Here is a 270531-nt window from a genome sequence, read left to right as displayed (position 1 = left end):
TGTGTGCAGTGGGAGTCCAGAAATTAGTGCCATTAAGTTCTGCTTTGCTACAACGTGCTATTTCACAACAGTTTGGATTTTCATGAAGGGAGGAACTTAACTGAAAAACTGTAATAGTGTCTCCACAGCTTCAGCACACCTGCACACTGTTGGACAGAGGACTTCATCTCCATTTGCAAGCTACTCATTGTAAAGTCTTGCAGTAAAACCGGGTTTGTGCTGAGTTACATAAATTCTAAATAAGACACAAGTGCATACAGACTTTGAATTTTAAGAAACCTTTGTCCATTGTTTGGATGTATTCCTCTGCCATGTGAGATAATCAAACGAAGTTGGGAATGATTGGTCCAATATAAACCTCATGCTTCGGATACCTGCCCTGTTGCTGCATACCTGATCTCTTCTTCCAATCCTGCCAAATACCTCTACATTGTATGTATTTCTCGACATGCTTCTACCTCTTCCGAAAGTCTTCTGTTAACTAGTTGTAATACAAGCAAGAAAATGTTTTTAAAAGTTATATTGATTTGCTCATTAGGTACTGCAATTGTGAGATAACTATATGTTGGTAAACACTGTTTGCCATCTCTAAAGTAAAAAATAGATTAAGATTAGTAAAGACCATAAAAACAGCCTGAAGACTGCTCTGGTATCTGCTGGAAAGGCTTGCAGTGCACAGTTATTTCAATAAAAATATGTGTGGGGAAGGTGGGCGGGGGGGGGGGGCATATTTCAGGTCTCCAAACACTGTAATACTGTTATTGCCGTCATATTATGTATGCCTCTGCAGCTTTTCCTCAGATGGAGGTTCAGTGGAGAACGTAGGTTCTGCCTATGTTTGGCTAGTCCCTGGTTTTTTTTAGGTGCATTAACTTCAGTTTGGTTATAAGCCAAAATAGCACATTTTGTTGGTGGTCTGGGCTCCTGGTTTCATAATGCGAACAATTCAGCACTGCTGACTGGCCCTTTTTTCTAATGTCTCTTTGCTGTACATTTATGAACACATGTGAAGATGCCCTGCTGTGTGAACTTGCAGCAGCTGTGGCCTGACATCTTAGCACTCCTCAGTGCTAAGATGTGGTATTATTTACATGCCTGTGTCCCCATGATATCAGCAGTGTGGTCTTGCTTGTCATTTGGGAGGCTACTGGGGTGGTACAAGGTTCTTCAGCTCCCATCACAGGATATCTCTTTTAGCTCTGATGTAATACTCAGCTGGGAAGCAGTGATTATGACATACAAATACCACATACAGGAAAGTGAGTGGAAATTGTACATGTAGCAAAGGACAGCATTAGGTGAGATGAATGCACAGGAAAATCCCCAGTCAAAGGATTTGCATCAGTCATAACAAGGTGCTGTTATGCTTTCATTATTGGTGGCAATTTGAAGGTTTAGAGTTGTTTGTTTTTTAAAGCATGTTTAATTTTTCGTACAGATGCCACCATGCTCCCCTCAGCAAACAAGTAGCAAGATTTCCAGCTCTGCTTTTCAGTTCGGTTTAAAGGAGCTGAGCCAAGCACTTGGACCTTGGTGCAAATGCTATATGCCATTGAGTCAGGCAGCTGGAAAGGCAAGTCTGGGGTTTAACATCTTTCCAGATCTGAGGACTCCTTGTAACTAATCTTTCTGTCCCTATCTACACCCTTTTTGAGAGCATTTCTCACTTGAAAGTTTCAGTTCCTTTCACATGAATCAAACTTTGGGTCTCCAGTGTGGCATATAAACAGCTCCCAGGCCAACTGTGTAATCCCCATTGGCACCAGTAAGGGACACTTTTAAGAGGAAGGTTTGGGGCAGGGGGGGATTAAGTGCTTGATCTAGAAATTATACTGAGAGAATGAAAGTGGAATTTCATGGCATGGTTTTACAGAATTGCTTTTTTTTGCTAACACTGTGCTTTAGTTAGCACAGATAGCAATATATGCTGACACTGCAGAGCTGAAGTTTGAATCTTTTCCAAACTTTTTTACTGACCAGGAGCCTTAAAGGTTTTTGAGAACTACAGAAGAACATCTGGGTAACAGAATTCATTGAACAGTCTGCTAGGGCATCTTCAGGGCTACCTGCACCCTGCTTGGTTTCCTGCTACAAGTCATTTTAGTTAGAGGGGGTTTTGGCATCCATCTGATACTGTCAGATCTCCCAGCAAAGAGCATCTCTTCTGATCTCATTCATTGTGTTTGTTACACTTATTTTTCCATACACTTCCATCATTCACAGGTTACAATTCTAGCTGTACTGGAGTGCAGAATCTGTTTATACAAAAATACTTCTTTACATTACATACCTTCAACTCCGGTACTAGTCCCGTATGCAGTTACCCTTATTTTAATCTCCTCTATTCTACTATGCAGCAACAGGAACCACCAAAACCTAAACTTTCTTGTGTGAAAACCTGCACCTAGAGTGTGCTTGTTATCCTTTCTGTTTTCAATATTTACTCTGGCAGCTGTTTAATAGCTGTTTAATAATAATCTTTCATTGTACCAATGAAACTGGTACCTTCAGGTTCTAAGAGACATCGTGAAGTTTGTTGCAAACCCCTGCTTCCTGTTTTTTTCTGGAAAAAAAAGAAAATCATCTGTGGAGGATCCCCCCTCCTTAGTACACATCAGGCCTTCTCTGATTCCTCTGCTGCCAGCTTAAGAGAGGAAAGCATTGCACTGAGCTTCCACTGAACACTGAAGGTCTAGGAATATGGGTAGTCCACGTAGATAAGTAGAAAGAACCTAAGTCTCTGGGTCTTGGCAACATGCAGTCTTGGCACATTGTGTTGCATGGTCTACAATGGAAACTTTTGCAAGGTTGTGAGTATAGTTTACTACCAGTGTCAACAAGCAGCTTAACATAGTGCTGTCCCTGACAGCTTCAATTGAAGTTCATGTCCAGTGATACTGAGCAAGGTACAAGACTTTCCCAGTGGATCACCAGCTGTGGGGGCAGCAGCTTCAGAGAGCAGCACGATGGTTTCCCTGGGAGCCAAGAGCACCCAGACATGTTAGAAGATCATGTTAGAAGGAAACTTCAGTCCTTTGCTTGTACACATAAACTACTCTTGACTGCATGTGTCTTCAGGACACCTCTGTGTGTGAGGGTGTGTGTCCCACTTGTGAAGCTGGTATCACATGAAGTGTATGAGATAATGTCGTGGTTTAAACCCAGTCAGGTAATTCGTTCGCTCACTTCCCCCCCTTTCTTGCCCTCCCCCTGCTCTCGGAGGGACGGAGAGGAGAATCAAAAAGAATGCAACTCCCACAGGTTGAGATAAGAACAGTTTAGTAACTAAGGTATAACACAAATCACTACTGCTACCACCAATGATAATAATGATAAAGGAAATAACAAGGGAAGAGAATACATCATCTCACCACCAGCCGACCGATAACTTGCCCCCCCAGCCCGACCAAGCTCTGACCGATACCTCCTCCAACCCTGCAGACTCCCAGCCCTTCCGGCTAACTCACAGTTACATCCTGGGCATGACGTGCTGTGGTATGGAATACCTCTTTGGTCAGTTTGGGTCAGGTGTCCTGTCTCTGCTTCCTCCCGGCTTCCCCTTCTCCCTGGCAGAGCATGAGGCTCACAAAGTCCTTGGCCAAACCAAAACATCGCTTGTTATCAGCTCCGTTCCCGAGCTGAAAGTCAAAACATTGCACTGCACCAGCTCCCAAGAAGGGGAAAAATGACTGCTACTGCTGAACCCAGGACATTATCCACCCCTTATTCCATACCATTCACGTCATGCTCAGATCCCACATTTTCAATATACCATCACTCTTATCTCAGTGCACTCTTATCTTAGTGCATGGACCAGTCCCTATAAAGCTGCTGAGTCCATCTGGTCCATGATGTCAGGCTCCATCTCTTGTAACAGTCTTCCAGAGCAGGAGAGACTGTGTGCAGTGTTCACACTCGTGAATAACCTGGGCAATAGTGTCCATTGCTATATCCACCCCTCGACCATGAGTCCATCTCTATGTGGCATCTCTGCTCTGATGGCCTGAAGTGCCATGGGCCCACCAGGCTTAAAATAATTCACTGTCCCCTTAAGCAGTTTCTGCAGCTTGTTGCTGGGGACTCCATACAGCTGCCTTCCATCTCCGACGCTTCCAAAGCACTGGAGGGGCCCAGTGGACTAGATACTTGCCCATACTGTCCCACACACCCTGCCACTCATGACTGTCCAGCCTTGGGGAAAATCTCTTGGTCCCCCCATATCCTCGTCTAACCCCAGACAAGACCCAAACCTGACTCTGCTTAACTTTTGAGATCAGACAAAATGGTTGTGGGTAGAACACAGCCTGTGTGTGTGCCAACATGCTGATCCCCATCACAATCAGCAGGCAGGTCCCAAGGATACTCAAAGGCCATTCAAAACCTCCAGAACTCTCAAACGATGCTGCTGTACTTATCATTGGGGCTGGTGTAGCTGCTGTGCTTGCCGGCTCTCCCACCACCAGCTTCTCTTTTCCTGAGTCCAGCTCTTCCTCCTCTGCCTTGCTGGGAAATGCTGCGTGGTCTCCTGCATCCTCCTGGCGCTCGGCGGGCGGCTTCCGGGAAATGCTCTCGGCCGTCGCGGGGCTGGGCTCTGCCGCGGGGCTCGGCTCCTCCGCGGGGCTCGGCTCCTCCGCCGCCTTTTCCCGCTGCTCGGCAGCCGCCTCCTTCCGCTCCTCGACCGCCCCGACCTCCTCCACCGGCAGCCGTCCCCTCGCGGCCTCCGGCCCCGCTCCCGCCGCCGCTTGGTCCCCGGGGCCGCTCTCCCGGGCCGGTTCGGCTGCCGCCGGCTCCCGGAGCCGCTCCCCCTCAGCTCCCCGCAGCCTCACGAAGATGGAGAGTAGGGCGAGGGCCAGGCCGGTGAAGAGCAGCCGGACGGCCAGGTACAAGTCCACGGCCACGTCCGTCCCGCCCTGCTGCTGGAGCCCGCCCGTGTTACAAGCCATTGCCATAAAGCACAGTGAGACAAGAACCTTAGCCCAGGCCCCATACTTGATAAACACTATCACAGCAAATACCGGCTCTAAGTAAGTTACAACATTCTGAAGCTGTGAGATCAACAAGAACAACTCTGAGAGCCAATAAATCAGCATTGTGACGAGTGACTATTAATCCAGTCAGATCTGTCGTTATCTCAACCCTTCGGGCCCCACAGTTGGGCGCCAAAAAGAACTGTCGTGGTTTAAACCCAGTCAGGTAATTCGTTCGCTCACTTCCCCCCCTTTCTTGCCCTCCCCCTGCTCTCGGAGGGACGGAGAGGAGAATCAAAAAGAATGCAACTCCCACAGGTTGAGATAAGAACAGTTTAGTAACTAAGGTATAACACAGATCACTACTGCTACCACCAATGATAATAATGATAAAGGAAATAACAAGGGAAGAGAATACATCATCTCACCACCAGCCGACCGATAACTTGCCCCCCAGCCCGACCAAGCTCTGACCGATACCTCCTCCAACCCTGCAGACTCCCAGCCCTTCCGGCTAACTCACAGTTACATCCTGGGCATGACGTGCTGTGGTATGGAATACCTCTTTGGTCAGTTTGGGTCAGGTGTCCTGTCTCTGCTTCCTCCCGGCTTCCCCTTCTCCCTGGCAGAGCATGAGGCTCACAAAGTCCTTGGCCAAACCAAAACATCGCTTGTTATCAGCTCCGTTCCCGAGCTGAAAGTCAAAACATTGCACTGCACCAGCTCCCAAGAAGGGGAAAAATGACTGCTACTGCTGAACCCAGGACAGATAAAAAAGCTTAACACTTCACCTCTTAAAGGAAGTTTAGTTACTGATTTATTTCTCAAGGAAGGAGGAAAGCCAGACTACCATCTAGCAAAAAAGAGAAGATGCAGAAGATATATGTCAGTGACTAGGTCAATATATGAAGCCTGTGAAGATTTTTCTTTTTCTTTTTTTCCCATAAAACTAAAATTAGCTGAAAGCGTTTCAAGGTAATACATAAAACAAGATGGCATAGCTCTGGAGACCAAATTCTCTACTGATTTATAGGATTATACTTCATAGTTACGGGAATAATCTTTGGGATGAACGTGGGAAGCATGAAGAGGGGAGACCCCTGCATTTCTCTGAAGTATGTCTTTCCCATGTGGCTTCTTGCTGAAAGCTTGCACCATGATGTGTACTTACATGAAAGGCAGGTGAGTAGCTAGCTCTACTGGAGCATTTTACAAATGAAACACTGAGGCTTTGTCAAATTCTTCAATCACAGATGGAAGTATAAAGGACACAGTGTTGGCTGTCTTAGGGTAGTGCTAGAGTCTAAGTAATTTGAGGAAGTTGCCCATGAACCTGGATGTGAAAAACAGGAATGCTGATAGGTGCCTAAGCAGAAAGAAAAAAGGCTATAACACATCTTGTATGGGTACAGTGTGGGGAAAAGGCAATGCCAGGTTATTTTGTATCAGAGATACTATGAACTATTAGCGGATTTCTTCCATTTCTGACATTCTGGATTAGGCTAAGTTTTCATCTAGAAAATTAAAGGAGGAGGTTATGCTGCTTGATCCTTCTGGAGTAGGAATCTGCAAAAAGCTGGGAGAAAAACTCATCATGGGTCAATTCAAGCCAGACTGCATGTTAACTTTCTAAAGTTTGGAGTGGCGGGGTGGGAGCATTATTAGGTGAAAGCTTTCCACTGGAGAGAGAAATACTGAGCTTCCTCATGAGGGACAAGAGAAGTCCCTCAGTGATGTAGCTGCTGTCCAAGTATTCATAATCTGAACCTTTCCTCAGTGCACACAGAATAAGCACCTCTTAGGCATGAATACGCTGACTCTTTGTTGACCCTCCTTTCAGAGAAGGTTACATTAGATGACCTCTTGTGGTCCCTTCCAAACTGAATTATTCTCTGACTCTATCTGCTTTTTTTCCAAAGCTTGCAGTGGTTGTCAGTGTTCCTGACAAGTCACACTAGCGTAATAAAACCTGGACACTTTCAAGGGTAGTTTATTGAATGCCAAGGAAGGCACAGTTATTCAAACATGAACAAAATGATGCTGGACATAAAAACATCCTCATTAGAAGGAAATGTGGAAGCAGAGATAAAAGAAGAAAAAAAAAGAACAATAAAAACAAAAACCCAACACATAAAAATACAATATAGAGAATGGGCAGAGAAAGGAAATAACAATTTGGTGGCCATAAAGATCAGACATGGAGACTGTGTCTGGATGTTCACGTTACGGTTAGTGAATAATGTCTGATGGCATTTGAAAGTGGAAGATGTTTTGAATAGGTCCAAGGAACTCCCAGAGTCTTTTGAAGCCAGAGGCAGAGATAATGAGCCTCTGCATGTGTTCACCGTTAAGCTGGTTTAGTCACAAGATAAATCAAATTTAGAAAAAAAAACCCTTTAAGCCCCTAGAGATAATGTTGCAGCTGAAATAATTCCTCCATTCGTTTGTCTCTGGGGTGCACACTGGATCTTTGAGGTGGTGGAAGGCAAGATTAAAATGGTAGCAAAGGACATCAGTCAGGATATTTGTACTGCTGTGTGGCCAATCTTATACACTGAACTGTTTTTTTGTTTGAGGGGTGGTTTTTTAACAGTGCCTTGTAGGAATCAAGGTATTGCCTGTAGGATTACTCTGCCAGTGCACCAGGCAGATCTTCTCAGAAGTCCCTAAAGCACTTCTGGTGGCTTTCCTCTGGACCCTGAACTGGGGGGGTTATCAGAGGGTTCCATGTCCATGCTTGCTGGCATGCAAAAGGGTTAGGTCTCAACTGGCAGAGTCAGGGGTGAGGTGGTGACTGAGGAGCTCTTTCTTGACACAGCCAATCCCTCACTTTGCTTCCTACATCAGGCTTAGCCACACCATGCTACTTGGAGGTTCCTTCCCCTGTGGCAAGGCAGAGCCCAGCAGCCTGCAGTATCACAGCATCGTGAAGGAGCAGGGCACATCTGCTGTGCCCGCACAAGCTCAGGGGCTTGCATACAGCTCAGAGGCTGCTTTTTGCAGTTCTTTGTACACTCTGCGTGCAGTTTGTCAGCTAGTTCGCTATTACTCCTTCCCTAGCAGCTCCACAAGTCCATGTCATTAACTGCCTCGTTCTTACAGCTGACACGGATCAATTTTCTGGAACCAAGCAACATTTTGCAAGACATAAATCTATGAAGATGCTCCATAAGGTCAGTGAGTGACCCTTTGTGCTGCGCTAGATGTGGGTTTGGAGGGATAAGTATGTGCTGCAGCTGGCTCAGTTTCTGTCCTGGGATGTTGAATTCTTTGCACGTGTACAAATGATGGAATGGAATTGTTTCTGTTCATCTGCAAATCCAAATTTCTCGTTAAAATTGGTCATTAGTGAAATTAGTGAAAGTATCTATTAATACGTGCATTATCATTTGCAGATCTGCTGCAGGCCTGCCAGTTCCAGAATCAATTTAGATGGTCATTTCTATTTCTTGGGCTATGTAATACACATGGCTGAGTTAATTCACATTAAGCCCCTTACAGTTTTTGCTCTTTCTAACAAGTGTGAGCAATGCATAGAAGATTTTTTTTTTTTTTAATTTCAAGTTTATGGGCTAATTTTGGCTTATTTCAATTTTATATTTAAAACAGTTTTCTCCTTTGTGTTTTTGAGGATAATCTGTTATTGAGAACACTAATGACCTTGGATATTAAGTTCTAACTTTTATTTCCCTGTGGCTGCTTGCTGTATCAAAATGGAGGAGGTACAGGGCAATGTTGGCAGCTCTTATGCCATTTTCCTTCAAATGGACTGATACCTAATGCATTTTCCTTTAGATTGTTTTGGTTTCAGTGGTGTTTTTCTGAAAATTGCATTCCTGTCTCATCCCATGAACCATAAATTATATCTTCTGTGTGGGTTTTAGTATTTGTTTCCATTTCTTGCGACTCCCACATATACAGCGGATTTTGATGCATATTGTGCTATTATGATTGCTGCAGGCTGTGCTGTCTCTGCATCAGGTAACCTTATTGATCTTTATTTCACCTCAACTACCAGCAGTTTTGCTGCACCTGACCTAATTTCAACCACTGAAGATGCTCTAAAATATTGATATGAGCAGAGAGGTGATTTTTCTTTAACTGTGACAATAAAAATAAGTCTAGGAAGATCCAGATTCTGACAGTTTCATGTAACCATCTGAGCACTACAGAGGAACAGAGAAATTACAGTCACTCCAGTGGAGGGTCTTGGGGGGCCCAATATTTTCAGAGGAGAGAATAAGCGCTTTATGAATGCATACACATACACATGCCCGGATGTCTTGAGGACAGTGCCAGCCAGAGGTAAACAAATACAGATTCCTCAAGGCCAAGGCCATTTAATTTAACTTAGAAAGTTCTCCAAAATACTTTTTAATGAAGGTGCAGAAGCTTGGTAACAAACTACAGCTTTCTTTAGCAGCACCTGTGACTACTTCCATAAAATGGGGAAAGGCTTATTGGCCCTTTTTTTAACTAATGTTCTGTTTTTTACAACTGCAGCCTCTCCCCTCTCCAGTTTACTGCATTTGTTGGCTGTGAGCAGTGCCTGAACTATGAGGGCTGTATATTGATCACACCAGCCCCTGTTTGCATTATTTAGCTCTTGAGGAGCATCTGCTGAGCATCCATCAGTATGGGGTATGTGCCACCACCATATGGACAGCCAACTGGTGGTGGAGCCAGGGAGGTGCCGTTATGCTCCAATATATCCCCATACAACAATGCCATTAACATCTGGCATACCATGGCACGCACTTACTTCCGTGGTACAATAATAGCAGATTATTCATTCCTAACTACGATGAAGATCCTTAACAGGAGTGACAGTACTGACTCAAAATGAAGTTGGGGAGACAGGGTTACTGCAACTATCTAGCTGTGTGGAGCATTGCATGCAAGGATCACCTACTGAAATTTTGTTCCTTCTGAGAGTGCAAAAGTAGCCCTTTGGATTGTTGGAATGGTCCTTTTAATACCGCTTCTGCCTTTGGCCAAGACACAGGAAGGCAGTGAGTACAGGCAAGGTTTTCTCACAGTCAGCTGGAAGCTAGGATTCATATTGCAATAGCTTGATACTTCAGGGAACCTTGGTCTGCAAGCCATTGATGTAACTGTGAATCTATTGTCCACAAAATAAACGAAAAAATGAAGGCAGTTAGTTTTCTTCAAAATTCAGTAATATTTTGGCTCGTATGTGTGCTATAAGGCCCAAAGGTCTAATTAGGGATTGAGTGACCACATGTTTGCTAGTAGCTGTTAGAAATGTTTCTTGTTCTGCTTGACAACCAGACTTCCTGCTCTACAGCTATGGGCAGAAGGCATCATATGGTTTTCTTTAAGCTGTGTGCCCATTCCACAGCCCTGAAGCTGCTGTATTCTTTCAGTTCAAATCCACGCTTTCATGTTTTGTGGGATTTGGGCTTGAATTTGAGCGCTTCACACTCTGTCAGGATGAGGTTGCGGAAATGTTTCAGATTTTCTTGGAATGTATTTCTGGCTTACAGAAATTTGATGACAATCTTTTTCCTGATCCCCAAGTAGCTCCATAGGGATCATAGGACCGCTCGTCCCTCTGAAGTTCCTGAGGGCTTTTGTGAGTTTCTTTTTCATTCTTTATCACAAGGTAGCTGCTAAGGCATGTGAAGTAGCTTTCTTGCACATAGATTTGCCAAGGAATCTCATGGTAACATACCAGCATCCCTTTTTTTCACATTCTGTAGTATGTGATTTGTGGAAGGACCCCTGCCAAGACAACGCACCACTGCAAACTGTCAGAAAACACTATTCAGATGTAACAAAGTGTTTACTCCTTCAATTCAGTCATGTAACTCATGTAAGTAACTTCATTCGTTTTCCTAAAAGAATCCTATTTTAACTAAAATTTGTTACATGAACTTAATTAGCAGAAAAAAAAATATTGTTTATTTCATATAAGCTACCAAACAGATGTCAAAAGGGAAAAATGGCTTTGAAGGTGTTTATTATATGTGCAGAACACATTCAGATGTTTAAAAAGCTGGCTGGGTGTTCAAACTAGCCTAGTTTCCAGAGAGAATGTCCCATTTTCTCAAGATCTGGCTGATTTATGCAGGCAGCTCTGTAACACTTCAGACCCAGCTTTTAAAATGTATCTGGGGCTGAATTCCTTTTAATGTCAGCTGGATGCAGATGCTAAAATGCCTGCTGAGAAGCTGGGTATCGGCTCTTCTGAAAGTCTCTTCTCAGCTGCAGTACTGAGCATTTCTGGTGCAGGGTTGCATGAGGCAGCCTGTAGCTGAACATCATGTAATCAGAGCTCAGTGCAGGCTGACTCAGGATTGATTTTGCACTGTAGGAAAAGACACTATGATGCAGGTAACTCTGCCTTCTTTCCTTTAGAATAGGCTCACTAAGAGAAATTACTCATTTCTGCATGGCTCCTTGCACACTGAACCATAAGTGCAAACATCAGTAATGGGATATTTAACTACCAGAGCTTGGTTGCACCCCAAAAGGTTGTCTGTAGTGAGCAGAGCACTCTCCTCCTCTAGTAGAATGAAATGCAGGCAGAAGTATGATTTCCAGCTACAGCAAAGAAGACAGTCAAACTTGACAGGTCTTGATATTCTTCCATTTTCTGCCAAAGACGTATTTAAATGCCCAAAAGCCCACTAGCTGCCTCTCTCGACAACAGCGTCAATTCAGAGTAGGAGGCTCCTCCAAGCATTACAAAAGGACATGTGAATCTGGACCTAATCTGGTTTAAAACATGGCATAAATAGGCTTTTTTATAACTTGTTTCTTTACAGATATTTCTAGTATGTGCTTGCAGAAAAATACTTTGTAACATCTGCTCTATATGTGGAGGAACATGGATATACTCATCCATTTGCTTTGTCTCTTGGGGTGACCTTAAAGTGAGTCAGGGAGAGGAGAGGCAGAGGGGATGCAAAGCAGGCAGTCTGGTTTCTTTCTGTAGCTCTGAAGTGCTATTGAAATAAAAGGCCAGTGCGGGAATCCCATGCCCTGTATTTTTGTAATCCCATAAGTATACACCCCTTGATAAAGGTGATTTGTATACTGCTGTTGACTCAGCAGTTGTGGTTGGTTGGTGGAGACTGGAGTTGACTGCTGTTGTGGTTAGGTTGGTGGAGACAGCATGCAGGTTTGAATTTTGTTGTAATAAATTCCTATAAAAGAAAAACCTACACTGCTAAACCTTCTTACTCAAAGACTTAAGGCTGCTCATCTTGTTTGAATAAATTAGAATTAAAACTCCAGTGAGGTTCTCACAAACGAGGACAAACACTGCTCTGGTGCCTGGAGGGCAGCAGAAGCAAAACACAGACGTCTTTGATACCTTCTACCCTGCAAATAGGTTAATTTTTTTGAAGTTGTTGGCTAAGTTGCCTCACGGAAAGAATAAGATGATTTTGAGGTATTTTGTCACAGGCAAGCTGTGTTTCTTCTCAGGCTGCCTCAGGTGTGGGATACCTTTCCGATGATCCCACCGCTCTCCTCTCATCTGAATGTGCTGCCAGCATCTGCACCCTCAGCACGGCCTGGGGGCTTGTACTGAATTACTGATCAACTGTCGTTTCTACCAGGAAGTTTGTGTTTCCTCCCGAGCCTCCAATTCCTGCAGTCGTTGCCAAAATCCTGTCAGAGTCTGGACAAGGTCATGACTGTAATTCCTCTGTGGCTGGCGAAACCATGCTTTTCAGCTCATTGGTAGACTCCTTAGTTGTCTTTAGGAAGGTTATCATCTCAGGGAATCGCTGCGATCAAAAGGATTATTCTTAAAAGCTGTGGAGTTACTTATTCAGTCTGTCAAGCCTCATTACATTAGAAGGCTCCATGACAGAATATCTAAGAAATTTATCTTTTTGTTCATGGAAGGAAATGATGGTCCCACTAAGGAAACTGCAAATTTAATTATACAGTAGATTTCCTCACAGACAAAATTTCCAAGGACCTCAGTATGTCAGCACTTGCTTTCAAATCTTAATCCTCAGCACTGACTTTGGTTTTTGCTTCCTAAAACACTTCAAGTGACACTGTTCATCCAAAGCGGTTCTCTAGGTCCCACGTCTGCACCCCTAATTCACTCTGAGCTGTATTTACTTCCTGAGGAGTCCAGGGGATTCCATGTTTAGCTTAAAGTTGGAAAAAGTGCTCCCTTAATTGCTGCTTTAAATTCTGTATTAAGCATTATCTGTTCCCGTTGAGCTGAGAGATCCATGTGCTATTCCTGGAGCCGCCGCTGACTCGCTGTGTGCCTGTAGATAAGTCGCTCAGCTGCTCAGTGCCTCACCTCCCTCATCCCAAAATAGCGGCACTTTCCCTTTGCAAGCACTTTCCATCTGTGGTGTGTGCTGGAGTCAAGGGAAAGACTTCACAAGGTTGCTGTTGTGGCTCCTGTTCTGCAAAGGAGAAACTGAGGCAGGCAAGGGCATAGACTTGCTCCAGCACTAGCAGTTCAGCTACAGGCTCCTCATCCCACACCTAGACTGGTAGCCTCACTAAATTCTTCCTTATATGCTAATCGCTGGATTCCTATTAGGATTCACTGCTAAATTTCATGTTCTCTTTCCTGTGTCCTTTCTTTGTGTATGACTCTGACTTTTGCAATATCTGAGCAGACACTTTTTGAATAGCTGAATTGTTAGAAAGAAATTCCTGACAGGTTTGGGAAAAAGCCCCTTTGGACAGCAGTTGCAGAGCTTAAGCTAATGACCTCCCAGTTGTATTGCCCTGTTCCTTTGTTTCTAGAGAGGTCCAGATTTTTCTCTTGGCTCACAATAATTACCAGCAGATCTTTTTTAATTTAGCAGAGAAAGATTCAGTCTCTGTAATTCTGGCCTTTCAGAAAGAGCCAGTATAAACAGCACCGTGTCCTGGCCCAAATCCATTCTGCATTACCAGGGTGGCATTGATTTGAGATCTCACTCCATTAAAATCTGAAGTCTAAAGCAGTTCCTGCTACAAATGGGGTCTCTCAAGGTTTATACATAAGCTTAGCCCTCAATGTTGCCAGATGGTCAAAAAACTAAACTGTGTCACAAATGTTACTGGTGCCCTTCGCAAAATGACACTTTCAGATTAGTCTCCATTTCCACTCCTTTACTGTAAGGTGCTACTTTCCTTATGTAAATAAACAGGAATTCATTATCAACAGAGGAAAACAGATTTTGTTGAAATGTTTGAGTAGGTTGCTCAGGTTTTCTTTTGTAGGTGAATGAATAAACATTTTCCTGTCTGCTAGCTGGGTTTAGTCAAGTCACTTTCGTGCTTATTATCTTGTCCCTTCCCAGAAGAGAGAGGTAAATAGGAAACCATCAATTCCTTCCTGGGTGGGGTACAGAAGGTGGGTGGCCTCCAGGCAGGAGAGCACCTGCCTGCACTTCTGTCCCTTGGGATCTGGGTCTCCACGAGGCTCCGTGCTGTGGGATAAGTGTTATGAGTAGAGCTCATTTACTTTTGTTCACTATGATGTTCAGGTTTGGAATCAACCTAAGATTATTTGGAGGCAAGTGGATTCAGTTCTACTCCACAGCTTATGGTAATACCTTTCTTATTTTGTTGCTTCCCTTCAAGTGTTTTCCCACTATCACCATTGCTTCCATGATCCTCCCTAGAACTCTTCTCCAGGACAAGGGGGTCCTCTATGCTGACCGCAGCAACTTAAATGTTGTTATCACACTTATTCCTGTCAGATTCCCTCATTTCCACTCAAGCCACATACACTAAATCTTGAGGAAAGCTGAAAGTTTAGGGGTATGTGTACTACCTCTTCCCCACATACAGCTCCTAACTGGTAACCTATGTTGATGAGATATGGCAATAACACAGGCAGACATGTTGCCACATTCCACAAAATTTAAGCCCTCCAGAACATAGAGAAGCTGTAATTTTGTGTAGGTTTGTACGTGTGTTGTTATGTTTCTTTTAGAACACTGTTATATGCTCTGTGGTATGTGATGAAGCAAGAAATTCCTGAGCTTTCACTGTGTCTAGCTCATTGATTTTTAAGAGTCTGGGAGTTTGGAGCCTCTGGAAGCAGCTTGACACGTAATGTGAAACCTGCAAATCCTGCCAATTGCCACAGAAAGGTGAGAGAGGTGAAAAAAATCATTTTACACTGTAGACTTCGGCTCATTTTTTGACACTGAGAAAACAACTTTTGCCAGCAAAAGCAAACCTGCAGAGCACAGGGAGGAGAACAGAAAGCCAGATAGAGTTGCACTAGCTGTAGTCCCAGGACCAGCTGTGTGTGCCCTGTGCACCCACAGTAAGGGCAGACAAACTTTCTCACACAGACCCCAATTGTTTCTCAAACCTCAGCAAGATTTTATTTGCAGAAGTCTTTGAGGCACGAAGGTGACAAGGGCTGTCAAAGTCTGACATGCCGCAAGGACAAGTGCACCACGTTTCACTGTTCACTGGCTGTAACTCAGCATGGTTTCATTCAGCTCAACATTAGCCTAATATTTTCTTTAACAGCTGTGTGATGGAGTTCTTCCCTTTCTGAGATTTCTCAGTCAAGATGCAGTTGTGATTCTATAATTTTCCTGCTGAGAATGGCCATAACATTCTTCAACCCCTACTTTCAGTATTATCCCAGTGTCAACCTTTGACTCCTACTGATAACAAACTGGCATCTTGCTGCAGCTTCAATGATTTTAAGGACATAGGTGGGACAGGGTTTGTTATGTAGCAATGATATCTTTCATTAGACCAACTGGTATAGCTGAAAAAAAATGAGACAAGCTTTTTGGTGCCCAGATAAACAAATGCATATGCTGCACCTAATAAACCAACCTCCCTAAGGATCTCAAAGCACTCAACAGTGATGAGTGAAGTGACTCAGCCATTTCTGTGTGATTTTGCTCCTCCCATCAAAATGCATGGAAATTTTTGTCTCTTAGTTCACCGGGACCAACTTTCAGCTGCTGTGCACTAAAATATAGCTCCATTTCCTACCTCACTCCAATACCAGGGAGACAAGGCAAGATACTTACTTGCAGGATGATTCCTCTGACAATATGTGAAAAGGGGAAAGGAGCACCAGTTCCAAGGGAGTTTATCTTACTGCATCTAAGATGAAAAATGGAAGACAAGAAGGTGAAAGGGAACTTGAAATCAAAACCCATAACAAAAAAATCTGAGACAAAAACATGCTTCTTTCTGTGAAAAGCCAGGATATTCTTAAGCCTATATATTGATATTCACTTTGGAAAGTAGTTAGCCACTATTAAACAGTTCCTGTACAGGAAGAGTCATTCAGGTGCCCTCTAGTCTCTGTATCCATCTCTGTTCCCTGTTGTATTTTCCTTGTTCTTCCATGTATCTGCTTTTAACAGTGTAAGATCTTTGGGGCAGGGTGCTTGATGGGTCATACTGATGCTTTGAGTCATTTCAGTAGCATCTGACTCTGCCAGTGGTGCCACAGAAGCCAGCTAGGCTATTATTGTTGCTATCCAAGTAAAGGTATCATTGCAGCTCACAGCCAGATGACTGTGAGGCATTGGAACACTACTGAAGAATAAACTGTAAGTACTAATATTATTTCTAAGAGCAAACTAATGCCGAGTATCCTTTAATGCTGTCATCTCAGTTAGGAGTCCTGGATCTGTGCATGCCAAGCAAGCTAAAATGTTCTTGGTCAAGAGCTTTGAGAAAACCCCACTAGAAAATACTGCAGTTGCACATATGCCAGACCTAACCATTTGTATCCTAACTCAAAATCCACTGAACGAATCGTCTTGAGACAGCTTTTGGTTTTCTTTCCTCAATAAGGGCAATAAATCAAGCTAAGTTAAAAATTTTATAGCTACAGCTGGTTTTGGCTTACTTATGCAAATGCAACATTTCAATCACAGCATATGGGAAAAACATATTTTTTCCCCTTCCCTCACGTAACTCAAAAACCACTATCCTGATTTTTCTGAAGCTTCTCAGAAATTGTTATCTTTGGGTGGAAGCTACAGGCAGGAAATACAGCCAAGTAGGAATTAGTTCAACTGCAAGACCACTGAGCAAATGAAGAAGATGGAACTTCTTTTAACTACTCTTGGTTTGCTGGCAAGAGCTGTAGCTGGTTAAATATTTACAAGATACCTCAGTTTCAAAATTATGATAATTTATTACCTGGGCTTTTCTCTAAAACAGGATGCCAGAAATGGTTGCAGTAGATAGTTAGGGTTTCATTATTTTCCAGCTCCTCTGTTGCTCATTGTGTATAAAGCCACTTTGTGATGTGATTTCTTTGTTGCAAACACAATTCAAACCTACATGGGCTGAATTGCTTCCTGATGGAAGTGAGTTGTCATTATCTCCTCTTTTGCTTTTGAAGCATCAGCAGATCAGATCATCTGGGAGCACCAGTCTCAGGTGATAATTTAAAGTGTCCTCACCTGCCTGCTGCCACAGGCTGGGCAGCTGCTGAGCCAGCTTACAGAGCACTGGGGCTACACAGAAGCATGGGGTCAGCACACATCCGAAGCTCACTTAACTCCACAGCTTCCTTGTCTCCTCTCGTTATTTAATTATTCCAGAGTTGTTCTGGAGGAACAAACCCTGCAGCACTGAAACATATTCAATTACAGGCAGAATAAACCTGTGCTAAAACCCTACCCCTGAGAGCCTCCTCTACAAATGAAGCACCCCATCGGCCCTGCCTGCCTCCTCCTCCCCGCACTGGGGGGACAGCAGGATGGCAGTAACTGGTTGTGAAGGAATAAGCAGCATGGCCATGACCATGCCAAAACCCAAGTGTTACCTGCTGCCTCCTGCCTTGACAGTGGAGCCCTGGACACTGCAGTCCTTGTAAGAAACACTGCTCTTACCCCACAAAGGGAGAGTCAACAGGATAAGCCTGTTTCTGTAATTTGTAAATAGGTTCAAATGGAAATCAAACACATGCACAAAGGGTACAGACGTTACTGCATAATAACTATTGTGGTCTGAAGGCAATGCTGGTTCAGAAAACACAACACTGAAACACTGGGAGGTGGAAGCTAGGAACACTGTCTAGAAGGCAGATAACACACAAGGGAGGTTGCTCAGGACCTGCCTGCCCTTGAAGCCTGTCTTCAGCATCGCTTGTCGGCCAGTGCCAGTGGCAGGCTGCTGAGCTAGACAAACCTTTGATCCTGCAGTGTCATAGCTGATCTTGCAGTCTGGTATTGAACAGAAGGTTGTCTGCAGCTTTTTGTACATCCCTCCACTTGAAGCAACATGGTTCAGACCCTCTAAGATGAGTTCTGGGAATCATTTATTTATCACCTGTAATAAGAGTCCCATTTGGGGCCTGGAATTCTAAAAGAATATCTTCAGAAAAGAGTGGTATTTATTTCTTACTGTCCAAACTAGACAGCTTATAAAATAAGGGATATATGGATGTCTCTTTATCTGCTGACTTTGGTAAGTCAAGGACTTATGCAGCACCTACCTAACTTATGTCTGCATTTATGACTGTTGTTTAACTAAGCCGGTGTTAAATTGTCCCCTTATATTCTTTCTTTCTATTGCATGTCACAGGAATGCATATAGGACTCACACATCTGTGTTTCCCCGTTTGACACAGACCTGAGGAATTAGCAGTTTGCAAAGGAGCTGCCCCAAAAGACCAGCTGATGCATATATGCAGCAAGCAGACCGTGTTTGAGGGGAGAGCAGCTTGCACATCCTCCTCCCCACCACACACCCTGCGGGTGTGGAAGGGCTGGTGCCAGAGCCCGTCCCCAGTCGATGTGTATCTGGTTGCAGCTCACTGCTGCAGGGTGCAGGAAAAAGCTCCCCACTGTTTTGCCCACCTGTTTTTCCCCTTTTCTCTGCTCCCGTTTAAGAGAGGACAGAATTTCCCCCACGATAGTAATATCTAGCTCTTCATGTAAGAGAACAGCTGTATTTACTGTACTTAAGAGTATCTTTACTGGCAGATTTATCCTTTGCATCATGAAAGGCCTATTTGGGCTTTAAAAAGTGCACTGACTGTTTCTTTGAAGCTTGCAGCAATAGGCCATTCTCATTTGAAAGACATATTATTACCCCAAAACTAAACGTATTATTTTGCACATCCCAGCTACCGTGACTCTTTGTGCCTAAGGGCCCCTGAGCAAAAGGTGTCATTTGGAGCACGCAGCAGAGAAAACTCAGTTATGTAGATACAAAGTTTCCCTGCTCCTTCTGTTCCAGGAGAGCTGATTCACATCTCTCACCCGGAAGCTGCTGGGTTTTTCCTATCTGATAGCTCAGTTGTATCTGTGTATATGGTATTGTTATTTTTGGCAGGCACATACTTTACATTCCTAGCATGAAGAACGAGGACTGGCAGGCAGTCCCATTACCTAGACCCTCATGTGCTGTTTTTGCCGTAGCCAAGTCCTCGGGGAAGGCGACTGTCAGGGTGATGCATCGCCAGGCTGAGGGAAGCATCCAACAGTGTCTGGGCCCAGGCTGCCCTGAGCAGAGGGGGCCTCCGGCCAGGGGACACCGGGAGGGTGGGACAGGGCTGGCCTTGGCTGATGTTGCCTGATACCTGATGGCCAAATGTTTGTCCAGAGCGCTGAAGTCAATACTGTACTTACCTCTGTCCTGCAGCCTGCTGCCACCAGCACCACCCACAGCCCCAGCATGGGGGACACCACACAGACACCCCCCGAAACCAGCAGATTTCCATCACAAGTGATCCAAAGACCATGGATCCCTGCAGCCATGGAAGGGAGGGAGTGGGGTCTGACTCTGTTTGACTCCAGGCCAGAGTTGAGGAGAGATGTTGCCAGTGAACTGCTTCTGCCTAATGAAGTGCTCCTTTTCTCTGCAGCAGCAGATAAGAGCAATTAAACACTAGATAGCGGATTAATGATTACTGCAAAATCATGCTAGCTCATGGTGACAAATCTGCATAAATATTCACCACGGTGGTAGGCAAGGTGTTCAGGCAGTGATGTACCCTCTGTGTGGCAAATCATTCAAAGGCGATGCAAAGAGAGAGCGTCTGGTGCTTGTCAGATTCATTAATTATCACTGCAGATGAAGTTGGAGGAAAGACTAGCTTATGTACATTATGTTGCATTTGCCAACGGTTGTTCTGAGCCCAGCTGCCACGCAGAAAACAAGGCAGGCTCTGGATGTGGGATTTCCACCTTGGGAGGACGCTAGCTTTGTGGCGAAGCTGCCACTTTGCAGCTGTGGGATAGCAGCTTGTCTTTGAGCTGGCTTTAGTGTCTGTATTTTTATTGGAAATTATGAGGCAAGTTATGTGACGGCACGTAATACCTATGACCTCCAGCTCTCACTTTCTCTTCTGTTCACCTCTTGCTTGCTATTCTTGGGGACAGCAAGCTGGACTAAGTGGACTTGGTGTCCCAACTAAGAATGGCCATTAAAAAGAATGGAATGGAAGAAACAAACTTCCCGTCATCTATATCAAATTGCTGGGTAAATTATCTTTCTGGTTTTTGAAAGACTCTGATATACAGCCCTAGTAGTGTTTGGGATACCCAGAGGGTAAGACATCACCTCTGCTGTAATTCATATAAACAGGCTTGATGATAGTATTGCATGCAGAATGCCTACAACCTACCGGCAGGACAAAGTAAGATGATAACTGAAATGGACTGAAGATCTGGATTTCGGCTCTGAAATCTCTGATCAACAGATATTACAGAGCAGCTGTATTCTTAGGATTCTGAATTTTGTGCCTTGCAGAGTGCCCTGCGAGTGCCTGCAAGAACCTCATGTGAAGCATAAATAAGAAACGTAATAGACATTGCTCTAATAAGGTTAAAATCTTCAAATCAATTCAAGGGTTTTCACCGAGTTCATGTCTGAAAAGTCACAATGAAGTATACCATTGTCCTAGTGTGCAAGAGGTGGATGTTCAGCATCCTCTGCCATACCATCTGATGGAACATCTCTTGGGGTATCCAGGGTAGCCAAAAGCATGAAGTGCTATTTGGAAATCTTGCTTTACTCTAAGCAGAAACTTAACCAATGGCTCATCAACAATCACAGAAGGCAGCTGGGTTTAAGCCACATCCACCCTATAGAACTTTTCATATATTTGTATTCGCATATACATATCCATATAAGAGGAATTTAATTAGATTTATTTCTTAACATGTTAGCTTTGTCCTGCATCAAAGGCATTTAAGTCTTTGCAGTATCTTCAATGGTTTCTGGATCAGACCTTTGATGAGTACAACCCTGAAAACAGACAGTCTTTGAATAGTAGCTGGTGATAAGTATTTGAAAAGATGATTGTGTCTCGTAATGAATCATTAAGTCCTATAAAATGCATCTGTCACTGCAGTGATTAAACTCTGCTCTCCCCACCCTCTCCCCACCCTCCCATTTGCACTAATTAGTGCAGGATGAGCTGCTGCCTAAAAAATAAGAATTCTAGAATATGTAATTGATTTTAGTTCCTGTAAACACCACGCCTGAGGAGTCGGGAGTGAAGTCCGTGCAAGCATGGCTCATAGAGGGACCTTGTTTTGGGTGGCAGCCCTGCCGGGGCTGGGGTGCTGGTCCCTCACCCAAGTTTGAGGCAGCCCCATCTCATCCTTCTCCCACTCCCCCAGCCTGCCACAGCCCTCGCTGTGCTCTAGACAACTGTGTCTCAGCCAGAGTCGTGTGAGGGGTGAGTTAGAGGAACGGTAATGGGCTCCCGGATATAAGAGGTGTTTCTGTGTGCAGTAACTTTAAAATCCTGCTTTTTAGGATGCAGAAGTTGCCAAGGACTGTGAAGTTTTGCTCTTAAAAGTGACATAATGTGGAATCGTGCTTATTGCACCCCAGTGACTCTCCTAAATGTGCTCAGGGGTTATATAAAGATGTGAGCTATTTTTCACTCATCAGCTTCAAAAATTTACCTTGGATTCCTGCTTTGTCATCCATAATCTCTTTTAAAGGCTCCATTGGGCAAGTCGTTATCCAGGCATGCAGATAAAGCACATCTAGCGCTGTGGCCCGAGGGGCTGCTCAGAGCTCCCCTCCCAGCAGCCACAAGGGCAGCATTTGCAGGCATCTGACAGTAAAAGCCCCCAAACCCCTGTTGCTTTCCTGCTGTGCATACCTCAGCACTGCTGCCTCTGTCACACCCCAGCACTGACCTGGGGTTTGCAATAGCTATTTGCAGTTAGGGGCCTCTTTCCCAACTCTGCTCTGTGTGTACAGGGCAGTTCCCAGCTTGCGTGGTGTGAAGGGCCAGGAGTGCTGAGCATGGGAGAGGAGAGTGCCTTGCGCTCAGTGTTAGCCCCAGTCCCTCCTCATGTCTAGGGCAGTAAACGGACCCCAAACCCCTGTTGCTGACACAGTGGTGGGCAGAGGTGCAGCAGACACGTTCTGCAAGTCACTCCGCAGTGTGGAGACCTGAGCACCTCCTCACAGCTTCTCAGGAGCCGAGAACAGGCACGTTGGGAAAGATAGGCATCACAGAAGCACCACACGAAGCGGGCTTGGTTCTGGAGTTGTATTTGCTCTGGCATTTGGATGAAGCTGTCTGCAGACCTACCCCAGCAAAGCCAATGGAATGGAGAATGTGGCTGTTTTATTTCATTCAAACTCTCATCGGAGCTTTTTGCCTCCTTGGAGTCCCCTCTCCCTTTGCTCCAGCTGCCGAGCTGGGCTGGCGGGGCTGAGGGCAGGCCCAGTGGATTGCACCATGACCACTTCTGTCTGAACAGCCCACACGCTTCCAAATCCATTTAGAATAGATTCAGTCATAGTCATTTACAAGGGCCACAGCTGTACTCTGTAAGGAGCAGTTTGTTGGTGGAGTTCTCGCTCTTTCCAATGGCAAATGGCATAAGCTTGCCGTACCATTTTCCATAGGAATAAAAAGTTGGAATTTAGACCTGAGCTGGCTAAATGCTAAATATGTGCATCTATTTACATGGAAGCCTACCCTGGTGAGGTCAGGGGGATAATGCCAGACAAGGTCATGGAGGAACTGCTTCACTTTCATTTAGGGAGGGAGGAGCAGGCATAAACACTCCAAGGAATACACCTTATAGCACAGCACCCTTTCCAGAAGTCATTACTCGTACCTCTATTTCCCTAAGCTGTGACTGTCCCCAAAGCAAAACCTGCCACAGCTCGGGGTGTCCTCTCTCTACCCTTTCTCTTGTTATACTGCTGTCTTCAGTAAGGCTGAATGCCCAGTTGTGTGCTCTGATTGCAAATGTCCCACGCTTTGGCCTATAAAAGAGAGGTGCCCTAATCAGACTAATCTTCACAAAGCCATGCTTTCTTCTTTATGTCCTTCTTCAAGAATCACTTCTGCTCTGCCATGTCCAGCCAAGTTGACAACCTCGCACTTCTCCTGTGATACAGAACAATTCCTAAATAGAAACATCTACCTTGTAAAATTGTATGATCTCCTTGCCATAACCCTTATTGTTCAATTCCCCTGCTGCCTTTTCCTCCTTCAGGGTCCTTCAGCATGTGATTCTAGGAGTAAATAAGCTCTCTTTTATTTTTTTTCTTCTGTTCTGTTTTTAGGTCCAATTGCTGTCAAAGCTGTAGTTCAGGATATGGAACTTCTCTGGCTGGACATCACCCAGCAAGAAACAGTTGCACTGGAATTGCCTCTTCAGTTTAGTAATTCTAATATTATGTCTTACTTTTTCAGCTGCCACGTAGCTACTGAAGTAAGGAAAAGTTGTTCACTTTTTATTAACCAGAAATACTATTAAGCAATATTACGTAAGGCAGGCCGTACCACCACCACCGTATTTCTTTCTTCCTAGTCCCAACTCCTTACCTCACACTGTGAGCACTGATGGGCTGTATCGCTGTGGCAGTGCCCAGCAGTACTATTGGTTCTCTCAGGCAATTGGCGTGCACAAAGAGTCCTCATGGCCTCCGATATATGGACATTATACATGGGCAGTGAAATCAGGCTCAGGTTTAGGGCTTCTCACAAGCTCTAATGACTTCAAAGAATTTGCATCCACTTGGCTAAAACAGTGGCTAAGGGCGGCTGAATGAATGTAAATGAGGCGACTCCTCATTCTGTATTTCTTTATCTGAGGAGCAGTTTATAAATTCCAGGTAAGTATCTCTTTCTACCAGCTTTGCACAGTTCTGCTCTCTCGGGGTGAATAAATTTTTTTGATGGGTGAGTTAAAACGTAATTATTTTTTTCATTATCACTGTCATCAGTATAAATGGCAGAGGTGTAGGGTTTTTTGCCCAAGCTTTTAAATTTTCATGACAATTTTACTAAGCTGTTTTATACGTTATTAAGCACACCTGTGATTTGTTTCAACCTATACCTTAATGTGATGTTTTAAGTGAGTGTTCCCAGAAGAGGGCAAAGGGAACCTGTACGTGGGGGACCCAGCTGCAGCCTCAGGCTTCTCTGGGCGCTGCAGTGGGGCCTGTGGACAGCGATGGTCGAGGTGCCTGAAGTACACTGTTCTGCCACTGAGGTTTTCTTTTGAGACTCTTCTGAAAATCCCAGCCTAAGCGATTGACTGTGTTGATCATTCCTGAGGATCAGGACCCTGTTCTGTAAGGCTAAAAAGCAATGCTTTTGTGAACATGGGTTCTGTGCACAGGGAAAGGAAAGGTTACAGACTGAAGCCCATGTTTACCCAAACACAGAAATAATTCCTTCTTGTGGCCATTTCTAAAAACCACGGTCAGTGCTTGTACTTATTTTTTGAACAAGACTTTTCAAAGTGGTTTTACAGGGAGCTAGTCTTTGTAAGCCATTGACAGAGAGCAGGGACACCAGGACTTCAGCACAGCTCACACAATAATGTTTGAGGGCAGGAGGAGCTGAATGGAGCCCTTCTACTGAGTGAAAGTCTGTTCTCATGGTATTACAGTGTTCCCCAAAGTGCATTGGCCATAGTTCTTGGTAAAAATTACTAGTTTCTGTAATGTGCATTGAAATTTGCCTGACCAAATCCCAGACTGTATAGTTGTCTGCTGTCAGTTTGTAGCAGCTGTAGATCTGCTTCTCTCAACTGGTACAACCACACTTTCCAAATGCTGGTTAGTGCTCAGACTGTAACTAATGTACAATGGAGTTTGCAAGTATCTAATTTTCTCTTCTTTGCAAAGCAAACTCTCTGTCAATAAATTTACATTTCTGCTTTCCTGAATTTACCTCCCATATCATAAATTTGACTTTTTTAACTATTGTCATGTAAAAAAAATATCATCTTTCATGTACAAGTCACTGCTCCCTTCCCTTCTTCCCAGCTCTCAGATTTCACACAGAGGACCAAATTTCTCTCAACTCTTGCTGAAGTTAATGGGAGCTTTTCTTGCCAAAAAAAAAACCTTTCTGAAATGTTCAGGGACTTCAGCATTAGCTCGGAGTAGCCTTCTGAGGGCAGGATGATGCATCACGCTGGAGGCAGGTGCTGGCCTCCTACTCTAACTGGGTATATTTCCACACTAAATATAGAATATTCCCCTTTCTCACCCAGAAGATTGTTTAATTTCCACCACATTTCTCTTGCCAGTGTATTTTTGCACTAGCCACTCAACACGTGTTTGTTACCGTTTCTTTACAAAAGTGACAGTTATCTATCAGGCTCTTCCCCTCCCCTTCACCTCAATAATTTCTTGTTTTTCTGATAAGGGATTTCAGGCAGAAAGTTTTTTTCTGCTGCTTTTATGCTGTACGCTATGGTGTGTCTGCTAGGCCCTTCAGATCTAAAGCGCACCATTAGAAAAACCTAACACTCCATATCCCAAATGGGTCACTTCCCAAGTCTAGTGCTGAAATCCTTTTAGCTAATACTGTTCAGGTGACTTAGTACTAAATTATATTTTAGAAAGATATGGTCTGCCCTTTACTTTTTCATGGGGCTACCATTCAGTCAATTTTAAAGCTGTAATTCTTTTTCAGGGTTGCCATGGAAACAGGTTAGTGTTCCACTGCTGCCTTGTGAAAACGAGAAGAGTGCTCATACATCATTTTACTGCTCCTGGGTCGTTATGCAGTGTGGCTGTTGCTGGCTTCTCCTCCTCTCCTGCTATGCGCACGTTAGCAGGGGCAGAGCCTCATGCTGGTTTAGCTCTTCTAGCACCGTGAGTCAATTAGCTCAACTGAAGTAATACTTGAAATACGCATGCTCTGTTTGTTCCTTGCTCCTTGTGCTGTTAGCACCAACCTTAACATGCGCCAGTTAGGGAATTCTGGGCCTTTGAAGAGCAGCTTTCCTGAAACCTGGGCTTTATAGCCTGTAGTTCAAAGACTGTACTTCATACCGAGGTTACATCCACATGCACGATATTGGGGTTAATACCTGATTCTTAGAAGTATTTATTTAGGCCTCAGCATAAACAATATGCCTTACAGATAGGTACAGCACATCAGCAGAAGATAGGCCATAAGCCATGGAGGAAAATAACCTGTTGGACATTATAACAACATTTTAGAGTGATCAAAATTAGTAGTCTTTCCTTTACCTTTCAAAATCACTCTGGCTATGCTTTAAGTTAGAAGCCTTACCAAACCCAAAACATAACAAAGGAAACCGCTCAGGTACCTCCATATACAAATATGTCAGACAATATTTGTAGTCTCTATATACATTTTAGAAAGGTAACTAGAAATAAATATATATATGTAACATTAAATAGGCAATCCTGATACTCCATTCACGTTCTTCTACCCTGTCTAATACCACAGCATTTAAATACTTCAAGTAGTGTGGTTAACACCAATCACATTTTAAAACTGTACAAGGGGATATTTTGGAAATTGGGGATTTATGATTTTTTAAAATATACTACTGTAAATTTTTGTTGGGGAAGGCAGGGTCAAAAAAAAAGATTGTTTTTGCTTTAGGAGTTCATGCCACATTTCTAAGATTTGTGAAAGATCAGTCTTTTCCCAGGAAGCATCCAAGAACATATTATTTTATTAAAATCTGTCTAATGTATGGCTGAAACTCTGTTGCCATTTACAAACATAGGAATTATACGGGGTACAGTTGTGATGATACTCTAGTGCTGCTTAGGACAGTAACTAAGGTAAGTGTAAGGTTTATTTAAAGCGAAAGGAGCCACATTTAAAGACCAGGCTTCAAAGCACTGTTGAAGGCAGATAACAAACACAGCCAGATAACGTTCCTTCCTGTGCCTCTGAGGTGAAACACCATCAATGAGATGCATTAAGATTTTTGTCCTGTCATTGTTAAGTTGGTGGCTTTCATGACAGGTTGAGAAAGTTGGGGCTGTTCAGTCTGGAGAAGAGAAGGCTGCATGGAGACCTCATAGCAGCCTACCAGTATCTGAAGGGGGCCTATAGGGATGATGGGGAGGGACTCTTCATTAGGGACTGTAGTGACAGGACAAGGGGTAATGGGTTAAAACTTAAACAGGGGAAGTTTAGATTGGATATAAGGAGGAAATTCTTTACTGTGAGGCACTGGAATGGGTTGCCCAGGGAAGTTGTGAATGCTCCATCCCTGGCGGTGTTCAAGGCCAGGTTGGACAAACCCATGGGTGAGATGGTTTAGTGTGAGATATCCCTGCCCATGGAAGGGGGGGGTGGAACTGGATGATCTTAAGGTCCTTTTCAACCCTAACTATTCTATGATTCTATTTCATTGGCTAGTGAAGTGAACTGCTTTAGCAAGTGATCTCACTGCTTTTGCATAAAAGTAATTAAGGAGTGAAAGGCATGGTGTGGACGCAGGACCTGTGTGTGCTGCAGCACAACAGCAAAGCTCTACCAGGTAAACATGTGGCTTAGATGAAGATGGTGCTTCTTGCTCTTTTCTTTTTAACTTTGTCTGTCTCTGAGATCTAGATCTTGCTTGCTGTAACACACATAAAATTGAAGTCAAGGAACTTTTCCTCCTGGAAAACATTTTTTTCATTATTTCAGCTGTTTCTTTCATGCTTAAAATCTTTGTGGGCTTTTTCAGCAGTAGTTGTGCACTCAGAGGTGGCCAATAAACCTGCCTGCCTTCTTGCTGTCAGGGTGTATTCAGTCAAACAAACAGCAGTGTTTTGTCAGGCCATGGGATGTTACACCTGGATGGGAGCACTTCCTCTCCCTGTGGTACAGCCACTAGGACCTACATCCCTGCTGTCCTGGCAGCAGCCAGCTGACAGCACAGGGGTATGCGGAGACCAGCGGTTTGCATTCCTCCACCTGCAGTCTGGGTCATGAGCTCTAGGAGAAGGAGTAACAGTCTCAGGTTAAAAGTGAGCCTTGACATGGGGCTGTGGCAGATTATTTCTCTTTTCTATCTTCCTCCAGATTTGGTGATCAATCACTGTTGATTCCCCAGAGTACCAACCTCTGGATCACCAGCTCACAGGCACTGGAAGCCAGGTGTTAGATTTTGTTTAATGTTTTATTGTCCAAATGGGACTTGGACCGAGGAAGGTAGAGCAAGGCTGCATGCACAACAGCCAAGCAGCAGAAGAGCTTGGAATGGGGCACTGCCAGTCCATTCAAGCTACAAAATGAAGTTTGCCTGCTTCTAGGAGTAAACTTGACCCTTATAGAAAGTGACTACCTTCATTTTATGATTGTAATGTACTAATAGCAACTCTTGGTATAACCTGCAGGGCTGGAAATAACGAGAGAACTGAATACAATACTCCTAGGGCATGGGCTTAAAGTGATAACTATTCAAGCGTAGCCTTTGACTAATGCAGTTGCTCTTGCACATCAAATAATGTCAGAAATGCCACACTCCATATGAAAGGGCTATAAAACTTCATTGTGATCCTTCAGCCCAGAAATCCATGCTCAAAAGGCTAAAAAGCGTTTCAATCTGCTGCATTACATATAGGGAAATGGGCACAGGAATAGAAGATACTCCAGGTCACCTGCATTACATTAGAAATGTGTTCTCCCTGGTCAGTGTTGTTACAATACCACATCCACACACATTGCTTTTTTTATCCCTACAATTTTGTTTTGAAATATTCTATTAGCCAGAAAAGGCTACTGGAGGGCAGCCAACAGAGTGATACCTAGACAACAGCATGGATGACTCCTACAGTGTTTTGGATCTTTCAAGCCAACCAAGACATCTTGCAGCAGTGAGTCTGATCCATGATGAGTTTGGCCATGTTGGCAGCCAGGATAGCAACAGCTGAAGAAAATGCAAACACAAGCATGCCCTGCCCAGCAAAGGACTAGGATACCAGAATGAGTCCTCAGCACTGGCTCTTGCAAGGGAAAAAAAACTAATTTTGTTGTGCTTTCTGGAACAATTCCTGTGATAATGATGGTGTAACAAAAACAGGAAAAAAAACTCCATCTCGAACATTGGCACAGCAGCATGCATGCTTGCCTGGAGTTTGAGCTTGTGGCACAGAAAGCAAAGCAGCTCCCAGCTATGCCAGCTGATCAAGCAGGTGCCTCTGAGGGCATCTTGGCCAGTCAGCGAGTTCAACAAGACATAATAGCCTCTATTCCAGGTGTATGCTATTGAATTCAGTTAGACTGCAAGATGGTGGGGTTTATTTTTTATTAAAAAAACCCTATTCTGGTCTCTTTTCATTTTTTTCTCACAGATGCTGATCGGTAAAATAAAACCATTTACAGTTCAGGTAAATGAATGTTCATGTTTGCCAAAACTCAAAGGTGCCTATCAATCAGTCCAAAATAAATAGTCTTTTTATTTCATTACGTTCAGGCAAGCTGTTGTTTGTGAGTTTGCTGCCACTGCAAAAGCAGCACTTCCCTAAATGATGGTAAAGCACATTCAGTGCTAGTCTGGCAGGCATCTTGCTCTGCACAAAGCTCCTTTCCTATGTCCGTACAGCACCACACTTGTGGGAGCTCAGCCCAGGTGAACTCTGCTGTAGCAAGTAAAAATCATTCCATAAGACTAAATTTGCTTCCTGTCAGGGTTTCTCAGAAGTTTTCTAAACGACCACAATTTGACAACAGTTGCAGTGCATCTTAAATACCCAGTCTTCCCCAAGTATGAAATAGGTATGTTCTTATTCTACCTTAATTCCTGACTTCTGTTGACTTGTTAGTGCCTTTTGTTCTATTCAGTGCATCCAGTTCAGCAACACCCCAAGTAGTTAAGCGCCAAATGTTACTTATTTACTCTCCAAGGATGTTTTGCAGTAACTTAAAATTAAAAAACCCACAACTGTTGGCTCCTCTCTGCAAGTTGCTGTCTAATGCAAACAACCCTTAACCTCTTCTTTCCTCCCCAAATAGGCATCTATTATAAAAGCAGTTCTGGCTTCTGCTATCATCAGTAAACATCATGGCCTACTATATCACTGTTGCTGAGAGGCATTTCCCAGCCCTTTTCACACTCAACAGGATGCAGGCAGAGGGTTCCACAGCTTGTCTGAAGAGTCTGCTGCTGCCTCTCATGGTCTGCTGCTGCCACAAGAGCTCAAAGCCACATTGACTGTCTCACCTATTGCTTATCTGATGTGATGGGGATTCTTCCTGCTCTTCACAGGAGCAGATGATGGGCAGGACCCCATGCCCATGGCAGAGCTGGTCCCTGGACCCTGCTGTCAGAAGCACCAGATTTGTCCTGCAGTGGTTTTTGCTAGCCCCAGGTGGTCCAAGGAGTGTGCTGGTGCTGCAGGACTGGTGACATGCAGAGATGGATACCGTGGCCTGATGGGCTTTACTTTGGGGCATTTGTTCTAAGCACTAGCAAAACTTGACAAAAAAAAAAAAAACACTGATGCGTGGGTTTTTTTTTCTTTCTCGGATGTGTTTCAATGCTGTCTTTTGTTGTTTTAGGAGTTTTTTGTTGCAAAATAAACACAAGAGTGATTAAAAAAAAAAAAAAAACAACCCCACAAAAACAACCCCAACAACATTTTAGCACCGAGTCACGTCATTCCATACCCAAACTGGATGGTCACCAGTGCTAGCAGACCTTCCACCCTCCTCTTCCCTGTGTCCCATTCTTGATGGGAAATGCAAGACATTTTCAGCTTGGTTACCCTCTGACAATATACCGGGTTCTTCAGCTTTCTCCAGTCTTCCCTGTCCAGCCCTGGGAGAAGGGCGAGGCGCTGCAAGGAGCTGCCATCCAGTACCTGTGGGGATCCAGTGGGTGTCACCAGTTTGTTGGAGTCCAAATCTTGGTTTCACTCTACGTTTTTATCCTGGATGATATTCAGTACTGAGGCAATCACTTTCTCACATATTTATTACCGTTGGCTCTTCTGGTTACATAAACCAGCTAAATTTCAGTGCTATCTTCTGACATATACGGAGATACCAGCTGGGGACAAAAATGTTCTGGGCAACTCTTCAAAGCAGTGGCAAGGCTTCTTGGTGGTAGCAAAGGCTTTCCCTCTTACAGTGCCCACTATCTGTGTAATACTAAGGAAAAGTTATCAATTATACTTTCCAGCAGTAGCAAATGAAATACAAAAACCAAGTGAAATATGCTAAGTGGTATATTTCAGGGTCTGTTCTTTTCTGAATCCTGAGCATGGGCAGTATCCTGAGTAAAAGTCATGCTTGTCCAACACCTGCTGGAGTTTATGGTAGACCACTGCTACAAAAACAGAGCTCTGCATGCTGCATAAGATTACATAGACAGTAGATAGACAGATGGATGATAGACTTGGTAAAGTTTTCAGAATGAAATAAAACCAAAGGCCGCAAGCAGAAATCTCATTTCTCTCTAGGGTAGTGGGGTAAAACCATCTAGGTGGTCCCATCCCATGTATTGATATACTTTCTCATCTGAAGAGCTGCTAAACTACAAGTAAGGGTCAAAAGCTCTTGAAACATCTGACTTTCAAAGACTGGGTTTTATTATTGCTGGGTTCTTCTATTGTTGTTGTCTTGGCATGCACAAGGTACCATGGCAGAGCAGGGTCCCCCTGGGGACAGTTGCTTTGGAGGCACAGCCAGTGCTGTAACCAGCATGACTTGGGTATGGCATTGCCAGGCTGCATAAAATTGCCACCAAGCACGAGGAGTCAGCATGGTGGAGAAGAGTAAGCCTTTCCTCTCAAAGGATCACGCTTAGGCAATATTAACTCTTAAAACCCCAGTAAGGGAAAAACTATTAGCAACATGCTTGACTAGAAGGCTGCAGCCAGATAATATCCAAAGCATCCAACCTGGGCCATTGACTGGAAAAATAATATCCATATACCCTATGGAAACAAAAACTATGCAGTAGAAAGCATCTTTATTCGCTGTGTGATTCTATTTTCCACTGACTTTTCTTGGATACCATCAAATATGCATGGGTTTGTAAAAAATCAGTGTGTGCCTATACAGACATTTACATAAAAATGCCTCATTTTAAGAAAAAAAAAAATCATTTCAGACAGTTACTGGACTGAGTGCGGTCATTAAGCATTATAGACTGATAGCTTATTGTTCACTTATGTGATAATTTTACTTCCAATTATATCTGGGTAATGAATAAAGACAGTTAAGACTTTAACCTATTTTCAGAAACCAGAGTTCTATCAACATGCAGTTATTTATGCTAATGAAAATAATGATCCTTTTATAGTGCTTGTCACTGAAATGGAATGATGTCCTGCCAACTGTGCATGTTTGCCAGTGGCTACAAATTAATCAGCTAAACTGGAGTGGTAATTGGAGTAAAGACAAGTCAAGGGGCAGCAAGGCCAGCTCTGACAGAAAAGCTTTTGAAGATGAATACCCTGTTCAGCACACAAAACAAAAGAACTTGTTTATATAATGCTGTTATTTAATTAAATTTAAGCAGCTGTTTCATCAAGAGGTCGCTGAAGATGAATGTGGAAGGTGATGGGCAGGGGAATCAAAATGCGATGATGATTGTGTTATACTGGATTACACTGTACATTTCCCTCACACCTGCCTAATGACATGGTTTCATATAGCTCCTGATTACAACCTGCAGACAGACACCAGACTGTAACCCCAGCACAGAATGCACACAAGGACCCTGTTTGGAGATGCTGACTCCAGAAGTCAGTGTTTCACTGAGCACATACAAAGCTCTGACTTGGTGGTCCACATGTGCCTGCCCATGACATATGTCCCTGTGCCTGGGTGCTGAGCAGACAGGGGACATCCTCAGCATCCTGCCTTGGTTCGTTTTGGCTTCCTGCTGTAAAATGTAGGGGTGGAATACAGGAAGTGCTTGTGCCTTGCTTTCCTCAAACAGCCTTTTTTTTTTTCTTCTCTATCTTCCTTTTTTCAGCCTCCTTCTTGCCCCTTTCTCTGCTGAGATTTTTTATTTTGCCTTGTAGGCACAACTAGTAATCACTTTGAGCAAGACATGTAACTAAGTAAGCAGCGGTCTGCGCTGAACATTTCTTGCCCATCAGTGGTGGATTCTTCCTGACAACTGCAGCACTGTGGCTGGGGAGAAGCTTGCAGTTCATCATGATGGTCCCATAACATGCTACAGAAGAGGGATAAGCAAAACTTGAAGTCATCCTCCATGGGCCGAAAAACCTTCCTGCTCCCCTTGATGCTTATCCAGTCTGAAAGGTTCTTCCTGTTCCCTGCCCCTCAGCCTACCCTGATCTTGAGCGAAGACTAAAGCAATCATATGAAGGTTTTCCTTAGCTGAGGGCTCAGAACCTGTGGTTGGTTGGATAGGAAGGAGCAGCCATTGATGCGAGCCTGAAAGTGTCATAGGAATAGCAGGAAATTGATAATTATTCATGCATATGACATTTTAAAACACACTTTTAAACTCCACGGTTGCAAAGGAAAAAGTGGAAAGCGTGACACTAGTCCATAAGGCAGAGAAAAAAATAAGCCAGGCTTTTGCCTTCCCCAAGTACCCCATGATTCTTTGCAATGACCTTGCATTAACACAAAATTCAGAGTTCTGCCCACAGAGGAGTTTGGGATGTGAATGCTGAAGCCTTACCTTGGTTTTTGGTCCAGTCTCAAATGAGCTCAGATCTCATTGGTAGCCGTAGACTCCCTGCCTTGAGAGACACAAAGAGCAAGGAGCTTTGCTAACGCCTGTCTTGGGCACATTTAGTAAATACTAAAGGAGTTTTCAAAGGCACATTTTGTTGAAGAGTCTGGTTTTGAAATTATGAGAACCTTAAGCATTTTTGCAATATTAATAATAATTAAAAAACTGGCACTGGTTGAGAAAGTATTCACAAGGATATCAATTTCATTCAGAAATGCCATTTTGTAACAGTCAAAACACGTTACGGGAGTATTTCATTTGGACTTCCATCTTTTATTTTGTTCAGCCTCAAAGAAGATTTCCTTCATGACAGACGTAGAAGCTTTTTGCTTACAGATGAAAAAAATAAATTTCCAGATTTAAATTTTCCAATGAAATGTATTACAAGCAATTCACCTACTGCGAATCGTGTACCCATTTCCCTGTGGCAAACACATAACACTTACCTGACGAGAAACTTCCCCTGTCACAGCCTCAACAGGAGCTTTGTCATTCACCCCTATGAGAGAACTTTCTGTAGCCCTTGCGAGAGCCGCGCTGCTGTGCGTTGTTAAAGGCAGAGACCACACTGCATCCCAGGAGACACCAAAGTCAGTCTCTTGTGAATATCTTTGTTAGATAGTTCAGCAATTTTGATCTGTGCTGGAGGGGAACAAGATGGGAAAAGGCGCTTTGCAGTACTATTTAAAGACTACTTAATGCACTATTGACAGGTCACTTTTTATCAGAGTGTCTTTATGCTGTTAGAGCCCAAATCCTATTCCTCTTGGTGCACAAAACCACTTCCAATCTAAGAGGGCATTTTGTGATCCTTAAATTTAATTGCCAGCCCCCAGTGTCTCAGGATGGAGACCAGTGGGTATCCTGCAGCCCTGTGCTCAGCCGCAGCAGGTGAGATGCTGCTGTCCTTTGTGCCAGTGAAGGTGAACTCCTGTAGGATCAGGCCTTATTTGAGTAAAGCAGTGTAGCATATCGCATTAAATTGGCACCCCTGCCTGCTCCTGTGAGCTTGGCGCTGTGGAATTTTCAATAAAATGTGAGTAATTATTTTATAAGGTGTATAAAGAGCTTATTCAAGGCACAAGCTCATTAAGCTCTTTCAGTCGTCATTAACACCAACCCCTAAAGGACAACAATGGTAATAATGCAATATGGGGCTGAAAACTGTGACATTTAATAAGAGAGCACCATGGAGTGATTTGAAAACACTAAGCCTCTCCTGCAGCTTTCTGCTAGGGTTAGGAGAATGTGAATTCTTGGAATTAGTTAATGATTCTTCTATTACACTTGGACTAATCTGGAAGGTTGGTACTTAATTGGAATGAATTTAGCATTCGAGATTGATTTTATAGTGATACATGAGAATGAGTCGTCATTCCAGATCAAAACTAAGAGGGCAAGGAAAAGATGCTCTGTTTCAAGCAGCAGCACAAGCCATCCTCACACAAGGGTTCTCTAGTGGTTCTCCAGCTGCAGAGGGGCTGGGAGTAGCACTGCACTCTATGGGAAAGGTTAACCCAGAGGAGTTAGCAGGAACCTCCAAGGGTCACTACACCAAGGGACTGGTGTGCTCCTGTTTGTTCTGCACCACAGCAGCAGAACAGGTCAGATCTAATAGGCTGTTCTAGATTTGCACTGGAGTACCTGGCACCAAATTTGATCCTTTAGGCTGCTGCATCATGGTGGTCCCCAAATCGTCATGGCTCAGTGTTGCCACTGCTGTACCCTGTGAGCAGAGACCAGTATGAGGTCATGGATCTTTTCCTTCTACCAGTCTGGAACTGCTCTCTCGGCTTGGTCTCCTCCATCTTTCCTGCAGGGCATCAGGGCTGCAATATCCTCTAGGCCAGCCTGTTCTCACCCACATGATCTCCTGCATTCAATGAAAAAAGGTAATTCTTCTCCTTCCCTGGCCTTCTGTGAGCAGTAAGATTTTCTGAAGGATACCAGTGAATCGTGTACTTCCAGGAAAAGCGAAACATGTACTCATCATTTCCAGCGTTGCAGCCGGAGCAGCCCATCACAGTACCCGCTGCTCTGCACCTCCACTTTGCCCCTGTCTGAGCTGCTGCCTGTGCAGGCAAGTTCTTTTAGCTCAGGCAGACCTACAGGAAACTGTGCCCTTGCAAAGGAGAAATGCTCTATCTGTGTAAGGGCTGATCTTCAGGCCTGCTGGGATGCTGCGTACAGTGACAGCTAACCAGCCATCAGCTGCATCTGCCCCACAAGTTTGACCATTACCTGAAAAGCAGAGGCCAAGGGACAGTACTCGTTTTGCAGGTGCAGCACCCTGTGTACTGCAAGTTTAACAGCAGTGTGGAAATGTTCACAAAAAGATAAGGAAGGAATGGGAAAGGAAAGGAGGGCCATTAGAAGTGGTTGTAGCTGACAGTTGAGCCAGAGTACAATATGCAAACCATGGTACCAAACCCTGCTCCTGTGCTTATCCTGTGGGTTGTGTCCTCCCTACCAGCACCTCCAGCACCACCCAAGAGACGTGCAGACACCGGCACCTCGGCACTTGCTGCTTTCTCTCCCATCAGGATCAGCAACAAAGCTCCCCCTGGGCATTACAAAAAGGTGGCTGCTAATGAGCACACAGCTCTGAAAGTAAGGGGCTGGACTGATAACAAACCTTCCTCCGCTCTAGCAGTGCTAGGAAACCTTTTTCACACGATGGATAGGTGTCACCCACAAGGGCCGCTGGAGCCCAGATGAAAAAGCAGCACTAACTGTCTAATCTCATCCCCAGCCTCAGCTCCCTACTCAGTAGAGCCTGTGCACAAGAGCCGCTCATCAAGCTGAAGAGCCAGCTTGCAGTGCCAAAGGAGAGGCTGGCAAGAGTCGTGTAAGGATTAAATTCAGTGATGGGAGGGGACAAGTAATGAGGGTTAGAAGTTGAACCAATGGGTCTCTACACATTTGGCTGCTCCAAGGTCAGCTTCTCTTTTTTTTGTTTCCTCCGGTATCTTTAATATCCTCCTTCCTCTCTGACACAAATCATTGATCCCTGCTCAGATGCTCGGCTCCTGTATGATTTTAGAGCAGAGCTGAAGGCTACAAGGTTACTGAACAACAAGCAGAACCTGCTTTATTGCCAAGTATTTAATATCCTGTTTCAAGCAGTGGAAGCTTAGAGAAAAAGTATGGCATGATCCTTCTCCCAGCATATCCACTGTGCCTCTAGCATAACGAAGGTGAGGAGAGGTGGGAGGTTCAGAGCCATCAAATAAGAAGACATCTTCTCATATGAGTCCCTTTTTCCAATAAATCCGCATGTGAAAAGACATTCACACTCAAAACAAGGCCAAAACTGCACAGTTATGCCCATCACTCCCAATATTACTACTTGCTCATTTCTTGCATATGTGCAGTATTATATGGCAGTAAGAGCAATGGGGCAAAGAACTAGTTTCAGAGTTGTCCACAAAATGCCTAAAAGCTTGGACTACTATAAAAAATAAGTATTTATTTATAAATACATTGTGTGAAAAGAAGAGTGTTTTTTCTTTTTTTTTTTTTTCCCTAATAACTGATGCTGGGTTTAAACCTTTTGTTTATATTTTTGTTAAGCTCTTTGCCCAAAGATGGATTTTTTTTCTGACTGAAATTACTCCTCACCTGCAAAACGTTCTGTCTACCTTGCAGGAAGGTCTTTTGCTTGTGACCTTCAAAGCAGAGATCATGTTGTCCAAAAATTATTTTGATCCTCTTGCTTCTAGGATACATGTAGATTTGCCCTGTGGAAAGCCGTGTATATTGCATATTCACCATAGCCTCACACAGTGTACCATCATTACTACAACATCCACAAAATCTATTGTGATCAGAGTGTTCTAGGACAGGGGTTTTTAAGGATCCAAGTGAAAAGCTGCCTTTGTCAGAGAGCATGTAGCTTGAGGAACAGACATTTAAAGATGACTGTGGAGGACATTTTGTAGTGCCATGAATCTGCAGCAGCTCATGGTCCCAGTAGCTCATTTCATGGTGTGATGCCTCTCAGGGTACTCCTACTCTGCTGCCCGCTGGTGCCACAGCAGCATGGGTGGACCCCTCACCCTTTACACGCTGCAGTCCCCCATGTGCCAGTGCTTCCCAGCAGTTCTGCAGTGCCAGTCGGGCTGCACATCCTGCAGCAGCCATGTGTCCAGGCTGGATCTGTCCCCAACACGCCCCGCACGTGGCTCTGGGACACCTCACTTCTGAGAAGTCCACAGCTTCGTGCTTATCAGAATCATTCCCCAAGTTATTTGCCCATGTGTAGGAACTGGATATGGCTCTGGTTCAACAAGGTATTTAACCATCTGCTGAATTAATCCGTTCCCTCAGCTGGAATGTGCAGAGAAGACAGCCTGAGCACTCAGCGCACCCCACAACTAACATCAAACCTTTCCCAAGCAGAGAATGTGCCAACCTCAAAATGGATTTTGTGTCACCTCCATGGCAGCCACCTGGTCAGCAGAGAAGTCCTAGGTCACACAGCTCTCAGCAGCACTGCCACCTCTTTGGTTGAAGCTGCAGACTGGTTTTAGCCCTGGAAAGCTGCCCGTCATTGGTTCAGCCAAGATGATTGGCACTGCACCTGAGTCACAGCCAGCGGCATCACTTCAGACTCCTCCACAGCCTACTTCTGCTCAGCTGGGATATTTTTTCTACAGCTGAAAAAAAAAAAAGGCTTATTTTGAATAGCAGGTCAATTGATATTCAAAACAAATATATGCTGTAGTTTGTTGGAGCTAAAGGCTAAAGATATATTTCCAGCTTACCATTTTCTGTTCTTAGGATGTTCATTTGTGGACGGGCCATTGCGTACCGTATTTAGCAGTAAAAGTGAATTTGAAAAAAATTACATTTTAAAGTAAAATGTGGTGAAATTTACCTAGAGAAACATTTGTGTAGCTATAGACTGACAGGAAAGGGAGATCACTTGTGTGAGTGAAAAGTATGCATGAGTAAAAACAACCAGTGCTGAATAACATGTATATAAGTATACATAGAAATTCAAGGAAAAAAGACATTTAGGCTGAAACCAGTGCATGTATGTTTGCTTCTATTTACACTGTATTTGGAAAATATCATTTTTAACAAAAGACAACTCGAGAGACAGAGGGGTGTGTGTGTATATATATATATATATATATGCTTGCACACAGGACAGATGACAAAATATCACAAATTGACTTTGCCACTAAAGAAAAATCCTCACATATTTAATGCTGAGTGGTTTTCATTGCCCTTTGTTGAAGAGATCTTTTTCTGGTCATAAAACTCTTGTTTTAGCCATCTCAATCACTAACAGCTGTCTATAAAATGGGACAGTGTTTCTCCTGTTAACACTTTAAACCCATATAGGCAGCTGCCACTGAGAGAGATGTTCTGTAAAAGCTGGATTCAGATGTTAAATCTTTTCTCAGATCCCGAGCTCCTCTAAAATCAGATCATACTGTATGTCTTAACATTAGGACTCCGTCAGACCCTGAGGCTGAATGCACTAGAAACCCGTGCAAGAACTGGAGACAGCTGTTACAGATGCTCTTTGTAAGCAAATTACCAAGCTGTGCCCTAGACTAGCATCTTTGGTTCGTCTCTATGTGCAGCAGGGGAGCAGCAGTTAAAACAGCAGCAGCACTTCATGGGTTAAACTGAAGACTCCATGCAAATGCTCATGTACCTGAATAGCTCTAGTGAACTGAATTAAACTACTGACAGGTGTGGTTGCAAGAATAAGGTCTGCAGCTAATGCCCAGGCAACAGCAAGAGAACTAGGTAAAACCATGCCTTCCTATGGTTTTACATGGTAACTGATTGGGGCTTGTATTTCAGATACAAGCAGAAGCCTTTAAAGTCTTACATAATTCTGCAAACAAAATTAGCCTCTTCCAGAGTTGTTCACATAATACAAGGAAATATGAGTGGCTCAGGGGTAGGACATGCTGCTCACCTCGGCACTGCAGGCAACAGATCAAGCAACCTGTGTGCCCCAGTGATCCTTGATGTGGGGCAGGCTTGGCACTGCAAACTCCAAGTTCTAATCAGTTTGGCACTTGTATTTAGTTTGGTCTATTTTGGGGTTCCTCTGTTTTTCAGGCCCACCTTTAAAGAAAGAACAGTTTTCAGAGAATGAGCAGTTAGCTCTCATTGTCAGTGAACAATACTTTATAAATCATCCCTGGTTTCCCACCAGAGTCCCTATTTGTTTCTAAGGACATAAGTCCTTTGAGCTTGGACATCCTTGCAGTTCTCCCAGCAAACACACAACCAACACCCCACCTGGCAGGTTGTGTAAACCAAAGCTGAGCTCTGGGCACACTGCTGACCAGACTGGATGCTTGTATGTACAGGTAAGTACCCATTTCCTCACTCCTGAGGCTCCAGGGTGCAAGGAGCACCAGCTGAAAATGGAATGCCTGCCTCAGACCTCCACTGTCTGTAAGTTACATGGGAAAAATTGCCTTGTTTAGTCCATTTTTCGAAGTAAACTAATATACGGAAACCAAAAAGAGTTTCCTTTAGGTTATAAATATCCTTGGGCAAAGAGCACAAGGAGCTCCATGCCATTCATGACGTCCCAATAAACTGTTCAATTACAGATAATAAATAATAACAGAATAATAAATAAAAACTATGTAAACCCACACTGACTGCAGAAATATTTGTATATCGTCATACTTAAATAGAGCTTAGTCCAGCTTGCCATGGCAGATGATCAGTTCTTAGGGAGCTTTCGGAGCTATTAGGTTCTAGAAGGTCAGGTTTCTTTTAGATCTGGACATCCTAATTTAATTCCAACTAATGCCTCCTGTATGAATAATTCATTAGTATTTCTCAGTTTGGAACTAAACTTCTCAGAGAATTTAGTAAGTGTGAGTGTTGCTGCAGTAAACATATGCCGATTATTTTTTTAGAAGCTAGAAAATGAGGTTATTCCTCAAAAAGTGGGTAAAATAATTAAAATGTAAATTGAAATAAATTATTCACACTACTAAATTTAAATAAATGACTCAAACACCTAAACTCAATTAAGGCATGTTGTTAGTTAGAATACTCGGTATTGTATAGCAGATGCACAAAGCCAAGAACTGGCACCAAAAAAGTGTTCAGTGTGCATGACTGTTTTATAGGTAACAGAGTGTATACCCTAAGGGCCTTGAATATTACATTAAATTATACATTTCTAATAAAGAAAATATAAATGAATATGGAACAAATGTTGACTTTCAGCTTAAAACACCAAATACTTCTTTCAAGAGCGAGCTTTACCATTGCATAACAGTTGCAATATTATCTTGTTTAATGGCTTAAACACTGTTGTCAGCTAAATAGCTGTGTGTGTATGCACGAGAAGGCATAAGTGCCATTGGCAACTGTTGTGTAGTGTTATGGAAACCATTCTAAAATAAGACCACATTTACTGTCACTTCAAACTTTTAAAATTTTAATAGAAATACCATATTCAGCAGAGAAGCCTTATTAATTTGCTGTAACTTTTCTTTCTTTTTATGGCTCACTTGCAATCACAAAAGCAAGCTACTGTCAAAACCTAGATATGGGGACAGAATATTCCTAACTCTACAATGGGTGCCTAGTGTCAGGAGCAGGACTGAGGGGGAGGAATCTGGCAAGCACTCAGGGTATTTTCTTTGCCATGGTTTTATAAAATACGGTATCGCATGTGGAAAGTTCATGTATATATAGTATTTAAGCCTACAGCCTAAGCTCCAAAATAGAAGGAGTTCTTTGTTTCTTTTTTTGGATGAAGAGGGGGAAGAAAAGCTATAAAGAAGCTTTGTTAATGTACTTGACATACCATACCATCAGTCCTATTTGGATGCACAGCCTGCCTTCAGACTTTCTGTGGGATGGGAAGTTTGAGCTGTCCCTGTGGAAGAGCGCTTTGCCCATGCTGGCTGTTCTGCTTGTCTACGTTGCTGTTCAACTGCTGGACATACACACATAAAGTACTTTCAGCAACAGAGGAGATTACACACTGAGAAAGAACTTCTGAGAGACTTTTTCCTCTGATCAGGTTTGAAGGTAAGATGTAAGCCAGAACTGGTCTTCTGCAAAGCAAGAGAACAGATACTGACCTCAGCCCTCACTGGACCCATTAACCACCTAGCGAAGGTGCTGCACATGAACCATTTTCACTTACAGCACCTAGGAGTAAAGATCCAAATCCACAAGTACAAGTGAGGAAAACAGTGCACAGACATTTCAGTCCAGGAAACCAAACTAAATAGGGGCATTGTTTTGAGAGCCCATTAGTCTTTAAGGAGAGGGAGCAGTGAGGACTATCGGCTCATTCTCTCCCTTGAACTGAAACAGCAAGCAGCCTGAACCTGCTCCACTGACACAAGTACTCAAAGCAGCTTGTTCCCTCAGACAGCAGCTGAGTGAATAGGGGTGCTGCAAAGGGACTTGCAAAATGCAGCCGACTAAGCTCTGATCCTTTGCCTCCAACATCAGCACAGGCTTGGAGCCAGCTCAACACAGAATTCACTGGGGAGAGCTTCCCCTTAACACCAGCAACTCTGGGGGAGAGCCCACAGGATCTGAATGATGCCTTAATAAATCATACAGACCCCATCTGATGGGTGGTAAGAAGGTCTTAACAGTCTTTGCCTTTGCAGAGGACAGCTCACAGCAGCCTGTCCTTATTTTGGGACTGCCAGGGAATCCTGCCATAGGGGAAGGAGGAGGAAGGGGGATTTGTGCCCAAGCCCAGCTGGAGTGAGTTGCCATATCCCACAGGGAGCTGTAAAACTCCTCTGGTGAGGCTGGCATTTCTCCTGGTTTAACTGAGCAGCCAGGTCTTTCCTGTGGGAAAGACAAGGAACCTTTATCAGAAAGGAAGACTTGAGTGCCAGGAGTGAATTAATCTCTTTCATGGTAATTTTTGCTTATCTTTAATGTGCTCTTGAATAAAAGGAAAATACCTACATCAAGGACCAGTCTTGACTTCACTATTGATATACGCGTGGTAATAATCCAGCTGTATGCAAGTAAAATGCAGTCTGAACCAGTACAGTACACAGGAGGTCCTAAAGAAAGTTGGCTTTATAAAGCAAAACACTACTATGAGAAAAATCAATTAGACAAAGGAAGTAAGACAGAAAATAAGAGAGCTTTGTAAGAACTACTTAAGGATATCTTACTTTAACAGGAGTAAGGAGGTTGGATCTGTGTAAAAACACAACAGAAGCTCAGCATAATAAATCAAAAACCTCCACACCAGGAAGGGAATGCAGCCATAAAAGTAAGGCTTGCCAATAAGGAGGCAAAAAATGAATTTGATAGGAAAAGAGGACAGATAATTGACAACAAAAATGAACAGTTGAGATCATTAATAAGAAAGCAGTTTTAGCAAAACATTTCTGGAGTGAAAAAACTCAAAACCTTGAAACATACCAATAACTCTGCTCCCAAACAGAAACAACAGATATTTCTTTTTTATTTAGTAACAATGCAAGAGAATTCAATAAAGATGTCTGTTCTGTACTGGGGAGGAAGGATGATGTATTTGTTATATGATTATGATAATACACTTTCTATTCCTACTGTAACTAAAGAGGATATTAATCAACAGCTACTGTAGTTAGACATACTTAAATCAGAAGTTCTGGGTAATTTGCATTGAGGAATTTTGAAGCAGCTGGCTGAGGAGCTTTTTTGGCAGCTGATGTTGATTTTTCAGTAACCCATGGACAAGGGAGAGTTCCAGAAAACTTAAAGAATGTGAGCTCCTTTTAGTTCATCACAAAGTAGGGGCAGGATGGCTGGGGTAACAGAGGCTGTCAGGCTGACATCAGGCTGGGAAAATAAAGGAAAACCTCATATTTAATTCAATTAAGAGAGGCTGTAAGGTGCATGCTACTGCTCATGCTGATCAACAAAGTATGGAAAACAGATCTTCTTGAAGTAACTTTAACCTTTTAGAGAGATTATTAACTTGGTTGATATAGGAAGAGCATTTCATAAATATACTTCAGCTTCAGGAAAACGTTGCTATACAGCTGGCAAAATAAAACTATGAACTTAGAAAGTTTAAAAGAATATAAATCAATAGGTGTACTAAAAGGTCAAGCAGAACAGAAAAATACACAATAACTTGGTTACAGAGTATGTAACTGGAAAGGTAAAAGCCACAAGAAAGCAGGAACCTCTGCTGCACAAAGTAATCTATGGCAGAACCCACATTCCCTCAACTTTAAGGAGCCCAAACTGTATATTCCAGACATATATTTCAAGTTGCTAACATTGACACTTCCTAAGCAGAACAATTTAATGAAGGTTGTGATAGTTTTCATCACTAGGAATCTTTATATTAAAGGTGGATATTTATTCCATCTGAGGCTACAGTTCCACTATCACTACTGGAAGTTAATAAAGCAGACAAAATGTTTCAAGACCAGCAGGAAACGTAGTTTGCCCCTGTGGCTCCGGATGCTCTGTTGGGTTACCACATGTATATTACACTTGGAGACCCTCACCTCTCCCAGCTTTCTCTTCTAATTGCTTTTTTTCCAGCATGTGGCATTGACTTTTGCAATAGTACCCTAAAAAGTTTATTTATAATGTACTAAAAGATGCAATCTTTGTAGCTGAACAGAATCGACAGTAGCAGCATTTTGGGTGTTGAAACTGCAGTGCACCAAGCTTTGCAAGTCATGCTTTACTTGGCTTGGGGGTTTTTATTTGAACTTAAATAGATCTTATTTATTTTACATCAAAGAACAGTGGAAGCAGAAGTGACTAATTTGATTGCTCTTGCAGAAGCTATTCACCCCCGCTCCTAGAAATTAATGTTCTCCAGTGTTATTTATGTCAATGTTCTCCAGAGATACAAATTTCAGCCAACCGTACAAAATCAAACCTCTTTCCCAGGTGAATTTCACTGTATCAAACTGTGACTCTTAAACAGTAAACAGATGCTGAGCATATGAGCTTTAGGGACAAATCAGCTGACCTTTAATGATTCTTTAAGCCCGTCCCTCATTTTCCATCAATAGCATATTTATTGATCACAGAGCTGGCTACTGCTGCATTCCTCTGGAGAAATTCAGTGTCAGAAAGGCTAAGAAAAATCTTTAAAGTGCACAGCTTAATTCCCTGGTCTGTTGTCATCAAAACTGAACCTCTGAAACTGCACTTTACTAACTAAGAAGGAGTCTCTTCCCTTGACCCTAATGTCTTGGTATTGCCACTTTGGCTTCCAAAGTAAAATCTTACCTTCTTTTTAAACCCATATGTATGCAGGTGACCCAGTGTGACTCCCCAGACTCACATCGCTGGGAGCTAGGATGCATCAATTCTTCAGGAGCTTTCACTGGAGATTAATCTATGAATTATGTCATCTGAGAAGACTTCAGTGAGAATGTCACCACTGTGATGCCTTACATCTGTATAAGCTTCCCATGACGGCAGCTGCCAAATGAAAGAAATAAGGAATAATAATAAGGCATGAGAACCATCTTGTATTTTTCCATCCAATTACTTGGTCCATCTGCATGCATATCAGGTGTAATATTACACCATTATTGCAGAAGAGTTGGTTGGTACTCACAAAATAGTTTGAGAGCCCTCTGGCAGTAATTACCATGTTAGGAACAAGCTGAGAAGCGGTCACAAATTAAACAGAAAGACTGCTGACCCTGGCCTATCGTGCCAAGGCTCAACATATCGTTCTGGTGTATAAGTACTACAAGAGGCAATCATCCAACACACTCTCACTGCAGTGCAGGATGGTGAAAATATGGAGAGCTGAATTCCCAAGCAGCTCCATCACTCAGTGGCCTAAAGGGTCTTTTCCAACCTCAGCGATTCTATTCTACGATTGTTTGAACACGCACTTTCGTTTTAGACTTTAAGTATTCAAATGAGTAAGAAAACCCTGTGTTTGCAGTATGCATTTCACATACAGCTCCTGCTGAACACACAAAGTGCATGCAGTACGTCATACACCACCTTCAGTGGATGTATACTGAATTTTGCCTCTTTTGCTAATGCTTAAACTCCGTTGCCTCATGATGTATTGCAATAGTACATCACTGGAGTGATGACAATCTGATGGTGTATTATCCTCATTTATTAGCGGAATATCATCACTGGCATATTATTGCAATGCATCACTACAGCAGCAGCCAGCAGGAATATAGCTGCAAGAGAGCGGTGTTATACATTTTACTAATTCCTAATTGATAGCTGTAGAATTAGTATGACAAGGAATCACCATATACCCTGCTTTCCTCTCATTCACATACTTGCCCCATGAACTGGCATACGTTGTTTACTATTTTCAGCACAGCCTGTTGTTTTCCAGGTCTGAATCATTTCCTTGACGAAATTTTAGATTGGGACCCTCATTTTGAAAGTTTTGTTAGCAATTATGAAATAAGAACCAAAAGAAAAATGGAAATCTGATCTTAACTTTCTTGTTTTATCATATTTATCATATTTTAGGATGGGTTTTGTGGCCCTGACTAGGACATTGTTTCATATTACCCAAGGTATTATACAAAGGCTATAAAATGGACAAGCTGTTGAGGTATGACACCCATTTACAATGATTTTGGTTGTGGGATTTTTTTTTTTTTTTTGCATCTACATGACATTTTAAAATTATCTCAGTTGCTGCCAAAAATGAATTATAAACCCCAGTATAATCCTGCCACTCAACCCCTCAAACTGGCAAAATTATATCAGATACCTAAACATCTTCATGAAAACTGAGAGTGCTTTCTCCCATCGATGTTAATTCTGCCTATCTCACCATGCTTTGCACAAAGCCAGAGTGTACTTACATTGCAGCCTCTCTTCCACAGTCATTGCCTGAAGGAATTTCTGAAAACTCTCCTGCAAATGTCCCCTGGATTTATTTCATCGTACCACCAGAAAATAATGTTTGCTGCAAGCTTTTTATAGAGCAACTTCTGCATAGTGATCTCAGCAGCAGCCTGTCTGATTCTGTCAGGAGGACTCTGGTTCCTATCTGCATCCCACTAGGATCACATGGGAATATGGGACAGTTACAGTTAGTTCTAGCTACTCACTGAAGGGTTAGATTTTTCATCTCTCTTCTACTTCTGGCCATTATCTACCAGTTCATAGATATCTTCATCTTTTTTAGCATCATGTATTTTTAGGCTTAAAAAGTTCCTCTAATAGACCACTTCACATCTCCATTGTTCACCTCTGATATATTGTAATAGAACTATTAGGAATGAAATTAAGAGCTATGACTGCTGCATAGTTTTTTAAATACTGAGGTAGTTTCAAGCTGCTGCGCTAGCCCGGACAGTTGGCTTGCTTGACAATGATTGTTCAAGACACACACAGGCAGGAATAAGCAACCTTGGAAAGGAGCTGCCTGTGTGGATGACAAGATGTAATATCAACCAAAAGGTAAGCCATAAGAGCACAGCACCTTCTCTGGAATTCATTTTTTACTAAACTTAGCACCTTGATAACTGTAATAAACTCCCCACACCAGAAGATCCTGAACAGTGGAGCAAACTGTCAGGTGAGGAGTAATAGGTGGGAAACCAGAGGGATACAGACTTTCCAGAGAGATGCTGAGAAGCACTTTCCAGAGAGATGCTGAGAAGCACTTTGGCAGGAAGCAGCCCTTTCAATGGCACATTTGGCTGTGACCACCTCCCTAAAAACACCAGTCAAAACTGGCCAAGGTCATTTGAAGCACGGGGCATGCTAGCGATAAAAGTGAAATGCCGTGGGTTAGTACCAACCTGTCTGAATGCACTTTCTTGTTTCTGGAGAAAGACTGACAGTATTTTGTTAGAATTTCCCTTCCTCCCTCCTAGGAAATGGGTAATACTTCTGTAGGAACATGCAGATCAGGAGGTCAGCCCTAGCACACACAGCGTGTCAGGTAGGACAGAAGTGTACAAAACTGCCACACTGGTTTCAAATGACTGTTTCTTGTTTACCAGCACATCCACTGCTGACAAAAATAGATTATGCTCAGCAACAATCCTACCCCATATTAGTATTTTGGAAGCCCAAGTCCTCTTGCCTTTTGATACCTAGATGGTCCCTTGCTGAACACCATGACTTTCCCCGGACTGACTGCTGTCATAATGGACATTCATTTAATCATGCTGCCTGACATGGTGCAGAGAATTCTGTAGAAACTGGTGGAAGGGATACATATTGAAGACTTAATGTCTCTTTTCCAATTTTTGTATATTTTGGCTGTACTAAAGCGTTTAAGCTCAGCCTCAGATGTTGATGTCATTCTCTGACCATCAGTAGCTGTGCTCTTTTAATGTCGTCTGGTTTCTGCCATCACAAGAAGACATCTGCAGGACAGCACAAATGTTGGCATCCCTTCAGAAGGATGTTTAAAATCTTTTGTCTTCTTTCCCTTCAAAACCCCAGTACAAGACTCAGAAAGGATGGGTTGGGAAATGAAGGAAGGTTCTGAATGCAAGTCTGATTAGAATTTAAAGAAACCCAACAACACACAATTTGTACACTGCTACCATCTAGTGAATTAAGAGAAAACAAAATCTTCCTCTGAAGTAAGACAAACCATGTCTAAGGGTGTGAAACTTCATCACTGAAGTCACGAGGACTTTTGACATTGACTTTACTTAGAACAAATGGAATAGGCCTTATTAAACATCAGGCATTTGAACTTCAAGCACAATTACAGAAAATATCAAAGACTGTTAGATATATCTGTGATCTGGATAATTGCCATAACTTACCCAGAATAGCACTGAACCAAAAGAGTCATTAGCAATTACTGCTTTAAGCCAGTGCAAATAGATTTATCTGAATGAAAAGGCACATTTTAAGATGGAACAAAGGGAAGCTTTTTCATGGGCACTGTATTTTCTGTTTTAAATTAACTTAAACCTTAGGAACAAGGTTTACACAGCAGCTTTGGAAACTTCAGTTCTGCATTCATGCTAAGAATTTCTCCATGGAGTTCAGCCAACTTACCTTCTTGCTCTTCGGTGCTCCCCCAGAGCAGGAAGGAACAAGTCACTCCCATTCAGTCTTTAGCTCTTATTTAGTGGGCATTTTCCTCAGTTAGGTTTGCACCTCATCTCACAGGTCCGTCACACTGAAATGTCAGTGCTAAAATCCATACCGATTTTGACACTTCCTCTTGCAGAGTCAGCATGTTGCTTACCCCAAGGCGTACTTTTACCTGCAATGTGAATCAAGAGACAAAGTGTGGGGACTAAATGATCTGTACCATATTTGCAGTACTTGATCCTTTCTTCCCTGTCCTATGCCAGGAGAAATCCCTTCCAAAATGATCTGCAGGTTAGATATGAAACCAGATGACTCGTGCCACTGCTCAGCTGCCCTGTGATTTTAAGCAAGACATCTGGAGTTGCTAAATATTATCACAGCACACAGAAGAGAGTGGCAGAAGAGAGGATTTCAGCACCTCCGAAAATGAAGGTATCAATTCCACTGTGATTCCTCTTACCTATCTGTAAGTGGAGCTAGGAAGACTGTAAGGACTTTAATTACCTAATATTAATAATAGAAATGCATTTCTGTGCAATCATGCTTTAATCACTTTCACAATATTTATCATCATTAGTCTCATATCATAGTTCAGCAAAGACACTAAGTGTATTCATAACTCAAAGCACCAGTATTTTACCCTTTACTTCTCAGCCTTAAAATTAGGGACATTATTTGAGGCTCAGCCTAGGATCTGATCTCATAACAGCCCTAATTTTCTCCAACTCTGCTGTGTTTATCTGGACCTAGGATATGTTCAGAAGAGAACATTTTCTAACAATGAAGGACACCCGATTTATTTCCTCTCTCTTTTTTGCTAGCAATTGAAATTGCTTATGTTAAGCTAGCTGCAATACAGCTCTGCAGAACCTTCTGCAAAGCAGTTTTCTGTCAAAAAAAAAATTATTTTCAGTAATTAAATCTTCCATAAGTATGAGATTTTAGATTCATTACAATTTATATATCATAAAACTCATGCTTTAGAGAAAGAGCTTTAACATTTTATCAATGTTACTTCCATTTTGAAAATAGGTTCTTAAATAGCCTATATTAGGTTCTTAAACAGCCTATATAACATTGAAAGCAAAGTCAAACCTTGAATTTTTTTCATAATACAGGGGGTCTCTCTTCAAAAAACCTGATTTTGATATCTTAAAATCTTCCATGAAGTCACAGTGTGTACAATCCTCCTTGCATTGTCCTCCCAGCTTCCTTTAAAAATCCTTGGTTTAGGGATCTCTTCTAACCCTGTTAAATGCACCCTCACAATGGTGGATGCAGCATTTCACAGCAGTGCTGGGCTGTTGGCTGGTTCCCCCTGAGCCTCTTGTAGTGGCTCACCCATATTCTTTTTAACTTGTACTTCATGTTGCTACAATAAAGCACTATTTTTTCCTCTCTTCAGGGCAAATGGATGGGTACTGTAAAGCAAGTGATTTTGAAATGCATCTTAACTTCCAGATCAGCCTCTGAGAAATTAATTTCCACTTAGTTTTTGGAGTCGCTCCAACTCATCCTCATGAGTGAAATATGGGCATCAGAAGGTGGAACAGAAAATACACAGCTAATGATCTGGTTCATGTTAGTTAGCTCTCTCTTAATCCTTTGAAAGACTGCATTTCCCGTCTCTGGAATTTCCTCTCACTGACAGTTTTTAAAAGAAACAAGACAATATTTGCCATGCATTATACAGCAAGATTAACTGAAGAAGCAAAGATGAACTATTCACCATCCCTGTAAGCCTCTCATAATTAAGTCTACAAACTTTCAAGGACAGGACTGCCTTAGCATTAAGTACAAGAATTCCCACTGAAATTTAAACTGTTTCCCAGAGTAAAGTTAGAAAGGACAAAGGTATCTAATCATCACCCCTTATCCCCCTGTCATTTTTACAGTCCTCAGAGCCGTGAGTACCTAGGAGCTGCAGACCTGGAGTCACTTTGCTCCTGAACAATGAACACTGCTCCCTCCCAGCCCGCAGTTTTTTCAGTTCTGATCTGCCCTTTAGGAGATACCACACTTAAGTGTTCGCACACTTCAAGCTTCTCAAGTGTTGTAGGCTTTTCATGCAGTGTTTTGCAAACCAGTGTTGCCTTCAGCTGAGCCGCCTACAACCTTTTTGCTAGAAGACCCCTCAGGTAGGAGTCTGTGCTCACCTTTTCAACAATGGATTTTGCATTACGATACTGTGCAAGACAGAGCTGGTAGTTGAACTTGGGGGGCCTCTGTGTTTGTCATTAGTGGGATTAAGAGCAGGTGATGGAGTACGGTACCGCTTGGATCAGTTAGATGAAGCCTGCAGAAGGCTTCCCTGCAGCCAGCATTTCCCCAGTGACAACAGGAACCCACCAGTCAGAGAAGCTTGTCCTGACAGTCGAGCACCTTCCTCTTGCCCACAGGCTGCTGCCATGACACAGAGCCGGGACAGCAGTTACCTCTGGAAGAGAAGGGGGTTGGTCCTTTCAAGTACCTGTAGCCCACCCATGGCTGTTGCTCTGCTTTCAACCCCCTGCTTGCTCTGCCCAGCCCTGTGTCAGTCTGTGCATAGAAGGCCAGCTGTTCTACTCCCTGTGTTCTCCAGAGGCAGCCTTGCTCCCCCTGGGGCAGATGCATGAGAGCATGTCCACCACTGCTGCTGTCTACAGAAGGCTGCCTGTGGCCCAGTATAACCCCCTGGTACAATTCCTATAGCAAGGAATTTTGAACCACCACTGCAGGCTGGCTGGAGCTGGTTTCGATAGACAGCCTGGAAAGATATTCAGTAGAAGTGTATCCAAATGAGAAATGAGAATTAAAATAGTATCAACTGTTTTGTCTTGTGCCTCCAGATTTCCTCTTCTGTACAGCCAGTTCTACCGACAGAGATAGCACAATGATGTACAGATAGAAGTTATTAGCAGCATTACCAATATACAAACATAACAAACAATATTTGTTTGATGCTGCAAAATGAACAGTAGATTTATAGAGTCAGCAAGATTTTCTGTTTACTTACAAATATACATATGGGGAGGATGGGGGTGGTATTTGAATGAAACCATCCCAGACATCGTATATTTCCTCTCATACGTACAGTCCTGGAGAATGTTTTCAGAGATCCATCCTCTAAAGAATATCATCCTATCACAGTCAGATAAAAAAGGGTAAACCTGAAAAGACACTCTATTCAATTTTATTCCAACAGAATTGCAAACACTTTACTTTTTTCACGTTGGGCTGCAAAATTCAGTCCAGCTTCCAGTTCTGATACCCAGAAGCTGCAAAGAGAACTTATTTGTTCATTTCCAAAGAGTAAGGAAGATTTGGGGCTTTAATGAGTGGAAGTTTCTTGGAAACTGCTGATTTCAGTTTTCATTACTGGAGATCAAGCTTTAGCATGGAGAGACTTTCATCATTTATCCCCCAAAAGGTAGCATACGCTCAGATTTTCAGAATTTATCTTTCTTCTGCCCCCACCTCTGATTATGTTATACAGCTGGTGGGGCTCTTAGACTGTAAAATATGACATTAAATCAGAGAGCTTGTGTTTGTCCTACTTTCTTCACTTTTCTGCTTTCAATTCCACATTTAATAGCCGCGAAGACAAAGGAAGGAGACATTTTTAATACTCAGACCCTAATAATATCCCTCTGGGATTACCTGCAGCTCAATACATCATTCAAAAGCAAAGATTAAAAGTAATAGTCACGTTAATATTGTTTCACAATCCACAAACATAAATCCTCATTTGTTATTCATAAGCTTATCACACACACCTCTTCAGGAGCAAAATACTGCACCATGTGCAGAAAATGGTAACACAAAACAAACAGTGAAGGAGAGGCAGACAACTTTATAGCTCATTTAAGGTGAAGATATTGCAGGTCTGTTTGCTAGCGGAGTAGAATTGTTCCTGCCTGGCTTTGACAATGCCCCATGCACTAGTATTTATTGTCTCCCTAATCACTACTTAACCAGATTCTACTCCCTAAGCATGTTGGGTTTTTGTGATGGATACTCATAGAAATTACTTTTTTGTAAGGGTTTGGAGGTGGTGGAGGGCACTGGTGCCTTGCACCCCCCTTCATGCAGGGTGACAGACCCAAGTCTTTTATATGCACTGAATGAGATGAACCCCTTTCCCAAGGAAGCTCAGAGCTGAACCTAAACCTTTTGCCCACCACCACCAGGATATTTCTGCTTTCTGAATAGACATGAGCTGCTGACTTTGAGCACAGCATGTTTCCTATGCGTGTAACACACTGCCTTCTGCACACAAAGCTATTCACAGGAAGGTTGGGAGCAGAAGAGGCTGCAAGAATCACTTGCAGGCAGCATAGGTGGCCCCCATCCAGCACGCCATCACTGGCCAGAGGCAGATGTAAATTCAGAGCCAATTTTTATTTCACAAGTGATCTTCAGGTGTTAACTCATCACTTCATTGCCCACTGTCTGACTACTCTGAGCTTTGAAAAGTTCAATGCAAAGGCAGCAGTGCTTTGTACGTGACATGCATAGACTGCTTTGTCTCTGTAGCCATGCAGTCTTGAAACACTAAACGTGAACCTCAACTAGAGTAAACATGTACACAGTCTTCCTGATGATGGTTACTGTAGAAACAGAAAGGAAACTTTCACCAATGTTTCTCTCTTATTTCCCAATAAATAGCAGCATCTCCCCGAGAAACTCTATTGATCTCTAGTTGTTCAAATAACTACTATTGCAGTAGTAGAACTCTCCCTTGATAGACCTGTCAGACTCCCTGCTGATGAGAAGGCTTCCATCCAATCCATATCCACAATTGCTTTAGAAGCAGACAACTGACATTCCCTCCCTTTCCCCCCTCCAGCTGTATGCCTGTAGCTTTTTTCAGTTTCCTCCATCTATGCTTTTTTAAGCTGCTACTTGTTTTAAGAAACAGCTCAAAACTGGGACAGAAACTTCTGAGTTATCCCTGTAACTGGCCTAACTATGAGGAAGGGAGAGAGTGAGAATGACAGTGCAAGGGAAGAGAACCTTGAAAACATTATGTCTTGGGAAGCTCCTATCATAAATAGGGTTGTGTTGTGCAAGCTTGCCATGCATCTGCAGTGCTCTGTACAGTGAGTATTTCCTCTCAACTCAATGTCTTTTCACATATTTATAGTTACAGGGTTTGATTTTATATATCAATCCTATTATGTCAGTCTTGTGTATTGCTATAACTATTGCAAACCATTTTCTCCAGCTCAGAAGAAAAGGCATTAAATACACATTTAATTGCAACTGTTGCAAGTTTGATGATGAAGACTCAAACACTGAAGAGTTAATGTAAGCAATCAGAACCTCATTATTACCTAGAACTACTAAGAAACCTAACATTCATCATGTGCTAAAGCATTTTATTATATGAGGTTTAAGCAAAAATTAGCATAGGCCATATCCCCAGCTGTCACAAGCCAAGAAGCTTGCATTGATTTCACTGGAACATCACTTTTGGGAGCACAGACTTTGGCGTGCAGTGAAGCTGTCCTAAGCAAAGACAATTTGCTTTCCTCCTAAAATAATTAATTGAAAGCTGTTTGGTAACTTTCTTCACAGATGGGTAACACAGTACACTGCCTGATTTTCTCATACTCATGGGGTGACCTAACTGAGCCAGCAAAGCTCTTAATACTTCACCACCTTGGCATCCAGGGAAAGATTCAGGCATCTAGCTTTTAAATGTGGTTTTGTATTCTTGTTTAGTGAAAGAGACAGAAAAACAGTACTGCTTATGCTTTCCTGTTCTTGTGAAAAAGGGATGAAGGAACACCCTCCTGAGCAGACTTAATGGCATGCAGTCTGAACTAGAGCTGAGATTTCCACTGCTCGTTCAGTCTTCCCACAGCTGACCTGATGCCATGCGGAACACAGGGAGACCTGCTGGATAGCACCATCTCCAGCTTCCCCACAGCTCTCACCTCACCAAGCAATCACCATCCAGAACCTTCCTGAAGGAACAGCTAAAGTGAGGTAACCAGGAAAATGAGGGCATTCATCTGCCAACTAAATGTGCAGGTAAGGAAAACTATGGTTACACACCTTGATGCTGTTGCCTCTGTAGTAGCCCTTAAATGGTGTACAAAACTGGGTGAGTGGTGGAATTCTATGGATTGCAAAGGAGCTGGCTACACTGATTCTTCCATTTCAAACTTTAATATAAAATTGGGCAAGGGGGAGATTATAACTATACTATGAAAACAAAGCTTTAAAATTCTGCAGGTGTTAGCTGTCTGCTGAAAAGCTCCCACTTAAACTGTCATTTAGCAATGTTTTTGGCATTGCTGTTTTCCTAAGTGTATTTCCCTGTTCAACTTCCAGATAATTTCATTACCTGACTGAGTGAGACTCAAAGAAAGACTTAAGTAAGGGTTTCTGATCTATAGGCACATCCCAGTCCGAAGCTGCCTATTCCAGCCCTTTCCAGGATTAAAACAAAATGCTCATTCCCAACCTTTCCATCTTCTCCAACTTAACAGACCTCCCTTTTCCATGCTTCTGTTTTTAAATGTAGGAAATACTGCTACCAGTCAGATATTGGAGCCCATCCCTCTCTTAAGAATGAGCAATTTAAGTGTAGAAACTGCTGCTTTCAGACACCAGTAAGAATCAGCAGATACATCTCCAAGTTTTTTGGTTTTGTTTAAAGTGACATCTGCTTGAAAATTTGCAGGTGTCTGGAAAATTACAATAGGTCTCACGGGAAGGAATTAATAGGCTGCAGACACGTGAGGCAAAGCTAAATGCCAAATAAAATACCTCACCTAGCACTGCAGTTCATTGCATGTATGGGTTCCCATACCTGCAATAAACTTCTTCCATCTGTGCCTGCCAATACAGTTTTCAACCTTCTCCAAGAAGGGAACTCTAGTCACAGTAAGGTCAACCCTGGCATAACTGCTTTGACATTATAAAGCGTTCAATCCATGTAACAGGAAAATTGCTGACTCTGCCTCTCAAAAGTAAAACGAGCAGGCAAGGATTATGGTTTTTTTATAACTAAATACTCCAGAAAGTAAGACATGCAAAGCCTGTGAGTGGTAATGCACTCTGTTTCTTCTAAAAGGCTACCAAATTGTCTAGGCTGTAATGTGAAAAATGCTGTCTCAGTATTTGTTACTCAATTACTATTAAAGGGAAGACTGAAAGACACCCTAAGATACTCTAGTGTGGTCTCCATGTGTTTATACTGGATGTGTTGAAGGATGGAGGGGAGGAGGGGAATGTTGCTAATAATGTTTGAGAGTCTGACTCAGCAGTGAATGGCCCTTCACAAGGCATTGGAAGACCTGTATTTAACTTCAAAAAGTTAAATAAAAGATAATGGTCTTCTTCTCAGGCTTGAGCTCATCCAGGTACCACCACCTCAGCACAGAATGCAGTCACCAGATTCACTCACTCAACACAAAGGTGAGCTGTAACATAGAGACCAACAATTACCAGTAAGAGAAGAGAGCAGATTACACCGTTCATGCTGTTGGTTAATACATCAGTTACTGAGCTAATATCATGCTGAGATTACATCTCAGACCCATACACACTTCTGCCCCAGGGCTGGAGGGTCCCCAGCATGTCTGGAGTGAAGACTGCTTCCCCTTGCAGCAAGTGCATGGCCTCCATTTAGTGGGAGGGATGCACAGATTCAACAGGAGCCTCACAAGTGTTACAAGAAGGAGGACGCAAAGGCGAAAGGTCCTGGCAGCTTTCAAGTTGAAGAAAGAGATCAGGAACACCAGGAAAACCAAACAAATGGTGATGGGAAACAAGGTCTGCAAAGAAGAGCTGTAGGAGAGGAGAAAGAAACTGTCCCTACAAAGACACATAAATTAATAAAACAGAGGGTTAGGCCAGAGCTGCAAGAAAGAGGGACTGTTTTTCCCCCTACATACAGTAAGTACAATTAAAACCATCACCTACTTAAAGCAATGTTCATTCCATGGTGACCATAACACAGTAGCCCAATTCTACTTTCACATGGTTTGTAATACTCTGCCACTCCTCTGACAATGGCAAGTATTGGTTTTAGTGGTGGAGATGCCTGGACTGGCAATTCAGAAAACTGCAGATATTGATATCAGAGCAGTTTCCTCCACAGAAAGCACAAGGCAGCTGAGCTCAGCCCACCTCATTCAGTCCAAGCCCATTGGCAAATAGAGAGTATTTTTCCTGAAGGGTGCTCAGTGCATCCATCCCCAAACCAATAACAGTCTCACGCACTGACTTAACATTAAGTCCAGTGAGCCTGTTCATATCCTTGAATTTAAAGTCTGCACATAAGTGCTTTTCTAGACTGAGAACTGGAGTGCACATCCCATGTCAAATCAAATCTTTATTACATGATTTGCTGCTCCATTTTATGCATATTTAAAAAATCCCTTCAAATCTCATGTCTTTTTATGTTTTTATACATCTAAGATTCTTTAAGATCCCCATATAAAATGCTTCATATGAATGAGAGTTCAACCCGAGAAGCAAATTCTTTACTCAATCCTCATCTGCATCAGTGGTCTACCTCAAAAGCCAGCCATTAGCCTACTCTTGTGTAGTGTACCTCTAGAGAACGTGGACATGACTGTAAAGCACTTGCCCATGTGGCAGGAGCTCTCTGCCCATTTAATGCTCTGGGAGCTGGGGTGTGGGCAGAATTCAGCAGAGTTGTACTGTTAAGCCAACCAGTTCTTACAATCTTTTATAGACGCGTGATAATTACAAGGGAAGACACCTGGTATCTAGGACTGTGTTTGCCTGATGTGTATTTAGCTCACAGAAGGGTAGCAGTTCCACTTCAATAAATACCAAAATCCAATTCAATTCACAATTAACACTCCACACTTCAAACTTCTTGTAGGAAACCCTGAATGACAGCCTAACTGGCTGTACCAGACAACAAACGCTGGTGTCAGGGACCAGGAAGAGTAGGGCTGCTCCATGAGGGAAGAAGAACCAGAAGACAAGGCAGCACAGCCAGACTGTACCTGCTGCAACAGGCACAGACTTACAGTTCCTGCACCGAGCTGAGGGCTGATAGCAGTGTCCATGAAGAGTCTCAGGCCAAGTGAAGTGATAAACTGTGGACAAAGGGGGAGGGTGGAGGCCACAGATGAGGATGCTCAGGTACATGAAGGACTATTAGTGCCCAGACACCTAGGTGGTTGAGGAGCCACAAATGATGATAACGAGGTCTTAATCAGCAGACAGACTGCTGCGAAGCAGAGTTGCTGAGGTGTCAGGAACAGACACAAAGATCTACAACTCTGGCCTCTAGTTTAGAAAATCATATTACTTTCATGCACTGTTGAAATTTGTTTGAACAAGTTAGCAGCCACAGAAAACTCTTATTTTACTTTTTTTTTTTTTTTCTTTCGCTAACCAGCTTTATCTGCAGTTCCAAGGAGGAGAGTGTTAAGAGAATTAATGTTTGTTCTCATCACTTCCCCCAGTGCAGGCATCGAGATCGGGCCTGAATGAGGACCAGAACCCAGAGTGCCTGCTTCCCCCCCAGCCACATCACTGTTTGTCCTTGCACCCACATTTCTATAAATAATGATCACAGTATCACAGTATGCTAGAGCTTGGAAGGGACCTCAAAAGATCATCTAGTCCAATCCCCCTGCCGGAGCAGGAACACCTAAATAATGTTACACAGGAATGTGTCCAGGCGGGTTTTGAATGTCTCCAGGGAAGGAGACTCCACAACCTCCCTGGGCAGCCTGTTCCAGTGTTCCGTCACCCTCACTGAGAAGAAGTTTCTTCTCAAGTTTAAGTGGAACCTCTTGTGTTCCAGTTTGTACCCATTACCCCTTGTCCTATCATTGTTTGCCACTGAGTAGAGCCTGGCTCCATCCTCATGACACTCCCCCTTTATATATTTATAGACACTAATAAGGTCACCCCTCAGTCTCCTCTTCTCCAAACTATAGAGACCCAGCTCACTCAGTCTTTCCTCATAAGGGAGATGCTCCACTCCCTTAATCATCTTAGTTGCCCTGCGCTGGACTCTCTCCAGCAGGTCCCTGTCCTTCTTGAACTGAGGGGCCCAGAACTGGACACAATATTCCAGATGGGGTCTCACCAGGGCAGAGTAGAGGGGAAGGAGGACCTCTCTCGACCTAATCATACAACATTATACTGCAGGCATGACTGTTGGTTGACCAATGAAATGATCTCTGGGTTAGTTAGCCTTGGATCTCATGAAAATGTCTTTATTTTATTCAAAGCACCACACTGCTACATGAACTGAGCTTCTGCTGGCAAGGCTTCGGATTTCATGCTTTCTGTACGGGGGGACTGGATGATGCCTCTTCACCATCTTCAGACGTGTTAGTCTGGTGAAGGAGCCATAGGCTGAAGAAAGAAAGAAAAAGTTTCTGCTTTTTTTGGTTTATTTTTCAAATGTTTTCATTAATTGGTAATTGCTTGAAGCAGATGAAAAACTATTGAATTTTATGTGGAAATCTTGATGCAAATAAGGGACAGGTAGAGATAAAGATTTTTAGTAAATTCAGTTTGGAACCCCACTCTGTAATTTATTTGATGATGGCCATCACATGTTATGCATAACTGAGTGCACTTGTGTGTGCATGTGTATGCAATATATAACTTTTTAGTTTGACAATATTGATTGAAATGCTTTCAGTTTGACAAATGGGTACCTTATGCAGTGAACAGTGGAACTAGCCTTGATGAGTCATTGGCAGGATTTTCCCAACTCTTTGAAGGCATCCTCTCCCATAGGCTAGAAGTCAGAAATGTCCTCCCAGCATGCCTGCTGGAGCCCAATTTTTGACTGTGACTAGACAAGCCCAGGTATTATTTCAAGCCTGTCAGTTCCTCCCACCTCTTCAAATCCCTCTACACATCCTAATATACACACACAGAGGATCAAGGGATGGAAAGTCTCTCAGGGTTCATTTGGACTTGCAATGCAGCTCTTTCATGTTAATTTTCCTTTTCCTTCACCTCAATTCACTCTGACTTTTTGCCACAATATTGTCAGTCTCAGAGAAAACAACAAGCCAAAGCAGATGTGCTGAACACATGGTCACCAACAGGAGCAGCTCCCAAGCAAAGTTAGCATGTGAAACCATTCCAAGAAAGGGATGTCTTATCCAAAAAATAATCTGCATCTGCTCCTGTTGTTTGGTGGACTGGAAACAAAAAACAAAAAACACACACAAAAAACCTTTTATGTCTAAGTTTACAGTTTGAGTTTATCCAGTGCTCTCAGATTAGAAGGGTCTTGATTGTAGCCCTGATACCATTATAATGAATTTATCTTTTTTGTTCAATAACAAAAAACTTCCCTAGTGTTTTGCTTTATGGCTTTTTGTTAAGACGCAGTATGATATTGCAAAGCCCCTTATGTTCTAGTGTCACAGAAGTTATGATTGGCAACACCACATTTCTGCAGGTACTCTAAGAATATGAAGTCAGAAAGATGCAGGTTTACAGTTAAAAAGGGCTACTTTGCTTATAATGTTTCTCTACATTTTCTATTTCATTGTCCTAGGTGACTAATCTGAAATTGGGCTGTGAACTCGTCCAAATGTAATGTACAGAACAGCAATCATACAGTTTTACTGCTATTTCTGTTCCCTTAGTGATTTGTAGTCACTGAAAATGGGAGAACACTAAGTAAACCCTCTGAAGAGCAACACACATCTGGCAAGCTCTAAAGATAAGCTCAGCCTGCCAAGGAGAGAGCACAGAGGGCTGAGGTCTGGCTTGGTTCTGAGGATAGGTGGGGTGATAACTTTCTATCTGAATCCTGAGTTTTTAGCTGGAGTTTTGTACTGGATAAGCCCATTCACTAATCTCCCTGGCAGTGGCTGTCACTGCCCTGTAATATAAAGAGAAGAGGTACAGAAAAGCAAATCATAACAGTTGAAGTGATGTGACAGCAAAATTTCTGCCCATGTTTGGGAGGAGTGGCCAGGAAGCTCAAAACATGCAGCCTCTGTATTTCTGATTGTCCAACTTCAACACACCCCAAGTGACATATCTATTGCTATGCTTTGATTACCCATACATTCAGATTGAGTACGCACCACCTGTTAACATACAGAACAAAATTCTTGCACCACAAGCATTTGGTAAACAAATGGCTTGGAAAATATTAAGCTCAAACCCCAACATTTTACCATGTTTGATTTGCCACCAGATGCTATGGGATCTAAAGATACCAGGGCGGGGGGGGGGCAGGGTAGTGGGGAGGAAGTCAAACAGTGGTAATGAGAGACTAAAATACAAGGAAAAGACAAGGTTTTTGCAAAAATATGATCAGAAAGAAAAGCTAGGCTCTTATTCTACCCTGAACTATGTCATGTACATGGCAGGGGGGTTGGAACTAGATGATCTTAAGGTCCTTTCCAACCCTAACTATTCCGTGATACTATGAACAGTAAACCCAGCCTATTCACGGAGAGCAAGCATCCCTGACAGTCTTTACCATGTACCTTATAAAGGATATTGTGTCTCACTCAAACAGTAAATAATACACTAACATGATTCTGATTTTTTGCAGTGTATTGCCCCAGCTACACCAGGGGAGATTTAGATTGGATATTAAGGAAAAAAATTCTTCAAAAACAGGGTAATCACATATTGGAACAGGCTGCCCAGGGCAGTGGTGGAATCAACACTGGAAATGTTCACAAACCTTGTAGATGAGGCCTTCAGTGACATGGTTTAAGCGATGGACTTGGCAGTCCTGGGGTAATAGTTGGACTTGATGGCAGACTTGATCTTAAAGGTCTTTTCCAACCTAAATGATTCTATGCTGGGACAGATTGATGTACAGATTAGTGGCAAAGAGGCAGTCTCTCCTGTTGAAAACACTTAATAAGCCTTCAAAGACTGCTTCTTGCTGGGAAGGTGGATGCCAGTAAGAGCACCTGGTAAAGATGCCAGTTCCACTTTCATCTTTTTGCCCCCTTTCCCAAATGGAGGAGCAGGGACTGTTAGTATGAACAAGCAGTAACATTTCTCTTAAATACCACGAGTTTAGCAAACACATACAGAACTTTCAGTCTTCAAGGGTCCCTCCTTTAACTGATAAACATTTGCAGGATCCCTTTGAGACACAGGTGCATGTGATTCTTGGAAAAGGAATGCTAGTAACATGCCAAAGACTGGTTAGAAATAAGCAATGGCCATTGAAATGAGACAAAGCTGTTTGAGTCTTCCCAGTTCACTCTGCTTGATGCCTTTTCACCCTGAGTTCACATTGGGACCAGCACTCCAGACAAGATCCTAAGGAAGGCCTTCACACGGTCCAACTGTCCTGCTACAGCATGGAAACAGAGGCAGCATTCTCTAACATCTCCATACTTCTAGCAGAAGGCACTCTGCCTTCTTGCACATGGAAGTGTTAGCACTGAACAACTCAGCTTTAGTATCACTGAATTTTTTATTGTTCTTAATCTATACCCAAGCCTCAGATTCAGATACAATTCTAGATACCTACAGTAGATTGAGCCACTAAATACCTTCAAACTGAAATACACACAAAGATGGCACATTTTTAAGCCGATATGCTTATCTTCCTACTGCCAACAGCACTGTTACATGGTCATATCAAGAGACCACTAAAGAAGTCTATCCAGGAGCACATGCTTTGCAGCCAGCTCAGCTGGTTTTGGAGACCAGTGCTGGCTATCATGCCAATTTAGTCTCTTCTGGCATTTTTCTTCCCTTTATAATATTTGAACTGAATTTTAGTCCACATCAAACTGACTCCAACACTGTCACAGGGGGGTAAGACCTCCTGAATACGTGACTGCAAAGTTCTACTTTGTGTGTGAAGCAAGCCTGTTACACTGAAACAGAGACCCTCACTGGAGTCCCTGCTGTCTTCTAAGTGATAGGATACTGCACCTGGTATCTTGGTCCCCAAGACAGACAGCGCTAAAAAAAAAAGACCATTTCTTCAAGTACCGGAGTTTTAAAGTCATCTAGTGACTTGGGAAAGAAAGATTTCCCCCCACCCCCTGCTTCTGCTTTAAAGTGAATGCAGGATGAAGTTATACAACTAGCTGGAATCAATGCAGGTTCTTAATGACGCATGAAATGAAATATCGCTGTCCAGTGCACAGTGACTACTCAATGTTCTGCTCTACGATAGATACATCCTGTGCTGATCTGACAGGGGGAAATGCCCTGCCCAGGAGCCGCAAACTCTGTCCTGCAGCCCAGCCCATACTGTGTGTCAAATGGGATGCTATCTTCTTCTGCTACACACTCTTCTCTAGGCTAATGTATCTGGCAGTCAGTTAAGCTTCTTTAGCCAAGAAGCAAATAGAAAGCATTTTCCATGTCATGGTTCCTGCTTTGGGAAAACAAAGGCAATTATGGACCTTATGGAATTGCTAAACAACTACATATCTTTATTCAGGACCTCTGCAAGGCTTTTGTCCATTGCACTCCAGCTTTTTGTCCTTTTAACACCTGTGAAAGCTTTGCCATTTGAAGCTGGACTTAGATGGACTAAAGCTCAGTAAGGACCAATGTATCTGTAATTCAAAGTTATTACTTAGAGAAGATGGGAGGAACATATGTACCCGAAAGAGACATGCTGGAGCAAGAGCAGGGAAACAGCCTATAGGTAAGCTATAAGGCATCAGTAGGTTTGTGTTTTAAAACCATATGATGCTGCATTTGAAACTGCTGCAAAAATAAACAACTTCAGGGCTTTTTACCCAAGAAAAACTGACCAGCAAAGACACAAAGCAGAACAGGACTATGTAATAGTGGCTACATTGCTTCTGAACAACAGCTGCCTTTCCAAAGGGAAGAGGTCTTTCAGGATTTGCACCCACAAATACTATGCAGTCAGGTTTCTTACTTGGAACAGTTTTTTCTGCTTTAATTGTGCTTGCTTTCTTACGCAGTCAAGTGGCATCATCTTTGTCACTCTTGTGGAGATTAATTTGGTATAAGAGAGAATTAGAGAATAAGTAAATTAAAAGAGAAAGGTGTAGGTTTCCCTTCAGTAGTTCCAGCTCCAGTACAGCATTCTCCTTCCTCTTAAAGAGTGGACACAAGTGACTAGGTGAGACAAGCCTTTAAGGACATAATACGAAGACCAACCCTCTATCTGATGCAGATTGCTGCAACACTTCAGATTTCTAACCTGAGCATGGCCAGATGGCTCTGAGGCACAGCAGGCAAACCTTAAAATTGAAGCAAAGAATTCAGAGGGAACCTGCATCATTCCAGAAAGAAGTTGTTGCCCTTTTGCCCGTGGCACCACAAAGCAGACTGGGGCAATTGCAGCAGAGATCTCTGGCTGTCAAAGGGCCAACCTCTGCACTGGCTTCAGGGGCATCAGCTGGTTCACAGTAGCAGTCAGGCAGGATTGGGTCAGGTCTGGGAGAACGCACATAGACAAACAGTGGCATAGGGTTCTGGCAGCTGCTGCCTTCTACTCCATCTCAACCAAATAAGCAGGACTGCCTCATTTTCATTGATCAGTCAACAATACAGCACCCAAGGCAACAGAAGAACCTATTCCTGGCACCTTTCATATTTAATGGTACACACAGATTTCCATATTCCCTTTGTATCTGTTGATAAATAATCTGGATGCTTTTTCTCACTGCTTTTATCCAGCTACAAGGACAGTGAAGGCTACATGCTGTGCCTCATCTTTTCTCCTGGTGGGCTCTGTTCAAAATGAAAATGCAGCCAGAGAAAGGATACCAAGAGCTGTTTGTTCAGTATTTCCTCTGTGATTAGATGATTACACCAAGGAACAGAAAAGGAGGGACAGCAAAACTAAACAGTAGGAAGCCAAGACCCAACAGTCAGAAAAAAACAACCTTTTTATTCCCCAGCTAGTGCAGAAAGTCAGAAGAGGAGCTGTTACTGAATTGCTATTTGCTCTTTCTTGTCCCTTTGCCAGGGAAGACTGTAGTTTTATTATCTTAGTCTCAAGTGTTTTAGGCAGTCTATGCTAATTCTCCATGCCTTCCTCCCCACCCCCTTCAACTCCTCTCCTATACACCCAACTTCAGCTTTATCTTCATCTTTTAAAGCAGCTTGAATTGCTATTTCAGACCCTCCAGATTTACGGTTAAAATTAAAGTTTTGGCAAGCCTCTGTCGCTGCATTGCCCATTACTGTGGTACAATATAATGTAATTAATGTTTTTATGCTTAAGGAAGAAGAGGCACATATGTTCCTCAGCTGCTGATGAACAGATTTATAGGTAACACATCTGAGTCGGTGCCCATGTTTAGATGTTAGCCTGACACATCACTAATCATTTTCTAAAAGCTGTGCACCATTGCCCTGCTTCCCTAGATTTGCAAGTAGGATTGTGCTGGGAAACCATAGCGAGATGATAGATTTCAGGTGACACAAGGGGAGGAAGCAAAACATCAGTAAGTATTTCACCATATCCGTCTCTTTATAAGCAGATGTTCTTGTTAACACGTACCATTAAGCTAGAGTACACCATGCGCTTTCTTAAAGAGACACCCTGCCTGCTCAGGGTAGGCAGTTTATGAAGTTACCTAAGCCAGCCAGTGTTCTGGGCCCAAAAACTTAAGCAAAATCAAACAAAACCCTCTCCATGAAAGGGAAGCTGCCACATCCACAGCAACCCAGAAGGAATGAATTTGTAACTTAGGTGGACCCTTTCCATCCCTTGTTGCCATTCCCATTTTGATTAGACTTAGCTAAGGGGTACAAATCTCTTGGTGCTGGAACAGCGGCAGGTGGCCCCCACCTCAGCTAAAAGACAGGGCACACAGCTATTGGTAGCCAGCCCTCCCGCTGCCTCAGAAAGATGCTCTAGATGTCTATCAGAGCACTGTACAATGCCTTTGTTACAAGACAGAAGCATGCACATGCATGAACACGACCAGTTTTCACAGCATTTCTTCAAGTTTGCATCTATCTAGCCAAAACAAGGCACAGATTCCCACCCAGCCACTCTTACACTCCCCCTCCACAACAGGCCGGGGGGAAAAAGTAAGATGGAAAAGCTCATGGGTCAAGATAAAGAAGGGAGGACACTGACTAATCACTGCCACAGGTAAAACAGAATTAATTTGAGAAAAATCAATTTAATTTATTGCTAATTAAAATTAGAGTCAGATTGTGAGAAACAAAGACCTGAAACACACACATCCTATAACCCCCTTCTTTACTGACCTCAACTTCACACCTTCATCCTGGACTCCTCTACCTCCTGTCTCCCTCCCCTAAAGGACACAAGAAAAGCAATGAAAGCTGTGGTCAGTCCATAACACTTTCCTCCTCACACTTTTCTTCTGCTCCACCAGTCTCCTCAAAAACTGCAGGAGACTCTCTACTCCAAGACCTACTGCTTCTCACACTGCTTTCCTTACTACCTCAGAGGGTGTTTGCCCTTTCTTTAATCTGTTTTCCAGAGACACCACCTGCACCACTGATGGGCTCAGCTGTGTCCCAGGATGGGGCCATTAGGCAAAGAATTGGAGCCAGCTGTGTCCAGAGAGATCCCAGTCTCTCCTCAGGTCCTGGACACCCAGTGCAGTACTATATATCCAACATGAAATGCACTGGAACTACCTCTACCTGGGTAATTGCAACAGCAGAAGCACAGTGGAGAAAGTCAGATCTAGAGCATGCTGAAGCACAGCGCTCTGCTGTACCTTCCGCTGCTCATAGCGGTTTGAAACTCGTTAGAAATAAATACAGTGGTGGCCTTCTCTGGTCAGTGAACAACAAGAGTGTATGCTAAATATGTGTGATAAATGCAGAGATTTAAGTAGGAGAAACAATTGCCTTGCAACAGAGGAAAATCTGGAGCTTATATCTCTTTTGCAACAGTCAAGTTTTCCTTTTCCTGTTGTTTGGTTTGGTTTTTTATGGTCTCCAATAAAAGGAGTCGGTAACCTGGGAACTTTTCTTTCCTTTTCAGTTCTGCCCTTAGGGGAGAGCATACTGGTAAAGGGGGAGATTCAAGGCCTCACCACACTGTCCTACACACCAGAGAAGGAAATTCCTCTTCTTCCAAAAGATGTAAGCTATCACTCAGGGACTTAATTAGACTAAAATATGGAGTTTTCTCCTATACTTATAGCTGGGGGCTGCTTATGCCTTTTGGTGAGTCATCCTCTACTTCTCAGCATAGGCTGTCTTTCAAAGCCCGGTGTATCCAACCTACTGACTACTGACTTAATGGCATTAAGAAAAAAATAATGCAGTTTAAGAAAATCTTTGCACGGAGCAGATTTGCTAACCTGTACTAAAGCCCATTCTGGGCACTCTCATTCAGAATTAAAGTGCCTTTAATTCAAGATAGTGTTTGAGTTAAATCTAAATTAAATTTGAATTTAAATCACTAAATCTGCGCAGGGATTTGGTGCAGTTTACATAATCAATTTTAAGTTCATACCCTTCATTAATTTGGATGACTATCATCCAGTCTTTGCTTACTTAAAAATAGCTCTAATGCATTTATTAATATTATAATACTCAAACTGGGTTATTCGTGAAGAAACAGGGAGCTGGAGCTTTCTTTGAAGTTTCACAAAATGAAAGTATCTTGCTGAAGAAACTCATTTTGTTCCCACGCATATTAAGGGCAGGAAGGGCTTTTAATTCCACTTAAAGAGCTTCTGTGTAGTCACAGCCAGTAAAGCAGGCAGAGAGAGCATGGCTCTTCCCTCATTAGCACCAGCTATGGAGCCCAGGCTTGTGTTGCACTCACACGGCACACACAGCCTCCCTTCCCAAACATGGGTGGCATCCGTTCTGCTCCAGCACTAGGTCCTGCCTGCACCCAGCTCACACTTTCTAGCCATCTGCCTGCTTTAGGTCTGGGAGCATCCCCAAACTGGAGTTGTGCTGTGAAACCCACATTGAATAGTGATGCAAAGTCAAGCCTAGCCAAATTTGCCCCCAGAGCTTTGCACACGGAGACATTCACACACCTCCAGCACAGCCCCTGTGCTAACCGTACTCAGTGTTATCCTTTTCTGGAAGTGAGGACCAAATGTGACGGTGTATGCCAAGGCTGGGCAAGCAACACAACTTCCATCTCCTGAAGCAAACTGCTAGACTAGTATAAGGGGTTTATGTGGGCACTGCGCACCCATCTCTGCCACAGAAGTTGAAGTGCCTTTGCAAAATTCAACCTTTGGTGTAAAGTCCCTACTTTTTCCCCTTTTCCATGAAATGCCAGCCATTTTTTATTAAAATCCCACCTGCCACCAGCTTTCAGACGAATGCAGGTTGGATTCATTTTACAGTATCAGAACCAGCTGCTCACAAAAATAGCTCTCACTCTCCCAAGGTCTACTAATCATTTCAGGAGACAAGCATAGAAGCAGATATCTCAGCTGACACTGGAGAGCACAAATGTTGACACAAATATGAATCTGAATTTTCTGACAGGAGCTGATTGTGTTGCTTTAGAAGGTTTAACAGACATGCCACTCAGCCGACAAGACCCTGTTTAATGCTTCACTTTAAGTATTTGTATGATCTTTGGGGTTGTCAGTTCTGGGAATTGCAGTGCTTTGAGAGCAGTTTCAGCAATCTCCCTATATGTTACACCTGTAGAAGTACAATGCCTGCTTCTTTTTCAGGCTGTCCTGCTGATAATCTGGAATCACATGGTGCCTACTTGCAAGAGCAGTGGCTAAATCATTTTCATGCTTTCCCTGCTTTACAGTGGCTACTTTTCACTGCTGCCATGTGCTCATTACGCCAATCATCAGATACGTGCAAAAGCAGTAGTTGTGTCACATGAGGATGTGTCCTGTCCATGGTCGTTGGAATGTCATCTCAGATTGCTCATGCTTTAAAGCCTTGGACTAGAAATCCTGTATTAACCTGGGTTGTGTTGCTTCTAATTTTCAGTTGATCAGGGAAATCTAGTTTCAGACAGGTCAAACAACATTGAAATGTTTCAATACTGTCTTTTCTCTTTTGTTGCAAAAAAATATTTGACATGAATTTGTATATAGTCATAGGTCTCCTCAAATAATGCTTAGGGCAACCACAATATTTGGATGAAGGCTAGCCTATGTCTAGCAGAAGTAAACTGCTGTGTTATGTTTGTAAGGCTGCATTTGTACATTGCTTGTTTCTGGGGATCTTTAATTTCATGGGAATGCACTGAAAAATGATTAAAAATTAAACTTCATATCCTCTTTATATGCTTGGCATTAAAATTGTCTTTCATTGTTTTCTAATAGTGATAATTAGGTGTTGCATTACTCTCGGGTATGCCTTGTAGCACCCCTGGGAGGGCTTTATGCACAAGATAAATACTACTGTATACATAAAACTAAATTCTGTTGAGATAAAGCCTCTGTTGTTTTCATTTTCATAACATTCACTTTCACCTTCTTCCTCCAGACTCTCAAGATTCTTTTAGAATTTCCCTTTGTCAGCTTTTTTTTTATTCTTTCTGCATCTGACTTGCCATTTATCTCAGACCTTTCATTCTGCACCAGTGTCATCCTCGTGTGGACTTAACCAAGAAGTTAATGCTGTTGTGTTGTCAGATCCTCCTGTACTGGACTGTGCTAGTGCACATCAGCATTAGCAAGGATGGGAGTCAGACAAGCACATGGGAACTGTCACACAGGGACCAATGTCTGTTGGTCTGTAATTGATATGTTCCCAGTGTCCTGTTAGAAGAAATGACTGTAAAGGCAAACTCTCCTCACAGTAAATATAACAGCAGACATTTTAAGTGCCTAACAGCAAGAGCTATGAAAACTGCATTCAGCTGATTCATGGACAGGTTGGGCCATCTCTGTATTGATTAGAGACATTCAAGGCCAGGCTGGATGTTTTTCTGAGCAATCTCATCCAGCTGAAGATGTTCCTGCTTCTTGCAGGGGGATTGGGCTAAATGAGCTCTGCAGGTCCCTTCCAACCCAAACTATTCTATGATTCTTCCATAAGTAGTCCTCACAGTCACTAGTGCTCTTTAGTGGGGACAAGGAAATAGAAGTTTGCCTATATGTAATAATAATAACAATGATGATTATGATAATAACAACAGCAAGAGTAAGAAAGAATAAGGATGAGGTTAAGAATAAGAATAAGAATAGAATAAGAGTAAGGATAAGAAGGTAGGCCAATAATGATGGATATCTGTAAGTTTTCAGCATTTTTGGACACTGAGAGATTTCCTTAGCCTAACTTCAGGTTTCCAGTGTAAAATTCCTGGCTGCTACATGATAATTGGAATTCTTCACATGTATCTACATGGACACAGTGTCAAAATGCTCCAAAGTGAATGACTATTCAGTTCTTCCCACTGCCCAAAGAGATGGACATAGGCAAGCTGTTTAATGAGCTAGAAGAAATGCAGTAAGAATACTGCTGTCATACATGCCTCTTTTAGAAAATTTTAGTTATGATTCCTAGATGTTTTAAAGTGGGTCATGTGTTCCTGCTTTTAGGGTTTACAAGAGTAAAAAATTCACTCTAGACAAAACTTGGTGCAGCAGTCATGCACATTAAAAAGGCACCCTGGAGCTCCAGGAAAGTACCTATCTGATCTGAAGGTCTTGACTATAGTGGTACAGGGATACTAATCCTAACTTTCAACAATAGGAAAATGGTGAAAGTGGTGATAAAAATAAAGCTGAGGTAATAATTGTCTGAGCATGAATTGTAAAAGTAGATCATCAGTATTGAAACCCCCCCATAAAAAAGCACATAGATTGCTAGATGTTATTTGTTTAGTATTATCACTATAGCTATTACTATAACAATTGGCATGAAAGTCTAGAGCTGAGTGACCACCTGCTGTTTGTGTTGATGCTCAATTTGCAAACAGTCAAGTACCATTTGGTTTGTGCCAGCTTGCTGCATTACTCCAGCCATAAAAGATATTGTGTAACCTAACGGCAGCTTTTTAACTAAAAATAGGTGTTCTGCTTATATCCAGTAGAAAACTGGTATTTAATGATTACAATACAACATATTCACATTCTTTCAGCTGCTTCGAGCTGAAATAACAGCTTTTTCAGCTGCAACAAATGGGGCAAACCTCCTTAGAAGAAAATATAGTAACACCAGCGAACTCGGAGACAAGACAATTGGACAAATTTACTGCTGCCATAGCACTGCAAAAGGCTGCCCGTGTGACCTTGGGCAAGCCTTCAGATGTGGTTTCAGAAAGGTTAAGCATTTAAAACCCATCCTGAAGTTACTAGCTAAGCCAGGGCCTGAGCACCTACAAAAATCAGACCCTTTAATCTGCAACATTTGTCATTCTGATACCACACAAGGGTGAAAGGGATCTTTTGTGTTGACCTCAGGGAGTCAGACCAGGCTCTCACTTACAGGGTCCAGTCTGAATTCAAGGGGTTTTATTTTTCTTATGATGACAAATCACCTGTCCAGAAAGAGGTCAGTTGGTGCAGGTACCTGAGAAAGGAAGTGTGATCCTGTGTTTAGAGGGAGAAACTGAGAGTCAGAACTCTTGGGAGCTGCTATTATATCACACTGTGGCTTTGGGCAAGAGACTTTGCCTTTATCTTTCAGTTAACCCAGCTGTAATATTTACATGACCAAGCACGGTAATACTTAATTGTTATTTATAAAGTGCTTGGGGGTCATTGGAGATATAATCATCTAAAAATTAAGACAATCATTTGCAGCAAAGGTATAGAAGAGGGAATCTGTGTCTGGGCAGACAGAAAAGCTGTTCAGATCGCTGTTGCTGCTGCTTGGGCACAGAACGTGTTAAACTGCAGCATGCAGAGATGTTTCTTATTCATTAACAGCCTTATTGTGTGATGAAAAGAAAGGCAAACTCTGCGACCATTTTGCTGATGTTAAGGATTTCATACACATAATAAATTATATGTGAACATTGTTGCCATGCATCCATCTCAGCCTTCAGCCCCTCGGGGGCTCAATCATGCTGTTCTCCTGTAGCTAGGAATGTCAATGCACTGAAACAATGAGCTAAATGTACACGTATCTCATCAGTGGATGTTATGAAGATAACATAAAAGGGGAGTGAAGGAATGTGGACCTCACTCCCTACCTGATCGGGGGAGAAGGTTACTGACCTCATCATCTAATGTAATAAACACCATCCAGGTAGGGAGCTATCACAGAGCCCTGAGCAATATGAAGCCCCGTGGAATGAGATACAGCATGGTACATGAGACTTTCATAAAGATTTCCGCGTGTGTAGGTTTTGTTTTTGATAAGAAGAAAGGAGGCTGTGTGCCCAGCTGTGGAATATGGACCAGCAGCACCAAGCCTTTTCTCACAGCACCCTCGTGTGCTCTCAGCAGAAAACACTCTGTGTCACAGGGGGAGTGCTGTGTCTTTCAGCGACGTTGGAACTTGTTGAAAGAACTAATTTAAATTAAATAGGACAGCCAGTACATAATAATTAAGTATCAATTGATTCTTAAAAGAGTACTTATTGAGGGTTCTCAAGTTGGGAAGGGATAAATCTGGCTGTCATGTAATTAATTCAGAATGACACAGGCAACAAATGCATATTACATATTTTTCCTCTGAATATTAACTTCTAAAGAATGTTTACATATCCGATTAACATTTAATGAGATAACCTTATACTATGTTAATTAGCTACATGCTAATTAAAAATGTACCAAAATTAATATAGACATTAAGCAAGTCAACTGCATAACTGCTTATGCGTAAGGGGAAATCAACATGAATATTTGGAAAAGCTCTTTGAGGCAAAATACGGGAGGACCTAGACCTGTTATGTCCCTGCCACTGACTCTGGAAACCAGCATCTGGCCAAAGCAAACAAAGAGCAGTGGGGTTTACTATTCCTTATGTACATGACTAATGAACTTTTTTCTGGCCACATCTCATCCCAGTGTTGTTGGTCTCTGTTTTGGAAGCTTTATGAAACTGAATTGGATTCTTCTCTTTGTTTTTGACCTTAAACACGGTGGGTCACCAAAAAAAAATGGGACTTTGAGAGCTATGTGAAATATGATATATATATGACAAATAAAAGTAAGAAACTCAACTGTTATTAAACTAAACACCTTGTTTGACCTCTTAAATACATCAATACTGCAAACATCTGACCAGCTCCTGTGTACGTAGTAACGTATCTTTCCTGCAGAGTATAATAAACCAAAGGCTCAGTGAACAATGAAAGGAAAATGAGTGGTTGTCTCTGTGTTTTAAAGGACAGAAACCGTTCTTGCCCATCAAAATAAGGCATTAAATAATACTTGTGTTTGTGTCTATTTCACTGATCTTAGCATTTGAGCACTTGTTTTGGCACCAGTGAAAAATTATATACCACTGGTGGAGGGTCATTTTCTAAGGCATTCTGCCTTGCCTTTACCACTAATTGCAGCTAACTGGAAAATCGTGCCTGTTTGATTCTAAACAGTGCAAATTGGCTTATTTTTAAATGTAGTAACTCTGAAAAGCAAAGCAGAACTAGGAAAGAATCACTAAGTCTGTGTCTCCTCTCTTGCACATAACAGACCTCTTGCTTACAAAGGCCCACAAAGTAGAAGTGCAGCTTCCAGGCGCCAGACAGATGTGAATAGTTGTCTGTGTGGTACTTCAGTATACCATAAACCTTCGGGGAAATGTCTTATACTGATCAGTTTAACAGTTGACTCAGTTACATCTACTGCGTGTGTTTTACTTCTGGTGTGTATGTGCATGTCTGTTATGTGTACGTATACACACATGAACCTCTGAATCTTTTTGAATTTCTCTCTTTCCAAACTGTAGCTCTGATTAAAGTGCTTTGAGATATAATTGATCTCTTTAATACCATTTTCAAGCCATTTACTTTCTAACAATATTCAATTTTGCATCTCACTTTAATCATAATATGGGTATAATTTCATCCCTTTTGTGAGGTTTTTAAGATCTATGTAGTTAAAAACCTGATAAATTATAATAGAAGAACAAATGCAAAACACAGAGACAATTAAAATATTATAAGAAAAAAATAAGAACAATGAGATAAACATTGACTTGTAGCAGTGAAAGGGGGAATGGAGAAAGATGCCATGGGAAGAGCGAAGGAAAGCAACTAGGATGCAAACGACAGGAAGTGGAAGGTATGTGCAAAAATAATGGAAAAAGCTGAAAATAGAAGGTGATTCTACAGAGTTTAAGATTGATCAGCAGAAAGACAAGGAGGACATGGGAGGGAAAGACATATGTCATGTTCTTGTAAGGGAACTGACTGTGCTGATATCCCTGAGAAGCCTCTCAGCGCGCCCCTTGTAAATGAGATGTTTTCAGAAGCCTGAGAAAAATCAGACACAGTTGACAGCTTATGTGGTCAGAAAAAAAAACTCTGGATGTAATCTGTGGGCCCTCTCTTCCTCTTACTGCTCCCTAAATCTTATAAGAAAGCGCAGACCTCCTCAAAAAGCCTTTTCCAAGTCCCTAGGAATAGGAACATGTGAAGAAATCTGAAGATTTTCAGCATACATGCAATACTGAGGAAGGCTTGCAGTCATTCTACTGCTGTATTTTCAGCTGTGTTAATAAGGTAATGACCAGTTCAATTCCAGCTCAATAAAATCCAAGCAGCAGGGATAAACAGCAGTGTTGGACTGCAGAAATGTGACCAGATGGTGGAAAGGTACAGAACGGTTCTGAGCGCAGTGAATAAACAGAGCTGCTAGTCAGTAGCTATGAAAAGGAAGAGACATTATTGTGGGCACTTGGAAGCACTTGACTCGCAGAAGCATCATTCCTGCTAAATAGCATGGACAGGTAAGCTAGGCTGATGCTAATGCAGCACCAATATCTCTTCAGGGTGAAGGAGAAAGTCAAGCTGAGCATCAAGCATCATACAGAAGAGATGTTTTCTAATAGTAGAGCAAGATTTCTTGAAAGAAAGTGAAGAGCTAAAGGACAAGCTGAAATTAGAAACAGGCACCACATGAAACCATGAGAATGCAGCAAGTCATTCTCATCAGGTTAGGGAGCACTACCTCTGCAGTGAAGAGGCAATTCTGCAGCTTAATGCTGCTGAAGTGCAGAGCAGTTAGAAATGCAGAATGATAATAGCAGGAGGAAGAGACCAGGAGTCACAGTGGTGCAGATCAGGAGCCAAAAGCATTGACTCCAAATGCCTTGACAAATACAGAAAGGGGACAGATAGAAAAGGAATTCTTGTCAGCACTCTCTGGACCAGAACAATTCTGTGACTGGCTTTTGGCGTAAGGTGGATATGCTGGCTGATCAGAAAGCCAGAACGTATGATGAAGAAACAAATGCTCAGTACTTCCACAGAACTACAAAAAAATACCCACTTTCATAAAAGGTGAAGGCATCATTTGGGAAATCCAGCCCTGGATGCAGTTTAGGGAAAGGATGCCCTTTTTAAGGTTCCATGGGGAGGAAGGAAGTTATGGATTACGTGGCTGTCTGAGGTGAACGTAACAGTGGATAGGCTAGACTTCTAGCCAGAAAGAAACCATTTTTTACTTCTCTAACAGAGGAAAGGGAAAAGATACTGAGTAGGCCTTCACCTATCTATTGATGAGCTCCTAAATCCTGATTTTAGATCTGGAAGTGTTGCAGGTATTGCACTGATGAAGTGCACAGCAGTTCAAAGTCCCACTCCCCACAGTTTATGACTGTTACATAGGACTGGTATCCAGGATGTGATTCTAGGGCTCAAGACTCTAAGAACAAAGCCTTTTTTTATAGGATGAAGATAATTAGTTTAATCTGATATCTCTCCAGGTCTTAGAAGGTTTTACTAGCTCCCAGGAAGACCAGTTTTGCCCTTCACCAAACTCACTGCAAAATTCAGCTTTTAACCTTATGACAGGCTTCTCATGGACCTTTCATAGTATACTGTAGCTCAGTGATCTGTAATATATTCTTTACTTCCAAGCTTAATCTAACGGGTTTTGCCTTTCTAAAACACTACTTAAAAATCATAGAAATCAGCATGTTCCCATTCAAATTTTAAATCACTGCAGTCTTTCGGGGGTTTAAGCACCTATTTGGAAAACAACAAGCAGGTAGAAGGTATCTACATTGCTGAATTATCTTCCCAGTTCTCTCTAGGAGAGAAATACTGGTTCACATGTGAAAGAAACTGTTAAGTAACAGGTCATCAGTACTGCAGTGGGGAAAAATGCTAGCTGTGGGAGGGTTTCTAAATGTCTTATTATGATTGAGCCTGCTCTGAAATTTGTGATCAGCCCAGAAAAACTCAGTGTACTTTACTGCCTTTGAACTACTACTATCTTTTTTGGGGTGTTCTGGTTCAGTGTATTTTGGTTTGAAAATGGTCCTGGATTTTTTGGGGTGCTCGTATTCCAGTAATTTCAGGCAGGGAGCTGAAGTAACAATAGCACTTGCTAGTCATTTTTTTAATTTTAATTGCTGCCACTCTTTTCACATGTGCTACTCGTTCGCGTTTCTTGGTGTCTCTGGGTGTCATTTCCCCCATCTGAACAAGCGAAATAATGAGAGCTACCTTACAGATGAGTCATGAAGTACAGTTATGCTCATGTTTGTAAAATACTTCCAAGACACTGAGTGGCTTGGCTTATAAAACCCTTTGCTATTATTAGATGTTCTGTTATCCTCTTTTCCAGAAATATACATGAACACTGTAAAACAAAGAAAGCAAGCTGCTACTCACTTTTAAAAGCTTATGTGTGTACATGATCTGCTGGATTCCTCACTCCTTAGTTGATCTATCCACTTTCTTATACTCTTACCAATCACAAAAATTGCACAATGAGGGATTTTAGACTGTATTTTTACTTGCGGGGGAGAGGGGAAATTTGAAATAAGAATGCCCATGGAAACAAGGGGGCAGGAAGTGGAATGGAAAGGCAGACAAACAATAAAATTTTATGTACTAACATACAAACATTTCTTACCTATCAGGTGATTTTAAATCAAATATTAAATATTCCAAATCAAATATTTGGAAGAAGTGGACTGCCTGAGATTTTTAAAGTGTTAAGATTGCTTTTACACAAAACTGTGTAAACAGAAGCAATCTAAGAATTCAAGTTAAATTATGTGTGTTTCCATGTTTTTCCCCAGAACTCAAAGTAAAATATATGGTCTGTACACGGAGCGGGATGACTCCTATTTGGAAGCATGATAGCTGTAGCCCCAGAGGAGACAATAGTTATTTGCTATTTATTGTTACAGACGGCTGCATTACCAGAGGGATTTAAGGACATTTAGCACAACACATGCACTCTATAACTGAGTGAACATGCCCTTTTGCAAACACATCTTCCCCTCTCAGTGCCGCCTGGAGCACTGAAACTTTCAGGCATTGCCTTATCTGCAATTGCTGACACCAGTTCTATGGGAACAGATAATTCTAGAGGCCTGTCATATTCTTCTCCACCTGCCATCTCACCTTCCAGTCTCCTAAGGGCCCTGTCAACCTTAATCACAGTTTTCTTTCTGATGGAAACCACAGGTGAAGAGCCAAACAGGTTCCAGACTTGCCCACAGCGGAAATGTTTTCACTTTATTCCCTGGAAAAGGATGGGGAAAAAATGGGGAGACAAGGGCAATAATGCAGATGTACTACAATAGACAGCTGCACTAAAAGCAAATGAGCATGAATAACTCTCCTGTTGGATTTTCTTCCTCACTAAACCCTTTCTCCATCTGGAGTTCAGGTATACTAATACTTCAGGCAAGGATCATGGTGTCATAAAGTCTGGGCTGAATTATTGCTTGTCTTTGCAAGACTAAGAAACAATTTTCATTCAGAGATCTCTAACCTACACATGCCAGTTTCATTCAGGTCAACAGCAAAACTCTGATTTACTTTTGTAGAGCTGGAATTCCCATGTATTTTTCAGAACTTTTTCAGCCAGATTTTAAGGTGCTCAGCACACATAAAACCTTTTCTTCCATTAGGTATCTACATGAAAACAAAAACGAAAAAACAAACCCAGTGTTAGGACAGTGCTGGACAGATGTTTCCATAAATATAGTACATGAAATACTTGGAAAATATGGCTGTGCCAATGATGGTAAGCCTTTTGTGAAATCAAGTCCTCAAATAATAATTCCTTGTTTCTCAAGTAGGACTTCACCATAGGTATGGCTGTAGGGATGGTTATATGCCTCTGAGAAGATGAAGTAAGATTTTGTGAAGACTAGGACCAATGTGACCCTTTAAATTTCCTTTAAATTTCACAAAGTGGGGCTTGGACTGCATAGAAATTACATTCATCATTTTTCAGGTTCATTGTTTTGACATCACACCTCAACTCTGACCAGATCCAGCATTCAATGAAAGGATCTGCAGAAACAGCAAACCTCACCCATCGCTACTCAGAATCCTATTCAGACCAGATCAGCCCACAATTCTGACCACAGTCACCATGTCCTGCACTATGATTTGTGATGGGAGTTGAATACTGTGTTCATTGTCCAAAACTTACACAACAAAAGCTGTGAAGCTAAGGTAGAGTGTGGTACTGGTCTTCCAGCGTTACTGCCATTTTTCTTTGCTGTCACATTAAAGAAGGAAGGAAGGGAAGAAGGGAGGAAGGGGGGAAGGGAAGGGAAGGGAAGGGAAGGGAAGGGAAGGGGGGGAAGGGAAGGGAAGGGAAGGGAAGGGAAGGGAAGGGAAGGGAAGGGAAGGGAAGGGAAGGGGAAGGGAAGGGAAGGGAAGGGAAGGGAAGGGAGAGGAGAAGGGAGAGGGAGAGGGAGAGGAGAGGAGAAGGGAGAGGAGAAGAGGAGAGGAGAGGAGAGGAGAGGAGAGGAGAGGAGAGAAGAGGAGAGGAGAGGAGAGGAGAAAGGAGAGGAGAGGAGAAGAGAAGAGAAAAGAGAGGAGAAGAGAAGAAGAGAGAAGAGAAAGAGAAGAGAAGAGAAGAAGAGAAGAAGAGAAGAGAAGAGAAAAGAGAAGAGAAGAGAAGAGAAGAGAAGAGAAGAGAAGAGAAGAGAAGAGAAGAGAAGAGAGGAAGAGAAAAGAAAAAAGAAAACAGAAAAAAGAAAAATCATGGTCTGGGGTATAGGATGCCTAATTTAACCAAAACTGTGAGAAAATGTATTGTGCTCCTACTGCAAGGTTGTGTGCGTTTGCTGCACTGTGCTTGTTAACGGCTCGGCAAAGACTCGTATTACCTTCAGTGGTCTTTGGATCTGCCACTAAGCGAGGCAGCATAAATAGATCAGGATTTGGAGGAAGGTTTAACTGTGCACCATCAATTTTATAGCACCTTTAAAGCAATATTTACAATAGCTAGCATCAAGTGATTCACTATTTAAAATGCTCCCACACAGACTATTGACAAACCTGCAATTTGCCTTCCATCTCCAAACTCTACATGGGTATTTTTTGCCCTATCTTTTTTTATATATTGACACTTAAGTTTTTCAGCACAGAATGTATATTGACGGAGCCATCAAGAGAGCAAACACATTAAACCTAAAACAACAACTGAAAACTCTAAATAATACAAAGCTGGACCTAGAAGCATGAATGCTGAAAAGCTTTAGATAACTGGGTTGGTAAATAGATCCTCAAGCTTCCATTTGGGCTCATGTAGCAAGCAAAACAAAAGCAAATCTTGCCATTTTACAGACCATAACAATTTATGGTGTCAGATCAGAGCCAGAGTTGGCTTCTCTGGCTCCAAGCATTCAGCAGTATGTTAGTCACACAAAGAACATGAATCTTTTGAGAGCTGCTTTGCTAAAAACTGCAAAGTCTGTTCTAACATTTCTGTACAGTTAAAAATCAGGTATTGCTGGTTTAAAGGATAATTCCCAGCTCAGGCAATGGGCAAGGCAAAGCACAGCTCTTCCTTAGCCCTGCCTGAGGGATGAATTTGCTGACAATTAGGCTCAAGAGCCACCGGGCACCAGGACATCACTAGGCAGCAGCTGTGACTCCCCAAGGCCCCACTTTCGCTGCCAAGGCTTCTGCTTGAGAGGAGAATCTGGCCCACCATTTTTGTCAGATTTCTTTCATCTGTTATTTATAGGAGAGAAAACAGCTGCAGGTCGAGTATACTTAGGGCAGTTCAGCAGCAGGGAGCATCTTGACCTGCATGCTACCATGAGGTAGAGACCAAGACACTGGAAATTACACATCTCTTAGCAGCACAGGAGTAACACAAAATGGAGAACAAAAGTTGCAGGCAAAGGTAATGCTGTTTTCTCACAAGTCTGAAGAAGGACGGACATTTTCAGTCCTCTGCCTTCAGTTCTAGACTTTGATTCACTTCTGTGTCCCTTCACTTCTTTACTAGCTCAGAAATCTTGAGGCAACTGTTTTGATCGCCAAGCATGTATGTTTTCTCTTTTATAAATCATCCCTGTCTCAGCAGGATGCACTGTTACAGCCCAGTCATTTGCTTCAGGAAAGGGTTTCCTTCCCTCTGGCAGTATGTTCCCTTCTCTTCTCATGTTTGGATATTGGCTTATGAAATAAACATTGGTTTCTTAACCTCAGAAACAAAACTCTTTGTTCTTGTGCTGCATGAAGGATCCTGGCCTGAATTTAGGTCCCTCAAAGGATTGAGATCACACCTGGAGGTCGCAGGATAATTTCTTTTTTGGAATTTCCTTCCTTTCTGTGACACAGGATCTACAGCATGCAGAGGCTTAACTTCTTCATACAGCCAGAGAGATGCTGGTATTTCTGTGTTTGAGCAAGTGTTCCCAGTGTGGGAAATGCCACGGCTCAATCTTACAAAGTTGGCATCAGATTCCTGCTACCTTTAGGGAAGAAAAGAATGCTTATCTCAGGTTGTATCTCTTCTGCAGATTAGAGATGTGGAAAAGCATATGTAAAATAACTGTAAGCATCACAAATCAGGGTAGTATTATCAGGAAAAATGCAGTGGCACAGGACTCATCATGTGCCACACAAGCCTGTCAGGAATATGGCTACTTCATGCTGGAATTTGTCCCTCAGCTTTGTGACTGAAGCTGGAGCTAGATGAGTAAACCTCGTTTGAGTATGGCTACATGGCACCTCAGGGTCACCTGCAGCTGTAGTGTCACTTCCTCCTTATGATCCCAGATCCATGGGTTGACACGCAAACAGCAGCCAAGTTAGGCTGCAGCAGTGGGATCTGGTAAGTATGGCTATCACTGATGGGTTGCAAGCACAGCGTGAAAACCTATGGATGGGGAATTACTGCTTTTAGTGTGCTAAGTGCAACAAGATCCCATAATGTCCCTGCTTGCTAAATAATTTCCTGTTGAGTTTATATATCTCTTTTATTGTTAATCCCACCTAATATTTTCTAATGGGTTTGTTTTATTTTTATTTCATCCTTCAGCATCTTCCTTTCTCTCTTTACTGGCAATTTCATTCCTCTTGAATTGTTTTGTATGAAATTTTATTGAAAAAGGAATTAAGCCTCTCCATTGCACTCAGACAATATGACAACTGCTAAAACCCTGGAGGAACTGGGAATATTTCTGTATTTTTAGTGGCAAATACTGGAAGGAGGAGTTTAGTGCTAGTTAGCTTATGTGACCTGAGATAGTTCTTTGCAAAGCTTTCTTAGCAGTGCCATGCTTCTAGAAAAACATCATTCAGACCACTGGTTGTAGCTGCCTTTTTAGGCTTAACAATCATGCCAAATTCACAAGCTCTTTATTTCTAAAATCGCAACATAACACTCCAGATTTCCCCCTTAGCTTGAAAGGAACAAGTGCTCCAAATCTAAGAAAGTATATGTGATGTGGCTCTTACAGTTACAGCTGAGCATTTCATACCTTTAATTCCAGAAGTCACAGTAATGTTGTGAGGCAGGGTACAGTGTCATTGCTGAAGAACTTAAGCATCAAGAGGTTTAATGATTTGCTACAGTTCACACAAAGACCTGGCAATTCCCTCAGGACCTTTGTGTCCCTGGCTAATGACCATTCTCTTTTTCCACTTTTAAAGAGAAAAGATGGCGAAAACCTTTTCCACAGGCAAATGAAAATAGAAAGCACAGGTGAAAGAGCAATAGGTATGGCCTCCCTTCAGTCCCCCTTGACTCCATCCATTGGTTTGTAGCACATTTCCTACCCTTCTTTGCGAAGGCAAACACACTCCTAGTCCTGCTACCCACTCACATATGAGTAGCTTTTGACTCTCCTGTGTGGAACAACAGTGACATGCAGTGGCTTTTCAAGCAAAGCACAGCAATATAGAACTGGGAATGGTGCTATCAGAGGGACTGCTTCTGTACAGTAACATTACATTCATACTTAACAGCTACCAGTAAGCTGAGCTCCCATATTGTGGTAATAGTTTATATATGAGCTTGGTGAAATGCCAAGTTATGATTATGTATGTTGCTAAATCCATTTCAAGTGCTAATTTATACTATATCCTTATTTCTTACATAGCAGCACTATTTAGAAGGAAATCACAAGTTAATTTCCAAATTAGTAGAAAATATTTGTATTGGCTTGCAGTGCTTGTATGGGTTGCAGCTAACAGTGCAGGCTGAAATCTCTACATAAAATGAAAGAAAATCTGATGAAAATTATTCAGGCTCTAAATGAGGTTTAGTAAAGTCTTTTATTCAACTTGAGGCAATTGAGGAATACTGCCAGTAAAGATGGTGCAGTACAGAAAAATATATCACTTACTCCATTTTCACAAAGTCATTTAGTGGTCAAGTAAATGTTTGGGGATGCACTTGCCGTTTTGGATGGACATGCTGCTTTCTAAGAGCCTTTAGTGTTTTAATACTTGTCATATTGTCTAAATTCCAAAGGAATTAGGAGTTGCAAGGGGATTTGCTATATGAACAGTTTGCTTTCTGTGGGATTATTTACTGAACTCTTTGGGGCAACTGTTCCCATAGGCAAACCCAAGACAATGGGGTTAATCACCGGGTTAGCTGGTCTTTGAAAGAGAAAGGCTTACCTGTATCAAATTCAGTCCTCTTCCCAAACTGGTGAATATATGGTTCATCAGGCTTTTGGAAATAAAATGGCAGAGAAGCAGCTTTAGAAGTAGTGGGTGTAGGAGTTACTACTCCAATAAAGAATGTAGAATTGCTCAGGGAAGGATTGATGAGCTCTAGACAGTGTGTAGGAAGAGGCCCTTGAAGTTAGAGAGGGCAGTTTGAATAAGACAGATAGCCCAGTTGTTATGGTGACAGAGGGTCCTGGTGCACTGCAGTTACTGCCAAGGAGGAGTAAAAGGACTCTCTGGTGAACAGGAGAGCAGTAAAGTGAGCCCGAGACAGAACCTGAAGGGCAGGTCTCTGCCCAAGAAGGGCTTGGGAGTGGGAGTATGGTTTTCCTATTGGGCCAAATCAAGGTCCTATCATTTGTGAAGTTTGTCATAGACAGGATGCTCTTCCAAGTCTGCTGGCTACAGCTGTTGTCATGCCTGGATTGTACTATTTATAAACAGAAAGGCAGATAACTCAAATGACTTGTTATTGCAAGTCTTACAAAGTTTGTTCTTCTATGCATTTTGCCTGATAGGTATAAAATTCTTTTTATGTGGTGGGTTTTTTTTCATAATTAAATGCTTCACTGTATAAATATTAGTCAAGTGGGAGCTGTGGCAATAAAAGGTTTACGATGCCAAAGGGTTTTCACAGTACTGATGCAGCCGACTCCAAAAGACTATGGAAATAGAGACTCCTCCGCAGTGCAATTCAGTTCAACCTCTCTGTATGCTGCAGGCTTTACATACAACATTAGGTTATACATATTTGAGAAGGCCAGGTTGGACAGAGAAATACGTTAGCTCCTTCAGCAGCCAGATGTGTTGTCCAGAAGCATAAGCCATTAGCAAGTGCTGTTCAGCTACTGGCAGATAAATTCTTTTCAACACCTAGGGAGAATTACACTGAGAGAAGCCCAGCCTTCCATGACAAGTCGCATTGCCTTATCCTTGGCAGAAATGGAAAGAGCAAAATAATGAGCCAAAAGCTCTTCATGGAACTGCCTGCCATCCCTCCAACCCCAACCAAGGAGTCTTCTAGCTAGCCTTGAAATGAGTGGTATAAGCAGACTATTACAAGGATTAAGATGCCACTTTTTAATACTTCACTGCTCATCAGCTCTGGCCTGCTCCCTGCCCAGGGAGGTTGTGAATGCTCCATCCCTGGCAGTGTTCAAGACCAGGCTGGACAAAGCCTTGGGTGAGATGGTTTAGTGTGAGGTGTCCCTGCCCATGGCAGGGGGGTTGGAACTGGATGATCTTAAGGTCCTTTCCAACCCTAACTATTATGAGCCAGCTTTAGTGTGGGCTCACAGCTCAGAAAGCCAACCGTATCCTGGGCTGCACCAAAAGGAGCGTGACCAGCAGGTCGAAGGAGGTGATCCTGCCCCTCTACTCTGCTCTTGTGAGTACCTGGAGTATTGTGTGCAGTTCTGGTGTCCTCAACATAAAAAGGACATGGAACTGTTGGAACAAGTCCAGAGGAGGGCCACAAGTATGATCAGGGGACTGGAGCACCTCCTGTATGAAGACAGGTTGAGAAAGTTGGGGCTGTTGAGCCTGGAAAAGGGAAGGCTGCATGGAGACCTCATAGCAGCCTTCCAGTATCTGAAGGGGGTCTATAGGGATGCTGGGGAGGGACTCTTCATTAGGGATTGTAGTGACAGGACAAGGGGTAATGGGTTAAAACTTAAACAGGGGAAGTTTAGATTGGATATAAGTTCTTTACTGTAAGGGTGGTGAAGCACTGGAATGGGTTGCCCGGGGAAATTGTGAATGCTCCATCCCTGGCAGTGTACAAGGCCAGATTGGACAGAGCCTTGGGTGAGATGGTTTAGTGTGAGGTGTCCCTGCCCATGGCAGGGGGGTTGGAACTGGATGACCTTAAGGTCCTTTCCAACCAAAACCAGTCTGTGATTGTAAGATTCTATGCTCTTGCACCACAGCTAAGAGCACTTTTTTAAGGAGGTGCTCTACCCTAGTAATTTGGCTTGGAAGAATTACAGATGTGTCTGAGCAGTCTATGCAGAGGTATATTTGTAGATCAGGAGTGGACAATGGTGCCACAGTTCCCAGGAAAGGAAGGCTGAATCTAGTAAATGTGAGAGGGTAGAGTTGGCCTCTTTTACTTTGACAGTTGTTGCATAGTTTCAAAATTGAACAATGTCATAATAGTGTATCTCACTGAAGTTGCTCAGCTCCCACTGAAAACAGAGCTTCCTGACTTTGTTTGGAAAAATGTTTTTATTGAGGGGGGTAAAGAAATTAAGTGCCACAGGATAATGTAGCGTGCTGTTTCTTGCAGAATGCCTCTGATATTTTCTGGACTGATCCTGAGGTCTGTCCCTTTCAATTGTTCAATTATTAGACAGTCAGTCTTATTCAGGAAGTAAGCCATCATATACACCACTTGTAACACCACTTGTGACCAGTCCCCTACTGGATTTAATTCCACTCACTGCCACATCTTTGGTTTGGCCGTACAGCCAGGTTTTTACCCAGTAAACAACGCACCCATCCTAGCCATGAGCAGCCAGTTTCTCCACAAGAATGCTGTGGCAAATGGTGTCAAAGGCTTTACCAAAGTCTAGGTAGGCAACATCCACAGCTTTTTCCCTTATCCACAGAGTGGGTCACCTTGTCATAGAAGGAGATCAGGTCAGTCAAGCAGGATCTTTCATAAATCCATGCTGGCTGGGCCTGATCACATGGTTGTCCTGTATGTGCTGTATGGATGGAAATGAATGGTTTCTTCCCAAATACAGTCAACTGCTCAGTGTAGCCATGAGATGTCAGTAGAGACCGCTTTTTCCATGCAAACCATCATAAAATAGAAAATGCCTCTCAAGTCAGAGCATTCAAACTATGATTACAAGCAACACAAATGCCAAAGTGGGACGTGACCCAGCAGTACATACTGTCATTAATAATATGCATCCAAAGACTGAATGTGACATTGATATGGCTGCTGAAGGGATTGGCAAACAGGGAAACAAAAGTTTGAGGGCCTAATTAGGGTTAAAGCTGATGTGTAAAACATAGGAGAAAGCTACTACAGTAAAACAGCACAGTAACATTTCAGTAAAAGCAAAAAGATCTTATTTTTTGTAACCTAACTGGAACACAATCCAGTAAAGACCTATAACTTAACCCAAGGGTAACAAAAATCTGGGGTTGAACCTGGTTTTCAAGGTAGTTTTGTCTGGCCAAGAACATCTGACCAAATTCTTGTGAGCTTGCAATTGCTGGGCTAACAACTGTGCCCACTTAGCAAACAAACTGGGGTTCCTGAGGCACAGAACAGTCACAGAACAGTCTCTCGTAAACATGGTTATAACAGTTCTAGGGATGTTTGATTCTCTAGTACAGAGCCAGAGCATTCATTCTAACCTTTTTGATCCTTAACTGGGGCAACTTAAGTCTGTCAATGAGAAAACAGCAGTCAGGAGGCCAAGTGACGTGTTTTTTGCGGATATATCTTGGCTTACTATGAACTGATTCGCTGCAAGGAATTTACAAAACGAATCAGGGAAAAGAATATATCTGTATTCACGAAGTTGGCTCAGATTTCTTTAGATTTTATTTTCAGTTTTAAATAGCTGAGATCACTGGATTTCATTTGCAAAACAATACAAAATAAGTAATAAAATTGGAGGCCTAGATTACTTGAGATCCCAAAGCGTCAATCAAGCTTGGGAAAATCTAAGTCTCTTGGATCTGTCTTGTGGGCCAGTTCGTTTCCCTTAACAGCTTCAGTAGGCAGGCACTCCATGCTTTGCTGTGGTCACCTTAGTGGGGAGGTTCTGGGTAGATTTTGGCTCTCCTCTGCTGCTGACCAACTAGGCATATACAGAGCATGTCCTTTTGGATCTCCCTCCTGCCATCCTTTCAGATTTGGGAGAAGGAAATTACAAATCACATGTGTCTGCATAGGGTCAGTCAGGTTGTACTGGGTTTGCTTGGCAAGGCTGGAGGGAGAGGGGACACAAGGGTGGCTTCTGTGAGAAGCTGCTTGAAACTTCCCCGCATGTCCCACAGAGCCAGTGCCAGCCAGATCCAAGACAGACCCTCCACTGGCCAAGGCCAAGCCCATCAGTGACAGCGGCGGTGCCTCTGGGATAATATATTTAAGAAGAGGAAAAAGAGTGCAGGAGCTATTGCAGCTGGGAGAGATGAGTGAGAATATGACAGCAACAGCTCTGCAGACACCAAGGTCAGTGAAGAAGGAGGAGCCCACACTGGAGCAGGTTTGCTGCAGGACTTGTGACCCTGCAGGGGACCCACACTGGAGCAGTCTGTTCCTGAAGGACTGCACCCATGGAAGGGACACATGCTGGGGTAGTTCATGAAAAACTGCAGCCTGTGGGAAGGACTCATGTTGGAGAAGTTCATAGAGGACTGTCTCCTATGTGAGGGACCCCACGCTGGAGCAGAGGAAGAGTATGAGGAGCCCTTTCCTGAGGAAAAAGGAATGGCAGAAGAAACACGTGATGAACTGACTACAACCTCCATTCCCCATTCCCCTGTGCCACTGGTGGGGGAGGAGGTAGAGAAAATCTGCATTGAAGTTCAGCCTGGGAAGAAAGAAGGGCTGGGGAGCAATGTTTTTAAGATTTGGTTTTATTTCTCATTATCTGCTGATTTGATTGACCCACAACACAGGTCTATGGGCTTTGGACCAGTGATCAACAAATACATGGAGCTATTTTAACTGAAGCAGTGCCAGAACCAACAATGTCCTCTTGCTCTTCAGAGGCAGATAATTCTCACCTACTCCCACAGGAGCTCCCACAGCACAGACCCAGACTAAATCCTTGTGGTTTCATGTCCACATTATATTCACCAGCATCTCCTCTAAATGTGTGCCATTTCTGCACTTTTTTCATCCTCAAGGATCCCTTTGACCTCCCCCATCCCTCTCTGCCACCCCTTGAGGAATTCTTTGAATTCGTGACTAGTATTGTCCAGTAGCTCTGTGTACTCTAACCATTCAAACAGTACTGCTTGCTCAGTACAGATGTTTTTCTTCAATTTAAATGAAGCCAATTGCCTATGAGTTTGCAATTCACTAGAAAATAATGGCAACAGTCAGTGTCTTCATCTCAGTAACGTATTTTGGGGAAAACACAGCAAAGAACTGGGTATAAAATAAACATTAGCTTCAGCAAGAGGAAGATTATAATGTCACTTGTACCAAATTACATGAGGTCCTTTCCAGGATGTCTTCTCTTTCTAGCATAATTCTTCAAAATGTTCAAAGCTAATTTGACTATTCCAGACCATCTTTTTTAATTCGTATTCAGGCCAAATTTCAGAGAAATTCAGGGGTTATACAAATATTCAGGAGCAGATGACACTCTTTATTACCACTGTACCAGATCTTGCAGGAAGCCAGAATTAGAAGTTTAGGAAAGCCATGGAAATGAGAATTGCTCTAATTCAATAACAAATTCATTGGCTTTCTAAATTAGATTTGATCACGTGACTATTTTATATTGTAGCTGCATAAGTATCTTATAAATACCTACCACATGTGACACAGGCACTTCAAAAGCACATGCAAACTGTACAATAGATCTGAAAAAAAAGTTAAAGAAAAATGTGTATCTTGGATCTTCCATGTCTTAGTAAATAATTCCCAGCTCTGAGAAGTCATTTTATTTAATTTTACAACATTCAAAACCACTGGAAAATAACATCTGTAATAAATATTCAAAAAATAACTCAGATGGTATTTTACTGTTACAGTTTCCAGTAACATCCAAGTAACACCATACAAATTGCATTATAAATAGCTTCACCAGCACCAAAACATAGAAATATCACATTTTACATAATTCACTTCAGCACATAGAATTTAGGATACAAAGGATTTTTTTCTTACTCTTCTTACAGCTCTGATTTGATAAGCTTTAACTTGTAAAATGACTCAATTACACAGTCTCAGCACAAGGCAAAATGGAAGATACGTGAAAACCAATGTGGGAGCAGGTGAGAATTACAAAATTGTACTGTCTACTCACAGAATTTCTACTGCTCAGTCTATTCAGGACTTGCTTCATCCCGATAACAAGCAAGGTGTGCCAACTAAGGTCTTGGACTGAGATTCAGAAACTCTGGTTTCAAGTGACCTTGGACAGTTTTTCTGCCTCTGTTCTCCATTCACAGCATGGCACTAATAATGTTTCCTTATATCTCCAGAGACTGTAAGGCCTCAGAAGCACCCTGCCACTATCTTTTTGTAAAGTAATTGGTACTGTGTGAGTAAGATTAAGAGCTGAGCTCCATAAGAGTAAATGTGCAAACTTTAATGCAAGACACAATGATGAAATTGTTCTGATATTTAACAGAGGTAGGTAAATGATGCCCTTTGCGCTACTGGGAAAAGTACAAGGGACTTGCCCAGTGACACAGTGTGCCTTGCTGACACGGCTCTTGAGCCACAGTCGTGAACAGTGATATGCTGAAGTCCTCCAGAAATACATGGCCTAACAGAAATGTAGCGGAGCTGTTAACACATCCAAGTCTTTATTGAAAGCCATAGCAGGCAGGGGGAAAATTCTTCCTTAACTTCAGTAGGCAGTGAAGTAAATTTTGTCTTAAACACTTGTTACCCAGAGGAAAAACTAATTAAGAAAACCCAGACTTCTTGGCAGCTAAGATGAAAACACAGGTATTCTGTGTTTCCAGTTTATGCCAAAAGTTTTCAGCACAAGTTAAGCATATTCTAGCACAAAGCATGTGAACAAATTTCATTAAAAAGAAGCACTGTCAAAATTGCTACATAAAAAGTGGGAAATGCATCAGATTCGTCTTCTGCACTACAGAACTGAAAAAGCAGGCAGTAATAAGCTGAAACTGGTAAGTGTATAGCCTGAGCAACTGACAGACTGTGGCTGGCTAAGTAGGTACTTAAAACATCTGGAAAAGAACCTGTATCTTTCTCTTGCAGTACATTCCCCACTGCACTACACTTGAGAATTTCACCATCATAGTCACTACTACATGGCTTTCTGGGTTGCAAGCACACGCTGCCAGTTCATGTTGAGCTTCTTGTCAACCAGCACCACCAAGTCCTTCCCCTCAGGGCTGCTCTCAATCCATTCTCCACCCAGTCTGTAGTTGTGCTTGGAATTGCCCAGCCCACGTGCAGGACCTTGCACTTGGTCTTCTTGGACTTCATGAGGTTTGCACGGTCCCACCTCTTGAGCATGTCCAGGTCCCTCTGGATCCCATCCTTACCCTCCAGTGTATTGACCACACCATGCAGCTTGGTGTTGTCAGCAAATTTACTGAGGGTGCCTCAAGATCACACTCTCTACCACAAGGTAGCCATCTCAGAGCACCTCTGCTGGTAGAAGCTGCCAACATGCCTGCAATCCTACAATGCACACTTATCAGGACTCTCAGAAAAGTAACCAAAAGCTAAGTGAGCTGTGCATACCAGCCTGTCCCTTAATTCGCACCCCCAGACTTTCCACTTGGTCCTCATCTGCCCCTGGACAGAACTCAATGCACTCTTCAATACCCTCTAACCAGCTTCAGAGAAGTAACCAAAAGCTAAGTGAGCCGTGCATACTGGCCTACAAGGTACAGCTGGTTAGAGGGTCTGGTAATGGGACGGCTGGTTAGAGGGTCTGGAGCGCAAGTGGTGTTTGCCTCCATACCTGTTACAAGCAAGGGCGAAGAGATAAATAGGAAGAGACTGCAGATTAATGTATGGCTATGGGACTGGTGCCAAAGGCAGGGGTTTGGGTTTTTCAATCATGGGCTGCTATATGAGACACCTGGTTTGCTGGTGGCAGGTGGGACACATCAGTCTCAGAGGGGGAGAAGGTTTCTGGGGCAGGAGTTAGCAGGACTCATTGACAGGGCTTTAAACTAGATATGAAGGGAGAAGGGGAGATAACTGGGCCTGCTGGGGACAAGCCCAAGAGAAACACGCTAGGGCCTGAAGGATGGTGGACTAGGGAGGACTCTCAATCTATTGTTTCATTTGAGGGAGAGTTGTTTAGACCCTGTCCCGCAGGGGAAAAAGGGTACCTGGGCAAGAGTTAGCAGAGCTCACTCACAGAGCTTTAGGTTAGATTCAAAGTGCGAGGGGGCTGTAGCTGGGTTTGAACTAGTGGGGCACTGTTCTAGTATGAATGAAGACCAGAAGGCCTCCCACCTCCCAAGGGTGCCACTAGCGTGCTCTGCTCGCTCCCTGAAATGCCTGTACACCAATGCACGCAGCATGGGGAATAAACAGGAGGAGTTAGGAATCTGTGTGCAGTCTAAAGGTTATGACCTGGTGGCAATTACAGAGACATGGTGGGATAGCTCACATGACTGGAATGTGGTCATGGACGGCTATGTCCTTTTTAGGAAAGATAGGTCAGCAAAGCGAGGTGGTGGAGCTGCTCTTTATGTGAGAGAGAGACTAGAACGTATTGAGTTCTGTCCAGGGGCAGATGAGGACCAAGTGGAAAGTCTGTGGGTGCAAATTAAGGGACAGGCTGGTATGGGTGGCACAGTTGTGGCAGTCTATTATAGACCTCCTGATCAGGATGGAGTTGATGAGGCTTTCTACAGGCAACTGAAAGCAGCCTCACGACTACATGCCTTGGTCCTTATGGGGGATTTTAACTACCCTGATATTTGCTGGAAGACTTACACAGCCAATCATTCACAGTCTAGGAGGTTCCTCCAGTGCATTGATGATAACTTCTTAATGCAAATGGTGGATGAACCAACTAGGAGAGGAGCACTGCTGGATCTGGTACTCACCAACAAGGAGGGTCTGGTTGAAGCGGTGATGGTCAATGGCAGCCTGGGCTGCAGTGACCATGAGATGGTGGAGTTTAGGATCCTGCATGGGAGGAACAGAATACCTAGCAAGGCCACATTTCTGGATTTCCGAAGGGCAAACTTTGGCCTCTTCAATCAATTGCTAAGGGAAGTATCATGGCAAAGGGTACTAGGTGATAAAGGGGCTCAAGATAGTTGGTCAGCATTCAAGGACCACTTCTTCAAAGCTCAGGATCAGTGTCCCAGTGAGTAGGAAGTCAAGTAGGGGAGCCAGAAGACCAGCATGGTTAAACAAGGAACTGCTGGGCAAACTCATACGGAAAAAGAGAATCTATGGATTATGGAAGGAGGGGCTGGCCACTTGGGAGGAATATAGGACAGCTGTTAGAGGATGTAGGGAAGCAATTAGGACAGCTAAGGCCTCCTTGGAACTTAATCTGGCAAGTCGGGTCAAGGACAATAAAAAGGCCTTCTTCAAATACATAGCGAATAAAACTAACACAAGAAGCAGTATAGGCCCACTGCTGAATGAGGTGGGTGCCCTGGAGACAGAAGATATAAAGAAGGCAGAGGTGTTGAATGCCTTCTTTGCCTCTGTCTTTACTCCTGCAGACTCTCCCCAGGGGACCCAGATTCCTATAGCCCTGGAAGGAGTCAGGATAAAGGAGGAGTTTGTTTTGGTAGATGAGGATTCGGTTAGGGATCAGTTAAGTAATCTGGACGTCTATAAATCAATGGGTCCGGATGGAATACACCTGTGGGTGCTGAGGGAGCTGGCGGAGGTCATTGCTGAGCCACTCTCCATTATCTTTGGTAAGTCGTGGGAAACAGGTGAGGTGCCTGAGGATTGGAGGATGGCAAATGTCATGCTGGTCTATAAGAAGGGCAAGAAGGAGGACCTGGGTAATTATAGACCAGTCAGCCTTACCTCCATCCCTGGAAAGGTGATGGAACAACTTATTCTTGACACCATCTCTAGGCATATCAAGGATGAGGGGGTCATTAAGAGCAGCCAACATGGCTTTACCAAGGGGAAGTCATGTTTGACCAACCTTATAGCCTTCTATGAGCAAGTAACTAGGTGGATGGATGATGGTAGAGCGGTAGATGTGGTTTTTCTTCATTTCAGTAAGGCATTTGATACTGTCTCCCACAGCATCCTCATAGATAAGCTAAGGAAGTGTGGGCTTGATGATCAGGTAGTGAGGTGGATCGAGAACTGGGCGGAAGGAAGAAAGCAGAGAGTTGTGGTCAATGGGGCAGAATCTAGCTGGAGGTCTGTGACTAGTGGAGTCCGTCAGGGGTCGGTGCTGGGACCAGTGCTGCTTAATATTTTCATCAACGACCTGGATGAGGGAACTGAATGTACCCTCAGCAAGTTTGCTGATGACACTAAACTGGGAGGAGTGGCTGACACACCAGGGGGTTGTGTTGCCATTCAGCAAGACCTGGACAGGCTGGAGAGTTGGGCGCAGAGGAACTTGATGAAATTCAACAAGGGCAAGTGTAGAGTCTTGCATCTGGGGAAGAACCCCATGTACCAGTACAGGTTGAGGGCTGACCTGCTGGACAGTAGTGAAGGGGAAAGGGACCTGGGGGTCCTGGTGGATAGGAGGATGACCATGAGCCAGCAATGTGCCCTTGTGGCCAAGAAGGCCAATGGCATCCTAGGGTGCATTAGAAAGGGTGTGGTTAGTAGGTCAAGAGAGGTTCTTCTCCCCCTCTACTCTGCCTTGGTGAGGCCGCATCTGGAATACTGTGTCCAGTTCTGGGCCCCACAGTTCAAGAAGGACAGGGAATTGCTTGAAAGAGTCCAGCGCAGAGCTACAAAGATGACTAAGGGAGTGGAACATCTCTCTTATGAGGAGAGGCTGAGGGAGCTGGGTCTCTTTAGCTTGGAGGAGACTGAGGGGTGACCTCATCAATGTTTACAAATATGTAAAGGGTGAGTGTCAGGATGATGGAGCTAGGTTTTTTTCAGTGATGTCCAGTGACAGGACAAGGGGCAATGGGTGTAAACTGGAGCATAGGAGGTTCCATGTGAACATCAGGAAAAATTTCTTTACTGTGAGAGTGACAGATCACTGGAACAGGTTGCCCAGGGGGGTTGTGGAGTCTCCTACATTGGAGATATTCAAGGCCCACCTGGACAAGTTCCTGTGTGATGTACTTTAGGTTACCCTGCTCTTGCAGGGGGGGTGGACTAGATGATCTTTTGAAGTCCCTTCCAACCCTTAGGATTCTGTGATTCTGTACTCTGAGGCACTTCGCTGGGACAGCTGAAAGGAGAAAAGAAAGCAAGATATCTGCCTGTTCTAAGCAATGGTTTGAGATGCCGTATTTGCTGACAGATGAAACTATTTTGGAGATGCTAACACTGCAATGTATTTTCTTCTGAAGTCATAAGAGTTTCCTTATTGACAACACTTCATATGTTTTACTGATTTATCAGAATCTTTGTTTTTTGTAGCTGTGAGGAAAAAGGTTTATGGCAGCTGACAAGAAACTCAGTCACAGCCTTGCCAATTTTATTACCCCTAGTGACCAGATGGACCAAGCAATCCACACTTCTAGGCTCTGTGGCGTTCTGATGCTGCAATGATACCTGTTGCTCATAACACCTGTTCACGTCGTTGTTTCAGACCCACAACTCTTGCTGCCAGGAGAAACACAGCCCCAGTGAGCACTTCTGCGACAAAGGAGATCCAGACTAGTGCCAGTGACCAGCCAAACCTGATGTCAATTTCTACCAGGAGATCCTTACTCCTCAGGAGGCAGACAGCTTCTTTGAAGGCAGCAGCTGAATATGCAATATAAACACTGATCCCAGTAAGTGTAACAAGAGCTGGGAAAGAAAAGCATATTCAGCTAGTTAGCATCCACTGCAGAAATTAAAAACAATTAACTGGGTATCTCCTAGGGCTTCTTTGTCAATCCTTTCTATCTGCCCAAGCTAGGTAACTAGCTAGCCTGTTTAGCTCTGAAATCTAGCTGAGGCTGTTTTCTGGGGATGAGTGAAAGGGAAGTAAAGGGACAGTTATTTCTGTCCACTGAGTTTAACGTGTTCTCACTGTTAAATACTGAATCAAAATGTGTAACAGCAAGCCTCCCACAATAAAAATCTAGTCATGTTTTTTACAGATATCTAATGCATGTACATTTCCAGACTGTATTATAAAGCATCCTGATTTCTCATTGCTGTGCACCACGTGCAGTTATGTACTTCCACGCAAGAAAGCCCAGAGATTGTCTCTGGAGACAGAGATTGTCGCATTTCAGGTCAGTGATCTGAATTTACGATGTTTTCTAATTTGGGGTATCACAAGTTTTGAGTGTTCAATGTACATGTGTCTGTCTTTACTGTCTCCTCCCACCAAGTGTTGTGGAGTCATGACTATTAATCACTTCCAAATAATTGAGCAAAAGACATCCTTGGAGCAGACTAAAAATAAGTTAATAAAGCCAGATGTTTTCAGAATGAAAGCACTGTAGAGCAACTAGCAAACTTAGGGAATAGCACATCTAGCACAGGTACATGCTACATCCTGGGCCTGGCACCTATGTTACTCAAAGGACATACGTTAACGAAAGTCACAACTTTACTGGATCAGTGGCAGGCAACATGTGATAGAAATGCCCTGGATTAAAGGACCGTAGCCAGGGCAAAATAGATCCTGGAATACTTGTAGGACAAGATAGTGTCTTATCTGATTCTGAGATAAATTTTGGTCTAGCTTTTTGCTAAATCACAGTGTAAGTCTAGACGAGTTTGCATTTTTGGCAGAAAGACAAGTTTGAGTAGAGGCTAACCAAGACAGAAGAGTATTGGGTTATCCAACAGTCAAAATTCATACTCATATTACTGTTTTTAACCATGCTGTGGTGACTGCAAGGGTGAGGGGAGAAATCACTTTATACCTTTTGCCAGCAGAAATGGAAATGACTGTTTTGTTGACATTTTCAACAAGGTATGCCAAGGTCTGTGATCCCCTTAAATGTGGCTGCATTTCAACAAAATGGGGAAGCAAAATGAATGTCCTGGGGTGTGGAACAGTTCTGGTACTTTGGAAAAACCGCAGGTTTCTGAAATTGCAGCATAAAATTTCTTTCTGCTGAGATAACTATCTAATCAATACTGAACTTTGTGAACTAGAATATCCTATACAACTGTGCATACCTGTTACATGCATCAAGCCTCAGTGCAGTTGAAAGAGCTGAGCAATACCACCTGAGCAGGAAGAGGGTCTGGTGTCACATCAAAGTGCCCCCTGCAGTCACTCTGTTTATGCTGTCCTGGGAAACAGCACTAGCTGCAACTTGAAAACATGTTCAAGCGCTCCTCTCTTACTACCGTCTTTGTGTTTCCTTTCCCCCTTTGCAACCCCAAGTGTGCTAGAAAGGCATAGTACTCCACTCCTCAGCAGGGTAATCATGCTTTGCACTTCATGGCTTTTCATTTTTCACTTACTATTTGGAGTAGTTTCCAAACAGCCTAAGCCTTTTTAGTGAATACAGCTTTCTGATGTTCTAAGGAAATAGAGCTTACTTTTTCTTTTTGAAGAAGAAAAGCATAATGGAAGATGGTTGGTCTTTGTAAGAGCATTTCAGACTAAAAGGTCATTCAAGACTTTGAGACAGCAGCATTTGCTTTCAGCAATCTCTTAGCATTCTTTTCTTAGAAACAGGGATTGTATGATCAGGTGGCGAGGGCCAATACCGAGGATTCCCTTTTCTGCTGGGGAAAATTTCTGTTTAAGTTACATCGTGAAACAGTACTGAAAATCTATCTGGAGAAGAAAATGGAAGTGGATTTAAGCCCAGTTTTTCTACTTTGACAGAACATTTTTAATTTCATAAAGGAAATGGTTTTGGTTACAGCAAAAATAATAGAACACAAAATGTAAAAGAATTTTAGCAGCTTCAGATTGAAATGTTACACTCCAACTAAAATAACTCTTTGGGGGTTCCTTTTGTGACCCGAAGTCTGGGGACTCCTCTCTAGTTCAAAGCTGGCACTGAATCTGACCCAGAAATGCCTACCAAGGCCCTTTTGAGGGTCAAGTACCTTTGAAAAATGTCAGTTTTCTTAATAGTTTTAAGATCTGTGCAAGTCTATCGAATCCTATGCTTTACTAATTACAAAGTCACTCCTCCATTACTCCATTACCGTGTCTGTGGAGAATTTGGGTACTGCGCTGAGAAGGTATTATATCTTCTGTGTCCACAAGGATATATGATTGTGTGTGATTATTTGTTTTTCCTGACTCTGAGTGGCAGCTTTCTATTCCAGAACCCTGTCAGGAGCTGAGCAGACCAAGTAAATGAACACCAGCATTATTCTGAAAGTAAACTCTTGCTTAGCTTTTTTTCCCAGGAAGACAAAGCGATGTTTCCCAGATAAAATGTCTTCTTATTTAAAACAGTAAAGACAGGAGTCTGATATAGTACCTCCAAAAAGAAAGAGCAGTCCTGTCATTAGAAGTAGTAGGTAGGCCCTGGCAATAATACTGATGAATCCAGTCATTCCTCCAAAAATCATCAATATCAGGCTGAGAGGCATCAGGATGACAAATGTTCCGTGCATATCTGAAGAAAAATTAAGAATTTTAGTATTTTATTATGGTATCATTGGATGTAGTAATAATTATTGAGTGCAGAGCCCCTGAAAGGATCAAAGCCTTATTCTGTGCTGCAAAAACAAGGAGGTGGACAATCTCTTGGGTTTTCAGTTAGCAGGACAAATAAATGGTATGGAGAAAAAGGTAAGATACAGAGTGAGCCTTTCACAGGACCACAGCCTGCGTTTCAAAGAGAGACCACAAATATAAAGGATACGCCTACATGGATATATTTAGGCAATTAAACTGTTCCCAGATATTAAACCTAGCTGGATAACAGAAGATGCATTGCATATCAGGTAGTAACTGACAGCCTTAATAAAAAGTAGCCCTGGCTATCTGAATCATACAGAGCACAGTGAGTGGCATTGTTCTCTTCTGTGTGGGTGGTGAGATCCAGCATATATTTTGGTTAAACACTTTCTTTTCTGTCACGTGTCCTCTGCTGAACAGATCTAGCAAATTGTTGACCTTTTCCTTTGTTGAAGCTGACCATCAACTAGAGGTAAATTTCCCCATCCAGCTCTGATTCTATGTCTGTCATTGTTTTCTACAGCAGCTTCACTAAGTACATTAACCTATTGCTTCCTCTCATGCTAAATGTTTTACATTAATCTTTCTTGATCGCTACAACATTTTAATAGCTGTGTAAACAGAGGGCTGCTATGTATTTTTTCATATCACACCATTTTTTCCATCATAAACCATCTTTGTGTCATTGCTCTCTCTCATGCAATCCATCAACAATGTTCAACCCAACCTTTTCTAGAATAATAACAAAAAAGTAATTCCAACTTCCAGAACAATTTATTTCATACCAGAATGAAGTGCAGAGTCATGGAGAAAGGAAAACTTAAAATCCATTTGATGAAGGGCTCTAGGCTTTGCTGTCTCATTTAATTTCACAGAGGACAATACACCATTACCTGGCTCCCAAGGAAAAGGAGCCAGTTAAGAGATCACAGTTTGTGTGTGATCAGATTATCAATTTTTTAAGACACTGTAACTGCCCACTGAATTGGAGATACTGCACCTGCCATGGCTAAGGATCCAGCTTGTCCTCTTCAATAACATTATAAGGCTCAAGCACATACATATCTCTGTCCAGTTGTAGAACCTGGGAAGGTTAGGAAGAGCCTTCACAGGATCAAGGCAGATGCTATTAATTTCTTTACTTGGGTGGAATGTGGCTTCAAGACATAATGATTTGTTTTGTGTAGTACAGAACATGCTCACAAGGAAAAATGTGGCAATTGACAAAGTTTCCATTTCTGCTTATGCTGATATTATATTCTCATATTTAGTCCCATATATGCCCACATCAGTATCAGCTGATGCTTAGGAAGCATGAATTCAGCATTCTGCATTGAAGGGAGCACTTTCTTTGCTTCTAAATCTGAGGATAGTCCCTTCAGCAAAACTGGCCACAGCTGCTGTTGCTGGCTAAGAAACCCAAACCCACAGCAATTCTCAGAAACTAGAAGTCAAATCAACCTTCAGCTGTGTATAAACCAGTATGTTGAAACTGTTTGCAAATCTTAGTTGAATACCAAGAGGAGAAATAGCCATGAAACTTAGTTCAGAAGTGGTTGTCAGGGACTAGATGAGACCTGATATGACAGTATAGAGATGTGGCACACAATCTAGTTCTCATATTCTAGAGAGGCAGCAGAACCAGGATAGTCTTTGGCCTCGTTTTTGCTTCCTGTGTGTATTAGGTCTGATTTTGCTTCCCTAGCATTTTCATATCTATGTGCCCTCTTAGATTTTGTCTTGCAAGTAAGAGGTGAAAAGGGCTTGCAGGAAGGTAGGAGAGTGTAAAATCTGATGCAATTAACATTTTAAAAATATGCATGGTGCAACTCCGTCCTCAGACCTGGCTTTGCTGGGTGGGAAGAAATATAAACAAGGTCATCACTGGGCCTGTGCTTTGTGATTTGCCAGGTGTTCCTCACTAATCAAAGTTGCTGCTAAGAAACTATTCCTCAGGATATTAACTCTAACAGTTGCTGTTTCTCTGACTTTCCTTTTCATGGTGTCATTTCAGCTACTGCAGCTAGGATACCTTAGCCAGGACAAGTGTGGATGAAGGAAATAAAGCTCTGAATGTAACGTTTTGAAGCAAAGGGAAAATAACGCCGTATCAGGCTGTTCTCCTGGGGAGTGTTATAGATTGTGTTAATGATCTGTGACAACTGCATGCAATATCAGAATAACTCTGATTTGTATGCCCTCATCAGTGGAAATCAAGGTTTCAGTGATATCTCAGCTGAAACCCACAGATCCCACTGTGACCAGAGCCTTGCTTTTCCTACACACTGCTGGGATCACATTTCTCATGAATCACCTGCAGCTTTTTAAAAATGAAACATTTAATGGATTGAATTTGGTTCAACAGCACTTGTATCACCTCCAGTGTTCTAGTTCAATACCTAATAGCCATTGGTCCTTCTATGAAATCTGCAACTGTCTGGGAAACTTACTTATTCTAAAATGCTGCCATGGAAACCACTCAGGAATCTGAATTCATGCCGTCTGGCGTATGATATTATGCCTTAATTAGAGGGACAGAATTAGTTTATAGAAGAACATGACTTAAAATATCTTTACTGTGTTTCTGTCTTCAATAATCATCTGTGAAAGAAGTTAAAACATTAATTTTGCAGTCATTTTAATGTTTCTTAGTTTGTGTTGAAACACATATATGATTAATTATCCATATTACTGAATTCATTTTGATTCAATTAATCTAGTATTAAAAAAATAACAGCCTAAGTATTTTGCACAAGAAGAGGTATATGCACTTGCCTAGGAAACAGAATTAGTTTCCCACATCTCAATGCCCGAGTTCCCACTCAGTCCAACAAGAAAGATCCTGTAGTTTAATCTTGACAATATTGAAACAAACTGATGAACATTTACAAAACTTTTTTTTTGTAGAAACAATACTTAAATTGCTTGATCTGAATTAATAGTTTTACACCAGCTAGCCAAAGCTTTTTTACTACAGGCCTGACCAAACGTCTGTATGAATGACATCTGCAGTGTGTGTCCAGATTTGGCAGACAATTCTAAATTATCACCCAACACAGCTGTTGATGAGTGCTTTGTAACAGAAATCTGTGGAATGAACTAGAAAATGTGAATGGTGTCAAAAGTAACCAACTGCAGCTCTAGCAGTTTTGTTAATCATCTCCTGCTAGTATGCTGGAGCTTGTTTCAGACTAACTTTGGATCTGTTTGCACAGCTTACAGCAAACAGTCTTCAGACATCTAAAACAGTCACCTCATCAGAAATACTCCACAGCCAGCAGCTCTGAAGAGCTTAATTAAGGACTTGTTTGTTTGCCCCAACAGCAACTAAATAGCCAGTTAGAAAGACAAAAGCCTCTATCTGAAACAGAAAGCTGGTAGTAGCTAAAACCAGTGGGACGGCCCTGGAAAGACTTGGTGAAGTCAGGAAGAAACAGTGCAATGAGAAAGCCTGACCTGCTTGCAAGGAAAGAAGGAACTTAGAGGAATAGTGAGCAACAGAGAAGAACTGCTGTCTGTGGCTAAATGTGGGCTTGAACCCAATGGACACAGATGCTTGGATTCCCTCCTCTTCAGTAGAGAAAAGATGATGGTGGAGGAGAGCTCACAGGGTTAGGGTATTCCAAGATAAGTAGCTAAGCTTTGGACTTGTGTTACATGTTTTGGCTTTATGCTTGTCTCATGCAAGAAGTCTGAGCTAAACTGGAAGGCAAACTGCAGACGGCAGAAATAAAATGATGCTGCACTTGGTACAGGTGGACATTGATGAAAACCTTCGATACTAGGAACGGGTAGAATGATAAACATAAGTGATGCATTGTGGTTCACATTCTATTGCTACGGCAGCAAAGAATTTGAAAATGAGAATATTCATCAGAAGTTGTCACTCATTAGGTCTTGGATGCAGTGATGCTAAAGTTATCTTGGATTTCTATGTCTATTTATTGTAATATCTACTGCAAGCACTGAAGCAAGTGCTCACTGGAACCTCTTTGAAGGAGGAGCAACCACTGTTGCTCTGAAACAAAATAGATCTGTTTAGGTATGCACCTACCATAACAGTAAGTTAGAATTTCTATGTACATCATTTGGGTCTTATTTCACCCAGTCTCTGAACTAGCTCTTGACGGCTACTCCAGCCCTAGCTGTTTCCTTCTAATTACTTTAAACCAAAAGGAAAAAATACAAAAAACTGTGAACCCCTCATGAAAAATGTAATGGTAGTCAAAGGCATTCTGGGATTATATAACTATAAGCATGTAAATTGGTAAAAATTAAGCAGGATCATAAAGAGTGGGGAGAAGTGTGAAAGCAGCTGGTTGGTGACTGTTACAAGGTCTACATGATGTAAGGAAATCCAGCCTTGTTTAACTGCACTATTAAACTAATTTTATTGAGGAAGAAAGCAAGGCAGCTGTAACACTGTAATAACTAAGGCATCAGGAACTGCCCCTACTGCAAAGACTGTTTCCCTTCAGGAAGCACCAGCTTGTCTGCAGCCACAGGGTTCCAGCTACACTGATGTCTAAAAGGGAAAAATTAAAACACTTTGGGCAAAAGGATTTAAGCAGTTGTGCATGGGCAGCTGCACACTTTTTGGTTTTGTAACAAGACAAACATTTTCTTCTAGCCATATATAAGCAGAAACCACATCCATTAACTGATCATCTCTGGAGGTCCCAGGAGTGGAGTACTAAAAATGACTTGTAACAGGAAATCATTCACCAGCCATGATGTTCATGTTACTAACAAAAAAAACAGGGTTGCCAGTGGTTGTCAGCTTTGTGGCAATTTGGTTTTAAACTCTAAAGGGTTGGGGGGGAAGGCACACACACACAAAAAAAAAAAACCCTCCTCATGTTAACAAATTTCATTGTGCTTTAAGAAGACCTTAGCCGCTGTTCAGAACATAGAAAGAAGTAATTTTCCTATTACCAAGCAGGGGTCACTGTCCTGCCGTAACAGACACAAAGGAGCAGGTTACTTGGGTTTCCAAAAAGTCAAGCTCATAGAATGGTTTTGACAGGATACATTAGTATGCAGCAACCACATTACTTTCTTCTTTTGACAACTCGTCTATCCTGCAGGAAGCACCAAGTCCAAGAGTATAAACTGATTTTGATTAGAAATACTTCAAAATTGTTCATTTTGCAGGGATTACACTGGTGCTGTCTTTAGGTAAATCTATATTGGTATTTACTTCTTATTAACAATAAAGACTTTGGTAAATGAAAAATATTTATATTACATAAATGCCCCAAGAGTAACCTTCCCAGTTGGGCTTTGGGTTCGATTTGTTGGGGCTTGGGGGTTTTGGTTGGTTGGTTTGTTTTGGGGTTTTGGGGGGTTGGTTTTTGGTTTTGATTTTATTTCCTTTTTTAAGAATTTTTTTTTTTAAATCTGCAACTCTTTAGGCAGACTTTTTTAGTTGATTAAAAACTGCCATTCCTTCTATGCACCAATTTCCCTCTCTCTGGACATGATGCTCAACATTTAGATGCCTGAGGAAAATGGCAAAGCTGCTCAGAACTCCTGGTGCAGCTTCCTCTGAAGTCAGAGTGACATCCTTCTTCTACCATGTAGCAAGAGATTGAATTCAGCTCATCATGGAAAGAAGTTGCTCTTTCTGCTTGTCTCTCGTGGCTGGCACAGGAGAATGAATGGCAAGACAAGATATCCAAGGTGTCTTTGACAACAGATTTCAGTTTTAAAGGTGACTTTCAGAGGACTATCTTTAATCCTAGTACTTTAATACTAGCTCTTTAATCCCCAAGAGACCTTAGTAACTGTCTAAATGGTGAAAAGTGACACTTTTCTTTTAATACTGCATGGGACAGAGTAAAATGTACATTTCTAGAAAAAAGAATTTTTTTAAAATGTGGAATTTTCAGAAGAGCTGGTGGTAGGCAGGCAGGTGGTGTATTGTGATGATTTAAACAAATTTAAACCATGCCATCATGTGATCTTTAGTAGGAAAATACTTTTTATGCTCTGGGTTTGAGGGTACACACCATATGTTCAGATGGAGGGAGTAGCAAAAAAAGAAATACAAGCTTAAAGTACAGGAGAAGGCACGTGTTTGATCCATTAGAGAAACTGCTGAGGAGTACTCTTGTGATGTGAAAAATACATTGCACTCTCAGGCTTAACAAGACCTAGGTTGATTGCCTGAGTAGTATTGCTGGCAGCACAGAACTTTCATTTGTACACCCTTCTTTTCTTTAGCTTGCCAGTAGCTCTACTTGAAGTCTGCAATAAGCCTAAAAGGAATCTGCTGGGGATGAATAGGAGAGAGATTGGAAATGGGGAGGGAGAGAACGTGAAGGCTTTTCATTCTCTAATGAAAGGTTTGTCTTCTGGCACTGACTAGCACTTCTCTTTCCACTTAGACCCAGCTCTTTGCACTCAGATACAGACATTCTCCCATCTTTTTGGCACTTTTGCCTAATTAAGACATGCCAGGAAGAGTATGGGAACTCTGAAGAATGGGGGACAGGATTCTCAATGTGTTACTTAAGCACCTGTGTTAGGAGACAACCCTTCTACATCTTTTTAGGAATAATCAGCAAGAAGCATGTTTAATGGTGCCAGAGCTCCTGAAATTCAGCCTGCCAATTTAACAGTGAGAAATATGGGTGTATAGAGGGACAGAAAGAGATTCATTCCACGTGAATATGCCTCACAGACACCTGCACAGGCACACACAGAGAAGAAAAGTCATTTCTTAAAGTAACCGATTAAAGTTGTGCGATTAGCCAGTTTGCCCCATACAGCAACACATGAACAAATTACTGTAACTACACTGAAATCCACGATTTCAGAATTGTCCTCTAAAGTTCTAGTTAGCTAGTGTTGTAGATGAAGATGAAGGTTTGCCCTATCTGCCAAAATACAATTCAGTGAGCACAGTCAGAAATTAGTTAAGAAAAAAGTGTAAGGCTGAAGTAGAAGGCAATATCTCAGTACTTAAACTTAGATGTCATTTAGATCACGATTCTCTAGAAGTACTGTCATGGCACTTGCTATGTTCAGCTGCTATTGCTATGAGTCTGTAGCCTCACGACACTGAAACTGCATTGAAGCTGAGCATCCAAGTATCAAGAAGTTCACTCTGTAGGGCATTCAAATCAAACCTTAAGTTCTTTCAGTTAAAGTATCTCTGATTTCTCATCATTTTTATGCAGACTATGCCTACTTATAGTAAAATCTGGAAGTGTCTTTGCAGACCTGAAGTCTTTGTCCAGGAGCCTAAAAATAGTACTTGATGTAAAAGCAAGAGATAAACAAATTCTCTGAGGCTCTGAAGAGTCTGTAAACATAGCTATGAATCCAATTTTTACTCATATTCACTATTTTCTTACATTTCATGACTAGCAAAGAGCTGTCCTTTGTTTCCAAGCCAACATAATTTTTATAACCAGAAAAGCTCTGTACAGTCTTTGCTTTTGTTTTTGCAGAATTCAGCTTTCATTGAAGCGTCATAATCTAAAATCTCCTCCCCTGAGGAAAATTACAGATATGAACACAACTTTTGAAATGCTAATAATTTTATCCTGAATTTTTATACTATCTCCAACATGACAGCTGAGATGCCCACACTTAAAACATGATCAGTCTTGCTACTTCCAATTAACGTTAAACCCTCAGAGACTTAAGTGGTCCTGCAGACAATCATTTTCAGTGATCCTCACAGTTTTCAGCAACATGAAGCAGCTAAGGCCCTCTGTCTTAAGCAAGGACGATTAAAGAAATGGCACCTTTCAATTTGAAAGCACAGAGAGACAATCTTCTCCTGAGCCTTGACCCTGTCAATATGCGTGTACCACTGTGAAGTAGCCCACCGGGATCTTACTCCTACTTTAACTTTCCAGTTGCTGTTGCAGCACAGCTACATTAACATCAGTACCTCACTGGCTTACTTTTTTACACATACTGCCCTTCTAGCTCTTATCTTCAGAAGCTATTCCAAGAGACTAAAGACACTCTAAGCCTCTCTGAAGGATTGCTCAGGGAAATGGCTGGCTTTGAGGGAAAGAGTACCATTTTAAGACACAGAACAAACGCATATTTTCTGCTTGCAAGGGGAAAACAGAGTCAGCGAGGAGAGTGAAGTAAGCAAAAAGTAAGAGTGCAAGTGCATACACAAGCATGTATGAGCGAAGCATTGTGCAGAATATGAGTCAAAGAACGTAAATCAAATTTTTGGACAAGCCTAGAAATATTTGTAAATCTTTAGTTTGGACTTTGTGAAAACATTCTGACATTTACAAATGAATCTAGAGAAAAAGGAGTAAATATCAACCAATGCAGTTAGAAACTTTATGTTTTTGAACACAATGTTCTTCCAAGACTTTGAACACTGCTTTTAGTCATCTATTTCTTTCCTTAAAATTCCCACATACTTCAAATTTTCTTCAGTGTAAGTAATCCCACTGAAAGGGTAGGTAAGTGACTGAAAGATTTGTTCAAATGTGTGCTTAAGCATTTTCAGTGATCAAACTCTTTTGGGGGGATTTTGAACATTTTTGCCTTTCATTTATGGTAATATTGCACCTTCCTGAGCCATTCCAGACAGAAACAACTTGCTCCTGGGGAAGAATTTAGCTGAACTTGACATCAACTAGATGGCTATTTTAACAGTAACACCATTTAAATACCACATGCGGTGACAGATATCGTATAGAAGCAGAAGGAAAACACTACCTCAAAGAACTGCCTCTCTGAAACAGAAATGGGACCTTGTAATGGGCCAAACAGGGAGGGAAGGGTGGATGGAAATGTAGAATTAATATAGAAGTTACTCACATAAAAGCTGTCTGTGTGAATCAGTGATGTTTGCATTCTCATGCCAGAAAGGGTTTATCAAAGGATAACATTCATTCCTCACTAACAGAGAAGGGAAAAAAACAATGAGAAAAATTAACGCCATAATATCTTATTGCAATATTTCCTCTATTTTTGTGTGTATACATTTGCTCCACAGTAATAGAGAGGGGGGAAAAAAATGAGAAAAAATTACACTTTATCTTCTTGCAATGTATGGGGTTTTTGCACATACATATACTTCATATAAAATTATCTGTTCTAAAAACAGTCATTCCTAGGTAGGGAAGGGAAGGAGGGGATTTTCAGCACTCAGCATTGGCCAGCTTCTGACCCCATGGGGCCTGACACTGAAGTCAAGATGGAAAATCTGCTAATTTCAGTGGGGCTAGGGGTACAGCAGAGGGAAGAAGTCCTTTAACCTGCACCCTCTCCTCTTCTCCACTGCAAATAACATCCTTTCTTGCCCTGATGAACATTACTTCTTGTTTTCAATGGAGGAGTCAAAACCCAAAGAATATGCCCGTCATACAAACTAAACTAAATGGGGAAAATCCTGTCATATCCACATAAGGCTAATGGATCTATCATTAAAATCCAGAGCACTGAAACACCAAGCAAGACCAAATGCAGTATAATCACTTGGTGAACTTGGTAAATCTTCAGTCACTTACCTTTAGTTAGCATAGGATTAAGTTAATTACATTATTTGCAGATACACAACTAATATTATTAACTCTCATATAATTTATATTCATAGTACTTGTTTATATAAATTATATATTACCATTATTTCAATTAATATTCTATATGTTGTTACTTTTTTGATGGCTTTCACCCAGAGCTTTCGCCCCTTAATCCCCCCCTCCCCCGAGTAAGACACAAAAGACCTCTCTTTCCTTCTAAATGGTTCACGCTTATTAAGTAAGTTTGGATTAAAAGTTAACGCAAACGCGGGGCGCCCCGCGCCGCTCACTCACCGCGGCAGGTCCGCCACAGGCCCGAGTGGGAGCTGAGGGCGTCCGTGCCGTTGAGGGACGTCTCCAGCTTGGAGGCATCGATGATGTACCAGAAGTCGGTCGCGATGGCCACCACGAGGAGGACGAAGCTTGACGCTCCCACCAGGGCCACGAGGAGGGACAGGCGGCCCAAGCTCAGCTTCATGCTGCAGCCTCACCGGCACCGGCCGCTCGCGCAGCCACGGCGGGTCCCGCCGCCCTCCCCGAGCCGAGCCCAGCCCAGCCCCGCCCCGCCCGAGCGGCGGGACGCGCAATGGCCCGTCCCTGCTCGCCTGCCACCGGGCGGAGCGGCGACCCCGCAATGATCCGGCTTCAGCCCCGGCTCCGCACCGCGACCGGGTCGAGACCGTACCCTGCTCCCGACCCGACCCGGCCCGGCCCCAGCCGCCAGCCCCGGGCGCTGGCCCGGCTCTGTCCCCGCGGGTGTGCCAATGAATGTGTGTGGGAACGGGGGGAGCCCAGTGCTCCGCGGCACGGACAGGGCAGCCCTAGACGAGAAGGCTCCTAGAAAGCGATACCTGATAGGACACGCGGGGAGGGCGGTATCCCAACAGCTCATCCAGCTTTGGAACTTTTGGACGGTCTCACCTCAGAAGCTTCCTTATTCCAAACACCGGTGTCCCTGAGGAGAGGAGGGTGCAGAAGCCAAGGTCTGGGAAGCAGTAACCGTGCTGGTGTTCTTGCAGCCTGTTGTCTGTATTTAGAAGAGATTTCCTCTGTTCTTTGCCTTCCAGATGCCGACCTCAAAGGACAGATCTAATTTGAAAGGTGGTGTGAGAGGAGACAGTCGTGTGGCAATTGCTGCCTGAAGCAGTGATGTCTGTACCCTGCTCGGGATCATTTTCCTGTCAGAATCACCGCTGATAGAGAGAAGGATACAAGCAGCATTACTGTCTTCCAAAAACTTCAGAAGGAAGGCAGGCAGTTTCCAATGACACATGCATGATCGCCTAAGCCACATTTCACCTAGCCTCTTGCTTATCTTCAGCCCACTGAAATCTGTTGGATAACAAGGTAATTTGCAGAAGCACAACCTTGTTTTTAAATCTGCAGAGCATTTACTATGGAGTTTTACTGCGTCACTTCGCTTGCATGAAGATACAGTGCAGGTAGGGTCAATAGGGCATCCTGTTTTCTTACTTGTAATTCACTTCAGCCCTTCTAGAGAATTGCTAAGTAACTCCTAGTCATTGAAAAAAAAAAAAAACATTCTCGTTTATTTTCTAGCATGGACACAGGGCAGGATGTGTGACATCATTACCCATCCATGACAACAAGCTATCGTGAACCAGTAGGGTTTCAGCAGTAGGATCAGTTAAAAGGAAAATATTCTTTGAGAGAGCATTTACTTAAACACAGTAATCATCAGCACTACAGACCACATTTTGTTCTGCAAAAGGTACTTTTGCTGGGATTATAATAGTCTTTCCATTCAGGAATACATTGTTAAGCAGCTATAGCATTACTCTGAGCTTTTGCCATCTCTTGCCTACATCTCCAAGCTGTATTTGTGATATATGAAAGTGCCTATGTAGTTCTCCAAAATAAGCAGCTGTTAGCTTGTTGTAATTGTGACAGTTGGGTAATAGAAGCTGTACGAGGTTTATGAAGCAAGGTGAAATGTTCTGTCACACTAACTGATGCAGTAAGAAAAAATGAACAAGCTTTGGGGCACATGAGTCTTAATTGGGACTCCAAGCTTCTGTTTATTCCAGCTGTATTTGCAGTTACCTGAAAGTTTTATGTAGCCCCACAAACACCATGTATTAGGCAGATGATTTACCACCTGTATTATAAATCTAAACTGGAGGCATTCTTACATCTAAACCATCATGCCACTGCAATGATCAGCCATTGTCACCTCCCAGTTAGAATCAAAAGAAAGCAAAGGGTGTAAAACTGCACGAATATTTAACTTGGTTGGGTCCAAGCTGTTACCAGGCATTGTACAAAATGCTTACCAGTGATCATCTGTGTCCTGGTGTCGTCGTGGTTTAAACCCTAGCCAGACAGCTTGTTCACTCACTCCCAGTGAGTGGTAAGAGCAACCGAGGCCCCTCCCCCCGGGCTCTCCCCTTCCCTGCTCCCGGAGGAACAGGGAGGAGGATCAAAAGAGTGCAACTCCTATGGGTTGAGACAAGAACAGTCCAGCAACCAATGTACACAAATCACCACTGCTACTATCAAGTACAACAATGATAAGGGAAAATAGCAAGGGAAGAGAATACAATACCACTCGCCAAGAAACGAGTCCCACCCGGAAGCCCATGTCCTTCCAGGTAACTCCCAGTTACCCCCCACCCCGGGCATGACGTGCTGTGGTATGGAATACCTCTTTGTCTCGCCTGGGTCAGGCACCCTGTCTCTGCTTCCTCCCGGCTTCCCCTCCTCCCTGGCAGAGCATGAGCCTCACAAAGTCCTTGGTCAGGGTAAACATCACTTATCAACAACCAAAAACATCGGTATCACCAGCACTGTTCCCAGGCTGGAAGTCAAAACACAGCACTGCACCAGCTACCACAAAGGAGAAACATGACTGCTACTGCTGAACCCAGGACACCTGGAGAGTTCTTGTCCTAATCTTGGGGCCTGCAAACTCTGCAAGTGTGTTTATTTTTATTATTAAATACTATTAAATAATTTGATTTAGCCATCAAGATGTAGGAAGGTCCTTATAGAATCTGTCTAGAGTAACTTTACAGTAAACAAAAGTTAGCGCCTGCTAACACCTGTTCCTTTTGTGACCAGACTGTGATGATAGTAAAGTTTACGTCAAGAATAAATCAATGCTACATGCAGGTTTAATTTCCACATGAGCATAATCTATTTAGGCACTCATGCTGAGGAAAAATGTATTTATACAAAGTCATAAAACTAAAAAAGCAGAGTTCATCAAAACATCTTTATGCATTGTCATAAGATTATGTTTATTGAATAAACCCAGTCAGGCAACTCGTTCACTCACTCCCCCCCCTTCTTTCCTTCCCCCTACTCCTGGAGGGACAGAGAGGAGAATCAAAAAGAATGCAACTCCCACAGGTTGAGATAAGAACAGTTTACTAACTAAGGTATAACACAAATCACTGCTGCTACCACCAATAATAATAATGATAAAGGAAATAACAAGGGAAGAGAATACAACACCTCACCACCAGCCGACCGATAACTCGCCCCACCCCACCAGACCAAGCACCCACCAATACCTCCTCCAACCCTGCCGTCCTAGCCCTTCCGGCTAACTCTCAGTTACATGCTGGGCATGACGTGCTGTGGTATGGAATACCTCTTTGGTCAGTTTGGGTCAGGTGTCCTGTCTCTGCCTCCTCCCGGCTTCCCCTCCTCCCTGGCAGAGCATGAGGCTCACAAAGTCTTTGGCCAAACCAAAACATCAGCGTTATCAGCTCTGTTCCCAGGCCAAAAGTCAAAGCACAGCACTGCACCAGCTACCAAGAAGGAGAAAAATGACTGCTACTGCTGAACCCAGGACATGTATTCGTTAGGAAAGGTTTGTAATGAAAGGGAAAAGTCAGTACTACAGATCAGCTTTTCCAGAGATTTAATTTCCAGTTTACTGAGGTCTCTAAAAAGAGCACAAGACTGATGGTTAAACTAGAATTTTCAGCATAAAAGATTCAAATTTTTAATTTAGACTTAACTTTGTGGAAAAGGAGTAATTCACTTTGCACAGACACCTTAGGTGTTGGTTAGATCTGCTAACATCAATCTGCTGCTCAGAATACCAGAGGTAATTCAGAAAATGCTCCCAAAATTGCAGCGAATTATTAGTTCACAGAGTGTGATGCAGCAAAATTAGCAGTCTTACAGCCTGAACACAGTAGAACTTGTGTAAGTAACTTCTACGCTATCCTTTCTCTTTGCAAGTTTGACATGGGTGCTGAAGGCTTCAGAGTGCACTGCACTATGGAATCACGAGTGTGGCTTCCTGGGACTCCTGCTGGGTAGTACAGTTCCTTCTGAGTTGTCCTCAACCTGTACTGTACTGCAGCAGAGGCCACAGCCCAGTTATGTACCACTTATGTACATTAAGTACCAGATTAGTCCAGTTGAGATCCTTGAGGTAAAGCTGCTGTGGAAGTACTACACTAATTGTGTTAATACTGGAAAGGAGTGAGTGAAAGCCAGAGAAAGTGATTTGGCACTTTGTGGTCAATCATTCTAAATGGTTTACTGAATATCAGTGCTCAGAGTAGGAAACAGCATGTCATTAATCGATTAACACACTTGCTACCTGCAAAATGTCCACCTCCTCTCTCTTCTTAACTTCTGTCTGGATTTATAAGAGCAATTCCTCTCATAGGAATTTATCTTTTCAACCTACATAAACTGTCCATGTAAGTTGAGTAAGCACTTATCCTTTTTAAGACATTCATCAAAACCTTTCTTTTAAAAAAGACTCTTCTCACAAGATGAATTCCTCAGTATTCCCCAATGTTTATTTTATTTCATTTCCCCTGCTCTGTGTATTTGTGAAAGAGGTGACTGAGTTACTAAAAGTAAATTGTATTTAAAATGAGGACAGGAGGCATTCCCACAATGTTTACCCATACAACCACAGGAAAGTAAAAGCCAGTCATCATAAATGTGCACCAATGACTGTAATTAATTGCTGACACAGAAATAACTACTATAAATCAACACACCTGATGTCATTCACAATCTTTTCCCAGAAATACCACAGTTTTTCTCCTGTTCTTTTTCTTCATTGACTGAAGAATTAACCAGAAACCCAGTTTGCCACTCAGCATTCCAGTAAAGCTCATTGGATTCTGAACTTCACTTTTAAACTATTAAAAGATTACCACAAGAGCTTCATCTGTGATTCAAAAGAGAAAAGCTGAAACGCAATGTACAATATTATGATTTTTGAAATTACTGCCTTTTGGCTGGTTGATCTGAGGTTTGACCATTACTTCTCAGATTCAATCTTTTCATCATGCAGTTTTACATACTCGTTTTCGTGAACACCCACAGCTGCAGAGAATTCAAAGGAGGACTGACTAGTCACAATTTATCTCTGACAAGGGAATACAGGGCCTGTATCACCATGTCCTGACTCTTATTCAGTATTACCTGATCTGCCAAAGAAACCCATGGAGTCTAGACATGCCATGTTGAATTAAGAGGGGAATTAGAGGAGGGACGTGCCTGAAGTAGCCAGCATAGATTATCACAGCCAGCTGTTTTTTTATAGAAGACTTGTTGTAAATTGCTTTGGTGGAGATCTAGTTGTTGAGGTTATAGTAGGAGGGACATCCCCTTTTGAGCCAGTTGGCTACATTATATTCTGTGACCTTATGGCAACAAATTCTAGCAATTTTATTCTAGCAAATTACAGCAACAGAAAAAAATTGTAGTAGCATCTACCATTTCACTTACCATTTACCAGGAAGCATATTCTATATACACATGCACAGAACCACCCATTTATAAATGTACGTAGAATAATAATACCTCTACAGTGATGCCTGCATGTATAATAAGGAATGCATGGTTAGTGTTCGGGTTTCATTTGGATTGTCTAGAACATTTTTCATTACAGTAAGTGTAAATGGTTTAGTCTCAGGTTTAGTTCCACAGTGATATGAGAGTGGCTTTTCTCCAAGGTCACTCATGAAGGACAATGGCAAGGACACCTAAGAAGGCTCGTTTTTATGAAGTCATTGCTTTATATATTGATTTATATTTATAAAATATTGCTAGAATGTGCTGTGGGAAAATGAATATAATTATCTGTCTTTCTCATGCAGGAAAGGCAATGACCATTTGTGAAGTATTCAAAGCAGTATTTTTGAATAGCACAAATTAGGTATGTCCTTATCTTTACAAAGTTGAGGTTCTAATGCTGAACCATGTACAGAGAGGGAAAGTGCTAGGAAGTTAAATGCTTTGTGATGTAGCTGCTTGTCCCATTAGAAATAGACCCCACTACATGAGGATTTTCTGCAAGCTTTGTAACCATCAGCAAGTGCTGATACGTACAGGAGCACTAGTAAATACTTTGTGCAAGTGTTCAACTGAAAAACTAGAATGCAAGTTTGTCTTGTATGAATCTGCTGGAGCTATAGCTCCTGTAATGCTCTATTCGTGGTCATGCCACTAAAAGAAGTTGCAGTTCTATTGAAAAATACTACTCTTTAGACAAAATCAACTATCATACTGTCAGAAACAACCTTCCTATGCAGTTGTATCAAACCTTCCTACAGGAGCCACAAAAGCAACACAAATGGGTACTGTAGGCTACCTGCAGTCACTGATCAAAAGCTGCCTCAGAGTGCAGCTCAAAATCTTCTTCAAAATTAAGCCATGTTAGTTTACATCACAGTGGTTTCCCAAATTAAAAATCCTCTTGATGTTACTATGGCATATACATTGGATATAGCAAAGCTCTGGCAAAGCCACTTTGGGCTTTAGGCGTATCTGGCAAAACTATGGTGTGTAATAAGTTACTATTGCTGCACACAATACAGGATTGTGTTTTGGTGCAAAAAAAAAAAAAGAGAGGGAAAAATATGCCAGTAAGTCCTGTACACACCATACTGGATCAACTATGAGTGTTACTGATTTATGGTGTGCCCCTTAGGGTCTCAGCAGTTGCTTTGACTACGTGTACCAAAACTTAGTATTTTATTGTCTTCGGAGGGTTTCTTCTTAAGACTGGTGAACTGCAAGTCCCAAGTTTTACTGTTTTCACTATGTGAGAATACAGAGCGTGGGAAAGCTTTGATTATCCATGTTTGTACTTGGTCCTGCTGTGAACAAAAACTAGACTGAAGAAAGATCTCAAGAGGCTGGTTCAGATAAGCCTTGTAGGTAAGATTTTCCAAATACATTTCTGCTTGAAAGGCAGTACAAAGCACTCAATAAAGAAATTAGTCACATCTCAACCTTTTAAGAGTTCTTTTCTAAAGACAGAATAAAAAAACCCACTATTTTTTAATCTAGCTTTTCTTTGAATGGAGCCAGTAGCTGTAAATTATGCAATACAGATAATCCAGTGCTCTTGAACATACAAAGCATTAGCTCAAGTATGTGAAAGAAAAGCTTCTGGATTACGCACTCTACTTCTAATCCTACCTAATGACATCTGAAAATTATCTCATCATTGTACTGAATATAAGGTTTCCTAACATTTTGTTCTGAGTTTGATCTCCATCACTTTACAACACCCAAAGATCAGGTGTCACTTTTCTCAGTAATAAGGCCTCCAAGTCACCCACATGGCAATCCCCAGTGATAATGGTACTGTGTTTTACCATGGGGCATCCCAGCTCAAGTACTGTATTTAAACATATCCCAAAATGCTGCCTTAGCCTCACATCCCTCAGATACACAAGAAAGATGCCAGGCAAAAAAGAAATTGGCATTGAAATGAAAAAGCAACAGCTGGTCTCGTTTCTCTTCTCTTGAAAGCTGCACACTCTGGAAATGGATTTACAGAGCCTTGTTTGAATTCTGACTTGGCTACATACATAGAACTGCAAAAAATTCTGAGAAGCATAATTTGATTTACTGGAAGTTGCTGTAGGAAACACAAAACAAAAAGAAAGTTTGTGTTACTTAATCTTTGTCAAGCAAGTTATTTATGTTGTGTGTCAAGCAGAAAAAGATGTATAGTTAATAAGAGTGTATTGAGCAGGCAGAATAGATGCAGATAACCTCAAACACTGAAAGTGACAGGCTGAAAGGAACAAATACTGATCAGGAAGACTAGGGAAAAGAGGGCACAAGAGAAAGGCAGTGCAGAAAAAAACAGGGAAGGACTAATCAATTTTTGACTTCTGAAGAAGTATCTGGAAAAAAAAGTTTGAGAGAAGTTCCCCCTTAGTGTCTCAGCACCCTGCCTTGCAGGATGCATTAACTTTGGTCTCTAGAACCTATCAAGAAAAAAAAAAAGAAAAGAAAAAAGGAGCACACAGCTTTTAAAATAAATGAATACTGTTAAAATATGGGACTTTTTTTTTTTTTTTTTTTATTTTTCATCTTGTCCTCTAAGACTTTCAGAGGGTGGTTCTTTTCCTTTTGCCTCACCGTGCAGTCTGGAAGTGGCCTCTTGCACAGGCTCTTCCAGGTCCCTATGTGAGCCTCCTGATCAGCTCTGACAGCCAGTCAGGCTCTGTTCTCCATCCATACCAAGGCAGGAAGTTCCCTACATGTGTTTTTCCGTTGACATTGTCCAGCCTATGTGATTCCCAGCTGAGCGCATCCATTTGTTTTCCAAGAGGCTGCATTTTCCTGCTTCTTCCACAGATCTAGTGGTGCATAATGTAGCAGGGAAAAATAGACATGTAGCAATAATGAAACCTTCCTTCAGGGTCATTATTGAGACATTATTTATCCAGGCTTTTTTTTTTTTTTAAGATAATAAGGCCCCAAGTGCTCAGTATATGGAAGAGAATTGTAGGAGTCATAGAGAATAGCCTGATCTGAATCCCCAAACCATGAACAAAGGTTATGTTAAAGACTGCCTCGGAAACAGATCAGAGAAGAAATGAATGAGGTGATACAAAATTTTGTGATACAAAAACTTTTCATAGCATCAAGGTCAGTTTGATGCTGAAGTGCTTAGTTTAATAAAAGTGTCTCATTTCCATTGCACAGCTATGATTTGTTACAGCATAAGTGAAATACTGCTCACTTGAAGCAGATGGTAACGGTGACCTCGTTTGTATGACTTTGTTTCAAGGGAATTACAGGACACTTAACAGTCCTAATACCAGTAGACACAACAGACGCCTGTATTAAGCAACAGAAGCAGTAGCATTTTTTGGCTAGCCCAGCTAGCTCAAAAGAGGATGTCTGCCATGGTATGGGCAAGAAAATACAGAGGAGATGCAATGAGAGGGAGGTGAAAAGTACAGGATGGCAGAAGGGCAGGTCTAATGAGAAACTGCATTGAAATTAAATGACCCCTGATGATGATGTGAACCGTCCATAAGAAACTGCTGTACTATGCAATTATTACTCTGTCTTGAATAGGCCTAGTTTATCCCTAACACAGACTCCTTAGGACTCACTCAGTGGATGAAACTGGATCAATTAATCATTTAAAACAAACAGTTAAACCTCTGTAAAGCTGTCTGGTATGTGAGGTAAATTAAAGTCTTTGCCTTCCTCTTTTTCATACAGTACAGGTCGAAGGCTGAGAAATTCCTAAGGCTGATTCACTGCCTCCTTAGGCTGACATGCTTGAAAAAGTAATAGTAGTGATGAGTAGAATGGATGGATGGAGCTTTCTCTTATTTCTGAAGTATTGATTAACGTTAAAGTCTTTTGCTAATAGAGCATTTGGTATGGAGCACATAAATATAATAATACTTTTCTGCTGTTCCTCACTGTAATCTAGCATAGAGACACCAATTCAAAAGACAATTGATGATTGCTGCTGAAGAATCAGTATGGCTTTTGTATTTTGTGGATTTGATGTGCTTGGGAGTGAAGGAAGGCTTTTCATTTACCTGAATTTTGCTCCTTTTCCCCTGACTAAAGAGAGGTATTTTTGGTGCTTATAATCACAGTCACTGGGTTGACATTGTTCTGAGAATCACCTGAGACATTACATACATGTGTGTCTCAGAAAAAATCCTGTGCAAATCAGCTTGTGTTGGACATGAGAAGTCATGATGGGGTGATGTCAAAGGCATGCAAATTATGTTTCTGAATAAGCCCAGGGAGTAAAATGCTGTAGTAAAAAGTGTGAATGTATCTGATAAACAACCACAAAATAGTTAATGAAAAAGAAATCACTGTGGATTTTAGCTCTGTGCTGCTAATGTGTTTTGTAATTCAGTTTTCTTGCTGGTGAGGCAGTATGATTACTAGCTTCCCCTGGGAAGGAGAAATGGATATTCAGGAAATGTGGAGGCAAAAAAGCTGACAGCTGCAGTTGCCCTTTTTAATCATTTTTCAGCTATTCTTCTCATGTACTTTTCCACTTCAAGCAGTTATTTAGGAATTTTCAACCTGGTGACCAACACTGATGTGTCATACATGCTTCAAGAGCAAAGCAAAATTCTTCATCCATCCTCATCATCCATCATTTAGACCAGTAGTCCTTTTATTCAGTTGTTGCCTGACATTTCTCCCTGTTGCTTGATGGCTTAAGGAACTCGCCCCAAGTACTGTGCATGCCAGCATACCAGCAAACAAGATGAAATGACAACTAGTTCAGCACATCTCCTTTCAACAGTCCCAGTACAATAGGATTGGAATGATGAGGGCTGATAGTTTTTTTCTTCCTGACAGCCTTCAGCTTGTTTTGTTGTTTTATTTTGTTGGTTTTCCTGACCTAATCAAAACACAGAATGTGCTTCTGTCTGGTAGACATACCATGAAAGAAAAGAAGACAAGCAAAGAGACAGTACTGGAATGATATCATGAGCTGTCAGGAATATGCTATTGCACAGTACAAGATCAAATATGTAGTGGTGTATTAATGCACCTGGTTATTCCTGTCTGCTTAGAATCAGCTCCATTCTCTTATCAGTTCCTCAGGAAACAGATTTTCCCAGAGATACCTATTTTTCAGGATTGTCTGTATACTTTTCTTCTCTGAGCCTCCTGCAGCAGTGCTGGCATTTTGAAGGCACTCTAAGGAATTATCCTAGCAATGTCCGTTGGGCCACGACAGGATTAGGCAAAAATCACAAGGGGAACAACCATTTCTTTAAGTCCCCTAATTCTTGGTGTGATGGGACTAAGGGATACTCTTGGCTACTTTCTGTAAGCCAATTCCTCACATGGCTGTGAGGAACATAGGAAATGTAACTGAGGTGCATCCTAAAGTCTTTTAAAAAGAGGTAGATCTCAGGAATTTTCTGCCGAAGCCCTCTTGCGTGCATCACAGAAACTGCATCTCCTGGGCTAGGCTGACGCTGAGCAACTCTTATTATCACCCATGTTATAATGCCTGCAGCCACACTGGCTCCATTGAGACCTTCTGCAGCCACAAGATAGTTTTGCTTTGCCTCATGATTATATGTATGTGAAACAAGGTAGCTGCATTTTTTAGAAAAGAAATGATAGCAACCTCATTTCTCATATAATGCACCTTTGTGATGAGAAGATCCTGTGCAGTGTCGTGACACACCTGGCTTTCTAGCTACCCCTCTAGTAATACTTAAACCTACATACCAGTAAGCATCTTGTTACAAACTGGTAAGATTTTGTGACAAATATAATCTGCTTTGTCTGCATATTGTTAGCACTTTATAGCAGTGGGGAATAAGCCAGCAGAGAGAGTGCAGTAATAATTTATGTGGCAGCATATCACCAGGGGAAATAAAATAATATTCTGCTCTCGCACAGGAGCCAGATAAAAGGGAAACAAATCTCCAAAGCATTTTTATCAGATGTTCATCCAACAACACTCCCCACAGAAACTCCAATGAGAGATCTGAATGGTTCACTGTGTTTTCCACTTCATTACCACTCAACATGCTAGACTGTAAAAATAGGGAACGATTACTTCATTCTGTTCATAATTCTTAGCCTTTATAGAAGGATGCAGATGATGAGAAACAGGCATCTAGAAATACAGACAATGCATTACATTCCAAGTGGGGTTTTTTTCCTCAAAGTTAATTCTTTAATTCTTCCTTCTCCACAAGCATTCACTCAAGAAAATACAAGGATCATCTGTAGCAATTGACATTAGTATTGTGTAACAACTCATTAGCTTGTAAATGCTGCTTTTGAACTGGATCCTTCTGGTGAAAGGTATTAACAACTTCAGCAGCCCTTGCGGACTTGCAGAGGATGAACTAGAATACAGATGGAGTTTGTGTCTGTGATTTTGCACAGAACTGCGGAACTGAGCAGCCAAAATCCCTGTTTCCCAGATGGGCAAGCAGATACTGCTATTGCTTCATCTACTCTAATGGTGGTAGTAAACCTCTGGAGTTGTTTGGGCTAAGGAAGACGTGCCCGCCGGTCTGCATAAAGATATTTGGGGTTTTGATTTTAAGCTGTTCGGAGGTTTGGCATGGAATTGCACACAGATGGAGAGAGAGTAAGTAATGCTGAAACCAAGTAATACAAGAACGGGGGTAGGAAACGTGGGTTCAAGCTTTAGGTAACTGCTGTGAAGGCCTTAGTGGCAACACTAAACGTGGCTGCTGGCGTCCCCGTTTACCGACTCCCGAGGTGCCTTTTTCGTAGGGGTTAGTGCTGCGTGACTCGTACATGCAAGAGAGCCCGTGGGACGGCTGCTGTGGAACGGGCAATCGAGCGGCGGCTCAGCACAGCGCGGCTACCAGCCCCAGGCGTGCGGCCCGGGACCTGCGGCGGCTTCAGGCGGCACAGGACAGGGCCCGGCACCCCCCGCAGAGCCCACAGGCCGCGCCGGCCTCCCCTCCTTCCTCCGAGCCTCGCGTCAGCCGCGCGCCGGAAGGAGCCGTCGCCTCTGCAATGGCGGCGGGAGGCGGGCGGAGGCGGCAGGTGCGGCTGCGGGCGAGAGAGGCGGGGTCCCCCTCGGTGCCGGCTGGGGGAGCCGCTCGTTCCGCAGCCGGCCCCCTTCCCGCGGGAGCCGCTCCTCCGCCCCGCGGCACGGCCGGGAGGGGCCAGAGGTTGCGGCCTGCTGCCCCGGGGAGCAGGAGCCACTGCCGTGCGGGCACGGCGGGTGGTGAGACGCTGCCGCGTTGCTCTGCATCAGGCGCGGATGTGTCTCGTGCACAGGTTTCCGGTGGCAAAGGGCAGCTTTGGGGGCTGGGTTAGGTGTTACAAAAGTTAGTACAACTTCCTTACTGAAGTTATGGAGGCAGTCTGTGTAACTTGAAGCATTTTAAGCCTATTTATGCCTGTTTAAGACTATACAATCTTGCTCAAGCACAAGCAGATAATAGAAAATTTAGCTGAGTTTTCGAAGATACTAATGCCAACAAAGGACACGGCATCAATGATTTTTACATAAGGAATATTAGGGGTGCTCATAGCTGGGAGGCCTGAATGACTTTAGCTAAATCATTCGTATAACGCTTGATGATTTCTGTGTGTGACCTAAGCTTGTCATCACAGTTTTGAAAGACAGATTCTGTTTTCAGATCAATGGTTCATCAGCGTTTAAAGTACCCTTCACAAAATGCCAAGTTTTTAGAGCATAAGGAAATAAATGTCCTCTTTATTCTTTGTTCATAAGAGGTAATTCATTTGTTTGTGCCTGAGGAGAGGGAGACAATTCAGCCTTGAATATTGGGTAATGAGGATGATTCCTTTTTGTTGTTTTCTGGAAGAATAAAGAGTGTCAAAGATGGGAGACATCAAGTGCCCAATTAGTGAAGACATATAAAATGACCTGAATTTTCTGCAGGAAAAGACTCCTTTCACCATAGGTTTAGTTCCTTGAGGGATCTATGATAAATCAGTGATAGTGTGTTCGGTACTTTTGTCCATTTCTGGGGAAATTCGGAGACTTCTATGAAGGACAAAATCCCTTAAAATGGTGAAGTTGAACATGCAGGTCTTATGTTCCTTTGAAGACCTTTGACTTAGCACTGTAAGTCTGTGCATTCATGGTAACATCTGTTTTTTTCAAGGGGGTTATTTTTAAGATAAGCTAATAAGTAGCTCTTCCTAAAACAGGCAGTCTCTGCCACGGAATTACTAGCAATTAGGTGTCTGGTGATCCTTTGGACCATTGTAATAGCATTGGAGCATTGCAACTTTGTTGGACAGTGTAATCTGATTTTTATCTTCTAAAATATTGCTGGAGCAATGTTCAGTATCAGGATGTTACTAAAAGCTGTGTTTGGTTTTAGGTTGAATATCCTGATGCCCAACTTGCTGTGTTACTGGAGCATGGTGGAGCTTGCATGATCACATCATCCCTGCGGTCTTTTTCAGAAACCGTCATGAGGTCATGTTGCTGAGCAAAACTTACTTAATGCCTGATAACAGAAGAGTATCGAATCACTTTGTGTCACCACTTCACAGGGGACTTTGGGTACTGTAGATGTGCCTCTCACCAGCACATCATGCTGGATGTAACAGAGGAGATGGATAGCCCCACATTTAAAAGTGACACTGTACTTTCTGATGTTCACTTACACTGTCCAAATAAAAGACATCTCATGGTACGATTGAATGCAGTGGGACAACCAGGTAATGTATGTTTAGACTTATGGAGATGTATCTGAAGTCTGTTCATATCTTTGTAATGTCTGAATTCTCTTTTGAATAGCTGGTATTAATCATTACATGTTTTATTCCAGTTAGAAGCAGAATTACTTCCTACACAGTCTTCAGGGAGAGGTCTAGCTGGGTTCTCCTCATTAAAGTAACTACAGAAATGAAAGCTATTAATGTAGAATTTGTAGACAACCCATCTTAAAAAAGAAATTGTAGATTACTTTCTGAGAAGAAGTAACCAAATTAACTTGCTTGCAGGTTTAATTTTATTTACTTATTTATTTATTTAGCTATAATCTCAATGTAGCACTGTGGGATTTCTTTTAAAAAGTTGGCATGTTTCTTGTGTACAAATAAAAAGTGAGAAGTCATGTTTTAAATAGCATAACTTAATTACTGATAATTTTTATTTTGAACTTAATTTATGAATTTTAATAAAATCTTTATGTGATGTTTTACAAACTATTCCAGAGGAACCTAACAGATTTGTTCGGGCTTTGTTTTGTTTTTTTGTTAAAAAAAAAAAAGGCAACAAGAAAGCTCAGAATAGCAATGGTTTTAACTGACAACAATGTGAGGAGTCAAGGCCGTAGTGGAACTGAACTGGCAAATTCATCTGACTGATTGCCCACTTGTAGGTTTCTATAAAGTTGTCAAGAAAGCTGGCCTTGAAGCTGCTGGTAAAATGTTCTGTAGAAAAGCAGTGCTCCTGCTGTGACAGAAGTGTTGTTTTTTTCAAACTCAGTTGTGACATAAAAATAATAACTTTTGCAGCTGCTCTAGTATATGACAATGTAAAAAATGATAAAAGTAGGTTTGACAAGTGGATAATAATTCTGACCCTGATCAGGTCAAAACCAGGGAATGAATGCTGTGGCATGGCTTCATGCTGTTCGACATTTGTTTGCTGTGATTTTGCTTGATGCAAAGAACCTTTCAATAGAATGAAATGGTCTGGGAAATTCCTTTATTAATATTAAGACAAGGATTCAGTTGTAGTATGACAGCCTTTACTCTTAACACTTACGATGGCAATCTACTTCTGTCACTTTACTGGTTTTTAGGGAACCTCGTGGGGATTTAGGCACTGCTGCTTTGGGTCAGTTTTACTTAAACCTTTTGAAATACCACAGAACATGCAGAGGGTCAGAATGGACTTGGAAAAGAAAAGCATTTCATTCATTGATGGCATCCTCTAATTTGTTAAATAAAAGTCAGTTTAATCTTCTTGTCATGCAAACAGTAGATGACTTAAAAAATTTCTTATGATAAGTAGTGAAGATTTTATTCGATCTAGCTGACAGTGGTCTCTCTAGAGAAGAACAACTCTCAGTTGTAGACCAGCTTTGTAAAGAAACTGGAATAGAACTCCATAAATAGTGAAATTGTTGAAAGCAATCGTGGCAATCACTTTCTCTCTTCCCTTTTGATGTGAATGAGCATAATTCTATTATATTCTTCTTAGAATCCTGCTGGTATTGGCCTTTTTCACTAGTCATATTCTTGGCTATCTTTTTCTCAAGTCTCAACACATTCTGTGTGATTTTGGAATAATAGTATCCAGCCTAAGATGCTTACAAACACTGATTTTATACCACAGTTGAATCAAATTCCATGATCTGTGTTCCATGACTGGCCCATTTAGTCAAGCACATTGTGTAAGCATAGTGCGTAAGCACTGCTGTAGAGCTGACATCCACTGGAGATGTTAGGACAGATGTCTTCCTCATCTGTTGTATCCAAACAATACAGATTCCTATATTTAAAATTGCAAGATCCATTGTGGATAACTTAGAAGTTTTAGTAGATGTTCATGTCACTGGATAATGGTTGCAAAATGTTTGTAGTGAATTGGTTTATAGACAACAGTGGCCTTACTACTTTTATCTCAAAGATTAAGTTTCAAGACTCCCCCCAAAAACACATGTCTGGCTTTGGCATGCTGTCTCCTGTGATCTTATTTCTGCCCCCTCATACTCAAAGTAAGCCAATTTCAAGGCTTGAAGTTGCTTGAAATCCTAAACTTAGTAAAAAAAAAAAAAAAAAAAAAGTTACTTGCTTTTTTCACTAGAACGTGTGTGTTTCTGATAGGATAAGAATTACAACTGAACCAAAAGAAACAAATTCTAACTTGTGTTAATTCTTTCAACTTGGTTTGAACTTGTCTCAAAAGAAAATCTGTTGGAAGATGGAGGAAACTGTCCTTTCTGCCAATTGTTAAAATGTTATTAAATCAGATGAAAATGCGCATTGTGACTATGTAGATGCTAAGTCAGCCAGTAGACTGTGAAAGTGCTTCACTATTTCTACGGTCAGAACTAAATAACTGAAATATTTCTTTGTAGCAAAGTAAACTTTATTTCAAATTATCTGTATAATTTTTTATAGTCTAGATTTTTGATATGTCAAAGGCAACAAAATTTAACACGTTGAAGTTGCACATAGATTCTGTTCTTACCTGATGTTTAACTTCTTTTCTCCTTCTTGTGTTTTTACAGTATTCCTGTCGTATTTCAAACTCCTGTGGAACATAGAAGATTTGTCATCTGAGAAACATGTGAGAGAAGCTACAACAGAAAGAGAACTCCAGTACCAGAGTGGAGATGAACTGTGTGACAAGGACAAGAATAATCTAAAAAAGGAAAGAGAATTTATAAATGGTGAAGGAGTAGAAGCTCTGCTAGATAAGGACGGAGACTTGGAAGTAGTCAGAAGACCTCGAAGTGCCTCTGATTTAGAAGCAGAGGATCTTTTGAGGGATAGAGTATATCCTGTCATTCTGATGAAAGGGAAAGAAGATGCTTTTGAAGATGAAGAAGAATGCACTCGCAGTGATGTTGTTAAAATAGGTAAATAGGCTTACAGTCAAGGAGAAATGGAATAAATATGTTAGCATAAAACAAAAGGAAAATAGGTTTTCTTTAGAACTGGAGCAGCAGGTATGAAGTGACAGGAGATAATAAACCAAACTTAATACTGTGATATTTTAAATATTTTTTAAATTTACCATTTTTGTCCAGAAGTGATTTGGGCAACAGTATACTATGGGAAACTCATGCTGCTTAGTTAGAGTCGGGGTTTGGGCATTGTCTAGCATTACTATATAGAATGAAGAGTGTATAGTTCTGTATTTGAAGGGGAAGCACGACTTGATTTTCAAATTTGCTACTATGGAACTTGATTTGAACAACACTTTAAGGTAATTATTTCTGCTCTACTTTCATTTTCACAGAACATACTATGGCAACTCCCTTAGAAGATGTCGGTAAACAAGTATGTATCCTGCCTTGTAGTATCTTGTTGTTCATGAATTGTGCTTCACAATTTACTCAGTTTTCACTGCTTCTCTTATCCACAGGTCTGGCGTGCAGCCTTTCTTCTTGCTGATTACATTCTGTTTAAACGGGACACGTTCAGGTGCTGCTCAGTGTTAGAGCTTGGAGGTGGCACTGGAATTACAAGCATTATTATGGGAACAGTTGCCAAGAGAGTTTATTGCACAGGTAAGGCAGTTTCAGTTAAATATTTTTGTGAAAATTCATGAAGCAGTGCTTTCATCTTGGCATTCCCATCCTCATCTGTTCAGTTTTAGTTAGTATTTTTTTATTAATATATATAAGGTTGTGTTGTTTATAACAAGAACTTTCCCAACAGGTTGAAAAAGCAGTACCACTATCAAGTGAAAGAGTTTAAAAGCAAGATACATTGCTGTGAACTCAAGTAGTGTGCCTAGGTTAAAACAGGCAGTATAGGGATTTAAATTCTTTCTTCAGGAGTGGCTCAGAGGTAGTACTGAAAGCTAGAAGCAAGAAGTATACTAGTGAAGCAATGGTCAGTGGATAGAGTTGCTCTGAAGTTTCCTTAATCTAGTCAGCTAGAGAAAAACTTACAAAAGTATTAGTCTGAAGGGTCAGGGGCATGCACAGCCCATGCAAAATATTCTTTTTTTTTTTTTTACTATTATCACTTTTTTTCAGACGTTGGTGAAGATCTTCTGGCCATGTGTGAGCAAAATGTTACATTAAACAAACACCTGATGGAGCCAGGAAGTAAGTGCTATGCAGTCAGTGCTTGTGCAGTTGCCTGTGTATGAACTACTTTGGGATTAAACAGCACAGTGACTCATTTAAAAAGGAAGATGCAAAATATCTATATGTAGTTCATAATGGAACAGCTTCCTTTTGAGAAAAGCAAAATACCTATTCTTTCTCTGGTCATTATTGAAGTCCAGCTGCAGTTCCTACACAGTCAGTGTGTGAATTTCACTGAGGTACTTGGGAGGATCATGGATATCCAGGGGTCAAGGGTCACATAAACAGTGTAAATGACAGAAGTCAAGCTCTGGAAAGGACAAGTACTTTGCAGATGAGACATGTAAAAGAGAACATAGGTTGTCTTTCTGACCCTTAAGTTCATTCTGTTCTGGTATGAGTGGGTAACTGGTTTTGTACAGTAAATTATTTGTTGTTCAACTTTACTTGTCTCATAATAAATCTTTCTCTCTTGTTTCAGTAGAGGTTTTGACTCTGCCTAGGTACTGTCTGAATGCCATTTGTGACTTATGTGATCTTTCTTCATCCTCAGGAGGGGAAGTTAAAGTGAAAGAACTGGACTGGCTGAAAGATGAATTCTGCACTGGTAGGTGGCTCTAATGGGTCCTTTCAGATAGGGTTGTTTGTTTTGTTTTTCCCTTAGAGCCATCAAAAAAAGATTATTCCATTTATGAAGTCCTCCAGCACATATGTTCCTGGAAAGTAGTTGAAAGTACACAGTTGTCTTTGGGTGCGTCATTGCTATGTGAATGAGTAAGGAAAGGTTTACTGGTAGGTTGAGAATAGACAAGTGGTGGCTGATCTCTACTTAGGTCAAAATCCAGAGGTGCAAACAAGGTGTCTATTTTATTACGGGATAATGGTATCTAGGCATGATGACATGGACTTGAGTTCAGTAATCCAGATTTTCGTGTGATGGTATTTTGTGGCTTGTTACTGTATGAATACAGAACTGTAAAAGGTGTCACGGAGGGTATGACTTGAAGATATATAAATATTCATTCAAATGAAGTGGTGAATGTGTTATATATAAAATATTATCCAAGGGAATGCATTCTGCTAGTTTTACCAAAATAAAGGCAACTGACAAGTAAAATGTAAAGTGCAATTAATGATAATAAATCAGATTATTAAAACTGTCTTTCTAGTGATCACAAGGACAACACAAAATTGTAGCACTAGGTTACATGAAGCCTACTTTGTAGATTTTTATATCATCAGTTGGATTTGATATAATGCTTTTAAAAAATAGAACAACTGTTTAAGCAAGTGGAAACATCCTTTAGACATTCAAAAGCCTCTCTTGGACCTCAAATTCTGGTTAATGAAAATATTTGATACTGTCAGTTGAAAAGGTTTGAGGTTGTTTTGGCTTTCAGAGAAAGTGTCTATATTTTACAAAGTCTAAATTTTAAAAAGCATGATGAACTAGGAAGCTTAATCAAGACTTACACAGATACATTTGTTCTTTTATTTAAGGGAGTATTTATTTTAATCTAGTTAAATCTGTGATCTCTCTACAGGGTAGTAATTGGTTGTAAATTCTAATGTGAAAAAAGACCTGCTCTTGCCAGTTAGCCTTGCAGAGAAAGCAAAGGACTGCAGGGAAGTTCAAAGAGTGAATAGAAGGAGAATCTGATTTACCTTCAGTGGCATGCACCATTCATGGAGTAGCAGATGATCATAGGAGTTAAAAAGTTTTGGTTTTCCAGCTGTCAATCATTTTAGATGTTTAGTCATGCACACCAAAGCTATATTCTTTGTTACAGATCGTGAAGCTCCTTACAGCTGGTCTGAAGAAGAGATTGCTGATCTGCATGACCACTGTACTGTGATAATAGCAGCTGATGGTAGGATAATATAATCTGCAGGCTTTTAAGTCGAAACACTTGAGCATTATGAGTAACAACTTAAACATACCTAGTTTGCTTTTAAATCCAGTAGGTCAGATGCTTACCTAATTTGTCAAAGAGTTGCCTTAAGTGTTCCTGCCTGTATTTATTTTTTTTTAAACAGTTGTATTTACATTCTGAATCGGAAATAGATGTTGAAAACTATTAGCTTTTGCTTTCCTTTGCTATGGTAATTATTTGTGACTAAATAAATTACTCAACATAAGCACAAGCAAGTGATGAAGAGTTTTGTCATGCTACCTTTGTCTTGCATCAGATAGCCTCTGATAAATAGGTGGTTAGACTAATATAGTCTGTAATGTGAAAAAGTGTTTCCAGTGCTGCACTTGCCCACAGAGTCTGTGCCTTTGAATATCTCTGTCATCTTTTTTTTTCTGCTCTTTTTGTTGCTGAAGGGAGAGACTGAAAAATGGCAGGCTAGCTTATCTCTATAGGAAAACCATTGTTGTTATCGTATATAAATAAAGGAGCACTGGTTTTAGTTATGATATTGAAAGGTGTTGCACGATTGCTTTCCAAGGAGATAAGGTTATAGTGGCATATTAGTTACTGCCTTTGTTGTAAGAAACAAGGCCCTGTACATTGTGATATCCTGGGTGTTTTAGCTTTGCAGTGTTTCCAGGCTCAGAGAAATCTTAACGTTTAGTAAGCTGTCTGACAAAAGTGATTCCCATTGATGAGAGAAATCTTAAAGAAAGTCTGACATAACTAGTAGCAGTGGATACTATTAGAAGATCAGTTGTACACATTAAAAATTTGCTTTTGGATTTAGTTAAGATAGTGACTTGTTTCATCAGAATAATCGAACTAAGGCTTTGTCCTGGGTGCAGCTGTAATAGTCATTTTTCTCCTTTGTAGTAGCCAGTGCAGTGCTGCATTTTCGACTTTAGTCTGAGAACAATACTCCTTACACCAGTGTTTTAGTTGTTGCTAAGTAATGTTTACCCTGATGAAGGACTTTTAAGTCTTATGCTTTGCCAGTGAGGAGGGGCACGGGAAGCTGGGAGGAAGCAGAGACAGGACACCTGACCCACACTAACCAAAGGGGCATTCCATACCACAGCACGACATGCCCAGTGTATAAACTTGGGGAGTTACCCAGAAGGGCTAGATCACTGCTTGGTTGGGCTGGGTATCGGTTGGCGGGTGGTGAGCGGTTGTGTTCTCTCCCCTTGTTATTTCCCTTATCATTATTATCATTGGTGGTAGCAGTAGTGGTTTTGTGTTATACCTTAGTTACTGGACTGTTCTTATCTCAACCCATGGGAGTTACATTCTTTCAATTCTCCTCCCCATCCGTCTGGGAGCAGGGGGAGGAAGAATGGCAGGGAGTGAGCAAGTGTCTGCGTGGTTCTGAGTTACCGGCTGGGCTTAAACCACAAAAGGCTTGTTGTTTTTTCATACCTGAGACTTAAGTAAATAATACACTTAAACATACGTATTTTATGCGCTTAATCTTTTTTTGCAGTGTTCTATGATGATGACCTGACAGATGCCTTCTTCAGAACGCTGTATAGAATCACACACAACTTGAGAAATTCTTGCACGGTTTACCTAGCTTTAGAAAAGAGGTAAGTATCATGGAGAACTTAAAATAAAAAGCACTGAAAACTTTTTGTGCTTTATTTGGAAGAAACATCTGATTTGATTGAAGGTCAACTTCTGATTTTCACTATATTAGATGACTACAGGCAGCAGTATATGCTCAGGACAGGTATTTGGGTTTATACATACTTGATTTTTAGCAGTTCAGAATTTGACTTCCACAAGAGTTCAGCTTTTGTTGCCCTACCTTTGTGTTGTATGTGACAACCTCTGAGCAAACAAGGATAAATCGGTGGCATTACTGGTGTTTCTGTAATGCCTGACAACATTTGCTATCTATTTTTGAGGTCACAGAGTGGAATGAAGGGGCTTAGAATTAGGGTGTATGTTTCCCAGCTTGAGTACCTTTGTAACAATTTCTCTTATGTTTTCTTTCAAGGAATTGTTGAATGTTTTTAAGTAGTCATGTCTTGCAATCCATTCATAAACTAACATTTAAAAAGGCTCGCTTAAATCTCTCGAGATAAGTAAGCAACATCTATTCATAAGACTTGTTGCCAAGTGTTTGTCCAGGAAGCCAAGCTAATGATTCTCTTGTGGCAGAGTGCCTTAAAATCAATGGAAAAATTCATCCAAGAGTTACTGCATATTGATGCTAACCCAAGTCTTGCCTGCTTTTCAGGAATAGCAGGGGAGTTACTTTTTTGGGCTATCAAAGTTAGTTAATTACATGGAGAAGACCCACATTTTCCATTACTTGAAGTTACTTAGCTACTTAAGATGCCAGTATAGGAGAGACATCTTAAATCAAATATTCTCTTGCCAGGCTGAACTTCACTTTAAGACATATGGATGTTACATGTGAAGCCTACAGTCATTTTAGAAATACTCTAAATGATTTGGAGAGCCTCCAAGACAGAAAAATTAAATATGTTGTGGAGCCCGTTAAGCTTGATTTCTGCCAGTTTCTTGTTTATGAACGAATGGAGCAGTTGGTAAGTGACATTCGTTAAAATACGGTGATGTGTTGGGCTAACCATCTCAAGTTAGTTTTCATGTATTTACTTAACATGAAGTAAGAACAGGTGAATAAACATTACCTTTCCATTTATTTCAAGTTAGCTTTTTGTTGTTTTAAAATTATTCTGGTTTGTGCTTACATAATTATAGTGGATTGACATAACACTCCCTTTTCTATCACCAGCAGCACAGTGGCTTTTCCTCACTTTCCTCACAGGTTAAGAAACAGTCTCCATTACTTTTTGAAACACAATTTCACCATTGACTAGAAAATGGGACCAATATCTCTTCTCATTTCTTTGCTTGTAGAAGAGCTTTCATTTCATAGTTTTAGTAATTCCTTTTCCAGTTCAGAGTTCAGGAAATAATGTTCTAATATCTGTGAAGTTGATGAGCTGTCAGCTTCTGTTGTTCAGAAACATGACAGATACAATATTTGTAGTTATCTAATTACCTCCCAAGCACATAGGGTTCTCTTTATTTTTTTTCCAATTGTCTACTCTTAGGAATATTATGGGCAGGCTAGCTAAAACTTGCTAATTTCTAGAACAATACAGTCTAACAGATCTGTTTAAAGAATTTGCAAGTCTTTTACTAGATTGCACATCTCTTACAAGAAACGATGTTCCTGTAATCAGTATGCTATTGGTCCGTCTTCCGCAGCTTGCATATGTAGTAAGATTATGGGGGCCACAGTTATTTCATGAGACAGATTTATTTTACTTAATGCTGATACCTTCAGGCATAAAACATGCATGCAAAACTTAAAAGCAAGTTTTACAAGTATATAAATGTAACCTGGATTATACCTAAATGTGTAAGCTCATTCCCTAGCCTTTTTGCAGAAGGCTGCTGGTCTTTGAAATATATGCATATTTAAAATGCCTGAGTTTATTTAGCATGAAGTATATTGCCACAATTCAAGATGTCATGGTGAAGACTGTGTGATAGTCTGATTAATGACTGGTATAGCAAAGTGTATGGTAATTTATTTCATTTAATTTATTCAAATAGTCTGTTTTTCATCTGTGTTGTCCAACAGATTGAGAAAGCAGGGGGTGTGAGCGAATAAGAAGTGCATTTGTGAGACTGTGATTCCTCACTACATTGAGTATTTTTTCAGTTGTATTTCTACTAGCATTATCAAAAGCGTTTGTCAACACAGGCTAAGCAAAAGAGCAAGATAATCAATCAGAATACTGCAGAAGGTCACGCATAACAATGAAATTATTTTAAAACAAATTATTTAATTCAATACTAATCTTTTATTCTAAAAAATCTTGGTACAAGAGTGAAAAAATCAATTCTGATGCTCTGTCTCAAAGATAATTTGGTGGTTGTTCTAGAATAATACACATGGACTTGGTATCCATCCACAGATGGATACTATCTACAGATGGAAGGCGTGTCTTAAAACTTGTCTTCAAGTGGGCATGTTGAATCTACTGACCTGAGAAAATACCTGCATGTATTTTTTCCACTCCTACAGGAATTGTGGAAGATCATTGCTGAACAGCTAACATGACAGAGACGTGAGAAACGGAAGATCTTTATCTGAGGATAAAGGTTTTTTTGTGATGTTCTGTTAAAAAAGGATTTTCATCCCAAGAAAAGCATTTTCCTGGTGGGACTGTGCTCTCAGAAAGTGTTGTTACACAGATTTGCTTTACTTCAGTAAGTTTGGGGTTTGGCACTTAGGATATGGTTTCTTTGACATTTCTTTTACAAAACTGTTTGATGCTGATCCTCAATGTACGTGCTGGATGCCGAACAGTGGCAGTGACACAGTGACTTGTTCTTTGGAATCAATGACAAGCTTTAGATTCTCACAGTGAGGCACTTGACCTTTTCCATGTGGCTGATTTGTAGATGTCATACATTTTCTTTTTTAGTTTTCTGAACACAGACACTGCTCGTGGTCTCTTCCAGGTTCCACGTTATTTTGTATATATGGGCATTTGTGAAACAGTGGTCTGGGCAAAGACCTGTCTTTCATGGACTTTTCTTCAAGCAATCTCTTTATGAAACTTAGTCCTTAATTCTCAGTTTGTCCTATCTAAATCATTCTAGTTCAGGGCTACTCTGTGAACTGAAAGGACACAAGATGCATTTTGTTTGAGCCTCTAAAAATACTCCACAGATTTCTTGGAGGTATATTGCCCTGCTGGAACTTCTAAGCTGTTCCCACCCAGGATAAGGATGGGAAGGTGCCTCGTGAAGTGATACGCTACTGCTCTCTAAATGTTTGTAATTCTACCCTCAGTGTATATGTGTGAGGCTGGGGAGAGCAAGGTGACCAGCAATGTCTTGTCCATACGAATGGGGCCTTCAGTATCTTAGCTTTTGGATTAAAGTACAACATATTGGTCACATCTCTCCTGTGTTATTAGTAAAAACAAGATCTGCTTGTACTTTTAATAAATCTTGTGTGTACTGTTATGTTTGTATCACTTGCCATATGTACACTGTCAGGGAAGCTCTTGTGCCAGCTTCTGGATTCTTTAACGTTAGGCGAGTATCAGTGATAAAGCTGCTCTGGCCTGTGACTTGTGATTTCTAATGCATACATTGCATTAGAAGCATCTGGTTGACTTCTTGGAAATATGTTTTACATTTGGTTTAGTTCAGTTGGTTTAGGTGAGTTATTTCATATACTGCTTATATTTATGAAGACATACTTTCTTCATGTTCTTTGATGAGATGAAAGGTTATTAGGTGATGATGGCCTTTTCCTGTTGAGTATAGTCAAAGTAAAAATTATCTTATTGTAGCAGGTAACTGCCTAGATAGACAGAATTTCTCTCAGAACCCTCATTTGAACTTCAAAGATACAAAACGGTATTTTAATCCAGAGAATCCCCAAATATTGTTCTTTTGTCTGTTTTGTAATGTTACTGACTTTGGTAGGTTAACTGAAAACTGGTTTTGAATGTTGATGCTTATTTAAGTAGTAATGTTTTGAAGGCTGTAGCAAGAAACTAATTTAAACTGATGTGAAATAGTGTGTGCAGTTAGGGAAGATTTTTACTTGCCCAGGACTTCTGAAAATCTTTGGAATTGTCAATAGAAACTCATCCAGATAGAGTGATAGTGTAGATCTTTTAAATATGGAATTCAGCCATTTTACCAGAGTTGACTTAACATCTGAAAAATATTTTCATACTTGTATCTTTAGCTGAGTAAACATTGTGGCTGCTTGGGAAGCAAGTTGAACTAGAATTTCCACCTAAAAGAACAAAATTAGTCTTTCTGTTGAGGGGAAACAGTTTTGAGGTTTCAGTGTCTGAGGCCAAATCAAAAATTTGGATAGAACCCTTTTCATTGATGGTAATAAATAGCCAAAAGTAGACAACAGTTCCTGGATACAACCTTCTCAATTTTGACTTTAATCATACTTTAAATATAGCATAAATGACAGTTGTTTTCAGAACTCATCGTGTGAATTTACACCTTTAGCAGTTCATTATTTATTAAGATATCCAAGCAGGGAATTGATCATACAGATTATGATTGCAAATCAAGTTAGGGCCTAAAATGATAATGCCTCAAGCACATTATCTGTGTTTACGTAATCAAGAAGGATTTTTTTCCAAATAAAACATGAAGTAAAAGATAGTATGCTCCTTTGGTGATGTTACCTAAATTTGAAAAACTGTAATAGCTGAAAAAACAGGTACAAGACAGGACTACCAAGAACATACAGAGAAGTCAGGTGATTCAACATCAGGTTAGATAATCTTGGACTTGTGAGCTACTGGGAAAGAGTTTGTGTATTTCATTGAAAAAACCCTTAGGAACTCTACTGGCCTGTTCATATAGGTCTTTTTGGTCACCTCATAGCTAGTAGGGAAAAAAGGAGAATCAGTATTGCCCATTCCTGCAAGCCCTTTATTTCTGTGTAGGAGAAGGAAGAGAAGGTAAGTGCTTTACCTAAAACTGATTAATGTTTTACTCTGCTGTGGAGCTGAGGTTGGGAGGATTCCATTTGAAAAACTTTCACCTCTGCTAAATTAAGTCATTCTGCACTTCGGAGTGTTTCTGAATGTAGTTGGTATAGTCTGGTTGGTTAGCCAGGTGGATTGTGTTGGGGAGGGAGGAACAGAGGAGGTGGAGGGGAACCTGTGGAACTCTTGCAATGCATTTATTTCTGATAAAGGGGAGGAGTGTTGCAGTTTTCTTGGGAAGTGTGGTAATGGATGGACATGTGATCTTCCAGGAGGAATCTTGTTTGAAACAACTGATTTTCACCTTTGTCTGGTGTACGGTGAAATAGCACGTCCGTTCTCAATCCCCACATGTATGGTAAAGATGGCAAACATCCCTGTCGTTTTACCTCCTCTCAAGAGGAACATGAATGATATAACTGTAGATACTGTTCAAGGGAAGAACTTAACTTTTATGTGACATTGGCATGAGCGTTGCAAGCTGATTACATTTCTTTTTAATCTTTGTTGATTTGAAACTTGAAGGGCTGCTTTGATGTGAACTTCACAAACTTCTGTGTGTCATTTTGCAGTAGAAAAGTTGTTTAAGATAGTCACCTGATGGGATACATGATGGGTATTTATTATCTCTGTGTGTTCTCATGTGTGGGTGGCTATTCATAGACCATAGTTTTAGCTCCATCTGCTGTACGACACTTTGAGTCAAAACATTTTAGTTTGTTGAACACCCTGTTCCATTCTGTTTTAACAATATCACATTTTGGAGTAACAGTTTCGGTTGAATAGGGAGTTCTGCATTTCTCACCTAGACTTGGGTGTACTGGGGATGAAGTAACCATGGAAGTAATCTTAAAAAAGGTGATGTTTAATTACCTGCCCGTTAATGGTACCTTTAGGAGGCTGCCTCCGGCAGTTTAGATTTTCAGGAAACATTCAAGGAAGAAGTGGATGCAACTGTGTGTGTGTGTGCTATAGACTTCTCATTCATTAGAAGGTCATGACAAATTTTATCTCAAAGTTTTATAGTAGATAAATCCCATGAGTTTGTCTGTTCTTTGACTCTGCTGTTCTCATGAACTTGTAGATACACCAGAAGCTCCAGTCCTTTTTTGTTTTCCCCAGAGAATTAAGGGCTTTTTCTCTGGTGGTTGCATTTCGGGGGGGTCTTGTTTGTGTCTTTTGTTTTTTCATTCTGGTGGATGTGATCTTGAAACCTGAAGAAATAGTTTTGTGTGTTCGAGATTTCTACTCTCTCTCATGTAAAGACCAATAAGCCAATGGACTCACATCTTTTGTTACGGATCCAATATAATACTTACCTGTCCCTAGTGGGATCTACAATGTGCTTAAAATACATTATGAAATGAATTATTTTGCAATAATAAAAGTGACTAGAGCCAATTTCGGAAAGGCTTAAATGCACTTTATCAATGACCTTGCAATATTATATAATTTTATGAACATTCATTACACTGTTTCTGAAGCACAGACCCACATCTTGCTAGAGGCCTTACATAGCATAACAGGGAAAAAAATAGCAAAGGAAATTACTGTACTTCTCCTGGTGCTATGCAAGCAAATCATATTAATTCAAAAATAGAAAAGGGAAAAACCATGGATAGGAAATGAGATTCCCTGGAAATGGTGGGAAGTCACCCATAGTGGTCCTAGAAAGCAGCACAAGGAATTCATGGAGACCCAGAGGAATTTAGGGTAGAGGGGGATTCCTACAAAACTGAGGGAAATCCTAGAAAGTAGTGTTGGAGTTTTCCTGGAAAGCCAGGAATTGCAGGGAGGTGCAGTCCTCCAGTGTGGTGATTGTCAGGGAGCAGCAGGAAGAAAACTCCAGGAAACTACTGGAGGGTGGGAATTAGTTCTTGGGAAGTAACTGGAGAACTGGAAAGCAGTAAGGGAAATTCAGGAGCTCAAATGTTTAGATGATACATACAAGTAAGCTTTATCATCATGTTGTTTTTTTTTCTTTTATGTCCTTTTATGTAGAGGTACTGACCTGTCAAAAGATGAAGATGCAAGTTATAAGGCTCATGGAGAAATAAATTATTGCAGACAGAATGAGGAAGCAGGTCCTCAGTTTTATTACATCTGTGCTGTTTTCCTATTTCTTGCAGAATGTGTTTTCAGAAGCAGCCTTTTATGTGGTCTGAGTGTTGGCTGTCTGTCTTTGAAGAGCCTTAAGAGTCTGAGGCAAGTTCATGGGTTACTGTGATGTAGCTGAAATGTAGCTGTGGTGTGTCTGTCCATCTGAACCATGATACTGAAGCATATATAATATGTTTTTTCTTTATGTGGGCTACAGGTGAATGGTATCATTTTGCCTTATGCTTCATTTTGATAAAAGAATAGGCAGTTGCTGTAGAAGCAGTCCTGCTTTCAGTCTTCTGTGCTTATTTTACATTCTAGTTGTACATTTTCCCCTTCTGTGTTGGTTATAGCAATTTTACAATCTGAACCAGATTTATTTTGTTTTTTTTACTCCAAGAAAATCTGATTGCAAGTGTATTTCTTCATTGGATCAATGAGAACTCATCCAACTGACTCCTGTTATCAGAACTTGCACTGGTGATACAAGGCAACCAGTACAGAGAGAGCAGACCAGCTATTTTGATGGCACTTGGTGTTTGGGTCCACTCTGGGGTTATATGAGACTGTACTCTTAACACACATGGCAGTGTGTATGGCATTTTAGCAAGCTGATATAAATCATATGATATTTATCAAGATTTATCAAGATTTATCTTGATAAAGACCTCTATCACGATTTTAGCAAGCTGATATAAATTGTGTGACCACGATTTGCTGTGGTCAGATTGCCAGAAGTGTTAAGGCCACACGCTACTGTTGATTTTAAAGGCGGTTGCTGGTGCTGAGTGTTGGGTACAGAAAACTAAAGACTGCTTCTGAAAAGTGCATGCTAAATTCTTGTGTATCTGCCAGTTGTGAAGTGTCAAGGATAGCTGCCTGACTCATAAACTTGTAGAGATGTTTAAATCTGAAATTAAATTGAAATTATTTGCTTAATGCTTTGCAACATGTCTTTAAAACGCCGTTCACCTCCTGAAAGTGGTTGTGGTGTTTGCAACCTGAAAAATATAGTTGGCAAGGAAGAGCTTTCCTGTAGATAAATCCCAGATGTCAGGGACTGAAAACTTTAAGATCCAAACAAGAAATACAAAATGGGGAAGGAACAGAGTTAGAGAGTAACAATTCTTCACTTCTTCCTGCATTCGGAAAGTTGTTTTCATTTATTTGAAGACATTGTCAAAGAGAAGCTAATTATCATTACCAAGCCCAAACAGGTTTTAGTCTTGACTGGGATCTGCCACAGCTGCTGTAAAGAAGCTGTTTCTTTTCAGATTCCTCTGCATCCTGCCCCTTGTTCATTTTCCCCTGTTCTCTACTGAGCAAATTATGCAGTGTTTTCCATAGGACAAAGTATAAATTATTAATGTGCTGTTACCTAGATAGAGAGTTACACCAGACGGAGCAGGTAACCACAGTGTGGTGTGTGTAGCTAAAAAAAGAGCAATGGAAGGACACGAAAAGTCTTTGGAGGTTCAAGTCCAGTAGCAGGATTTGAAAATCGGCTACTTCTGCTACCAGGCTGTCTTGTGCTTTGGCGTGGGACATAGGTCCAGAGGCTTGTAGTTTCTTACGGTCTTCATCCTGCTATTGTGTCACTCCTCCTGACCCTCACTGTGTGTGTGCTATGTGTCTGTGCTGAAAGTTGGTGCATTAACAGGGTAACGCTTCATCTTGAATAATCCTGCCAGCAGCGTGCGGTCAGAAGTGTGGGTACAGTACACTGCCTCCGAGGTTTCTTCCAGCAGATGGCATGCGGAGTTACTTTAACAATACCAGCACCCGAATGAAGTAACAACATACAAGCAAACGTGTGTGTTTACAGACTACTTACCCGAGCCAGTCCCCGGGCTGTCGGGAAGAGGAGGTGCGAAGGAACATTCCTGCCTTCTTCAGCAAGGCGAGTGCATTCGCTAAGCTCCTGCCTCCTTTGATGAGGGGTATTTTTTTTGTAACGGGGTAGTGAAGGCAAATTTTACTCTATAAAAATTCTATTTGAGGGGTTTTGTTCTCTCCGGGTTTTTTTATACCTAATGATGATTCTGAAAGAACAGGATCCTTTCAGAACAGGATGCAAGGAAAAAGTGTTTGTTCTAGGTCAGGCATGTAAGTGAAGACTTGGATTTTAAATTTGGAGTTTGATATCAAGACTAGGTTTCATCTGAATTTCTAATCAGAGTTGAAAGCCCAAAGGACTTTTCCTTGTTGCCGTGTGTGCTAAATTCAGTGTGTCCCAAGTGGCTGCAGGTAAACATCAGGAATTACGCCAGGACAGCCGGTCTGTGAGCTGCAGTAGTGCAGACCCGGACCGCCATCATGGTTAGCAGACAGACTCCTCTGGGTGCATTCCGGCCTGCAGGGCGGCTGTAGCGGAGCAGAGCAGAGCAGCCCAAGCGGAGGGCTGGCAGCAACCCTTTCAGGAGGACGTTACCTATGGAAGCCCGGAGCGGGATTTAGGGTTCTCTCCCCTATTTTCCCTGCCAGGTCTGACCGGTGGGCACCCCTACGCTGACGGACCGCGCGGTGCCAGCGATGCAAGCCGGGTCCATTCGCCAGCAAGGTGCGGGTGTCAAACAGCGCACCCGGAGCTCTCCCGCTACATCCCTCCCCTCAGCGCGGCCCCGCCCACCACCTCACCGCGCTGCCTCCCCATTGGCAGAGCGGGGCGCGGGGCTACTCGCGGCGGCGCGGATTGGCTGAGAACGTGGGGCTGGCTGCCGAGCGGCGGCGGGGCCGCGCAGGCGGTAGGCGGTGATCGGGGGGGTTACGGCGGTGACTGCTCGGTGCGGTCCGGTCCGGTCCGGTCCGGCCCGGCGCAGCCCGGTGCCACAGTGCGCGGCGGCTGGAGGAGACGCAGCCCTGCACCTCCGGGTGAGCGGCGGAACCGTGCGGGACGCTGGCCGCTCGGGGCGGGGGGCCTGCCGGCTGCTTCCCGGCCAGCGGTTCTCCTTATGGCCCCGTGGGGTGGGGGAGGTGGGCGGGCTGCCCGAGCCGGCCCCTCTCCGGTACCCTTCCCTCGCCGTATGCCCCCAAGGGCAGCGCTGCGGTGCCCGTCACGCCGGGGCTCCCTGGCATCCACCGTGCCGCTCTCCTCTCGGATGTCGCTGGGAGGGCGGCTCAGGCGCGGAGATCCACGGGGCTGTCTGCGTTCCGCGGGCTACCGGTGCGCTGACATCCGCTGTAGTCCTTGGGTCGTCAGACCCGAGCGTGGCTGCGGCCCCTGCGGGTGCCAGGGACAGCGCGGGGCAGTGGTTCCCCATGGATTCGGGGACCTTCCTGAGCAGCGGTGGTGTTGTCACCCGTGAGTTCCGCCGCATGAGCAGGCGTCTGCGGTGCTGTGTGCACAGCTCTGCAGCCGCGCCGTGGCTGAAGGGATCGAGTCCAGCGGGCGGGTGGACCCTGTCACAGACTTTAGCAGGGGAAAAGGGAAAAGAAGGGAACGAGAGGGCACAAAACCTGGTAGAAAATACATGCATACCGTGGAGAAAACCCTATTGGCTTTGCAGATAGCTCTCCCCTTCTTAATATGTTGCTGCCAGCTGAGTAATGGTGTTTATGGAGGCCTACTGCTGCACTTCCAGCTGAGAATCTCTTCAGTTCCCTGTTCTCCAACTTGTGATGCAAAACCCAGGCTCCTATCTCAGGCTTTGCCATGAGACCTCTTTGGCTTCACTTCCCTTACCTGTTTTGAAGTAGTGTGTGGTTGTTTACCTAGAGCTTTACTTTTGCCTAGCTTGGCTTTTGCCTCTGTGATTCTCCTTCTCTGTTTATAAGCTACAGTGAAGGGAGTTATATGCAAACAAACTCGAGTCTTGTTTTCCAAGTAATTTTGTAATCAGTAATGAATGTTCAGGTTTACAAAAGTTGGATTTTGCCCTGCAGTTCAGAGGCGTGGCTCATGGGCATGTAGTTTCAGGCAGGGAGTTCAGTAAAGGGTGAAAGCCAAGTGATACGAAAGAAGGGTACTTACCTTCTGGAAGCTCTACAGTAAGAAAGTTACCTATTGAATCTTTTATAGTCTGATTATTTTAGTATAAATTGAATTGAGGATATTTTTTACAGCTCTTGTTGCATTGTGGGGTTTGTTTTTGTTTGTTTTTTTTTACTGTAATTGGTCTGTCTATGTACTTGAGTAGTGTGTTGGGCAAATTGTGTCTGGGCTAAGTTTGTCTTCTCTAGTTACAGTGATTGAAATACTGGATCACAACTTGCAGTACTAAGGCACAGTAAATGCAAAGGATAATATCTGCATGTCATAGTGTTTCTTATTCTCACTGTTCAGAGCACTTCACAATGAGATAAACATTACTGGATGGACTGTACAGATGGGGAAACTGAGACAGATGCAGGGAAAGAAATCTGTTACTGCAAGTAACCTGCTAGGTAGCCTTTTGGACTTGGGGTCAGTGTTCAGGTCTTCTGTGTCTGCAGTCAGCCAGCGCTCTGCCATTACACTGCATTGTACTTCTTGGACAACTTGGAGTGCAAAAGGCTGTGACATCTTCAGACAATGGAGACCTGAGTCTGTAAGTGTATGGTGTTATTAGACAAGCTGACCACTTATAAAATGCAGGGGAAAAAATTGTAATAGAACTGCTTTCTCCAGAGTTCAGCCCTTTAGTCTTGTGAGGAATAACAGGCTTAGCAGCATGCTGTGCAGTGAGGTGCCTTGTGCATTCAGATACAGAGTAAATTGAAATAAGTGGTTAAAATGGGATATTTATGCCCAGGAAGCAGTAAGCAAACACAGCATGCAAATATATGCCAAGCAGAGCAGTAGGTATACTGCTGGCAGCTGTGTTGTCACTGGAAAAGGAAAATGCCCTGATCTGGATTTTCTCAGAGAGAAATTAGGATGTGCATAGGCTGTGTGTATACACATCCAAACTAGTTCACCTGCCAGCAGCTTAGAGGTCTCCAGGTGTTCCCTTGCCCTGTTTGGTTTGTGTGGTGCTTAACAGTGGAGTTTCGGAACAGTTTGTACAATGCCTTGTAGACCCCACAGCTGGATTCATCAGCAATCCAGCAAAGCTGCCTGTGTGTTGAGGTATAACTGCACAGATCTCAGCGTGGTCAGGTGTGCTGCCCTCAGAGCTTCAGTGTGTCACCTGGTTTGTGCTCTGATCACTGGGCCTGAATTAAAGCAGTTCAAGTTACCTTATGACATACACATCTACTACTGCTTAGCTTCATACTTATGGTGATACGTTCATACATCAGGATTCACTGTATTAGGAAGATGTCACAGCTGGTCTAAATCAAATTTGATCTGATTCTTGGCTTCCCAGCTCTGTTTTGTGACTTCATGAATTGAGAGTCCTTTCCAGAACCACTTTTAAAAAAATCTAGCTGTTTCAAGTACAAATTAAGATTCCTTTCTTTTATCCAAATGGAAAGAGCTTGTGGAAATGTTTTGGAAAAAAAGGGCTGTTTAGTGGTGATACATGTGTGTACTGTATGAAAACTATCACATTCATGTTGTATCCCTGTTGTTAATATACAACTCTGTTGTATCTTAAAATATTACTGTATTGACTGTATACTGTAAACTTTCAATCAAATGGTGCCTCTTTGAACTCGAATGAATCTCTTTTGCTTTTGGCTTTGCTTTTGCCAGAAGAAGCAGAGATAAGAAAATATGTTTTCATGGGCAGTTCTCAGATTTCATGTAATACACTTCTCCTCTGCATTGCTTTCAAAGACTATTTGATTCCTCCTTGTATGTCAATCTGTATGTGTCATTTTTGTTCAAGGAGGCTTTTCCAGTAGTGCCTCCTATTCTTTTACAGTTCTTCATAAGCTCTTAAGAATTTTTCAGGCATAACGGTAAGTCTGAATCAAAAGGTGAGGTATCTTACCCATTTGAAAGAGTAACTAACAGAAAAGAGCTGGGTTCCATCAGGAGAGTAGCAAGTGCTGATGTGTGGGAAGCTGTGAAAGTATAGGTAAGTAAAGCAAAAAATGACACATCAGGAACACTGCAGCTTAAAGACCACAAATACAGCACACAGGTAATTATCAGTGTGGGCCTGTCACCTATGGAAGGATGGATATGCTGTAAGCCTTACATAACAGTTGTATCTTCTGGGAGGCTGAAAACTCCCTATTTTTGTTCCAAACTGATCTGCTTTCAAATTCCTTTTCTTCATGAACAGAATAGGTTACCTTAGGGGTCAGGAAGTTAAAGTAGATAATTCTACCAGCTCTGTGGCTTGAAAGCCAGAACATCCCTGTCCCCCTTTGTTTCTGAATTTTGTGATCTGTTTTATCAGATCACAGTCCTGTTTCCTGAAGTGACGGCTATGGGCCAGGAAAACACAGAAAGTGACATTTTCTTAGCCATATGGTGTTTGTGCAAAAATAACAGTATTCTGGGTGTTTTCCAAAGCATGCAGAGTCTATAAAACAGAGAATATTGTTGTAAATTGTTTCTGTGGCTCTCAGACTCTTTTCTGATCTGTGGGAGTACAGGTTTGTAGTGCATCCTTGTATTAGATTGTTTGTCTTTCCTTTTGCAAAATATTTTACTGTTCATTTTCCATCTCTTAGCTAGATACTAGAAACTCAGCAGAAGAATTGGCTAGGAATTTTGGTTATGTATTGCAGTTCTTGCTTCTACGAAAGAAGAAGGTTGTCTCTTGCTGTCCAGTGGAGGTGTTTCTCTTTGCAGCGGAGAGAACATTTTCAGAGAGTATGATTTTCTTTTTGATCACTTTTTGCAGCATGGATTTTGGGTTCTTCCATCCTAGTTTGTAGATGTGGAGTATTTTTGTGTTTTGTGCATAGCAGCTTGTACAGCTGTAAATTCTGTTGAGGAAATGAGGCTCAGGCTGGATAGTCAATTATTTTACTGCACCAGCCAGCAGCTGATCTCACTATCTGCCTTTGGGAAGGTATATTGCAGTTGCTTCTGAAGCTGTACTTCTGAAAGTTGGACACCTGCAGTGTCAAGGACCACAGGACATGAACTTCCTTTTTAAAAGAAATGATAAAGCTGCACTGGTTGGTGTGAGAAAGCACAAGAACCATGCAGCTGAAGTACTGCTTTTAGTATGTGAGTGCTGCCAGCTTGAAGAAAAGGGCCAGGAATGTGAATTATAGTTATTCATACTTAGGTGATTCCCCTTTATATCGTCTATTATAATTATTTTAGTGAATCTCTTTCAGTTTTAATGCAGGAAAAAAACATTTGTGTAGGTGAGTCTTTATACTGTACTGCATCAAACTCTTATTGTGGTCTCTGGCTGAAAGGCAGAGTACTAACTTTCTGTGGCAAGGTATAAGGCACTTTGAAGGCAAGAAATCCTCAGACTTGGTGAGTTTCCCGTTTAGATTTTATGATTTCACTGAAATACAGCTTGGCATTGCCAGGGAGTGGAGCTCTCTAGGAAGTGTTTATCTTCCTGGGACTCTTGTGAAACTCAGGGAGTAGAGCTCTCTAGGAAGTGTTTATCTTCTTTGGACTCTTGTGAAACTTAGTAGTTTACAAATGAAAATGAATTCTGATGGTGTTTCTGGGGGCAGTTTAGAGTAATGCAGCTCGCTAAAGATTTAATGTAAAAAGTCAGTATATCTCAAGTGTATTTTGGGTGACAGGATGAAGTGCCAAAGTACTGGCTGTACAGAGGGTAAAAAAACTTCTGAACCTGTCTGCAGGTTTTCTGATTTTGAACACTTAAAAATATTCCTTGTTCCAGATGGAATTTTCCTTGCCATCCCCAAGCAAAGTTCAGTTTTAATTTCACAAGTGAAAATACGTTGCTTTGCAACTGTTGTACTCATTTATAGTTCTATTTTATGTAGGAATTTTTTAGCAATGTCCTCAAAATGCCTGGAGTTTGAAACCTGGCATAGCTCAAGTGCTTCCTGTTTTTGTTTGGTTTGGGGGTTTGGTAGATTTTAATTTATTTTAATACTTTCCTGCCTAGCTAGATGTGGGGCAGAAAATTGGCTGGATATTAGCAAAGGGACCGAGTAATCGCTGAGCAATCCTTACCTGGCACCTGCTAAAACACACAAGTAGAATCCAATTTAGCTTTGGCTTATAGCATATTAATATTTTGTGCCGATTCCCCCATGATGCTTTTCGCTGCATCAGCTGAGAGATTTGGATTGTGGTTCCCTCTGTCAAAGTCTGTTTTCCATTCCCCACTGACAGTGCTGCTTTCACAGCTGTATCAGCCATGTTTGTGAGCATGCTGGCATCAGGATCAGATTCCTCACGTTTCCTTTCATCTCTTCTGCCATCTTCATATCATGAACACTGGATTTTCCTTGCTGAAGCCTTTTAGACTGCCTGCAGTGTCAGCATGACGTAGTCTATTTCTACTGGTCTTCACACTTAGCTTTCCAGCCCTGGTGTTTTCACTGTCTTGGATCTGTTTTAAGAACCTGTCAGCTCTAAAATAAATGCTTTTGACTAGAAGACCATTATAGGTCTAGGAGGTACAGCAGAACATATGCTGACCTGTTCTCGTACAAAGCGAAGCTGGAAGGATGGACAGGGTAAACTGAAAGAAAAGGTGAGGAGAGGAGCTGTCCTGCCAGTTATGTTAGTGGGCATCTCAGCCTGGAGTACACAGGTTACCTGTGTGTTGGCTGGGTGGCTAGAAAGCACTGTGATGTATTTATGGGAGTGGAAAAGTATTATCAGAGTGTGGATTTCTAGCACAAGGTTTTCTTTCAAGTTGTTTGTTGAGGATGAGGTTAAGTGCTTCTGTTGTTTTTTTTTTCCCCTTGGTTTCATCACTGGTTTCTCACAGAAGAAAACAGTGAGTGTTGGGAAAAGACATAAATTAGTGATGATGTTTTCATAATGTCCTATTTTCGATGTTTGGCTCAATTTGACAGTATCTAGCTTCCATCTATAAGCCTTGTACCAGACAAAGCACAAGGCAGAAAGCTCTTCATTGAATTCTGTGCCCTAGTGGATGATTCATGCTAACTTTCTTGTTACTGTAATCTTGGTATTAAATCATCCCTTCCTCTTGCTCCTTGTTACCAGCAAATGAACAACCCTGCAGATTTTTTTTCACAAGAAAAGAGGTATGATCTCGTGCTCTTCCAGCACTTTTCTTCTCTGAATGAAGTAATGCAAGAATGGGGGTTTGCAGAAGCTACTGAGGAAAACAGAGGAAGAGAGGGGAAAGCAGTTTGCAGAGAAAGGAAAGAATATTCCTCATTTGTATTTGTATTGCATCAGGCTCAGTCTCGATTAAGCACTTTGAACATCACTACAGCATGCCAATTTTGGCTTCCTCTTTTAGCAAAGGATAGTGTGTGCAGAGGTTCTTGGCAGGATCCCTGGATATTAAATACAACTGAAATCAACTTGTATGCTTTGAGTTGGTCTGGCAATAATGCAAAAACATGAATAAGTAATATAAATAATGTAAACATTAAGTATTTTAAATAAGCTTAATAAGCTTGGTGTAACTTATTAGTGGTCATATTTTTTGTTTGTATTATGTTTCTTCCAAATCTGTCTGTCAGACTTTCTTCATGTTAGATGCCAAATAATGGGTACCAGCCATCTTGTTCTTCTCTGTCACTTCCCTTTCCACATCTGACATGAATGACACATATTTTGCCAGGTGCTTGCTTGATACCAGTGTTGTGATGTATGCCAAAAAAAAAAAAAATCAGGACATTGGGATTGGGACAGAGGGAGCAAGTTTGTATTGAAACATTTTTAACAGCTTACTATATAAATCTGAGGATATAAATGATTGCCTTGGTGGGAATTGGAGAAGATGACAGGTTAAAAAGCTGTTTAGAAACCAGACCAGACTGTTCTGGCATGACAGAACAGATTTCAGGTGTAAGACACTTGCTGGCAGTGGCCTACAGTGTGATCCTGGCACATCATGCTGCAGCCAGGCTGGAGGCTTCTGAGTCCTCTCCCACTCCATTATTTCTGGCAGAGCATGCTTCTGAGTGCACTGACAGTGGTGGACTCTGGGCCAGGCATCAGGGGTGGGTTTTCTCTCTGTGGACCATACTGCCATACATCTTAGTGTTCTCTCATCCCAGCTCCAGCATAAAGCAAACCTTGTTTTTTGCTCCACAGCTATTGCTGCAATGCAGCTTCCTGGAAAGGGAAATAGGATTACACAATCAGAGAGTACTGGTGAAGGTAGGAAAGCAGAGGATGGGCTTGACTCAGATGATCTCCATGTCCTTGTTTGCAGTCCAATTTTACTGGCTAATGGAGATCAGGGGTGAAATTCTCAGTTTGTTCTGTGGTTTGTGCAGTGGGCATTGAAAGGGGCTGGTGTAAGTGCTGCAATGTGATGCTTTTGCTTTGGCTGCACTAAAAAGCAGCTGAGGAAAAATATAAAAAGGGCTAGCTTGTGTTTTGAAGAGAGGGAGTAGAGGCAAATAGAGATAATGACAAGGGGCTGGATTCATCACTAATTTTTTTTTTTCCTTAGCCAAGAAGGTGATTGGAAAGTATCACTTCTGATGCAACCTGTAAGATTCCTGGTGTTAATTTATACATAAAAATTGGATCATTACAATGATCATGAATGAGTTCAGAGTTTTTTCTTTTGCTTTTCAGGAGATTTTAGTGTAGTAGGACTTTGTTCCATTAGAATGATGAACATGGGTTCAACAGGGAGTCAAGCATGGAGGCCACTCTGGTTTGACCTCTTATTCCTCACGCTGCTGAGTTGTTTCCTTTCATTGGTGCACCTCGTTTTCTCTGAGCTGAACTTGTGCTGCGAAGGGACACTGGGTGCTGTGAAGAGTTTAGTGATGTCTCTTCTCCAAACTGGGAGTCTTTCTGGTGCGGATGGGAGTCTGAGCCATGCGGGTGACATGAGAGCTAGGTGAAAGTGGAGTTCTTCAGAAAAGAGGCTAAAAAGATGCTACTGCCCTTGCAAAACCAAGGTTGGTTGGGTAATGCTATAATTAATTTCTGAACACAACACTTGCATAAAGTTGTGTGGGTTTTGCTTTTCTGCATATTTTCTTATGCAGGGAAAATCATGTTCCAGAGTGATGTGATTAAAGACAGGAAATAGTTCCTGGGTTCAGTCTCATTGTTCAGAATGGAAAAGAGAGGAGAAAGGGACTGTTTGTTACATCTGGTCAAAATCCATATGCAGCCTTGCATAACTGATGTATACTCTGGCTGGTAAGCCAGGTTTGCAGTCGCATTCCTCTCATCTGTTGTGAAACTTTAGTCTCTGGTTTGTCTTTCAGTACTGTCACTAGTTAACAGCAAAAAGGGAAACAGGGCGGCTTGAGATAATACTGACACAGTGCTTCTAAAGGCTGACAAAGCGTAAATTCTATGCAGAAATAGCTGATTAGTGATAAGTCCTGCACTGCATCCATTTGATGAACCTGACTGTATGAAGGCGAAGAAACAGTTGGTTTTTTTCTGAGTTGTTATGGCAGTGCTCTCTTGGGAGCCTCTTGAGAGGGAGAGGTTAAGTACCACTTAAGAAGGATGGAGGGCAGCTTTCTGAAGGGAAGTGCTCCACTCTCCCATAGTGCTAGTGCTGCTTACATTGATGAGGTATCTTTAGAAAGATAAACATTTCCCTGAACAGATTTTTGTTCAATAAATTTGCTTTATTTTATTTTGTTTTGTTTAGTTTAGTTTAGCTTATTTTTTCTTTTGTTTAACCTAACTTCTAGCTCCTTATTCCATACTGACTGTATTCATCCTGGGGTAACTTAGGGTTGCTGCTTAAAATTACACTGGTAATAGACTTATATTGGTCTGTTTTTGAGATCAGTCATTCCCAGTGTTTATTAGAGCCTTTGTGGCAATAGTATAGTTACAGAGGCAGGCTTGTCTCACAGTGAATAAAGGGGGGTTAGCTGCTGCCCCATGCCACTGGACAGATGCCTTTCTCTGCCCTTGTTGCAGTATTTTTGTGATATGTGATAAAAGGCAGTCTCCTACCTGTCCCGCCGCACTATGGCTGGTGGTATTGCCAGCTGACTTGTTACTGAACAATTCATAATTGCGGCCTGTATTTGCAAGATATTTCCTTGCAGCACCCGTGGATGTTCCTCATGGGATATTGTGGAGATGCAGAACATCCAGTGGCTCTCTTGGTTGCTGGAAATGAGTAGAGCCAGCACAGAGCTGCCCACACAGTTGCTGCGGGAGGTGCCACCCAAATCCTTAAAAATTATTTGTTTTCCTTTCCTGCTTTTAGCTTATCTGTAATTCTGGTCCAATGGGCCTTCTCCATCATCAAATGGAAACAGTGGGTATCTTCTGTGATTCCAGACGCAACTGACATAATATCCTGGTTTGTGTCCCCTCTCCCAATTTGTACAGCCTCTCTGAGCATCGTGAGGGTTCATTCAACAATTTCTTGATCCCAGGCCCCTCTTTGACCCCATAAGCTGGATCGACTTGTGATGATTTGCACAGTACTAGCAACCTTCCCCAAACTGTCCAGTGCTTTTTAACTACCTAGATGTGATGTACAGAATCTTCTCGTTCATGTGATTCATAGCTTGTATGTACCAGACTGAAAATGCAGCACTCAGTCTATTATGTGGGTGTCAGTGTTATTGTGAGAGAAGTGGGTGCAGAGTAGATGTACCTCGAGGCTTTACTCATGAGTTTAGCCATTAGCTTACTTAGTAAGGTCTAATTTACCTCCTCTGGTTTGTGTCCAGGTATTTAGTGCCTGTGTGGAATGTTTTCATGCAGCAGCTGCGTGAGTTTTCTCAGATAGGCAATATAGAAGGAGTAAATAAGCACAATTTATGCAGTGGCCTTGTGTTTTTTTTTTCCCTAGTGATAACCTTCAGTGAGCCTTCCAGTTACCAGTTTTTCTACCTTGCTTTTAATTCAGCAGAGTGCTTTGGCTCATTCACAGCTGTGGTTTTGTGAATGAGCCTAGTGAAGTAAAAGGGACCACTTGAGAAATATGTGTCTTGCTGAATCAGATTGGCACTAGTTTCTTTGTCCATCTGGAGCCCAAAAATAATTTTCAAAACATACTAGGGAATTTAACCACAGAGTCTGTTAATTAACTCTGCATACATATCCATGTTCCCTGAACTGTTCTGAAAACTGCTCCAACTGCTATTCTTTTTAGCCTGTTACCTGATTAAACAGGCAATAATAGGACTTTTGAGTAGTAGATATTCATAGTAATTGAGGTTAATTCTTGTATTCCTTTCCATCTCTTCCTTACAAATGTGAAGTTGTCACGTTTAATGGGAATTAAAGTAGTTGGCGTCTGAAAACCAGAGGGGGGTGATCCCACTCTCCCTCTGTCAGGGTAACTAACACCAGTTAACTGGTATGTGAGTAATGCAGGTACAGTTCAGGTGTGTTCCTGAATATCAGTGATATTGGTTGCTGTGAATTCCAGTCTGTTCATGAAACTTTTTACTTCTTTCAAAAGGCTAGGCAATCCCAGTCTTTTATTTTCTGTTTTGCTCTTTGTGATAATCCTTGTTGGCCAAATAAGAGTCTTATCCTTCTGCCTGCAAGTTATTTGCTCAGATTTGATAATTAACTTGAGGGTCAGCATTTATGTAGCCTTACTTTATGTTTTCTTCCAACTGCATTAAAAGATTTTTTTTAATGTATTTTGAAGTGAACCTACTAATTACTGTTACTGTTCACAGTACCTAAAAGTACTGATTTGAGACACCAGTGAGTGCTTTATTCCTTCTCCGAACATGGCAAGCCCTTAAGAGGGGTGTTGCTTTTACTCTTCATGCAAGTTTGGGGTCCTGAGACCATGCTTTTTTGTCTTGTAGCAACTTTGATTTTTGAAGCAGGACTAGGACTTGGTGCTGGCATGCCTTGCTCTCTGCTTTGTGATACTGTCCTGGTTTAATCCCAGCTGGTAAGCCAGAACCACGCAGCCGCTCACTCACTCCCCGCCCTCTTTCTCCCCTTGCTTCCGGAGGGATGGGGAGGAGAATGGAAAGAATGTAACTCCCATGGGTTGAGATAAGAACAGTCCAGTAACTAAGGTATGACACAAAACCACTACTGCTACCACCAATGATTATAATGATAAGGGAAATAACAAGGGGAGAGAATACAACTGCTCACCACCCACCGACTGATACCCAGCCTGACCTGAGCAGCGATCTGGGCCTTCTGGGTAACTCCCCCCAGTTTCTGTACTGGGCGTGACGTGCTGTGGTATGGAATACCTCTTTGGCCAGTTTGGATCAGGTGTCCTGTCTCTGCTTCCTCTCAGCTTCCCATGCCTCTCCTCACTGGCAGAGCACAAGACTGAAAAAGGCCTTGGTTGGAGTAAGCATTACTGAGCAACAACTGAAAGCATTGGTGTTACCACCACTGTTCCCAGGCTGAAAGTCAAAAACACAGCACTGCACCGCACCAGCTACTAAGAAGGAGAAAAATGACAGCTACAGCTGCACCCAGGACATGTGTTTGTTCTCTCTTGCAGGTGTATGTGGCATTTAGTATTCTGACATCTTGTCTCTACCATAGAGCTGCTGTCTCTGGATACTGATTTTTTTCTCAAGAACTGTAGCTCTGTGTTATTTGAAATGCTTGGTTTGTCCTAACAAATTGTTAGGAAAGCAGATGCTTTCTAGAGTGGAAGGCAGGGATTAAGAATGGCTATAGAGTTGCTTCTGGAGGAATTTGCCATCATTTGCAGTGAAATCCAACAGCTGATAACACTGTTAAACCTAAACTAGACATTGTTACCTATGTTCTCTTGATTAAATCAAAGTCACTGCTTTCTTGTTACAGTCCACAGTTTTTGTGAACTGCACATTTTCAGTATATCTTAAATGTTTTGCAGTTGCAGTTATAGTTGGAGAGACTGCAGAGTGTGTTTAGTCTACCTGAATGACTCTCTGCCCCTTGTCATTCCTGTATTAGCACAGTGATGATCACAGTATCCATCCCAACTGAATAAATACTGCTGCTGTTGTTGCACTGAGAGAAGGTGGAAGAAGGAACTGTGGTGCTTTGGTAGCAGCACAAACTGGAGTCACTCAAATGCCAGGGACCTTAGCTGCTTCCTATCAGCACTGCATCTTTTGTCTTTGTTGCTTACTTCTGATATCTGTTCTTCCCTCTGTTGGCTTAGACCCTTCCTTGCGCCTGACTGTGCTTGTGCTGAAAAAAGGCAGCCCAAGTCTTGGGTTTGCTCAGGTTGCCCAAGGACCAGGCTGCTCCCTTGTCTTCCTCCTTGCAGCATATTGGGTGCAGGTGCTTCAGTTGCAGCCCCTCTGGCAGGCTTCAAACCCTGTGCATAGGAAAGCATCCTGCCAAAACATTGCATCCCACAGCTGGAGCTTAACAGAAGATGGATGTAAGGCAGGTCCTACAGCTAGGACGCAGCTGTGCAAGTTGGGGGGCATGGAGCATCTCCTCCTCTGCTCAAAAGGTTTTAATGCCCTGATTACCGAAGTGGGTAAGTCACCCCTTCGCCTGTAATAATTACAGATTTCCTCTCTGATTTTTCACTCATCGGTTGCCACAGCAACCGTGCAGTGGCTGGGCTGGAATGCAGTCACAGGGATTTAAATCTGAAGCGGCTCAGCCTTTTGCTGCGCTCTGGCGCATCTTCCCTCCTGCCCCCGGCACCATAGCAACCTGGTGATAGCATCCTGGGCCTGAAGGGATGTGCTCTTTGCATGCCTGTGCCTCTGTGTTCCCGTCTGGAGCAGTGTGCAGTGGGAGGTGGCACTGGGATGTGTGCTGGCTGTTGTGCTGCTTCTGCCTGTGCATGACCTGAAGGAGCTGAGACAAGCCAAGGTTATTTTATGGCAGTTGTGAGCCCAGATGTCACCCTTGGGATATTTGCAAACCAGAGTAAAATGAAGAGTTTTAGGGATAAAACCTGTTCTTCAGCTTCCTCAGTTCTTGAAAACTGAGGGGCTGTTCCTTACATGAATACAGCCTGGCTCTGCAGCTCAGTTTTCAGAGCCCTGCTGAGAAGGTATTCAGGTGAACTCAGACTCCCAGGGGCCCAAGCTGGTGGGCTACACCCACATGCCAGAGGTACTGGAGTGGCATCGAGTGGAGCCAGATGATCTCAGTTTGAGGCAAGTTGGGTATTGCTCCCCACTGGGTTTGGATATAGCTTGCGGGAGCTGGTTTCATTAACCTTCATTAACTGGGGCATTCCCCCAGCGAAGCTGCAGGGTCACAGCTTGGTGTTTCCTCTGGGTGATGCCTGTCCTTGCTGCTAGCAGTCGCAGGCGGCTGCTGGAAGGAGCTGATAGCAATGGCATTTCTCATGGACACAGCCAGCAGCAGCCTACCCTGAGGTGAAGGAGAGAGCCGCGTTTTCCACCTGCGAGCTGGCTGGGGAGTTTGCATCCAAGTCCCGTAAGTGCCTTTACCTTGTGCCTGTGTACGGTAGGGGTTAGCACAGACCCCGGCTGAGCTTTCTGTGCCACGGGGAATGTGTGTCTCTGTGTTTGTGCAGCCAGGTGTGATGCTGACACATCCCTGTCATGGATACACGCTGTTAGCTGTTCCCTGGGATTTTTGCTGGACCCCTTGTAAAAAGAGTCTCCTGCATGTGTTTGCCTGGTATATCCTCAGCTGAAGTGGGGGTCACCTTGAGAAGCCAGAGCGCTCACTCCCGTTTAAGATGTTTCCCTTGCTTTGGTGCAGGCTGCCTCCAAGTGAGCTCTATTATGACTTCAGGAAGCAGAAGAATAATTTGTGCTTTTACAGTGCATTTTATTTGATACTGTTTATCTAATTTCATGACCTCTGAGGAGGCAGGGGTAGGATGCTGAGGAATAAAATCTGACAAGGAATATAACTGAATTTCCTTCAATGAAGCTCGACTTGAGGGTATTTTGCAATACTTCAATTTTTCCAGAACTACAGAAAGCTTGTGGAGTAACTACTTTGAAAAGCAGGGCTGTGTCTTAATGTAAGCTATTTAACCGTCTGAGAGCTGGACTGTTTTGGTGTGGGAAATGTGTGGAAATTAACAGGCATGGTTTGGATATGTTGTTGCCATTTGCATTTAAAATAATAGATTCAAAATATGCAGGCTTGAAGAGAGGTTCTTATGTGTAGCTCACTAGTTACGTTTCCTGAAATACCAAAGTGCAGTTCTTTTCAGTGGGAACTATTAAGGAATGACCAAAAACAAACAAACAAAAAATATATATTTTCAGCTAACATTAGGTTGGTTGTGCTTGGTTTTTACTAACGTTTATGTACAGGTATGCCACTTACATAGTTTGGATCTGGAACTTGCCCAGTTTCTAACAGATGACTTTTCTTACCCCATTGTTTCTTTTGCTATGAGAATGTATTTCTCTCAGGGAAGGTGTAGGCACATCTCATCCCAGCTTAGCTGTTGCAATGAGTTTTTGAAACAAAATTGCGCTGCTGAAAATTTTAGTGAGTCACCTGAATCCTAGTGTGCCATAATCATGACATTCCCACCTGTTCTTATTCATTGGATCATGGATCAGAAGTCTTTGCTTGGTCCAGTATTTGTTGGAGAGAGGAAAAACGGAGACAAGGACAGAATTTTTTGTTGTTTTGTGGTTTTTGTTTTTTGTTTTTTTTTTAAGAAAACAAACCCAGATGCATTCATATCCAGCCACCAAACCCTGCTTAGGGGACATCTGAGGATGAGAACCTGGATGCATGAGTGTAATGACACTTCTGCCTGTAAATGAGTTGTAAAACTTGGTGGAAGGACTAAAGGTTTCTGTTCTAGGTTTGCTGTGGGCTCAGCTCTGACCTGATGGTTGGTCTTGCCTAGGCAGTTGTTGCCATGCCAGGATGGATACTGTGCTGTACTTCCAAGCTACAGACAGGAGGGGTTTGTTTTGCGTGTTACATCTTGCTCTGGGCTTTTGCAGCAGTGTTCAGATCATCCTGACTTGAATGCCAGCTGAATGTGAGTGAGAGAAGGTAGCTGTGAAAAATGGCAGTTTATTAGGGAAGACTTAATACAGTCGTGTGCAATATTTACTGTTTTGTCGAGGCTTGAGTGACAAAATCAGTCTCCCCATTTCTGCCCTCTGAACAGTAGCGGGAGTGTTTGAGCCTGTCAGTATCAATAAATAAATAAGCAACCATGAATAACAGACGCTTGAGCTTCACTTGTAACTATGACAACTGTGTCCTTGACAACTTAAGTACAATCACGGAGGTTCCAATTACATCCTGTTCTACACAAAGCCGTTAAGGTCATTAGAGGCATAAACAGGAAAAGCAACTATCAGCTTGTGAAGTGTTTACTGGTAAAACCCGGTTTTGGTGGTAGATACATGCATCCATTTGCAGATTGCTGTCGCTTGTTTTGGTGTCAGTGTTGCTTGGTAGAAAGTGCCTTGGTGAGCTCCCAGGACAAGCTCACCATTCTTTGGTGAGAGTCACTCTTTGTGCTGACTTTTTTGGCTGCTGCCTGTGAAATTGCCATAGATAAGTGTTGAGCTTCACTCAGGGGTCTCTCTGATGTGTCAGTTTACCCACAGACCCAGCAGACCTCGTCCTCAGCTTGTCTCTGTAGTGATCCTGGTGTGCGGCCTTGATGTTGTGGAGTGGTTGTTAACCACCTTTGCTTTTTTGGTATGAGACTGTGGTTTTGGTTAACTAAGCTGGGTGAGGAGCAGCTTGTTTCTCTTTCCTGTGCCACCTCACAAGGGTGGTGCTAGATACTGTTCTTTCTGAAATCAGGGGTTCAGCTCTGGGTTTATATAGATGCTGGATGGAAAATCTAATGTCAGCCTTATATGAACGCTAGATGTAAATTTTCTTGCAACTAACTCTTAACAGGACTGTCTCATTTCCATGGTCCTTAGTCTAGCTGTTACTAGAAATTCTTGGTACTACTCTAGCAAATTTCTCTTGCAAATGCTGTTGTAAGCTAATTAAAATATTTTTCAGAACTGTACCCTTGAGAAAAAAGCCCCGTTGAAGTAAAAGGACCTGTTGCATCTCGTTGTGTGCACTCAGGCTTTCATAACCATATAGTTTATATTGAACTCTTAACTCTGCCTCTGGGACCAAGTGAAATGCCGTTCAATACATCAATATGCTGGCAGGCTTCTTTATTTACTTTGTTGTTTACTACATTTAAGTGGCTAAAGCAGTAAGTCAGGATTTCTGATGTCACCCTGCCCTCTGTCAATAAAACTGGTGAAGTCATTCAGTTTTCTCCTCTATTGATCTGTTGCCTGTGGACATTCCCTGTCTCCCCAGAGGAGGGTGGAGCAGTACTCGGTGATGGCCATGCATTTTCGAACAGAGACTGCTCTATACATTGAATTTTTTTACACAGATACTGGGATGACATTAGGTTGCCCTGTTCTTCCTCAGATGCAGACTAAGAAAGGATGTGCTTATGTTTAATGGATGACAGACTCAATTGTCTTCCACTGCACCCATACTTACATTTCTTTGTGAAATTCCAGACTCTGAACTCATCTTGAGCTGGTTTTAGAAGTAAAATGCTTGAGCTGCATCACCTAAGTCATGAAAGATGCTTGTTCATGAACCAGGAGACTTTCCCCCCTTTAACAAACAGATTTTTATTATTCTTTTAAGACAGGACCCTTCAGCTCTCTGCTTTGTGAGCCCCAGACACAGAACGTTATCTGCCACAAGCTGATGAAGATAACAGAAAAAAAGAAACAAGGGATTTTGGGGGGCTTAGGGGGTGCAGAACGTAGGAGCAGTTAAGGTACTTCCTTTTGGAAGCCTTTATATCTTTCTTCTCTTTCAGAACTGCTTATCTCTCATTTACCATGCAACAGTCACTGCCTATGTAATGGGGTCTGTGACTCCCTCATCTTGGTGCCCATGTCCTGGCTGCATTATCCAAACTCTTTCCAAAAGTTTGCCTCTGATATATACCAGTCTGATTCTCTTCCAGAAAAGCTGTTTGAAGGGCCCTGAAGTACAGGTATGGGAGCATTGTGGGGGTTAGAAAAGGAGAAATGAGTTTATGGAAGATAAACAACAGGAAAAACCTGAACCACTAGCACTTTATCATGTTGTGGGTCTTTGTAAGAGTAGTTGGACTCACTGTCCTGTGAAGCCAAGGAAATTAACTATTAATTCCAAAGAAAATCAGCTTTGCAGTGTTTTCTCACTTCCAGCATGGCTACTTGAGTACTGCTAAGCTTTTCAACATTGTTCTTTTGTTTAAGTCACAGGAGTCTTAAGTTGGTGTCTCCATTTGCAGTTTCTTTCACTGTTAAAAAACAGATGCAGAAAATGCAGCATCAAATCATGCTGAGCGTCTGCAGCCATCTGTGGGACGGATGGCAAAGCTTGAGGACCTGGGGCTGCTGCCCCTGCACCCCCCAGCACACCCTGCACAGCTCCTAAAGAGATTGAGCTGCTTTCACATCAACATGGATCCAAGCAAGGGGGACTAAAGGTAGTTTAAGATGTTTTGAATTTCGCAGTAATTAAATGTAGCATGATGATACCCTCACTGCTTTGCACCATAGAAAAGTCAAGGGAAGGAAAACAGGAAAAAAGGAATGAATTTGCCTTTACCTCCCTTCTCTCTGAATACATATTGTAAAGACTTGTGGAGTGTGCAGTTCCTGCTGCTGTTCCTAAACCACTTAATTGTTCCCGGTTAAATGGGTTGTTAGCAGCCAAGGGACAGATTAATGTGCCCCCATGAATTTAAAACAGGCTTCTGTGTCTTTGGCATGAGTTGCAAGAAAGAGATGCAAATCTGCAGTGCTGACTTGTTTTGCTGGTCTGTGTTTCACCTCTTATCCTGCTTTCTTTCAGAGGCATGTTTTTGCAAGCTGCAGTCTGAAACACAGCCATCATGCTGCATTAGCTTTTCTGCGAGCAAGCCAGAATGTTATATGAACTCTTAGTTTGGCTATTTTCGCTCTTGTATCTTGATCAAGGTTAGGGGTCCCTCTCTAAATATGTTTTATTTCTCCAGGAGGTCTCCCTAAGAAACATAATCTTGTTAGCTCAAAACCAACCCATCTTTCTCTGTCTGCAGTAGCCAATGCTAGTGCTGCTGAATGGCTGCTGTCGCTCCTAGTAACAAATTCTGCCTATCAGAAATAATCACTCAGTACAGAATTTTAAGAGCTGCTGTTAAAAAAAATAATCACTCCAGTTTCGCAGTGTGCATTTAAAAACTCCTCAAATCCTTGTGCTTTGTGTGCTCAGCAAACTGGGCTGAGCTTCCTCTTGGAAAATCAGTTTTCTTACTGAAAGAACATGTCTGCAACTTAAACTTTATTTGCCAATGCATGTGTTTATGTAATGCAAAATTCCATACACAAATCTATGCAAATGTATCTGCAAAATTAGTGTCGTGAACATTCAGAAAAGCTGTTTTTGACAGTGGCCTTCACCAACTTAGACTGTTGCCATTAGAGGAAAAGTATTTAGAGAAGACCTTTATGAATCTCTTTTTCTGGAAGAACCTCACTTGTCTAAGTTAGCTAGCATTTCATCACAGATCTCATCTAAATGCTGTTCATCACATCCCTTTTCCAGTCTGGAACTGGGGGATGCATTTTGCCTGGATTTTAAAGCAGCAGCAGAGACGATGTAGCGTGGCTTTGCTCCTGGTTTGATGTGTGCCAGAGAACTGATTTCTGCTGGCTTGCAATCTGTGCCACTGCTGCTTGCAGTGCTAGAACAAGCTGGGCTGGTGGGAATAGATCAAGAGGTAGATTATGGAGGCACAATTCAATTGGTTATTATGATAACCAAGTAGCACATGCTTAGAGACATAGCAGTTGCATCAGCTGATCTCCTGTGAGAACTCGTGTACGTAATGGGGATGGAAAAGAAGCTTGATTTTAGTATAAATCATGTGATATTGCATGACTTATTCGGACTCTGGTAAGAGTTTTTATATAACAACTGTCAAGGAAAATTAGGGCTAAGCTACTTTATTTTTAAACCTCTTGTAATAATTTTTTCTATGAGTTTTTCAGAAAGCCAATACCATTTCCAAAATATTTTTTTAGCCTTTTATGAATACAGTATTTTAACAATAAAAGAATTTAAGATAAGCAGTGAATATAAATCTAAAATAATGTTCTGGGTGAAGAGAGGTAGGAGTGGCTCACCTAGAGGAGGAAGAGTAGGGACTGCTGCAGGGAGACCTGGACTCTGGTGGGTACAACCATGTGGTGTGACTGGAAGGTATGTGTGACTTGTATGAGAAGAGGCATCTTATCACTGCGGGGAAGGTGGATTAGTCAGTTGGTACCAAACCACCCATGGGAGATAACTGAGGGGTTTAGAACAATGAAGCAAATCTTGGTGGGGTGTTTTAGCCTTCTGATTGCACAGGTACAGACCAGATAAATAACCTTGAGCAGAGGACATCAGTCAAGGTGATTAATCATTGTGAGAGGTGCTGCTGGGCTGATTCACCCTTTAACAGTGTTTTTCCACAGCAGGAGTCTCACTGACTTAGACCTGCACTTGTTCTTTGCTAGAGAATAGTCATGAGAAGAAATTTGTGGTGTTGGGGCATGCAAAAGTTAGCACAATGAAGAAAAGAGCCAAGAGTGAAAAAATGCTGAATGAATGAATGAATCTTGTCTTATAAATGAAGCTACTCTTTCTTGAAAAAAAAAAAAAAAAATAACTAGTTCCCTGTGCACTTCTGACCCAAAACCTAACACAGCTCATCCAGCTTTTCCAGCATGCTCTCAAACATTGTGCAAGTGTTTGCTCACCATGGCAGATTTCAAAATACCTTGGATTTTAAATTGAGCTCAGAGCAAACCAAGTGAAACCAAATGCTGTGTCAACTGCCTGGGAAGCCACAGGGGAATTTCTTTGTACCTGAGTATTAACAGGTCCATGCATTCATAGATCTCCATAGGCAAGGAGGTTTTTGTTTTCGCAGTTTTGAAAAAGCTCAAGTGTGAAGGAAAATAAATGGTATCTTGGTTAAAGACAATACAGTAATTAAGTTTCTGGTATATTACTGTTGGGTAAGAGGTGGTACTTACTGTGGTAGCAATAGATCAACTGCTTCCCTGCATTTAGTCATGATGCTGCATATTTTATTGATGGCATTGATGTAAGCAGTAAGGTATCATCTCTTTCTGCTGGAAGCTCAGTTCTGTTCTTGGAGCATATTTGTTAAATACAGTTCTTTCCAGGAGCCTTACAGGTAATAGCCACATTTCATTTGGCCTTGGCCAGTTGCTGCTGATGGCCTACACCTTCTGAGGGTAGAGGGACGGACATCCAGTGAGGTGAAAAATGCCAGCTCAGTCTTTGTACAGGCAAAGAAGATATCTAGTGCCCTACATACATGGGGTACCAAAGCTTCTAAGTGTAAAGTTTTAATTTAACCTATATCCTTGGTAATAATTCAATGACCTGTTTTATCTACTTATGACTTCCAGCCAGGCTTTCTTCAGAGGTGATCCAGAGTGAAAAAGGAGTCATACTGCTATTCATGGTACCTGACTTTACAAAGTCATTTATATTTAAGTAGCTGAGGCGGAATCACAAAACAGCTGAGGTTGGAAGGGACCTCTGGAGCTCATCTGGTCCAACCTTCTGCTTGGGCAGCATCACCTAAAGCAGGCTTCTCAGGACTATGTCCAGTTGGGTTTTGTGTATCTCCAAGCATGGTGACTCCATCCCCTATCTGGGTGACCTGTCTGGGGTTTTTCTATGTTTAGATGGAGCTTGCTGTGTTTTCGTTTGTGCCCTTTTCCTCTTATACAGTCACTGAACACCCCTGAGAGGACTCTGGCTCCTTTTTTACTCCCTCCTGTCAGATATTTATTACACACTGATGGGATGCAACCTGATCCTTCTTCAGGCTGAACAATCCCAGCTCTCACAGGCTCTTCACAGAGATGTGGTTAATTGGTAGAACCTGTTATTTCAGGGGATTTACTGTCTTTTATTTCCTAATGCTTGCCCTGCTGTTTGGTTGGTTCTAGTATTTTTGTGTGAGATTTTTCTCATAAACTTTGGTTGAATAGAAGTAACAGATTGGCTTGAGAGACTGACTGGAAACATTGTTTTTAAAAGTTCAATATAGTCCGCATAGGTAAAGGAGAAAAGAAGAGCAAGGGGAAACAGGTAATGATCTTTACCGCTGGTCCCTGCTAAAGCTGGGAGATACAGATTTAGCCTAGAAGTCATTTGCTTCAACAAGACCTAGCATCAGACTTGGGGCTCAGTGCTGAGACTGCTCTGAACATTTGCATTAATCCATCAAAGCATGCTGTCAGTTTCTTTGGACTGAAATTAGTGAAAGGGGAAATTGAAATGAATGGCACAGGAATAGGGGCTGCATCTGTAGGGACACAAATAAGTGTTCTTTTTTCTTTTTTTCAGAGCATCAGCCAGAAAAAAATCTCTCAAGACTTGGTCTTTTGAGTAAAGAAAATATGGCGTCAATGTTGCTGAGTCGACAGCTGACCTGTTGCCTGCAGCAAAACTCCAGATTGCTTGTATTTGGTAAGTGGCTTTTTTGAACTATATTAGTTTGTATTTAGTAAGTACTCATTCATGCTAGTAGACAAAATTCCAGTTTGAACGTTGCTGAGATTAGTCTGGTAGTGTTGAGTCTTTAAGAATATGATGTTCTGCGTCTTGGATAGTGATGCAGCTGTAGGCCAAAAGTGGCCCATAGAGGTGCTGTGGCTTTGTTGTGCTTTTTTTTTCAATTGTTATTCTGCAAGCAAAACGCAGTTCATAACTTGCACTGTAAACATGTTAACTGAAACAAAGCCCTTCAGCCCTTGGAACTCTTCTCTTACTTTCTGATGCTCCATGGTGCAGAGATAAAACGATCATCCATCAGAATCAGCTGGTTCTTGTCTTTGTGCTGTGTAGTGTGACCCTGCCCATCTTCCCTTGTGAGAGGGTTTGTGTGACTAATGTGAAGAGGTGGCCCTCACTGAGGATGAGTACTTCTCCCTACAGCTAGCTCTAGTGTGAAATAAAAAGCTGCCACATGGCATCAAACTATTGTCTCATAAGTGTATGGCAGCAAGTTTTTGCTTGGCTTGGGCTTCTAATTTAGCTTGTGTATGTGTACATTGAATCTGCGGTCTTTGTGAAATAGATATGAAAACTAAATTCTGTTGGCCTTTTTGGACAAAGCAGTGTAGAATCTGAGATCTGGCTTCCATCCATTTCATGTGCTGTTGCGCTGAATACAGTATGGCTGAATGGCTTTTTCTGTGACTGAGTAAATATTAATGCTTGTTCTCTCCTCCAGCCTTCGTCCAGTGCCATTGTGCTCCTTCTGCCACTGCCAGGCAAACAGAGAACCCTCCCATTTGCTCAAAAACTTAAACATGATTGATTTCCTTTTAAATAATACACTTTGGGGAGCAACTGACCTTTGGCTAAAGGACACAAAGCCTGGTCTGATAACTATTGGAAAAGTATTAGCTCAGTGTTTCAGTACAGAATGTGTTTCTATTTATGGGGGTGACGCCACTCATTGTGCTGTGCAAGAGTAGGGATAGTTTGGTCGATAGTGGTCTATGGAAAGTGCTTGCAGCAACCAGGCCTTGGTTAGTTGTCAGTCTTTTGAGCTAATTTGTTATCTCCGTATCATTACTGCTTCTGGTCCCTCCCCCTGTCTTTCACACTTCATGCTGCTTCCCAACCACAAGACAGATATATGCAAGATATGTGAAGTCACTGGAGGGCAGATGCACCAACTCACTCTTCCTTTCTCACCGTTTCAGTGGGGGGGTGTAGCTCTGCAATGAGAAAGGAAAGCACCTCCAGGCTCTGTTAATGCATCCTTGCTTTCAGGAAACTTGTAAATGAAGAAGTCTGCTAAAATTTTGAAGTGAAGAATAGAGGGCCTTGGCTGCAGTGTGTATCAGAGACCTGTGGCTTTTGGGACTGACTGCTCTGTGTTGTGTCCAGACATTAGAGAAGATGGACCAAGAGGAGAAGCCTTCACCAGAAGGATCTGTATCCTGGCAGTTTTTTAGCCTGCAACATTCCTGGCTGACATAATAGGCAGGAGGCTCTGATTCTTGTAGCAAAAATTGGAGTTCAGGGCCATTCTTGTAGTGAGCCCCAGCTAAGGGTGCCGTGCTGCTGGTCTCTGCTGGCTTTTAGGGAAGTGCTGAGGCTGACATCCAGGAGCTCTCTGCTCCAGGGTGCTTTCCTCTGAGGTATTTTTGAGCACTCAAGTTCAGAGCTTTGCAGACTGAAAGAGAGACTTGTACATTACTCCCACAAAAATCCCTGCGGTGCCATTTGGTTTGCTGATTTATTTTCTATGGGTACTGAAATAATGGTTTGCAAAGTGGGATGGAGGTGGAGAGGAGGAGAGGATAGATTGCCTCTTGGTAGAAGTCTTTATGTCTGTGGGCTGTCATGTTTCAGTTGTGCGTGTGCATTAAGCGCAATAATCCAGTTCAGCTTGAATCTGATAAATTTATTTACAGGAATTTTTTCACCTTTGATTATTTCTGATTTTTAAAGCAGATGTGGGAGTTAGCATTTTGCTGGCCCTGAGACTGAAATAAACTGGTTACTGACAAAAAAAAGGGGCAAGTGGAATGGAAGGATGTTGGCAAGTTTGCATTCAGTTGTAAAACAGGTGGAAACAAAGGTAACTAAGCTTTATACTAATCAAAATAGTGTTAGGAACCTTTTCTCTAGCTGTACATGAGGGATATGTTTAATTAAGATAGATTTCAAGCCTTCAGTCTTCTCCGGAACATGGGCAAGAGATAAGCATCTGTTTGGAGAATCCTTTTTACTTAGCCATTGCTTATAGTGTTCTCATTATTAACACAGTGCTGGTCTGTGGCAAGCTAACTAGAAAGGGAAAATGTAAATCAGTAAGTTGATCAAAATGCAAAAGCTAGGCAAAAATATGAAAGTACTATGCAACTTAAATCTTCCCCAAAATTGTGAAGCCTATGAGTATGTGGAGTCCTTACTCCTTTATTAAAAATAAGCCTTAGTCACATACGGTTTTACTTTCCTTAGGTATTTGATCTATACTTGATAGTTTGTCCTCAAAGATAAAGATCCCTGGAATTTGAAGGGTGGCAGAAAAACGCCTGTAGGCTGAGTAGCTGCCTGATCTTTTCTGACAAAGACTCCTGTGTAGTGCTGTCAGTATAGTAACAGCCAGGCAAGCATTGGAGACACGACAACGTGCCTCCATGTTACACTTTACCTGAACTGAGTTCTACTGTTGCTGTCAGCTCACTGTGCTGCAAGGTGAACACAACAGTCTGAATGTAAATACTTAACTCTGCTTTGTGCCACCTCTGGTTTTATCAGTCACGCCACTGTAATAGGAAAAGCTGTTCCATTCCATGCTTTGGAGGCAGGTGAAGATTCAGTTGTTTGTTAGCTGCTAGGGTAGTACATAATTATTTGGACAGGCTGGGACTCCAGAGATCTAAGTTCAGTTTCCTACTGATTACCCTAAGGGGTTGAATTGGTCTCTGAATCTCGTAACCATAAAGCATGCCAAAAGGTCAGTCTTCTGCCTTAAGTTAGCATCATTTTGCATTACTGCATGCCTGTGCCCTTCTAGGATGCTGTTCCTAAAGGCTCCCAGCAGTGTAGCTTCTGCAGCCTCCCCAGGCAATCTGCTGTATTGCTGAACTGACCTTACCTTGAAAACTTTTTTCTAACATTTAGCCTAAATTCCCCTTCAAAACAGGGGGAAAAGAATTTGCCCTGCCCTCAAAGGACCTGGATGCTGGAATGTTTTTTTTTTTTAATTTGTAATAGCCTTTTATATATTTGCAACCTATTACCTTTCCCAAGACTTCATCTTTCTCAGTTTGTCCAAGTACTGTCTCAGTCTCTCCCCATCCCTGATGGGGGGAATATTCTTAATCTTTCTTATGGGAGCTTCCACTTCTGTACAGGCTGTTGGGTACTGGATTTTTTTCATCTCTGGAGAATCCTCGTCCAATAAAATCTCCAGTGTGGGAGTACTGAAACACAGACAATCTCATGAGGAAGAGCTTCTGATCATACAGCGAAGCACTCTGTAAATAGCAATCTCAGTTTTCACAATATTATGCAATAGTGATGTTCGTTTTCCTAAACATCTCTAGCTAGCCTGGCCTTTTGCCATTCCGTCTCAAGATCTGTTTGTAACAGATTCTACTTGCAACGCCTAAAAGAGGACTTGGGGGAAATCACAGCCCTCCTACTTCTGGCTGTCAGGGCCTCCACACTCTAGAAATTCTGTCTGGAAGGTGGTTTGATAGACTCCATGGAGTGGAAGTTGAAGGCATGCCAGGGAGATTGCTGTTCTGCACTTGCATAGGGCAGCCGTTCTATGGCACGTGTAATGTGCCTGTTTGGGGACTGGAGAGCTTTCACTCCATGCTCTCTCACAGTAAAACACTTGCATTTTAGAGATCTGCTCTGCCAGCATTTATTTTCACCTGTCTTCTTTCCTTTTTTATCTTGCATTAGATCCTTCTCTTAATTACACTGATGTAATTTCAGTGCTTCCACTGGAGTTTCTCCCAGGCAGTCCCCAGTTGCTGTACACTTGGGAACTGTTACAGGAGTGTTATTTGTGGTCAAACATACCAGAGGTTTAAGCACTTTCTTTCTAACCCTATGCTGAACTCGACTCTTGTTATCAGAGATCACTGCTTAGCACAGAGCCCTGCTAACAGTAGTGCTCTTTGTGACTACCAACATCATAAGATGCTAGGAGGGTGTACTTAAGCAATTATGTTCCTATAGCAATGTGGTACTTTGTTAAAAATTGTGTAGTGAGACACCTGGTGAGCAATGAGGGTAGCATAGAAAAGAGAAGGAAAATGAGCTTTTCTGTCTGCCAGCAAATCATTACATCCTCTTAGATGAAAAGGAAGGATGTGATTATTTGCTGATGTTATGCAAGTGTTTAGGAAGATGATGTGTGTTGCACAGAGCTTTGAGAAGTCTGCAAGATGCAAGGAAAATAGAATTTAACTTATTGTACCCACTGTCTTTAAATGAGATGGCTAGAAAACTCTGCAAATCACTCAGCTGATATGCTCTCTGATGATTGGGTTCGTTAATAGCACATACTTCGGGGTTTTGACTTTTGCCATGATGTGAAAAAACAGCTTTGTTTACCAGGGAAAAGAGGATGCTGTTCTCAGTCATATTAGTTAAATGTAATTTAAGAGCTTTCCTACTGCTGCTTCAGATGGACGCTGCTACAGCCCATTACCTCTACACACTTTTAAGGTGAGAGCTGAGGTCATGCTGTGTGGTCCTGCTCTTCAGTTAAGCTCATACAACACAAGAAACTTTTCCTGTTGCAGTTTGATCATAGACCCTCAGTAGAAAGTCACTGACTTGGTCCATTAGCTCAAGAGCGTATCTTTAAATATCTAGGTGCTGATTTACATACAAGTTATAGTGTAATATGTACTTAAGCATATTAACATAAAATTATATTGGTTTAAAAAATAATAATCTGTGAGGCTGTTTAGGCCATTAATACATTTCTGTTGAGCTTCCATCTTTTCTTTTTAAGAAAAAACGTTTCTTTTAAACTAAGGAAGTCAGACACTCATCAGACTGAAAGTACCTTGCTTGGATGTACTGAGAATCTCAGGTTTTGTGTGTCTCATCTCTACAGTCTTTTGGAGAAGCAAAGTGCAGTGTTCAAACCAAGACCTGACATGCAAACGTCTAAACTCATCTAAGTATGAAATTGGAGTAGCCTGAGTTACGGGGTGACTCCAGGGCTCTCTTGCAGGATCAGTTGATATAAAAAGTTAAACAGGAATAACTTGGGCTAAGTTGTGAAGTACAGTGAGTACCTTCAAGAGAGAAATGCCAGCTGAGCAGAGCACACTGCAGTTTACTAGGGGACAGAATACTACAGTGAGTGATCCAATTTACTTGCATTTACTTGTCTCATTAGGAGAACTAAATACTGACACTTGGTGTGAGGGGAAGCAAGAGAGACGGTCTCTGGGTTGAAATCCTCCTTCAAGCAAAGCAAAGCAGGTATTGATGTGGCCAGTGGTCACACAGTGTCCAAGTGCATGGAAAAGCCTTGGCAGGAGAGTGAGCCACCTCCCAGAGCTGTGCTGTGTGTGCAGGGCCGCGGGGCCTGGGAGCGAGAGGCAGCACCCATGTACTCCGCCATTACTCAGGGCCTGGAGGACAAAGCATGGCACAGTATTCAGAGCAAGGAATGCCAAAAAGCAGGTGAGCCTTCGTGCAGGGGGTGGCCAGACTGTCTTTCACCAGGGTTCTGGCATCAGTGCCTGTTGAGAGCAGTCTGAGCTCCAGGTTTTGCCTGTAGAATAAGGACGGCCTGTGAGACCCTGATGAACCGTGCCTCTGAAGGCAGTGCTGTGGCAGTACCTCGCTGAACTCTGCAGCATCAAGATGAGTGGAAGCCTTAGCTAATAAAAACTGCTCTGCTTCCTTTTGTCTCATTGTCAGGAGCGTTTGGACAGGTCTCTGAGCCCTGAGGTAGCATGAGGCTTTAGAAGTCATCTATCCACGATGTGGCAGTAAGACAGCTTGTTTTCTTGCTGTTACAATGCTCTTTTAGGAGAGCTATTTACATGTGAGTACCAGAGGCTTGCACAGCCCATGAGTGCCAATGCGAGTCACTCAAGAGGCCGAGCTCTTTGCAGGACCTGGCTGTTTATACTGTCATGAAGATTTCCAATCAGAATCCTGATTTACTTGAGGAAGAGTAGGAGAAACAAAAAAAAACAGAGCTAAAAGGGGGAAGCAGGGGAACCACAGTTTTGTATTCTTAAAATTTGGGTTGTTTTGTTTATTCTTAACCAACCCTGTGAACAACTATGCCAGTGGGATGTGTAGTGAAGTGGCCTATTTGGAATGAGTCTGTTGACCTTGCTAGAAACTGTGTGAGCTTGTGCCATTTATGTTATACTCTTACAGGGAGAAGAGCTTCATTAAAAAATAAAAAGTTTGAGGATTAAGTCCACTTTGGTTTTAGTTTTTGCTATCAGAAATTTTGCTTGTATGTTGACGGTTTTGTTCTATCCTGTATTCTTCATCCTCTACCTAAGGGGAAGAAAAAAACCCAAACCTTTTCAAAGTCCTTTGATCTGGTAACACAGGCATTTTCGATATATTTATGCAAGTTATTCCTTCAAATTCAAACCATAGTGTTTGCCTGAGCTAGGATGTGGAACAACTCTGTGGCAAGTGTAAGAATCAGTAAATCAGCAGAGCTGCCATAATACTGGTATTAATAAAATGAGATGCTCTGTGGGCTCCTGAAAACAAGTATATAGAATCAAATTTGTATCACTGAATCAGCGTAGAAGTCGCTTGCAACACCTGATGGCGTGCAGCATGCTTTTTAGGAGATAACAAGAGAATGAAGGGAAACCTGTCACTTGTGTTGCTCCATTTTTAGATTGCTCTGCTTTGCTCCTGAAGCTGTTTAAAAAAATACGGTCTCACAAATTGACCAACACTACTGATTTGATGAAAATGATCAACTCTTCTTCAGGGAAGACCTGTATGTTTTAGTTTCACTTGACCAGTCTTTGTGTATGAAAACCTGTCTGTTGGTAGAATTAGTGCAACACTCCACAGCAAAATACTGTTTGGTTTTAATCGTTTATGTGTGCCCTCAGTAAATACCTAGTTCAACAGACCTATGCAAAAGAGGCATAAACAGTAGCAACAAGGTGATGATAATGATCTGCAAAGCAGGCTGACTGGTTTTGGTCTTTGGTACACAGCCTGACTAATGGAAGTATGGTTTAACAGCACACTCTTCTTGACATGTGATGTTAAACAAGTTAAGACAGCAGTAGAATACTCTCCAAATTAATTCCCTGTTGTGCAGCTCAGTAAGTATGGGTGGTTTTGCAGGGGAGACTGTGCCTTTTGCAATACCCACAATGGAATTTTCTTAGAGGAATAATTAAATCTGTGTTTAATTCAGAATCCTCACCTGTTAAAATACTTCACAGATTGTCCTTTAGGGAAGTGGAAGAGGGAAGATGTCATTTACACCTCACATGTGATGGCCAGGAAGTCTTTCAGTGTTGGCCTCAGGTCTAGAGCCTGGCAGTCAGGCACCTTGAATACTTGCAGGAGTACCTTGATTGTTAGCTGTAGAGGAAACCTTTAATTGCTGTCCCAACAAGTGTAGTTTTATGAGGACTCAGAAAGACTAAGGCAGGCAGTATGCCTGTCAGCTGCTGCTCTGGATGGGAGAACCCTGGGAGATGAAGAGGGGACACGGTGGCACAGGGTCTCTATCATTCCTGTTACTGCTAAGTTCCAAAATGCCCAATATATAATTTGTGCATCTCTTGGTGCTTTTTCCTTTATCATCTCAACTAGCACCCAGAGCCTCGGGGGAGGGAGAGAAGAGGACACACAAGGAGAAACATTTATCACTGTTTTGCTGTGATCTCCATCAGGGAGGAGCAGGGTGCACAAAAGGCTTAGTTTGATCTCTTTTCCCCTTTTAGACTTCATGGTGTGTCTACTAAATCTGCAGCTTTATTGGCTATGAATTGCGTGGCTTTTGATCTTTTATATGCAGTTGCTTTTTTTCCAGTGGAGCAGTTGTCATGTGGTCTCCAATTTACATGAACACTAAACAGAATGGCACCAAAATGAAGTGGTGTTGCTGTAATGAAATCTATTAATAGCTTTGCAGAGAGGCACTGACACATCTCAGGGCTTAGAATTAAAGCTGAGAATAGTCATCTTTGCAGACAAAATTTCCCCAAAATGAGCAGTGAATTTAAGTGCTCAGCTAGAGAGGATCCCAAAGGGCAGTAATTTTTTAGATAGTTTCTCAAAATTAAGCTTGACTGAGACATCTGAGCATGGGCTGACAAACTGAGGCAAGCCATTTGGGCTATCTAAACCGCACCAACTTAAAAATGCCTATCACAGACTAAAGTTATGCCCTTATCTTTCAAGTATTATTCTGGTCCAAGTGTAATTCCCCTAAATTAAGCATATGACGGTTAATTTGTTGTTGACATTCTCCTGGGTAGAGGTTTGCAAGTGCTCCCTGACAAAAATGCAGTTGTTAAGAGTGTTAGTTCAGTTCAACACTTAACCACAGGATTTGGAGCAAGCTCATGGTCTCTTACTGGTCACCTTGGTAGAGCTCTTGAGTCTACTTCCTTTGTTGCAAATGTACAATTCCCATATTATCCTGTACTCCCTTTAATGGAATATGTACATATTTGGAATATATGCTCACCAGAACTGTCTCTGTCATATGAAGCATGCCGAAACCCTGGATTTTGAAAGTTACTTCAGAAATGGAATCAGAGCCTGTTACTGATGAAGCATAGGGGATTTTTGCCATTTTGTTTCATTAAGATGTCAAGTTTATTATGATTCCACAATTACACATGTGGATAAAGAACAGCAAGGTCAGAGGCAGAATAAGAGGAAAAACTATACTATTTCTGACCCAGATTTCAGGGCTGTACTGCAAGATGCTGCATTCATGTGAGATTTTGAATTTATTTTAAACATAGCCATTTACCTTTCTGAGACAAATCTTTCCCAGATGGTTTTCTTTGAGCTATTTCAGAACATCGCAAGGGTTTTTACCTGTGGACTCCAGCAGGCTTTTTGGTTATTACTGAATGAATTATTAGTGAATGAAGCCAACTCTGCACAGGAGTGGGGAATTTGTGGCAAAGGTGTAATGGACAGACCCAACAACAGAGATGGAAAGAGATGTGCCCTAAGTGCCCATGTCCTTTACAGCAGGATTTGTCTCTGTTTCTCTAGAGTTGCCTTGTCAATTCACTTGGGGTTTTTATTTATTTTAAAGCAGCCTCCCTTGTATTAGTTTTATTTTAACACTTGTCAAAGATATTTAGTTCACTTCATACAGTACAATGTAATGGGTCTCATCTGTCAAGTGTTCTCAGTCTGGTAAGGTATGGATATTTATTCTGAGAGGAGAGCACAGAAAATACGGTCTGTACTCAGGTTCTCATTATTTCTTACAGGACACAGATATATCAGTCAAGCTGCAGCTAAAATTGATGTGGATTTTGATTATGATGGACCTCTAATGAAGACAGAAGTTCCTGGACCACGATCTAGAGTAAGTTACCAAAGCACAGTAGATTGGATTTTGTGGGGTTTGCTTTTTCTTTTTTCATTTTCTTTAGCTGTGTTTAACTTTTTAGAAAATAAATTTAATTCCAACCCTTAAATCTGATATGAATAAACATCAATTCACAACAGTCTGCGGCCACTTCTATGAAGATGCTGAGAGTGAAAAGCTCATGAATGAAATGCCCTCTCTCTGAGAGAGAGATCTGAATCACAACTGCCAACTTCCTGTATGAAGTAATTGAAAGCAAAAGAGCATCAGTTTGAAACACCTCGTGAGGCTTGATCACCTGTGCTGCTGCTGAAACAGAAACTCAGCTGGCTTTATATGATATGAAATAATGTTTTGGTTTTGAAATGAAGAGAGTTCCAATTTGTAGGACTCTGGCTTCTCTTATTTTCTGATTTCTCTCTTGTTTTCAGTTATCAATATAGAAGAGGCAGCTTTCTCTCTGGGGAGATTTACAATTAAACTGTGTTTGCAGCCCCTGTAGCTTTGCATGCCACAGTTCATAGTTTTGATTGTAATATTTGCAAGCTGTACTGTGGAAGTCCATGTGGCAAGTAGAGTTGCTAGGTAAGCACACAGGGCTGCAAGTTTTGCATATGATTGATGTGATCAGAAAAAAGAAGCATACATTCTGCTTCAGTATGTGGTAATTACATACTTGAGACTCTTTTGTTTGCTTGTTTTTTTACAGGAATTAATGAAGCAGCTGAGTGGCATTCAGGTAACTTGTCAAGTTTTCTGAGTTTTGGGGGTATTAATACTGTGATTTTGGAACTTGTTTTGAAATCCTGTTGTGTATGTTTAATTCCATGCCAAAAAAAAAGGTAAAACACTTGACTCTGAGTTTCCACACTGAATGAATGAATAAAAATCTTTTTTTATCTGAATAAATCTTTTTTAGTATATTTCGAATACTGCAGTTATTTAGCTGGGAACAGTGATTTTTCTTTAAACACTATACATGCCTTTTAAGTTGGTATGAAGTGGCCAATGAAAATATAGGTACATTTGGGCCTGAGCTTAAAAGTATGTCAGCCTATATGCGTATTGCCTTGCCAAGATGGGCAGCTCCTTAAAGCCTGTGCTTTATTTCTGTAGAAGTGCATACTTGCCCTTTTAACAGTCCCTCTTTATAAAAAGAGCTCTACAGTTAATTCCTATGCAATTAATATAATGTGCCTTTGTATCTTATTGTTAGATATTATCAGATTTTGCTGTAGAGCCATTAGTTGAACCTACCTACACACTACTACATTTTAAAGCATTAATTGTTTGTTTTCTCCTTTCAGAATGCAGATGCTGTACATTTTTTTTGCAACTATGAAGAGAGCCGAGGCAACTACCTTGTAGATGTAGATGGCAATCGCATGCTCGATCTCTACTCTCAGATTTCATCCATCCCAATAGGTAGGAGACAGTTGTACCAAAGCTTCTTGCTTTGTCCTCAAGTTGTCATTTTCTTATCTATCTTGGCCACTACCAGGGAAGACGGTTGGATAGAAAAACAAAGCAGACATAAGGTATGCCTTATTGCAGTCAGGGTACACCTCAATGCTGTGTATTACGTGTGGTGTTTTTGAACAGCTAAAGAAACTACAAATTGAATACTGACAGTACTGAATACTGAATACTCACTGGAAGTACATAGTGGTATGTGGAAGGTGCTCTAGTATTAATCTTAACTTGAATATGCAAGTTCCATGGTTTAGGTGGTCTTTGTTTGCTTGGATTTGTTACTTTGTGATTCTGTAACAGTATGTTACTGTTTTAAACGTTAACAAACATGACTTGAACATTTTAACAATAAATTATATGCTTTAGTTAACACTTCTATCTCAAAAGAACTGAAAAAAAGGAGTTTTCCATACGGACTCCAATAGGATGAAAAAAGACCAAACACTGAACTGTGGTGCTGGATGGAAGCAAATGCAGGCCAGCCGGGCTGAGGAACCAAGCAATGGGATGTATCAACTACTTGGGAAAGTCAGCTAATTTTACGTTTTCATGAAGCATTTCAAGAAGGAAAAGCAGCAAGGCAGAGAAGTAGGCTCCAACTGCAAGGTATACAGGTTTCAGTAGGTGTTCAGTTTGTTCCTTGTCCATGGTTCCTATCAGTTGCTTAAAAATACATTTCTGCAAAAGCAAAAAGAGCAGGAGTGCTGGGGTAATTTAAAAGGTAGATGTTGTGCTATATATAGAAACTGTGATGACTCAAAATCATCCCTACAGGCCTCCCTTATTGGGAAACAGAATTTAGTGCTGTTCAGGTCATTACCAAAATTCTGTTACTGAAGACCTTGTGGGTCTTATGGCAGTGAGTTTGTAGTTATCCCAGTCTCCTTTGCAGACAGTATTGTTGCTCTCGTGTAGCACCTCAGTAAATGTGTAATTATTCCAGAGCTCTTAAATTTTTGCAGTTTATTTTCATTAACAGAAGTTCCAGATAATTTTTATCTTTTAACTAGATGCTGCACTGAGTTAACTTCTTTGTCACTGCTGATGTAGAAACAGGAGTGAGACAAAGAAGCACAATGCTTGTGTGCCAATGATCATCTAACTTGAGTTGGATTGGACAATAGGGGTCTAGGAAAGGAAGTGCATTTAATGTTCAAGACCTCCCGTTCTTCACACAAGAAATGCTGATTTGAGAAACTAGTGCATGGTCATGCAGTTGAAAGAAAGTAATAGAGGAGCCAACAAGGAGAGGTGCCATGCTTGACCTCGTGCTCACCAACAGGGAAGGGCATGTTGGAAATGTGATGCTCCAGGGCAGCCTTGGATGCAGCGATCATGAGATGGTCGAATTCAAGATCCTCAGGACAGTGAGAAGAGCATGTAGCAAGCTCACTGCCCTGGACTTCAAAAGAGTAGACTTTGGCCTCTTCAGGAATCTGCTTAGTAAGGTTCTATGGGATACAGCCCTAGAGGGCAGGGGGGCCCAAGACTGTTGGTTGATATTCAAGGATCACCTGCTATAGGCTCAGGAGTGTTGCATCCCAACTAGAAGGAAGTGCAGCAGGAGGGCCAGGAGACCTCCTTGGATGGATAAGGAGCTGCTGAGGAAAACTCAAATGAAAAAAGAGGCTTATAAAAGGTGGAAGCGAGGATAGGCGGCCTGGGAAGAGTATAGGGATGTTGTCTGGGAAGCTAGGGACCAGGTTAGGAAAGCTAAGGCCCAGTTAGAATTAAACTTGGCTAGGAATGTTAATGATAACAGGAAGGGATTCTATAGGTACATAGCGAATAAAAAACAGACTAGGGATAACGTAGGCCCCTTCTGGAAGCTCTTGGGAGAACTGGCTACCCTGGGTTTGGAGAAGGCTGAGGTTCTGAATGACTTCTTTGCCTTGGTCTTCACTGGCAAAGGCTCTGACTACACCACCCAGGTCTTGGAAGGTAGAGCAGGGACTGTGAGAATGAAGACCTTGGGCCCACTGTAGGAGAGGATCTGGTTCAAGACCATCTTAAAAATCTGAACGTGCACAAGTCCATGGGTCCTGATGAGATCCATCCGCGGGTCCTGAAGGAGCTGGTGAATGAAGTTGCGAAGCTGCTGGCCATCATATTTGAAAAATCATGGCAGTCAGGTGAAGTTCCCAATGACTGGAAAAAGGGAAATATAACCCCCATTTTCAAGAAGGGGAAAATGGATGACCCGGGGAATTACGGCCCAGTCAGTCTCACCTCTGTGCCTGGCAAAATCTTGGAGCAGATTCTCCTGGAAGGCATGCTAAGGCACATGAAAATCAACAAGGTGCTCGGTGACAGCCAGCATGGCTTCACTAAGGGGAAATCCTGCCTGACCAATTTGGTGGCTTTCTATGATGGGTCTACAGAACTGATGGACAGGGGTAGAGCAGTTGATGTCATCTGCCTGGACTTGTGCAAAGCGTTCGACACTGTCCCACATGACATCCTTGTCTCTAAATTGGAGAGACATCAATTTGATGGATGGACCACTCGGTGGATAAAGAGCTGCCTGGATGGCCGCACACAAAGAGTTGTGGTCAATGGCTCAATGTCCAGCTGGAGACCAGTAACGAGTGGCGTCCCTAAGGGATCGGTGTTGGGACCGGTCTTGTTCAACATCTTTGTTGGTGACATGGACAGTGGGATTGAGTGCGCCCTCAGCAAGTTTGCTGATGACACCAAGCTGTGTGGTTCAGTTGATACGCTGGAGGGAAGGAATGCCATCCAGAGGGACCTTGACACGCTTGTGAGGTGGGCTGATGCCAACCTCATGAAGTTTAACCATGCCAAGTGCAAGGTCCTACACCTGGGTTGAAGCAATACCAGGCACAGCTACAGGTTGGGCAGAGAAGAGATTCAGAGCAGCCCTGTGGAGAAGGACTTGGGGGTGTTGGTCAATGAGAAAATGCACATGAGCTGGCTTCAGTGTGTGCTTGCAGCCCAGAAAGCCAACCGTATTCTGGGCTGCACCAAAAGGAGCGTGACCAGCAGGCCAAAGGAGGCGATCCTGCCCCTCTACTCTCTCTTGTGAGACCTCTCTTGGAGTATTGTGTGCAGTTCTGGTGTCCTCAACATAGGAAGGACACAGAACTGTTGGAGCAAGTCCAGAGGAGGCCACAAGGATGATCAGGGGACTGGAGCACCTCCCATATGAAGACAGGCTGAGAAAGTTGGGGCTGTTCAGCCTGGAGAAGAGAAGGCTGAGTGGAGACCTCATAGCAGCCTTCCAGTATCTGAAGGGGGCTTATAGGGATGATGGGGAGGGACTCTTCATTAGGGACTGTAGTGATAGGATAAGGGGTAATGGGTTGAAACTTAAACAGGGGAAGTTTAGATTGGATAGAAGGAAGAAGTTCTTTACTGTGAGGGTGGTGAGGCACTGGAATGGGTTGCCCAGGGAGGTTGTGAATGTTCCATCCCTGGTGGTGTTCAAGGCCCGGTTGGAGAAGGCCTTGGGTGAGATGGTTTAGTGTGAGGTGTCCCTGCCCATGGCAGGGGGGTTGGAACTAGATGATCTTAAGGTCCTTTCCAACCCTAACTATTCTATGATTCTATGAATGTCCGTGCATACTCCAAAAGAATGAAATGAAGGTTGTTCATGTGGTGCGCTGAGCCTTTCTGACTTTCTAATGCCTGATGGTGCAAGCACACCTCTTTTAATACAGTTTTTGTGTATAAAATGTTTAAGTTTTAGGTGGAAATATTTTCTTAACAGGCAGAAATGGGCAGGGGCTTCTGCAGTTTACTTTTTCTGGTTGAATGAAACTGGTGACGTAGATGTAAGACTCCAGTACCTATAACTGATAAGCCATCTGTATCAGCTAAGCCGTCTAGTTCCTCCCTCATCTGTGGCAATTTGCTTGTGAGAATAAACTGTGGTTTTTTTTGTCCTAGAGGACATGTTCCTCAGTCACAAGGGGACTATAGTGCACTTCTTCATATACCTTTTCAGATAATGGCTGTGATACCCTTTATAGCAACAAAGGGTAAATGGAAATGGAATATTTACAGGCTGACCTAAATCTAATTGACCACATGGCATTCGTTTGGTTTTTTTTTAAGTTGCACTGAATGACAAGACTGACTATCTGAAGCTGCAGAGGTTACTAATAACATCCCTCTTGGTGACAGCATTAGGTTCTAGACTGGGACACCAAAACAAGATCACAATGTGCTTGCGAGTCATCTGTGCTTATCTCTCTGCAAGTAAATCCAATAAAACCTTTTATGAATCTGTCAAGATGCCCCGAGATTTAATAATGGTCTGCCACCTAGAATGTATTTATCAGCAGAGCTTGAGAGATAATAAGTGCCTGTGTGGTGAGATAAGAATTAAAGTAAAAAAAACCTCCAGGCAAAGATGTTCTGGGCTGTTTCTTGCTGAAAACCAAAAATTAAAACCATTTTTTATCATGGTTTTTGGAAAGCTGTGGTACAATATACTCCTTTAAACCTGTATCTAGTCTGTCTGGAGTTAGAAACACCGTGGAGCTAAATACAAGTGGAGATTCTATCAGCATGTGTACTGGCAACCATCCTGAAATGTTAAATGAAACACAGCTTTCAGTGCTGGGAAGGCCTGTTGTGTTTGGGGTTATGCAGAGGTGTAGTTGGATATTATTGACAGCAGCCTGCTGCTTGGATCAAATGGATTCTTTGGGCTTTCTCTGTCTCATTGTTTTAGCAGCCTCCAGTTTTTTCCTCGTGTAAAGAGGCACGTTCATGAGCCTGAGGACATGTACTTTCCTGTCACATTGATCTAGACACACACCAAGAGTGATGAAGCAGGTGTCCTCTTAAGAGCCAGCCCTGTCACTTCTGGAAGGAGTGTATGTGAGAGTGGATTCCTAAAGCTACAAACCCTCACATTGGTTATCGCAGTGAAGCATGCTACTGTTTGACATCTCAGCCTAGAGCTTCCTGAATTTGTCTACCACAGTTGTGTAATAGTTATTGAACCGCTTAGTTTTTCCTGGTGTTACTTTATGACTGTTAACCCATGTACCAGCTCAGCATCTTTCAGAAACAGCTGGGCTCTAAGGATTCTCTCTTCTCCTTCTGGGGCCTGTTTGGGGATCCATCAGCTGAATAGGGAATGTTAGGAGGGCCGTTGGGCCTGAAATGAAGAGAATGGAAAACACACCTCCTGTGGGTGGGAAGGGGTAAGTTACGGGTAATAGAAGCCTTGAATTTGTGTTACTTAAGAGAAGATGCAAACATCTCTGCATTCTTCATGCATCTTGACAGCAGCAGCAGTGTTACATGTCTTTACCAGCAATAGCAGAGTTAATGGTTAAGCTCCTGAGTAGTGGTAGCTATTTATAACAAAGTTCTGTGAGTTTAGTTTAGAGACTTCTAAAATACCGGGTATACTCTCGAAGGTGCTCTCAGCAGTAGCACAGCTATAGCTCACAGTGACACAGCTTCCAGCCTAGCAACAGCTCTTCCCATGACAGCAGGTGCAATGCAGATTTAGTTGTCTGTGTCACAAATAACTGCTCGGATTCTCTTGATAATAATTTCAACAGATTCTTTGCAGCATGACATGCAGCTAAAACAATCTGTGCATTTCCTTGTTTTGAACTGAAATACTCAAAACAGAATTTATAATTGATTTGTTAATGCAGTAGTCTAGAGCTCCATTGCTCAGCCAGGATAATCAGGGCTGTTGTCATTCAGCTGCACTGGCTTGATAAGCTTTTGTGATAAAATTAGAGCAGGCTGACTTCTTGAGCAGTAGGGAAGATGAAGTTTCCAACTGTTTCTACAAGGCTATATAAAAGATGATGTTAATCTCTGGATTTGGCACTTCATACATTAGAAATCAGGCTTCAAATGAAATTTTTTGGGCTCCTTTGTTGTTTTTTTTTTTTGTATCAGATAGGTTGGTTTACCGGTAAGCAAGCAAGTCGCATCAGTCCTTCTTGTGTTAGATCCAAAGCATCCTTAGTATCTTGGTGTTTCTGGATAAAAAGGACACATTGTTGCATCTTTTCCCAAATAAGGAAAACTGGAAGGAACAAAAAACTGGTCATGAAAGAAAGTGAAAAGAGCAGAATCTGCTGCTTTAATACGAGACAGCAGTTTGTCAAACAGGGTGTTTTTATGGTGATGCACAGCTGAGGTATATGAATTTATGAGAAACAAAGATTTTCAGGCAGGTGTCTTGGAATGATGAATGGGTTGTGGCGGGTTAGATTTGGGTGTTTGTCACAGCCCACGAGGTCCAAGTGCATGACTGTCTGTGTAGAAAGCCTCTTCCTTCCCGTGGGACTGTTAATGATCACACATGAACATCTGCAGTGTGCCTGGCTGGAATGTGCATCTTCATGCATGCAGGTAAATGCCAGTGTATGACTACCTGACAATCTGGACAGTATGGAGGCACATCTCAAACCCAGTTTTGGCAGCACTCTGCACGTGGTGTGGAGGTAGCACTGCAGAGGGTGGTGTGGTGAACGCTGCCCAACTGCGACTGATGTCAAGGGGCGCTGTAAAGCCACTGGCAAAGCTCTGCCAGAGTCCCAGGGCTTGTCCCTACTGGGTCTGGCATAGCATGTGCTCTTCAGCAACCAACAGCCAGCTCTGAGAACAGCATGGCTGTGCTAGTAAGGTTACCCTGCACTGCCTGGCTGGAGCTGCTGAAGGACAAAAAGCCCTTGCTGACGTTTTGTTCGCACACTGTAATGCAGTGAAATTACAATTCCTAAGTGAGCTTTCTTTGGGAAAACAGTAAATGTGGATTTTTGCATGTCTGTTTTGTATGGTCAGCTGCCAAATACTGAGGAATGGCATGGAAGAAACAGGGGGAATGTTGACTTTGCAATGAAGAAAAATCCAGTCAGTTAGAAAGCACAGGGGGGGAAGGGAGGGGGGAAGCTCTGTCACTGTGTTGGGAATAATCAGCCTGATACTCAAGGATGATAAAGATTGCTATGAAGGCATAGCTCCAGCTACTGTAATGGACAGAGCTGCATGGGGACCTTCCTTCCACGGTGGTGGGTGGTCACTGCATGGTGAAAGCCACACAAGTCTAGCAGATCAGGGTTGTGGTGAGTGAGAATAGCAAGCAGCCTGTGTCAGGGAGGAGAGACTGGAGACGCTTCTATACCAGAGCTAAATGGTGACCTACAGAAACAACAGCTTGTGGGCTGCACTGGCAGAATGCAAAGCTGCTCTTAACTGAGGAAGAGGAGAGGTTCACATGTTGCACTGTACAGAAACCAAGTACATGTGGGAAATCTAGAAAGGAGAGCAAGCAAGTGGTTAATAGTTCTACAGTAACTATAATGCTTCAGTTAGGCCTTGTCAGGCAAAAGATCCATGTCTTGTTCATTTATTTTTGTGTTCAGTTTTTAACTTTCAGTACTTACATAAGTTTTGCTATTTCCTGACACAAAATTTGTACCAAAGTTCCAGATTAATGTATTTTGTAAAAAATATTTGAAGCTAAAGTACATTAACTTCAAAAGAAGTTCTATTACTATTCGCTAAAACATACACAAGTTACACAGAAACAGTCAAGCATTAAGTTGAGGTTATAGTCTAGGTTAATCTTCACATTAGTTTATTGAAACCAGATGGAAATAACTATTTTCTTTCTTTGTTCCTTTTTTATTAGGTTACAGCCATCCGTCTCTGATAAAGCTTCTGCAGCAGCCACAGAACTTGGTAAGTGAATTAAAACACAAAGTACTTGAAGGCATCCCCTCCTCCCTATGGTGGGCATGCTGACTTTTCTCTTAAACTGATAATGCTTAATGACTCACTTTAAAGTATGATGGGATCTGCTGCTTCCAAAGGAACTGCCTCCAAAGCCCAGAGTGGATAGAGCAGCCAGGACCCCTCTGTCCCAGATATGAGCATCAAAGCTTTTGCTGGTCCCCTATTCCGATTTCTGAAACCTGCCCCAATCTACTGGGAGGGCAGCACTAAACCCCATCAGTCTGCACCTCCCTGTGCATTTTGGGTATCCAGCAGGCTCTAGCCTGGGTATGGGCTGGGCAGGATGTCATCTTCAACTAGACCATATCACTCAGAACCACGTCCAGCCTGGCCTTGAATGTCTCTGGGGATGGTGCATCCACCACCTCACTGGGCAACCTGTGCCAGTATTTTACCACCCTCGTTGTAAAGAGTTTCTTCCTCGTGTCCAGCCTGAATCTCCCCTCTTTTAGTTTAAACCTGTTTACCCCTCATCCTGTTGCAATAGGACTTCCTAAAAAGTCTCTCCCCATCGTTCTTATAGCCCCCTTTTAAGAACTGAAAGGCTGCAGTAAGGTGTTCCCAGAGTCTTGTCTTCTCCAGGCTGAACAACCCCAACTCTCTCAGTCATTCCTCATAGCAGAGGTGCTCCATCACTGATCATTTCTGTGGCCTCCTCCGGACCCTTTCCAACAGCTCCATGTTTTTCCTGTACTGAGGAGTGCAGAGCTGAACACAGAGCTCCAGGTGGGGTCTCACCAGAGCAGAGCAGAGGGGCAGAATCACCTCCCTTGACCTGGTAGCCGTGCTTCTTTGAATGCAGCCCAAGATACAATAGACCTTCAGGGCTGCAAGTACACACTGCTGGGTCATCTCCAGTCTTTCATCCACCAATACCCCCAGGTCCTTCTCCTCAGACCTACTCTTAAAGCCTTCATCCCCCAACTTGTATTGGTACCAAGGGTTGCCCTGACCCTGGTGCAGGACCCTGCACTTGGCCCTGTTGAACCTCATCAGGTTCACATGGACCCACCTGTTGAGCCTGTCCAAGTCCCTCTGGATGGCTTCCTGTCCCTCAGGCATGTCAGCTGCAGTACTCAGTTTGGCATCATCTGCAGACTTGCTGACGGCACACTCAATCCCACTGTCTGTTGTTGATGAAGATATTGAAGAGTACTGGTCCCAGTATGGACCCCTGATGGAACCACTTGTCACTCTTGTCCATCCAGACATTGAGCCATTGACCACTACCCTCTGGATGTGACCATCCAGCCAATTCCTCATCCACTGAACAGTCCACCCATCAAATCCATAGATCTCCAATTTAGAGAGAAGGATGTTGTGAGGGAGCGTGTCAAAGGCTTTACAGGTGTCCATATGGACAACATCCGTAGCCCTTCCTTTGTCCAGTGAAATAGTAACTCCGTAATAGAAGGCCACCAGGTAGGTCAGGCAGGACTTGCCCTTGGTGAAGCTGTGCTGGCAAACCCACTGCAGACAGGAGTGTGTGCCGGGCTCTGCCTGCAGATAAAGCACCAGCTTTATTGTGAAAGTACTTCTTTTGAGCAGTACACATTGAGGGAGGGCCCTTGATTACTGCTCATGATGGGATCAGTGCTTTCTTATTTGGTTGGTTGTAATGCTCCACATACCCTCTCTGTAGCCAGGTATAGAGAACAGAATGTGCATCTGTTCATCTGGGACTACAGCAGCTTGATGTCAATGTTCTCTTCTTGTCAGTGCTGAGCATCTCATTAACAACAAAAGAAAAACACAACTTTCTGCTCAGTAGCAAATGTCAATTGACTGTAAGAGCCCATAATCAAATTCACAACAAATTTATGGCCTCTTATCTGACTTGAGATGAAAATTTACTTCTAAGCTGAGACAAAAAGTCAAGTAAGATTTCTCTTACACACTAAACAAAAGCTTTTTGTTAATCTGTCAGTAACATCCTTGCTCAGGTTGTGGGGGGTTTTTAAGCTTGAGTCTGTTGAAATGATGTTTTGGAAATGAGACACTTGTTCAAGTAACAGAGTATGAGATAGGACTTCGTAACATCTCGTGTGATCTTTGTTTTTCCCTAAGAATTCTGATGAAGTGTTCTTGCAGGCACAGTGACCACTCATGCCCCTTGCCGTGGTCTACACGTCTCCTGTGATCTTGCAGGCACAGTGACCACTCATGCCCCTTGCCGTGGTCTACACGTCTGAATCCTGATGCAGCGTTCTTGCAGGCACAGTGACCACTCATGCCCCTTGCCGTGGTCTACACGTCTGAATCCTGATGCAGCGTTCTTGCAGGCACAGTGACCACTCATGCCCCTTGCTGTGGTCTACACGTCTGAATCCTGATGCAGCGTTCTTGCAGGCACAGTGACCACTCATGCCCCTTGCCGTGGTCTACACGTCTGAATCCTGATGCAGCGTTCTTGCAGGCACAGTGACCATTCATGCCCCTTGCTGTGGTCTACACGTCTGAATTCTGATGCAGTGTTCTTGCAGGCACAGTGACCACTCATGCCCCTTGCTGTGGTCTACATGTCTGAAAAAAAAGAGTACAAATTGAGGAGAAAGATTGAAAGATGCTCATAAATGTGCAAGCTTTGAGTTGCAGTGAAAATACAGATGTTTTGGCGGAGGCAGCATGTTCCCTCTGGAGACCCATAAAGATATAAGTCATTGAAGCTCAGCCTTTAATTTCAACAATGACTTGTTATAACAAGAAGAATAACAAAAATAAGGGCAAATAACGCTGCTTTGCAGGTGGCAGACTTATTGAGCTTGTCTTTTCCTGAGCAAGTTTAATTTAAAATACGAAGTAGCACATTATGACCCAAATAAGGTTAGCTACAAAGACTAAGAGCAATGATGAGTCAGTTTTAATCCATGACACTTAATTTACATTAATTGTTAGTGGAATGGGGAGACTGAGGGTGTTCCAGAACTGCCTGTGTGGGCCAGTGGCTCAGTATTCCCACCATACCTTCTGACACCAGAAGTACCTTTCTCAAAGGTGTGAGTCAGACTAGGTTGCTCAGGGCTTTATCTGGATCATGCAGTCTGCAAGGAGGGAGGCTGTACAGCCTCTTGAGGCAACCCATTCCATGGCTTCACTGTTGGTGACAAAGCTTTTCCATGTACCCAAATCTGCACCTCTGTCTGGATATATCGCAGTCAATCTTCTGGAGCGTGATTAAAAGCATGATATTGAGTACTGGGGTAATAACATACAGGGGAGCTTCTCACCATCTCTGTGCTGCACTGCCCATTACTCCACATGCCTGAGGAGTCTGGAAGGGAGACAGCATGCCAATGAGCACAAATTTTTGTCAAGAATCTATTTTTTTGTAGTGTTGTGTTGCTGATCCTTGCATGCGTGTTATCTTTCTCAGATGTAGCCCCTATCCTTTAAGTTCACATTTGCTTTGTTGCCCTGATTCCCACTGTAATAGTATCTGGAGGATGTTTATAAGAACAGTGTTGTGAAATGGTCTGTCTTGAGGCTCAATAAGGAAGAAAATGCTGCTATGCTAATTGTATTTAGATTTAGCTATACAAGCTAAAGACAAATAATTAAGATTTTGAAGTGTATTCCCTGTGTATAAGGAAAAATGAGATTGAGCAACTAAAATGGCAATATTGCAGAGGAGATGTCAGTATCAGTTGGTGTGCCCCTTCTCTAAGGAGTCCTGCAAGAATGAAGTATTAAGAGTGAGGCAGAAAAACATTTTCTAAGACATGAGTATTGTCCTCTGGTTTTAAAACCCCTTCTTGCCACAATACAAATTTCTGCCTAAGTATTTGTAATGAGAATAAAATGTAACTGCCTTGGTATCAACATGATCCTTTTTATATGATAGTAAAACCTAACAATTTGTCTTTCTTTGTCTTTCTAGAGCACTTTTGTCAACAGACCTGCCCTAGGAATTTTGCCTCCAGAGAATTTTGCAGAAAGACTGAAGGAATCTTTGTTATCAGTAAGTTTGAGATAGCAGTGATGAGTTACCATGTTCTGTGCTTTTGGGCACGGGCAAATCAAAGGATGTTACAGACTTTGATAGGGAATTGTCTTTCCTCATCCTAGACTCAGTTAGTCTCCCATTATACTGAAGCTCATGATGTTAACGACTGAGCAGTGTTATCACCACTTTGTACTATGTGATATTATGTGTAATATTTTAGAGTAATTTTCTGTCTTCATTGACAGGTGGCTCCTAAGGGCCTGTCACAGGTGATCACCATGGCTTGCGGATCCTGCTCTAATGAAAATGCCTTTAAAGCAATATTTCTGTGGTACAGAGTGAGTAAAGTATTAAGATGTTTTTGCAGGCTTCAATGTAAAATGAGAATTTACCCATTATCAGAACTGTTACTGTAAACCAAAGTAAGGCTTGGAGGTTGTCTTGTTCATGGTGTTAATTATGTTCAACCTAGTATAAAATCTTTATTTAAAAGTCTTCATCTGAGCTTTCACTTTGTATTGATACAACTTTAGAAATTACAAAGAAAAGGAAATACAGAACATGCAGATTGCAGTCACTATCTAGGAGCCACTGTCAGTGTGTTCATTGGCTCTAATTTGGCGTACCAGCATCACTAATTTGTGGTTCAGCTATAACTGCTTTGGTTACAGCTACAGGAAAACTATCATTGGGTTCTTTGGGTTTTTTTTGCAGAACAAGGAGAGGGGCCATAACAATGTCACAAAGGAGGAACTGGAATCCTGCGTAATTAACCAGGTGATGTTTGCTCTTTTCCACACCTCAGAGGTACCATTGGCTTGGATTTATAAGGGAAGATTGGGAAGAAAAATCAGCTTTATCTTTTAAGTGGAATTTCGGGCTTGTAAATGTAGGAAATGGTGAAATATAAACTGCTCCCAACAAATATCAAGACCTGCTGCTTGTATTCTCGCATCCTTCCCAGTTGTAAATCTTGGGAAGCTCTCCCTTTTTTCATGGCATCATAGAATCATAGACTCAATGAGGTTGGAAAAGACCTTTAAGATTATGAAGTCCAACCCCAGCACTGCCAAGGCCACCACTAAACCATGTCACTAAGGGCCTTGTCCATGTGGTTTGTGAACACGTACAGGGACGGTGATTCCACCACTGCCCTGGGCAGCCTGTTCCAATGCCTGACCACCCTCTTGGTGAAGACATTCTTTCCTAATATCCAACCTAAACATCGCCTGAGGAGCCTACATGATAGATAGATGGTGATTTGGCTCTTGCAATCACAAATTTGAACATGCTGGTCCCAGTATGCACTGGGAGTGCCCAGTATGGCACTTCTGTAGTGACAAGCATTCAATGCATTCACATGGGATTAGGGAGCTCATTTGGCTTTAAAAATGAGGAGGATTCTTGTAGGGTTTTGTTGGGCTTGCTTTGTTTGTCTTCAGAATTATGAAGTTCTTGATGCTGCTCGCAGCCTGGTCCGACAGATGGCTGTCCAGTACAAATAACATGGCACATCATGACCTGAAGGAGCAGGAATTTTATAAGATGGTGTAGGACATGTAAAACTAATGATCACTTCTGGTGATCACCATCCCCAAGCATCCCATACACATGCTCACAGTTTGTACAAAAAGGGCCAATCCTACTGAATGTTCAGCCTTTGTGTGACCTCGTGTGAAGAGTTACTGTGATACAGTGTAAGCTGCCAAGTATTCATTAGTATTAATGATGTATTTGAGGAGGCTGGGCAGTTATTAGGGGATGACAAATGTGTATGTTTAAATGGGTGACTAATGCTGCCTGGTGCCTGACGGCGGCAGCCTCCACTGGGAGTGCTGAGGGAGGCAGCAGCGCTGCCGTGTGTCCGTGTCCCTGACTGCTGCCTGTCTGCTCTTCCTCCAGCCCCCCGGCTGCCCCGATTATGCCATGCTCTCCTTCATGGGTAGCTTCCACGGGAGGACACTGGGTAAGACAAGCATGGGCACACCTCCTCCTCCTCCTCCCTTTGCCTCCTCTCAGTGCTGCACTGTCTGAGAAGTGTTTTATTTTCCTTAGTCTCCTGTTTTCCATTAGAGAGGTGTAGACTTACTGAAGAACCTTGCAAGCCACACTAGTACTGAAACAGAGTGCTTGAGTGGCAGTGGGAATTAATGTTATATATATTATAATTATTTTCAGAAGGTCTCTTATGTTCATTCTGAATCTGACGTTTCTATCTGTACTAGTAAAAAAGTAACTTCTGGGTAAAATCACCACAACATGCACACAAGAAGTCACTAATTTTTGCCATCTTATATTGGCTCGATCCCTGTTGTAAACACATCACCCATTCTGAGCTTTGCAAGCAGTTGTATTTGGTCAGGTGAAACTCACCTCATCTAAGCACCCTTTTCACATTGACAGAGGTTCTCCTGTTCTTTGGCAACTGTGCATGTGGAACCTGACACTTAAAAGCTGGAGCAATTCACTAAGCTTAGCTAAACAAATTACCCAGTATTTCAGAAACTAAAGTAAAACCAGAGCAATTAGAGAATTCTACAGTCCTGGTGTGAGGCAGTTTTTCACCTCTGGGTAGCATTTTTCCTGTATTGTTCCTAGACAGGTATTACTTCAATTTTTGTTTTTCTGGGTTTAGGTTGCTTAGCTACAACTCACTCTAAAGCAATTCACAAATTGGACATTCCATCGCTGGACTGGCCTATTGCTCCATTTCCAAGGCTAAAGTATCCTCTGGAAGACTTTGTGAAGGAGAATCAACAGGAAGAAGCCCGTTGTTTAGAGGAGGTAAAAAAATTCCCTGGCAGCTTTGTAGCTTCTTTTTTTTTAAATAATGAATAGTATTAGTAGGATTAGCTGGTTTTCACTAGAAGACTGTTTTCAGGGGTTGGAGCAGCATGAGATTAAAGCAGCATTCACTGTTGTTTACTGTCCAGAGTTTGTCCCTGCCTTTCAGAGGAACAGCTAAGCTTACTGTGAGTTGGAGGTCTACATGAACCCTACCGAAGTGAAATACCACACGCAGGAGAAGTTCTGTGTATCACACTGAACCTGTCTGCCAGATCTTGCAAAGGGACGCTCGCAAAGAGCTAGCACAGTGTGTATAATCCTCTGCAAAGAGAACCTGGAACAGTGTTTTCAGGTTTTTCAGCTTTTCTGTGGTAGCCTTCTGGCTGTGGTCCTACCTATGGCTGCAGGGAGGGAGTGGGCAGGAATCTCTAGCCCCGGAGAGAAGAAAGGTGGCCAGAGCAGCGTTTAAGGGAGGAAAACTGTCTCCAGGTACCAGAACCATGTGACTGCCTGTTGGGCTTACTGGGATCCAGGATCTGCCACTTCCAGGGATCTCTTTTGAGGTGGTGGTGGGGAGCAAGGCATGGTGTGCCCTGTGACTGGAACTGAAATAGGGCACATTTTGGAGCACCACACAAACTACAGAGGGGTTGTGGTGCGCTGGGGGCACATTTTTCTTATGCAAACGTGCCAAACCTCAGGGTTCCTAACACCTTTATAGCCAGGAATGCCTCTGAAATGTTGAAGTTGTGTTGCTGAGACTTAACCTTTCTAGGAGGAAATGTACAAATTCCTGAAAGGCCAATGTACCATAAATGTCTGATTTACAGGTGGAAGACCTGATTGTAAAGTACAGGAAAAAGAAGAAGATTGTGGCTGGAATCATTGTAGAACCAATACAGTCAGAGGGTGGGGACAATCATGCTTCTGATGACTTCTTCAGAAAGCTACGGGATATTGCCAGAAAGGTAATCAAATATTTCACTGTTCACTCAGTGGTAGCTAAACATGCAAATACTTCTTGGTGTCTCCAGAGGCCCTCTCCCCTGCCTCAGTCAACCTGAGAGCCTCCAGGCCTCCTCACAGCAGTTGGGGTAGTTATGTTTGTGTATTCAGATACAGGCAGCCCCTTATCAACACAGAACATTCTCTTCCATTGGATGCACGCCTAGTGCTTTCTTGTAATGTCTGAGAGAGAAATTGCTCTGATTCATTAACTGTGGATTTCACAGTACTGTTCTCTGAATTATAACGGAAATTTGTTGAGGGGATTCAAACAATTTCAGAAGAGGCAGGTTTGGAAAAGGATGATATTTTGTTGACAGATTTGTTTTTAATTAAAAAAAAAAAGATGTTGCAGTAAAACAATGCAGATGTCTTGATACTTGGAAAGTGAAGTAACTTAGGAGTGATGGTACTCAGTAAGACTGACTCAGTACTTTTTTCACCCTCAAAACATTTGTGTGCTTACAGAAAGGGGTATAGATGATGTTTAGGAAATTCTGTTCTGCCACGAGAAAAAGCAGCTTTTCCCATAGTTAACAATTACTCATGCTGCAGTGATAGAATGAATGAGGTGAAGTGTGAAAAGGTTTGCCTTGTCTAAAACAAGATGCTGCCAAAAGTATTCACCTATTTTTCATTACCATATGATGACATAGCTTGATCTCCCTATCTCAAAGTTTCAGCAGAATGGTACTTCACATAAAAAACCACGTTGCTGGCTAAAATGGGCAGCTCTTTCAGCAGACACATCTGAAAAGGCAGATCTGCCAGGATCAGGTTAGACCCCTGGACTGAATGGATCATGCTGCTGGTATTGCCTTTACGCACAAATGCCTGACTCAGATTGGCAGCAGAGAATTCTTATTTAAAACAAACAAAAAAACAAACCTCCTAGAAATAATATTCTACTTCCCTCAGGGCTTTGAAAATGCCACCCAGGCTCTTCCCACATGTTTTCAGGTCTCCTCTAGAAAATGTCCAAGATTATATAAAACCATGTACTTTGTGAATTTAGGTAGAAAATATGTTTCTAGTGCCATTCAGAGACAAACAGCTGAATTTTTAATTGTGAAATCTAGTGCAGGGAGTGGTGTTGGGATGGGGGGTGAGGAAGGGAGGTTTGGAGCTGTGAAGGGAGAGGCAGGAGGGCTGTTGTAACTGGCTTATATTTATCTGTTCACTAAGGGAGGCATTTTTGGTTTGGAAAGGAGGGCTCATTCCCTGCTCTGTACATCTATCTCTACAGCATGGCTGTGCCTTCTTGGTGGATGAGGTGCAGACAGGATGTGGCTGCACAGGAAAATTCTGGGCGCATGAACACTGGGGCCTGGATGACCCAGCCGATGTGGTATCCTTCAGTAAGAAGATGATGACAGGAGGGTTTTTCTACAAAGAGGAGTTCAGGCCGAATGCTGTAAGATTTGTCAATGGAACGTGAACTTCATGCTAGCTGAAGACTCATTCACAAGTAACTGTAGTGGCCATGGAATGGACAAGCTTTCCTTCAGTAACACAGGTTCAGCTGGAGGGAGCTGCTATTTCATAGACACTTGCTTTGTGCTTCTACAAAAGTAGTTGTATCTTCGCTTTTATTCCAGTTGCTGTCAGTCACAAAGGTCATAAAGCTGGTGGGAGGGAGAGAACTGGGTTTAGCCTAATGAACTACCCTTCAGTACAAAATCCAACCACAAACTGTAGGGCAACTTGTTATCTTCAGAGCTTGTATGCCAGCGTTTTGGATTCTGTCAGTAAGATTTCTTCTTTGCATTAATGGCCCTTCAGATGCAATAAATGAAAGAAAGAAAAAAAAAAAAGGCAGGTGGAAGACCATAACGCTTGAATGTAAAACCTATATAGAGGATGATGATTTCCCTGTCATCTATAGCCACGTTTCAGTGAGATGTTAGAGCAGCAAGACAGAATGACCTGAATTTGTAGCATAAAGTAGTTGCCCTTTGTTTCTGCTCAGCAGGGCAGCTGTATGGTGCTTTTACAACAAAAAAGGGGGTTGGTGAGATGAATGCATGATTTTTCATACACCACGTTTGCTTTACCAGTTTGACAGCTTGCTTTTCTTTATTGTAGTGATTCGCCAGTTAATATATTTCACAATTCTCTTTCCACTCTTTCCCAAGCCCTATCGGATTTTTAATACCTGGCTTGGAGACCCATCCAAGAACCTTTTGCTTGCTGAAGTCATCAGGGTTATTAAAAGAGAAGACCTTCTGAACAACGCGACCCATGCCGGGAAAGCACTACTGACCGGGCTGCTGGATTTACAGGTAAACACCTGGAAGGATTAGAGATAAGAAGTTGAAATTTGCTCATCAGGTAGGACCTGACCTCATCTGCTTCAGACTCTTAGACTGAGGAACTCCAGCTTCAACTCTGGAGCCCCATGTGAGAAGGAAAATAAAGACAGGCATTTAAGGGTAGGCTCACAGATGCTTGCCTCCCAAAAGGCATTTTGCACAGGATAAACCCACATACTGTCTCTGCTCTCTCCACAACTCAAGGCACAGCAGGCAGGAGAACACAAAAAATTATAACCTTCGTCCTTTGGAGGGCCAGAATACAACTGGTACTACCAAAAAAGGTTACTCTTCTAAGAGAGGAGAATGGGGAAAAGAGCTTGCAGGTTGGGTGAGACATCGAGCCCCTGCAATAGCTCTGCTCCACTGTAGCGGCAGAGGCAGCAGGTTTCCATAGGAGGATGGTGGCGGAGCAGAGTTTGCCACCAGGTCCCCTCTGGGGCAGCAGCTGCCCTCCCTACTTCCTCACCTCTCTTTGCAGGCTCGTTACCCCCATCTTATCAGCAGAGTGAGAGGAAGAGGAACATTTTGTTCATTTGACACTCCAAATGATGCAACTAGAAACAAGTTAATTACAATAGCCAGGAACAAAGGTAAGAATGCTTGTGTGTGGATTAGCTTCAAGTGACAAGCAGTAGCGTATGTAATGTTTTAAATTTTGCTTTTTCCTATGGGGTATGTGTACTACAATTACAAACAAAACTGTACTTAACTTTTCTGGAAATACTTATATTTTCTAGAAACATCAGACCAGTCTGTTCCATGGTGTGCATTTACCTTTCTGTATAGGTCTAACATTGCTGAAGAGCTCTATCTAGGGCAGGAGTTTTTGTGACATCCCTTTCACATTCCTCTGCAGTGACCCTAGGTGCACCCAGCACACATTACTTCTAGACACAGATCAGGAAAATGAGAAGAAAGCTAATGTGTCACTCAGGAGAAAGGGAGGAAAAGATAGGAGTTTTATGGAATACGCAAGAGTGAAATACAATATGTTGCCTAAAATGGGCACAGATCTACACCTACATCCCTCTCTGACTACAGAGCTCATAACCAGCCGTAGAAAAGCCCAGGTATCTGAAGCCCAATGTGCCCTTTGAATTTAACTGTGTGCGGGCCCTGGGTTTGCTGCTGTCAGTTTCTGCTGTTACTCGTATTTCTTGAAGCAGGCATGATGCATCTAAACTATTGTGAAAGCACAATTTTAAAGACTGATTTTTTTTATTCTTGGAAACTAAGACAGCAGGGAGAGAAGGCAAGTGGTTTGTTTCATGGTAACCAAGGCTCTGACTAAAGGCAAGGCAAGCTCAGCTCTGTGCCATGGAGTTTTCAAAGAATTTAATTGATTCTGGGGTAAAAACAATAGCATGCACTTGAAGTACTGCAGGAAGTTGTTTGCCAGCACTGAGCTATTTTAATATTTAGTCATTAAAAATGAAGTAGCTTGCAATTTTGTTTTGAAGAAACCTATTGTGTCATTTTGTGGCACTGCGGTACTTAAGCAGTACAGCATGGCAGCTTTGAAGGCTCAGATGCTGTTGGAGCTCTTTCCACTGCTGTTTAGATTAGTCCCAACATTCCAGGTGTTTTAGCTACAGGCACCCACTGTGTGCTAAGTTGCTGTGCAGCTTGAGGCCCTTTTGAACCCCTGACTGTGTGCTGTATTGCTGTGTGGTTAGCAGTGATTTGGGGAGTTCTCCCAGCCCCTGCAGTGAAGTGAACCTCATTTTCTGGCTGTTTGGCAAGGATGGAAATGACTAGAGGACCTGTTCTATGCTTGGTTTAGGTGTTGTGCTGGGAGGCTGTGGTGACAGATCAATTCGTTTCCGTCCAACGCTGATCTTCAAGGATCACCATGCACACCTCTTCCTGAACATTTTCAGTGACATCTTAGCAAACTTCAAGTAAAAACAGTTCCCTCACACTGAACGCTATGAAATTAGTTTGCATTAATTCATGTCTTCTCTACTTACGAGATAAGTGTAAAGTCATAAACTAAGGTTTGTGTTCTGTCTTGTAATCCTGCCCAAGGCAAGCTGCTCCATGCAGACTCGACCCAGGCAGAGCATTGGTACTGGGCACCAGCAGGTACATGCAGCTGTCCCACACTGTGTGTTCGTAGATGCTGCAGCCCTCCATCTTCTGGCTTGGGTCATACTAATTGCAGAGTCCTCTCTACATTCATGGTCCTGACTATTTGATAGTCTAAATATGACCTGGTACAGTCTGTTTGCACAGGTAATCCTGGCACATTTACTCTTGTATCCAGAAGCAGCCGCAAGCCTGCCATACAGAAAGTGCCATTCTCTAATGGTAACTGGAATAAACCCAGTGTTTCAAGGAAAGCTTTGCTTTCCCACACTACCAAACACAGTGTTTTACAGTTTTATGTCCCTGAACTCCTGCCACACCAGCTGGATCAGGACACCATCAGCTACTCTCTGCCCAACTTTCAGTCTGCACACACACCACTTCAGAGGCACTAATGCACTCAGCCACATGTGCAGTGCTGTACATGCAACTCAAGGACTCATGCTTCTTCCCTTGTCCTAGATTTTAAAACTTTTGACTTCTCTTACAATCAGACTTGTGCAGAGAAGACTACACCTCGAGGTATCTCATTTGAGAAAGCTTAGAGAATCGTGTGAAGCACATTATTACCACCCCTCAGCAACCCAGAATGATTTGCTGCCATTTACCCCAAACCACACAATAGGCATTCATTTATCTGTTACACCTTTTACACAAATACTTGAGGCATTTTGGAAAACTACTAAGCAGAATTGCTTGATCTTGCCAGTTACCCGACGTGGGAGCCACTACAGTGAAGGCCTAGTCCTAACTGCACATCTGTAATACAAAGTACTTCTGTGTTTGTTCTAATAGTTTATTCTGTCATTGATACTTAAGAGATCTTCTAGAAGGCCACAGATCAAAAAGTGTCAACAGTTTGTCAATACATTTCTCCTCAGAGTTGTTTTGGATGTCTCTTTACCGTGTGCTCTTTGTTGTTTGCTTAAGGCTGACCTGAACTAGGTCTAGTGCCTTTTTTTCCCCCCCTTTTCTTGGCTAGCAAATATCTGCATTTTGCTTAATAAGTTTAACTTTACGTTGTGCGCCAAAAAACAGGGACCACAGTGGACTTTAAAGCTGCTCTATTATGATCTGGCCACAATTTTTAAGAACATAATGAGACAGAGCATTAAAATACCTACACATTTAATACAACTACCAAAATATGAGAGGTTTCTTACCTGCTTTGAGAAGTATTAATTGTGGTTTTCCCTTTTTATTTCTTGAGTGCTGGTAATGGGAAACCCCAGTACACTCACTTCTGCTAGCCTAAAAACAACGGTATTTCTGTAAACCTCTGCAGAAACAGGAATCCTGCCACCAGCTGGTCAGAACCTGAGCAAGTTTTTGAACAGAGGTTGCAGAAATCTGGGGGGAAGGACTTGTAAACTGGTGTTCAGCACAACCTCATTGTCATTGCTGTCCTTGTAAGTGTATTATCAACAAGACGAAAGTCAAACTGAGAACTGTATTTGACAGCATTTTGGGAATTAGTTTGTTTAACATATCAGTGCAGTAGTTTTAGTAAATGTCTCTAGCAAGTCTTGTACTTTTACAGAAGCAAGGGTCCAGTAATTTGAAGTCTTACCACATCTTCACTTTTATTATGAATACTCTAGGTGTTTTTATAATTTTTACTGACACTCAGTAACTGTATAATTGTGTACAACATGTTGATGAAATCATGTTAGAGAATAACTTAGGAAGCACTGCAGCTGAAGCATATAAAGTTACTAATGTTTACAGCATCCTGTGGACAGTGCCAAATAGATGTTGAAACAAATACTTAACTACACTTCATGGTGTAACTAGTAACTGTACACAGATTCATAACAAATGACATCTCGTGTAATCAATATTCTTAAATAAAATATTTATAATGGAACTTCTCCAGGCTTTTCATTTTACACCTAGTACCTTCCTAAACTGAAGCACTGGTGCATATTAAATATATTCTATTGAAAATAAGCCTTAAAAAAACATGATGCGTGCTTACAGTCTGCTGTATTTTGCTGCAGTGGTGTTTTAGCCATGGAACATTTCTCTTTTTGCTACTGCTTTACCATACAGTGTCAGCCAAAATTTAAAAGGATGGAGTTTCCATGAGGAAAAGTTCAACACAAATCAACAGTAAATCAGGGTTAGCCCACGCAGTGACACTGCATTTTTACTTACCTGCATCTGCTGATCCACCAAGAGATGCAAATTTCAATATGTATGAGGAAGTCACAGGGAGAAGAGCACTCCAAATGTCTCTGTGAGTGAGGGTCAGCTTATTTGCTGTGAATTAACAGCTAGAAGAGCAGTGTAAGGAGTTCACTTGCTTATGGCAGCTCAGCAAGTGAGCAGATGTGGCTTTACATCCTGCTCCTCATTTCTACTGGTTTGGTTTGCAAAAGGAAGAATCATGCCAACAACTATGGAATTAGACCACTGACGCAGTGTACTGTGTCACAGACACAGGTACTCAGCCCTGCAAGCATAACGGAATACAAAGCACACATTTCCAACCTTAATTCAACACTGCTTTCAGATGCCATACTTTTTTTGTTTCCTTTCAGGTAAACTCAGACTGGGGGAATAGGGAGTGAAAAGGGTATTTGGCAAAGGAGCTTTTGATGTTAAAATACGCCCAAATGGGTAAACACATCAAGGATATATAGTAACCTTCACAGAAGACAGCTTCGTTCACAGTACAAGATAATTTTGGTAACATTTACTGAAGTTTTTGCAACTCTTGTTACAGCACTGATTAAATGTTAGTCACAAAACAAACACAAACATGAGTATGTGCAAAGCAGGTCAGTCAAATTTTCAGATGATCATGAGGATCCAAAGTGAATAAAGGCTCTCAGGCTGTCCTTGTAATCCACAGCATCACAGTTTACAGTTTAGGTATGTTTTCCCTTTGTTTCTATGAGAAGCCCCTGAAATACCACCCCAATCAGTACCTCACCCTTACACCTGAATTGTCCATGTGTCTTGCAACATGTTTTGCCCCATTATGTTCATGTCCTGGAAGACCTTGCCAAGGGACCCTACACATTGCATCCAGCATTGTATGCTGCTCCTCCCAGTCACCCCAATTTCATTAATGCATGAGCACGTAGCTCGCTGACATCCAGCACTGTTGAATGTATGTACATAGGAGTTTTAATTTCAAGAGGCTTCCTAGACAAACTGGAATGTGCTGAAAGAGACAACTAATTGAGGCTGTCCTGGTGGCACTTCAAGAGTTTTCCCTGTTTCAGAGGCCAGCGGGAACAGCTGGGGTCAGCAGTAGTAATTAATACAGCCTCCCACTGCACCTTCCAAGTAGGGCACTTTAGACTGAACTGCTGGTGACAGTGCACCAGGCACGTCACTATCTGACATGGAAGAGACACTGCTCATACCTTAAACAAGCTACAAAGCCACTTAATCCAGTGGATTGCTCTTTATCATTGCTACTTTCTACACCGAGTGCACTTACCAGCTAGCTTTGCATAGGAAAATGACAGATGTCACTTTGGTAGTTAAACTTCACAGAAGAATAAGCACAATGAACATGCAACAAGGAAAATCACTGGAAATTAGTTGCTGTATCACTCAGGTTCTCCAAATATTTGCATAAACTTCTGTCTGTCTACAATCTGGCCAAACCTAAGTGTAAAATATAAAACGTCTGTACTGTTATAGCGTTTGAACTGGAGAAGCAGCTCCCCTTTGCTATCTCCAACTTCATCCAGAGGTATCACTGTCTCTAGGGGACAGTAAATGTCATTCCGTCTTCCCCAAAACGTCAAGTGGGCCACTTTAACCGTACGGCCAGTTTCACTTAAGTACATTAATCCAATAATTCGTCTGAAAAAGTAGCTCATACCATACAGCATTGCACCAGCAAAGAATGCGATGCTAGCTGTATACAAGAAGATACCCTGAGAAACCTGGTCTTGCAGGTAGAGGTAGCAGACAGGCGGCAGCATGAGCAGGGTGGTGCCGGTCTGCAGCAGCTTCAGTCGGGACAGCATCCGGCAGTACTTAATCCCTGGGAACCTGTACACGAGCTTGAACTCTTCTGCTTTCCCATCTGCTGCCTTTTGCCTGACCACAGCAGTGGGGGGCAAGTGGCACAGACAGGCAGACGGCTCTCGCTGTCTCCCAGGATAATTATTAACTCCATTAATGTGCTGGTTTTGTGACTGCAAACGTGCCCATGGACCACAGAACCAGGGCAGGTGCGCATCCTCCTTTTTCCATGACTTCGTCCAGAGCTCCTTTTGTAGACATCTCCCAAAAGCTGGTGCCATGCAGGTCTTAGTCCTAATTCCGCAGAGCCTAGCCTATAAGGAAACATTCCCACAGGTTATCATTTGAGCTGTCCTTAGGACCAAATCCCCTTCAGCACAGTCTGCTCCTCAGGCACCCAAGGACAGCAAGCAACAGCCCCAGCTGACTGTAACCTTGTACTTAAAACCAGCGTTATGTTAGGAAGCTGGTATTCATGCCTGCAGCCGAGGAGGAAAAACACTTTTGGTAACAGCTGATACCAGAGCCAGCTCCCTGAACACAGCCTCACGGCATCTCTGCCTGTGTCTTTGAGCAACATCCAAGCAAAAGCACCAGCACCACAGGCTGCCTCTAAGCAAAGAGGGTAAGAGAACGTGGGGCTGCTAAATAATCACTTCAGTGACAATTCCAGGGCAACAGAAGAGTTAACCACACTGGAGCAGAGCAAGGGCCGCGCCGCAAGAAGGCCCTGAGCAACACGAGGAACGTGCGGGACAAGCCAAGATAAAGGCAGGAGAGGGAGCTCCCGCGCTGCCCTCACGCTGGCACATGCTCGCTACCGTTCCTGCAAGGACGCGAAACCACGCGGACAGCAACGGGCACGGCCCGAGGGCACCGCTCCAGAGCCCGCCTGCACCTCGGGGGCGGGAGGCCGGCGGCAGACACCGCGGCTTCACTCCTCACTGAGGCGGCCCAGACCCGTTGCGGGCGCCTCACAGGCGGCACCGCTCCCCCCGCGCCCGGGAAGGGAAAGGAGAAAAGGAAAAGGAAAAGGAAAAGGAAAAGGAAAGGGAAAGGGAAAGGGAAAGGAAAGGGGAAAGGGTTAACGGAGCACCCCGCTCACCACTGCCATTGCCACAGCACCCCACATGCGCCTGCGCCACAGCGTCCGGGGCGGAGCATGTCCCCGCTTCCCGTCGTGCCCCACGTCTGGCGGGCTAGGCCGTTGCCATGTCGGCGGCGGAGCCCTCCGTGCTGTGCCTGTTCGACGTGGATGGCACCCTCACCGCGCCGCGACAGGCGAGTGCTCCGCGCGGGGCGCGCTGGGGCGGGCACACCGGGCAGACCGCTTCGGCTCCCGGCGGGCACGGGCCGCTCCTCAGGGGCTGCCAGCCCCGAGGGAACACCGCGTTCTGCACCCGCTCTCCGCAGTGCTCCATGTGCTAGCTGCCGTTTAAGGCGAAACACCGTACCCTTTTTAAAGATCCGCACGGCGCGGCTGGTGTAATCGTTGCTGTGAACTGGCGGTGCCGGTGTGACGGTAAGGACGCCCACAGAGAGCTTGTTTTGTTTCGGCACTTAGAAAATCACGGCGGAGATGGCGGCGTTCCTGCAGGAGCTGCGGCGGAGGGTGAAGGTCGGAGTGGTGGGAGGCTCCGACTTCGAGAAGATCAAGGAACAGCTCGGGGATGACGGTGAGGACAGCGGCGGCAGCCCGGGCGCGGGAGGCTGCGGAGGTTGAGCGTAGTTAACCCTGTCCGTGGTCCCGCCGCGCTGCTCGCGCTGCCTGGCTTTGCTGTGTCACGCTCGGGCTTTGAAGTGCCACTCACAGGCGTTTAGAGAGCGCAGGCTGTGATTGCGTTTGCAGGCACCTCGGTATCTTGTTCAGGGGCTGTTACCAACAGTGACATCCTGGCTCGGTGACAGTACCGTGGGAGGGCGTTTGTGCACCGTGGAATTCCATGCAGAACAGGTACAGGTGCAGGATGCTCAGCTGTGGAGCGCTTCCCTGAGGATCTCGGTTTGTTCACTGCAGGGTTCTGATGCAGAGATGTACTCTCGGCTTCAGTCCTTTGAGAGGCATTTCATTTTCTGTATATAAGGCGGCCTTTAATGGTCTTTATTTAACTGATGACACAAATATGCCTTTGGTAATGCCCAAGTAATGCAGAATTTGTTTGACTTACAAGTGCTCTCCAATAAGCCATATCATCATAGAATCATCAGACTCAGACTGGTTTGGGTTAGAAGGGACCTTAAACTCATCCAGTTCCAACCCCCTGCCATGGGCCGGAACACCTTCCACTAGAGCAGATTGCGCCAAGCCCTGTCCAACCTGGCCTTGCACCATAGTGAGACCCTCACAGGTCTGACATCTGCTGCAAATTAGTAACACTGAGAAAGCAAACCTCAGAGGGTAGTACTTGACGTGCTCTCTGTGTGCCAGGCTTTTGTAATGTTTGAGGTGTTAAGTCACTTTCTTATCATGTGATGCAAAGAGGCATATTTGCAGGAGAGGAAGAGCCTTTAAGCAAACCCACAGGCTTCATGTGATTTGAGGTGTGTGCTAATCGTGGAGTAAAATGAGAGTGACTTTGATCTCATGTTCACTGTTATGTTGCTGAGTCTTTCATTCTGTATGATCTAATGTTTGCTGGATTTTAACCTATTTAATACAATTTAACCTATTTAATACAATTCAGCATTAGACATACAGTGGAAGTGATAAGTTACTGTCTTTTTGTTTGGTTGTAGTGGTTGAAAAATTTGACTACGTTTTTCCAGAAAATGGCCTTGTAGCTTACAAAGATGGGAAATTCTTGTGCAAACAGGTAAGGGAACTTACCAGTGACATGGAAGAGACATTTTCTAAACAAAACCTTGCTTTGTGGCTACAGTGCAGTCCCTTATCCTTCTAAGGCCAGTGTGGCTGCTGTTCTCACGTGTCATCTCTGTAACAGATCACAGAATCACAGAATGGTTTGAGTTGGAAGGGACCTTAAAGCTCATCCAGTTCCAATCCCCTGCCACAGGCAGGGACACTTTCCACTAGACCAGGTTGCTTAAAGCCCCATTCAAGCTGGCTTTGAACCCTGCCAGGGATGGGGCACCCACAGCTTCTCTGGGCAACCTGTGCCAGCGCCTCAGCACCCTCGCAGGGAAGAACTTCTGCCTAAGAGCTCATCTCAGTCTCCCCTCTGGCAGGTTAAAGCCATTTCCCCTTGTCCTGTCCCTACAGAGCCTTGTCAAAAGCCCCTTCCAGGTTTCTTGTAGCCCCTTTAGGCTACAAAAAAAGGCTCTCAGATCTCCCTGGAGCCTTCTCTTCTCCAGGCTGAACGAGCCCAGCTCTTTTGGCCTGTCTCCAGAGCAGAGGTCTCCAGCTTTCTAGTCATCTGGCTTCCATTTGGCACTCTGATTCATGTAATGACAGTCTGCACCTCCAGCTTTATTCTTTCTTCTTTATTCATATTGAATAAGAGTTTGGTGCTATGGTTTAAAAAAGCGAGGTAAACAAAGAGAAAAATGAGACCCTTCAGTTAGCACCACGTGTGCATCAACTGAGAGCTACTTATTGAAGGCATGTTCCTTTGTGGTATTAACTGTGCCAGATTATACAATATCTGTGTTTTCCATGACTTGTTTTTAGAATCTCTAATTCTGGACCTTGATTGATGTTTATTTGGTTAGAGCATTCAGGGGTACCTGGGCGAAGACATACTTCAGGATCTGATCAACTACTGTCTGAGTTACATTGCGAAGATTAAACTGCCAAAGAAAAGGTATGTGTGTACACACACCAGTGTCACTATGTTCTGTGTGCTATAGTGTTGAACATCCATGTGTAAAGTAGGCTGCTCGGCAAAAAAAATAATGATCCTGTTAGGTTTGGAATTAAACCAAAGTTCATTGTAATACTCGGTATTTTGACCAATTTTTCATCTATTTTCTGTCTCAACCAATTCTTTTTCAGGGGCACTTTTATTGAGTTCCGAAATGGGATGTTAAATGTGTCCCCCATTGGAAGAAGCTGCAGCCAGGAAGAACGAGTTGAGTTCTATGAACTTGATAAAGTGAGTTACAACTCTTGAAAACTATCCAGCTCTTCTGGAAGAGGTAGTTATGGCCAGGTTATGAGATTTAAAAAGCTTTTGTACTTTGTGCCTTTCTAATTTTTCTTTTCATTTTAACCCTTTCCATGTGGTTTAACCAACTTCTCCGTTCAGATTTCAGGAAATCAACAGTACTTTGTTTGTTGCACTAGCGAACAATGGTTACTTGCAAAGGGATGGGTTTGGCTGAACTATATCCAGAGTACCAAACATCCTACTTCTGCAGGGTGCTCCTGAAAAACCCTCTCAGAGATAAAACCATACTTATGTGGAGTGCTCTTTAGGATACCAACCTATATCCATGCAAATCAAAGAAACTATTCCGTTTCTTGTCAACTCTTTAAAGCCTTTTAAAGCAGAATTTAAAATCTGAGGCCAAACTCTTCACCATTTATTCTCCTTTGCACACAGCTAAGTGAATCTGAGCTGTGGTATCAGAGTTCTGTTCCCTGCTACACTGTCACAACTGTTTCGGACCCAACACAAAGAGTGAGATTCAGATCCTCAAAAGAAGACTTTGCCTGAGTCTCAGTTAATGGATGCTGAAAGATACCCAAGCCCAAAGCATTCTGAAAACATCCATATACTCCCATTTTTGCAGTATATGGCATCAGAAGATTAACACCAGTTTTGAGACTTCCTATGCCCCAGTCTCCCCGTGTGTAAAACTGAATTTTACCAGGAGTTAAAGCATACTTCCTTGGCATTCTAAGATTTTCAGCTAGAAAAGTAAATAACACGGCATCTAAATGAAATTTTGCTCTCATTTTTGACAGGCTGGTAACCAATTAAAGTGGAAATATTCTCAGCGTGCTTTCAGTGATAATAAAATGTGGCTCTAGCACACTAATCCTGATTAATCAGACCTTTGGATGTTTTTGGGGTGGTCTTTTGGGTTATCTTTTTATTGATGAATTAATACAGATGTTTGGTTTTGTTGTGCATTTTTTTTAACAGAAGGAACATATAAGAGAGAAATTTGTAGCTGATTTACGAAGAGAATTTGCAGGAAAAGGCCTCACGTTTTCTATAGGTATCGTATTAAAAGTCATTTAAAATGTCATTTAATTTAAATGTCACTTAGTATATGTCATAGCCATAAGAGGGTATGACTTCTCTCATGTATGACAGGTCTCTCTCTGGGGGTGGCTGCAGGCAGCATGCAAGACTAAGCCTCTTTTTCCTCTTAGGCTTTCATGTGGTACATTTTAATTGAAGTCCATCAACAGAGATAATGTCATTGCTTGTCATCAGTTCATTGTCTTTTATTGTCAGTTGGGTGACTGATTCTGCTCATTTTGAAGCAGGTTACATGCTTCTGATTAGTCAGAGTTGTTTCTGCGAATCAATTTGGATCAGAAATGCTCTATCAGTACTGTTCCAGTAGCCCTTGGTTCTTCAGCTCTGTAGCTTTGTGTAAGAAAGAAATTCCAAAAGAAGTGCAGTCTTAAAGGTAAAAGTGATATAATGGGGAATTGCTTTTCCATGTGTTTCTTTTTCCCTCCCTTTCCCCCAGTATATTACCACATTCTTGCCATTTATTATTTTTCAGAATTATAAAAAAGTATGGTTGCTATTAGTGCTGTGGTGTGGAAACACTGAGGCAGAAATTAACTGCAGTATGGCTCTCCTAAAGCATGCTGTAAATACTCTTGACACCTGCTTCAACTGGAAATGATGCTTTTACGCATGGGTAAAGCCCAAGGATTTGGAACTGAAACATTTGTTGTTCTGCCAGGCTGTGTTAAAAAAGCTAATTTCCTCCTTTTTGTATTCTGAAGCTTTAGCAAGTCTTTTGCGTAAGACCTTATGGCTGTACATAGACCAATCACTGTATTCAGTCACATAGTTTCTTTCAAAAGTTAAAAAGATTAAATGTAATTTTTAAATAAAGGTTCAGTTTTGGGAGTCATGAGTGCTTGGGAACATGCTAAGACTTTCATATTTATTTAATGGGTAAATAATAACCTGTAAATCACACCTAATAACTGATATCCTATAGAACACTTGCTGTAAGACTTAACTCCAAGGTCTTATCTCTGACTTCTGCAGAGCTCCCTCTACCAAAAATGTGACCCAGTTTAGGTTTTCTCACTTGCTCTTCCCTCAGGAATGTGTTCTTATAGTAAAACATTAACAAAACAAACAAATTATAACAACACATTAACAACAGCTTGGTTCATGTCTGTCCTAGGAGGCCAGATAAGCTTCGATGTGTTCCCAGATGGCTGGGATAAGCGGTACTGCTTAGGAATCGTTGCCAATGATGGATACAAGACCATTTATTTCTTCGGAGATAAGACTATGCCAGTGAGTGTACTGTTTTGTGTGTATATTTCAGAGCTTTTCTTTTAAAGCACAAGCACTGTGGGTTATAACCAATTGACAGGAATTGAAGTCAGAATATAAACGTATGTCTGTGTTTACCTCATTGTGGGTTACTGGTCAGCGCAGTGCTGGGACACAGCTGTGTCACTTCTGTTTCCTGAAGTGAACACCATGTTCTTGACAGACTTAATAGAGTTTCATTTTAAATTGAACTTCTGTAATTCTGTTAAAAACCTAGGTGACATGACTGTATAAAACATTATCAAGTTTGGTTATTGTAGATTGATGGTTCTTGTTGGCTGGTGTTTATTAAACATTGATTTTTCCATTGAATTTAATACTGTTCCTTTGCTAACCACTCTGTCTCCACATTGAGAAGCTGAAATTACACATAACCCCTGTCCCTAGGCATTGGGCTGAGCTAAACACCTCTGCAGGGCAAGTTAGAGGCTTTTCTAAACAGTGAGCAGAGACCTATCTAGAGCCAGTGAATGCAACGGCAAGCACAAGGGTGAAAGGAAAGTTGTCTGAGCATGGCTGAGGGATGGTGTCAGGCTAAGATTTAGCAGAAAAGGCTTAGTTTTATAGGAACTTACAATTTTTGTAAGTTACAAAGAATTTTATAGCTTTATAAACAGGCCAAATTTTACAAGAAAAAGAAGCTTTAAAGGGTTTTTCCCCCCTTGAAATGAGCTGCAAAAGTAATCACCTGCCCCTCTGGCACAGAGCTATGGACAGTTGATTTTAAACCCCTGGAAGTGGCAGTGCAGCATTTAAAGAGTTTGGAAGTAGCCAGAGCTGCTGCTGCCGCACTGGGAAGCCACGTGGTAAACAGTTTACAAACATTAGGAAACTGCTTCCTGTGATGCATGAAGCTGCAGCTTCCACGGGGCCCTGCTCATGCAGGTGCCTCTGGCTTTGCTCCCTGCGCCAGCTGTGAAAGGACGGTTAATGTATCCCGTGATCTGAAACCAGTTACAAATGTCACATCAGACCAGTAGCCACAAGGCCAAAACATTACTGCAATAGCAAAAGTTCAAGTCTTAATAATGTATAACTAAAAGGAAAGAAGACCAAGTTGGAAGGAAGAGGACAATGCAAAAGAAGTTAAAAATACCATGTGCTGGTATAGTGTCCTGTAACAAGCTTTACACCCTGGTATTAACAAGTAAACAATTTCTAAAAGTCAATTACACAAAACTATAAACAGAGGTAAAGTTCTACTCTTTCTTTACCAGTGCTAATGTGCAGGGCAGGAAGCTCTCATGCAAGTGTGTGGTGTTCAGCTGAAGGTTTGGCAGAGCTGTGCTATAAACACATCATACAAAAATCTCACACTGGAGGTTGGCAGGTTTTTAGTTTTCTGGAAGACATCTTAGACATGACAGTGTTACCAAAGAAAGGTTTTGGTTGGAAGGGACTTTAAAGCTCATCCAGTTCCAACTCCCTGCTACAGGCAGGGACACCTTCCACTAGACCAGGTTGCTCCAAGCCCCGTTCAACCTGGCCTTGAACACTGCCAGGGATGGGGCAGCCACAGCTTCTCTGGGCACCCTGTGCCAGTGCCTCAGCACCCTCACAGAGTTTTTTCCCAGTATCTAATCTAGTTCTCCACTCTGTCAGTTTAGAGCCATTCCCCTGTGTAAAAAGCTCCTTCTTTCCATGGTTTCCTTTGCGTGTCCCCTTTCCACCCCAAGTCTGTGACTGCACATTAAGTTAAATAGAATTAAATCCTCTTCTGCCTTTTTCCTCATTTGTTTTCAGGGAGGGAACGACTATGAAATTTACACAGACTCCAGAACAGAAGGCCACAGTGTCACATCCCCACAGGATACAAGAAGAATCTGTGAAGAGCTCTTTTTTAAATAAAAGACTTTTAGGATTCACACTGATAAAATGGTTAAGACACGCTAATAACTCAAATCCGTCTTCCTGATGTATGTTTTTTTGTAATTGGTCATGAATAGCAAGTGCTTTGCGGGGCAGTCATGACTGAAGGGAAGTACGTTGCTGCTCAGTGGTAGAATACAGCAGAGCTCATTGAGTACCATCCTTTCCCTGTGCCCATTCACACAGGTACTTTGTTTTCTTTCTTGTTGATTGTGGGTTTTGGGCTGGGTTTTAAGACATCAGTAAACTTCCTTAGCTAACTAATTACATTGGGGGGGATAATCTGATCTGTGATCTCAAAATTAGCCTGCAAGGCTTTGTCCCTTGTTTTTATTAAGATGCTATTTAAAAGATGAATGTTTTAGAGTTGGTTGGGGTTTTTTAAATACTACCTTTTGCTATAAAATCATGAATTACATGGCAGATGTGATTTTCTTGTTTAAAACTGGGAGATGAGTAAAAGAGAGGTGTTCTTTCTCTCTGCGGCTAGGAAGACAGAACTGCATGGTCGGAACATGCGGTTCTACCACCATTGGAACAGCTGTCACTGCCACATTTCTGTCACTGATTAACATTCCTGATAGGACATTAAGGGTAGGTGAGATTTTAGTACTAAGGACAGTGATGTAAACTCTGTTAAATTTCAAGTTGAAGCATGACAATCTGTAACTGTTAATACTGCTTGTCACATCTGGCATTAGGAAAGCAATCTTGTTTAAAACAGTTTCCTTTAGTAAAGGAGAATAAAAATCTCATAACGAAAAATTACTATTTCAATTTGTCATTTTGGCAAACAATATATGTAAAGCAGACCTGTTGTGTGCTGTCTGTCTGCACAGAGAAATGATTGACTTGAATCTTTCCAAGTTTATGTGATACTTATGCAATAAAAAAGGGGAGAACACCCATCTTTATGTACAAACTATAATCCCGAGGGTTTACAGAACAGGTGGGGGAGCTGCATTGCCCTTCTGCATGGGAACTGTCTGTCTTCACCCTTTTCATGTGCCTACTTCCAGAGTAACTGAGTCTCAACCATTTCCATGGGAGCAGACTTCAGGTCAGAACCACCTGTGGTGCCCAGAGGCTCTGTAAAGGTGGCCAGATCTTAGCAGCTGCTGCTTTGTGTGAGTGCGCTTGGGAAGTATCTGAGGGTTTGGTTATGCTGCTGCATGGTTGTATCCTGTATTTGTAGGATGTTACCTGTGCAAAATACCCTGTGCAGGAACAAACACAGATTTGTTCTCAGCCTCAAATATCACACACATCACCTGTGTGCACATAACCTGCATGTTTGAATGGTAAAAGCTTGCTAGTGGGTCTTTGTCCTGGGTTCAGCAGTAGCAGTCATTTTTCTCCTGCTTGGTAGCTGGTGCAGTGCAGTGTTTTGACTTTCAGCTCTGGAACAGAGCTGATAACACTGATGTTTTAGTCTGACCAAGGACTTTGTGAGCCTCATGCTCTGCCAGGGAGGAGGGGAAGCCAGGAGGAAGCAGAGACAGGACACCTGACCCAAGCTGACCAAAGAGGTATTCCATACCACAGCACATCATGCCCAGGATGTAACTGGGAGTTACCTGGAAGGGCTGGTGGGTTGGAGGAGGTATCGGTCACTGCTTGGTCAGGCTGGGGGGGGCGAGTTATCAGTTGGCTGGTGGTGAGGTGTTGTATTCTCTTCCCTTGTTACTTCTTTTATCATTATTATCATTGGTGGTAGCAGCAGTGATTTGTGTTATACCTTAGTTACTGAACTGTTCTTATCTCAACCCGGGGGAGTTGCATTCCTTTCAATTCTCCTCTCTGTCCCTCCAGGAGTAGGGGAAGGGAAAGTAGAGGGGGGAAGTGAGTGAACAAGCTGTCTGGCTATGTTTAAACCATGACAGTCTTGCACAGCTATTGCCAATAGCTGAGGTTTATCGTTTGTCTCTCAGGCCAGCAGATGAGAAGCAAATGTGTCTCTGAGGGGAGGAGAAAAAAACAGAAAGCAAAGCGCAGCAACCCACCATGTCTCATCCCTTGCCTCCATCTCACCTTCCCTAGTGTGAGTTTAAAAAAGCAGGGCAGGCCCAAGCTGGGGTTTGTCCCCTGAAGCCTGGATAAAGCTGCTGCACCATTATGGAACACTGTCTGCTCTGTCCTGGGAGCCCCTTCTGAAGTGTTCTGGCCTGCCTCCCTCCCCCATGTCCCCATTCAAATGACCAGGCTGTGCTATAGTTCCTTGTTCCCCCTACTGTATGTTAATGTAAATAATAGCTAATATTAAATACTGTACAATGGAAATAAATATATTTACAGAAGCAGTTGTATATATCATACACTAACTGATTAAGCAGCTAGAAAAGATAACTCCCTAATTGTTCTGGTAATGCCAGTCAGTTGATACTACAGTGCTTTTTAAAACATTTCAAACTATCATCATACAGCAGTGCATATGCAGCACCTGCACACCTGAGGTATGCAACACTACCTCAAGACAGCTACGCAGAGAGCAAACTGAGGACATTTATTAAAGCATTACAGTGGTCACATTTATTGTAAAGGAAGCAGCCTGTGTTACTCCAACAAGCTGAACAGTGTTAAATCCACCACTACTAAGTCTTATGGTTAATAAAAAACAACCAGAACTCCCAAACCCTACTGCAGGTGGGTTGTTACTTCACACTACATTGTAATGCAGGTACAGCCACAGTAGAACCACCACAGCAGTTACTAACCTCCAGCCACCTGGAGATGTCTCCAGGCACCTTAAATGCCTTAAGACATTTCATGATAGCAAGTGGCTGCTAAAACTGCACTAGGCAGCTGGAGTTACCCTGTCACACAACTAACAGGAGAGTGTGATGCCATCTTTTCTATTTCTTTATTTGCAAAGTCAATAAAAATCCACTGTTAGGAACATAACAGAGAAAAATGCTTCATTTGGAAAATAAAAGATGTGGAAGGCAAACAGGGACAGACATAAGTTGCATTACAACTACTTGAAATCTTGCAGGCAGAGAAGAGTCAGGGCGAGGGTGACCATATCACATCCTACTGAGCTGCTCCATGGAGCAGCTGCAGAATCTGCTTCATCCAGACATGCAGCTGAGCCTGTTCAGGAACTCGCACAGCAGTTTACACACTTGCATCTGAACAGCATACACTGTGATACTGAACAGCATACAGCTTGCTTTCCAGAGGTACAGTTACTCTGCCTGTCCAGAGCAATGCTGTGGCAGACATTCAACTATATGCCATCAAGAAGGTAATCTTCAGCTTTGTCTAAATACAGACACAGAGGCTGTGAAGCACCCACTACTTTACAGTTTTCTACCACTTATCTTGAAGCGAAATTTTCAAATTTTGGGTTGATTCTTTTTGTAGTTTTTTTTTTTTTTTTTTAACACTGGCCTATAAAATCCGTTGCTAATCAACCATCAAGGCACCTAAATCGATTCACAAACAATCCAGGCTTTAAAACCACAATATTCCACTCAGATGTAGGCATGCAAAGGGAGCACCTGAAGGGCACCCAGCCGGGGCCATGGGAGTGTAACCACCAGATGGAAAATTCCCACCCTGCTGTAGCTGCTCTTCTGTGAGCTTCCTTCCGTAAGGCAAAGCGTGGCAGCAGTGAACACCTCTCCCTCGCCCAAGCCAAGGTGTGCAGGCACTGTCCCAGCAGGAAGTGTACTCGAAGCCTTACAGAGGAGCAGCTCAAAGGAACAGTGCTCACACACCTCTAGGGCCTCAGAGTGGTGCCTCTGCCGTGGCCAAAGCTCTCCTCCAAACCTCTCCTCGAGTCCCCTGGGCATTTCCTGGCACCAGCTCACGAGATGATAAAAGAGAAACCCCAAGCTTCCCCTCCTCCACCAAGCACACACCAGCTCTCATTAAAATACAGTTTTGTAAACACATTGCTCTAAATTTTGTTTTCATTAGCATTTGAATTGCCTTTTGTTTTGTTTTTCAGCTGTAACACCACTAATTCTGGCCTGCTTCTGCTTTATTGACAAGGCAGTATTTCCCCCTGCACAACACACAAGGTATTCTTAGCACAGGTCCACTGCAGCCAGGTGATGAGCAGTGACTGTGCTCCCTCTGGGGCACCTCAGGAGCTGACGACGTGCCCCGACCAGGTCTCGTGCTTGGTTCCAGGAGCCAAGTGGGTGATCACCACCTCCACTGCCTGCAGCTTCTCGTTCTTCGGGGGGATGGTGCACATCTTATAGGTGACCTCATCGCCCGCCACGGGAACATACTCGCCTTCGATGCTGTGGAGGGGAAGCTTCAGTTAATCATAAATCACAACAATGCTCTTTTGCAGCTTAAATTTCTTATCACAATTATCTTTTATGTCAATTATTATCAAGATATTTCAGGGGTTTTATAGAGCCCACCTTCCACCACAGCCTGAAGTTGGTTTTTGTCGTCTTGCATCATTTGAGGTTTGTGGTTTTAAACTAGAGAAATTGGTGTGGGTTTTATTTTATTCACTCGCATAAGCTTTTGAAGTTTGGTTTGTTTGGGGTAGTCCTGTCTCTCTCCCCCCCCCTTTGTCTTGTTTCATGGTACAGACGGACTGCAGCATGCCAGGCATTACTTTACCTTTGGGTTACACCACCACACAGTTTGTCTGGAGGATGAAAACAAAACGGGTTTTTTTTCAAACTGGGGCTTTTCACAGCAAGTAATGTTGAAAGGAGCTCGGTGACACACTGCACCACAGGAACTGCCCCCCGCACTCCAGAGGATTTCCAGGGCTTGCTCACTCCTACCCAGCCTCTTCCAGCATGAGGACATGGGATGCTGCAGGACTCACACCCTGCATTCCTTACCGTGAGTCCTTACTGGAGAGACGGGGAAATGCAAGCGTACTGACAAGACACAACTGCCAAGGGTAACATCCTGCCTCCCTTCCACCCCTGCAGTCAAGATCAGAGCATTTTAATAAAGATCCCAGCATGTTCCAATGAAGGCAGACAGGCAGAGATGCCTTCCAACTCTCCTCTTACAATGTAGGCTCTAGATTGCTTGTGGTTTTCAGCAGCATTTGTCTATGCGAACAGATAAACACTAATTGCAAATTATACTGGGTGCCCAACTGGTCTGACTTGCTCGTGTACCCTCTGTCACACTGGGAGCAAGGTTTGGGGTCAGGGCAAAAGAAGAAAACAAGTCTTCTAGGTCAGAAATGGGGCAGACACCGCTGGGTGCGTTACCTGCCTTCACTGGGAGCAGGCTGGGAGCATACTCACACCACCAGGAATTTTACCCCACAACTGTTTCTGGGATCTAAGACTACACCACTGCCCTTCAATCCACTCTTGCCTTATGACCCATTCTTGTTACAGCTTTTCTATTGCAGGAAGGACTGACAGGAGATAACTATACTGGCCCTCACTGCCTGTATCAGTTTCACATCAGGTTTTGCTTCTCCCTGCTGTCTGCAAAAATTCTTCAGCTCCATCTCCTGCGCTGCCTCTCCAACACCCCTCTCCCTTTAAGGGCTGCCTCTGTTTCTGTTCCCCTCTGACCTGTGCGTCTGCTGTGCACTGCTGCTCCGGGAGCTGGTGCATCGGGCTGTGGCTAAGCAGAAGCAGCCTATACTCAAGGATGAGACAGGGTAAGCAGGCATGCACAAGGGAAGCAAAAACTGACCCATAAAGTGTAACTTCTCCCATGGGAAATTTGGAAAAAAGTTACTGTTTGCTGCTGTATCCAAATATGGATCTAAAACCTGCTATGAGAAGTTAAAGGCATTCCCAAGGCCTGTGGCTGGTAACACATGTCCTTCAGACTTGATTTCCTTGGACTAAACACCCTTACTCCAGAGCTGCCTGTGATTGCAGGAATCAGACCCAAGAGGGCACGTCCTAAGCTGAACTCTTCAGAGCAGTGCCTGGGAAAGTGGCACTAAATTGAAAGCAGAAGAAAACCCAAGATGCTCAAGCCTCCTTCACCAGACCTCACAGACCTTTCTTCTCCACGCAGGCTGACACCACTGACCTTTACTTACTTCCAAAGTCTCCAGGCCAAGCTGTCAGCCCAGCCCTGTATCACACCGACTGGACAGGCTGTGTTGAAGCTCCCACATCTAGAGTCTTGCTGCAGCCGTCTTCTTTAATTTTTGCCTTCATTATACCCCACTTTCCCCCTTTCTAACAGGTTTAAGGTTTCTTCAGGTGTGGAGGGGTTGCACACCCAGTACTTACTGTCAGACATTAGCTTATCTTTTCTTACTGCCAAAGGAATCTGCCACCAAATTCTTTGCAGTTTACCGCAACTTAAAACAGAAGATTTCAAGCAAGGATGAGAAGATGCTACCTGCGCTGTCTCAGAGCCTGACAAGCAGACATGAAGCCCCAAGAAGAGACACAGGAGAAGGTCAAACCATGAGTGAAAATAGGAGCGCCATTAGAAAATGACACCATCTTTCCCACTTGAATCTCTTCAAAGATCCCTGGTTGCCAAACAAATTGTTGTTACTGAGCTAAAACCACTTTACCATGAGCAGTAACTCACATGACAACCCATGCAGGATGTCAGTCCCATCTGAGCAAGATAGCATCTTTCAGTGGAAGGCAATACAGCACAGACGTTTTAGCTGTACAAAGAAACATGGTACTAGCAGAACAGTGAGCAGAAACGTTTCCCAGCTCAGATGTAATGAAGGTAGACAACATGAGCTGAAGTGGAAAGTCTACACTGAGTCAAGTGCAGCTGAGCCACTGGAACAAGCTGTAATGAAACATGTTTCTTCGCGCGGCTTTGAGCACAGAGGCCAGCTATGGACAGTGTTTCAGGGAGCACAGGCAGAGCAGTTACATGGGCCTCGAACTAGAGCAGCATCTCCTCTGGGTATTACAGCCACCCATTTCACAGCCCCAAGCACTGCCTCTGATTGCTGCACAGGGGATGCACATGCACAGCAAGTAGTGAGCTGAGAGTCACCACTTTACAAGCATCAAATGAAATGGATGCCCTGCCCAGGAAGGGATCTGATGTTTGGTTGAAAAGCTTTTTTAATGAACAGGAACCTTACTTGTTCCTTAAAAGCTCCTGTAAAACAGGATGAGAAGCAGTTAGGAAAATATATATCCAAAATCTGTAAAAGATATCAGTAGGTGTGGTTAATGCAGAAAGAAAGTGGATTCTCACTGTTTCCTGAAGCACCAAACACGTGCCAATACACAAATACAGGGCTTTAAGCTCCTTGAGAAACAGAGATAAATTAGGTATCACTTCAATCTTCAAAGTCCAGTGAGGAAGAAATACAGCTTGAGTGCTAAAACAGACAGGTGTTTTGTTGGGGTCACTTTGGTTTAAAATTGAAGTATGAATATATACCAGAATGGGTTCTGGTAAGAAAGGGGTTATAGGTAAACAAAATGGTCCTGTTTTTCCAAGAAAGTAAGAACAAGTGAATCAATACACACATAGAAATGGGATGCCTAACATCTGACAGCCTGCAGTGAGGGAAAGCAGAAGCAAAGGGACCAGGCCGGACTGGATGACACACTCTCAGCTATAAGTGAAAGCTGCTGCACCCCTCAGCTCTTATTATGTGACTGTTTGGGGTACTGTCTAGGGCCCCTGGTCTGCACAGGAGAAAATAAAGCAAATGGTTGCTTACATGAATTTCTGAAGCTTGAATCATGAGGTTAATTACTCCCATTCCTTCTTAACAGCTCACATCAGCCCCCAAATCTGCACAGCATTACCCAGGAAGGTAAACTTTTCTCCATGAAGAAGCACTTCTTACAGGACCAAGCATTACACTGGCAGCATAGAATCGTAGAATAGTTAGGGTTGGAAAGGACCTTAAGATCATAAAGTTCCAACCCCCCTGCCATGGGCATCGAGATACTTTCTTGGCTTTTCCCTTATCGAAGCTGACACTACAGGAGGCTGAAGCTTGTAATAAAACCTGATTCAACCCCAACATAGCTTCTTCTCATCCCTAATTTGTCTTCCTTCTTTTCAAGTTTGTAGAGGTGACTTTACCTCATCAACACCAAGCCTATCCTTACACAGCACAAAAAGGCTGTGGCCACAGAAAGCTCAAATTTCATTTCATGCATTTGGTCTTTAAACTTTCCTCCCACAGATCAAATATTCTTTTGTTTCCTTCAGATTTCTGATTACCAGTTATTCTTGGTAGCTACTGAACATGAGATTCTTAACTCATTGCCCCCAGTGCATGTGAAAAGTGAGAGGACAAAGGTCTTAATTTGCAGCCTGAGTAAACCTGTTTGTGAATGGTGCTCCCAGCACAGTGTTTGCCCACCAAATGCTGCTTCTGGGATAGACGCAGACTGACTCCAGCATTGTTTTCACTACCTGAGGCTTAGGAGCAGGAACAAACAACATCCAGATTGTGCAGTACTTCCGGTGGTGTCAAGAAAGAACAACACAATAGCACTGAAAGGTGGTGAGGGGGTATGGCACTGGAGGCAGAGCCCTACACAAAGAAGATCCTCCATCAGGAAGCAATTGCCTTAAGCCTGGGAGGGGAATGAACTGGAAAAGATCAGAGAAAGTAAACTGAGATCTTGGAACAGATTCAGCCTACAACAACCACTCACTATATAATATAAGCTACCTGGATAATTTGGTAGAGGAAGTTAAACATGGACTTTTTTGATGTTATAGATTGAGTAAATATTTTTTGATGTTTGTTTGTTCTGTTTTTTTTTACTTTTACCCTACCTATATATTAAATGTTGACCTAGAAGATCATGGAGATTTTCATTGCTGTTTAAGAGATTCATATGCATCTTCTATGTAAAATAATGGATATTTATGTATCCAGGAACTTTAAGATACTTCAACAAATTAAGCTAAAAATAGGAAATGCTTTCCTGATGTTAGTGTCAGAGTGAGACACAATAGAGTGAGGTTTAGATTATCCAGCAACTCCCATTTCCCATCTCCGCACCAGTGTGGTATGGGGGAGCTTTTTATCGTGCACTATTTTTAGGGAACTGGGAGGTTATGAGGAAATTAGCTAAATAAGGAATGTTCTAGTTCTTCCTTCTCACAGCTGCTATTCATATTCCAGGGCTCTAGTTAAACCTCTTGGGACAAAGACTAAATCACATGGGAACATTTTTGAACACGAGTTTGCAGTGAATTCAGAGCCTTGCTGTTCAACAGGCCTGCCGTGGATCAGACCACGCTGCTGGATCTGCATGGATCCCATGGATCAATGGGCTGTATTATCTTGTGGGTTTCTTAAAGCTGATTTAACACACTGCCCAGGAAACCCATAGTTCTATTAAACAGCAGGACATGACAGAATAATGAACTATTAAGAGTTACTAATCCTGAATGCAGTGCTGGGGTAAGCTGACAGGTCCAGCATGTATCAGCAAAGCCAAGCCATGACCTTATCAAGCCGGCCATCAGGCAAAGCAGAAGCAGGGCTGCCTCTCACCCACCAGTCACACTCATAATGGGGACAGACAAGTGTAAAGAGGTCCAAATACTGAAGAAACCCAGCTGTTAATATTCAAGGTCTCTGCCATGTGATTGCCGCTGTTCTTTGTGCTGTTGCAGAGATCTTCCCAGATCTCCTGCTAGGGCAGGAGCTGCACTTCCCTCCCAGCACAGGGCATGCATCACCCTGTTGGTCAGCTCTGCTGAGATCTCTAGATGTATCTTCTGCATCCATGTTCAGGGATATTTACGGCTCTTCATGTACTTTCAGCAGCTAGTTCAGCACACCACGCACTGTGAGGAAGAAGCTGGTGATCAGAAGAGGCAGAGCTTTCCCAAGATGCCTACATGGCCTCAGAGGTACAGAAAATGCCTGTTCCTGCAAGCACCCAACTTGGATCCTGTCACAGTCATACCTGCTTTTGCACCTGGAAACCAAAGCCCAGGGCAGTTCTGTTCTGTGCTCACTAACCACGAGGAACTTACATCCTCAGGTGGCCACAGTCTCCTTGAACGCCCCCTGCCTGGCTTGCAGGTAGAGCGTAACTCCTGGCTTTGACCTATTACAGTTTGTATGATTTAGGTGGAGATCCTGGGAAGGTTTTGCTACAATAACAACCACAGCAAGCTGGACTTCCTGCAAGCACCAGTGCAATGTGAGTTTCTTGAGCCAACTGGTGGGTGTGGGAAACCTTTATGAAAAGGCTATCCTTGTTCTCTCTTCATTTCCACTAAGCATAATTCCCTGCAGTCACAACACATAAGCAAAGCACAGCAAACTCCAGATCTCTCCAGGGACCCAAAGGCACTGCATGCCAGTGTCCCAGGTGAAGTGTAATGTCAAATCTCCAAAGCCATCATTAAGCATGGGATTGGGAATCCAGCCTGAAGGCCTCTGCAATGCAGCATTCTCCCCTTTGGAGCCACGTACTGCAGAAAACCCACAAGCACTGCATGTGGTTTTTCTGTTCCATTAGATCAGTTGCTTTTGCAAAAGAAAATCTTTAAAAAACAAGAGTGTGGTCATCCATTTGTCACTGCTCTCCGGTGCACTACCTCCTTGCCTTGCCCTTGCAGGCGCACAGGCTTCAGGCCAAGCCCCAGCCAAGTGCAAAAGCCTGGAGAGTAAAGGAATATCCGTCATGTGCCCACTCCCAAATACAGTGGGAAAGCAGAAGACTGGGATTCCTATGCAGTGCTCTAAAATGCACCATTTGATCAGCCCTACAGGCACCCGCACCCCACCTCAACTCACCCACCTCAGCCTGTGCCCTCAGGACCCTGCCTGGAAGGCAGCTGATACGAGCCTGTACAGGCAGCACAAGACAGGGCCTCCACAGCAAGCACTGCAGGGGTTATCGGTCTGCTCTCTGGAAATATCCCACGTCCACAGGAAGAGTGGCAAGAGAGTGAAACTGAAGCCTCCAGAGCAATCAGTTTCAGCAACAACCAACCTGGCTTCTATTTGCAAGAGCTGACTCAGTCCCACTATGGAATGGTAGCAGAGGAGGTGAGGAGGTCAGATATCCAGGAGGATACAGTTCTCAGCACTGATGCTACAATAACGCCATCAGTTAGGTGACAGTGGCTCGCAACACAGACTGCTAGAAATGAAAACATTAACAGCTCATGTCACTGCTAAGAGTGTCATAAAGGGCTTTTTAAAATTTTCACTCCAGGCACATGAATTTGCCTTTGCTTCCAGCATTCCAGAGACATTATTGGGAATCACCATCCCAGCAACACCTCCATCCCCTTGCTTTCTTTTACATCACTATTAGCAAGAACGTTACATTTTCTGCTCTGGAAAAGGGTGAAAGATGAAACAGAACAACAAAATCTCACCACACTCAAGCTGTGACATTTTCCTAGTACAGTTGTTAATATCAACTTGAGAACTGTTTCCAGTCAACACAAGGGACCAGGACTCACTGTGTGTGCAATGCCGGGAGCAGCAGTGAGCCCACGCCTGGTGCCAGGCTGCGCATCTCCAGGCCAGAACGCAGGAGCTGGCTCTTATCTGTCCACCAGATCACACCACTCAGTAAAACAGACACAGCCACAGAGACAAAACACACGTTTAAAACCTGCATTCCCAGCTGGCATTTCTTATGCTTATATATCCGCTTCAAAGTAATGCAGTTTTGCTGCAGGTTCCACAAGCCTATGTATCCACATCCAGCTTAAAGTCTTGCACAGGTACTGAAATTGAAAGTTCTGTGGATGCCAAGTGAAGAAGCTTTTGAATGACACAAGTTTGACCTTATTTTTAGACCACTGCTCACTTACAGAAATGGAAATGCCATTCTAAGTTTTATTATCTTACAAAACTAAATGCAAACTTACAGGAAAAAAACATCCCATTTTATGGAAGATATTTTCATTGAAGAGTAACCTTACATCTCCCCCAAAGCACAGGGAAGAAAAATATAAACATAAAATTTTATGTTTAAAATCATATTAATCTGCAAAATAGGTCCCACAAGATAATCTGCACCTGGTCCCGATGCTCAAAACCTTCACTAATCATCACAGCTTAGTGCTGAACACAGAGCAACTTGCTGAATCCAAACCGGCAAACCATTTTATCCATGTTCCTGAAATCCTAGCTTTCAGGAAGAACTGATTTAGGAGAAACAACCCTCTTTCACCTCTCAAGTAGATGCCTACACCACACAGAGAGAGAACAGATTGATGTCTGTCTCACATCCAGGTTTAACTGAGTAATATAGGCAGAAAAGAATTATGTGATAAACATACGCAGTATCTCAAAACTCACACTGTGAAAACCAGAGGCATTAAAGTCCTCAGAGCCACAGTGATGGTTACAGAATGCTGCTGCAATAAGCAACTCCCATTAATAAAGAGCAATGTTTCTAATTCACTCTGAAATAAACTGAAATGGAAGGCATTATTAAGTCATTTTTCCAGTGCTGCCTTGCATCAGAATTAAGACAGTAATACCATTACCCACTAGCACTAAAAGCTGTTTCCAACAATTCCAATACAATCAGAGTAATTAAAGAACACAATGTTCTGAAACCTTCAGTACTTCAATAATAACACCTTTTACTAACAGGTTGAGGCACAAACATCAGCTATTTTTGAATTTGAGTTCTGAGATGATACCTGAATAAGAAATTTTAAGAAGTGGCTCAGCCCTGGTTCAGTAGAAAAGAAGTCCTATTGGCTTCAGAAGGGCAGAACTGTGCCTACAGAGTTGCATAAAGCACATCCTTGAGTCCATATGAACAAAATTCATATGAACTAACCTCACCAAAATGTTTCTGAAAGAGCAAGAAAAACGGTCTTTGAATGCATAAATGATAGGTTTAAAGAAGAAAGGCATCCTTCACCAACTGCAGAGACAGAAGTAGTGAAGTGCCATACTGAAAGCAAGGGGAGATGTCAGTTAAACATCAGAAACAACTAAGATGATGACAGGAAGAGATTGCCCAGGGAGGCAGTGGATACCAAGAACTCAAACTGTTAAGAGTGGGCTGGATAAAGCATCTGCCAAAGGCATGGTTGCATTCCAGCAGCAGATGGGGTAGAAGAAGTCCCCTCCAATCTTCTCATCTACAGTTAACTTGTGAGATCTGCTGTACTGGAGAAAGCCTGGGAGCACTGCGGCATGGTGTATGGAAACAGCTCCCCACCGGTGTGAGCATTAGGTTGAAATGAAGCCACCTCATTGTACCACAGGTTGTACCTGTGCGGGCCAGAGCCCATCACCTCCTGCTCATGCAGCAACTCTCCCCCTCATCCTTTATCTGCTCCAGCCTTCCCATGCAGGGGCAGCCTGAGGGCACAGGGGGGAGAGGGTGAGAGCAAGCAGAGAACTTGATGTGATTCAGCAAAATAAACATGCTGAAAATACATCAAGAAAAAAAAAACAAAACTCAAGTGTGGTTGCCCAGGAACTTTTACAACCTTGGTGACTCATTCAATAGTGTCCTGGGATAGATAGATGGGGCGAGTGAAAGAAAAGGGAACAGCAGCACACCACACTCAGGGCACAATTACTCAAATCTAGCCTACTGATGGCTCACAGTCAAAGCCTTTTGAAAGCTCAAGATCGATACACCAACTAGCACAGCCCACAAGAGGGGACTCCTGTGAAAGGGGGTCTCTTAGACCACCAAAAATCACAGCAGACCAAAAAAAAAAAAAAAAAATCATTTTCCTAATGTCATACAGGGTATTACCATAGGAGACAACGGGAGTCTTATATAGCCAAAGATCACTGGAGTGTGATTCACTAAGAGTTCTAGCTGGTTGGAGGGGGATTGAGGATAGAAGCAGTTAGTATATTCAGAATCAAGTACCAGGGTTTGGGCCCAGAGAGAAAGATGTATTGGGCCACAGGACAGGAACTGGAAAACACCTGAGTAATTGGGCATGCCCCTTTGTTTGTCTATACAAAATGTGAACCAATCTCTAAGGTTTTAAAAGGGCTAATTTCACATGACTGAAGAGAATTTTACCCAAATAATTGGAAGAGAAAATGGGGGGGGGGGAACAGGACTGAAAATAGACAGTTCTTTAAAAAGAATTCATTAGAAGGCTGAAAATTCATGTTTCCATGAGAGGTCTGTTTTAACTAAGCCCCTGCTGATCAGTAACTGTATAGGTCAGACTAGGTGTTCACAGTTAAATTTTTAATTGTGGCATAAGAAATGTTACTTTTAAGTTAGTCAGGAAATCAGAAGTTCTGCATTTGTATTAGATGCAAGAAAAAGAAGATACTGAATAACATTTCCTTGGGTTGAACACATGAGTAGGACTACTGAGCCCATTTGCACCTATGAGTCCTAAAAATCTTTGGCTTGCCAGAGCCCATCGTGCAGCAATGTTTTAGAAAGCTGGAAGAAGGCCAGTGTGCTCCTCCAAGGCCACATGCTACACACACAAGCAGGAAAGATAGCTGGGGTAATGTGAACAACTTTGGTAAGGCTTTTGTTGACTTATCACTGGATAACCACTCCAAACAACAAATAAGGATTATACAGCTTCAACACTGTAAACAATAGATAGACTAAAAACTGGCCATAGATCTAAGAGAGGTTATTGGAGAATAAACATTGAGCAATCTTACTACATGCCCTCAAAGGCCAGTTTCAACCGCAGTGCTGGTCAACATCTCAATCTAGAAACAAATAGAGATTTGCCTACTAAACCCTGTAGACCAGACAAGCATTAAATAACAGATAGTGCAGGCGCAGTGCATGATCTGGACCCCTTGGTCCAGCACAGCCTGTTTCAGTGAGAGCTGCTGCAGTACAACTAAACAGGGACTTGAACATCTAAGAACAAGGAAACACAACTCCTTGTGTTGTTTTTGTGTGCAAACACAGCTGCTGGGGGTGCCAGCCCGTATCTGGGGATGCACGAAACTCTGACACTGAAAAGGATGCCAAGGTCAGAACTGATAAACAACTCAGCAAAAGACTAGGGACAAGAGGGCTAATGTGATTATGGGACAAAAAGAGAAACAGAGCAGGAGTCTGGAGGAGATTTCATCTCCCTACACCGGAAGTATGTGTACAATGTATTGGTTTAAAATTATATTAAAGTTCTACAGCACACTGAGAAAAGAGACTGGAAGGTGTTTCAGACTGGAAAAAAGGAGTTCTCAGTGAGGGACTTGAAAAGCTTCATCTGTTTAGCTTATCAAAAGGTAGATTCAGAGGTGATGGCTCTCAGTGTGCTCAAGGCAAAACAGTGGAGGTTCTAATGAACCCTTTAACAGAGAAAGTAAACTGCTCAAAACTGAAACTAGATAAATTCAAGGAAGTAATAAAGTATGACTCTTCTTAAAAGCTAAGGCAATTAACCTTCAGTTTAATAACAGTACAAGCAGTGCAAAGTAGAAGTAGTGAATTTTCAGTGTTATAAATCTTTAAATTAAAACTGGATACTGCATAGATTATTTGCTTTAGGTAAATGCAAGTTTCTGGGCCTGGGTGAACCTACACAGCTTATTCCAAGAGACCTGACAGGCTCATCTTCCAGTTGTTAACTCAACAGATTTACAGTAATACAGGAAAAGAACAGCATAATCTATCGCTGCCAGTAACATCTGCGTAACTCCTCTTTGCTGAGGCAAAGGTGACAGGTTATAAACCATTCTTGTATCTGAAACACCAAAAGCATTCAGTAATTGAAGCAAACCAAAGCTCCAGCCTTTTCAGCCACCCAGACAGCTTACTCAGAGATGTGTACAAAGATGTCAGGCCCTCCATCTGCAGGGGTAATAAATCCATGGCCTTTGGAGCGACAGAAGCATTTACAGACACCTTTGTAGATAGGACCCTCCGATGCTCTCACGGTTCTGCAGAAGAAAGCACAAAAAGAGTGGTTCATTGCTGAGCATGGATGCGACATGTTCTGGGGGTGTAAGCCAGAACCTGCTAAGCAATTGGGCACAATGGTCCAAATACTCTCTGGGGGTACGCTCCTCTGTAGCAACTGCTTATGATTCAGTTTCATACATTGCCCATGTTTTGCCTGTAGCTTTTTTAAGGGAGATAAAGATGATGTTCACTAGCATTATAATCCATCAGCTGCCATCTTGAATCCATCTGCTCTATCACCCTGCCAAATTTTCCTCTGGACACTATGCTAATACGCCTTTCGTGAGTTTAGGAGTATCGGTATGCACTTAGTATAGAGAGGATGCAGTGCATAATGTGTACACATGTCATGTATAAACACATACACACACCCCTTCCGCATACATGTGTATTGTTACCCTGCCAGACTAGGATTCAGTGAAGTCAGCATTTCACCTCCAAATGACTCCATCAGGCTATAAAGCATAGCTGGTATGCAAAACATCAAGATCAAGATTGATCTTCTCCAGTGTCATGGGACCTGTCTTTTAAAATGACTTGCTACCAATCAAGAAAAACAACTTGCATGACCCATCCTGAAAACTGTGTGATTAAATACTTCTCCCCATCAAATATGCTGAGTTGTATCTCAGAGATGCAATCTTAAATACTTTCATTAATAAAGCCAACTGTTTTAGGCTTCTTATAGGGTTTACACAAAGGAATTAATAGATCAAGACCTCCTTATGCCATGACTATCCAGCAGGTTATAAGAGGACTTCAGTGGGATTCTTCAAACTCAGTAAGTGATTGTGGTTACATGCATCGTGGCAATTTTGACATCGCTTCCCAAATGTTTAAAGTTTACTGAAGTCTAAATAAAATCATTAAAAAATGTGGCAACAGCTCTGTGCCTTAAGTCAAACTAGCACTAAAGAAATACAGTTGAAAGTGCTAAAGAAAGAAGAAGTCTCCATTACGTTAAATCATTTCATTTCCGTCTCTGTAAAGCTGCACCTGACTCCACAAGTGCTTGTTACACAGAAAAAGCACTCACTGCCCTAAATAAACCATTAAAGTTCAATTGCAGCTTTCAAGGAGATAAAGTACAGTGGAGAAAAAGGCCCCACACTTGCAATGAACCCAAATTAAATAATCCCACTGAATAAGCAGCCACTGCCTGTCACATTCATCTTTTCAATACAACTCTGGGGACAGAGCTCACTTAGAGCTCCTCTTATAAAAAGAGAACACTAAAAAACAAAACAACAGAAAAAAGTAAAATTATAGTTATTTTGATTTTCAGAGCAAACAAAATGCAGCAAGATTCCTACAGGAATTAATGATTAAAGAACTGTGGAAGTCAAATAACCAATTCTTTAGTTTTGTAGGACTCAGACTAGGATTAACAGCTAAGAAGAATTACAACGAGTTCATTATTAACATGGCACTGAGGCAATCTAGTTTGGAACTGCTTTTCAAGGGCAATCCCAATTATCAAGTCAGTTATGTTCCTTTTAGCAATGTATTTCCATGACAAAGTTTAGGGCATTTGAAGGCTTCTGGAACTGACAACACGTACATTTTTCTTCTGCTGCTGCTGTTCTTTTTTGCCTCATTTTGAATACAGAAGCCATAATACAAAGCATCAGCAAGATTGATGCTATTTAAATCTGCAAGGATAACTCTTGACGAAAAGATCTGGATAACACTGCAAGAAGCAAAAAGGAAAAAGCAGGCCAACTACATTAAGGGGCACAAAATAAGCTAGCTGAGGGTTTGAGATCTTACTTCCACAGTGTCTCACTCAGGCCTCCCTTACACAGAAGTAATTGCAAGACTGTGCAACAGACTGATGACAGCTTCATAATCTACTCTCACACCCTGAGTCAAAGGCCACTGAAATTAAGAAAGAAGCCCACGTTGTCTTCTGTGGGTCAGCACCTCACTGGGAGGACCATCACAGGCACTGAGACTTTTCTGCAATGGCCAATCCTTGCAACATTATCTTCTACTGCTGTGCTGTGGAGGAGTCCCCTTTGGGCAGGAGGCTCCCAGGAGTCTGCACAGCACCACCTGGGCCACAGGAAAGCTCAAGGAAAGCCATCTTTGCTGTAGGATCTCTACCTCAAATAACTACAAATAGCAACAAACCTCATTTTACAGAAAAACTCATAATTTCAGAGACCAGGGTTCATACCTTGAAAGCCAACATATTCTTTTACAGGTCTACTTGAGCAATCTTAAGATGGAGATATGAAAGCTGAATAGGAAAAGGAAACAAGCCCTTTGAAAAGTGACAGGGTCATGGAGCATCCCTAAAATGGAACCTGGCTGACAGTAGCACAGGTGTCAAGACTGAAAGAACTAAAACCTCCAGCAAGGTCAGGTCCGGTAAGAAGAGAGGTCATGTCAAAACACGAGATGGAGCTGATGAAGAAACACCAACAGGAACTGGTCCCAAGAGCCACAACCCAGTGACTGAAGCAAAACAAAGCTTCAGACAAGAAACCCTGCTTTGAAAAATCCCAGTGTATTTTCCCTTCCCTGTAAAACTCTGACCTTAAGAGTGGGAAAGACCTTGAGCATCATCTACACAAACAGAGCATTGAAAAACTACAGGCGATTTGGACTAAAAGTCTAGCAGCACCAGGATTTCTTGGAGAACAGGAAAATACCAAAGCATCTTCCAGACAGAACCACTCCCACCACCACCACCCCACTGACTCCCTTCACCTCAGTACTCGCTTGGTGTGTGTTTGTGAAGTGCAGGTTTCCCATACTCACGCTGAGAAGGTTCTGGTCCGTCGGGTGGGCAGCGGGCTGGGAATGAGGTACCCTCTCATGGGCGATGGGGAGCGGTCTCTTGCCCTGCGGGTTTCAGGCAGATGGAGAGAACCGGTTGAGGGTGGAGAGGTGGGAGACTGCTGCGAGGCAGATGAAGTGGGCTCAGAAGACATTCCTGATGCCTGAGAAAAGCCTAGAGAGAAGAAGAGATCTGACTTAGTCCAAAATGGGAATTGTCATAAAAGTCACAAATTCTTCAGCCGATGATTTTGTAAGAATGTGACTCATTTCCTGCAGACGTACACATGGACACAGTTGCATCAAAAGCTCCTGCTCTGTATCAGTTGAGTTCATTTTTTATTAAGTTTGTTTATTTTTCAATCCCACAGCTTTTGTAAACTGTACTAGGAAGCTCCAATGAAAACTGATTATTCAACAACTAACGTTTATTTGCTTACTCCTGCCTTACTCACAGGCAATGGCTCCTGAAACAGAGCTCAAGCCTACCCTAGTACCAGTGCGCCCCATGCAGCTCCCAGGCAGACAGGTTTGACCACTGACAGCACAGAGGAGCTTCCTGCAGCTGCACATCAGCACACTTTACAAGAAAGACTGAAAGAAGAAACACTGAAATAAAAGCTGCACCTTCACTGCTGGAGGTTATTTTTGCAGTGCCATCACCAATGCTAACTTCATTGCTGCTGCTCAGCTATTAGCACAGCTCTGTCAGAGCTCGTAACACCTTCAGCTTGACTGCAAGACGAAAAATCATAGAAGTGGCGCCTTAATTCACTTCAGACTGAGTCTAACAGTTCATTTACTCTACCAAGGATAGGAAAACAGACAAAGCAGGGAGGTAGTGGCTGACCACAAGGAGGTGACCCCTCCAGCCTGGGGAGATCTGGCAGTCCCCTTCTGTCTGCTACAACTGTCCAACAACTAGGAAGCCAATAGCCCCATCTGCATTCAGACCCCCACAGCCAAAGTCAGATTTGCTCCTACTCATGTCCTACAGGAAAGGAGGGAGAAGGTCCCTTTCTCAGCACACCAACAGCAATGTGCATCCCATCATACAAGCACAACTCAAAGAACCCATGGCTGATAAGAAGCAGCAGCACTTCTACACACACACACAAAAGTATGGCTTTCAGGTGCAGCAGTGACAAATATGAGAAATTGGTCAGCACTGCTCTGGTTTCACTCTGCAAGTCCCTGTCCACACTGGAAGAGGAATAAGCTGTACAAAAATAAACAATAACCCATCACAATCTCACAAAAATCTAAAATTACCTGGATACCTGGATGAACTAGCAGAAAGCACTGTGATCTCGGTCAAGAAAGTGTCCTGAAGGCAAGTAAAGCTGACTTTAATACCAATAGTTTCATTGAACTGAAATTTCTCATCTCCATTACACACCCTCCTTTTGACACCCACACTCCCCAGCACATGAATTATGGAATGGATCCTTCACATGACATTTGAGAAACGCAGCCTTCTTGTCAATGACAAATTCTCATTATTTCTTCTTGAAACTAAGGACTAAAATTAAAGAGGCCTCTTAAGAATGAAATCACCAGGGAACAAAGGCTTTTGTGTTTAACTGCTCAGGGTACTAAGAAGGTAGAAATGGATAGTCATGTTCCCTCGTGTACTAGCTTGAGCTTTCCACACTGTTCTCAAGAGCAACAACTCAGCTGGAAACAAAACCACAGCTTTATGGATGGCGTTTCAAATACAGATGGCATTTGCCAATCACAAGATGATGCCCTGCCCAACGCCATGACAAAGTTCAGCTGAGACGGAGATGGTAACACAAAAGGGACAGGATTTCCCAAACTTCCTGTCTCTCCAAAGAGGCCCTGCTGTGCTGGCTAGTAGTGAGGAAGTCTCCTCAGATTTCACAAGATCTCTCCTTTGCGTGCATTTCTTTCAAGGAATGCATGTTTGACATGGCAGGACTAATAACTACTGAGTCAAATAGCAAATAAAACTTCATTCTGGGAACTCAGCACACATGGTCTAGCCTTAGCATTAGTGAAAACACAGCTTTCAGAATCACACACTTTCTCTCCTAATTTAAATATAAACCAGCTTGTCAGGTGACAAACAAAATGCAGAGCTTTCCACCCATCCACAGCAATACAGCAGAGCCAGCCACAAAGTACTACCCATTCCCTTCCTCAAACAAGGGTAGAGAGGCAGGAGAATTTCCCCCCTTTACAGCACAGACAGCAACAAAAATACTTACAAATAAAGGCAGCTAATGGAGTTAGATGTGTGCTAATGTACCTTATTGTTCCCATTTATGTTATTTTTGTGCCCTCTGCTCCATAAACATAAAGTAAAACACTGATGTAGAACATTCAGTGCCATTTCACTGTACAAATACCCTTTTTGTTCTCTGCCCATGGCCAAAGCAGATGAATGGCCTTGACTCTCATAGTCTATTACCAAGTCCTAAATTGTGATGAGAGCTCAGTAAGAGCTGATACACAAATGCAAGCAGCTGAAAGCAGCCAGGAGCAGCTATGCTCAACTTCACATCCACTGCAGCAAGTGAGTACAGCTCAGAAGAGGAGGGGATGACACGAGCAGTAGGAAGCCTACACTACAGCTCAGCAACAGTCTGCGCTGGCATGTCTGTTGTGCCACTGCATGTGCAAGTGCACCAGCACATCTGTTTGCCTCTTGGGTTTCTCTGATAATCGTGAAAATGGGACACACTGAAAATGACTGCACACTGAATGACCAAGTTTTACTGTGTGCAGTGCATATAGTGAGATGACAGCAGCTCCTGTCCCCTGCGAACCTCCGCTCAGCCAGCTCAGTGCAGAAGACCGCTTCATCTGAGCCTTTTCAAAGGTGGAGTTTGGCTATTTCAGTTTGTTCTGGCGTGGCCACTGTCTTGACGTTGTTCATACAGGGATCAATTAATTTCCTACAGGGAATAACTCATTGCCATTGGCAGCACTCTTAAAGGAGCAGACACGCTATCCCCACTTGTACACGCAGCTGGAGGCATTCAGAGGCTGCAAGTGTTTATACAGGAAGCCTACAGCAAACACTCAAACTGAAACCTCACGTCCCAGCCTTCCTCTTTGCACAAGCTTTGCCTTCCAAATGCAGTTACTGGCAGCCTTCAAAGACTGCTTTTCAGATGTTATCCTGGGTTCTGAATTGACCCTCTGCACATCAAGACTCAGCCCTGGGATGCAGACTGCTGCCAACAGCCCTTCCTCAGCAGCCAGCAATACCTTCCCTTCCTCATGACTAGCTGAACAAACCCAGTTTCTTACAACTCAAGCCCACCAGCTCCCACCCTGTTCCCACGAGTTTCCCTGTCTCTCCAGACCAGCCACCACCTTCTACTTGCCTATGGTAAGGAAGGTATCACATGAACCCCAGACTCTGCTAAGACAGCTCACCAAGAGCATCACACTTGCTGTGTTTTGTGAAGGCAGCCAGGACTTCACAGCAGGAAATCATAGCTACAAAAGCCCAGCAGAATGCAATTCTAGCTACAACAAAGACAAGAACAGTGCAGACAGTGTATTTCTTCTGCTTGAGCCAGCAAAGTATTTGCCTTCAAGGTATTTACAGATTGAAGGCAACATGATGGCAAGGTATATTCAGGCTCTTTAGAAAACTCCAACAACATGCCACATGACCCTTACATCTGCCCATATTTCAACATGCATCATTTATTTTTCACCAGTGTGGGGGGTTTGTGTGTGTATATATATAGATACAATTTTTTTTTAGACTGTAGGTATGCACCAAACTAAAATATAAATAATTCACAGAACCATTAGAGAAAAAAAAAAAAATCAACTGATTTAACATTTCAAAGCAAATACATACATTTTTACCATACTTCTTTTTCAGAACAATTGGGCACTCTGTACACAAAAAGACCCCAAAATGTCACCTCCAACAGGTGACCTACAAAGCACAGAATGCAATACATGCAGGAGAAATCTCTGAAATTCTTAGAAAACATACTACTCAAAAAGATCTACAGAAGTAATTCAAGTTGGGGGTCTACAGGTGCCACCATCAGTTCTCTCTATATTGACATATTCTTTTTCTATTCTTTAAGTCTATTCTATACCTTTAAAAATACCCTAAAATTAGCAGTTTGGGGGGGAAGTTATCAATTCTGACCAGCACAACACTACCATGGAAATCGAGTCTCACTTCATTTAAAGGGAATGCCTGGAAAGAAGTCAAACCAGATATAGCAGCACAACAGACTCCAGGAAATCCCTCCATCTATGAATGGTTTCTTTTTTCACAGAAACACTGCAACCCCTCCAGCGAGCAGGCACAGAGCTCAGCCCAGTAAACGTTGCTCAGCATGCTTCAGTGCTCTGGCACAGAGGAAAAGCTCTTCCCAGCCTCCTCACCTGGAAACAACACTGTCAGCAGGAGCTGCTTTCACAAGGTAGCACAATTGCCTCTTAAGAGGACAGCACTGGCCACACATACCTGGAAAACAAGGCCCTTTCCTCAAAGGGAGAGACACATTCTGTACCCCGAGAGCAGCCACACTCAGCTGACTTTTCCTTGAAGTTAGCTCTTTCAGTTCAGCCTCAAAAGGGAATATGGACATCTGAAAATGTTTTCTGGACTTCCTTTGGATTTAGAAACAATGTCAAGAACTCAAACTTTTAATCACTTCCTTTCAAAATGTCCTGGTTTCCAAATTTATTCTAGACACCTGCATTTCTCTCCTTCTGTAAGGAAGCTGTGCAGATAAACCCCTGTGCTTTGCCTGCTCTTCTGCTGGCAGCTACAAGATCTCAGCAACGTTAAGAACATGGCTCAATGGCACACAGTGAGCATGAGAGGCTGATTCTGCTCCAAGTACCCTTTCCCAACAGTATGCCCCTTGCTCTCATCTACTGAAAGACTGAAAGCACTGTGACCCTCTGCTCCCTGCATCCCTTGTCTTGATGAAGGACAGGAACCAGGGGTGCTTGACTCCCAACTGTGCCCCCAGTTATTCTAAAGCAGCTCCCATCTCCCTGGCACCTTTCCAAGGCATCTGAGCACTCACTGACTGAGCACCAGGCCGTGGTACCGCTCTCACCTTCAGCTTCTGCCCAAAGCACATTCTGGTACCCAGACCCCAGTGTACACAAGGATCCCAGCACCACAGAGCATCACAGCACTCCTACGTCACAAAGATCAGCACTTACGGAACACACGCAATTACGACACAGCTGGTTCAAAAAGCTTCCCCTTTCCAGCTGAGTCTGCATGACTAGCTTTCCACAATTAACAGTGGTATTTCAATTAACACAGAAACTCAGAGGAGTTGCAACATGCATGTGACGTGTCCACACAAAGGATTACAGTATAAACATGATGCTCTTGAGGCTGCAGAGGAGTGCCTGCATTCTGTAGTGATCTGGCAGTTAATGGGGACCAGGACACTGCCCAACTGTCCCCCATGTCCAGTAAAAACCTATTTATGAGGTCAGCAAAACACCACAAGGAAAATTCCTACTGCTCCTCTGTGCATTCCAGTTAGTTTGAATTAAGACAGGGTTGAGTTTAAGCAGCAACAGCTATTTCCACGCAGTCTCAGAAGTGAACACCTTCTCCAAAACACTACAGCTGCCTTTCCGCTCCTCTAGTGAGCAGTTTGCTGTGCCTGAATCAATGTTGCCTGAGCAGCACACACCAGCCCTGCACAGCAGAGGCCACAGAAAGGGAGTGAGAGGGGAACCAAGTCATCAGCAGCCTCTATAGTGTCTTGGTAAAGGTGAGGACTTCTTACAGTCCTGTGTTTTCCACTGGTCGTGTAAGCTTCTAGATGAACTTAAACTGCATTTAAGTTAAGGAACAGAGTGGATAGTTAGGTTGGGTACAAGTTTGATTGGTTTATGGTTATACTGAAGGATATATGTTGATACCCTGTGGCTCATTCTATCAGAAATATAGAGGAGACTCCCTCAGTGGAAATCCAGTATCTGCAGTGACTGACTGATGCTGCATAAGCTTCTTGCTCCCAGTTGTCCAGAACAGAGCTAGCCAGGGGCCTCCGCTTGAAGGCAAACACAGGAGGCCATCACCAGCTGCCAGGGTGACATCACTCATCACTAGGATTTGCCTAAAGAGAGAGCTTGCAAAATGATACAAAGGAGGCCATATTTCATCCTACATCTTGCCAAGAAGTATTTCAGTGGGAGCAGAACACAGGAGCACCCAGCCGGGAGGTCACTTCCTCAGACAATGCTGGGAAGGGCACAGAGCTGCCCTGAGACCAGCCACCTCCCCTCACACTCTCTCACAGCACAAGTCCAAGACTTCAGCCTGCTTACAAAATCTCACTTACCTGTTTTTGTTTATACAACACATTAAAAGAGATGGAAAACTCTCCCCAGCTCATGGCATACCTGGGCAAGCAATGACAGGCCCTAGGCAAGCACCCTCCTATGGGAGTTCTTATCCAGCAAAGATAAAGATGAAGATTATGGTAATGATTACTGCATGCTAATCAAACACAAGTGTTACCCAGTGACTAAAGTTTCTGTGCACATATATTACTGGCTAATGTCATCAAGTATTTAAATGACCATCACTTGCAATGCTGTTCACTCTGCTTTGGTTATCTCTGGTACAAACCAAAACATCCACAACAGGGCAGGGAGAACAGGAAGAGGGGGGATTCTCACGAGCACTGCACAAGTTGCCCAGAGAAGCTGTGGCTGCCCCATCCCTGGCAGTGTTCAAGGCCAGGTTGGACGGGGCCTGGAACAACCTGCTCCAGTGGAAGATGTCCCTGCCCATGCCCATGCCAGTGGATTGGAATTATATGAGCTTTAAGATCCCTTCCAACCTAAACCATCCTGTGATACTATCATAATTCTAAAGGTTTTGCACTCATCTTTATTTCCCTGCTCATGCAAATCCACAGGTTCCAGAGCACCACACCTGAAGTCTGGGACAGGGACCTGCACATCAGCCCCTGCACCCACCACCTGCACCTCAGCAGGAGGCAGCAGCCTCTCACCAACCACACATGGTGGGAACAGTTGGGAGCTGTTACCCTCTTCCATGTGCTGCTGGGGCAGCTAACAGCCCAGGCCTGCACCAGGACAAGGCAGAGCAGCAGGGAGGTCATGAATTATCACTCCTGGACCAGCATGATGATGCTGATGCTGAGCGAGCGCAAGCCCAAGGTGTGACACCAAGCCTCTTGCCCTGCTTTCAGTCTCCAACTGGTTTCCGCATGAACTGCCAGCCTACAAACTCAGTTGTTTCTGTAGCAGCACTGTGATGCTATGTCACAGCACTGCCCAGATGCTTGCAAAACCGCTCCAGCAACACTGGTGTTGCCAGCACCAGGAGCAGAAGCACATATGGCAGCTCCCAGAGTCCTGCTCCCAGTGCTCTTTTCCTGGAGCCAAGTACATCACATGTTACCTCCAGTAGCAAGTGTTGGTTTCCCTATTTAGTCTTCACATGTCCCAGATGGGCTGTAATAAAGGGACAGTAGTAACAGTGTGAGGTGTCCCTGGCCATGGCAGGGGGCTTGGAACTAGACGATCTTAAGGTCTTTTCCAACCCAAACCATTCTATGACAGAGAAGCATGAAGGTAGATCACAAAAGTACTTTTGCAGCAAAATGAGGGAACATCAGCATGCCTTTATTCCATCTGATGCTGGCAAGCCAGATGTGGCTGTCTAGGTCAGAGTGAAGTACAAGGTAAATAAATACACATTGGTGTTTACCTTCACTTTCCAGCATTTTGGATTTACAATTTAAATAAATTCCAAACTGCAGGTTGCATGGTGGTATTTAATAACCTCCAGTAAATTTTTTCAGGCCTCCTCTGAGCTCATACAATCTTTTAGCACCTACAGTATTCTATAAGCAAGGAGTTCCACAGCTTAAAGGTCATGTGAAAAAAACAAATGAATCTCCTTTTAGTGGGCAGCAAGGAGTGGCCATTTTTACAGAGAAATTAAGAAAAGGCAATGAGCTCAAAAGTCGAAGCATAGCAAATTGGGAAGGAAAGGGAACAGCATAATATCCAAGGGACCAAACAGGAAAGAAGCATTAGCTCAGAGGAGCGCATAGGGAACAGTGCAGACTTTATTCATAAATCAAGCCTTATATTTTCCACCAGAAGACACAAAAATGGGATAGAGAGCAAGAGGAGCTACAAGCATCTTCCTGGTGTTCAACACGCCACCACCCCCTTTTTAAGTTTCTAAGTACAACAGTAACACCTTATACTACTCCAGACTCCTGCTGCCTTCATCACACCTCCATTAGCCAAGGCTGGGAACTCTGTTCTTTGATAGCAGAGGCAACATTTAATACATCTCATCCTATTCTTGCTACACAGGCCCAGTCACAGCAAGCTTACGTATTTCCCAGATGAAGTACATTTGTACGACTGGGCAGAGACCAAGCTGTCTCTTCCAGTGGCTGCTCTTGAGCTCTGCAACTCAACTCTTCCTTCAGTGCTTTTGCAGGTCTGAAGCTCTCCCCCTGCCATTACTTCCATGCTGGCACATTCCATGTGTACTTATTCCAGGGTTTATTGCATTTTGGCAGGAAATATTTATATCAAAACATGAGAAATAACTCATGTGTCTTGTGTGTAAGCATCTTAGGGCTCATCTACAAGGCAAATGGGCTTACATAGTGTGACACTATTATGAAGAATAGCTCTACATATGTAAATCCCTAGGCACTTCTGAGAAGTTCCTTTCTCAGCCTTCTCCCACATCTCAAAACTTCAGCCAGGATTATGGAGACGTTTGTTCACGTGCAACTTTGAGCCTTTTAAGAACACTGAAATGCCCTAAAATATTTATGTGGCTCAAGTGTTATTCAGAACAATTAGTTCACTGTGTTTCCTCCCTAATCAACATTTTGAATAGGGGAAAACAGTTCATATTACAGATATCTGTAAACATGGAAATTTGAGGCATACGAGTATTGACAAAGGAAAAAATAACCCTCTGAGGACTTTTCATTTGCCAGCATTACAGCAAGATGCAGATGTCAAGGTACAGCATCAGAAGCCCCTCACAAATAACTCAACCCTCAGACCAGTACTACGCGGCACCCACTGAACCGCTTCCTTTTTACCAGGTCTGACTCTATTTTGTGGTTGTCCCAATGCACTGGCCATCTCCCAGTCTCACCACCTGACACCTGCTATGCATATTTTTATTTTTAAGCATCCTAGTCTAATAAACTGAATATATTCCAATTAGATCTTTCAGAAATCAATTAAACAAAAGGTTTGCGATTGAGATATCATTAGGAAGCTGCATCAATATCAATTAATGTCCGACAGATATACAGTTTACTGAAACACTATATTGCACCCGAATGAACAGTTAGTGACTGCCTTCATCACTCCAACAAAGACAGCTTGATGAAACACATTCAGCTTGTGCTAATTGACAGAGCACTCAGAGGTACAGAAATACACATTCCATTAAAATAAAACAAAAGGGAATATTTTTACACACACACACACACACACACACTTAAAGACAGGAGATGGGATGACACCTAAATTTTAATGGAGAAAGTTCATAAATATATGTTTATAGAAACACAGGCCCATTTAGCACCTGCATTTCTGTCTTGCTGCATCTCTCCACCATATTTCTGAACTCAATTTACAGTATATTTCACCATGCTGGAATCAACCTTGCGCTTGTGACCCTGAGACTGCCCTCAGCATCCTCCTTCTCTTGGCTCTGACGTGAAGATAACAACCCAGTTTGCAGTAGCATGGTGAGGACCAGCTGTGTCCATACCTCTGCATACAAAGCCCTGACTGAGCCACAGAGGTTCATCAGGCTGCCAATAGCCAGCCCTGGTTCTCTGCTTCAATCCAGAGTCTGTCTCACTCCCATCTGGATCATACTGCTGGAGAGGAACAGACTTTTTGCAAAGCAGCTTAATAGAGGGAGGTAATGCTCCCTTGCTTTCCCTGCCAGTGAGCGACTGTGCCTCCACATCCTAATTGCAACAAAGCTTCATTCCTGCTAAGCCCATCACGGCACCTGCCCATCCTGAGGCCAATGTCCATGTCCTGCATCAGCAAGCGGGACACAGCAGGCCCACTGCCAAGGTGCCTGCTTGTGACCAGAAAAATCCTCCCTGCAATCAACTCCATTCTGCTTAGGGTGAAGAGGAGACCGAAGCAAAGGATCTTCACGCTCTGCAGTCATGAACACCGCTCAGAAGCGGAAGTCATATTTGTGATCCACTGGGAGACAAGTGCTTCATAACATTATAAAAATGCATGGTTAGTTCCCAACTCTCAAGCTGTAATTGTTCGAATTTGTTTGGCTAAAGTCTATAGGACAAGCACTATACAGAACAGATCCGTGCAGTGTGTGTGTTTTTCTTACATAACCTATTTGCCAAACAGAACACAGAAGCCAACACACACAACCAAACTACCGGCAAACCAGAGAGCTTTGCCTTGTTACCTTACGTCTCCTGAGCTCAGTCTTGGCAGCACAACTATCCCCACTGCTTTCGCTAGAACTGTGTGACCTACTGCACCGACAAACAGGTAGTCCCCATACGGTGTAATCAAATCTGTGACTGCATGAACAGTAATGCAACCAGAGCTCACACCCACAGCTCACTGCCTCCACAGCTGCTTCAGGGACAGCAGCCACCTCAATAAACACCCTGAACTCTTTGGAAACCACACACCATACAAATCCTCCATCAGATCCTCTTGGACGGCAGTTTGGAAAACATCACTGATAACACACTTCAGACTTCAAGGAAAACGAGTCTCAAAAAGCCTTACAATACCAACAGTCCAGCAAGTCTACTGTAGGCAATGCATTGTCAACCAACTAATGAGAAAACTGACCCACAGAGAGTTTGACTGCTTTCCCCAATTACCATGTGTGCACAAACCAGTCTGTCTTGCTCAGCACACGCACTCTCTGCATTGAGAGCCAGTTAAATGGCAAAAGGAGTCATATTGTGTTTTACTGCTTGCAAAACCACAGCGCCAGCACAGGCACGTGTGTGAGGCTGGATTTCGTGCCGCCTTACACGTCAACAAAACTATTTAACATGCTGTGATTGCAAGAGCCATGGCTCCAATGACGTGCTGGAAGTGTACTGAATAGGGTAGAGCTGTCCAGAATCACAGATCTGTTGCTGTTGTTTATGTCTACTGTGATAATGCTCAAAAGCCAACACAAACCAAAGTGAGGGAACAGGCAACACAGCTTTTCAGGAAAGGCAAAAATCAACTGTTGTAGTTGAAAAAAAGCAGATGAATCTTGAAGCATGCACGTTCTTCAGGTATAAAACTAAAACTTGATATAGAAGCACATGTTGAATAGAACTATTGCATCATATTACAACAGTCACTACCTTAAGCACCTGCACCTACTTCAGGGCATGTAGTGATAACACAAGGGGGAACAGTTTTAAACTGACAGAGATTGAGATGAGCTCTTAGGCAGAAGTTCTTCCCTGTGAGGGTGCTGAGGCTCTGGCACAGGGTGCCCAGAGAAGCTGTGGCTGCCCCATCCCTGGCAGTGTTCAAGGCCAGGTTGGACAGGGCTTGGAGCAACCTGCTCTAGTGGAAGGTGTCCCTGCCCATGGCAGGGGGTTGGAACTGGATGAGCTTTAAGGTCCCTTCCAACCCAAACCAGTCTGTGATACTATCATAAGTTTTTGCAAAGGTTTTGCATTCAGCTTCATGCTCACCCTGCTCACGCAAATCCACAGGTTACATAGTACCATGCTCTGCAAACAGAAGGAACAGGACACAGTAGCAGAGCAAACACTGCACAGAGCAAAGGCAGTGATTGCTGTTATGAAAGAGTATTTTGATTCAATTTACCAGGTTGGTCACATGCTAACAGTTACATGACCTTAAGAAGTGACCATTTTCCAGACTTGCTCACTGGGAGCTGACAGCAGCCTCCCGTGTACATGCAGCCACACACCAGCAGCACAGCAGGGTAACCAGACCTGCCAGCTAGTGCCCGGGATCCTGTACCAAGCTTGGTGGAAGGAGACAAAAAGCCAGCCAAACCTAGAAAGCCATATGTACTGAGGGCAAGGTGTAGGCAAGCAGGGGGCACTGACAGCCAGCAGGCAGTCTTCACAGCCATGGGTGAAACCCAAGAACAAACTGGGCTTCTGCCTGGCACACACACACAGGGCATGGGGCAAGCTGCCGGGCAGGGAACAAGCCCTGCACACACACCACAGGAAATGCCAAGGATGAAGATGCATCTTCGAGGCACCTTCTCACACAGGGCTCTCTGGTAATGATAGTGATCTCCATGATGGGCAGCACAACACCCTAGCTTCCGACCTGGGATGAACAGGCTCTCCTGCCATAATCAGGCAGGAGTCACACTTGCAGCCAGGAGGAAAGGGCTGCTGGATACTCCATCCTATAGCAGCCCCGTGCACAGAGCACTGGGAGCAGTCCTTCCCACAGGGGTTTGATGCAACGCACAAAGGGCCTGCACAGGAGTGACATGAAGCAGGAACAGACCCACAACCAAGAGAGATTCAAGAGCAGCGAGAAAATGAAGGCAGGGAAATGCTTTTTTACCTAGACTGACATTTTGCATGAAACCTGGTACTATATGTATCTAAGATAAACTTCAGGTAAGCTTGCACGTCTGCCTGCCTTGGAGCAAGCAGTAATTCCAGAACAAGTCTTGTCACAGCACTGGGAAACCAGGTGCATGCATGTCTGGTGGGGTCACCCCGGTCTTGGTGGCCAGGAGATCCCAGGCTGCATGGCTCCACATCGGTGGGGTAGCATAGACAGAGCGCATCCTCAGGATCTGTGCCAGGGAAGGGGTGGCACTGCAGCCCAGCCTCACTAAAATATTTAAAACCAGATTGTGATAAATGCCAAGTCAGCTCTGCACTAGTTTTGTTTCTTGTTTTATTGCTCTGGGCGGGTTTTCACTAGACATTTGTCTACATGAAGAGCCTGAGCGACGGAAGGGTGGGAAAGGTCAGCATGTGAAAATCTGAAAGTGCAGGCAGCAGCGTGGTGACACCGTGACCACCATGCCAGCACTGCCTGTGCAGCAGCTTGGCCAGATTCAGCCTGGCCTGACTCCAGCAGGGACGTGTTTTCCTGAAGTCCCTGCTGTGGGTAAAAGACACTGCAGTGCACCACCTCACATCCCTGGGAGGGAGACCTTTCCTGCCTAAAGCTAGCACTGGGGAAAAGAAAAAATAAAAAATAAAAGATAGTGCATTAAACAACAGTGGAGCCGCACAGATACAGGCACATTTTCTCCTCTAGAAACCTGTGTTCTAAACATCGGTGAGAATTTTTAGGACACTGCCAGAGTTCCTGGGATAGGAAACAGCAGCCTTTCTACATGGAAACAAACCTCATGTTTATTCAGAAACTGAGACTCATGCAAGATCACTTTTCAGACATTCATACTGTAACACCACAAAGCAGAAAGTGAATACAAATATTCACTCTATTTACCCTCTCCCCTACCACTAAAATGAAAAACCTACCATGTGAAACACTTTAAGAACTCTTCCTGCTAGTCTCCATCACAAAGAGGCTCTATGAAAAGGCTATTGCCACATTTCATAATCCCCATTGCTAGATTTTCTCCAAATACTGCAGGAAGTAAGCCACAACCTACATAGCTAAGAAAATCCTGCCTTTCCTGGCTGCTGCCACCAGAGCTCTTGGTCTGGACATGCCACTGCATAGACAGGCACTGCCTTGCTGAGCTAGGTGAAAAATCCACATTTATTTACACCTCGGTAACAGGTGTAAATTTTGTAAACAGGAAATTATTTCCCTTTGCTTTCTGGCAGCTTCATTTACCCTCTTAGGTAACTGTCAATAAGTTGCAGTCATGACTGTGGTTTACTTTAATCAAGTAACTGAAAACAAGTAAATGCCTTTGGCCAGCCTTCTGAAATCATATGAAGACAAAGCCACCAAATGACAGACACTGAGAAGGAGGAGCTCATAAAACAACACAGTCCATATCTCTAGAGTGCCTTGGTCAACCTGTCTGGCTGTGCAATGTAAACAAGCAAAACACTAAACGAGTTCTAACACAGAAAGAAAATTCCTCCCCAACTGGCCAAGCAAGATGAAACATTCATTCAGCATCAGATGTTGAGCTGGCTACAAAACCTCCTTACTCCTCACCCCAACAATCAACAACATAAATTCCCCTTTAGTAGCAGAGGTTCACACCCCAATTCTCAGGAACATTAGTATTTTGTTACTGTTGGCCATCCAAAAGCTGCAGTTGCAGCAGGCACCTTATCCCCCCCATGGGACATGGAACACACCACACACGGCTGAGCACGAGAGAGACCCACTGCTCCAGCCTCCTACAGCACAGTTTCACAGCTGCAGCTCCATCCAGCCTGGCTTCCCACGACAGCTTTGCAGCAGTCCCCACAGTGTTAGCTCACAAGCTCCCACTCAGGGTAGCACCAATGCATACTTCACTTTCCTTCTCAGGATCAGCCTTAGCTCGTAGCACTCCACAACTGCCAAAGTCATACACTGCTCACGAGGCATGGCAAAGGACCAGTGTGGTTAATATTCAAGAGAAATTACCAGGTCAAGGTTCTCCGTTTCCTTTGTCCCACACAAAGCAGTCTGTGATCAGATCAGGCACAGAGCCATGGGCACAAGGAGCAACACTGGCACACACAGCTCACTTGCTTTTTCCAGAAACCCGTAACAGAGCCCTTCCCTGCAGTGCTGCTGGAAGTGGAAAACCACCCAGGAATTAAACTGTAGGTTATTTTGTTTCCTGTGTGCCTGTATCCCTCCTATCTGATCACCTTTCCAGAGGAGGCTGCAGTGCAACCCCCAGTTCCCCTCCCAGGCCCTGTTGCACACAATCCTTGCACAAACAACAAGGACCCAAAGACCAAATTCACATCTGCTTAAAACACTAGTGTTTAACCATCTGTCCAGACCTTCACCTTATCTCCACCTCCTCCCTGAAGAAATGCATAATTCAAGGCAAGTGCTATATTAGCTCAAGGAGCCCAACACTCACACCATGGTCAAAAAGGTAGTGTTCGTTTCCTTTAGACTACTATTCACTTTCCAAATTGCACTAATAAAGCAACAACCTCCTGATCCAAGTGTCATTACCCCCAAGACACTCAATCATTATTTAAAAAGGATTTCTTGGTTTACTTGATTATTTATCTATATTTAAAACTGACCCAATGAAAAAAAAAGCAGCTGTGCAACAGCCTCAAACCAACAGCAGATACAGCACCAGCAAGCCTCTGGGATGAGTCAGTGAGGTTGTAGCATCACATTCACACAAAAGAAACCTGATTTAACTGAAGTGGAAGGGAGGTTTCCAGGCTGTTGAAGCCCTGTCATTAGCACAAGGTCAAGCTCCCAGGGCTGAACCCACGCCCCATTTACCTCTAAGCCCTACAGCCAAGCCTGAGAAGATGTGATTTGACTCGCATGGTATTTCACAGATTCCCTGGGGGAGAGCAAGCAACAGAAGCACCACCTTAATGTACTCCAAGTGCCCCAAATGTGACAGAAATGAATGCCAAGTGTGTTTCTGCACCACACAGAGATAAAGAAAATGTCAGTTCGGTTCCTCTCCCAGATGCACCCCACAACTGCCACTAAGGTGCGGATGGTGCTTGAGGTGCAGCCTCATGACAGTGTAGTCCTTGTCTCTGCGTCTTCTGTTCCTTAATGTATTTTGTTCTTGGTAACCAGCTGAAGGGTAAAAAAAGCAAAGTCTTCCTCCAAAGTGATCTCACTCGTGCCTGTTTACAAAACCCAAGAAGCAGCTGTTTATTCTCAGAAAGGGGAGCCTGTGCAGGAGGCAATGCTGTAACAGGGAGAGTTCAATGCCATGTAGGCAGCACTGTTTTGTTAGCAGCACAGACACCACTCATTGCCTCATTCAGGGCTCTTCCTGATAACGGGGATTGTATCATACATCCACAGACACGTCAGGAAAAAGGAGAACAGGCACAAAGAAAAATCCTGAAAGCACTACCTCGCTAGCAGAGTTCAGCTCGGGGAACAACACCGCAGAACTGAAAGAGCAGAGAGCAGAGCGCAGCAAGGTTCATCCGCTTCCTGAGGCTCGGAGTTACCCCCTGCAGCCCCCAGAGACCACCCAGACAGGCAGCTGGGAGCGGAAGCGAGCAGAGATCAGGACGGGAGGCAGAGGAAATGAAGATCACAGCTGTCCGGGGGCTGCCTCCGACGTGAGGAAAAGGCAGTATTAGACTGAGATAGAAGAAAGCAGAACAACTGCCTCTACCTTCCCCCAAGAGAAAAGAGAAAGCAGTTAGTGAGATGAATGCTTCTACCTGTTATTTTACCTAAACTATGCCAGGAGTGACACATTATGCAAACCCAAACCAACACTCTCATGGCTCACTCCTCTATAGTGGTCTTTTTTGCTTCCCCACATCAACTGTTGCAAAATGCAGGATTTGAGCTTTGTTTTTTAAAAAACAACAACAACAAAACAAACAAACAAAAAAACCCTGTTGTGCGGGGAAAAAAAAACAAACATGTCATTTCATTCCCCAAAAGGGAATGAACCTCCTTAAAGGTTGCCACCCTATGCTGTGCAGAGTGCTTTTCCTAGCCCTGATGCCTGCAAAGGGATGTGATCTCCACTGACACTGACTCGCTCCCCTCCCTGCTCCAAGGTGGAAGTTGATGTGCTTCTCACTTTTCAAATTCAATTCCTCTCCTTAGCCTTCATCACAAACCTTCCAGATGAGACGCAAATTAACCATCAACTCTCACTACCAACATCCAGAATATTAATGAACACAGACTTGCGCATCTACAGTCTTGTTACATTTTGCTAATGATGATCCTCAGCAGTCTTCTTCAAAGTTTCAAGCAGTGACAATAAAACCCTGCCAAGTCAACCCCATGGGCAGTGATCCACAAATGACCCGATAGGAACTTGAGACAGATGAAATCAGTAACGCTTTCACCCTGAAGGCACCCTAGCCACAAACACCAGGACTCGGCTGCTGTGCCATGGTCCACTCAGGGTGAAATGGAAGCAGGAGGAGGATTTCTTCACATCTGCCACTGCCAGGCTCAGCATCAAGTACAACCTTGTCCACTGCTTGCTGGTCATATTGGCTGGAAATAACCTCCCACACTGCACTGCATCCAAAGAACCACATTTCATGTAGTGTAATACCAACACAGTCTAACAGTTTGCTGTAAGGGGCTTTACCAGCAGTAGATACATTTACAGTCATGGTGTAGTTAATTCTTCAAGTATACATAAAGACTGGATTCACCAGAAGTATACCACTACCCAAAAAGCAATAGTCTTAAGAGATGACATATCAGTGTTACGTGGCTACTTTCAGATTACTTGTATGCAAATATTTCTGTGCTTACAAAAATGCAAATGAAGGAGTGAATGCTACTGGTGAAAGTATTTACATCATGGGCAAACCTCAGTGCAAGCTCAGAGCAGCAGAGAGAGTAGCTGTAACCAGCAGCAGGTACACAGGACACAGAGGCAGTACAAACAGGCACGTCACGATGCACACAGAGCTGTGGGATGAGCTTCAGCCTCAGCTCTGCTCCTGCAAAGAGCCACTCACAAGCAACATGCTTTCTCTCCTTTTAGACCCTCACACAGCTTGTGAAAATAAACCCATTGCCAGACAACAGTCACATCTTTTTACATTTTCTTTGGCACACACCACTTTTTTTTCTGTAAAAATACAAAGGATTCATATATGCATACTTTTAAAAAAATAGAAATATCATTACTACATGTTAGTTAAGTCTCTCTAGATTTAACAAGCTACTAAGCTGCATTTGTGAAAGCACAAGCCCTCTGCAGCTGCATTCATGGGGCTTGCTATCTTCCATTGATAATCAAGGGAAGGAAACAAATATCGTTGCCAAACGTCACAAGGTTAAGAACAGCAGTAAAAAAAAAACCTTCACCACCTCACAAAACATAATGATCAGGAGGCTCACGTCAAAGCTGCCTTACAATTTTCTCAGACTCTCCGAGAAACCAAATCTAGCACCACAGAAGGGTTGGCAAACATTTCTCAGAGGTAGCCCTGCAGTTCCAGCAATAACAGTGTCAGAAGAGAACTTCAGATTCTCTCTCTAAAACCTGAATTTCAGAGGCACAGATCCAAAAGTCAAGCTGAGAGGCTTCTCTACGAAGACGAGTGACACACGTACACATCAGCTTGCAGGGAGAACATGAAATAAAGGCTATTTTCCCCACCTCTAATAAATACAGGTGCAAACCGTTCACGCCACAGGAACAGACTTTGTGAGTTCTGAAGTATCTCTGTAAGCAACCAGTGCTGTTAGACCTTTCGATTCTTAGTGGGAGACAACTCGGCACGCTTTGTCTTTCTCGTGATCTATAAAATCAGCAATTCTGAGCGTCACAAGGACACATCCCCGGTCCCGAGTGCACAAGGCACAAATAACTGGTTAAAAAGAAATAAATAAATAAAAGATAAAACAGACGGTAAGAGGAAGAACAGAAAGGAAGCAGGCAGACCAGCCCTACTACCTGACATCAGTCCAGGCACAGGCAGCCGCCGGGCAGAGCCCTCCGCACCTCGGGCAGCCGCACCCCCCCCGGATGCCTCCGCGGCGACGCGTTCAGCGTGAGAGGAGCTGTCCGCGCTGCGCCGGCCCCGCCGCTGCTGCCGCTGCTGCTGCTGCTGCTGAACGTCCCCTCCCGCTCCCGCTCCCCCGGGACAGGCCTGAGCCGCTCACCTGGTCCGCGCGGGCTGTGGCGGCCCCACGGCGGGCCGGGCTGACGGACGGCTCTAGTGCTGTCGTGGAGCGCCCCGCGCTATAAAGCGGGTGGGCCGGGCCCGCTCCGCTCCGCCCCGAGGCCAGCGCAGCCCCGGCTCGGGGAGGGGAGCCGTGGGAGAGCCCCGTGCTCGGCCCGAGCCCGTCTGTCACAATAGCGAGGTGACAACGGCGTGGGAGCGGGGTGATGCAGGCAGAGAGCTCAGTAAAACCAGGTGAAGTTCAAGGGATAGTCCTGGTGTGTTTTCTCGAGTTTTGCAATGAGGAAGGCTGAGGAGCTGAGCTGTGGTGCACACTGATGCGGAAGCACACCCGTGCGCTCCGTAGTAGCAGCGTTACTCGCATGTGCTTGCCATCGCCTGCAGGAACCAGAGCTGCCACAGGAGAGCCTGAAGTGGAAGCTGCAGCAAGACAACATGAGGCAGGACAGGACAGGGACCAGGACAACCTCTCAGGTAGTTGCACGGACTTTAATAGGAACACAAGAATCACTGGAAGATGTTATGACCAAGAGAGCTGTCTTCACCCAGCACCCAGTCACTGGAAAGCAATGCTTTCATCTGTGCACAACTGTCTCAGATGATAATAAACCACAGGTTTTTAGTGTTTTCTTTTTCTTTTTGTGTGTGGGGGGGTCTTTTTTTTTTTTTTTTTAAGATAGCTTCAGCACTGATTCTTTCTGATTCTTTTCTACTTTTAGGTACCAGGCAAAGTACATCCTTATGTCATTACAAACATAAGATATAGAGGAGATAGCAGTATACACTGTTGTAACCAAACCACCACACACAGATTTTTGCAGGCTTTTTTCCACAAGGAAAAGTGGAGTCCTATAACGTACAGTGGTTGACCTGAAGCAGGGGAGCTAGGAAAGATGGCACCATACAAAGTAACCAGCTTCCTGTGTCAACCACAGGGTCATCCATTGTCTTCCAAAGTATCTTACCTTCCCACTTCTGTTCTGCACAAGATCTCACCCCTTTGTAGAATAATTAGTAATGGGACTAATGAGTGCTCTTGCTTGAAACACTAATTTTATTCCTGGAAATCTTTTCTCTTCTGCTTTGTATGGCAATACAAAAGGTGGAGGAGGATGAAGGGTAAGCACTACTTAAGCAAGCACTGTCCTGAGCCATCTCCCCAGTCTCAGGGTCTGGGATTACAACTGTGCTTTCCTCAGAAGTTCAGCACTTGTGAGTCACCCCTCTCTCCCTCCTCTACCCAAACAGAAGTGCACAGTAGATACTTGACAACATGTATGTTCATGTTCATGGGGTTGGTTTTCAATACCAGACTGTGGGCTTCGGGGTCCCTCCATGTGAGTGTGCTTGTGTCCAGCTAGCACAGTTAGGAAATGTGATTTTGCCTGCTGCTTTTTTCACCAGCTGCAGGAGATGAGACTCCAGCTTCCCATTAAACTCCAAGCTGTCTCCCTTCCCTTCTCCTTTTCCTCCTTAGTACAATTACTAATGCCAGGTTAACCATCTTCAGCAGATGTGCCTACCTTGTTCTCTCCGTCCCTGGTGTGGGGTGGCCAGCAGCAGGGCAGCGTTGGCTCCTTCCTGGGATGCAGGCAGGTCTGAGAAATCTCTGCAAGGCCACTGCTGCTGGGCTGGGCCAGCAAGGGGCACCTCATGGGCAGGAGGTGGTCCAGAGCTTCCAAGATCTCCTGCCTCTCTGTTTTCTGCCGGCTGGTCCTCTGCTTCTTCAGACACAGCTCTGGACTGTGACAGGGGCTGTGCTCTGCCCCCAGCAGTGCTGACAGGGAAAAAGCAGGTTTCTTGATAGCATAGCGTAATTATACCAGTTTCCATTCATTTAATGTATTCAAAGTGCAATTACTTACACAATTTGAGTCAAGAAAATGAGTGTGTAGGGGGGAAAATGTATCAGCTAACGTGATTCATTAGTAATGGTGGGTAATATACATCCCTGCACAGCAGCAAGGATGAGATGGCTTCAACAGCTATTAAATAATTAGGTGCTGGAATAGGGTGAACTCTGTCCAGCTCTATTAGAAAGGCACGAACTAGTCTAGGACAGCTCCACACAGCACAGAGATAACCCCGATTTCCAATTCTGGCTTCTGCACTGTTTTGGGGTTTTTTTTAACTATTTAGCCTGAAAGATGTGGTTGGCACAAGCACAAAGAGTGTAGGCTGGGTATGAATGAACTGTGCCTGGAAATTAACAACAGGATTTTAATGATTGGAACAATCAGATTGTAGCAGAGAATAATGGGAGGAAAAATACCCTTAACTCCTTGAATATGTGGCATATTAAATATGCTTCAGTCCAGAGTGCTCCATTGACATTTATGTTCTCATAGTCCAGTTGCAATGCAGACTGGAAACTGAGCAATGCCACCCCAGTGTGCTAAACCGAAAGCCTCTGATCTGCTTTTCATGTAAAGCTGTTTACAACAGGATACAGTCATTCTGATTTATAATTATTTTTCTTTATACCAGGTATCTGTCAAGTTATTGTGTGCTCTCACTATCTTAATCATCTGTAACTTTGAATCATGCTTCAGATGAGTTCTATTCAGTTTGCAAAGCGTAGGAATTGAGGACAACTTTGCTGTTCTCAGATAAATCATTGCAGCAAAACCGGGGTTGGAAATCGTCATAAAGAAACAAATCTCTCTCTGTGGTTAAGGGTTAGACTTCAGTTAATGCTAATTAATGCTTCCTTTTCTTATACTAAAACAGGTCCAGGTTCTTCCTCCCATTACTTGCATGCAGGTGAAATTTAGTTGTCTTTTTTAGGAAGCAAGGGACTTCATACCAGTGCAGGAGTCATCAGTGAACAGCTTGACAGGAGGCATCATCCACCTAGTCATTGCAGATAATTTTTTCTCTTGGCTAGCATGTCTTCAGGTTCCACTTTTTCTAAAGAAAGATAAGGAGCAGAGGAGTCTTTTTATGCATAAAATCAGGCAGAAGCTACACAGCTACCAAATATTTGATGGTCAGCCAGGTTGTCTGTCTGTTACTCCTGAGGCAGTCACCTAATAGCTCTCAAACCTGTTCTTTCAGATTTCTTGTCTTCACAGTCAAAAGGATGCAGTTTTTTACTTGAGGAAAAATAATATGTATGGATTGTGCTGAAGTACAAACACAGAAAAGGTGAGCTTTTCAGCAAGGTAAGCTCCAGGGAAATTGTGGTGGCTTAAGACCAATATGTCTTGTCTTCTCTGTGTTTTTACTTCACATGCAACAGGTGCCTTTAAAGTAACCCAAACCCTATTCTAGTAGGAAACAAAGCCTTACAGAAGAACTGTTCACTCTGCCATTTGCTTTTTATTTTGTAAACACTGACTAGCTGTCAGAAATAAAATATTCTCCTCTGCTCTCTCTTCAGTTAACACCTTCTATCCCTTACTCCTGTTGTTTATATTTACTCTCAATCACTAACACAAGTTGTCTCACTGGCCACTCTGCTTGCCAGCTGCTCTGTGGAGGCTCACATCCTCAAGCTGCCTAAGCCTCTGCCCTCCCTGAAAGCTTCCCCTTATACTTTCAGTTGATGCCCTGGCAGCCTCAGCCCTGCATTCATAATCAGGCGTGTTTGCTATGAACTTGCAATAAGAAGTCAAGAAGACAGCTTGATCTCTGTTCTTTACAGGGATCCACACATGAGCTTATGCCAGGTTGTACTTCATACATGCTGGAGGGTCAGGCCAGGGACTGATGGGCAAAGGCATTAAAACCTGAGGACATGATTCAGCATTTAAGCTGAAGTTTTCTTTCTGAGGTACAGTGTGTTAAGGTGAACTTAATCTACAAAAGCAACGCAGGGCACAAATCAGTCACTAAACACTTAATAGTGGTTATCCTCTGAGTATACATATGACAGCATGTCACTAGAGACACTACCACACTGTGCATCACTAGTATATACCATTGTGTTAGGAAACTACTTTTTGAAACACAAAATATAAAAGTAGCTGCTCAACAAACATATCACTGTGGTCTTGATACAGATTTCCAGTTTTAAACTGGTACAGAGATCAAACTGACTCACATTTTACTAGTTCTGACAGATGTCATGATCAAAAGATAGCTGCTAGTTAACCAGTCAGGTCTTTGACAAACATCTCAGTCTTTGACAAAATATCATGTTGTATTATCTGCATTTATTTAAACACATTTTTTTTACCACACACTGGATAATATTCATAATTCACTATGATGAATAATCATAGAATCATAGAAGCGTTAGGGTTGGAAAGGACCTTAAGATCATCCAGTTCCAACCCCCCTGCCATGGGCAGGGACACCTCACCTTATACCATGCCACCCAAGGCTTCATCCAGCCTGGTCTTGAACACTGCCAGGGATGGAGCATTCCCTGGGCAACCCATTCCAGTGCCTCACCACCCTTACAATAAAGAACTTCTTCCTTATATCCAATCTAAACTTCCCCTGTTTAAGTTTGAACCCATTACCCCTTTCCTGTCACTACAGTCCTGAAAGAAGAGTCCATCCCCAGCATCCCTATAGGCCCCCTTCAGATGCCAGACGGCTGCTATGAGGTCTCCACGCAGCCTTCTCTTCTCCAGGCTGAACAGCCCCAACTTTCTCAGCCTATCTTCATACAGGAGGTGCTCCAGTCCCCTGATCATCCTCGTGGACCTCCTCTGCACTAGTTCCAACAGTTCCATGTCCTTTTTATGTTGAGGACACCAGAACTGCACACAATACTCCAGGTGAGGTCTCACAAGAGCAGAGTAGAGGGGCAGGATCACCTCCTTTGACCTGCTGGTCATGCTCCTTTTGATGCAGCCCAGGATATGGTTGGCTTTCTGGGCTGTGAGCATGATTCATAATGATGACATGCTGATAGATAATTATAGCAAAAAAAAAAAAAAAAAAACAGACAAAATGGAAGCTATGTTCTATCCAAATGAACACACAGCAAAAGCTTCATCATGAAAAAGAACCTATGAAACCATCCTATCACACAAGCGGGTTGGGTTGTTTTATGACTTGCCTTGATAGATGGCAACTGCCCAGAGCAAAACCACAATGGCAAAGTGTGTAGACAGCTGCAGCTGGTAGAAGGTGAAACACAAAGGCTGGTGATTTTTATAGACAGCTTAGGTAAGATGTTTCTTATTCCCTCATGATCTGGCCATCTTCAGAATATGCATCATTCTCTTCCCACTTTGTCTATTCTGTTTAAATCCCCAGTGGCACACAGAGCTCATGTTAGTGCTTAAAACTAACATCCTGCAAAGTTCTCTGTTTATTATCGGTTGATTGTTTGTGATAGATGTGATTAAACTGGTACAAATATAGTTACATCCCTAATAGTGAGATTACTACCTCTTTTGGAAAAAGACTGGCTCTTACTAGCAGTATGAATTGACTGAACAGACAGATTCTTCCAAGTGCTTGTGAATGCACATCCTGCTCAGCAAGAAAAAACTGTCAACAACTGGATTTTTAAGGACTAGATAAAAATCCCCATGGTGCTAGAACTATTAAGTGAAAGAACACAGAGATGAAAAAGAATATGATGAGCACGAGGCTGCAATGTCCAAGCATCTAGAAGATCCTCTGTACTTCTGTATCTGGAAGTTTTGTAACAGGAACTGCATTCACAGTCCATGGAAAAAGATACTAATTCCTGTGTTTGTAATCAATGTGATATATGGGCTACAATATTTGTGTTTATTTCATTTTGGGCATTAATCTCATCAGTATTTTCACTTCCACACCAGGGAGAGAAAAAAGCATTCTCACAGCTACATTTGTTAATTCTGATTACTTGTTCCAATCTACAAGACAGGATTAAAGGCAAACTCCTTGTCTGCATCTCTGTCCTCATTTTCTCTTAAAAGCCACTGGATGTAGCCTTTCAAGTACACATTGTCTCAAGTCTTCTGAAAACCTACAATGGCAAGTTAGATCTGGTGAAACAATGGTGTGATCACAGGCTAGCAAGCCTGCCACTTTTGAAAGCCTGCCAGGTTTAAATATTTAATGATCAGACATATCTATCCATCCTCCTAATCAATTCTTTTTTTAGGTACCAGTCTGAAGAGTCTCAGAAAGTGCAATCAGGCAGTGCTGGAGACCTGCAGAGGCTTCTCACACCAAACAGTCAATAGCTACACTTGCTAGGAAATGAGTAAGGGAGGCAAAATTCTCTGCCCTGTTCCATTAGAGGCACATTGAAGCCATACAAGGGCGAGACTGCCTTGAAATCAAGTGGCTTTTATAAAGCCTTTCTTATATCCTTCATGTTGGTAGCATTTTTATTTTTTTTTTACTTTAAATTAAATTAAATGGAAGCTCTCACAAAGTTGAAATAGGCAAAATTCTTCCTTGGAAGGCAGTGGACAGGGGCAAGTTCCACACATGCAGAACGTCTAAGAGATGTCTGCTTACAGATGTAGCACATACGAACCTTGCAGTGGGAGCACGTAAAAGCAGGCATGGGGTTTGGGTCTGGCAAAGCAGCAGGTTATGCCATTTGCTTTAGAACCACAGGGAGGCTTTGGGAGCTGATGTAATATAAGAAATGTAAGCAACAAAGTCAGGAATGTGTGTCTCAAGTCACCTTCTGAAAAGAACTTTGGCTCCTTTGGCTAAATGCTCCTCCATCTCTGACTGGGGCTCCTAAATCTCTCTCCCTTCAGGAGCCAAGTATTTATCCTGTTCCTTTCTGCAAAACAGTAGCCAGAGAAGCGTTGGTGCTTTTTAGCTTATTTAGTAGCTGAAGGGACAGGACACTCAAGCTGAACATGTGAAGCTCCAACTAAGGCAATTCCCAGAGAAGGCAAGACTGTAAGACTGTTCTTCCGTGTCTCTCAACTGATTGTTGGCTCAGATAGACTGTATAAGTCATCTGAATTGAGCCTTCAGTACTGGACTCTCCTCAGCCAGAAGATTCCCATCATCAATAGATGATACTATAGTTCCTTCACAACTGGATTAATATATATTGGATAATTCTTATCAAAAGGAATTGCATCAACAAAGAGCTCCAAGACTGAAGACCACATAGATCCACAGGAGATCCACATGCCAGATGTAGGCTCAAAGCAACTCAGACAAAAAAAATAGACTAAACCCCACTTCCTACATCTTTGGTGAAGTGTTGAGTTTTATGACATCTTTTATTGTAGAGAGTAGCTCCTAGGAAATTATTTTGCTCTAACTGAAGCTAATACTAAAATGTCTGTTGTCTCCCAGTGAGATCAATGAGATCCAAGCAAGGCTCATAAAGCATTTAGCAGGTAGAGAAAAAAAATTGTGAGGATGGCAATGTTAACAAATAATAGTGCTCTCTCTACCCTTGCATTTCTCTTATGGGCCCATGGATCTAAGTTTAACTGTAATTATTCACTAGCATAGCTTTCCTTTGGGCCCAGAGTTTTACACTCTGCATTTGACACTTAGATCATGATGCAAATACCCATGTCTAAGCAATAGAAGGGATTTATTCTGTGATGATGCAAAGGGCATCAAAAGTCATTTTAAAGAGATTTAGCATGAAGTCTGGTTTGCATAAAAAGGAAAATGATGTCTATAAGGATAATTTTTAAAAAAGTCTCCTTACAGAGCAACAGAATTGGTCTGGCTTATTAAACCCACCCAGTGAACAGCCGCATGTCCTTATGAAAGAAGTTTATGCTTTCCACAATGTTCACAGGTCCCTCTCATGGCACTTCATATTTCTCTACTGCACAACAGAATAGAGACTAGGAAAAAAACATAGCTGGGCTTTATTTCAAAGTGCCACACAGTACAGACTATGGTACAGTCCTTTGGGTTAAGTCCAGGATAGTGACAACTGATGTCATCCCCTGATAAAGGTGAACATACTTAAATATGATTGTACTGTTCTCAGAGAGTACTTTTATAGATCAGATGCCTGGTAAGAAAGCAGATATGAGCTTATTGGGATGGAAAATCCATGAGGACATTAGCAGTTATGTTCTTGCATAACTGCATACTTCTCCATTTAAGCTGCTGCTGCATCTACCCCAGAGGAAATCCTTCTAATCACTGTATAGAGTCCCAATACAACAAACAATTTAAGCTTGAAAGTCAATATTTAGTTGAATGTGTGGGAGTACTGAACTAAATGGGTACAGATGTGCTCACGTTCTGGGGTTTGCGTCAGCAGAAACATTCACTTAAGGTACAGGAAAATGTAAACAATCCTTAATGCAAAGAATCCAATGTACTTTCTGCAAGTCTATGTACGAGACAAGACCAAGTGCTGGCAAAGAACTTGGCAATTAGAAAACAGAACAAAAAGCATTCATCAAATTTTGAATCTTCATCTGGAGGTCAAATATTGGAAAATCTGCTCTAAAATGGGGGTGGGGGAGTCAAGGACAAGTCAAAATCTCCTGTACAAATTTGAAGGAGAAAGGAAGCAAGTGTTTGTCCTTGGTTTAGCAGTAGCAGTCCATTTTTCTCCTTCTTGGTAGCTGGTGTAGTGCTGTGTTTTGACTTTCAGCCTGGGAACAGAGCTGATAACACTGATGTTTTGGTTTGGCCAAGGACTTTGTGAGCCTCATGCTCTGCCAGGGAGGAGGGGAAGCCGGGAGGAAGCAGAGACAGGACACCTGACCCAAACTGACCAAAGAGGTATTCCATACCACAGCACGTCATGCCCAGGATGTAACTGGGAGTTACCCGGAAGGGCTAGGGACTGCAGGGTTGGAGGAGGTATCGGTCCGTGCTTGGTCAGGCTGGGGGGTGAATTATCAGTCGGGTAGTTCTGAGGTGCTGTGTTCTCTTCCCTTGTTATTTCCCTTATCATTATTATTACTGGTGTTGGCAGCAGTGATTTGTGTTATACCTTAGTTACTAAACTGTTCTCATCTCAACCCGTGGGAGTTGCATTCTTTTTGGTTCTCCTCTCTGTCCCTTCGGGAGTAGGGGGAGAGCAAGGACTGGTTTTAAACCACAACAATGTTGCATTAAGTAAACAAGCAAATAAGATGTAAAATTTTCAGGCAGCACCATCTCCATTGGATGAATGCATTGAGACTGCCCCACAGTCATTACTGGGGGAGGGATCTAGAACAACTGTGAGGATGCTTCAGCTCCTCCAGGAAACTAATCAGTTACTTGAATTGGTGCCTGCTAAGGTCAGCACTCACAAAGTTTCACTGTTTTAGCCTGACCTTGCTTCTGCAGAAGCCTTTACAACACCAATGAGCTACCAGAACACTGCAGCAGGGTGGGCTGGTTACAGTTATTTGTGGCTCTGATTAGCCACAAAGGCCCTTTGTGATGATGTTAAACATACCCATTTCCCAGCAATGACCATGTTCTTATCATCAAGAGGAAATATCTTCCAACCCTTTTGTTTCAAACAGAGAAAGCAAACAGGAAATACTCAGCTACCTTGCTCCCAGTCTTTTGCCATCCATGTTACTACTTCCTATGTCTATTTCGGGACAGAACTGTTTAAGAAGACTGCGTCTTCAAAAGTTCAGGTTTCACTTATGCAGGCAGCTTGAGCCCTCAGTATCTCACTGCCTCCTTCTACCTTCATGGTGGGGAAAAGAGCACGAGCAAAAGGAGGATTAAAACAGGAGTGTGTTCACAACATCAGTTTCTTTCAGCTACTGCCCTTCTTTCAACTAAGGGCTACTTTTCATAGCCCAGAGAAATGGTTCATGAATATTCCCTCTGTATTGACAGTCTGGGATTCTTTGACAGTAGGAGCTGGGCATGCAGGAGCAGGCATTTTTTGTACTCTTTATACTAACAATTCCAGGTGTCAGATTCCATCAGCTATTTGAGGAAAGTTAACCCCTGGCTCTGTATGTTTGAAAAAAACCCAAAGAATTTCATGCAGTCCAACAATTTCCTGCTGCTTTCAGAAAATCTGGAGGCATTAATACAACATTAAAAAAAAAATATGAATTTTTGTTTGCATGTCAAATATAAGGATAGAAGGATTTTGGGTTTGTATCACACTAGTGTATGAAACGGGAAAATAAAAGAATGGGAACATAAGATCCTTGCACAGAGATGGTAGCCTAAAAATGGTTGTGGTTTCTGCTTATAAAGGGCTTCAGGGAGCTGGAAAGTGTGGTGCAGAAGTGTCACATCTTTGCTGTTTTCTTGGAGAATATTGCATTTTTTTTAAATGCCAGCATCAGGGCAGCTGACAAGGAAAAGGCCAAGATAAGGGTGCTCTGATCAGGGAATTTGCTACACTATTCTGTCCTTCCACCAGTCATATTTCCTCAGGGGAAAAAAGAATCAAGAATCAGTGGGAAAGTATAAGAAATTCCCAGATACATTGCTTAAATTGAATTATATTTTTAAAAGGAAATCAATTAAACAATTCCTACTAGTTCATCAGGTCAGTTTCCACCTCATCCGTGTCTCTCATTTTACAGCCCCATAGCTGCCTTCAGGTGTTTAATTCCTTTCCATTAATCTCTAAATAGCTTTGACTCTGGAAAAGATTTCACAGTAAGTCTATAGATAGCCACTCCTGCATGATAACACTGAAGAACAGTAATCCCACAGCCATACATACTCAGCTTTAGATGTATTAATGATGAAGACAGCTCTGAGAGGTGTTTTACATCCTTAAGCCTGTGGAAAACAGAAAATACCTATGAAGCAGAAACACTTACCAGCTCGGATTTTTTTTCAGAATGACACTGTATTCAGTTCAGTTACAGATTAAAATGATCCCAAACTTACTCCAGTTTCAGCTGAACTAAATAGCAGTGTTCTCACCAGGAGAATCAACATCGCATGTAACAAGCACCAAAGAAAGAAGAGGGCTCCTGTTCATCTCTAGGGTTTCTCTATGTACCAGAGGTGACATCAATAATGCAGCACTCTTCTTTGTCTCTTTTTAAAATTTTCTCCTGCTAAGGATAGTAGCCTTGTGCTTTTCCATTAATCCTCCACCTGCAGCCTCAAATTCCAGACTGACAGACTAGAATTTGGTGTTTGAAGGATGCTTTTATTAATCATATAAATATTTGTATGTGGTGCAACACTTAGGTCAGACACATAAATGTTTCAGTGGGATGAGATTAAAAGACAGTCTTCAGGCTGACACAGAAAGAAGTGCTCCCTGGAGTCATTACCGTCAGCAATGAGGTGATTCCCCACTCTGATGTTAAACCTGCTGCAACTCCACCAAAGTTCTCATTCAACAGCCTCTAGCAATACCACCTCACTAATAGGTTTAAACAGCTTAATTATTATTATCAGTTTGTGAATGTCTTCAATTCTGCCTCATGGTAAAGATGTTTTATGCCAAATACAATGTTCTATTTCATGCAATCTATGTTTCTGAATTCAGTTCATGTTTTGTTTTGAGCTGATTCAAAGTGAAATTGTGTTCAATTTTTCACTTTGGCCATGAAATAGAAAAAACAGCCCTTCAGCCTTAGCATTCTGTTGCCAGGTACCAAATTGCTCAGTGATGACTTAGAGACTCAGTTTTAATTTTGAAGAAATTAGCTGGTCTCAGGTCTCACTTTTGAAGTTATTTACAATCCATTTCTGTCAAGATGAAAAAAAAAACAAAACAAACAACAACAACAAAAAAAAATCCCCAAACAGATATTAATTACATTTTCAAGTTCACAGTTATTTACTCAGGTAAATAACTCAGGTACCTTTTGTAGCAAAGGAAAATGAGCTAACAAAACAGACTTGCAGACAAAGGTATATAAACCCGTGTTCAGATACCGCAGCAAGACCTGTTGTTTAAAACTAGTAATCAACAGAAACAATGCATGATCATGGATGCAGCAGCATTCAGTCTCCTAATTTTCCTTAATTTGGTGAAGATATCTACTCTTTATAGCAGCTTTTCAGACCATCATGTGGGAGAACTCAGAATGCAAGATCTTTCAGCTTAAATAGCAGAAGGGGTTGGATCGGCCAGCTCACACCTCATTACCTGAGGGACAGCCCTGCTGAACATACAACTCCCCTTCCCGGTATACCAGGCAGACTGATGCAGCTTTTCCATCTTCTCAAACTATACACATTTCTCTGCTCTTTAAGTACCGTGTTGTCTCTCAAGCAGACCATCTGGGGGCAGTCAGTTTGGCAGAAAGAGTAAAAGAATCAGTGTGTTTTCTGTGGACTAAAAAGAGTAAGCACAGGAGTAATGTTCCTTTGACAAGGCAGCTTCACAGCTTTCATGTTTCTTCTCCCTTCTTTCCTCTTTTGAATTAACTACATACCTACTCTTTCCACAGAGGCTGAGAAACACTTGCACTGGAGCAACTTTGATATTATTTTTGGGGCTCCTTATGTTGCTATGTAAGTGTAGACTATACCAGTGTTCTGCAGTCTGTGGTCTGCAGAGATACTATGGACTAGTTCTTAATTTGGGATATTGGAATATGGAATATTTGGGATACTATGGACTATTCCTTAAGGTAACACAGAAAAGTAAGATACTGTCAATTAGTGCAAATTCACTGTCCTAGGGCCAAGAGCTCAGTGATCTCCCGGTCAGGAGAACTGAGAAGCTGCCAGGCCAGGATGTCTCCATTTCTGCCAATGCTGTGCACTATTGTTGGGCCTTCTGTAGTCAGCAGCACCAAAACAGGTAAACATTTACTCTGCAACTGTCACACACCAGCTCCCACCTTCTAAAAGATTTAAAAGCTCACTAGCAGATGGTGAATTTAAACAACACGCCTATTTTATGGCTCCATTTTGACAGGGAAACTGGTTTTCCCTCAAGGGCTCCACTTACCATAAATGCGATTAAGGCCAAACACATTAGCTACTGCATATCATCATTAGAAACTGCCATTTCCTTTTAGCTTTGTCTTTGGGTGTAGTCTGTTGTAGACACAAACAGTGTCTCAGTGATTAAGATGTTGCAGCTCTACCTCTTAAAACCATTTTTAAGTGGTGGGCAGGATTAGATGCTATAGACTCTAAATCACAATACAATGACACTACTCAAAAACTACTCCAAAAGATTTTAAATCCTGTTCAGTTTAAGCCAGAAAGTCTGTACTACTTAGCTGGCACAGCAAGCTGTCTCAGAAGGGGGACAAGATGGTGGTACTGAGTTCCTAACAACAGATAAACCCATCTTTGCCTTCTGTATCAGCCTTGTTTTTGTGGTCACAATGAGTGACTTTATCAGGAGTACGTGTAAAAGGCCTAAATCAACATTTCCTGGTTTTGTCCTTAAAGCAACTTTTGCTCTCAGAGGATGCCAGCATGACAGGGTACTGATAAACTATCCTTCCAGATTAACAGGGAAGGATATAATTTTTCACACTTGTGTGTGTGTTTGAGTACGTTCCAGTTTAGTTTCACTGCTTCCTCTGCAAAAGGCATGTTGCAGAGATTGACATATGCTACGGACACATCTCCTTCCAGCAGATCTCCTTATAGTCTTTCCTTACGAGACAATGAGAGGGGGAATCCAAATCTGAACTCTCCAACTCTGGATCACTTGGGTGTCTCCTTCACAGAACTACTGAAATACCCAGAAGTACCTTCCCTAAACCATAAAAAGGGAGATCTGACAGTAGGCTGTTTGGATCTGTAAAGCCACTCTTCACTTTCTCAATCTCTTCTTCACACTCTATCCTACCATAGCAAAGCCCCATGCTATGCCTCAGTGCAAGAACATTGCTCAGAGTAGCGAGCTGACAAGATCAGGCAGAATGTGGCTGGTCAACCCATGCAAAAACATTGATGAGGTAACATCTGGGCCTTTCTCTGCTGTCAGTCATGTAATCTGGGTTTTGTTGATTCTGCTGATTAATGCTGTTACAACAATCCAGAGACAGGTTGCAGGGGCAGATGGGAAAGTGTCACAGCTGACAGATACGGGGAAAAAATAGTATTTCTGAGCTGCTCAACGCACTGGCCTGTCTGACTGCTACAGGAAACTATTAGCCATTGTGCTATAAGCCACTAAGAGAGCACTCAAACAGCAGAACAAGAGGAATACTTCTATTTGCTCTGAAGAAAAACCTCTGTATTTCACAACAGTGCACTGGCTGATCTATTAATCATTCATTTTGCTGTTTCCTGAAAAATGAAATTAATTGGGTGCCAGGAACAAGGAAAAAGACCAGGTTCAGCAACAGAAGGTTTTATTATCTTTTAATTTCTTGCTTTGTCTGTTACATTCCTAACTGATAGAGGCACCAAGAAACAGATGCGTTATAATACATTGCTCTGACCAGTATTTTTGCAAGAGTTAATGAGACACAGAGCAGTGCAACGCATTTCCAGAGGTACATAATCTAACTTACTCTTGTTCAATTAGTATTTTTTGAGAAGAAACACTCTCCCCTCCAAGCAGGGCTGCTCAAGAGTAGCACGCTGTGTTAAAATTAACCTACTCTCTGATCTGTCCTGTGCATGAATTCCTTATGCTCCAAAAATGAAACCATTTGGTTAGGTGCACCAGTCTGTCTTTTGATCCTTCAGTACTTAATCACTAGGTGTCTTGTCTGTGAGAAATATCTGAGAAGCAAATATAGCACCTCGTGTACAGCAGTGAAATCCTCCTAGGAACAGTGCATATTAAAAGAGACGAAAGATCTGGGAATGAATGAGGCTGGCTGTGCTCTGTTAATGATGATGTGCTTGGTGCCACAGTGTCACAGTAATAGCACTGTGGCTGAGTGCTCATGATTCCAGTCCTCGAAGGAAGGACTGCTCATGGCTGTTGCATGTCCTCTTTGATGAAAGGCAAACAAATGACAAACCACTTTTATCAGGGAATGATTTTGCCACTTCTCTCTGCTCACGATCCTTATTTGCCCACAGATGCAAAGCAGGCACCAGAGACATTCTTATTAAGTTTCTGCATAGAAAATACTGCTCTCTGTAATGATTCTTAAGTAAAAATATATTGAAGTGGTGACTTAGTACTTACATCCCATTTTAAGTAGGAGGCATACGTGTGTGCATACTGGGACCATCACAAAAGCACTTCCTTCTTGTCCAAGGCCAACACCTTGCCTCAGAGGACTTCTCAGGACCCTGCTTCAAATCAAATCACTTCTAACCAAGTAACAGCTTCAACCTCCAACACAGCACAGCTTGCAGCAGCTGACTCATGCCATGCTGAAGTAGTTCTCTGTATATTTATTTCAGCCTACCATAACTCAAAACCACTTTAAAATGGCATTAGAGAGCTTCAGAGACTTCAGAACTGAACTGCGTAAGTGGAATACTCAGCTTATGTTTGAGATACCCTATGCTGGCACAAGGACACCTTCATCTCTATGATGGTTGCTCCTAACAACCCTCATGCAGATCAATTAGTTCCTGCACTTACTGGCCCAACCAGCCTCATCAGTTTTTATGGGTGTGTAATTTCTGTCTTCGGGTGGTGGTTTTCAGTTATTTTACTATCACCAAAGAAAGGGATGTTTAATGGCTCTCTCAGTAAAGCCAGAATAGTTTACTGTCCCAGTGAAAGACACTGTAGCCCAGCCAGCTAGGTACCAATAATGTGCAGGCAGAATACTTGTCTCTTCATGCCAAAAAAAAAGTGGATCAGTCTGGTTTTCACTTGACCATAGTGATCACAACTAGCAACTTCTCCAGAGTATGTGACTGCTTTTTCAGGTCACGTTGCCTGCAGAATAATGACTGCATTAAAAAGGGTTTAAACCACGACAAAACCCGAGGCTTCTAAAAGTGAGCAAGGGACGTGATAGATTGTATTTGTCTTGCCAGTGGCTGAAACAGAGATCTGGAGCAATGCAGACTGTAGGTGGCAGCATCCAGTAACCCAGCTGCAGGGTGAGCTGAGCCCAGAGGAAAGACTATTTGGGGTTTGTTGGGTTTGAATCCACAGTGCATTAGTATCTGCACAGTCTGAATTGTCTGTTTTAATACAATATTTATTCTACTAATCAATGTATCGTTAATCTGTATTTGAGTTCTTGACCTTTATGACTTTGCTGTCTATGTATTGTTGTCACATTCTCATGTAACTCTAGTTACATACTTTGCAGGTAACTTGTATAAATTACTCTTTCAGCAATGCCATTTTCATGAACACAGTCACCACACAGAAAAGCTAAGGACAGAGGTATAGGAAAACTTGTTCTCCCTAAGTGGAACCTCTTTTTTGGTGGAGTTTCGTTAAGTGCTCTTGAAAGCCCAGTTAAGGGAAAAGGCTAAAAAAGATATGATCATATACTGTAAAATGGATTATCTGTTCATTCAAACAAACAAACAAACCCCAAAATAACCCAAACAACAAAAATCTGTGACTAAGGTTAACTAATGGCCCATTTAGTCAGAGGGTGGTGAGGCACTGAAACAGGTTGCCCAAAGAAGTTATAAATGCTCCATCCCTGGCAGTGTTCAAGGCCAGGTTGGACAGAGCCCTGGGTGACATGGCTTAGTGTGAGGTGTCCCTGCACATGGCAGGGTTGGAACTCGATAATCTTAAAGTCCTTTCCGATCCTCAGTGTTCTATGATTTAATAGCCTCCGGGAACAACCCCCATGCAGGCACTGGACCACACAGCACTTCCCTTACCCTTGGACTCCTCCTGGCTGCAGGGACCTGAAGCCCCTCTTCATGAGTGATAACAGCAATGAGATTCTGCATATTTGTGCATTTCATGTCCCTTTTCCTTGTAGAACCACATAGGTGTGACCTTGTTGTGTATGGCAGGGTTCCCTGGAGGGGAAGCAACCTCTAAAATATTTTGATTGCACTTGCAACTAGTCTTTGCAAAGCCTGTGCAAAGTCAACACAGCCTTTGCAAAGAAACAGGTATTTTTGGCCTATTTAAACTATGTCAGATTTCCTTTCCACGTTGTCCACTTTTATAATTAAAGCAATGTAGAATTCTAGGAACAACTGAAATACCGAGATACTTATTCTTCTGACTGCACTGAGTTTGTAGTTAGACAATAATTCAGTCATCCAACCACATACTTTTTCTTACATCAGAAACATCTTTGGCTTGCAAGCCCGCTCTAGTGATCACCTTTCCAGCATCTTAGGCTTTACCATTCAAGTTAATTACTTCCTGAGGGCTAATGGTCAAGTCCTCTTCCTTCTGATATCACTATGATGATCTCTAAGGTGGTTTTGTCACATACATCATATAGATAGGAATCCTATTAATTCCTATTGTCTAGAAAAGTCAGAAAGCCCATTAAATTAAGCAGAAGCTTTTACAGCTCTTGGACATGCGAAACACAGCCCAACTGCATAATCACTGGTGTCAGCACTACAGTCATGCAGCGGAATGGGCTTTGTTATCTCTGCATGAAATTTCTCAACTCTGCATTTTTTCCAGTTTGTGAGTCTACTCCTTCATGGTTCTGGCTCTAGCAGTTGCTAAGGTGTGATAATAACCAATAGATGCAATTTCATTCTTACAGCAGGATTTGCAGTGCTTCATGCTGTGATCTATTACTCCAAGGTACAAAAGCTCAGCAGTAATTGCACAGGTCTCAGCTGACAGCTTTGCCTGCCTTGTCCAAGCCAAACCGTGTGGTGCCAAGTTGGAAGCACAAATATTACAATTGGTGGCAAGCGTGTATTAGCATGAAAGTAGAATTTGTTGTGAACGTGAGGACTTGACTTCTCAGATATTACCTAGATAACAAAGAAAACAATGAAACATTTTCCATAAGGATATTCTTTGCAAACCAAGGCCTAGGTTTACTAGTTTTCCTTTGATTCAATGATTAATTTTGAATTAAGCTTTTCCTCTGCCTTAGGTTGTCAATCAGTATGACTCTCTGAATCACAGAAGACCAGGTTGGAAGGGCATCTCAAGGATCACCTGGTCCAAACTTTTTTGGCAAAGTCACAGTCTAGAAAAAAGCTGCAAACATCTTTCTGACACCAGGCTCTGAGCTTTTAGAACTGTTACATTAAAAGGGGAAAAATAAAGAAAATCATGACTGCTGTGCTACTAGCTTAGCTGAACAATGTCCCCACTGTGGCTGGGCACACAGTCCAGTTGCAGCAGGCTGGGGTTTCAGAGCAGATTAGTTGCAGAGTGTACAGTGGTTTTTCAGATTGCTGCATGGCACGTGGCTGTTGCTTTTGTCTATGTCTTATTTCAACAGGCGAACTACTGGAAAAAGCCTGTGTATACTTTTTCATATTGCTGATCCTTTTTTTCATTTGGAAACCATTGTGTGGAAGTGGTTTCTGCTTTGTTTTGAGCTATGTACTATGTGACACTTACATATTTACTTTGCATACCAAAGCAACACATCTCTAGACCTTGATCTGAAAAGAATGATGTTTCATAGTTGAGTCACTCTGATCCTTCTTGTGTAATCACAGTGTTCCAAGAAATATGTTGCATTCAGATACCAAACAGGATAGGCAAGTTCCCAGTCAATAGGATGAATCCTCAGCTATGACAAACTGACGTTTTAATTGGAGAGGATTTTTTTCTACCTGTACTATATATATGGTAGACAATTGCAGGGATGTTCACAGATGCTGATTTCTTGAATTACAAAATACTTCCAGCTCCAGATACCATTGACTGCAAACAAACAACTGCTGGTGTAAACAGGAGGGGAATTGTGTGCACAAGGTCTCTGCTTTTTGTAACCACGAAGATATTCAGATCTTTCGCCAAGCTTTATTAGGAAAGGACTTTATTCATTGTTAGTTTTCCAGTAGCAGAGAAGCTATATAAAAATATGGATTATCTGCAATAAGATCTTGATTCAACTTTATTCTGTCATGCTTCAACAAAGGTTTCAGTCAACTGTGCTAGACCTTGAACACAAACAGCAAAAAAGAGATAATCATGCTTCAAAGAGCATACAAATGATTTAAAAGGGAGCAAAGGGAGGGCCACATCTCACAGTTTCATCCACCTATAAGTGAGGAGCACAGCATGAGCTAGTTGGCTGAAGACCCCTGAAGTCAATGGAGAGATACAGAGAACTCCAGTGTGCTCCATTCCACCTTCATATGTGGCCTGGCCAAGGAGGAGAGCTGCCCTGCCTTAGCAGGGGCTTGCTGCACCACTGTGTGCTCTCTTCAGTGTACACCCTCAGGATGCTCTTAGGCCTGGGCCAGGCTCCAAACCTCCCAGAGCTTTCACTGGTGCAGCTTCCCCATGGTACTGCCTTACACATGGGTTTGTGTAAGGCTCAGTATCTAGAAGTGCTCTTGGCTACACCAGCAGCTATGCAGGAATCCCCAAGTGAGGTTTCACAGCTTTTATTATACACGATGATCCTTCTGATCTTAACTCCATGGTTACTACATCCACAATCAGAACTAGGGCTATCAACACAGAAGAAAGTCTTGAATCCAGTTGTCCCATCATATGAGAGACTGTAAGGTAAAACAAGAGAGAAGTCCCCAAATAATTGTTAATGGAGCTCCTACATGCAATAAGAGGCTATCTTTTGTGATGATAGGAAAAGCAATCAGCCCTTGATGGACTCATTTATAGTAATTATTACACCCTTGTTTGTCTCTGATAGCATACGTGATATTCAGGGGTTTGATATATATGATTCAAGGGGGCTGAAATAATGATTCAGGGGGACTGATATCATCTTTCTCTTTGCTAAGTATCACACAAATCCTCTTAGAGCAAACAGCATAATTAAGATTGCAAAAGAAAGCCAGTGACAGGCATGTAAATCGAGGTTTAAAGTCACTCACTTCTCCCCTAAGCTGAAGAATCACAGTGAGGTTGGTGGGTGACCACAGCAGTAAGAAAAGTGTGTATGGCAGGAGACAAGAGGCTCTTTGCATCCTCTCACCTCACCTATAATAAAGGTTGAAGATGTGAAAATGTGTGTGCCCAGTGCCACTTGGAACAGGTGAAGTGGTGACTGCCTGTGTCCTACAAGCCTGTAGACACCCCTAAGAGCTTAAACAACTTCAGGATCTTTCACGAGCGTCAGCTTGGCAGCATCTTAAGCATATTAAAGCTGTTCCAAATATTTAAGCACTTAAGCCACCCTACACCACAGTAAGAATTTCTTGTGCATGAGGATTTCTGGATTCACTCATGTTTTCATCACCTTCTTTCTTCTACTCTTCAGGGAAGAAAAAATAAAGACAGCTCTCCCCAAAGAAATGGGCCCTTTCTCCCACAGATTTACCTCCTGCTTAATTGTAGTGTCTCTGATTGCAATGTTAGAGTCACTGAAAAGCAAGGAGTGAAAGGATTCAGTGCTAGTGGCTACCATCTTCACAAAATATAAGAATATACATAATTAGTAATGTTTTTATAGATCAGCATTCCTTTTACTTATTCCATATTTCAGCCTCTTCAATACCCTATTACTACCTGTTGTATTTATGCATTATAGCTATACATCTTGGCTTTTAACCTCATCAAATATCTTCAAACCCTAGAATACTTAGACATATACATGGGAGCAATGATCTTTCTCCCTCATCAGAAATGACTACTGAACCCTGAGAAATAAAACCTTTACTGAGAAAATGTCAAAATAATATATCTCCCCAAAGCATTTCAGTTTCAATAAAGCAGCATTTCAACCTCTCTATTAAAATTAAATTGCATAGTACTATTATGATCAGTCTATTTCCCCCTTTACATGGAGAGAACACAGAGGAGTGACTAACTTGCCCAACATCTGTGAAAATCTGTGAAATCTGTGACAGAGCAAATATTTGAAAAGCAAAAATCAGACCAGCCACGGTTAGTCTCAGCCATCCTTTCATATTTTTCGTTTAGCCTGGAGGTGTGGCTCTTGTCAGGGGAGTTCACAACTATTCTGATGGTGGTCAAAGGTAAATCATAGCATGTGTGTAGTGTACAAAGTGCTGAGACTCCATTCTTGCTGGTGAGGCAAATTTGAGCAAGGACTCTGTACCTGCTCCTTCAAGTCTGAGTGAGAGGCAGGTGATGTGCTTTCACCGGTAACACCAAACCATCCATTAACAACAATCTCTTTTTCAAAGAGTTACTAAGTTATGGTAACAAAAGCAGCATGAAAACTTGGCATGCTCAACTGTTCATTGCCTTCTTCCTTTACCCATTGGCAGTTCCTCAGCCATACCTTACTATTTTGCTAATTACTGTGCAATCCTAACCTCTCCAGGTCAGGGGCTTCCTGCACTGCTGTGAGGCTTTCTTGGTCAAGACTTTGTTTGCTCAAGAGCCAAGCAAAAAGCATGGTTTGAACAGGCAAAACACAATGCATCATTCTCTGTCCCTCTCCAGTACATTGTGGAGGGGCTCCTCTTGTGGAGAACAGTCTTTCCACCAAACAGTTTTGCAGTGGGTTTGGATGAAGCAAGAATGGTCCTTAATGGGAAGTTCATGTGGCCACTGTTATCCTTGGAGACGCCAAATCTGTGGCATCTAGGGGAGTTGTTTCAATTTTTGTCTTTGTTTCTCACCAGCCATGAGCAATAAACTCAATCAATTTCCCCCCCCTTTTTTGCCTGTGATGGTCACTGGTAAGTGATCTCCCTGTCTTTATCTCAACCAAAGAACTTTTCCATTATTTTTACCTGCCTTCCTGTTGAGGAGGAGGGTCAGAACATCTGGGTGGAAGTCTAGCAGTTGGCCAAGGTCAACCCACCACAGAGACAAAGCACCTATTTAAAAAATAGTTCAGTTCAGCCACAAACCTAGTTACCAAAATGATCTCAGCGATAATGTCAAGGGTTACCATCCTGCACAGGTATCTTTGCTAACCTAAGTACAAACTAATTGGTCAGAAAGTTAAAGTGATCACTGACTTCAGTAATACAATATCAGAGCCTCATATACACCTGTACCTGTTGCTTGTCAACATTCTCCATGATGGTTTGTATAGAGGCACTATGGGTTAGGACATATACTGTTCTTCCCATTGTCCTCAAGTTATTCCTGTGCTTCTTCTAATTGTCTTTGTCTAGCTTCCAGGTTAGCACAAAGTCAAATTTCTGGGTTATTATTAAAAAAACCCAAACTCATGCAAGCCTGTCACACAACATTCCTTTTGCTGCAGAGCAGGTGTGAGCAGTAGGCTGGGTCTGTGGGCAAACTGGGGTAATTATACACTGTGACAACCTGACTCGCATCTTCAAATGGATACGCTGCTGTGGCATGACGGGAGGTCATGTGTGCTGCTTCCCTTCCTAGACACACACACATTGAAAAGGCATGGATGAAGAGATCAACTCCTGAAGCAGTTTTGCTCCCAAGATTTGCCAGAGCTACCTAAAGGTAAGAGATTTCAAGTGGCTTGGGATCAATACTATGTTTGCTCCTTAGGGAGTAAAGGAAGGGAAGTGGCAAGGATTAAACCAGACAGTGAGCTCGAGCATGACAGCTGTGGCTCTTTAACTCTTTATGATTGAAATCTGCATGTTCCTAAAATGTGAAGGCAAAGGTTTTTCTCAGAATATTTTAACTTTTTCCTAGAAGAGATCAGAGATGGAAAAGAGGAAAATAAGCTTTCTGATAAGGTTAAGATGAGAAGAGTAATAAAAATGGAAAGTCAAACTAATCCTCTGTAGGAATGGGTTTAGCTTACACATAAGAGCAGAGCACATACCTGCTTTCTTCAAATGAATGTTTATTCATAATAACTATGTAAAAGCTGCTAAACCAGGTCCAGATGCTATATGACATGTTACTTGAGCTGTTAGGTCATTTTTCAATTGAAGGACAAGTTATGGACATCATTTTCACATGGGTATAAATGAAATACTGGCTACCCATGATTCAATGCTGTTGCTAAAGGAATGTTAGTCCATAAAAGAATTAAATGGCAAATATCAAAATTTAAGGTAATGATGAACTGCTGGAAACAATCGCGTAAGGCTTCCCTCAATTCTAACAGCTAGAAGAGAATGTGAAAGACAAAATCGTGCCAATAGAGGACAACTCAGCATTTCCTATCCTCTGTTGTCTGCTCAAATTTTAAGACAAGGCATAACCAAATGTGGACCATGACACTGTAGAATGATCTCAGTGTCTCCCCAGTACAGGGTTTCCATATACAGCAGAGCTAAGCAAAACCAAGACTAATTAATTTGCTCATCATCACTGTTGCAGAACAGGAACTGAGCCCATCTTTCCCCCCCACACACTGCAGTTAATACACAAACCACTGGACAATACTTCCTTTTAGTGGCGAGGTTGGGACTCTATTTTTGTAATGGCAATTAGGGAGCGACAAATTCTAATGCAATCCCAGGGCCCAGGCATGCTCATCCTTCAGAATAAAGGCCCTTTAAATCTGAATAAAGTTGTTCATCTGAGGGAAGCAAGGGATTATACCTCAAAGAATAAATGAAGGAACAGTATTTAAGATACATCTGGTTTGCATCAAAGGTGATGGATCTTACTCAGTGACTTAATTTATAACCTCGACAGAAACATGGGAGTGGCTAATAAAATGCATGAATGAAGAAATAAATCATGGAAGCAGAAAATCTATTACACAGAATAAGAAAACCTAGAGAAATACTGTGACAGAATTCGTATGTTATAATGCTACAAAGCAGTGCAGTTAGAAAATTGTATCAGGAATTTCAGCTACAAGCTGGGAGTTCATTAGCACAAAATGACAGAGGAGAAAGGCCTACTGCTGGTCAATAATAGCATAAATACAAACTATCAGCCCGATATGGCTTTGGAAAAAGTGCTACTGGATTGTCCTAAAACCAGCATTTCCATTAAATATAAGATGGCATTCATACCATTATATAGGCTGAGGACAGAGCTCACTGGCTGCTCATAGCTAAGGATGAATTCACTCCGAAACAAGAAGGACTCAAAAGCTTGTTTAGCCCTGTGAAGGAAAGGCTGCAGAGAGCCAGGAATGTTCTCTGGGCTGTCTTAATGGGAGAAGGTTTTTCTATAGACACATGATGCTGGCACAGTAACAAACAGGGATAAACTACTATCAATGATTTTAGGCTAGGTGGTTTCTGAAAGTTCACAGTATTTTGAATGGCTTTAAGGTGAGAGCAATAGGAGCAGTAAAGGTACTGAATTATAGACTAGAGCTCTCTTCATGAAGGAATGACCTAACATAAACATATGCTCTGGGCCAGGCCTGGAAATTTCAGGGAGTCCTTCCCTATCCAGCAAGGGACTGTGAGTCCACATAGACAGGGCCAGGCTGCTGATCTGCATGCACAAGTGCTGCAGCTGCCTGCACAAGCCCAGTAACTAACCAACCAGATCTTTGGGAACACATCACAGCAAACAAAACCAAACCAGAACAAACCCCCAAACCTTCCAAATCTCTTTGCCTCTGTGTTACCATTTACAATACCAAGGAGGAGAGAAGATTTTCTCCAAAATGGAAGAAGCAAAAAGCTATTTCTTTCTCAGTAGAGCTTAGTTCACCAACATTTCACTGCTCACTATATGCTTCCTCCTGATTTTATGAACAATGGTTATGCTCATTTTAGTCTAAACTTCCATTTAAGCCACAGGGACTTGGATTACACGTAAATATCTCCCTTTCCACACAAGGGGAGGAGACGCCATATCTACGCAGTGACTTTTTAGGTTCTACTCAGGCTACCTGGCTCAATAACAAAAAGATCCTGATGACTTCAACAGATGAACCACCGACTTGTTCCACTGACCACTTTAAGCAGTGACCTTACATGGTGGCTAGTGAGTCAACGCAGTCAACAGACAAGCCAAAGGAACCAGGTGAAGCGTTTGCAAAGAGAAATACAGTTCAGACTCAGCTGAATCCCCCATAGCAACATCCTCTCCATTTGAGAAAGGAAGCTGGTAGCCTGATATAGGCTTAAAAACCAGAATAATAATAGAATTTAAAATTAAATCTGGGAGTAAAGAACAGGGAATTGGCAGAGCATCCTTCGTCTCATTGAAAAGGTTGTCCACTTCAGACATCCTGAATACCTTTTAATGTCCTATTTTTACTTTGCTGCCAGCAGTAATCTCTTTTAGCTTCTATTTTAAGAATAAACAAATACCTGAATGCTGTTCCCCCAAATCTTTGTTTAGCTGTGTTAGAGCTGGAAATTTGCCTTCCTGAACATCTGAAAAGCCTCAGCACATTGTGAATGTTACGATAAACAATCAACTCAGAGCTAAGGGGAAAAGATCTTTCCACTGAGGAATTCGGTGTTTTGTTGCTAGCTGAAAACTAGAATTAACTGCTTCAATAAAGTAAAACACAGGCACTTGATATTGTTCAAGTCGTAGCTGCAATGGCATGCCAGCGATGGCATTTTATGGTCACTCTTTAAAATAGCAGAACCTTAAATTGTCTCATAAATGCAGCTGGAAGGGCTAAATGCCCAAGAAAGCATTAAACTAGTAATGACAGGAGAACACATTAGAGCAAACTGAAAGCCTTTGGACTAGCATCCTGCAAGCCAGCAGATCACTGGTGAAAACATCTATACCTCCACGTGAGGTATAGATGAAATCTATATCCATGAAATCTGAAGATCACTTACTATAAAATTTTAACATTAATCTTACAAAACACGGAAATTTTGAGTGCATTATTCTATCTTCTTCAAATCCATGAGTCACTTAATGCTTCCTCCCAAATTCTATGTTCCTTTTCTTCCATCTCTGAATCTTACTGAAGTCAATGGCAAATCTCACACTAATATCAGCTGTAGCTGGAATGCAGATTAAACACTTATAAAGTGTCTGCTTCTTGTCCTGCCTAAGATTCTGGATGGTATCCTGGTACATGATGTGATAGCCAAATAGGAAAACCACATGCCAGGTGACATGATACTGATCCAGTCCTTACAGCCAGCTGTAGTACAGGCAGGGCATAGAAACAGCCCTTTGCAGCTTTAGTCCCTCTCTCACACATCCAAGTTGTCCCTACATTTTTCCCTCCAATCCCAGAAACAGGAGGTACTTTGTGCAGTTACATCGAGGTCTGGGTCCCGGGAGCAGCTCCACTGCTTCAACTGGAATAGAGACAGGCCAGTGCCAAGCACTTTAGAAAACTGTTTTGAAACTTCATTTGGAGTCTGCAGTATGAGACCAACAATTAATCTTGCTAAAACAAACCCCAGATAAATAATAACTTAATATTATTAATAATAGTAGTAATAGATCAGTAAATCTTTATCAGCTTTCACAGAAGTACCACATCATTCCTTCAAGAGAACAGAATTCCAAGGAAATGTTACCTAGACTGATACACATGCACCTGCCAAATCCCATCTGCCTCTTCTCAGACTGTAATTTCTGAATCTAAATGGAGAAAGATTAGTACTGCAGTGAACTTCAGTTTTCAAATGAAATCATACATACTTCATTGGCACATTTGTAAGATTAAAACAAAGATGCATCAGCACTCAAATAATGAGATTTCTGAGATGACTGTCAAGTAGCTCCCAGTTTGTGTTTTGCTGAGCTATAGATAGGTCAAACCAGGCACGAATCCCATGGGACTCTTGAGTATCATGAATGCTTCCATTTGAAATACCACAATGTCACCTTTGAAGAAGTGTTTGTGAGAAAAGCGTATTTCTAACAAACTTGAAATCAAATAGAATAAAGTATTTCTGAAAGGTGACAAATGATTTGCATTGATGGCACTTTCTCTCTACCCACCCCTGCAAACATGCAGCACCTGAAAAACCTTTCCGAAGAATACCACAGAGGGGAGGAAAGCCATGGTTCTTCTTTTCAATTATTTGAACCACACAGGGGAGGCCAAACAACTCTGTCAGGACTCCTGATAAGGCTGTCCTCTGTGTGCCTCAGTTTCCCATTTATCAAGCAAATATGACAGCACCTGTGCCTCTTTGCAGGGACACATCAGACTATGCTCATCTGTGGTATTATGTAGCCATCAGGGACTTTGGGAGAATGTGCAGAGGGCTCGGGTGAGAGTTGGGACCTGCTGTGAAATCTGGCAGTTCAGCAGCTTTCCTTGGCTGCATGACACTGCTCTTCACACCAGAACACAAGTGCCTGGGGCAAATCCAGAGGAAGATGATGGAAACTGCTGTTGTCCATCCTCCCCTAGGATATGTCCTTCCTGAAACACAACGGCTTTGTCGTTTCCAACTCCCTTTCCCTGAATTGGCTCTTTGTGAATATGCCTCTGGGTGTGATTTTCCTTTTTCTTTGTTTTTTTTTTTTTATAATAGTAATTTCCACAGCAAACCCATTATAGTCATATGTAGAGGAGACTGAAACTTCAGAGGAGAGAAGGCACAGACTTGTTTTGGTGCCCCTGGGACTTCATATTACTGCCTGCAAATCAAGCAGTTTGCAGTTGTTTGACTCAATCTTGAGTGCTTCAGATAAACAAAGCCCCCACTTCAGGAGTGCTTAAGGGTCTGCTGTGCCCTTGCAAAGAGCTCCCTTTGCTTAGTGTAACTGCAGAGGAGACAATTTACATCACCTCCCTAGCTATTAAGTATTGGCTTTTTAGATATTGCTGGTTTCTGGAGTGGAGTTTATAGGACATTTTCCTGCTCTTCAGGAACTGCTGACCAGTATTTCTCCTTACATCTTTTTCCTACAGGACTACTAACACTGTATGTTCTTGCCCATACCCATCAGCTATACCCACCAGATGATCATAAACGAGATGAAAGTCTCTAGCTCTAATCTATGGCAATAACACTTACAGGCTTGGGGGGCACAGCCCCAGAGAACTCTTGGGTACCACAGACATTGTTGCAACCAAGAACTGAGAGTAGCCACTTATATGACAAATGAAAGGATCTACTTTGTTGCATAAAACATCCTACAGCATGCCTTTCGTGGACCTCTGGACTTGCAGCATTCAGGCCCAGAGGGTATCAAACACCCTGGTACTTTCTCCCAGGTAGGCTGAAGAAGCTTCTGCAGAAGCAGGGGCCCAGCTGCCCATCCAGTTCTCACAGCTCACCGGCTCTGAGGCAGGCCCTCTATCACAATACACAGAGCTACTGACAGCACTATTAGAAGCACATATCAAGACACTGTAAGTAAGCAAATTCAGGGCACCAACTTTATCAACAGCTTATGGCCCACAGCTTCTGTGCTTGATGGCTCAATAGATCAAGCACAAACCTGGCATCCAGTGGCACTCCCACACTACTCCTGGCTCTGCTGCTGATTCACTTCTGTATCTCTTGTCCTATACATTTATAATTGGTGACATTATACTAATACCTCACTGGGTGGAGCAAGGATTAGTCAGTGTTTGCTTGCATTCACCTGTTAATATGCAACACTCTCACTATGTTAACCATTATTATTCCCTCTTACATTGTGCCTTACAACAGGCCTTTTGCCTGGGCCTATAGTCACTGGATGAAATCCAAAAGCCCTTTCCTTCTTTTCCTGCTTCACAGTGAATGAGATGAATTCAGCAGAAACGCCACCTGAATCGACACCACCCAGTATTTAGTGTATGGTGTTTAAGTACCAAGATAACAGTAAGCCAAAAACTTAGAGACTCCCTATAATTTTGCCCACTGATCCCTGTCCCAGGTAAACAACCCTTGTTTAACGCTGGCTAATGCAATATTGTCTATCAGCACACTCCTGAACCCACAGTTACTATTGACACACTGTCTGTCTTCTCTGTAATCATTACTCTTCCTTGGCTCAAATAGCTTCATCTTACCCAAGTTCTCTTGATTCTCAGCATTTCTTTTTTGTTCTCAGTGGGATCCTCATGAAGCTTCAGCAATGGCCTATTAATACCTCTGACATTCCCAATCACCTATTTTAGATTCTTTATAACAAGTATACACACCCCTCCTCTTCAATACAGATATTAGCAATTTTCTTCAGCATCTTTGGCTTTAACATGGCCAATGCTGCATTTCTGATTTTTTTCTTGCCACCATTCTATCTATTCCCTTTAGTATTAATTCTGCTACAATTTTCCAATATCACTTTCAATTCATACAGATTTGTGAAAATTCTTCTTTGTGAACACTTCTTCCCTAGTGGTATTTTCAAATTTCTCCTTTTCTTCCTCCCTGAAAAGACCTATGCTTTATCTCAGCACTACAAACTCCCCCCTCTTTTGGCCTCCCCCATCCATATTCCCCTCCAGAGCTCCTTGAAAACAGACCTGTCAAGACTATCTTGACCATCAAGACCAATTTCTATCCTACACCAGTTTGATCTCATATTTAGCCAGCTTGTGCTGACTTGCCAAAGGTTACATTTCTTAGACTCTATTTGCTTATCCAAGTGTCTTAACAATAGAACCCCTCACTTTTGCGTCACCACAGAGCAAGTGAGATGGGCACAGTCCTGATCTGAACCAGGGAAGGTGTCTGCACAGCAACCCAAGACATTTAGCTGGAATGCAAGGAGTTAAATGGAGTTACCTGAGCAGCCACTAAACCTGCATCAGGCTCATTTAGAAGCTCCTCACAAAGATCTTTCTTCCTTTTTTTCCTCACAAAATTGCCATTCCTTGCTGACCTGTGCAAAAGACTGTAACTTTCTTCTGCAAATGACTCCTACAGTTAACGTTAGTAGGAAACCAACAGGCTGATACTGGTTTAAGGGACAGCTAGAAATAATTAACACCATTCCACTTGCAGTAATGCAGACACGTCTGTTTCCTCTTCCTCCCACTCTCCTTTATTGTGAGGAGCAGTTCCTGCTAACACCTGCAAAACACATATATTTTGTGGCCTGATCCTGTTCAGAGCCTCAGGCAGTGCAGTCATATTTAATAATGATCTTGCACAACAAAAGCCTGTCACACTAGTGATGAGACAATAGTTTCACAGTACAAAACTGGTCCTGATAATGACGATGATAAGGTTGCACAACAACTCAAGGAAAGACAGATCCAGATTGCCACTGGTTGCATTGTTGCCAGCTCTGACTTAATGACACACAAAGGTTTTTCAAATGTGCTCTAGCCCTCCTTGATTGCTC

General features: G+C 42.7%; 6 protein-coding genes and 2 long non-coding RNA genes across 12 annotated transcripts; 3 read left to right on the top strand and 5 right to left on the bottom strand.

The window, feature by feature from the left end:
• Window positions 1-38479: 38479 nt before the first annotated feature.
• Window positions 38480-46790, bottom strand: LOC134174447 (uncharacterized). 2 transcript variants are annotated; one of them, XR_009968651.1, is made up of 5 exons: window positions 46633-46790; window positions 45062-45256; window positions 43438-43642; window positions 39774-39925; window positions 38480-38490 (listed from the first exon to the last, which is right to left on the bottom strand). It is a non-coding gene; the product is annotated as an uncharacterized LOC134174447 (long non-coding RNA). The 2 variants fall into 2 exon arrangements; XR_009968652.1 differs by lacking the exon at window positions 43438-43642.
• Window positions 46791-88170: 41380 nt separating this feature from the next.
• Window positions 88171-107161, bottom strand: TMEM114 (transmembrane protein 114). Of its 2 annotated transcripts, XM_062639389.1 has the most exons (5): window positions 106948-107161; window positions 105950-106030; window positions 96942-97079; window positions 94099-94338; window positions 88171-88280 (listed from the first exon to the last, which is right to left on the bottom strand). In XM_062639389.1, exons 1-4 carry the CDS (start codon window positions 107129-107131, stop codon window positions 94106-94108), a joined length of 636 nt encoding a protein of 211 aa, XP_062495373.1. In that variant the 5' UTR covers window positions 107132-107161; the 3' UTR covers window positions 88171-88280; window positions 94099-94105. The 2 variants fall into 2 exon arrangements, with proteins under 2 accessions (XP_062495373.1, XP_062495374.1); XM_062639390.1 differs by lacking the exons at window positions 88171-88280; window positions 96942-97079 and having other exon boundaries at window positions 93752-94338.
• Window positions 107162-119370: 12209 nt separating this feature from the next.
• METTL22 (methyltransferase 22, Kin17 lysine) lies at window positions 119371-132080 on the top strand. Of its 3 annotated transcripts, none has more exons than XM_062639393.1 (11): window positions 119371-119442; window positions 120759-121101; window positions 123627-123977; window positions 124361-124401; window positions 124487-124631; window positions 125106-125177; window positions 125713-125766; window positions 126950-127030; window positions 128562-128664; window positions 129465-129633; window positions 131148-132080. In XM_062639393.1, the coding sequence occupies exons 2-11, from the start codon at window positions 120975-120977 to the stop codon at window positions 131181-131183; spliced, it is 1179 nt and encodes a 392-aa protein (XP_062495377.1). In that variant the 5' UTR covers window positions 119371-119442; window positions 120759-120974; the 3' UTR covers window positions 131184-132080. The 3 variants fall into 3 exon arrangements, with proteins under 3 accessions (XP_062495377.1, XP_062495379.1, XP_062495378.1); XM_062639394.1 differs by lacking the exon at window positions 119371-119442 and adding an exon at window positions 120342-120496; XM_062639395.1 differs by lacking the exons at window positions 119371-119442; window positions 129465-129633 and having other exon boundaries at window positions 120341-121101.
• Window positions 132081-138494: 6414 nt separating this feature from the next.
• On the top strand, window positions 138495-192921 carry ABAT (4-aminobutyrate aminotransferase). Its single transcript, XM_062639392.1, has 16 exons — window positions 138495-138573; window positions 159983-160105; window positions 169603-169700; window positions 170413-170442; window positions 171011-171128; window positions 178813-178862; window positions 182794-182874; window positions 183105-183197; window positions 183574-183636; window positions 184762-184825; window positions 185495-185643; window positions 186477-186614; window positions 187898-188065; window positions 188787-188933; window positions 189445-189556; window positions 190750-192921. The coding sequence occupies exons 2-16, from the start codon at window positions 160036-160038 to the stop codon at window positions 190869-190871; spliced, it is 1503 nt and encodes a 500-aa protein (XP_062495376.1). The 5' UTR covers window positions 138495-138573; window positions 159983-160035; the 3' UTR covers window positions 190872-192921.
• An 816-nt stretch (window positions 192922-193737) lies between these two features.
• Window positions 193738-196280, bottom strand: TMEM186 (transmembrane protein 186). Its single transcript, XM_062639398.1, has 2 exons — window positions 196150-196280; window positions 193738-195358 (listed from the first exon to the last, which is right to left on the bottom strand). The coding sequence occupies exons 1-2, from the start codon at window positions 196174-196176 to the stop codon at window positions 194621-194623; spliced, it is 765 nt and encodes a 254-aa protein (XP_062495382.1). The 5' UTR covers window positions 196177-196280; the 3' UTR covers window positions 193738-194620.
• Window positions 196181-203386, top strand: PMM2 (phosphomannomutase 2). Its single transcript, XM_062639399.1, has 8 exons — window positions 196181-196325; window positions 196609-196720; window positions 197781-197857; window positions 198714-198805; window positions 198997-199096; window positions 200093-200168; window positions 201330-201445; window positions 203228-203386. The coding sequence occupies exons 1-8, from the start codon at window positions 196257-196259 to the stop codon at window positions 203330-203332; spliced, it is 747 nt and encodes a 248-aa protein (XP_062495383.1). The 5' UTR covers window positions 196181-196256; the 3' UTR covers window positions 203333-203386.
• LOC134174448 (uncharacterized) lies at window positions 200376-201333 on the bottom strand. The gene is made up of 2 exons (XR_009968653.1): window positions 200942-201333; window positions 200376-200628 (listed from the first exon to the last, which is right to left on the bottom strand). It is a non-coding gene; the product is annotated as an uncharacterized LOC134174448 (long non-coding RNA).
• Window positions 203387-206195: 2809 nt separating the features above from the next.
• On the bottom strand, window positions 206196-241065 carry CARHSP1 (calcium regulated heat stable protein 1). Its single transcript, XM_062639517.1, has 5 exons — window positions 241060-241065; window positions 240682-240760; window positions 221896-222088; window positions 218985-219107; window positions 206196-207606 (listed from the first exon to the last, which is right to left on the bottom strand). The coding sequence occupies exons 1-5, from the start codon at window positions 241063-241065 to the stop codon at window positions 207444-207446; spliced, it is 564 nt and encodes a 187-aa protein (XP_062495501.1). The 3' UTR covers window positions 206196-207443.
• Between the last annotated feature and the right edge of the window lie 29466 nt (window positions 241066-270531).

This window comes from Pezoporus occidentalis, unplaced genomic scaffold (assembly GCF_034315485.1).
Source record: "Pezoporus occidentalis ecotype Australia unplaced genomic scaffold, CSIRO_AGI_Poc_V1 ctg60, whole genome shotgun sequence".
Classification (NCBI taxonomy): domain Eukaryota; kingdom Metazoa; phylum Chordata; class Aves; order Psittaciformes; family Psittacidae; genus Pezoporus; species Pezoporus occidentalis.
Note: the sequence above shows the minus strand (reverse complement) of the source record. Positions and strands in the feature narration are given on the sequence as shown.

What these genes read in the sequence shown, in the direction of transcription:
- TMEM114 (XM_062639389.1), bottom strand. Translation starts at nt 107,131, where the DNA reads ATGAAGCTGAGCTTGGGCCGCCTGTCCCTCCTCGTGGCCCTGGTGGGA. An exon ending in CCTGTGGCGGACCTGCCGCG is followed by an intron (nt 106,031 to 106,947) that starts GTGAGTGAGCGG and finishes CTTCTCTGTTAG; the next exon opens with TGAGGAATGAATGTTATCCT. An exon ending in ACTGCTCTTTCTTTTTGGAG is followed by an intron (nt 94,339 to 96,941) that starts GTACTATATCAG and finishes TTTCTTTCCCAG; the next exon opens with CTCTTGTTACACTTACTGGG.
- METTL22 (XM_062639393.1), top strand. Translation starts at nt 120,975, where the DNA reads ATGCTGGATGTAACAGAGGAGATGGATAGCCCCACATTTAAAAGTGAC. An exon ending in TGTGATAATAGCAGCTGATG is followed by an intron (nt 127,031 to 128,561) that starts GTAGGATAATAT and finishes CTTTTTTTGCAG; the next exon opens with TGTTCTATGATGATGACCTG. An exon ending in ATGAACGAATGGAGCAGTTG is followed by an intron (nt 129,634 to 131,147) that starts GTAAGTGACATT and finishes CCACTCCTACAG; the next exon opens with GAATTGTGGAAGATCATTGC.
- ABAT (XM_062639392.1), top strand. Translation starts at nt 160,036, where the DNA reads ATGGCGTCAATGTTGCTGAGTCGACAGCTGACCTGTTGCCTGCAGCAA. An exon ending in TGCAGCAGCCACAGAACTTG is followed by an intron (nt 178,863 to 182,793) that starts GTAAGTGAATTA and finishes TTGTCTTTCTAG; the next exon opens with AGCACTTTTGTCAACAGACC. An exon ending in AATCCTGCGTAATTAACCAG is followed by an intron (nt 183,637 to 184,761) that starts GTGATGTTTGCT and finishes CTCTTCCTCCAG; the next exon opens with CCCCCCGGCTGCCCCGATTA.
- TMEM186 (XM_062639398.1), bottom strand. Translation starts at nt 196,176, where the DNA reads ATGTGGGGTGCTGTGGCAATGGCAGTG. An exon ending in GTGCTGTGGCAATGGCAGTG is followed by an intron (nt 195,359 to 196,149) that starts GTGAGCGGGGTG and finishes GTTTCCTTATAG; the next exon opens with GCTAGGCTCTGCGGAATTAG.
- PMM2 (XM_062639399.1), top strand. Translation starts at nt 196,257, where the DNA reads ATGTCGGCGGCGGAGCCCTCCGTGCTGTGCCTGTTCGACGTGGATGGC. An exon ending in CCCTCACCGCGCCGCGACAG is followed by an intron (nt 196,326 to 196,608) that starts GCGAGTGCTCCG and finishes TTCGGCACTTAG; the next exon opens with AAAATCACGGCGGAGATGGC. An exon ending in AGTTCTATGAACTTGATAAA is followed by an intron (nt 199,097 to 200,092) that starts GTGAGTTACAAC and finishes TTTTTTTAACAG; the next exon opens with AAGGAACATATAAGAGAGAA.
- CARHSP1 (XM_062639517.1), bottom strand. An exon ending in CCACAGCCCGCGCGGACCAG is followed by an intron (nt 222,089 to 240,681) that starts GTGAGCGGCTCA and finishes TCTTCTCTCTAG; the next exon opens with GCTTTTCTCAGGCATCAGGA. An exon ending in CGGACCAGAACCTTCTCAGC is followed by an intron (nt 219,108 to 221,895) that starts GTGAGTATGGGA and finishes TTTCTTCTGCAG; the next exon opens with AACCGTGAGAGCATCGGAGG.